At 42.0% G+C, this 251,214-nt stretch overlaps 14 protein-coding genes and 2 long non-coding RNA genes across 47 annotated transcripts; 8 read left to right on the top strand and 8 right to left on the bottom strand.

Annotated features, from left to right (window-relative positions):
• The first annotated feature begins 13,261 nt into the window (after window positions 1–13,261).
• Window positions 13,262–25,314, top strand: usp46 (ubiquitin specific peptidase 46). Its single transcript, XM_034581882.1, has 9 exons — window positions 13,262–13,761; window positions 18,139–18,219; window positions 19,043–19,256; window positions 21,539–21,777; window positions 22,328–22,404; window positions 23,054–23,137; window positions 23,214–23,411; window positions 24,178–24,256; window positions 24,406–25,314. Exons 1-9 carry the CDS (start codon window positions 13,726–13,728, stop codon window positions 24,505–24,507), a joined length of 1,110 nt encoding a protein of 369 aa, XP_034437773.1. The 5' UTR covers window positions 13,262–13,725; the 3' UTR covers window positions 24,508–25,314.
• Window positions 25,315–38,338: 13,024 nt separating this feature from the next.
• Window positions 38,339–39,589, bottom strand: LOC117759898. The gene is made up of 2 exons (XR_004613584.1): window positions 39,057–39,589; window positions 38,339–39,003 (listed from the first exon to the last, which is right to left on the bottom strand). It is a non-coding gene; the product is annotated as an uncharacterized LOC117759898 (long non-coding RNA).
• Window positions 39,590–39,616: 27 nt separating this feature from the next.
• spata18 (spermatogenesis associated 18) lies at window positions 39,617–44,747 on the bottom strand. 2 transcript variants are annotated; one of them, XM_034582382.1, is made up of 12 exons: window positions 44,388–44,747; window positions 43,063–43,168; window positions 42,874–42,989; window positions 42,568–42,686; window positions 42,286–42,381; window positions 42,066–42,200; window positions 41,733–41,964; window positions 41,468–41,626; window positions 41,176–41,351; window positions 40,730–40,853; window positions 40,544–40,618; window positions 39,617–40,290 (listed from the first exon to the last, which is right to left on the bottom strand). In XM_034582382.1, exons 1-12 carry the CDS (start codon window positions 44,472–44,474, stop codon window positions 40,234–40,236), a joined length of 1,482 nt encoding a protein of 493 aa, XP_034438273.1. In that variant the 5' UTR covers window positions 44,475–44,747; the 3' UTR covers window positions 39,617–40,233. The 2 variants fall into 2 exon arrangements, with proteins under 2 accessions (XP_034438273.1, XP_034438274.1); XM_034582383.1 differs by having other exon boundaries at window positions 40,730–40,856; window positions 41,179–41,351.
• A 944-nt stretch (window positions 44,748–45,691) lies between these two features.
• sgcb (sarcoglycan, beta (dystrophin-associated glycoprotein)) lies at window positions 45,692–49,056 on the top strand. The gene is made up of 6 exons (XM_034582385.1): window positions 45,692–45,749; window positions 46,763–46,972; window positions 47,080–47,265; window positions 47,378–47,569; window positions 47,862–47,993; window positions 48,106–49,056. Exons 1-6 carry the CDS (start codon window positions 45,735–45,737, stop codon window positions 48,304–48,306), a joined length of 936 nt encoding a protein of 311 aa, XP_034438276.1. The 5' UTR covers window positions 45,692–45,734; the 3' UTR covers window positions 48,307–49,056.
• Window positions 49,057–50,413: 1,357 nt separating this feature from the next.
• On the top strand, window positions 50,414–54,136 carry LOC117759894 (leucine-rich repeat and immunoglobulin-like domain-containing nogo receptor-interacting protein 3). Its single transcript, XM_034582384.1, has 3 exons — window positions 50,414–51,167; window positions 53,283–53,452; window positions 53,716–54,136. The coding sequence occupies exons 1-3, from the start codon at window positions 50,699–50,701 to the stop codon at window positions 54,073–54,075; spliced, it is 999 nt and encodes a 332-aa protein (XP_034438275.1). The 5' UTR covers window positions 50,414–50,698; the 3' UTR covers window positions 54,076–54,136.
• A 2,789-nt stretch (window positions 54,137–56,925) lies between these two features.
• Window positions 56,926–61,496, top strand: LOC117760533. Its single transcript, XM_034583640.1, has 3 exons — window positions 56,926–58,066; window positions 58,268–58,474; window positions 59,084–61,496. Exon 3 carries the CDS (start codon window positions 59,736–59,738, stop codon window positions 61,494–61,496), a length of 1,761 nt encoding a protein of 586 aa, XP_034439531.1. The 5' UTR covers window positions 56,926–58,066; window positions 58,268–58,474; window positions 59,084–59,735.
• An 846-nt stretch (window positions 61,497–62,342) lies between these two features.
• Window positions 62,343–68,624, bottom strand: dcun1d4 (DCN1, defective in cullin neddylation 1, domain containing 4 (S. cerevisiae)). 7 transcript variants are annotated; one of them, XM_034582387.1, is made up of 11 exons: window positions 68,531–68,624; window positions 67,154–67,224; window positions 66,999–67,038; window positions 66,714–66,801; window positions 66,395–66,483; window positions 66,194–66,264; window positions 65,714–65,805; window positions 65,483–65,591; window positions 64,892–64,996; window positions 64,611–64,713; window positions 62,343–64,501 (listed from the first exon to the last, which is right to left on the bottom strand). In XM_034582387.1, the coding sequence occupies exons 1-11, from the start codon at window positions 68,547–68,549 to the stop codon at window positions 64,446–64,448; spliced, it is 843 nt and encodes a 280-aa protein (XP_034438278.1). In that variant the 5' UTR covers window positions 68,550–68,624; the 3' UTR covers window positions 62,343–64,445. The 7 variants fall into 7 exon arrangements, with proteins under 7 accessions (XP_034438278.1, XP_034438280.1, XP_034438284.1 ...); XM_034582389.1 differs by lacking the exon at window positions 68,531–68,624 and adding an exon at window positions 67,303–68,524 and having other exon boundaries at window positions 66,395–66,526; XM_034582393.1 differs by lacking the exon at window positions 68,531–68,624 and adding an exon at window positions 67,303–68,524.
• Window positions 68,625–70,829: 2,205 nt separating this feature from the next.
• On the top strand, window positions 70,830–76,148 carry ociad2 (OCIA domain containing 2). Its single transcript, XM_034583845.1, has 7 exons — window positions 70,830–70,995; window positions 71,188–71,272; window positions 74,441–74,494; window positions 74,591–74,638; window positions 74,743–74,890; window positions 75,430–75,504; window positions 75,781–76,148. The coding sequence occupies exons 1-6, from the start codon at window positions 70,927–70,929 to the stop codon at window positions 75,500–75,502; spliced, it is 477 nt and encodes a 158-aa protein (XP_034439736.1). The 5' UTR covers window positions 70,830–70,926; the 3' UTR covers window positions 75,503–75,504; window positions 75,781–76,148.
• A 962-nt stretch (window positions 76,149–77,110) lies between these two features.
• fryl (furry homolog, like) lies at window positions 77,111–147,680 on the top strand. 16 transcript variants are annotated; one of them, XM_034583747.1, is made up of 64 exons: window positions 77,137–77,284; window positions 82,354–82,422; window positions 101,664–101,872; window positions 102,768–102,821; window positions 104,138–104,277; window positions 104,364–104,460; window positions 105,105–105,184; window positions 106,194–106,274; window positions 106,395–106,563; window positions 107,663–107,755; window positions 107,854–107,952; window positions 108,720–108,821; window positions 111,233–111,277; window positions 114,170–114,273; window positions 114,385–114,493; window positions 114,592–114,678; window positions 114,769–114,940; window positions 115,030–115,162; window positions 115,248–115,355; window positions 115,463–115,700; window positions 115,808–115,984; window positions 116,106–116,192; window positions 116,283–116,551; window positions 116,803–117,010; window positions 117,176–117,300; window positions 117,394–117,451; window positions 117,550–117,641; window positions 117,731–117,903; window positions 117,990–118,150; window positions 118,232–118,342; window positions 119,660–119,814; window positions 119,907–120,006; window positions 120,129–120,297; window positions 120,989–121,257; window positions 121,357–121,497; window positions 121,597–121,765; window positions 121,872–121,956; window positions 123,212–123,324; window positions 123,407–123,557; window positions 123,647–123,750; window positions 123,877–124,059; window positions 124,440–124,641; window positions 125,016–125,137; window positions 125,242–125,429; window positions 125,925–126,019; window positions 126,103–126,698; window positions 127,005–127,273; window positions 127,358–127,498; window positions 128,833–129,033; window positions 129,144–129,305; window positions 130,000–130,110; window positions 130,286–130,462; window positions 131,449–131,457; window positions 132,439–132,639; window positions 134,079–134,264; window positions 136,692–137,113; window positions 138,980–139,187; window positions 139,285–139,434; window positions 139,669–139,767; window positions 140,592–140,657; window positions 142,556–142,573; window positions 143,916–144,026; window positions 144,876–145,069; window positions 145,733–147,680. In XM_034583747.1, the coding sequence occupies exons 3-64, from the start codon at window positions 101,753–101,755 to the stop codon at window positions 145,971–145,973; spliced, it is 9,300 nt and encodes a 3,099-aa protein (XP_034439638.1). In that variant the 5' UTR covers window positions 77,137–77,284; window positions 82,354–82,422; window positions 101,664–101,752; the 3' UTR covers window positions 145,974–147,680. The 16 variants fall into 16 exon arrangements, with proteins under 16 accessions (XP_034439639.1, XP_034439638.1, XP_034439629.1 ...); XM_034583738.1 differs by lacking the exons at window positions 77,137–77,284; window positions 82,354–82,422 and adding exons at window positions 88,577–89,163; window positions 90,870–90,935 and having other exon boundaries at window positions 132,439–132,600; XM_034583733.1 differs by lacking the exons at window positions 77,137–77,284; window positions 82,354–82,422 and adding exons at window positions 88,577–89,163; window positions 90,870–90,935.
• Window positions 147,681–148,635: 955 nt separating this feature from the next.
• Window positions 148,636–150,802, bottom strand: zar1 (zygote arrest 1). The gene is made up of 4 exons (XM_034583758.1): window positions 150,055–150,802; window positions 149,360–149,452; window positions 149,076–149,150; window positions 148,636–148,984 (listed from the first exon to the last, which is right to left on the bottom strand). The coding sequence occupies exons 1-4, from the start codon at window positions 150,763–150,765 to the stop codon at window positions 148,841–148,843; spliced, it is 1,023 nt and encodes a 340-aa protein (XP_034439649.1). The 5' UTR covers window positions 150,766–150,802; the 3' UTR covers window positions 148,636–148,840.
• Window positions 150,803–150,848: 46 nt separating this feature from the next.
• On the bottom strand, window positions 150,849–153,577 carry slc10a4 (solute carrier family 10 member 4). The gene is made up of 3 exons (XM_034583757.1): window positions 152,753–153,577; window positions 152,359–152,569; window positions 150,849–151,781 (listed from the first exon to the last, which is right to left on the bottom strand). The coding sequence occupies exons 1-3, from the start codon at window positions 153,289–153,291 to the stop codon at window positions 151,260–151,262; spliced, it is 1,272 nt and encodes a 423-aa protein (XP_034439648.1). The 5' UTR covers window positions 153,292–153,577; the 3' UTR covers window positions 150,849–151,259.
• Window positions 153,578–154,080: 503 nt separating this feature from the next.
• Window positions 154,081–155,925, top strand: LOC117760613. The gene is made up of 3 exons (XR_004613691.1): window positions 154,081–154,164; window positions 154,207–154,372; window positions 155,825–155,925. It is a non-coding gene; the product is annotated as an uncharacterized LOC117760613 (long non-coding RNA).
• A 1,090-nt stretch (window positions 155,926–157,015) lies between these two features.
• Window positions 157,016–175,535, bottom strand: slain2 (SLAIN motif family, member 2). 6 transcript variants are annotated; one of them, XM_034583750.1, is made up of 10 exons: window positions 174,785–175,517; window positions 172,064–172,206; window positions 164,468–164,635; window positions 164,200–164,373; window positions 163,765–164,115; window positions 163,514–163,663; window positions 161,848–161,934; window positions 160,652–160,690; window positions 159,648–159,855; window positions 157,016–158,671 (listed from the first exon to the last, which is right to left on the bottom strand). In XM_034583750.1, the coding sequence occupies exons 1-10, from the start codon at window positions 175,267–175,269 to the stop codon at window positions 158,608–158,610; spliced, it is 1,869 nt and encodes a 622-aa protein (XP_034439641.1). In that variant the 5' UTR covers window positions 175,270–175,517; the 3' UTR covers window positions 157,016–158,607. The 6 variants fall into 6 exon arrangements, with proteins under 6 accessions (XP_034439641.1, XP_034439643.1, XP_034439644.1 ...); XM_034583752.1 differs by having other exon boundaries at window positions 161,848–161,931; XM_034583753.1 differs by lacking the exon at window positions 160,652–160,690.
• Window positions 175,536–177,426: 1,891 nt separating this feature from the next.
• Window positions 177,427–185,437, bottom strand: anapc4 (anaphase promoting complex subunit 4). Its single transcript, XM_034582339.1, has 28 exons — window positions 185,164–185,437; window positions 183,888–184,003; window positions 183,697–183,802; window positions 183,470–183,602; window positions 183,300–183,374; window positions 183,186–183,212; window positions 183,049–183,093; window positions 182,870–182,954; window positions 182,352–182,459; window positions 182,071–182,241; window positions 181,932–181,996; window positions 181,735–181,777; window positions 181,481–181,557; window positions 180,900–181,000; window positions 180,751–180,802; window positions 180,599–180,654; window positions 180,410–180,456; window positions 180,267–180,323; window positions 180,095–180,151; window positions 179,910–180,003; window positions 179,686–179,783; window positions 179,223–179,284; window positions 179,090–179,125; window positions 178,898–178,999; window positions 178,740–178,817; window positions 178,454–178,603; window positions 177,996–178,119; window positions 177,427–177,777 (listed from the first exon to the last, which is right to left on the bottom strand). The coding sequence occupies exons 2-28, from the start codon at window positions 183,993–183,995 to the stop codon at window positions 177,538–177,540; spliced, it is 2,397 nt and encodes a 798-aa protein (XP_034438230.1). The 5' UTR covers window positions 183,996–184,003; window positions 185,164–185,437; the 3' UTR covers window positions 177,427–177,537.
• A 3,391-nt stretch (window positions 185,438–188,828) lies between these two features.
• Window positions 188,829–245,169, top strand: palld (palladin, cytoskeletal associated protein). 5 transcript variants are annotated; one of them, XM_034582334.1, is made up of 22 exons: window positions 188,832–189,072; window positions 190,573–191,565; window positions 212,463–212,638; window positions 213,483–213,549; window positions 214,206–214,323; window positions 214,687–214,749; window positions 216,847–216,988; window positions 217,101–217,124; window positions 217,822–217,941; window positions 218,776–219,238; window positions 221,008–221,043; window positions 233,967–234,653; window positions 235,451–235,595; window positions 235,929–236,030; window positions 238,256–238,477; window positions 239,166–239,315; window positions 239,671–239,759; window positions 240,746–240,878; window positions 242,315–242,522; window positions 242,631–242,796; window positions 243,298–243,431; window positions 243,523–245,169. In XM_034582334.1, exons 2-22 carry the CDS (start codon window positions 190,574–190,576, stop codon window positions 243,681–243,683), a joined length of 4,398 nt encoding a protein of 1,465 aa, XP_034438225.1. In that variant the 5' UTR covers window positions 188,832–189,072; window position 190,573; the 3' UTR covers window positions 243,684–245,169. The 5 variants fall into 5 exon arrangements, with proteins under 5 accessions (XP_034438227.1, XP_034438225.1, XP_034438226.1 ...); XM_034582336.1 differs by lacking the exon at window positions 235,929–236,030 and having other exon boundaries at window positions 188,829–189,072; XM_034582335.1 differs by lacking the exon at window positions 221,008–221,043 and having other exon boundaries at window positions 188,833–189,072.
• On the bottom strand, window positions 245,168–248,663 carry cbr4 (carbonyl reductase 4). The gene is made up of 6 exons (XM_034582341.1): window positions 248,521–248,663; window positions 248,103–248,264; window positions 247,204–247,324; window positions 246,980–247,116; window positions 246,438–246,572; window positions 245,168–246,289 (listed from the first exon to the last, which is right to left on the bottom strand). Exons 2-6 carry the CDS (start codon window positions 248,254–248,256, stop codon window positions 246,111–246,113), a joined length of 726 nt encoding a protein of 241 aa, XP_034438232.1. The 5' UTR covers window positions 248,257–248,264; window positions 248,521–248,663; the 3' UTR covers window positions 245,168–246,110.
• Between the last annotated feature and the right edge of the window lie 2,551 nt (window positions 248,664–251,214).

Raw genomic sequence — 251,214 nt, 5'->3', positions numbered from 1 at the left:
TGCTGCAGCGTCTCTGTAAAACAGAAAGATAAACAGACCAGGCGAGAAGGCTAGTGATGACATATGAAAGAACGGATGTCTGTGTGGGATGTTGTCCTTTATTGTAGGAGCAGGATTCACTCATTTAAAAGACAAGAGACCCAGGAATGGAGAGTGACTCACATTCTGACTTCAGGCTGCTTCTGACAGCTGGAGAGCGACTTGTTTTATATCAGAGAAACAAAGATTGAGAGGTGATGATACGCTTCCGATTTGAACATGCATCAACTCTGCTACGGATTCTGGAAATGCATTTTAGTCTGTAAGGGCAGAAACAGAGATGTTTTTGGTAATGATGACTCATGTGATGTGCTTTTTCAGGCGTGTTAAAACTGATTAAAACTGATACGGAGCAAAAACGTTCTTGTGGACAGAGATGGTTTTGGTCTTAAAACACTGTTTTCAGATGAAAATCTAGTTGTATGGATGTAGCCTAATAAACGTCACTGTCTGATTACAGTTGGGCCTTTTTTGTGGATGTGCCCTGAGGCAGAGCTGCAGGCAAATTAAAATACCTTTGACAAGTGGAGCTAAAACAGAGCAGAACAAGGCCTGACTGGGGATCAGAGTGTCACTCACACGGAGGTGACAATAGATGGTTACAGAGGGTAAAAAACGGGGGGTTAATCCTCTGTAGCTGGGGAGTGGACAATTGTCAGGGAGAGTTCGGGGGTATTCACTGCAAACAGAAGAATGTCGAGGTAATTTGGGGGCTGGCAGAGGGAGGGAGGGGGCGGGGGGGGGCAGGTGAAATCTGTTCTCAGAAGGATGTCCTTGTTGACACGGAGGTGAGGGCTGATTTCCCGAGGTGGCCGCACCTTTCACAGTGCAGCTGAGAGGAGGCCCACACGGCCGGCGCTCGCCCCCGGGGGCCTTTCCCACAAAGGACGGTCATTTGGGATATCAGAGAGAAACTGGGGCAATTTAGAGGATTCCAGGCCCGGGGGCAAAGCCTCATGAACCATGGTCATGTGTTTATCAGTATCATGATAGATGCTTATCATTCTCATTGCCTTTAATCATTGTTTGTAAAGGTGTTTGTTAGGAGCAAACTGCTTTACACTGGTTTCTGTGCTGAGATTGTTGTAACCACATGGCTTCTTCAAAGCTGTAGGACTGCAACTCAATATAAACTTGATTTAATGGTGCAAATTCCCAAAGCACCTCCAATGTCTGCATTGCTTGTTTTTATTCATAAGCGAATACATAATGATCCAAAGTAAAACCTTGCTGTTTTTGCTGCAGATGCGAACAACAAAAAGTGTGAAGAGCAGATCCATTCACACTCTCCTTCTTATTTGTTTATATCAACAAGAACATTTGCATTTCCAGTGAGCAATGGAAATTGTATTGGCCTGCCGGCACAAGCCCGCACAAAGGAGGAGGGTTAGTGTTGTTTCTTATTGAAATGTGAGACCCTCCGACATGGTGGAGCATTTGCATACCTCTGAATGTCAACAGCATGGCACTGGTGTTTTTTTTTTATTTTCTGAATGACAATAGTTTCCACCAACACCACACCTTCTCCTCCTCTAAGAAAACCAGCTCTGAGCTTTTACATTCATTTTTACTTCTTAACAAGCATGATGGGAAACGTCTAAATCTTCTCCTGTTTACGGTCCACAGCTAATCTCTGCTGTGACATTGGCTAATTGCTTTCCACTTTCCTTTCTGACGTGCACAAGCCAGTCCCCAAACTGTTTATTTGTGCCGACGTGTATATGGCATGTGACCGCAGACTTGTGTTGGAGGTAAGACTTTAAACATGTGGGATTATCCTGTTTGCGCTGAGGGAGACGTGGTTTTTTCTGCTCACGTGCAAAACCTGTGAGCAAAGGAAAAACTAGACTCAAGCATAGTTGTTGTTTTGAAGCATCTAAAGTGGAGGAGTAGCTGGAGGTGCTGATGTGAGAGGGGGTGGAGGTTGTTTACTCTACTTTCAGCTTTGTTCCTATTCATCCATCACTCTCATTAATAGTTTATATTTAACCCTATTCATTTCAACACTGTTTTGTTGTTAATGTATTAGTTTCACAGTTACAAGCTGCACTTACCACTGTGTGTATATCTGTATGATATGAAGTGATACTTTTACAAAAATTGATATTTCAATGGATGAATAAAGTTATTTGAATTTGAGTGCTACGTATTTTTAATTATTTTAAATCATTTTAACTCAAACATGTCTATTGACTTTTAACTGTTTGTACGTGTACACGATTCCCGAGAGACACAATTCCATGCCACTATGATTCACAGATATGACTGGAGCGGCATAAACAAACTTGAATTGTTTTCATGGAGGAAATGTTGAATTTTGCATGAGCCACATTATTATTAAATACCAATCGTACATTTAAAATTAAACTTTCTAAAATATTATTATTTATTGTATTCATATTTAGTAGTGCCTTTGTGTGCACAGTGAACAGGGGCGTCTCCAACACAGCCCAGAATCCCCTCCAGCAGTTCATCCACTAGACCCTGAGGACTAAAGCACTGAGTCTAATAATAAAGAATAGAAAGTTATTCATTTATAATGAAACATGATGCGCATATCATTTGTGGAATTTGTAAAAGAGAAGTCAACAAATGGATTTCTGGAAATGAAACAAACCCTTTCAATTTCTGTTTACAAATTACTATCTTTGCTCAGATCTGCATGGCAACAAACATGTTTTTATTATGTAATTTCTACATGGACTAAAACATAGTGACCCAGGTTGTAATTGGAACAAATCACAGAGGCACACAGAGTCAGATGGGGACGCTGCTCTGCACATGGGGTTCAGTGGTCCACATTCATGGATTTGGGCCAGTGTCACTAACTCAGACTTTCCCCAGAGCCCTGTCTCCCCATCCTGTGCCTGTTTTTACTGCTCAGCCTGAACAGAGCTGATGGCAGAGCCAGGTTCAGTCTCAGGCCTCTGTGGTGCTTTAATACAAACAGACAGCTTCCTCGCTGGCTGATTCTGGGACAGAGCTTGGGCTGTTGATTTGTGGATGAGCTGCCAGGGTGAAGATGCTGCCAAGCCCTTGCTTCCCCTCCTCATAATGAAACAAACAGTATGAGAAATGTGCGTGTGGTAGAACTGTGTGTGCTGTGTAATGATGTGTGAGGTATGGAGGAGAACTTTTGGTTCTCTGCACAAAGAGGGAAAGGAGACGTGTGATTTGGATTGGATGCTCTAACTCTGCCACCTCACCTCAGCTCTTCTCTGGCCTCATCACGGTCCCCAGCATGACGCAGGGCCTCGCTCGGCTCATCAGCTCACAAGTAACAACGGCCCAGTGAGGAGCAGGACGGTGCCCTGCATGTGCAGCCGGATTCAGGTTGACGGGTAGAATATGTGAAAATAAACAAAGGAAAGAGAAGATGTGAAAATAAGCTGCCAAATATATGATTTGACAATATCTGATAATGTTTGAGTTTGTTCACCCGTGTCACATATATATATATATATATATATATATATATATATATATATATAATCATTATCCTGCAGTTATTATCATTATCCTACATCAATACACTTAATTGTTATTTTTACAGGTGTGTCTGTCGTCTGTCTGTCAATCACACGTCTTCGAGTCTGAATAAAGTTTGGTGCACAGACTGACAAACAGGCTCAGCCCTGTCACTACCTCTCCCAGGAAGAATAAACCCGCACACAGGTGGATTAGACACCTGGGACCACAAATCTGACAGAGTGAATACACGGCCCTGTTTGCATCTGTGTTGCACGAGGACGCTCCATCAACACGCCGCAGACAGACGGACGAGACGGACAAGAGACACACATTTAAGCACAAAAAGCAACAACACGGGGGCCGTTTGACGACCTGTGATTTGGTGTGAAGTCAGGTGAGAAACAGGCAGTTCAGGTAACCAACAAAAGAAGATTGTCATCAGTCAGACGCCCTGTTGGGAAATGTTAATAACTGCCTGCTGTCAGTATTTGGTCTCGTGTCCTGGTCAGAAAGTGTTTCTGTGAGAAGTGCTTCTTCAGAGGGCTCAGACTTTATTAATCCTTCTGCTAAATTACTTGGCTTCTCTTCCTGTGTTGTGGGTTGAGCGCTGTGAGTCACGGTGGTCATTCGGGAGAATCAGGGAGGAAGGAGTCTGCACTTTGATCCAGAGATTCACACTTCGTCCCTGGTGCTCCTCGAACCCAATGACCTATAATTGACCTGCTCCTTTTCACAGCGCTGTGGGGGCTTTGATGATTTTATGTTCACTGTGAGGTTTGTATCACACAATGATCTTCTTAGCAGCCAGTCTCCAAGCCACTTGAGTGTGTGCACTTGCTGAGGACGGGCTTGGAAACAGTGGACTGCTGCACAGAGATCCCCCAACATGTTTCATTGTGAAGATCTATGACTGTGATGCACGAGTGCGCCACATGCATTCATGTGCAGATACACACTCACACACACTCCCATGCTATGGCGTATGCTCGGTAATTGTGCATCTACGCTCACAGACATCGCACAAAGCAAGAATACTGAGTGTGTTTGTGTGTGTGTGTGATTCAGAGGCAGACGGAGACCAATCTCCTCCCAGCATCTCAAGGTCACCTCTCCCTCTGGAGAGCGTTTGCGAGGGTCCGTCACAGTGTGAGTGAGTGAGTAAAAGAACAAATAATAAAATGTCGGGTGTTTTAATCAGTGTGTGCGTTAGCGGAAGTGCATAGTGAAAGGTTAGTTTGACGCAGAAGATGAAATGTCAGATTTGAAACGCATAGCTGAAGACCCCCATGCGACCTCCCCTCTCTCTCTCTCTCTCTCTCTCTCTCTCTCTCTCTCTCTCTCTCTCCCTCTGACATTACTGCTGCAGGGAGCAGCTGTGGTGTGTAGCTGGGCCATTAGGACGCCACAGAGTGTGAGGAGGACAGACAAACAGGCCAAACGGCTCGGGGCAATAACGGAGGTTACGTGTTTGCGTTGCTGAAGGGTACGCGCTGTACTCTTCGCAAAAAAAACTAATTGGCACCAAGGACACTGAAGAAAAAAAAGAAGAGAGACGTGCGTCAGACATTCGTAAGGAAGGACCACAACAGCATCATGTGCCCCCAGTCGCTCTTTATGAAGAGATGTGACTCTTCTCGCCCACTCACTGCAGGGGGAAACAGAGGAGTTGTGGTCGGATATGATGATAACACTTTTACTCATAATAACTAATTGACCTGAGCGTTCACACGTACAAATAATACGTGGCAGAGCTTGAAGGACGAGGCGCACGTTCATGTTTTCAGAGGAGCTCCTCTCTTTTCTCTGGGGCAGATTCTCGTCCGGTTTGACGCAGGAGAGAAAAGTCAAGGTGAACATGTTTTCACTTTTTGCAGATTAGATAATCACTCACACAGAAGATTCGTCTGTGCTCATGCGTCAGAGGGGAGCTCAGCGTCTTGAAGAAGAAACTACACAAATGTTGACTGAATCAGAGCATATATGTCCTGCAGAACCTCGGCGGAGAAGGAACATGCTCAAAACAATGTCTGTGTGTTTCAAACATTTTAATGAGACTGTTATATTTCTATAAAAACCCAGTGTGGAAACCTCCTGCACTATGGTATCACTGCACATCAGATGAACCCAAGAAAATCCTTTCATTCCCCTCAGCAGGCACGACTGTTTGAAACACTCCTCTGTCCCCGTCCATCGAAGCCTTTTACACCACCCAGACTGAAATATGTGTATGTTGTCTTTGATCACTGCTTTAAATGTGGCCTGTGTAGATGAATGTGTGATGGATGAATGTATTTGATTGTGTTTTTTTGTACTGCAGACACCATGATGTCAGAGATGATTTAATCTAACTAATATCTTAACTCATCCTCGTGCACTAAGTGAATTACTTTGATGATTTAGCTTCTTTGTAGTGTGAAAGGTCTCTTTGATCTTTCTGTATTTACTTGACTGACTCTGGTCCAAGTGAACTTGGTGCAGGAGGTGTGAATAGTTGACTATAGCTTTTAAGTTATTTTCTATTATCTGTTTATAAGTTGTTTTGTGAAACAGCTGATTTGACCTATAAACCATAGTCTGGCTGCTTGCTATTAACTTCAATTGCTTCAAAGCTTCCCTCCGTACGTAATGCAGAATGTCTTAATGAGGTAATGAAAACGATCACACATTCATTATGACCTGAACTCAGTCTCCTCCTCTCTGTCGTGCAGCAGAAGTTTCAGTCACATGTTTATTATTCTGTTTGTATAGCACTTAGTCACATTTTTCTTTTTTCAATACCCCTGCTTTCTCTCTCCTCAGGCAAGCATTAAAACTATTAATGTAATTGATAATATTTTTCAAATGTAATTTTTTCAATCCATAATATGAAATAAGTAATGGATTACAGTTGACAAGTATTTAACCGATGTTGCTGTAATAAAATCTGAATGTGTTATTAAATCTCTCATGTGTGTCTCCATTCAGTCTTTCTGAATGTCTTTCTTTTTCTCTGAAGACACAGTTATACAACAAAAACTTGTTTCAGGGTCTTTTACACTGTGACATCAAAATGTCAAACCCAGCTCTGCTCTGTGTAAAGACACTTACAACACATATATCCATATCTTATGTAAAGCCCAGTGAATTGAATTGCTGTTGAAATGTGCTACAGAAAATAAACTTTGCCTCCAGACTGCCATGCACCTGGAGGAGTGAACTGATGTGGGTCACGGGAGTGGAGAGCGGGTCAGGCTCCACTGCAGCTCACTGTCCACATCCAGTAATAACAGATCTATTGTCAGCGGCCGTGATCAGGAGGAGATGTTTCTGAGCATCCAGAGGGCAAGAAGGGCAGCACAGGAATCTGGAGCTGTGGAGATGAGGGGACTGTGCGGGGGATATAATACATGCACATGTGTGTATATGTGTGACATGAATGTAGCTCTCTTCACAACAACACACGCAGGGCTGTTCTTTGAAATGAGCATTTACAGCGCAGGCATGTCTCATCTGTGTGGTACATATAAAGTCACGCTCTGATGCCTTTGTGCCATAACGCCATGACACCAAACTCCATACACCTTGTAAGAACTATGTGAATAAACACAGTACAAACCATGTCAATAAATTATAAGACACATGGCAGGAAAATAAAAGCAAACACAAAATGATGCTCAGTGCCAACATGAAACAACAACATTGACATTTTACAGATTGAATAAATCCCTCGTTGGTCACGTGTCATGAAAAGAGGTTTGAAGTTCTTGAAAAGTCCCTTGAAAGTCCATCTGTTCAAACTTCAGACATGAACAAAACTTAAATGAAAATAGGAGAGCGCACACATGCCACATCGTTCACCTGGTTTTTGTCTGCAGTCCCTCGGTGAACTTGGCCACAGAGCACCACAAACAACAAAACCTTAGATCCTGTACAGTATGCACACTTCTTGAAAAGCTGCTAAACAGATTTCCGTTGTTTTAAACAATGACAATAAAGAGCTATTCTATTCTATATGTAATAATATAAACTAATGCATATGTGATAACAGCATTTTTAGTCATTTATGATCCCTTTCACCTGTTACACATCAGATTTAGTTATTATTAAGTTATTTTAACCATACATCAAATGCATCATTTCTCTATTTAATTTAACTTATCGCGTGAAATATTGGTCTTACCTGTGAATTATTTATTCATGTATCATGAATTTGAATGTATGTGTCAGCACTTACAATGCAGAGACCTGTTATTCTAACTATTTGAGGCCCTTCAGATGAAAACATCTGTAACTTGAGACCTGCTTCTCTCGTCAGATTCGGTCAGAACTAAACGAAGAGCCACAGTCTGCACTCATCACCTGACAGCAAAGTGTGTGAAGGCCTCTGTCCTCGTGTGAGTTGTGTGAAAAGTTGATAAGATGTAGTTTAGTGCTTTATATAACCTGACTGCTGCTATTATCGTCTGACACTCTCAGGTCTTGGTTTATTCCTGATGTTTGAATGTGAAACTGTTGAGTGAACGTCACATAAACATTATTCTGTGACCCTTTTCCATGTGGGTGCTTTACATCGGTCTGATTTAGCTGTGAGTCACAGACGTGATAACAAATGCAGATACAGTTTCTAGTGCTGCCTGAATTAGATGGTGGCAGTGAACTTCTCCGCTCCCTGTATTGTGTTGTGATTACAACACAGCTAGTGTGTCACTGTCGCTGTTTCACTGACTGAAACTTGTTGTGGAGCAGAACAGGAGCGTTCAGGGTTGGTTGAGGAGCAACATGGAGGAGGCTGAGAACAGGGTCTGTTACATGAACATGGATGATAAAAACCCTGAGGTTTTATTTTCACCCCCTGCCTGTTTGTGTGGTGGTTGTTTGGTTTGTAAGCAAGATTATGCAAAACCTAGAGTATGGATTTACGCAAAACATTCTCTTTCTCAGAGAATAAGCATTGACTGTATATGAGAATAAGTCATGGAGCTTGATGGAAAATATCAGGCAGGGGACTTATATTTATGAGTGGTATAATTTGAGTCCCTTTTCCATTGGTCAAAAAACCCACAAACACCCACTAACATCTGGCTTTTGTCTGCAATGGGAATGGATACACCCAGCAGTGGATGCAGGTTTTTATCGGCTCGAGATCTGACCTGTATATGGAAACATGACACCTGGCCAAACGCACTAACTTCTTCTTCTTGAGTCTCCAGGCGTTGGTGCGTAAATAGCCATGAATGTTTGAGTACTTGTTGTTTTTTACATCTTGGAAACAACGTGCAGCAGCAATTAGAGAGAAGTCAATCACCTTTTTAGTGGGTTTACCTGAGTATAACTGCTCATTTTGATGGAAAAGATGTAGTCCTGGTCTGTGAACTCCTCTTTATATACTTGTTATGAAACAATAGAAAATACATGAGCTTGAAATGGTATTTCAGGAAAATGTCAAACAGTAACTGATCCCACCTTTTCACATGTGAGTTTCTGTTTCTCTCTGTTTCGTGTGAATGTTAACTTGTTTTGACAGTTAGTTGGACAAAACATGCACATGAAAGACGTCAGTTTTCAATTTTCAAGGTCTCATGTTTTATGGTTTTACAGAATTAAATCAAAGTTGATTTAAAGACTGTGTCATGTTTCACAATCCTCCCGCAGCTTGAGCTGCTTTGCAAAGAAAAATGGGAGGAAATTGTAGAATCCAGATGTGATAAAAACTAAATATCCACAGACTCTATTGACACTGCGGCTACAGGTGCATCTTTAAAGGGGATACTAATGCAAACAACTACTTTGTATTTCTTTTATTTTTGATTAAATATGTATGTTGATATATCCTGTTGATTATTGTAAAAAATCTACTTTGACTCAGTGTTGATTTTCTGATCATTCAATCAAATATTCTTCAATAAACTACCGGTTAGCAACTATTCTGAAGAAAAACCATCAGTGATGACCAGTATTACAGGAGTGTTTATTTGTCAGTTAGAGACAGACAGCAGCATGCTGGGGGGGCAGTACCCATCATGCCCCACTGCTCTGTTTATAGAAGCCTGGGTACCGTGTATGTAAACTAGAGAACAGATGAGTCTGTTTGGAACAATGTGTACCGAAGGCCACTTAGGATGTCAAAGCAAGAGTGTGTGCGACTAATAACCCACTGTCCCCTCCTGCTGTAAGTGTTACGGCAGGGAATGGGGTCTTTGTACTGCAGCCAGTGTTGTAGTGCACGAGTCCAGGATCTGGACTCGAGTCACACCTTTAACTTGTGACTCGACTTGAGCTCTAATGACTCGGACTTGGAGTCAGACTCGAGCATTGAGTGCATTCAGACTTGGAAATTGGAGAAGCAGGCTTTTTTGTAATGGGCTATAATTGATTTAACTATATCAACATTGTCACATTGTTCTTGTGTCAGTGCAAACATGTGTTGACCAGCGTACAGGCAGACCAACATTTACCAAAGTGCTGAACAGGCTTAAAATACAACAATTATGAAAATCTCAGCTCAAATTTACACACATAAAACCACATGAGATGGAAACTGACACAAAGTTTGTGTGATTGACGTTGCTTTTGAAGATATACACTTCAAAAATCAGGCACACACACACTAACCTGTCCTATTTCTGGGGGGAAAAACAGACATGCTATGTTTTTCAAACAGCAGCCAATCACATCACAGGGAAAGTTTAAAAAACAAATGAAGAAAGAAGCAGTAGTCACCTTGGATTGTGTTTTACATCCAGAGTCACATCAACGGAACCTTTGCCTAAATGATCAGATCCCGCTATCATCTTTCATTGCAGTAACTGTGGGCCTGCTGATTCTATCACTATGTTATCTCTGTACCCACACAGCTTGAAACCATTCAAAAAGCAGAGATGGTGATTGTTTGTTTGCATGTTTTTATAAGATAAGTTGATATAATCTTTGTGTCATAGGCAACTGAAAAGGAGATACGTTTTAAAAGTGAAGTCAAAACTTCTAGTGCAGTCATTATTCCCCCTGTGACTTCAAAGAATGCAGCTTAATAAAGAAGCATTCATAAGTGAAGGTTAAAAAATTTAATAGCATGTGTTGAGACTCAGACGATGAATCATTTTCTATTTGCAGCCATCGCAATCCACCCAGTCCCCAGAACACACACCATCTCTGGTGCGGCGAGCGAGAATAGTTTCTCTGTTACAAGTGAACTCGTATATAAAACAATGTTAATAGACTGTTCCTAACCTTGATGTTTCACAGGCCGCAGCCAAATGTCACCGGGCTGCAATGAATCACAAGCTCGGAGCCGGGGAAATATTTCTTTGGCAGCACAGACAAAGATGCATAATTCATTCTCCTCTTTGTAGCAACTGAACAACAGGAAGGTCGTCTTTGCTTTTAGAAATGCAGCCGGCCGCGTTTACTGGAAACACTGTCTGAGCTCCAGTGTTTCCTTATCTGTCTGTCTGTGTGTGTGTGTGTGTGTGTGTGTGTGTGTGTGTGTGTGTGTGTGTGTGTGTGTGTGTGTGTGTGTGTGTGTGTGTGTGTGTGATGTATGTGCACCCACATGAAAGTCCAAACATTCAGCCTCACATCTGATCTCCACTCAGGCGAGCGGACAGGGTCCTCTGAGGTTCACCTGCTGGCTGGAAAAAAACGTGTTGTGGATACAGAGATCCTGTCAGCTCTGTCCAAACCTGAGGAGGAAAACACAAAGAGATTAAAACTCCATATAAACACAGACTGTTCATGTGAAGTGTCGACAAGAGATGTGATCTCATAAACAAGGATGTGAATAGAACATCAGATGTAAAGGGGCTGGAGTTGTTTTCAGGCCTATTTTGGTTTCAGCATGTCAATGGAAGTTTTGAGGTGTAGTTTTTACACTGCGGACATTATCTGTATCCATGTTTCCACCAGAGAGCATGTGAAGAGCTGTGGTAATGACAATAAAAGCAGGAAAAGGGGCAGTTCCCCTCTTTCCTATTAATACTGACTGGATCTGAAATAGAAAGTCAGTCTGGGATTGTGTTGTATTTGGAGCTACCGCACATGTCAATCAAAAGTATTCATCAACAAATGTCTCAATAACCCCGGGTGCATTCCAAACCTCTTCCATCCTCACCCTGTCGTTCTTTGTTTTTCTCTAAATACTTTTCATTCCTCTCTCCTTTCCCATTCCTTTTGAAGTGGGCTCATCTTAATTATTTGTTGTTTTCCTTTCTTTTTGTTCACATGCTAAGAAGATAATTGTCGGGTTGTCGATTGTTGTGAAAGCGCCATCAAAGCCGGTGGTGAATGGGGAGCGTCCTGAGGGCGCGGGCGTCCTGCAGAGCTCTGCAGACAGGACACTTACCTTCTCTAATGTCCTGCCTCTTCATTACAGCCACATAATAGATGGTTAGGGTCCAGAATACCTGCAAATTAAAGGATTAGTTACTTAGTCGACAAAATGTTAAGGATGCCAACAAATGCCCACCACTGAGTGTAAAGCCTTGTCTCTAAGCAATAAAGAGCCTCTACACTTATATTTTTAATGAAGTCTTCAACAGAAATATGAACCCTGATGACATCATCAGAGGAATGTCTCAGAACATGGCGGCGATCCAGTTGCAGCAAACGATAGCTGCCTTCAGACATGAAAATATATCCAGACAATCAGATGTGAACATTTTCTGGAGTTTGTCTTCCACATATGAAGAACGCAGCAGGAGATTATCCAGGTCAGATGAGTTCAGGGCAACAGCAACATGTCCAGAGCTCTAAGGTGAGGGGGGGGGGCTGGGTCGAGCAGCAGGAGGCAGAACATGTCACTGTCATCGGCTCCTGTCAACAAAAGCTCTCGTTGACTTCTTCTGTTGCGTCTTCTCTGTGTGTGACACCTCTTATACATCCAGATATATTTGTGTTATTTCTCTTTCCAGTTTTGGGTCCGTTGCTTGTTAGAAACATCTTAAACATGCCCAGTCGCTCGCTGGGAATTTGCCAGACAATATCTTGGTGTATTCTCACATGGGCACCCTAAGACCTGCTCTGGACATTTTACAAGGAGATGTGCAGGAAAATTGTCCAAAGCCACTGACCCAGACATTTGTGTTCTCACACAGAGCCCCTCCAGATAACTTCAGAAGAATATCTGGAGTTCAGTACGTGTCTGAAAGCAGTTTATTTAAATGATGTGCTCAACACAACTCGCCCCCTGAACTACAGATTCATGGGAGGCCAGATACTGATGTCTATGAGTATGTGTGAACGCACTGTAACTTTGAATATACACTGACTCTGATTGAATGTTTTGTGAATTCCCTCTCAGTGAGGATACAAGACGAAATTGACTGAATGCCTCTATAACTCAACTGGTTTCATTGTTTTCTTATTAATGAAATAGTAAATTGACTAATAGTATGTTTTGCAATTTTTTTGCTGAAACAAGTGGTTTTCATGGTCAATTTTAAAAAACAATCACTGATTTCTCGTTTATCAAATAAAAATGCTAATGGTTCTTTACTGTGTTTTGTATGGTGAACTTTCATCTCACATCACTTGTTATTTTATAGACCACATTATTGAATTTTATATTGATCATAGTTAAATCAGTAACTAAATCATGGTTGATCAAGACTGGGATTGAATTTTGTCACTTTGTATTTTGGTGTTTTTTATGAATAGTTTTATATTGTAAATTTTGTAACATTGCATATTGACTTTTTTTTTAAATCCCTATATCTGTTTAGATGCGTCCCACAAGACAACTACATTTCCCAGAAGCCATTGTTTCGTTGAGTCGCTGATGATTGGTTGCAGCTCAACTGAGCTTAGCCGTGCAAGTCTGCGTATGGTCCTGCCGCCCGGTCAATCAAATGATAACAGCGTGAACCAATCAGCGCTGGAGTTTTCCCCGGGATAGGCGGGACCGGGGCTCTCCCCCCCGCACATCACGCTTGTCTCCCGGTCGTTGCTAACAACCTGCTGCCTGGAACTTCCCCACGGTTCTCTCATGCATATGCGCTCTGTAGCTGCGGTGTTCCCGGGCCGTGTGTGAGGATGAGGCCGGCTCGACGCTGAGTGTTGTCCGCCTCTCGGCTCCCTGCTGGCTGCATGCTGCTCCGTGTCCCTCCGCCTGCTCTCTGACGCTGGAGGCTGCAGTCTGGCCTCCAGCCGCGGCTGCAAACCTGCTTCACTCGTCCGCGTCGCCTCGCTCCCACATCATGTTTGTTTTATGAAGATGGTGGTGAGGGGGACACTGTGAACTAAATGACTGTCAGAAACATCGCCTCCATTTGTAATATGGTGAGTAGCTCACTCTGTGTGCGTGTGCGTGTGTGAGTGATGCGCCTGCAGCCTCTGTGTTGAACTTGATGTCCATTGGTGACCCCCCCCCCCCCCTCCTCCTCCTGCTCCAGCTTCCTTCTCCTCTTCCTCCGCCTCTTCATCATATTCCTCCTGCTCTTCCATTTCATGCTCATCCTACTCCTCCTGCAGGGTGCATGCTTCAGCTTCCTCCTCTTCTTCTTTCACTCCTCTTCCTCCTGCAGAACGCATGCTCCAGCTGCCTGCTCTTCTTCGTCCGTCTCATCCATCTGCTGGGTTTATCCCCCCTCTTCTTCTTCCTATCTCCCTCCTCTTCCCCCTCTTCATCCTCTTCATCCACCACCTCTTCCTGCAGGGTGCATGTTCAGCTTCCTCCTCTTCTTCTTCCTCCTCCTGCAGCATCTTCCTTTCAGGTGGAAACTGTGAGGATGTGTGTTTTAGCAGTTCCTGGTGCTCAAACCTTGACATGAATGGAGCTCAGACCTTTGATACTGGGCTCCCTCTCAGTGGTGTTGACTCTGTGTGTTGCATCCTGCAGAGCCCATGTGCAGTCAGTGCAGCTGTCAGAGATGATTGACAGGTGAATGAGGCAGTGCACGAGGCAGTGCACGCTGCAGAGGACTGGTCACACGATCACATTACATCCTGGTCATAGAGAGCAGGGATCTGCACTAATCTGTGTTTACGTCGTGTTCACTAAGAACAGTCTTATACGGCTCTGCTTAATGCCTCTTCCCTTTATTTAGAAGGATACTGTTGTCAAGAGCCTGCCGCCTGTGTCAGTGTCCTGAGTGCACTAATCACACACACACACACACACACACACACACACACGTTGTACATTTACATCTACTCGTTTTGTACATGCTTTTATCCAAAGCGACTGGGAGACAACATTAAATCCCTTCAGCTTGAAGTAAGTGCTAAATCTGTTCAGTGAGACAAAGTGCAGGAGGTCAGGTAAAGAGGTGCACTGAAAATTAGCCCTAGTTAGAGTCAGGGCGCTTTCATAGCTTCCTTGTTTGCTCCAGACCTGCAACTTTTCATTTTAGTCCAAACCAAAATAACAGGTGTGAAAGCTGCCTTGGACAAATTGACCAAAATGCTGTCCGACCAAAAGAGGTGGTCTCAGTCCAGATCAAACTGAGCCACGGTGCAGATCGTTTGCAGGGTGAAAGCATGTTCCTGAATCGTTCAGACTTTTGGGCCAATTGCAGGAAGTTGAAACAGCATCGAACAATCGACGATAGAAAAGGAAGCTGAAGCAGGTCACAGAATTGCTTATAGTCTACAATGAGGACGTTCATTTAGTTGGTAGTAAAACCATATTGATATTTCAGAGGCAACGAAATGAATGAATGAAGGAGACCATTCATTCATTTCTCCATTCAAACAGATAGACTTTTGTCTATGCACTCTATTCAAAAAAGGTAGTGAATCCAATAGCCGAATTGACAACATCCCACGTAGGTGATGATGACAGGACGTATTTCATTCAAAAAGAATTAAGTCTGCTCCCTAAATTCCACTGTGAAACCAACAGTAACACGGATCAAATGTAATGAACATGACATGAACCCAGGTTCACACCAGGTCAGGTCTGTTATATTCATACAGATCCTTTCTAGTCATGCCGACCACTCAAAACACTTCACATTACAAGTCACATTCACCCATTCACACTTCTGTACAGAGCACTTTTTCTATCACGCATCATTCACACACTGACAGGCCAGCTGTCAGTTTTGGGGTTTGTCCAGTGCATGCTGACAGGAGAAAGTGGGGATCAAACCTGTGACCTTCTAGTTAGTGGCTCTACCTTTATGAGCCACAATCAGTTACAATCACTAAGTTGTTGATATAGGCAGTATGGCTTTGTCCCATTCCATGTGTCATTGTATAGTACACCTCTCCAGTCCGCTGTGAAGCTGGGTGATTATAGTCAGAACATTAGAGTATTTTTCTAATTAGGGCTTCAGCTAATTGATTCAATGAGTTATTGATTAATTGAATTGTGTAAAACATGACATGATATAGTGATACAAAACTGTTGATTGATTACCTGTTTGTTTCTGCTAACAGGCCAAAAGCCAAACATATTCAGTTTTCGAGAAAGAAATGAACTTGATGCAAAGTCTGAATGTTTCCCTCTGCAGACAGGTGGCGACAGTTTGTGGTAGTCATGACGACCGCTCACAGTTCACATCGTCCTGATCTGCCTTGTTTCCTTCTGATGATTATTTATTTTCCTTCTAAATAAATGATGCCACAGCCTGCTCTTTATAATGAGGAGCTCAGATGTCAAAATGTGGCTTCAGGTGTCAGTCGACGTTGTGTGGAGACTTCATATGTCTCACACAAATGTTGTATGTGGATTTTCACGGACGTTCTCGTCCACGACTGGCAAACTCTTTCTGCCCAGCGTCTGTGAATTAAAGGCTCAATGTGTTGCACACAAGACGAGAACCTGGTTGTGTGTGCAGTGCATGCACTTGTGCCTGCGTACGCGCTGCAGCATCTTAGACTGGAAGCAGAAAATCGGACAAAGAGGTATTATTCACGGTCTGGTTTGACAGAGAGAAATGATGGTCATTGAAAGTCAAAGCCTTCCCCCAGATTAAATTGTCGTCTGTGTTAGCTCGACAAAGCTGAGGTTCATTTGGAAAAGGCTTTGAGGTCTGATGTGAAAAGGGCCTGACAACAGATAAGTGCTCTGTCCCAGCAATCAGATGATAAATACTCCTGAATACACGGGCCTATTGAGACCATATCCTTTTTCTGTTTTGACAGGAAGGTTTCTTCTAGGAAAGCAAAGGAATGAAAATGAGCAGGATGTTGTACACTCTAGAGGAAAGATCATTTTGATCAATTATGCTTTATTAGAAAGAGACTTCTCATTTTGGGTCAATCTAGTACAGTGGTTCTGAAATTAATGATCCTGATATATGGATATTCTGTATCGATTTGGTGAATATTTTTAATATACTAGTGCAGAGCCTGTTCTAAACAAGTCTGTTCTCTTGACCTCCAGGGTTCTTCCTGCAGAGAGAATTTCGAGGTGGCCGTCTCACATTTGTCCTGGTCCAACTTGATCACTAAAAGCAGTTGATTACTGTAAAAGAATTGTGTAGCTTCTGTATGATAGTCCCAGGGATTGAGGGAAAGGCGACAGCACACACACACACACACACACACAGACTCCACTGCTCACTTCTCTCTCTCTCTCACTGACACGCAGACAGCCAGACACACGCGCACACACAACAGAAGTTGTAAACATAGACAATGTATGGAGAGCCGGAGCAGATGGCGGGACGCGCTCGATTTGTTTGGCGGTGTGCAGCATGAAGGATAGAGACACAGAGAGGAGCAGAGCCGACAGAACTGACAGAGCCAGTAAAAACTGTAAGACATAACTTTTGAATGTATGAAAAGACCCAAAGTGAACACTGTCAGCAGACTTAGTGGAGCTGTCAATGGCTCCCTGGGTGTCTGTCCCAGGCCTGGTACACTGCATGAAGATTTTATAGTCTATGTTCTTCATAAAATGAAACGGATCTGCTTTATTACTGTTACTGCTATTTTTTCATACATTTAATGTTGACTGTTTTCGGAGGTCAAGCAATCGACACAACCATCAGACCCAAATTCACAACTTGTCATAATAAAAGCTCTGTAATTCCGCTCCATATAAAGCATTGCTGGATATCATCACCAGTCTGTCCGATATGGTGTAATAAACATAATCGTGTTATCAGAATGATGAGAATGAGGTTGGATATAATTGGCCGCAGGCTGCCAATACTAACCACTTCAGTAGTTTATCAGAGGACTTAATATTGAACATATCACGTGTCCGAATCGCACACAACTCTACACTGCACACTCTCAGGCTATTTACAATACACATGCCAAGTGTTAAGCCGATAAGTAGAATGGTTAGCGAGATATGCATTCCATAGACAGACGTATGTGCAATTAGTAGGTAGATGTTTAATAACTTTCCATGTTTCTATATCTTGTGTTGTTCTTTCACATCTATGGAAAAGAAGGCTATGTCAAATTATTTCAAGGGACGTATATGAGGAGGTCCCTAGAAGATTTTCTATCTTCTATCAAGAAAACATTGAGAACCTCTGATCTAGTTGCTGGTGCCCTGAAGCTTCAGTAGCCTGTTGTTTGCTGGGAACACAATATTTCCATATTAATTTGGCTGTACAAAGACTTACAAATTAGGTTTTGGTTTCAGCCTCGTGACTCTCCATAAACATTAATATGCAAACTGTGTCACATGAGATGATAGAGATGACGACAACTTAATGCACAATCCCACCTTTTCCTGTTTTGTCCTTTCAGGGCACCAATGCCTCTGCTCTGGAGAAAGACATCGGCCCAGAGCAATTTCCAATCAATGAACACTACTTTGGATTGGTCAATGTGAGTATCGCTAAGTCCTTTCATACATGAACAAAGGTCAATGACCGAACACTGGTGTCATTTTTCAAAACAAACTGCCACAGCACCCCAGTGAGTCATGGTGTTTACTGGATGATGTATTACACAATCAACAGTGTTGTTTGTGAGTCTGTTGGCCAATCAAAGCATGTTGTGTTTATGCAATATGACATTGACATGAACACCCAGGTTTCTCAACACAACAGATGAAGCGTCTGCCAAATGAATATTTAACATTGACTATATATAAAGATGGATGACATCAAAGCTCCCCAAAAGTGAAGCCAAAGTGCCTTGATCGCCACCTTTTGGCTGGCTGCAGTACAGGTCACAAACCCCACCTCTTCCATGATAGTGAATGGGCAGGAGCCAAAGTTATGTTAAAGTAAACGTCAAATAATAGTTATTTTTCTGAAAGATGGTATCTGTCATTTTGCGTAGCTGTTATCACACTTTTGCGGTAAGTTTAGTTTTAATTAGTTATTTAATGCCATAAAAATGAGGTGAAACATCCTGATTGACAGCTGAGACTGACTCATGATTGGTCGAGTGTATGACTCGGCGGGTTCTTGCTAGTGGGGCTCCATCCCCCAATGGCTACTGCTCCCACTCTGGCTCCAAATGCAAATCCATTGATCTAAATTCATTTCTGGATCGTAGGAAATGGAGACAAGTGATCCATCTTTATATACAGTCTATGAAAAAACAAAAGAGCGCATGTATTTTTCACCCAGCTACACTGACTTATGGACTGGAACCTTCTCTCTGTCCTCCTCGTATCCTTCTGCTCTCTTCCCTCCTCCAGTTCGGAAACACATGTTACTGTAACTCAGTGCTGCAGGCTCTCTACTTCTGCCGGCCTTTCCGGGAGAACGTGCTGGCCTACAAAGCCCAGCAGAAGAAGAAGGAGAACCTGCTCACATGCCTGGCCGACCTCTTCCACTCCATCGCCACGCAGAAGAAGAAAGTGGGCGTCATCCCACCCAAGAAGTTCATCTCCCGCCTACGGAAAGAGAACGGTAAGAACCTTATATTGTATATGACTAGCTGCTTTCAGAGATCCACTGAACAATGGATATGGTTGTGAAATATTCTGTTGCTCCGGACAACTATAGCACCCTAGTAAACTGTCAGAGTGAGTGGTTGTGTAAATGACGTGAAAGACATGAAAAAAAGGATACAGATATCCAGGAATGTCCAGAGAACTGATACCAAAATTCGTAAAAAAATTTCACAGTACTCTTTTCGTATACAGTACCGGAGGTACCGAACAATACCGACCCACCGCTGCAGGATGGTTGCTACTGTTACCTCGGCATCAGGGCAGGCGCACATTGCATGTCCAGTGTCCTTTTACCGTGCCGTATTCCCCTGCTGCATGTCCTCCCTCCCCCACTGACCTGCGCTCACTTTGCACATTGACGGTGGACATGGTCACTGGTCATTTGTGAAAGGCAGAGCAAAACATTTTGTTGACATTTTTTGGGAGTTTTTGTTTACAAATGTCGTATTGGTCTACATAAATGTGGGATATGGACTTCTGGAAGCATCTTGTTCAAAGTCTTAAATGAAAACATCTGTAACCATTTCCTCTAAAAAAACTTTTTTTGAATTATTATTTGTTCTTGCTAAGCCACACAGTTCACCTCTCCACACTCACAGACAGTCAGGGAGCGGAGATGCGTGGTTCTGCGTCGTCGTCCGGTAGCTGTGCCTGTTTAATGTGCTCTGAATATGTGAGGTGAAGGACAGGTGTATGCTGGTGATAAGGTCATTCAGAGTCGAGCTGACAGAGAGGCCGACTGTTCTCTGCTCTCCATATTGAGGAAGCTCTTTATGTGAATGAACAATGCAATCTCTGTTAGGACCCGGCTTCGGTCAGCTGCCTCCTCTCTGCTCGCCTCTTCATTTTTTCTCTCTCTCTCTCTCTCCCCCTGATCCCCCTCTTCTCAGTTTTCACCTTTCACATACAGATCTGTCAAATAGGAGCGTGTACGAAGGCTGATAGCATCAGTGGAGCCTGTTGATTTTATTTACATCCCCAGTTGTCATTATTGATGTGGTTAATAACACATGTCTTTATAAGAATGAGAAAAAGGACAGCGAAGAGAGATATCACAGATATTATATGATATGCTATTGGAGTCTATACAGAATTATATACCAAATCCCTAAACTTCTGTATGTAATGTATTTATAGCTAATTGCGGTTTAAAGTAGCTTAGCATAAAGACTGGAAACAGGCGGAAACTGCACATCTAATGCTCACTAATTGGCTTAAACATGCGTTATACTGGGCTGCATGGTTGTGCAGTAGTTTCCTCACAGCAAGAAGGTTCTTGGTTCAAATCGTGTTAATCCGGGGTCTTTCTGTGAGGAGTGTGCATGTTGTCCTTGTGTCTGCTCGGGCTTTCTCCAGGTTCTCCAGCTTTCTCCCACAGTCCACAGACATGCAGATTGGGGATTGGGTTGATTTGACACTTTAAATTGTCTGTAGGTGTTGATGTGAGTGTGTAAAATTATTTGTCTCTAAAGATGTTTTCAGACATGAACGTTTATTACACCATCGGCTCTTAGTGCTCAATTTTTTTTCTTTCCAAGTCGACATCTTCATCAGTGTATCGCTCCTAAAAACATGTACACACACGCCCTTGCTGTACATTTTCCTCAAGTTTTCCTACTGTATTCTCACATGGACTCACTCTGACATTTTACGGCCATTTTACTTAGGGGGGCTTGCAGGAAGAGTTCCAGAAAATGTCTGGAGCAACTGACTTGGACATTTGCGTTCTCATATACAGCCCCTATGGAAAATTTCAGGAAAATGTTCAGTTCTCAGTGCTTGTCTGAACGCAGCTTATATGTCAGCCCAGTGATACATTGGTGTCCAGGGTGTTCCCTGCCTCTTGCCTAGGGTCAGCTGGGATTGGCTCCAACCCTTAAAGCATAAGCAGTATAGATCATGGATGATAACGTTATACTTGGCAGACAGATATAAAATAGGTATCATCTTTTTATCCAACTTATAAACAGAAAACAAATAAGCCTGTTTCCCAAAATGCTAAATGTATATTTTTTTATATGGAGTAATTCAGCTGTAATACAATATCTCTCTGTGTGTTAAATCTCTTTAGTATAGGCCTGCAAGGTGCAGGAATAAGTCCAGAAATGTAAATATCAGAATGGACAGATACTCCCTCTATTAAATGGCTGGAAACGGAGGCCAAAAAGATTTGACGTTACTGTACATTCTTGATCTCCGTCTGAGTCATCGTTCATGTTGTTCTGTATCTCCCTCCAGATCTGTTTGACAACTACATGCAACAGGACGCACACGAATTTCTGAACTACCTGCTGAACACGGTGGCTGACATCCTGCAGGAGGAGAAGAAGCAGGAGAGGCAGAACGGACGCCTCAAGAACAATGGCACCGGTGTCACCACGGAGACAGAGACGGAGAACAAGACAGAGCCCACATGGGTTCACGATATCTTCCAAGGCACACTGACCAATGAGACGCGTTGCCTCAACTGTGAAACGGTCAGTGTCCCTGCTTAATTTTATAGCGTTCTATTAGATGGTTAGAACATTTTATGTTTTCTGTCTAAGCTCCTGAAAAGTCCCTGTATCACCCTGACTCAGATGTCTCCTGAATAAGTCTGAAAAAGGGATAAGCCCTTTGCAGAGACGCTGAGCGATGCAAAATACAAAAACCAACTGATTTAGTGATCACAACCGGCAGACTCTGACCACCCACTTTACGTCAGGACCGCCAGAGGCTTTGTCCTCAAATTTGAGGGCGAGGAGTGGGACGAGTTGCCCTGAACAACCCCTGCAAACACTGAGGCGATGCACTGTGTGGAGACAAAATCTACTCAGCATAATAAGCATTTCAAAGACTGTGTGTGTGTGTGTGTGTGTGTGTGTGTGTGTGTGTGTGTGTGTGTGTGTGTGTGTGTGTGTGTGTGTGTGTGTGTGTGTGTGTGTGTGTGTGTGTGTGTGTGTGTGTGTGTGTGTGTGTCGCTTATCCTCACCGACTCAGCCACAGAAAATGACAGTTTAGTCTCCTCCTTCTCCCTCTGTGTTACAGGTGAGCAGCAAAGACGAGGATTTTCTGGATCTTTCTGTGGATGTGGAGCAGAACACATCAATAACACACTGTCTCAGGTAGAATCTATTTACTATGCACTAGGTTCAATGTGTAATAAATACAAGGTCTTACAATTTTGAACCCCGTTGCATATTCAGTCACAGCTACAAGGCTGACAGTTGGGTTCTGAAATCCTATTGGACCAACTCACAATGCAGATTTTAATGCCTGATTTCTGTGCCTGAGCTCTGTACTAGAACATAAACAACACGTGCCTGGTTAACATCACACCGAACTCTGGTGGCAACACACACACACACACAACACATACATGGCTCTGGCAGCACCTAACGTTAGCCTACACTTAGCTAGTAGCTACCTCAAACTCCAGTTGACATGTCAACAAAATGCTTTTGCGTTTTATTTATTATGTGATTTTGTTATGTTAATTTGTTTAGAGTTTTCTGTATGTATTTAAGTTAAGTATTTAGTTCATATGTTAATTTCCAATTTACCTTAGCAATAAAAAAAGCTGTTATCATCGATTGTCGTTTTGTTAAGGCACCAGAACCATTTTAAATGTATTGATTTAGCATCGGTATCGGAAACAAATCCAAACAATACCCACCCTAGCTGACAGTGGACTGTCTTCTACATTGGCATTGTCACTGCCTGGTTAATTGAAGGTAAATAACTGAGCCTCCTGTGGCATGCTCCCCCCTCTAGGGACTTCAGTAACACAGAGACTTTGTGCAGCGAGTACAAATACTACTGTGAGGCGTGCTGCAGCAAGCAGGAAGCACAGAAACGGTTAGTAAAGCACTGGGCTCACATCAGCGCCGTGATGTGTCAGACACACACTGAACACGTGTGTCCTTCTCTGCAGGATGCGTGTGAAGAAGCTTCCTATGATCCTGGCCCTGCACCTGAAGAGGTTCAAGTACATGGAGCAGCTGCACCGCTACACCAAGCTGTCCTACAGAGTGGTGTTCCCCCTGGAACTGCGTCTGTTCAACACGTCTGGGGACGCGGTCAACCTGGATCGCATGTATGATCTAGTTGCTGTGGTGGTTCACTGTGGCAGGTACAGTTCATCGTTACTAATTAATTAAAGGGGCACCCCACCCATTTTACGCATGAAGTTTAGTGCACTCAATATGTGAATGAACATCGTATCAATAAGCTCTGACATTAACAGTTCTGTTTTCAATAATCAAGAAAATATATTTATTTTTACCTCCATCAAGGAGGATGTTGGAGTCTGTGTTTATCTGCCTGTTAGTTAGCAATATTATAAGACTTTCTCCACCTGGCCACCTAGTATTAAGTCCTTAGAAAGTCCGGAGGAGTTGATATAGACGCACAGCAGGAAATCCCACGCTGGATTTACTGTGTGCGAGCGGAGTAGGGTTGATGTCGCTTCTAACGCATGACAGACGCAAAAATGAAAAAACAAAACAAAAAGAAAACAAATATCCCCGGGTGAAAAAATGGAGATGTACAGTACGTAGAAGACCCAGACGAAGATGTCAAGAGAGTTTTTGGTGATATGAGCAGACGCCGGTGACGATGGGCTGTAAACTAAAATTATGTGATGAATGTAATGTGAATGAATTTGCCTATGGATAATTCGTTGTTTTGAACTCTTCTGAGCAAAAAAATAAGAACTGACGCTGGGGATGAGTACATCGTGTCAAGACCCGCCTCCTGCAGGCTCTTCCCACTATGTTACGTTAGGGTACTTTGATGTTCATATGTGAAAGGCAATCTCTAGTAAATGTCCGGACCAAGTTCATGGTTCATGACTGAAAACATCTAGAGTCATCTAATGTCTCTGTGTTTTTCCTCAGTGGTCCAAACAGAGGTCATTACATCACCATAGTGAAGAGTCATGGCTTCTGGCTGCTATTTGATGATGACATTGTGGAGGTACGTCTCTCTCTCTCTCTCTCTCTCTCTCTCTCTCGCTCTCGCTCTCGCTCTCTGACTGTTGTCTGCCGCATGTTCCTTGACTTATCAGTTTTGTGCTTTTACTGTTGTTTTTGTTCATCAATTACATTTCACTTCTGTTTTTGCAGAAAATTGACGCCCAGGCCATCGAGGAGTTTTACGGGCTTACCTCAGACATCTCCAAGAACTCTGAGTCAGGATACATCCTCTTCTACCAGTCCAGGGAGTGACTGAGCGCTGACAGAGGATGAGACTGAATAGGATGAAACTATTTGTATGTTACCTTCAGCCCAACAGACCCCAGACTCCTGCCCTCCTCCTCCTCCTCTTCCTCCGCCTCCTCCTGTTCCTCCTGCTCCTCCTCCACATCAGACCTCTCTGACACATGTGCCATTCCTTTGCCAGTCCCAGTGTCATCAGCCTCTGGGGTTTATCTGTACTTCATCTTTCTTTCTGTGCGTTTTAGTCACCTGCATCTGGACTGCACTTTAAAACAAAAGCAAAAATGCTCAACAGCATGACAGAAACAAAATGGAGTGTACGTGCTTGGTATAGACTAGTGGGAGAAGGAGGTGATTCTCTACAAGGAACGAGATGAGGTGAAGGGTCTGATGCACATACAGACAGCTGTCAGAAATTGTACTATATCATTTATTTATATATAACGTCCCCTTCCCCCACATGATTCCTTTCATTGTCCCCGTCACTGTCCTTCTGATGTGTTCATGAATGAAGTTGGAGACAAACACTGTATACAAAGCATAGAGAGAATCTGAAGCAATACGTTAGCATTCATTATAGAAGTCACAAGCTAACAACTACCTAAACTGAGTAACTTGTTAACAGTCTAGAGGTTGTTTCGTTCTGTGAGCTGCACTGTGTCAACGTGACAGCTCATGTTATATCGAACCACATACGAACCAATACTTTGACACTTAAACACTACAAAGGAAAGGAAAGCCTTAAAGGGATAGTTCGCCCAAAAATGAGAATTCACTCATCTACTCACCAGTATGCCGATGGAGGGGTGGGTGAAGTGTTTGAGTCCACAAAGCACTTGAGGAGTCTTAGGGGTAAACTTTGTTAGAGCAGAATCCAATACAAGGTATTACTTCATACTGCTCGTGTGGTGTCAACCATGTGTCCGCAAGCCCCGACATTCATATTCGATTCGAAACTACGTCATTTACACCATGTGTACAAGGACCGTCGGGGAATGCTAACGTCCGCTAGCTTAGCCACTTCCGTTGGACTTTGGGGCTAAAAACCTCATCTTATTTTGAGTCGAATATGAATGTTGGGGCTTGTGGACACTTTGATGACACCACAGGAGCAGTATGGAGGCATGTTGTGTTTTTTCATTTTTATTACATCTGAAGAAGGTCTCACCATTGAATTAAATTGTATTGGATTCTGCTGCAACAAAGTTTCCCCATGAAGGTCCCGGAGTGTTTTGTGGACTCAAACACTTCACCCACGCCTCCATCAGCATAGTGCTGAGTAGACAATCATTTTTAGGTAAAATATCCCTTTAAGGTTTTTTTTTTTCCTGTTCTTTATTCAAGAGTGTGGTCCTTCAGTTTGAGAGAAGGACTTATTAGTTTCATGCTCTCACTCAAAACCCTGTGCTTGCACTCAAATATCCCTGCTTGTGCTTAGTTTTCCTGCACTCCAGCTTCAGCTCTTCTTCTTGCACTCACTCTGCTTCTGTGCATGTGTGAAATGTCTGCTCTCATATTTTTTCTTCTGTGCTTAGATTTTTTTGTGCGACAAATGTATCAAAATTCCCCAACCAATAGAAGGCCAGGTGTAGTGATGCAAAGGAAATTACCTGGAACCACCTTTTGGTTACTTTTGCTGTTGGTGCTGTTCCCATAAAATACAGGGGAGGAAGAGAAACAGGGTTCCGGCTGTGTTTTTTTTGTAGTTGCTAGAAACAGCATTCACAATGATGTAAAGCTAACACACCCACTAAACCTGGCACTCTACTGGTTGGGGAATTTTAACAGACCTGTTGCAAAGAAAAAACATAGAGAAGAAGTATGATAGCAGATGTCTCACATGCGCTCAGCGTGAGCGTGAGGAGATGAGCTGAATGCTGGAGCGCAGGAAATCTTGGCAAAAGCTTGGCTTATATTTGAGTGTGAGCGCAGTTAAATCTCCATTCAAACCAGCTGCATCTTTATAATTTTTTGTTCTGATAGAAAACCCCTATTTATTGAACTTAACATATTTATTGCTATATTATTTCTAATACCGACCGTTAGATAATAAAGGTGTTTGTGTAACGTGGCTCTTTTAAAAGCCCTGTATGATAGGACTGTGAGGTGGAAGACCTCAGTGTGAAGGACGTGGTGTATGTAATGCACAACTTCATATGACAGCTAAAAAAAGTTGCTTTTATCAGTTTCCTTTTTTTTTGTTTTTTTTTGCATGTTAAATAAATATGACGGATTAACCTAATGCAAGCGAGACACGACCTTCCAATAATCTTTGGATTGACATGAAAAAGTGAAACTAGTGCAATAAGAGGTGAATTGATTCAATGTGCAATTTTCCCAGTGAGACTAATATACAGGACATTTAAATGTTGGTAGTAGACGTGTTTGTTTTGGGATGATTATTTTTTTTACCCAGTGCTGTGTGTGAGTGCTCGTGATATCAAAGTAAATGCCCCCATTTCGCAATGTGGAATGCACACAAGCTGCTGGGATCATAGCGTCAATGTTCTCTCATTCTTTTTTCTTTTTTAATTTCATTCCTATGTTGATCCGCAGCGTTGTGTTTCTCTCTGGGTTTGTCTCTGACCTTGATGATGTTGATTGTGTGTGTGTGTGTCATACGTAGCACATCTGAAACCTAAATCCCAGGATTCCAGAGGTGAAATTCAAGCTGCATTGTTGAGTAATACAATATATCCCTTGTACTGTAGATGTTTTCCCCAGGGTTTGTTGACCTGCCCTGTAGAATAGAGCGACATGGAAGAACTGTTAATTTTTCCTTTTTTCATGTGAATGACATTCCTGTTTGCTGCACATCAGAGGAAATTAGCATTTCAAACACATCTCATTATAATTAAGACGTAGGAATAGAGTTCATTTTCTGCTTTGTCTGCGTCCATACAGGAGAGGCAGAATTTAGAGTGACAACGGTGAAACTCGGGGTGCGCTTGTTTATGTGCCGTCTCCTCCGTGTAGTCTGTCAGCGGGTGAAGTCACGAGGAATGCGTGCCAAACTGGAGTCGATCCTGACGTTGCAACAGAACATTATTTTCTTTGTAAAGATACAATTGTACATGTATATTATGTAGAAAAACACGTCTGGAAATATACAAAATAATATTTTTTTAAAGTGCAAGATTTTAGCTGAGCATTAATGAAACCCTGTTCAGAAGTAATGTGCTAATTTACAATCACTTGATCACATAGTCAATCAGGACGGTGCGCAGAGGTCCCCATCTGTCATGTTGCTTTTACTGGGTTGAGCTGAGCCGCGGTAGAAAACAGTAGCAGGAGTTGTCTGAGATATTTTGAGACTCAGGTGAGAAGAAAGGGACTTTTCATGTGCTGATCTTCCATGAACATTTATGCACTCGCCCGCACTGGGATGCTCAGTGTTTGCACTTGGTCTTATACAGACGGGGGAGGAATTAAAAGGAAAACCCAACAGGACGTGTCTTAGGAAGATGTTGGTCCACCAGGAGCTTGTAAAAGAGCTTCAGTGCACCACAGCGTTGATTCTACAAATCGCTACTGGTGGGATGGACGCCATTCTTCCAAAAGATATTCCCTTATGTGGTGTTTTGAAGGCCGTGATTATCCAGTTGGGTCAAGATCTGGTTCACAAAGGCCCTGGCATGTGATTCATTGTCATTATCACACATTTCACTGATCACTCTGGGCATAGATGGGGGGCCATCGTCATCCTCTTGGCTCTGCTCATTTTGCAGGTGTTTCCTTCCGTTTGTCACCCGTCTGTATATCTTACTGTGACAGTGTTCTACCTATGAGAGCTCGGTCCTGCAGCCGGTAGGATCTGATAGAGCTCGTTGTGCAAGGCAAGGAGGAGATGAATCCAAGTCTCCGTTTTGGCTGTAAACTGAAAGTGCACTTTATTAGCGATGAGCTTCAATGCTTTAATATGAAGAACCACAGTCTAATACATTCATTTTGAGTTATATTTTCTTCTGTTCAATAAAATGATTATCAAATCACTGACTGGATTGTTTGTGGTTCATTCCTCTGCTGCTTCTGGTTGTTTTCAAGTAGAAGAGGGTGAAGCGTGGAAAGGAACAATGGCTTCTTCTCTTCATTTTTAGTCATGTCAGCAGCGGTCTTGGATGACACTGTTGGTTACTCTGTCCAACACTTTGTCCTCCCTGACACCGCAACAGCTATTCAACAGATTATCATGAACTATTATTAAAATAAAACATAAAATTCAATAAAAATGCTGATAATCTGTACATAATATACACGTTTCACTGCAGACGGACAGACAATCTGCAGCAGAACAAGAACAACCAAGCTAAACAAATTCAGTTTGTTTATATGCGCTTATATCACAAATTTATCACAACTCCTGGCTTTTGTTCCTCTATGGCATACGACTGCAAGGCATTAATTCTATTTTGGATGTATATTGTTTTCTAAATTTTTCAGTGTCAACAATATTCTGAAAACATGCTTACAAACCTACTACATAAAGCTTTATTCTTATTACTTGTCTATTATGTGTGAGTTTTTTGATAACAGCTTCTCTGGAAAACAAGGTCATTCCCTGGGGAACATTAATATTATACCATCAGTTTCATCATGAACATGTATCATCTCCGAGTCTGTTCACAATATGTCCTGGCTTTGTGTTTGTTTTGGTTTTCACTGAAAATGATTATGTCTGTCTTCACATCTATCAGCTTCGTGTCCTTTCATTCACCCTGAAACCTCAGCTAATCCCCCAGGGGGGAAAAAAATGACAGCGCCTGCCAGGAGTCTGCCACAGTTCTTTCTCTGTGTTGATACTTCCACCTTCTACCTCCCCTCTCCCTTCGTTTTCTACTTCAGCCGACTGTCTGCTCCCATCCAGCGACAAAACACAGATCAGACAGACGAACATTCTAATCCGACGAGTCACAAACCTCTTGATTAACAACAATGTTGGATATTTCTGTGTGTGTCTTAATGGAAAATACGTTTTTTTAAATTTTGAGTGGATTTATTGACATTTTCTAGTTCACAATTTCCTAGGGTTGCAATTCCCTATAAATGGTGTAGTTATTCAGATTGATCTACCATGGGGCCCTGGAGGAAACATGAAACCCTTGTTTTGGGATTAGATTAGATATTCTTTGTTTTATCCGCTTTGAGGGGCATCGATGATCTGCCTCCATCCAGGCCTGTCCTGGGCTACATGTTGGGCCTCTCTGCATGTTAGACCCATCCTTTTCAGCTCAGCCTTCACAGTTTGCTGCAATGTGGTTTTGGGCCAACCTTATTTGCATTTTAGTGTCCATCTTTGCGGTGATCTTGTATTTTCCCGAGGCATCGATCTTGTTTGTGTCACATTTGACTAAACGCCAGCATTGCGAGGATACAGGAGATCGGATTCGAAAGATATTCTTTACTGTCCCTAAGGGGAAATTAACTCTGCTTGGGTCAGTACCACACAACAGACAAGACAATAAAGTAAATAAATAAATACATAATTATACTGCTGTAAAAAACATACTTAAAGACTAGAGTTAAACATTTTGTAGTGTCGCGATTATCTATTAATCAATTTAGTGAAATGCACCATGTCCCTCAAAACCATATATAATAATCAAAACAGTGTTGTAGACGTTGTCCACCACCTACAGTGCTGCTCTGATTCAACTCGTCATCCTGTCCTGTCCTCTCTCCACAGGTGTCGATGTGCAGCTCTGGTGTTCAGTCTGACCGGGTTTGTCTTTTCCGTTTTCGAAATGACAATACAGTGAAAAACCACAGGTGGTCCTGGACATGATACAGCCTCTGATTCTGTTTCTAAGAAAAGATCCCAGGGCACTTCTCAGAAGCACATCCACAGAGAGCCGTACACACACACACACGCAATTTGTAGCATCAGATTAATAATTTTTTCCATGTAATCACTGCGTTTCTTACCCCCAGCATCTTAACAGAAACTGATGATGTAATAGGTTTCGGTGAAGTAACACCAACCCAGAAACCAACAGTGAATGAGGCAATGTTTAGTTTATATTAATGTCAGCTCTATTTTTGTACAAGGTCATTTCTGGAAAACAGAGTAACAGACTTCCAGATCAGTGTGACCACTTGTGTGCTGCACTTCAGAGTAAATATTACTCTAAAGGTTCTGTCTCTTTAAATGGACTTTTTGACTTTTCATGGGAAAATGAGTGACAGTACTTTATTGTATCAACAAAGCCTTATCGGAGATGTTCTGCCTTCTTGTTCACATGCTGCTTCCTTAAATATCACAGTTTGAAAACTTTCCATAGGGTCAAGATAAATTCAACTTTAATAATCCCATGCCAGGGAAATTCTCTCATTACAGCAGCAGATGGTCAGAATAACGTAGAAAAGAGAACATGTTGGAGCACAAAATAGAATAAAATAAAATTGAAAATATAAAGGAATAAAAATGCAGAGAACATGCATGTACTTGAGTGAAGTGACACAGGATGATGGCATGATGATGTAGACTGTATTGTGCATTATGTAAAAGGAGATGTATGTGTTTTATATATGTTTATATATTGGCTATAATTTCCCAATAGTATATATAGTATCTATATTAGAATGAATGTTTGTATCTATGTATGTTCCACTATGGCTTTATTTTGATTTGACTTGTGCTCATATCTGCAACTTCATGTCTTTTTTTTTATAGCAAATGAAACTATGCAACACAATCTTGAGTCATTACTCATGGCTATTTTGGTGACAGCTGCATCGGAAAGAAAAGCGTGTTTCTCACTAATTATTAGAGCAGTGCTCTAAAAATAGATTCTTGATGTAAATTCCTTTGCAAAGTCCCTGGAGAGAGGAGGGCTCATAACTTCCCGTCTTTCTTGACTTCCAGCTGCCAAGTACACAACCAGCTTGTCCTGGTGCCACAATGAACCATGTATGGAGTGTGGATCAAGTTTAACATGTCCCCATGATAATGTCAAGCCGAGTGACCAGTGGTAAGAGAATCGACTGTTTCGAAGTCAGAAATAAAAGTGATAAACTGCATATTTCTGACTTCAAGCAGTTGTAAGTAGGATATTACTGTGATGAGTGTCAGATGAACTAGTTACTCAATGATTAACACTCATCTCCTCAATAAAATACAGGAAAAACAATAATGAGTAACAATAGAGATTTAAACTTTCTCAGTAAAGACTTAATTTCTCAAACACGGACAAAAAAACTCACATTATCCAAACAGTATGTCAGAATCCTGTGTGTCTACTAACCTCCTGATTCACCTGTGTGTGCTTGACAAAACACATGATTAATGAAAATGGCTCTTCACTTGACTTTCCATCTGAAGACTCCTCAGAGTCAGCGTGACATCAGCAAAATAATCATTTATTCAATAACCTCTCTCTTTGGTTTTACAGTGTGTACTCTGAGTCAGACATGCAGGAAATGTGATGAGCTGCTCTGCAAGAGAAATCTGAATGGGGATAAAACGGGGCATAAACAGATCTTAACTTTTAATAGGCTGCACCAAAAGGGCAATGTTATCTTCTGGGAAATGTGTGACAGGGAACCACAGTTACCTCGAAAAATACACAGAGGTGGATCTAGAATCTTTCTAAATCAGGGGCCATAAAGGGGCCCCAATTTACACACAAGGGCCAATTATACTGTATGTCAAACATCCATGAACAATTCCTGAGTCAGTAAGGTTCACATTTAAGTCATTCCTTGTTTACGATTAGCTCCATTGCTTTGAAAAAAGCCACACACCATTTAATATGTTTTGAAAATTGTTCATTGTTCATGTCATGGTTCACCATGACCTCAGTATTTTTTCCTGTCTAGTGTTTTCCCTTGTGTTTCTGTGTAGTCTGTGTGTTTTGGTGGGTGTGGCTACTCCCTCTCTCTCTGCTGTGGTGCGCCACATCACAACAGTTCAAGCACATTGTGTACTTCAAAATGTCCTGTTTATTTTTAGTATCGTAAGTAAGTGAATATTTTATTTTAAAAGATAATAATACTGACAGGACATGGGCACTTCAGAGGCCAATAAGATGCCAGTGCCCCCCTGACCCTGCCACTGGATCCTCCCCTGGAAAGATGTTCTAACAATATATTGTGTTTGATATGTATGTGCATAGTGTAAACAGAGGGAGTGAGGCAGTGAAAAACAGTACAGTCAGACAGGAGATGTTTCTGTTCATGAACAAAAGTCTACTGAATAATAATAAGATGTCGATGTGTTGTTCTCCTGATGCTGTTTATTGTTGCATCACATTTCTTCTGACTGGTAGAACATGTTATTTGTTTCAGTGACGTGTCTCATGACCAACTGCTGTGAATGATTGAGCGTTTTATACAGAAGACAGAAAGAAAATATCAGGATTTAAATTCTCTTCACCTAGGTCTTTTTACAGGATATAGCCTTCTCAGTTATGAATCATTAGTTTTTATTTGTCATGCCTTTTATACAAAACTGCCATGTGTGCACACAAATACATCTATTGCACATTCAAGGTACTTGTAGAAAATCTATAAATGAGAGTGTATTCACAGGATTTTTAAACCCAGATACATGAGGACATGAACAGTATCACTCCACTTCACACAGTGTCATGTTGTCTGAAAACATAGGTAAACACGAAGGTCCGTAAAGGTTGGCAACAAGCTTGTAGAGAGATGATTAAGTTTCTAATGAAGCAAATAAAGCCATGATCATATGGTATTTTTCCTTTTACCTCCTGATCACATGCAAGTAACATTCTAAGACATAAATATTGACTGACTTTTTAGGGCATTTTCTTATTTGTGATATCTTTATTGTTTTCAGTACACAAAATAAAGTGGATTTCCGGGCCCCAACTGAAACTGAAGTCCCCCTGTAGTAGTAGTACTTTAAATAAACTAGTCAATTACTAATAACACTTACAATGAATATGACAATAAGTTAAGAATTTTTATATTCAAAATATATTCAGTGATGTGTGGCTGTGAGCTGAGAGCAGTAAACAAGTAATCAAATATGTTGGACATATAATTGGCCCCTTTATGGCCCCTGATTTTAGTTTCTGACCAGGCTGCTGCTGAACAGAGTCGTACCTTGACTCCATCTTTAACCCACTTACTAGTCAAACCTCCTCTTCTGTTTTTCACCTCTACGTCCCAGACAAATATTTATTTTTCTGCCTCTTCTTGGAGAATCGACTGTTGGGCACCACAGAGGGGGATCTGGAATGAAGTACGTCCCCACACAGTCCTGTGTTGGTTCAGGGGCCCCCGGGCAGACAGACGCACATAAATCACAGCCAATCAGCCGTTTGTCCCACGGATACAGTTACCAAGTTCATGTTAACTGAGAGATGAGCCATAAGTGAGATGTAGTTTTCCTGGTGGCGTTTACTGTCAGCATCTTAGGTCCAGTTGTAGACAGTCAATTTATTAAATACCGCACTGAAGTAGCCTACAACTGGAAAGAAACTGTGTTAATTGAGCATTTCTATTTTATTCTACTTTATATTTGTATTTCTACTTCAATACATATCAGAGCCAATATCATATTAAATTACATCATACATAAGAAAATGCCTTCTACCAAAATGTAAAACCAGCCCCCGCTCTGTCTGCTAGAAATTCAAAATGCATACATGGTTACATCGATTAATCCAACACTGTGTACAACACTCAAGGGCTCATTCTGCAGACACTTGTATTACCTCTGCCAAGGAGACACTGTTTTCTTCAGTGTTTGTAGCACAGTAGATTTCCACACAACTTGGTGGAAGGATGCTTTATGTGTCAGGTAAGAACTCATTGAATTTAGTTTTCTTTAACATTTTGCGTTTTTCAACATTTTCATTAATTTCTCAGAGAATAATTCATGTATCATGTTTAGGGGAATGACATCTATGAGTGTTTGGTGCAGATCCAAATAAAAACCTGGATCTAGTGAATTTAAATGTGGTTTCATAAGGGGACTAAGCGACATTCTGGTTTTGAGTACTGTTGCTGATACTGCATTTACTTAAGTAGAACTCTGAAAGCAGGACTTTATATAATAGTGTTTTTTCATTGTATTATAACTACTTTATACTTAACTAAATAATCGGTATACGTCCTCTACTGTGAAAGAAACTGGGACATACAGAAGGTAAATATAATGTTTGACTGCCACCTAGTGGTGGAATTACAATACTTCTAAATGCAGAGAAGTGTTAAACACACTGTGACTTATATGTGCAAATCCCAAATTAAAAAAATGTCAGCTCCAATCCAATCGGCTTTTCACATTCAGCCATTCGTTATTAAACACAGACAAACATAATTACACAACACATGCTACTGATGTTACGTACATTTTATTGTGACGTTCTATTTGTTCAGCCTCTTTGAATTTGTCTGTTCTGTGAAAATCTATTTGCAGGAAACGGTCTGCGTCTCCTCAGTGTGAGTTTCATCTCCTCCCTTCAGTGCATGAGAGAGAGAAATAGACAAAAGTCCCATGTGACGACGTGCTCGTGTGTTCAGTGGGTATAAGTGAAGCTGTAAAGACCCCAGAGGTCAAACCACAGCCACAAGAAAGTCACCATGTATTTAACAGTGGTGCTCTGTGAGGTGGTTATTATTACAGGTTTCAGATCTTTCTTTTTCTTCCTTTTTTCTCTCTCCCCCTCTAATGTTCATTTCCACCACCTCTGTTCTGGGTGGGGGTCTTCAGCACCGAGGCCGGTTGGCCACTAGATTGGCGCCAGGTTTGATCGTCGGTTTCCGCCGAACTAAAAGTGTAACAAGCCCCAGTGGAGCAGTAACCTCCGACACTCACACCTGCATCCACGGCCCTCGTAACCTGCCAGTGCTAGTCTGTAATGTAAGTGGCTGTTATTCCCATTAATCACACCATCCAGATGTGTTTTCATATGGAGCTTTCTGGGGACGAGAGGCAGGTTGAGTTCAGCTCCCAACAAAGCAAACCGTGTAATTACAGCACAGACGGACATCTTTGCTTTGCTGCTGTGAGACCTGAAAATGTAAATGAATTTCTCTCTGCCAGGCCACTGACATCTCGTCGAACGCCTCAATCCTCGAGAAAAGAGAGAAAAAGGTCACGACGGCCTCCAGAAGTTTTTAATGATGTGTTTAAAACGATCCTGTGGAAAATACATGAACCACGTCACCTCACTCTGGGCTCTGCAGATCTTTTGTGTCCCTGCTCTTTCAAGATCTTGAAAGGCCAGGCACACGACCACCTAGGCCAGGTCTGCACAGCTCATAAGAAAGCACCTGCGTGGATTTCATGAGGAAAATATGACTTTTTGAGCAAGTCAATGTGTTTTTTCTCCACTTGCACTAATAATTGAGACATTTAATTTCCCTCTCTGGTGTCAGGAAATCAACACATCACATCACAGTTTTGCGAGAAACGTACTTTTTTGGAGAAGGCACATAAAACCATTACCATTGACTTGGGCCCAGATGTGCAGCGGCTGACAGAGCAGGAAGAGGAAACCAAGAGAAATGTCTGCACTGGGAAAAAGAGAGTCCAACTTTTAAGTCGTTTTTCTTTATTTGATATCTCAGTTGTCATAGAGAAAAGGAAGGAAGTGTTTATCTCTGGCAGAGGAATCTGGTCACTTGATGTCTGATCTCACTGGAGCTGAGAAGAAGTCCAGCGGTCACGCCTGATTCCTCCTCATGCAGCATCCACCAGCTGGTGCCTGCAGCCAGCCCCTGATCTCATGCACGATGCTAGTGCAAAGGAGGACACCCTTGGGTGTTCCAGCAGAAAGTAAAAGGGGAATAAAGAGCGGGCGGGGCTGGGTTTGTGCACTTACAATTATTCCCACACAACATCGTACTGATGTCTGCCACCACAGTCATGAGCACCGTGTCTGTCTCTACTTCTGTTGTGTCCCTCCTGTCGTAAATTGTGTGCATCCCGCTCTGTTCCAGATGTGTTTAATGTCCTCTCTGGGCCACAGACAACACTGAGACACAGAGGCCTGGTCAACCTGCAGTGGCTCATTGACTCCTCTGTTGAAAGGTTACTCAACTGGAGAAAAAGTCGACTTATGAAGTTTTCTTGTTCAGTAGCTAGAGAATGAGCTGTTTTCTCGCCTGAGCACATCCCCTCTTACCTCCACTGTGTTTTTGTCTCCTTTGGCTTGATTTCCTTCCTTCCTTCTCCCCTCTGTCTATTTCAATATTGCCTATGATTTGCACACCACAGTCTGGTCAACCATAACCATGTCATCGTGTGCTGTGATATACAGCCCCATTAATATTCCCCCCTCTGGTCTGGCAGCCGGTTCAGGGCGGGTACTCATCACACTCGACCTCCAGAAACTCGACTCTGGCCAACACTGAGCACATGATGAGGAGCCAGAGGAAACATCACACGGTCCAGCAGGGATGAGTCAGGCTCCTGCCACCAAACTGGAAACTTTAGCTGGGTTTGCAGCTCGGAGTGTGTTTAGGGTGAGCTCCAACGGCTACTGTCAGTCTCGTTCGCTGCCAGAGGACGGCTTACATCTATGTGCATATAGAGGATTACTGTTCCCTCTCTGTGTCAAATCAAGTCCCAGTGACCTGACAGTGGTGATGGTGCTTTTGAGCATGATTGTCTATAGTGTAGACAGAATTGAACAGTTTACAATCTCCGTACACAGTCTCATACGGTGGCTGAGACGTCACACAAAAGCGCATTAACAGAAAACACAAATGCAAAAATCACACAATGGAAACGGCCACAACAGAAGAGAGCAACAAAAGATGTTGAAACGAAATGAGCAGAGTTACTTCCTGTGGTCAAGTCATGGGAATATTGGACAAGTGAGCCATCATTAGTGAAAACCCAGATAAGCCACTCGCCAATTCAAATGACATGCTTGTCTACTGAGGTGCTGTGGTACAGGTGCTTGGAGCAGCCAAAGAGGAAGAACGCACTTGTACCGTAACACCTCAAATTTGAAACGGTGAATAGCTTGTCCAAGTTTTCACAGATGAAGGATCACTTGACTGATATCCTCTCCATAACTGCTAATTTCATTGTTAACATCCGTTGTGCTTATTTCCGTTGTGGTAGTGTTTCCGTTGTGAGGCTTTTGCAATTTTTCCATTTGTGTTGTGACTCTTGCATTCATTTTGTGACTTTTGAATGCATGTTGTGGCTTTTGCAGTTGCGTTGTCACTTTTACATTTGTGTTGTGGCTTTTGCAATGTAGATGTTACTTTTGCAGTTATGTTATCAATTTGCATTCGTGTTTTCTGTTAACGCACTTGTGTGAGACGGCCTCGTAGGTCTCGGGTCATGACCACAGATGACCACTGCACACCTGAGCAAACAACCCCCCCACCAGGCGCAGAGAACTGATCTGAGACGGGATCGACAGGCTCCCTCTCAGTTACAACATGGCAGCAGGACCTGGCCTGAGTCCCAAGAGCCAGGACCTCTCAGAAACTGCTGCACAGAGACAACACACTCATTGTGTGCGAATGTGATGAGAAGGCACGGTGGAAGTTTCCATGCCATGGCTGTCTGCATAATGTGCCCCTCTTTTTCCAATAGATTTTCTCCAAGTCTTTTAGAATCATCTTTGATGCAGATCCTGACAAAGGACAGTTTGTATTTTTCTGAGGATGATGAGAATTTTAATGATTCTCTGGAGTAAACATCAGAGGAGTCAGCGTGGGATTCCTGCTCACACTGGAATGACACTGGAAACCACAGCACATAGTTCTGCTCTTTTTCTGTGGCCAAAACCATAAGATGATATTATTCAAGCTGTGTCATCCAATAGCATTCAAAGTATGTAGTTGTAAACACAAGATCACAAACAGCATTTACTGATGTGGAAACCTAATCACTGCAGCTATGAACGCACGGAAATCTTTATTCAGTATCAGTACACAGATAATGTCCAGCTGAGTGAAATCACTGGTGGATGAATAAGATTTCCATTGAATTAAAGATGAATTTGGAAAAGGGTAAATGGACGAATATGAACATGGATAGCTGTAAATGCAAATAAACACTATAAATGAACTCTGCCTCATCTGCAGCAATGTGAGTGACGCTCTGAGGCTGTTCCTAACCGGAATACTCTGGGGAAATGGACGCCTGCTGCAGCTTCGCGTTCTGCTCTGCAGAACAAATGCCTGATTGCAGATATTAGATATGGTTTGAGGAGATGACAGTGTAATTGCTTCGGCTGATGAGGCAGGCTGGTGCAGCACTGGGAACGGCCTGCAGATAGACCTCATTAGATGCTGAAACACCCAATGACAGCATTGCAGGAGGGATTTTGCTGCTGGGATTCCCACAAAGATTTCATTCAGCTGTAAACATACATCTTGCTCTAGCACTCAGAAATTATGCACAGTGACTAAACTGGCTATTCCCATATTTTAAATAAGCCATTTACCAAGTTTATTAGGGCTGGTTTGCATTTCATTTTTTGTGAATATGATGTTACCTTTTAGTCGTTGATGTTGTCTAATGTTGCTGTGTCATGTGGGATGTGCCAAATGTTTGACATGACTCTAAAAAAAACACAAACTATTAAGAACTTGCCTTGTAGAAGTTGTCTCACAACCAGTGCAGGGATTTTACAGCTTGAACTTTTATTAAGAGTGGAGTATCAGCGCCATCTACTGGTAAAACAGAATAGAAAAATCGTCGAGAAGGCATCGAGATTTAAAAAGTTTTATTTCTAAATTTGTGTTCTGTTGTAATTGATCAAGATGCATCATCATGCCTTACCAACACTGCACTGCTGGTACGGCTGCTAAAAACTGATGTAGTAAATAAAACACATTCAGCAAAAAACTGAAAACAAACTGAGCTGCAGGAAACTAAACATTTTGTCATTTATTAAAAAAATTATAATAATCATATAAGGCACAGTCAAAGAATATACTCATCACGCACCACAAGTTAAATCAAAATGAATAATCTACTATGGTTTGTAAAGTCAAGTCATTAACAGGCAAATCAAGTACAGAAGTATCAGATATGTGAATGTACCTGGTGATGTATATACAATACATGGGATGTAAACTAGGAGAAATAAATAGAATGTCATATTGAATGCATTTAGACATTGCTGCAAATAACTAATCATATTCTACATAACTATCTCTAATTATTCATATCAGAACTCGATATAAAGTAACAGCACCAAAATATAAAGGGGGGGGGGACTAAAAAGGAAAGAGCAATGTCCATAGAGTACTGGAGGAGTGGAAGTTAGCACAGATCATTAGCACCATACTGTACGTCCTGCTGCATACCCAAGGTATTCTGCTATGTAAAAAAGAAAAATAATCATACACGTCACATGCTCTATGCATTGTGGTGCTATAGTTCACTGTCAGACTACGAAAGTGCTACTGTGCAGGTCGAGTCCTCCTCAGAAAAAAAACAACTTTAAATGTCTCACGACCACTAAAAAACACTGTTAGTTTCTATCAATAACCTCTAGTCCCACACTGAATATAACACACTCAAGACAACAGTTAATTTAGCTGCCATCATCTTTTACCTCATCTACAATGTACTGGCCTCATAGTGTCAGTGTTAGTGTCAGTGTCCCATAAAACTGTCCCCTGACCATGTAAACTCTAAACAGCCTTTGGTTGGTCCAGCTCAGTGTCTGAGATTTAAATTGCTGTATTTGGTGGAAGCAGACGTAGGCGTTACCCCACGGATGAAACAGAATTTAGAATATGTCAGACATGAAGGTGTGGACTCCGGTCCGGTTGAAGGAGAGTTCACAGGTAGCTGGCTGTGAGACGATCAGGTGACAGGATTCTCCTGCTGTTAAATGCCTAAAAAAGATAATGGTATTGTTTGCATTTACAGTTTTAGAGTACATTAAAGCTTTTACAAATGAAGTGGAGATTTTGAAGTACATACCCTTAGGGCCATTGATGTGCATGCAAGTTATTAAGTGGAAAATGATACATTTGAATTCTACATGTTTGTATCTTTAAGCCCAATGAAACATGTAATACCAAAACCAGCAACTGCGCCTGTCCTCCAGTGTGGTTTGTTGCACTCTCAATTATTATAGAGACTTACAAGACTGCGAGTTGGGCTGAGAGAGCGAGAGCGCACAGGGCTGGTGCTCCTGCTCTGGTTCTGGCTTCTACTCCACTGCAAAAAAAACAGACACATCACCATTGAATGCAAGAGCATCTCCATGTAGGCTTCATGCTCTGACAAAATTCTAAAGTGCACATTTCTGAAGCAGTATAAAGTCAGTACCGGAGCCCCTCTTCTGGTCACTGCCTCGCCCTTCACTATGACGGAGTTTCCTTCCATCAAGGCTGGCCACACGTGGTACATCACCAGAGGAGCAGTGAACTCAGAGTCATAGCTGCGGCGATACCTGCAGAGAGAGAGAGAGAGAGAGATGGAGGGAAAGACAGTGAAAAGAGTGAGAGAGCTTGGAGTGAGTGTGTGTGTGTGTGTGTGTGTGTGTGAGTGCTGTGTGAATGCTGTGAGTGTGTGTGTGTGAGTGCTGTGATTGCTGTGTGTGTTAAGAGTGACATCTACTGGGAAAGACATCAAATGACACAAGTTATGCGCTGTAGTTCAAAGGTGCCGTTGTAAACTGCTTGGCAATGTAACATAAGTTAAATCAAACACTGTGAATGTTGTTGTGCAGCCCTGATATAAGGTTTAGACACAGTGTTGTACAAGGGACTGACTTAATGTCATTGTAAAATTCTCCATCACAGGCGAAGGCCATGTCAAGCGCGGGGTCCAGAGTTTGCATGGCGAAGGCCACCCTGCACGTCTCCCTGATCAATGTACTGATGAGGACAAAGTCCACCTCTGGCGGGAAGGAAATGCGTGGATTCACGTTCATGGAGTTGATCACGCCCTGGGGAGAGGAAACAACACAGTCACACCCACTGCATTTAGTTATATGTCAAAGTTCATAGATTTCTTCATAACTCTTGAGGACAGAGGACAAATCAGAGACAACTTTAAACTTACCTCGACGCTGTCCTGTACATCATATAGCTCCACGTTTCTGACAATGTAGTCCACGGCTGCGTCTTCCAGACTTTCTGGTCCAAAGTGGGATGGGGACAAGGTCTTTCTTACACGCAGCTTTAACTGGCGGAAAGCTAGTTTTGCTGTCTTGAAGGATTCCTAGGAGATAAAACACAAAGTAAGAAAAGCACAGCACCAGACAATCAAACACAACCCTTCATATTTAACTTTTATTTTTCGGGCCCTAAATTAATATCAGCCGTACCACTACAGCAATGAAGATGATTTTCTGGACCATCTCTAAATCAGCGATGTAGCGTCGAAGCAGGCTCTGGGCCTCCAGACGCTCCCCAGCATACAGGTCGCTAAAGCGAGACACGAGGCGTGCGTGGCGGGAGGAGTTGGTGAGCTGGGCTCTGGTGGGTGACTCACTCCTCATGGGGCTGGAGGAGCGGCTGAGTCTGGGCAAAGGGCTCGGAGAACGACTTCTCACCAGCCTGAAGAGGAGGAAGAGCACGACACTGTTCTGTGTAGTAGTGACAGTGTGTGTGTAGAAATGTACAGTATCTGCATAATTGCACTGGGTGTATGTGAGTACCTCTCCTGCAGCATGGCCTTCTCCGTGCTCAGGTAGGACACTTCATCTCTCAGCAAGCGAATCTGACGATTATCGTCATCAAGAGCCATCAGCTTCCTCTTGTAAATCTCCACCTGCTCGTGTGCGGATCGCAAACTGAAACACAGACACACTCCGCATCAGTATCACACATTGTCTCACAGATAACTGTATTGTTCTAGTATTAGACTGTATCACGCACTCTGCTTTCAGTTGCAATATTTCATCTTCAGTGGCCAGCAGAGTAGTTGCTGATCTGCTCTTTGTCTCATCCAGGTCCTTGTGAGCATCAACCAGTCTGTAAGAACATGGAGCACATATGTTATAGTGTGTTCATACACTCATACAAACTGTAAAGTGTGCAAATAAATTCATGAAACTGAAATTGTAGCTGGCTGCAGTTATTAACAACTACTGCCTTACTGTACTACTGCAACTGTTAGTTAGTGTTACATGACATGCTGTCTGTACTGGTCAGACTTACTCTGCTCTGACGGACACCAGCTGAAAGCGAGTGGAGCACAGCTGAGTCTCCATCTTCTGCATGTCATTGTCATGAGAGGCAGAGAGCTCCCTGATCCTCCTGTCCTTTTCCACCGAGTCCTGATGATTAAATACATACAGTAAATATGACAACAGAATTCCACAATAAAAGAATAAAGCTATCAAATATTTTATTTGAATTAAGATTTAAAAAAATTGCAAAAAGTTACACTAACTAAATATGTTTTAATACATCTAATAATGGGACATTCTTTGATATGAAGCCTATAGCAAGAGGTAATGTCACCTGGATGAGCTGTAGACTGGTGTCATCAGGGACTGAGGGCTTTGCCATGGAGAAACAGGTCCCAAGCCACGGCAGCAGGCGTGTTTTGAGAGTGTCCACTCCAGCGTAGTGTCCACCTGATTCACGAGGATGTGTTGTATTATTCATCAGTGATTATATCCTGGTTAATCTTGTATAAGCAAACCTTACCCTCAGCAGCTGTGAGGTTGAGGATAGTAAACAGTTGGCCCTGGATCTTGGCGGTTATTTCAATCAGCTCACAACATTTGTTCAGATTCTGGTCACAGGAAATGACCTGGAAGAAGAAAGATGACAAAAGTATGGTATTTAGTGTGAATAAAACTTTGCTGGGTGACATGTAGTGACAGGGAGGTGACTGTGTGACAAACCATGAACCATTTAAAACTGTAAATTGTTACCTCTACCAAGGAGGTTATGCTTTCACTCCTGTCTGTCTGTTTGTTGGCTGGTTTGAATTTTTGTTAGCAAAAATAACGGTTTTCCACGAAGTGATGCAGTATGGATCAGGGAAGAACCCATTTAAAGTACTACAAGCTATTAAATATGAATTGATGGATCTGGATGTAAAAAGAAATCAGGCACATTTAGAGGACTAATAAGAAGTTTGTGAAATTTAGTGCAGCTTGATTGATATAAAGGGATTTCATTTAAGGACACATATCTGTCTTGGCAGAGGTATGTGCTCTAGTGAGTGAGTTATTGGCTGTATCATTTATTCTTGCAGTAGGTATTTACCATTATTGTAACATATAACGCTCATATATAGAACTCTATATACTGTATAGCTGTATCTGTGTTATAAAAAGAATAATAACACTGAGTCAGAGGTTATCCAACAGCAGCAAAAGTTGTCCCAGATTTTGTTGCAAGCAACGACACAGTAAAAAACGTTGTGTACATTCATAATAGCAAATAATCTGCTGGTAAATGTGCAGATTAAACTATAAATATTAGTTCAAGTTTACATAAACAACTTCCGGTTTATGAGGGAGGCACTGCTACGGTGGATTTCTAACGGAAGTAAACGGACGTGAACCATCCCACCAGTAAAGTCAAACATCTTTGGAATAGTCCAACCGTTCTCATGGCGACCGGCGTCCATAGCAACCAAACTCTACCGCCGGGAAATCAATGTAACCTGAACAAGTGCATTCCTTCACTGTCGCTTTAAATAACTACATGTATTTACAAAATAAACCGTTTCATATCACAGCTACAGCTAAAATAATAACAACAACAAATACGATGTGTAGCGAAACAACAGCCAGTTGAGAGGAGTAAACAAAGTCATTCATCATATTTACAGGAAGAGTTTAATACCAGCTGCAGTCTTTTGACCCAAACTCTGATTTCAAACGCATATAATATACACATACATACAAGTTTTGGTTTGTAATTCTTGATATAACCCTGTGATATAACCTGAGCCAGGCTGACACTGATGAAGAGCTGTGGTCAGATTTAGGTCGATCGTTAGTTATTGATGAACTTACATGGTAATCTTTGTGCCAGCTCTCCAGCTTGTCCTGCAAGACGCTGAACGAGGAGGTGCTGGTCAGTCTCCTCAACGTGTCGGCCATGTTCGTCCAAACAGTCCTCAGAGGATTAAAACGTCCCAGGACACAGCGGGACCTCTTCTTTGCCAATGGTAACCTTCATCGATGGAACGAGTAACAGTGTGTCAGTGGTCACAGATCAAAGGAATCTTTGATGTCTTAGAAAGTTGCCAAGGTGAAAGATTTCACCTTTTTCAAGCGTCCCTCTCTCTCTCTCTCTCTCTCTCTCTCTCTCTCGCTCTCTCTCTCTCTCTCTCTCTCTCTCTCTCTCTCTCTCTCTCTCTCTCTCTCTCTCTCTCTCTCACACCTACGACACAGTCAAGCACCGCCTCAGGTTGTGGTGACCAGGCGAGGAGTTTGAGCAAACCAAACCAAACAAAAGAAATACATGGTCTGTGTGCGTGCGTGTGTGTGTGTGCGTGCGTGCGTGTGTGTGTCAGTGCTCTGCAGCTTCTGCTCTGAAATGTCACACTGTGAAACGACACCGAGGACCCACAGAGTAAACCTGAGGGCCACTGACACTGATACTTTGTGATTCTGCTGCTCTGCTGCGTTAAATCCGAGTATTCTACTGCAGGTCACAGTGGACTGAACTACACACGCAAGGGAGTGTTGTCATGTCATAACTAACTTTTGTGAAACCATAATATCAGGCATGACGATCACATTAAAACATGTATTGTGATTACTTTCATTATTGGTATTGTGATTTTTATTATTATTATCATAGTATTATTAGCAGTAGCATAAGTAGTAAGAAAAACCACAACAATAATAATTATTATTATTATTGCAAATGCCAAATTCCTAATTCTGTCCCTACAGATTTTCTATTATTATTGTAGTAGACTTCTTGTATAGAGAGCAAGCGGTCTTTGCCCCACCCTCCTGCTTGCTGAGTGCTAAGTTTCTTTATGAGTTTTTATTGTGAATGAATGTACAGGGAGTGTTGAGCTCCTTCTGTTGTGTCCAGTTTTGCAGTTGGAAATTTTGAATGGACATGTTTTTCTATTTTAGGATCCTTCTGTCATTGGCTGCTTGAACTTGGAAGGAACCATCTTTTATTGGGATGGCAGCGTCGTTTTCAACACGCACAGTTCCAATTAAACCACCATCAAAAACCATCTTTTTTTTCTTGTTTGTTTTAAGATCATCTTTTTGTGATATTTGGTTAATTGTCGCTCATTCAATCATTCACACCACAGCCTGTTATTTCGTTTCACCTCGGCTGTGGAGAAGTGGTTTGTCCCCTGTCAGTGCGCTAGCAGGAGAGAGAGAGTCAACATGGCGTCTGAGCAGGTCCGTTATCTGCGATATTTCTTCGAATTCTGACGTTTTACGCTGTTTTTAGCTGAGATGTTCGTTAATGCGTTGAGCTGTAATGTCCCGAGTAACCTGATGTAAACAATTATAAATGTTTCGGTCTTTGTTGTGGGCCCTACGGTTGTGTCAGTGTAATAAATACTGGCCTCCGCTGTGTTATTGTGGGCAGCGTTAGGCAAACGAAGATGGTTTTATTTTAGCACCTTCAGACCTGCTGCCTGGCAAAGAGGTAAATTAGCAAATATAGAAACAATAGTTACATTTTTAATAATAAGACGGCTACGTGTATTGGCATTTTACTGCTCAGAGGAGTTGAGTTTATTTTTAGTCATGGCCACAGACAGGGAGTCGCGGGGCATTTAACTGAGATACATTCCAACACACAAGAGACAGAGGAAATATTAACTAAGCTCGAGTTTGTTACGTGTATGGACCATTAAGTATAGACAAGACATTAGTGTGTATATATATAAACCATTTTACTAGGACTGGGCCACATGGTTAACATATATCAAGATACATGTTTTCATATCAGTCAATATCAATAATTATCACGTTATTATTTATTTTAAGTTGAAAGACTTTTTTGCTCTTGAGTGAAGGTTGTGGATTTAAACACAAAATGATTTACACTTACAAACCTTTAGACATATATTGAAACTTTGTTATGTTGCTATTGATAACAAGTATATTGTCATAATTATTGATATTGTTTTATTGCCCAGCCCTACATTTGATCAATCTTCATAAGAAAAGCATGTTAACAGTCCACACATGTATAAAATACACAGGTTTTGAGGTGAATGGATCCAAGATTGTGGTTAGAATTAAGATTTGAATAGGTCTCTCTATGTAGTGCATGTTATGGTGTTGTAAAAGTATATGTAAGGTTATTTTTAAGTGTCACAACTTAAAATTAATTACATTATGGAAATGGTGTCACACAAAGTCTAGATTTTAGTGTTATAAGATTGATTTTTTCCATCCAGGAGAGTTCCAACGGGCCGGTGAAGAAGTCCATGCGAGAAAAGGCCATCGAAAGACGTAACATCAACAAGGAACACAACAGTAACTTCAAAGCTGGCTATGTACCCATAGAAGAGGAGCGTCTTCATAAGACAGGGCTGAGAGGACGTAAGGGAAACATGGCCATTTGCATCATCGTCCTCCTCTTCCTCCTCGCCTTAATTAACCTCATTGTGAGTAATAAGAGCCAAAATTAGTTTTAAATTGATCCTCTTTGAGTAATCACTGTGTTGGTGCTAGAATCATGAATCATGAACCCTGGTCTTACGCTGTCCCTCAGATCACACTAGTAATATGGACTGTGATCCGTATTGGTCCGAATGGCTGCGACAGTATGGAGTTCCATGAGAGTGGCCTGCTGCGCTTTAAACAGAAGGCGGACATGGGGATCGTTCACCCGCTGCACAAGAGCACAGTGGGAGGCCGTAAGGACCAGGACCTGGTCATTGTCGGCAACAATAACCCGGTGAGACGCAGAGCACACTTACAGTGACGACTAATCATTAAAACATTTTTACACTGCTTTTGTATAATGTGGTTGAAGAACTCCTCTCTTTACTTCATTTCTGTCGTTCCAGGTTGTGTTCCAGCAAGGCACTTCTAAGCTTAGTGTAGAAAAGGACAAGACCTCGGTCGTCAGTGAAGTTGGCATAACGTTCACGGACCCTCGCACACAGACCACGTTCTTCAGTACGGACTTTGAAAACCATGAGTTCCATTTGCCCAAAGGAGTCAAAGTCCTCAGCGTTAAAAAGGCGTCCACAGAAAGGGTGTGTATGTCGTGAGTAACTGTCTGATAGTTGTAACAAAAACATAATTGATTTATTGTGTCAGTGTTTTACAACCCATGCAAAAAATACTTACACAATTCACAGTGACTCATAATGACTCATAAAGGGCAATGAATAAATAGAGCACAAAACAAAATGAAGGAAGTTTGGACCCTGTTAGAAATTAAAGTTTCAATATGGCCACAGCTGAGCATACACAGCCCGTCATGGAGTATCCTTATATCTTTGTATATGAACGCCCTTGAACGTCTCTGGTTGTTTCTGGTTTCAGATCACCAGCAGTGCATCATCTGACCTGAACATTAAAGGGGACAGCAAGGCTATTATCCGTGGTAATGAGGGGGTCAACATCATGGGCCGGACCGTAGAGTTCAAAATGGGTGGAGGCATCGAGCTCAGAGCTGTAAGTATGGACATGTGTGTGATGTGAATTGCATAAACACAGCGTAAAAGCAGATGAAGATGAAGATGAGGCCCAGAGGACACATGGATCATGGATTTTTTTCTCTTTGCAGGAAAACAGCATCGTCCTCAATGGATCAGTCATGTTCAATACCTCACGCATCCCTAACTCAGCAGGAGATGTGTATTTTGATCAGGATATGGAGAGGTACAAGCTGTGCATGTGTGCTGACGGGACTCTGTTCCGCGTGAAGGTGAAGTATCCCAACATGGGGTGCCAGACGTCCGATAACCCGTGTAGAAGAGCTCACTAGGAGGCCTGACTGGAATCTGCTGAAGCTCACCAATCAAGTCAGATTACGTATTTGCATAACAGAACTTTCTACAGGAAATTCATCATGACTTGCACATAACAATACTGTACCTCTGTGGTTCACCTGACAAATTCTGTATTCCTTATTTTTTTTGCAGAGCAGGAATGATAGAGATCGATACCACTTGGCCAAAGATATTAACAGAAATCCTGAAGTATTTTTTATTGTTCTGCATAGTTGCCAAATTTATTAAAACTTTATTATGCCATGAAAGCGCTTAACACTCCTACAAATAAAATCGTATTGTGGTTTACATTGCCAGTTGCAATTAAAATCTACGGTATTTATTATTTGCCTTACCGTCCAGTATTATACACTAAGTTGGCAGTTTAAAAGGTAGATCTAGCTAAAACTAATGCTTTCTAATAAAACAGTCCTGCAGTAAATCCTCCTCCATGAATGCTTTAAAGTTCAGTTTGTATTTAAATTGTTTCAGAGAGGTGTTGATTCTTTTGAGGATGTAGATTGTGGTGCTGTTGAACTGTCCTAATACGGACGAGTGTTTCTGTTGTCTACACTGAATGATATAAATGGGATGGACAGAAGTAGAGCTTGGTTAATATGGATTTTTCTGGCGGATACCAAAATATTTCAATACCGATATATCAGCCGATTTATATATTTAAATAAATTTGTCAATGATTCCTTAGATGTCGTTACTAAACCAATATGACAAAGAAATCTAATCAAGGCTTTATATTTTACAGTTTAGACATAAACTTCATTATAAGTAATGAAGTAATGTAAAACACAAATACAAACAAATATATTGAACGTGAATTAAGAAACTTTTTAATGTAAAATGTTAACATAAATGCACATCTTTTTGCCTTGTTTATTCTGTTCAAATAAAAGTTTATATATCTAATATACAATACCAATATGTCTCTGAAACAATTATATTGGCCGATTTTTATTGGCCAATTGATAAATCGGCCGGATAACTGCTTTAGACAAAATATAAATCATCAGCACCACAAATTTCCACCTCCAAAATTACTAGAAAGCTGAATAAACACCTCCCTAAAACTGAACATTATAATTGCCATGAAAGTAGAATTTACTGCAGGACTTGTATTAAACTACATTAGTTTTAGCTAGGTGTCCGTAGTAAACTACTAACCGAGGGTAAAAACCATGTGGAGGGGTTATTTATGATTTTATTTGCTGTTCATTGTTCCTGGCAGCTGTGTTTGATACTCTCTTTATTATTTAGTGAGACACTAAGATTATATCAAGTGATATGCACAGAATTGGGATAAACTGTAACACGAGTGATACATTTTTAAGCCATCCAATAATGCTAAACAGGCCTTTTTCTGCACATCTATGACTGTCCATCAACCACATGTCAATGGATTTACAAGGGATGATCTATGACATATATATGTATAGTATTCTAATTTTGTTGCAGAAGCTTTTTACATTGAGGAAATACACTATTGAAAAACAGAAGAGTGTTTGCACTAAGTTATACTACAGATTAATGCATATCTCTTTAAATGTTCGTGTTCATGAATGTCAGATGAGTGGAAATAATCAGTAGCTTGTTTGATGCCTATATTGTGTTGTTTGAATTTTGTGCAATATACCATAAAAGATTTTATTTTGCCTTGGATTGTCTGTTTTATAACAGTAGTGATGTTCAGAACATTTGTTATTGATGTCATGAAGTAGTTCTCAGAGCATTGCAGACCTGGTGCCTGTTTGGAAAGAATTGAGTAATTTTTGAACCACTACATGGAAAAATATGTCCAACATTTCAATGCTTTGTTTGTTTCAATAAAGCAACATGTTGCTATGTGAAACTTGTTGTCATCGGCCTTAGTAACCATAACATAATACAGTGCCTCACTATGCTGTTTTATCATCTTGTAGCATGTGTACAGCAAGGGCACGGTTCTCTTCGTCATAAATCTTCAGGATCGGTTGTCTGTCATAACTTATAGCAGAAAACAATGACAGTGAGACATTAACTACACATGTAAATGATTGAATGAATCACAGAGTGGTGTCTTCGGGCACGGGCTTGTTAAACTAGACGCAGCAAAATATGTGTTCAGACTTTGATCAGAAACTGGTGGAGACAGTCCAAGTTAATAAACTGACAGCAGCCTGGGTTTAAGAAGAGGCACAAGGTTTCCTGTCAGCTTAGAGAAGAGTGGACACACGGGTGAGTCTGATGTTTTTTGACTGTAATGTTGTACAATTTTTAAGTTGAGCATTTAATGATTTTTAGATGATTTGAGGATTGTATAAACTGATAATGTTACATTTTAATGGAAAAACTGTTTTTTAAAAATGTTTTTGTCAATTCTCTTCATTGACATTAATGATCAATGTGTACTTTTGGGTCCGGCAAGTGATGGCAGTGGTACAGGGGCCCTTCTTGGTTGCGGTGCTGCTCCTCGTCTCCCCTGGCCTCCACTGCTCCTCTCCCCCACCGGCCTGTCCCGAGTCGTGCACCTGTCAGGGAGCTCCCCTGTTGAACTGCTCGTCCTCTGGCCTCTCCTCGGTGCCGCAGCACATCCAAGATTCCGTCACTGAGCTGGACTTGTCTCAAAATCGCCTCGATACTGTTACACTCCACCGGCCATATCGTAACCTCAGGAATGTATGGCTGGAAAACAACACTATCACACGCTTGTCTCTCTGCGTATACATAAACCTGGGAACCCAATCTGTCAGAGGTAGACATTCAGGACAATTGGGACCCTCGAGAAGACGCAGATGTGTGTCTTGGGCCCCAGCCCTGCAGCTGCTATCTGTTGAGAGGAATCAGCTGATGCAACTCCCAGAGGGTGAGTCTAATACAGTCATACACCCATATTTAAACCACTGTCGCAGAACATGAACAGCATAATAACCACTGCTTCCAGTCTGCAGAGCAAATGTATGACAATCCAAACCTATACACTGTTGGTTGGCTAACATATCATGATATATCATTTTCATACATACAGTACATACATTTACATGTCAGTTGTTAATCACATATTCAGGATATTCCGCTCATTAATACTCTGATCTGTACTTTGATCTGTGACATCACAATTTTCATCTACCCGTGTGGATGTATTAAGACACTTTCCTAAAGTTAATGTAGCTATAACACAGTATAAAAAGCCTTAACTCAAACATGTAGTGTGAAGTAAAAGAACGCGAGTATTTCTAAAAAGAAATAACCTGAAATATCAAAACTGAAGTTTCCTTAGAAAGGCTCCTGCCAGTGTTACAGTGTTGCTCAGTATAACTGGATCATTATTACTAATGTGCATTAGTTTTAGAGGTGGGGCAAATTGTGATTGTTTTATGGGGTAGTTTTATCTACAACTCAACATCATATTGATAAGCAAATCGTATTTTGCATATAAAAACTCAGTTTGTAACTATTGCTATTAAACAGATGTAGCTATAATAAAACAACATTGTGTATTAACTTATTCATTGTGTGATCTAAGGTTAAAGTTATATTAAATGTTTATTTTCTGAGTGTGTGCCCATTATATACGTTTACTGTAGTTTCTCTAATGTAATGTAAAGGTAGACAAGAGTGACACACACACTTGATGTATGAGTTTTTTAGATTCAGATTCAGTGTTGTCTGACTAAAATTTCAGAGCATGAAGAGTTAAACAATCTAAATTTTACAAACAAATCAAAGTTTAAAGATAAATAGATTAATTTAACTTTATGTAGCAGAACGTTTATTGTGTTCTTACCTATTCCATTATCATTTTTTGACCAATGGGTCTGGACCCCAGGTTGTTTATCACTGGCCCATAAGATCTGATCACATAAATGACACATAAATGTCCCTTTTTTTTTTTTACATTCCCTTTGCGGGTCATAAAAAGCAGTGCCTCTGATAGGGAAGTTGCACAACATTCATAATGTACAACTTAAATTGTCCTGTGGAATGTCATTGAGGAATGTCCATGACAACCTCACAACCACACTGTCAACAACATTCTGGTTAAAATGTTAGTGTGCATGGGCTGAGGTCTAATAATGTGCTCATTATGGAAGAATAAATGTGTGAGCTGTGTGCATTGCTGTTACTGTTCGTTTTATTTTCACTTTAAAACAAACCCTCTTGTTGATATCCCTTATCTTTAGTACTGCGCTCTACTCAGAAATGATAAAACCTCCCAAGATAATGACACCGTACAGCTGTCAGCCAGTCACAGCTTTTATTGACATTCCAGTGGCTCAACGAAAGGGGTAAACATCCAATGCAACATTCAAGCTTTCCCCTGCATCGTGTCATTTCACAGCATTCCTTCTGCTTGGTTCAACAGCAGAGTGTGTTGCAAAGAAACATATCCACTATGGTTCTTCTAAAGGCATGTGTGGACAGCCCATTTACTGAGAAAGAGCTGTGTTGACAGTCATAGACTTCTCTCCTGTTTGGTATTCAGCTCACAGAACCCTCAGTGCCTCTCTAATGAAGCCCAGACTCACAGTGGCTGACTCCAGCCCAGAAGACTAACGGAGATTATCTCAGGCGAGTGAAAAGGATAAGACAGAATGGGCTCCTTGCAAAAAATTCTCAGCCCCTAATTAGTCGCATTGTAAAAGTGTTTACACGGAAAATAAGCCAGACAAGTTTGGATTCATATTCTAGGGAAGGGGGTGTTCATTGATTTGGGAAGTTTACACTATTCACTATCAAGACCACACATGGAGTCCCGAATCTCAGCATTGAAACACTGTGGGAATGTTAACAAATCAATATTATACTTCAAAATGTAGTTTTCTCCTTGCAAATCACATTGACAGATGTTGAGCAACAGAGATAAAGAGACCTGTTATCACTGAAAACCTGTAACACATGGTCAATGTCTCCCTTCAGGAGCCACCCCTTCGTGGTCATTGTTGAAGTCATATTACAGCCCTTATTTTCTGTCATCCAGGGCTGGAAGGTAGTGCATCCTTATGGGTTCTGCAGCTCTCCTTCAACAGGATCTCAACTCTACGACCAGGAGAACTAAGACATCTTCGACAGCTAAAAGAGCTCCACCTAAAACATAACCTCATCACGAATCTCCATCCACAGATGTTCCAGGATTTAGCCCAGCTCAGAGTAAGATGGAAGTTTGCTGTTTTTAAGTTGAGGAATGATATATAGCATATCATTTTTTCCCATAATTTGATATTGTTCCCTCATAATCCAACTTGCAAAAATTCACAGAATATTCAGTTCTTCTAACCATGACGTGATGTCAAATTGGTACATTTTTGGAAAAGTATTCTATTTAAAAGACTATGTAGCTTAAATCTATTAATGTATTAGCAATCAAATTTGGTCTCATCTGCCATATGTCCATGTTTTTCTACTCCTCAAAGGTCCTTGATCTGAGCTTCAACATGTTGACCAACCTCCATCCTTCGATGTACCTCTCCCTGCGTAACATTGGGTCAGATGTTAGGCTGGATGGGAACAGGTGGCAGTGTGACTGCAGCATGCGCAGTCTAAGAAGGCTTATGGCCTATGACAGCAACAGAGGCCTGCAGACCTGGGGCGTGGTGTGTGCTTTCCCATCTGTCCTCTCAGGCAAAGACCTGCTACAGTTGGAGGAGGATGACCTAAACTGTTTTGGTACTGAAAACAGTCCAGAGCTCCATCGAGATGTGACGGTCTACAGTGGCTCTGAGATACTTCTGTCTTGCTCTAAACAAGGTAACAAAGTCAAAAGTATAAAATAGCATATGTAATAGCTTACATATATAATAATGGAGGTAAAACCGGACTACATGTTAATGTTGTCTCTTCTGTAGATTCCTCGTGGTTGACGCCCAGTGGTCAAGAATCTGTGAGTGGACCTCAGGCTTCTCTGTTCATCGGTGACGTCACTGAGAAAGACACAGGACTATATGTGTGTATGACTGAAGACCATGAGGTTGTTTCTGTTTTTAACCTTCAAATCAGTAGAGTAGAACATGCAAGAAGAAAAACAAGAAGTTTGCCCAGAAGTAGCCGACAAGTTATCCCCCAAATCACCACAAACAGGATAGGTCAAGAAAGGAATCAGAGAGCTACACAGTGTGACCTGACTCTGGCAGTGTGTCTGTCAGTTTTCATTACGTTTCTGATAGCCTTTATCCTTGGGGTCTTAGCAAGACCTTTTATTGATGTTCTTTGCGCAAAGGTCACTAAAAAGAGAAGCAAATCTGCAACCAACTCTGTCTCATCTGCAGAACAAAGACAATATGAAAATGAAGCCTACTCCGAAGGTGAGGAACCAGAAGACATCGTAACTCACAGGGAAAGGAGAGTCACATTTACGACCGTCAACATTGGAGAAGATATTAATGTAGAATATTATGATACCGTAGCCAGTGGTAATCAGCAAAGCGTAGAAGCAGCAAAGACTGAGGAGGATGAGCACACAGCTGGAGACTCAGGAAGTGAAAACGGCTCAAGACAGATAAATCCAGAAAATAACCAGCGAGATGCAAGAGACATCTCAGGCACCACTGATACAAGACGCAAACACAAAGTGCAGTTTGACGACGTCCCGGACTCTGAAAAGCTGGAGGAGAGAAGTTTGTCTTCATGCTCAGATTCTTCACTATCTGACAGAGAATTAAAAAAGGATCAAATGAACAAGAGAGACCACACATCAGCCGAGTCTCTGCAGCGGGCAGAAGACTCTGTACAGCAGGGAGCTGATTCCTCAACATCTGAAATAGTAGAAGTGGAAGAATTATCCATCGAGAGGACAAGTGAAATTCCAGAATTCTCTTCTGTGCCCTTTGCAGATTGGTCACCACATGCGCAGGGGAATGAAGAACAATTTGATTTTAGTGATTCAGTTGGAAGCAATTCAGCGAGGTCCAGCAGTTTGTTCGGTTCTTTTAATGATTCAAAACGTAAAGTGCTGCCCACTTCAGACATCCAAAGCAGGGATGATGTGTCCAGCTGCAGCTCATCTCTCAGTGAGGATGAGCCTACGCAATACACCGTGAACCCAGACCAGGAGGAAGAAGCTACAGAAAACAACCACAATAAATCTGAGCTCACAAGCAGGCCTCCAATGGGATTTAATCAGGGTAATTACCCACATGACACACTAAGGCCTGCAGAGAGACCAGAGCAAACCCTTTCCTCTCAATCCAGCGACAGTGCGCAAATGCAGAACACGGTCAATGAAAAAGTAAAAAAAGAAGAGGTGACAGAATATTATAAGCCAAGCAGCAGGATAGTTGCAGGGGAGAGAGATACAAGAGAGAAAATTAAACCCATGCCACGGTCAAAGTGGCGTGGGGTCAGTTTGGGTGTTACCAGTTTTGGTAAGAGTCTCGATCCCACAGCACCTTCACCACCTGCGGCATATTCATCGTCTTCCAGCAGCGAGAGTGAAGCAGAAATCACAGACCGTAAAGTGAAACATAATAAAGGTAGAAATCTTGATCCAGATGCAAGGTGGCCTGCCCTAGATCTTGAAAATATCCCTACCATCAAGAGACGTCTAGACATCAAAGCACCATCACCCCCTCCTGATTCATCCTCTAGTAGTGACAGTGAGGATGAAACAACAGGCCACACAGACAAGAAGAGACCACAGAAGGTTGACCATTCAGGGCTTCTTTTGAAAAAATCTAAAAAAGCTAATCTTGCTCCAGATGCAAAGTGGCCTGCCCTAGATCTTGAAAATATTCCTACCATCAAGAGACGTCTGGATGTCAAAGCACCATCACCCCCTCCTGATTCATCTTCTAGTAGTGACAGTGAGGATGAAACAACAGGTCACACAGAGAAGAAGAGACCACAGAAGGTTGACCATTCAGGGCTTCTTTTGAAAAAATCTCAAAAAGCTAATCTTGCTCCAGATGCAAAGTGGCCTGCCCTAGATCTTGAAAATATTCCTACCATCAAGAGGCGTCTGGATGTCAAAGCACCATCACCATCTCCTGATTCATCTTCTAGTAGTGACAGTGAGGATGAAACAACAGGTCACACAGAGAAGAAGAGACCACAGAAGGTTGACCATTCAGGGCTTCTTTTGAAAGAATCTCAAACCACAAATCTTGATCCAGATGCAAGGTGGCCTGCCCTAGATCTTGAAAATATCCCTACCATCAAGAGACATCTGGATGTCAAAGCACCATCACCCCCTCCTGATTCATCCTCTAGTAGTGACAGTGAGGATGAAACAACAGGTCACACAGAGAAGAAGAGACCACAGAAGGTTGACCATTCAGGGCTTCTTTTGAAAAAATCTCAAAAAGCTAATCTTGCTCCAGATGCAAAGTGGCCTGCCCTAGATCTTGAAAATATTCCTACCATCAAGAGGCGTCTGGATGTCAAAGCACCATCACCCCCTCCTGATTCATCTTCTAGTGGTGACAGTGAGGATGAAACAACAGGTCACACAGAGAAGAAGAGACCACAGAAGGTTGACCATCCAGGGCTTCTTTTGAAAGAATCTCAAACCACAAATCTTGATCCAGATGCAAGGTGGCCTGCCCTAGATCTCGGAAATATCCCTACCATCAAGAGACGTCTGGATGTCAAAGCACCATCACCCCCTCCTGATTCATCCTCTAGTAGTGACAGTGAGGATGAAACAACAGGTCACACAGAGAAGAAGAGACCACAGAAGGTTGACCATTCAGGGCTTCTTTTGAAAGAATCTCAAACCACAAATCTTGATCCAGATGCAAGGTGGCCTGCCCTAGATCTTGAAAATATCCCTACCATCAAGAGACGTCTGGATGTCAAAGCACCATCACCATCTCCTGATTCATCTTCTAGTAGTGACAGTGAGGATGAAACAACAGGTCACACAGAGAAGAAGAGACCACAGAAGGTTGACCATTCAGGGCTTCTTTTGAAAAAATCTCAAAAAGCTAATCTTGCTCCAGATGCAAAGTGGCCTGCCCTAGATCTTGAAAATATTCCTACCATCAAGAGGCGTCTGGATGTCAAAGCACCATCACCATCTCCTGATTCATCTTCTAGTAGTGACAGTGAGGATGAAACAACAGGTCACACAGAGAAGAAGAGACCACAGAAGGTTGACCATTCAGGGCTTCTTTTGAAAGAATCTCAAACCACAAATCTTGATCCAGATGCAAGGTGGCCTGCCCTAGATCTTGAAAATATCCCTACCATCAAGAGACATCTGGATGTCAAAGCACCATCACCCCCTCCTGATTCATCCTCTAGTAGTGACAGTGAGGATGAAACAACAGGTCACACAGAGAAGAAGAGACCACAGAAGGTTGACCATTCAGGGCTTCTTTTGAAAAAATCTCAAAAAGCTAATCTTGCTCCAGATGCAAAGTGGCCTGCCCTAGATCTTGAAAATATTCCTACCATCAAGAGGCGTCTGGATGTCAAAGCACCATCACCCCCTCCTGATTCATCTTCTAGTGGTGACAGTGAGGATGAAACAACAGGTCACACAGAGAAGAAGAGACCACAGAAGGTTGACCATTCAGGGCTTCTTTTGAAAGAATCTCAAACCACAAATCTTGATCCAGATGCAAGGTGGCCTGCCCTAGATCTTGAAAATATCCCTACCATCAAGAGACGTCTGGATGTCAAAGCACCATCACCCCCTCCTGATTCATCCTCTAGTAGTGACAGTGAGGATGAAACAAAATATTACACAGAGAGTCCAGGGAAGGTGGATATTGTAAATCTTCCATTGAGAAAATCTCAAACATTAGGTCATAATATTCATACAGGGTGGCCTGCCCTAGATCTTGAAAATATTCCTACAATCAAGAGGCATCTAGATATTAAAGCACCATCTCCTCCTCCTGATTCGTCTTCTAGTAGTGACAGTGATGATGAAACAACACATGCTGAAGAGAGGCCTGGGAAGGTAGGCAATGCAGCGCTTCCATTGCAAAAATTTCAAACAGCAACTCATGATCCAGATGCAAGGTGGCCTGCCCTAGATCTTGAAAATATCCCTACCATCAAGAGGCATCTGGATGTCAAAGCACCATCACCCCCTCCTGATTCATCTTCTAGTAGTGACAGTGAGGATGAAACAACAGGTCACACAGAGAAGAAGAGACCACAGAAGGTTGACCATTCAGGGCTTCTTTTGAAAGAATCTCAAACCACAAATCTTGATCCAGATGCAAGGTGGCCTGCCCTAGATCTCGAAAATATCCCTACCATCAAGAGACGTCTGGATGTCAAAGCACCATCACCCCCTCCTGATTCATCCTCTAGTAGTGACAGTGAGGATGAAACAACAGGTCACACAGAGAAGAAGAGACCACAGAAGGTTGACCATTCAGGGCTTCTTTTGAAAGAATCTCAAACCACAAATCTTGATCCAGATGCAAGGTGGCCTGCCCTAGATCTCGAAAATATCCCTACCATCAAGAGACGTCTGGATGTCAAAGCACCATCACCCCCTCCTGATTCATCCTCTAGTAGTGACAGTGAGGATGAAACAAAATATTACACAGAGAGTCCAGGGAAGGTGGATATTGTAAATCTTCCATTGAGAAAATCTCAAACATTAGGTCATAATATTCATACAGGGTGGCCTGCCCTAGATCTTGAAAATATTCCTACAATCAAGAGGCATCTAGATATTAAAGCACCATCTCCTCCTCCTGATTCGTCTTCTAGTAGTGACAGTGATGATGAAACAACACATGCTGAAGAGAGGCCTGGGAAGGTAGGCAATGCAACGCTTCCATTGCAAAAATTTCAAACAGCAACTCATGATCCAGATGCAAGGTGGCCTGCCCTAGATCTTGAAAATATCCCTACCATCAAGAGGCGTCTGGATGTCAAAGCACCATCACCCCCTCCTGATTCATCTCCTAGTAGTGACAGTGAGGATGAAACAACAGGTCACACAGAGAAGAAGAGACCACAGAAGGTTGACCATTCAGGGCTTCTTTTGAAAAAATCTCAAACAGCAACTCATGATCCAGATGCAGGGTGGCCTGCCCTAGATCTTGAAAATATCCCTACCATCAAGAGGCGTCTCGATATCAAAGCACCATCTCTACACTCTAATTCGTCTTCTAGTAGTGACAATGAGGAAGAAATTACACATCACAAAGAGAGGCCAGGGAAGGTTGATATTGTTCCGATAAAGAAACATGAACAGGGCAAGGTCAATCTTTCAACATTTCCATTGCAAGAATCTGAAACAGTAAGTTCTGATCCACTGGGGTCTGCTGTAAATCTTAACAATATTACTCGAATAAAGAGACGTTTGGACATCAAAGCCCCATCATCACCTCCTAAATCGTTAAGTGATGAGAGTACAAATCATACAGTGGAAGGAAAGATAAAGGAAGCCAACAAAATCAGTCCCCATTACTCATCAAGCCGCTCAGTTGAGCAAGACGAGTATACTGAAGATATAAGCAAACCAACAATGACAATAAAACCACATCCAGATCCAAGATGGCCTGAATTAGGTCTCAGAGGCACTCCTTGTGTCAAAAGGCACCTAGATATTAAGACACACTCACCTTCAACTGAGTCGTCTTCCAGCAGTGACAATAGTGACAGTGAAAGTACTGTTGTGGGGATTACAAATGATCAACCAGGGACACAATTTCCTGACATGAATAAAAGTTTCTCCCCGATAAACAGGCGTTTAAATATCAGAGGACCAAAGACAGACCACATTATCAAATTAGAAAAGTATACGGTTATTACAGATGACCTGAGGGACAAACCAACAAATGACAACATCAGCCCAGCACCAGAGATAAACCCAGAGCTTCAGTCAAGGTGGAACACCATGAATCTTGGCGTCTCCCGCTTCAGAAAGCGTCTTGATATCACATCACATACAAATGTACCACCAAACCTGCCCACGTCACCTTTACCTGACTCGCCCTCCTCTTATACGGGTGAAAGTGGGACTGGAAATAAAAGTAGCAGAACTAGATTAAAGAAGAACTTAGTAAAGGTTACTGAGGAAAAGTCAAACCCAGATACCCCGCTGACTGGTTTTGGCACTCCACGTGTTGGAAGGTACTTGGACACAAAGGTCCGTGAAAAGGCTCCTGGTACTCCGCCATTACATCAACAGTCTGATTCCTTATCCAGCAGTGAGAGTGAGGGTATCTCAACAGAATACGCAGATTACACGTGGAGGGGAACATCTCAGCTGAGTGTTGTCCCAGACGTGGCAGCTCCCCAGAATCGCACCTCCTTACTTGTGACCCATGCTGTTGATGAGTCACGCAGTGGAACTCAGGTGGAGAGGAAGGCTGGGGTAGAGCTCAAAAGCCAAGCATCAGAAGAGGGAGACGCGTCTGACTCGATGTGGCCTCATCTGAGTCTCACAAATATCCCTAAAGTCAAAAGGGCTTTGGACATCAGAGCTCCGCTGCAAAGAGAATCCTTCTCCAGCAGCAGCAGTGAGGATGAGACAGACCACACTGTTCCTGAACTGAAACCTGGTGTCCCACGCATTAACAGGCATCTGAATATCAAGGCACCATCACAAGAGCCAAATACTTCCTCGTCCTCCAGCAGCGAGAGCGACAATGAGGTGACAGGATACTCTGCAAAACAAAGCATCCATTCATCTAATATGTCAGCAATGACAGATGACGATTACTCTCAAATCGCTTATAAACGTTCAATTATCAAAGCTCCAAGGCAACGCAATTCTTTCTCTTCCAGTGGCAGAAGTCACACTTCAGACCATCCTGTTGCACAAGCAGGTCTATCCCATAGAGTGGGTGACAGAAGTGCATCTCTATCCCCATGGGGAGTTTCCAGCATCGAGCAGCACAGCACCTTAGACGTGGAACTGTCACCCGACATAAGGTGGAAGGGCATCGGTCGAAATCTACCTGACTTTTCCAGTGCGAGTAGACCTTTGGATTTAGGCTTACCTCCTCCACAGCGGAACCCACCTGACTCCCCTGATAAAATAAAACAGGACAGAGTGAAAGTATACGAGTCTCTGAGGCATATATTTTCACATCCTACTGCCAGTAGGGTTTCTGTTGCATCCAGCAGATCTCTGGACAAATTTGACAACACAAGCAGAAGCAAAAATGAGATTTTTAGGTCTGAGGATTGGAAGGAAAAGAAAGGCCTTGGTGCCTTAAAAGCTATTTCATCAAAGAGACTTCAGTGGGACACAGAAGATAAAGATAAAGATGCTGTTTAGATGATCTTCTCCTACGTAGTGCCGTGGTTCACAAGGTTACACCAGTTTTAACTTTAAAGGGTTTGCAAGGACATCAAACCTGTGGCCAACTGACAAATACAATTTTCCTCTATTCAGTTGAGAAAACTGCTGCAGGTTGCTTTATGTTATTCGCTGCTACAGAAGGGATAACAATAGAGATACTGAGCCACCACAAAGGGCTCCACCTATTACAGCAACACCTCCACTGCATGAGGCAGTAGGGCTGCAAGACACAAGGGTGGGAATGTACCAGATCGGTCCCGCAGCATTGCAGAAAAGCGGAGGAGTCGGACTTTGGTGTCACATCACAAAACCTGCCACTCCATTTTGACTTCTCAAACATAAAGATCTGTGATGTTAAACACAGAATTTACCACTAAAACAAACAAATGATTGTCATTGGTGTTTTGTCTTGAATTAGATTAGGATTTAAGCTTGAAATTAAATGTAAAAACAAACAAAAAAAAATGTGTGGAGTAGTTGTGGAGCACAGTGTTTGAGCAGCATGTTTATTCTTTTCTGTTCATGTTCTCGTTTCTGTTAATCACATTTTTAAAGCACAACATTGTATCTGTAATCCATTTTGCAATGAGAGTCCATATAATCGTAACGTGTCTGTATTATTAATACACCTCAATCAAACCATGTCTCACTTTGTGATGTTAAGTGTTCATTTGTAGAATTAGGCTCATCTAAATAATACCAACAGTAATGACAGCATAAAGTACTTTTTGTTATTGGTTAACTATTGACAGAAGAGCCAGTAAGTTAATAAATAACATAAAGTACTTTTTGTTATTGGTTAACTATTGACAGAAGAGCCAGTAAGTTAATAAACCATTTTATTTATGTATATAGACATAGGTTATAGTGAAAACAGACATATAGACACTTACATAGTTTACATACATATATACAGTTGGGACAAGGCTGTTCATCCTCCTGCATTGTCATGGGAGAAAACTCTGGTAACAACAACCTTGATCTTAGACTTATGCTGATGATTGATGTATTGTCATGACAATAGAGGCTTTCATATAGTTTCAGGTGCAGGGAATTTCAATGACATGGGAGCTGATGTACATCTTCACATATATACTTCATGTGAATTGTGACAGTGTGGTGCAAAAGTTGCAGAACTTTTAATAAATAAAATAAGATCCTGTGAACTGGCTGCAGCCGCCTTAGGCTTTGCAGCATGTGTAAGGATGTGTAGGATGGGTGGGAAAATGCAGGAGGGAACTCCTGTTCCACCGTGAGGTTACAGGTGTGTTCCAGGTCTTAATAGACGCGATCATGTTGTTCATCAGAATTTGGAGAACATGGTCGTGAATATCAAAATCAAGCACAAAACATTTGCACAAATTCCTGTACAAAACAAAAAAATGCATTTGAAAAATGTTTTCAAAAAATCTCATCCATTCACAAAAGGCTCTGTTGGAGCATGCATGCAAATATTAAATCTTCAGACGATTCAGCATCACACAACAGCCAAAGACGAAAATTTATACATGTGTTACAAGAACATTATACTAGGCGAAAGGAGAGGATAGCATAATCACACAGCTCCAAACTGTCAGTGTCCATTGTTTTGATTAGATTCTATGGGTGGTACAAAGCAATGCTTTCAGCAAACCTACAGTACTACTCAAGCCTTAAGGACCTCGTCCTGAGAGGGTCACTGGTCTTCCACTTTAGTTACATTAACACTGTCAGTGTTGAGAGAGATGCCTACTAGAGAGGAGACCTGAAACTATCAATGGACTAAGGAAGACAAAACAAATATCACATAAAGACAAAATGGACACCAACTATTTCTATGTCAACTGATAACACAGTCCAAACAGTCTGAATTAATCCTGAAATAATCCCTGACCACTCAAGTGTGCCTGTGTGTGTGCGTGAGCGTGTGTGTGTGTGTGTGTGTGTGTGTGTGTGTCTTCACACGTGTATATACTGTACATTTGGGTTTGTTGGTACATGTGTGGGACACAAAGTGACTTCCAAGGTTTGAGGCACAATAATACTCTTACCTACACAACGTAGATACATAAATTGGTCACCAGACCAATAAATGCTGATCAGAGCACTAGTGGCTCACCGCTGTACTGTATTAAGAGTTAGTAAGCAGCAATGCTGTTTTGTTTGGTGTTAAGAGGTCTGAGGCCTTTGTAGGGGGGGTTAGCAACCTGTTAGCGTTAGCCGAAGCAAAACAGCAGAAGGGAACAGAAACTGGAGGGGGGGGGGGAACAAAAATCACTGGCACAAATCAACAGTAAACAGCACAGGCATCAGAAACCTGCAATCAACCATTTGACACAGTGTGCTTCTTAAAAAGTACTCCAACTTAAAATATGACAAACAATAGTTAGTGCCATCCGTCCAGAAAGAAAAGCTTAAGTTCAAGTTCATTGCACAGATACATAATATTTAAATGTGCCTGGGTCAAAGTGACCCTGTTTAAGACTCAGACACAATGCATGAATGGTCACTTGTGTTGGTTGCTCTGTGCTGCAGATAAGGGTTGAGGAGTGGTCCTCCCACACAATACCATTTTGCTTCCATCATCCATGCATGATTCCATGTTATCCTTACACAGACAGCAATATGACATGTCACAGTGAGAGAGAGCAATGCCACTGGGGACCGCTGCAAGCTTGCCCGCTACGCAACTTTCAGGTGGGAAACATAATTCCACAATGGCAGCCCCCCGCATCCGCAGTCTGGGCAGCATGCACCCAGGCTGCAAACCCATCTCCCATCACCCCCACCCCGGTCCCACCCCACAGCCCGAACCCCTCCTTTTCTAGGAAGCTCCCACTGTCACTGCCTTACCATTTTTGTATTGTTAACTTATTGGTTGTTGATTCTCAAAGTCGTTGTTGTCACAGTTGTATATTTTTTCAATTTCTCCACTTTGCTCTGTGGCTAGGACATTTGTCTTTCCTTGTACCATTCCACAAACTCGTCCAACAAAACCGGCCCTGACGAAAGGATAAGGTAGAAATTATAATAGATTAGAAAACTGTTATTTTCTTAACATGCACATTAGGCTCTTTTGTCATATTAGTGTGTAGATACGTGTTGACTTACAGGCACCATCCTCGTCGTAGTTACTGAGGTCCAGGTTGATTGTCCTGCTGAACTCTAAAACATTGCACCACTGGTCTTTGTTGATGACTTTGTACTTGGATTGCTGAGGAAAAATAAATGAATACCTTTTAACATCAACATGGCACCACAACCTTATAGTTACAACAACCCTGGCCAAGGTCAAACTGGACTTCAGACAATATTGCATACAACTATGGTACGTGACTGTATCTTCAATCTGGTAAAAGGTTGTAGAGACAATTTCCAAATGTGGTACGCACCTCTAGAAACTGATTAAACACAGGAAACAGAGGCCACGTCTTTCCCAGAAGAAGCCCCAGCATGCACTTTGCTGTGTTTAAGTCCAAACTCCTCTGATCCTTTTCCTGTCCAAATCCAAAATGAGCATGATTTTATGACATTGATGCAAAATGTCGATTACAGTTTAAATAGAAAATCTGCCCCAGTCCCTCTCCACATAACTGAATTCTTTAACCAACTGCCATTATTGTTAATAAAGTATAACATTGTCATCACAGCCACTCTGGCATGTTTTCATTCACCATTTGTATTTTAATTCACTTCAACAGTGTGACAAGCTTTATTTAAAACCATGCACGATTGAGAATTATGTAACTAGCCTCCACTCTTGAAAAGAGGTTTTTCTACTCTAAGTCAAAAAACAAAAACTGATTTTGACCATCCCAAAATAACAAGGTTGGTCTGTACGCTGGCTTAAATAAGACTAAACATGAATTTCAATCAGGCACACTTAGCAAACAACTGGATTTCACTACTGAACTGGAGAGGACTTGTTTTAGGGATGTTGCTTTGTGAGCTTCCTCATAAAAAGAATATTTTGCTTGACTCACCCGAGCGAAATCAAAAGCATATCTATAAATGAGCTTAAAACTGGTGCTGTCGTTTAGGACAGATCTCAGGTAATCGAGCGAGTTCCTCAGCCTCTCTGTGGAGTCACACCTGACAACAGCAGAAAAGAGCCTTAGACTTTACACTGAAGCGTTTTCTTGAGACCCAGCAAATCAACCATCAATCTTGAAAACATCACGACAGAAGGACAAAAAGTAGGTTAAGTGACGTACTGCAGTGAGCCCATGCCTCTCAGCCACTCCTGGAGAGTAAAATATCCCATACTCTGGGCATCCAGCTTCCAAGCAAGAACCAGCATCACCACCTGAACACAGTAGTCAACAACATTTATAGCTTCAGATATCATTAAATAGAAGACCTGTCAATCCTTCTGAACTAACAAAACTGTTACAAGTCAAACCCAGAAACCAAAGGACCTGAACAACCTTTGAAACAAAGCACCAGTGTAACTACTAACTAGTAACATTGAAGTGAAACTAGGGCTGCCCTTTTTTGTTAATATAGAGTTTATTATTTGACTATGCTAACTTTACACTTTTCTATCAGGTTATCAGAGCCAAAATGGAGTCTCAAAGTGGCATGATTAGTCTGAGCAGCAGCCAAAAGGTGAAAAACCTGAGCAAAAATGTAACCAGATGTAGCCAAACCACGAGACATATCTCAAAACCCAAAACGCAGAACAAGCTACTCACATTCTCTGGTTCCACTCCGATGTCCTCACAGAACTTCTCCATGCCTTCTGGACCCACCACATCATCACAGCCTATTTCAGACAGACAAGTGTGAAGCCACATATAGCAGTTTTACACATGGAGCCAAAACCAACACCACTGGTCAGTGGCTAAATGTTGAATAAACCAAGAAGGTGGGATGTTTAAAGTTTAACCCCTCACCTGCATATTCATAGAACCACTCCAAGCATCTTTTACTAGAAAACGTCTCTTCCTCTCGAATTTGTGACGTTTCATGTTTTCTGAAAACACTGCACATGATAAGACAGTTAAGTCTCAAGCTCTGCAGCAGTTCTGCAAGCAGACGTCAGAATTTCAAAAGCAGTCGTGTGATTCAAAAAAAACTTTCCCATTATAGTTTTTCTTTTCCTGACTGCAAACCAATGTCTTTCTGAGCACGTTACTCCTGCATAACTGAGCTGTTACTATGCTACTGGTGTGGATTATTTTTGCTTTAATCTTTGATAAAGGGATGTCACACCTGTCCTGGCGACTTTTCTTGGCTGACATGTCATCTCCAGCAGAGGGTCTCCTCTTTTTCCTGGGAGGCATGGCTCTGGAGCAACAAGCTGGGGAAGCAAATGGATGACAGAATGAAAGGCAGCTACCTATTGGCACATGCACGCTTTCTCTGTCCTAACATTCATGTAACATTCCAATTTAGAAAGACACACCAGTTTGGCTGGAGTACAATGCAGCAGTTATTAAACTAGATCTGTGTTTTGAGTTAACTATGGAAACACACAAGAAGTTGTACATGTCTCACCTGAGGGGTGGCTATCCTGCCCAACGTCTTCTGTCAGGTTCTATCCAAATACATAGGTAAAAAAAACACACAAGCTCGTGAACGGGACACATGTTGACATGGTGCACACTCGAGACAAACAAATAAAAATATAAAAGCTGCTCATATGCATTTACCAGCCTGTGCAACGTGTGGTGGATCTTATGGATGCTGGCCAGTGTACTCAAGTGGGAATTCAGCTGAAAATCTATTTCCACAAAGAATAAAGATTAGATCAAAATTCAAACTGAGGCACAGCACACAATCTCCTGCTAATCAAACTTACAGGCTTGACACAAGGGTACAAGAAGGTGACATTATCACAGCCCCAACAAGGACCTGTGGTGTCAATCTTCACTCACTCTACGGGGCTCAAATGACTCTCGACTGGTTTCTAGTAAGAAGCTTTACGTTTCATAACGGACAGAAAAACAGATCTGACACGAATGAGGGAGTGACTCCCCGGACCAGTCGACATAAACATGCAAACTCGAAATCCGTCCGATCGTGCACGCTACCTTGTTGCCAAATGTCATGTAAGCATAGTCGTGGAGGGGCTGTCATCAAACACCGAGGTGGCTCATTTATTTCTAGAGGCCACAAGCAGGCAAAGCAACACACAGTCGGATAGATAGCACTAGCTGCATACCTAAAATAGCAGTGCAGACGCGCAACTTGCACAGAGTTTACAAAGTATCTGGAGAGCAGGGCGCATGGGCGTTGTAGTCCACTTCCGCCATGGAGGCCGCTGGAACCTCGTCTGTGCCCGCGACACTAAACTACAACTCCCAAACCTTGGCAAAACAACTATTTCTTTCTGACCCCTCTACCCCGCAACATTTACCCCAACTGATTGAATGCGTTTTACATTGTTTTGTAATTTTTAAATCTAACTATATACGGCTCCTGGCACACAAGCGTGGCGCATACGTTTTGCGGCAGCTTAAGTAGGTGCCGCAAAGCCCCGCGGCGCCGCTGCAGCAGGCAATGAAAGATGTTTTACACAACTGCGTCACAATTTTCATTCTCTGTAGTGTTCCGCAGCTGAACAGAAAATTCGGGGATTCACAGTGGAATCACGGTGATGCCAAGTTGGAGTGGACCCGCAGAGTAGGTCCTGAGTAACGAGGAGTGCGGAGATCCCAATGCTACGATTAGCATCGAAAACCTCCTCGGTTTAACTAATGACGGCGGCTCTCAAGTGAGCACGGCTACCGCTAAACAAAAAAAAAACAACAACTAGAGGCTAACGCCAGTGGCTAAAGTAGCACGTCCGAAACAGCTGATAATACACTAGCTATCCCTCCTTTGTTGTCGCCCAAGACAGCACTGGCAAATACAAAGAAACCAGCGAATAACACGGGATTCATACGCTTCCATCACAGCTCACGCCACCACAGGCTAGAAGTAGATGTGGAAACACCGCGCGTGTGTTAGCCTCCCTGCTCGTTTCTGTGCAGCAGCCATAAGCAGTATGGTTTGATGAGGAATGCCTGTACAACGTTACTACTTACTTGCCGCATCAGAGTGCATTTTTATGAAACATACAACTGTCTGTGGGAAGTCTGCAGACCGGCCAATAGGCGGGCCTTGTCCCCGCAAACCACGCCCACTGATCGCGATTGGAAGGGAGCCCGCTCGGTCTCCGCCTTTGCTCGTTGTTGATTGGTCCTCAGCGGTGCCATGTAACGAGAGGGAGGTGGAAATAAATGGGCCCCTCCTACGCTCAAATGGGATTGGCCAGAGTTCCCAAACAGGCTGCGCTGCTTTCGCCATTCATTGGTCAAGATGATATTTATGGGCACGTCAATCCACAGCATTTCCTCGTGCAAGCCTGGAGCCAGCCCACGATGCGATGCGATTGGTGGATTCAGTGATACCTCGACCACCGCTGTTTGGGTACGTTTGGTGTCCGGCAGGCGGGCGGGGGTTGGTGCAGGTGAGTGCGGCGATCCCGGTGGTGATGTGAGTTGTGACACTTCAACAGTGTGTGATATTCCCTCCAGAGATGAGTCCCTGTGTGCTCGCTGCTCTGCTGGAGGTCCAGAGTGTTTCCACAGGTCCTGTCCCAAATACTGCTTCAGGGACAAGTTCAACCGTGAGCTCCGTTCGTCACGTGACTGAGAGTCGCGCTCATGAAACAAAACGAACTCTCACACAGCATCACTGGCGCTTCCTCAATCGTAATATGAAATCATTTAAATCGAGATGAGTTGGATGTGTCCGCAGTAACCTACATCTCTGATTGTGAGTGTCAGTAACACCAGTTCACCCTCCTCGGAACATGACCTGCTACAGGAATTGATTTACAATGTTCAGGTATATAACAAAGTGTTGACAGGACAGCCAATCGAAAGAAAATGTAACTTTAACAAAACAAAACAAACAAATCAAAACAGAAATGCAGCTAGACAGTTTATTCAATTACATCTTTGGTCTTTCGGGAAATGCTCTCACAATAGAGTTATCTCTGAGATAAGGCCAAGTAACATGGATGAGTGAACAGCGTGATATACTACATCCACTGGTGAAGGCGGGCAGGTCCAAGTCCCTGTGGAAGTAAATAGATATGGCTTCAGTAAATGTATATAACCAGTGTAATAAGTCAGTGTAGAGTTGGTTGAAGTGTCTGCTGTATGGTGTATACACTGCTCTGGCTGTTATCACTGCTCTCTCCTTACTTTGTTGTTATCACTGTTTCTTCTGCTGTACCTGTTGTTGCCTTTTTACAATTGCAGCACTGCTCAGAAGTAAGTTTAAGTAAGTAAGTACTGAGGTACTTTATTTATACTTTGTATAATTAATTGTTTTTGTATTTGTACTCCATTACGTTTCACCGTGAAATATTGTGCCTTTTACTCCAATCCACAATTATCTGACAAAATATGTTGTCATAAATAAGAGGCATTTTTATAGATTAAATGACCCAAAACACTGTACAAGCTTAGCACTACCTTGACTAGCTACAACATTACAGAGCTGCTCACATATTGACACACAATCTACTATTATATCTTTCAACAAAATAAGATTTAACAGGGTCATTCTGCATTACTTTTGATAAATAATATTTTGCTGATATTTTCGAACTTGAGTAAAAATTGTAATGGTTTTACTTATAGTGGCATTTTTCCTCAATAGTATTATGTGTACTTAAGTAAAGATTATTTCTTGGGAATAATGTCGGCATGATTTTATTTTTCATATCTTTAATTTGTTTTAAAATGTATTTGTGTGCAGTGTGTAATGAGGTCATGGCTCTTGATTGACTGACAGTATCTATTGTCATAATTGTTCTCTCATTAACAGTGAAACTTGGATTTTCCTCTTAAAAAACATCTGTTCCTGTATTGGAGGTTGTGGCTCTGATATCACCATTTTTAATTGAAAGCTTTTATTTATAATGGCTATTCCCATTGATTCATACATGCGATATGACCACCCTGCTTGGGTTTTCTCATGTGAATAAATGAACCACTTGTTTAACAAAACCAGTGTAAAATAAACGACTACTCCAAACAAAGGTGTGTCTCACTTAAGGGTGCAGAAACTAGACCAAAGTTAGCCTAACTGGAACTGCAAGAATTAATGTGCGTCATTTTATTTGTGCGAGCACAGCTTTTGACAATTTAAACAATATTCTATTCTTTATTATTTATATTTCTGCCCAAAACTACATTGTAACACTTGCTATTACCCAGAACCTCATTTATTTCAAGTTGAAACAGCCTTTTGACGACAGGGCCTCTGGCATGTGGTTTTTTCAAGTGGAGGCGGAGTTATAAATGTATGAACCAGGGAGGAGCAATTACAGCTGGTAGAGACTTGAGGCTCGTTGAGAGGGAGTAGCACTGTCCTGGTAAAGTTTCACCGTACAGGTCCAGAGGAGGTTTCTGTAAACTCCTGCACCATGAGTTCTGCACAACCTACAACAGTGAGGACAGAGGAAGCAGCAGCTGCAGTGAAAGGGGAGTGGAAGGTGAGAGGATTTGTATAGAATGACATACATGAGAGCCAGATATCATATCTATCATGTCATATACAATTTTTTCACCTATAGTCTATTCTTTTTATTAAATATTGGTTTTAATGTAAATAACTTTGAAATGGTTTCATCTATGAAAAGTGTTGAATATGTCAAACTACCTTTCCTCACCTAACCTGACTGCAGTGCCCTCTGAGTGATCGTCACATTCATGGAGAGGATGTGAGAAAGGTGTGGAAAGAATGCCAAGAGGAGAGCTTCTGGTACAGAGGTATACTCTTTAAGTTGTTCAGTATACACTCATACCTCTATATCATTTTCTTCTTATAAAGAAGAAACTCAGGAAGCCAACAAATCTGTCATATGACCTATACCACACTGCATGGCTGGCTTGGATACATCCACCCACACGTATTGTAAGTCATCAGGGTAGGGCTCATTTATCAACACCCACATGTCGCATTGTGTTTACATTTTTCTCTGTGGAATTCAGCCTTTGGCCAGTTAATCTCATGTCCACTCCTATAAAGTGTGTTCATTCACTGAGTCAATTCTCTATAGCTGTCTTCAATCCTTTGTTGTGAATTGGTTCTTGTTTAGTTGGAGCGACGCCGCAAGTTTCCTGAAGTCAGTTAAACCCAGACACCTAAAAAAATCCTTTGAAAAACCTGCTTCAGCAAATCACAAGAGATTCAGAGATACGCCTCTACACACCTACACAGCTCTACTGTCAGAGCAGATACTGAAGCAAGAACAGAAAACAGTCTGGGTTGTAGGCAGAAGCTACAGGAGCGAGCTTGGTTATCCAGCTAAGAACTGAAAAACCTCCCTGCTTTTTCTGTCAACAATTAATTGTCTGAAGCCTCTATACCCGTCCTTTCACTCGCTGCCAGCTGCCAGTTCCTTTTCTTCTCTCAACGTGCGCTTATACAAACATGAAATGGCAACAACTTCCTGGATGAGAACTCAGTCGTATCCTGACCCTTGACTTATGCGGATAAATTGTAGAGTCTCGCCATAACAAAGGAGAAAGTTCCATCAGATTGAACTCTGCACAGGGCAATAAAGGCAGGAATCAATCAATAATAGGATGTGAATGTGTCTTAACGGTTGAGTGAATATTAGTGTGTAATACCAATATGTTTTTTGTGTTGTTTTGACGTTGTTACTGTCGTTAAATTGGTTTGAAATATGACAACTGGCCCAACAACAGGAAATTATGTATTAGTGCCTCACAAGAAACATAGGCAGAATTGGCCAAATGATGGCGCTGTAACTAAGGCCTTAAACTGCAGTTTTGGAAAGGCTGTGCTCCTCACACTGTGAGTACAATTGAAGCGTGTCTAGTTGAGGTCTTACAGTAAAAAGAAGAAAGGCCGGAGAAAAACGTTGAAAGTTATTATTGATGTTTCATGTGATTTCCACACAAGACAATAACAAGTATAATGAAATGTACTATTATATATGGGTTTTTTATAAAAAATTAAAGGCAAAGTTAGCTACTTTTTCATTATGGCATAACCCTAACCCTCATGAATTGCTCATATTAAATATAAGTTTTTTTAAATCATTGAGAGCTTTCACAGATATTTCACCTCACTCTTGTTCATGATGACCCCCACTTGGCCCATGTCACGTTTCAGAAGGTCTTACTATAGTAGTTTTGAGAAAAGTAAAGACAAATTTGGCTACTTTTTTATTATGGCACTCAAAACTTGATCATAAAAAATATTACTTTTAGATAATCTGTGAGAAGTGACACGGATATTTCACCTCACTCTTGTTCATTGTAACCCCCACTATCTGCATGTCACAATTCAGAAGATTTTACTGTAGAAGTTTGGAGAAAATTAAAGAAAATCTGTATATATATATATATATATATATATATATATATATATCTTGTTTGAAAATTTAATCAAACATCTATAATTACTCTCATTAAACTTTCAGCGTTTGTCTCTGGCCTTTTTCCACTCGAAGTACTTTTACCGTAAGACCACGAATAGAGTGTGCGGCAGGCATGACAATCGATGGACCACATGGCCGCAGTTGTAAACAGGACCTCACATTTCTTCAGAGTGTGAATGCATGAATGAATTTATGAGTTAACAAATGCATGAATTAATGCATGAATTAATTAAAATACACAAATTAATTGAACTGAATGAATTACGATAAATAAAAGATAAAATGAATGATAAAAAAAAATGTGTGTGTGAAACCAGTTCAGAGAAAATTGAGAATTAAAAAGTTAATGATTTCTCAAAAACCACTGTGTGAATAATCAATTAAACTTCATAATGAAGAAAAACTTAAATTTAAGCAACAAAATATAAAAGCGACTGTCATTGAGAAACTCCCTGTTTTCACTTCACAATGACAGATCACCACCTCAGAGTCTCATATTTTCACTGTTTTGGTTGTGGCAACAGAGAAGGAGATTCTTCTGGCACTTGAAAAAATAACGGCATTGAAAAGATGGCAGAGGGCAGAGAGTTAGTGCACCGCCTACTTGTTTACTAGTCTGGTAACCATTACATCAACAAATAGGCTTAGCCTACAAAATTAGAGGTCTGGTGCTTCGTGTGAAAAGGGTGGCCTGGAAAGGAGTCACATTCCCGGCCTGAATTTTTGTCCCAGTCCGCCCCTGAACCCAAACCAAGATCTAACCAAGTTCTGTTTCCTGAACTTAACCAAACTGTGATTAAAATTGAAGTCAGAAAGCCTTTATGGCAGAAAACCATGAAGGCAGATTGTTCCAACAGCAAAGAAAAAAAAGCCCCTGGGAACATAAAAGTTCACCATGATGGATTTTGCACCATTGTGATTTTATTTTTTTTCTACGTCTTCTCCTAAATGGTTATCAAATTCTCAACAGATACTCATTGGACAAAGGCTTGTTCATATTGTATCTAGTATTTAAGATATTGACCAATAAACGTCAAAATTAGCGTGACTTAACACAACAACGATTCATCCAGTCCTCATGAATCTGATTAGATACCTTCAGGACATGTTTGGAAATATGTCTATTGAAGAATTTTGAGCCATACTCAAGGGAAGTTATAAAATTCTCCATAGATCCTTTTAAGACACAATTTCTGAAAACTGTCTTTGTGCATTTCTCCGTAGACAACGCACTTTCATGCTAAACTTGCTTTATAATCAAATAAGACATGGACGTTTCACTTTCAACAATATGTAACCTTTAATTTGCCCTGATTGTGCTGCTGCCCTCTGTTGGGCTTGAACCCAGAGTTGCTGTTTTTCTTTAACACAGACTTCTACCTGCTTTTATCTTTTTGAGGCAAGAAAGCAGTATAGAGAATGTAATGAAACCAACTTGAATCTGATTGAGATAGACGTCTGATAATACTTGTTTTTGATCAGCTGCTGACTGTTGTCTTTTTTCACCTTGTTTTCTGTCTTTCTTTAGCTCTCCCCTTGTCCCTGGGCAGCATGGCGGTCACTGGTGGGCTGATATACAATGGTAAAGCACTGACTTTCATCAAATCTTACTCATGTAAATACAATCATTTTTTGTAATGATCACATGTGATTTCGGTCAAATTTTATTTCCATACAGGTATCTGGAAGTCATCAAAGCGATTTGGTCCCTTTCCAAAACTAGCAGGTGTGTACCATACAGTATACTGAACTTCAGTTCATCTGTAGCTGTGCTTTTAATAATCCCTCAAAGATCTGTGGTCTTTAACTATTATTCTTTGTTTGTTTCAGTTGCTGGGATCCTTGGTTACGCCGTGGGGAAAGCATCTTATATTAGAACTTGTCGAGGAAAGTTCCACGAGCTTGATCTTGGGGATCGACCAGGATTTGGACCCTGGTCGCAGGGAGGACCTTCCAATAACCATGGTCCTGGACACAGGTGAGGAAAACACTGAATTTATACTATTTAATATTAGGTTGACAAGTCAGACGTTTATCTTCACAAATGTGATGCTGTATTAGAGGAATTGCGATTAATAATAATATGCACCAATTGTGTTTAGAGCGTGTCCAGTAATTAGAAGAGGAATTACTTTTTTTATTGACATTTGAAAAAGATGAAATGATAAATAACCAAAAGGCACAAGCAAACAATATAACAGAGAATTTGCTTTCATTCTTGAATTTTTGCTCTTTATTGACGGGACTTGCAAAATAGCCAGTCAAATAACAAACTATGTTATCATTCAAGTTCTGGTCGATAAAAGCAAAATAATAATAAAAAGATACCACAGTATTCTCCCACTGACGTAGTTATTGGGAATGGACTTTAGATTTGTCATAAGTCATGTTTCTCAGTTCATATTTTCACTTTGTCATCTTTCTAACAAAAGAAAAATATTATTGAACAAAATATTCAACTATTAAAATGAGGAAAAATAAATATTCTTAAACCTGACCACGATGTTATCCCAACAGATTCTGCCACCATGTCTGTGAAGAATGTAAGAAAACCGCTAAAGCTGCACCGACAGAGGAAGTGAAAAGTTAAAGGTAAATTAAACGCATATAGAGCTATGAAAACATATCTTGCACACAACTCTGAAGCCTGAATTTGGATTTTCCTAACTACTACAAATTTCTATACATACTCACAACATGTAAAATAGCAAATTGTAAAGGAACAGGAAAATCTGTCTTAATAAGAAAGGTGATACATTCTACACTATATATTGGTCTCTGTTTCCAATGAAGAGTTTGGTATAAAGACACATGCATGTGAAAATAACTGGAAAAAACACTGTTCATGCTTTTCCTTTCATTTTTCAGACTCATGGGAGGACTGACTGTCAGCATGGCCCTGTCAGTAGCAGCTATATTGATACTTAAATGTTATTAATACTGTCAAACCATGCACAACGTGCCACTAGGGGGAGCAATTGTCCTTTCAATCAAAGCTCTGTTTTAATGTATTCCATTTGATTATTTTCTAAACTATGAAATAAATACTAAAGACAATTTTGCTTACAAAGGAATTTTTTTACACTATTTGCCAGTGAGTGATTTGAACTGTTTATCATCAAATAAACAATATCACACAAAGAACCAACCTGCATGAAATGTTTTTTTGTCAGTAAACGTTGGCAATCATTCCATGTATGCTCATATTTGACAAATAAAGGCTTTGAAGAAAGTCTTTTTTTGTTGTTAAATATTTTTTTGTCTTTTGACAGATTTTAAGGGGGTGGATTTTATAAAGGCTGTTAAAAATCAAAACAAGGTGTGCCCCAAGATTTCTACGTTGTTTATTTTCCCCTCAACTTAAGTAACATGTGATACAAATGGTACATTTACATTCAATGTACTTCTAAGCAATTCCATGGGACCAAAGCTAAACAACTGTGTGGATCTGAGTTCCAACTGTTTGCACCATTTCATCCAATGGGAGTATTTACAGGTGGGACAAAAGTGAGTGAATTGACTCTTATGGAAATCCACATGTTTTTGGTTCACTCAAATATGATGTCACCAATCTCTTTAAAATAGGAATTTGAACCAATTTTTACTTAAGACAGACAAGCCAACCCAGTTTATCAGCCTGTCTGGTTCTAGTATGAGTGAACTTTGTGAATGCAGCACAGACAACTGAGGTTTTCTATATTAGATTATAGCTAAATAAATATAAATGTATACCCTGATAACTAGTTGTGAACTAAATAAAGACATTATTAAAACTATTATTTGTGGCAAGTGTTGAGTTAGAAATTAGTTCTTTAAATAATTGCTTTTAAAGCTTATAATTGTTAATTTGTAAACATAATAAATTGTGTTGTTTAATAATGTAGCATAGATTATATAGTAAAGTCAAGAGTTTCGCTCTTCATCACTCATTGTTTAGAAGTTGTGCTCAAACATGCTACACTTTTGTTTTAAATAAAAACACTTGTTCTTCCTCCTTCGTGCACCCGCCCCCCCGAGCATGTGTCGGTGTACGCTGGTTGTCATAAATAAACGGACCCATGTGAATGTCACCCCGGGACGTCATCCAATCAACAGGTCGTTTTCTCGGAATCGTCACGCGTTTGGTCAAATAGAAAGACTGGTTTCGTGTGGGCGTACGTCGTCTCAGCCTATCACAGCGACCGAGGCGGGACAAACAGGGCTGTGACAGGCGAGCTCTGCTCTCAGCAGCGAGACGGACAGAAAAAAATCACACCACTACGCAAATCCTTCCAATGGAGGAGGGCCAGGACTCTGGTGCTTGTTCGGCAGTGAAAAAAAGCGTCTGCAAGCTAGCTGCCTAGCTCAAGTGAGGGGAGAGGAGACAAAAGTTGTGAGTATCACCAGCTTCGCGAATAACCAAGTAATTGAGGACAGGGCGGTTGCTAACGGGTGCAGTTAACGTTGCCTTGCGTCAAGTTCCGTGATTAACTTTGCTGTCGGGGTTAACGTTAGCTTCCCAACTGTGGTACCAGCATTGGCTGCCGTAGCATGCTAACCAAGGAGTTTGGCTGCTCTGCTAGTGTGAGTTAATCGCCTAGCTACCGTGCAACTTCAATCTGAGCATCGTTCAGCGGCAGTAGTATAATCATTTAGCTAGCGGCGCTGTTTACATTGCCATCACGCTAGCATGTTGACCGATAACTTACCTGACAACTGGCTGGTGAACTAAACCAAGTTGCTCCTGCTGCTAGCTAGCTAGCCTGCTGCTCAGCATTAGCACTTTGCACAGTACAACATCAACACCAGGCTAGTTGCTAACTAAAAGCTACCACGAACAACCCTACCATTAGTCCGTTTCAACGTAGCTAGTTGTCTTTTTGGTCACGCCTTTGTGATGTGTAAAAACTGTCCGTGACAGAGAAGTAAATGCTTTGACATTTTTAACCGCAGCGTGAGAATCACCAACGCACACAGAGTTAACCCAGTTAACTCATGGGTTTATTCAATGAACCGGATTTATCTGGGAGATAAGACACTGATGCTAAGCTAAGTGTAGTTTGTTATCGTCTTAAAAGAAGACGTTTGTTGTTGAGAGGTAAAAGTTTGAAGGGACAATGCCCCAGCATGTCTAAGCATGGTGTTTCCTCTGCATTGACATGACAGTGAGAGGACTATCAGCTCTGAGGGGCTTCATTCTCCCTGTCCAGAGTGCATCACACACAATGAAGCATTTGTTCACTTTCTGTACAGTCGAGCTCTTGGATACAGTCAGAGAGGAATCTGGTCAGTCTGCTGTGGGGCTGGAGGTGGAGACGGCCAAACAATGTCAGATGGAGGCACATTGACAGAAGAGAAGTCAGTTTGTGTTCTCCCATGGGCCCACATGAGGGTGGACTACGCTTTGAGTAGTAAGGAGAACTTTGTTGTGATGCGCTGCATGTACAAGTCAGATTACAGCAGTGAAGCAGGAAATGGTCTGCCTTTATTTAGCCCTTTTCTAGTCTTGATGAACACCCAGAACAGACCACTTTACAGAACAGTTTTGCCATTCACACAGTGCATCTATTTTCAGCACTTTTCTTTGTCACAAGTCAATCACACACCAGCGGCACAGTCATGTGGGGTTCAGTATCTTGCCTGATGGGGATGTGCGATACTGGGATCGGACAGCTGACTCTCTGTTAGTGGACAACCTGCTCTACCTCCCTGAGCCAAGCCCCCCCCCCCCCAATTGAAAGTGCCCATGCCTTTCCAGAGTTTTGGTGCAGATAAAGGAAATCAGAATCACCTGCCCTTTGGTTGGACTCTCGTTGGACCGGCATTGATCGAACCGGTTAAAATGTGAAGATGGTGCCAAAATTCGTAATTGTAAATTGAGCATTACACACAGTGCTGGACATTTCTGTCATTTCACCACTCATTCAGTTTGTTCAGACTTTATTCACACAATCTGCTTCTTTTTTTTTTTACACTACATGCTTTCTAAACATGTACAAACTAGCATCTCTTAAGCAGATCTATTTGACAGTTTTACAAAGGTTGATCTACAACTACAACCTTTTAAATTACATGTGAACATCACTTTAAAAGCTCAACATCCTATTGACCCTAATTTGTGTGTAGTTGTTAGTAGAGGGAGATGACACCTAACTTCATTTAACTCCTCTGTTTACTTGTGCTGCAATGTAATGATGCTATGAAGAAGTACACCACATAGTTTAAGCATTTCATACGCAAGGGTTTGCAGTATTGTGCTAACTTCAGCCCACTGGACCATCGGCCTTTGCAACTGGCTGATCTCCCCTCATCTCTGCCAGGATAAGCTTCTGATGGCAGTACAGATGTGTCGTGCAGTCTCTTATAGATGCACAAATCAGTGGGAATCCCCCTAGATTGCACGTAGCCATCTATCTGTGATTATCTGGGGCATAATTCCGGTGAATTAGTGGGTTTGGTTTAATCTGGTAAGACATTAATTGCATTGAAGAGTACAGGGGATGAAAAAACCACACTCTGTGAAATGCCCCCACAGTGGCCCCTCACTAAGCTGCCCCCCTGCAAGGATTAACTGTCAACTCAGCATTTCAGTGGTGACTACAAAAATATTATGTAATGCAGAAATAACAAATCAGTTACTTAATTTGATGTCTTCATCCATGAAACATTCCTATTAATGTTTAATGTTAAGTTTTTCCATAACAAAAACAACTTATTTCCCCCCTCCCAGCCTCTGCCTTGGATCTAATTCATGTAATGCTGTTGTCTGAAGAGAGCAAACTTCAGGTGGTGTTCTTTACATGGGGTTTAAAACTTGTGACTACGCAAATACCTTGGCTCATTGATTTCTTTGGGCACCTGCTTTGATGACCCTTGACCTCTCAGCCGTTCACCTGATTCCACATGGGCAGCTTCTACTCTATGTCCTAATATTTCTCCTGCACAATTTATGCGATGTCTCCATGGAATATAACACCAGTCATACATTTGGCAAGAATACATTATCTGACCTCCACACCTAGACTGATCGGTTGCATCTGGGTATGCACGTGACGCAGCATTTGCTCATGGCTAAATTATTAACTGGGCAGCTAAACAAACAACACGCTGAGGAAGTAAACATTGATGTTCAATTAAATATTGGTTCTATCTAGCTTCTCTGTATGCTAGCAGCTGTCTTATTGGGGAACTGCAATAAACATTGCACCCAACCTAAATTGCATCTTTAGAGGACTATAGACTATGTGTCAAATGCTTACAGCAAATGAAGGCTTCCTGTCACATAGTGAAAATAAGAAGAATATTCAGGATTTTGTGAATGAGTGTTTTGGGAAATATAATTTTGTCACCATCCCTCGGACATTCTTTAGATTAACTTCCAAATGTCTCTTCTTCTCAGTGCAATGTAGATTAAAGCACAACATTACTGACTCTAATTTACACGGGTTCATCATTCTTTTCTTTGATTGCACTGAAAGACTGGGCATAATGTAGCACACAATAAGGACTGAGTCTAGCTAGAAATAACCTATAATTGAGCCCTGCTGAGGAAGATTATCCTTGGCTTTGGGAGAGAGGGTTTGGAGCATAATTGATGTTTGGGTCTGTCTTTGCCAAAGAAACCACCCTGTCTTTGCCCTCAAGACGTCCTCGGCTGAGATGCAAGTGTTTCTTCTCTATTTTGATCCGTTGACGCTTCATTAAAGCCTCATATTTTCTGTCTGTATGTGTCACCCATTGCAAGTCAATGCTAAGAGGCATGTCTGTTCAAACATGCAAAAAAAGGTGTTTTTAAAAATCCTCTTCCTTTTCTAGTCATAAGAAGCCAGTAATGTTTCCTCTGAAGAGGTAGTGATTACAACAGGCCGGGCCTGTCATTTAGTGCTGGAGGGAGCCAGATATAGGCATTTCACCCTTTGTTCAATTTACTGTAACATGCTGCCTGATTCGAACTGTGAGCTAGCTCAGTTAGGACGAGTACAGTAAATGCATCAGACATCTTTAAGTTTGTGATTTACTTACACGGTGAACTTGAAGAAAAACTGTGACAGAAGAATGACACACAGCAAAATGAGTCTGGAAAATATTGTCTCTGTCTGGGTTATGTTATTTCCTGGATGGACTATTAACCTCTTGTTTGCAGCATCCTTGTTGTACGCTGGACTCGGATGATTGCAGGGTGACATAAAGACATTAGATGCCAAGTTAACCATTGATAAGATCAGTCATGCTGACCTTTAGCTCATCTCCCTTGTGAAATATAAATGTTTAAAGTCACGCAAATCTGGAAAAGTACCGATTGTTAGAAGAATTAGTGAGCCGTGTTGAGATGTGAGATATGCTTAGCAAAACCACAGAAATGCAAGCGCTTAAATATAGAGCAGGAGCTCAGTTTGTGGCTGTATCTGCTACAGCGCTCAGGATGTGCACAGGGTTTGGTCTACCCGTTTTCTCTTTGGTCACAGTTTTTGTTTTTTGGAGTCGCTGAGCTGGAGCAGGAAGTCAGATGTATTATTCACAGGGCTGTGCGTGTGAGAAGTTAGCTATTGCGTCTGTAAATTTTTTTTTTTCTTCAGCTTTGCTGTGTTTGTGGTGGGTGAGGTACATGCGTTGGTTTTTAGCTGTGACATGACTTTTGAGCTGTCAAGGTTTTTGCTTGGTTTTGTTTTGACTTGATATCTATGCTGACCCGTTCTCACCATCTGTCCACAGTGTAAAAGTGGAAGTTCTCACACCTCAGCTTCTCTGTCTGGCTGCTGTGTGACTCAGTGGCTTGTTCTTCCTTCCTTTGTTTGACAGCAGTGTGATAATGATTACAAGTCTACGTCTTTCTCTATACTCTCTTCATTTGTGCCATTCTAATGTCAAAGTGTCAAAGGCCTGTAAATGCTACACTCACTCACACATGTGTGATTACCCCGACTATAAACAGAGCCCTTTTAAGCCACTGTGATGATAACCTGGAAATAATGTACAGTTTTGGAAAGCTCTGGTTACTTATGTAACTGCCTCTTGGATGTAGTGGGTAATCTTCAGATTATTACTCTGCTCAGGAGGAGGTTTTAATCCAGCCCCAGTACAGGGCAAACCAGGCTGAAGCCAAGTGGGTTGACCTATTGGTTTGCTGTGACCAAGAACAAACTATCAAACATCCCTTTGGCCTTATTACTCAATGGGTGTAAAGGATGTTGTTCTGTGTCATAGCAAAGTGAAAAAAACAACCCACATATCAAATCTCTTGATTGTTTGAGTGAAAAGAAAACAAGACTCTTTAAAGACAAACATAATGGAAGGTAGATTTTCATGGTTATATTAATGTATTGTGACGGTTCAAAGCTAAATTGAATCTGCCGTAGAGTTCATGATAAAAGAGTATATTTAGCAGTACTGTTGTGTGTCTGGTTTGTGTCCTTGTCTTCTTGTCAGTCCTTAAAGACACAATGTCTGCTCTTTCTGTTTCAGATTTTGTGCAGTGAAATTTTGGACCTTCCTTTCTCGTTCCAGTCTCAGCTCCCGCTCTATGGCCTTAAGGTATGCAACATGGGTTAAGTGGGTTGTGTTTCTGTAAGGGCACTGTGGTTTAGCTTTTACAGAAGCTGCAAGCTAATTAGTGTGGGACCGACCAATGTGCTGGATTAATCTCTTTGTTTGTTTTACTGAATTCTGAAAAGAAGCAAAGCAGACTTTTCAGTTGTTGCCCATGCTGCAGTTGTAAGGTGTAAAAAGCACTGTCATACTGTGTCTGATGTTTTTTTATCCCAATATAGGCTAAAGGTTTTAAATGCTATATCCATCTACAGATTCTGCTTTAAATGTGTGTATAATGTGTATTCAGCAGACATACAATGTGTCATAGATTTTAGACATGGCAAGGCAGAGGCTGTCCTTACCTTTTTCATTGTATACTTGTTTGTATATATATATATATATATATATATATATATATATATATATATATATATATATATATATATATATATATATATATATATATATATATATATATATATATATATATATATATATATATATATATATAGCAGGTGTCACAATTGACATTGCATTACAACAACAAAAATAAAATAAAAACACCATGTTTATTAATGGAACATTTGCCTGTTCAACCTAGTTAGCAAAAACGTAGCAAGAGCAGATTAGTGGCAGCTGGTGCTGAAGGAGATTTCTGTCAGTTGTACAAATGTGGTGACAGACAGGAAATACATTGTAGGTAGTACAGGTAATTGCTGTCACCGCACAGCAAGAAGTTTCCCTCTTCAAATCCAGATTTGGGTTCTTTCTCTGTGAAGTTTGTGTGTTATCCCCGTGTCTTTGTGGGTTTTCTCAGGATGAGTGTGAATGGTTATTGTCTCTGTATGTTGACCCTGTGATACACTGACTGGTGACCGGTCTAGGGTGTACCCAGCCTCTCACCCAATGTCTGCTGGGATTGGCTCCAGCTCCTCCTGTGACCCTCAAGAGGATAAGCACTAAAGATAAATAGATGTGAATAGCATAATATTACTACCATAGTAAACAGTGTTAATTTGTTTTTATGTAATTTTTTACAAAAAGGTTGTGTCAATTTTAGACTAAATATTCCATAAAAAAATGATTATATTATCAGAAAGTAATCATTGGATTAACCTGCAATGAAAGTAAGTCCTTGGTTGCAGCACTAGTTCTGGTCAATACCCTTGAATATAATGAGGATAAAAATGTGGTTCAGTCAGTTTGGCTTAAGCATCTGAGTATCTATCTGTAAACGTTGTAAAGTACTATTACACTGGTCTCTTCCTCTAATTACAGTTTTAGCATATTATTACAGCCTCTGGGAGAAGAGTGTCATCTCAGATGGTAATTGGTCAGGAGTGTAAAGGGGATAATTTTGATGCGGGGTCTGGTCAGGTCACATTCTTCAGCCGTGACGACCAACTGTGTTGCCTCACAACTGTCAGTCAGGTCTTAGCAGAACTGGCTTGATCTCTTTGTTTGAATGTCTGAGCATCAAAGTTTGCGTGTCTTGTTCCTGTTTGCAGATGAACGACTCAGTGCCTATAGTAACCTTTCTAAATTCCTCCCTTTTTTCTAGAGTATGGAATGTAGCTTTCTGAGTATGTTAAAGGTTTGCTAGTAGGTGCGGTAGAACATACAAGGGATATTCACCATCTTGTCCTATATTCTAAAAGAACGCTTAGTTACAAAATTCCACAGCAGAATCCTCATTTCCCACAGAAAGCATTCCTTCTGAGGTGCTGCATTTCTGTTTTTCTCTCCTTCTTTTTATTTCCCCAGTAAGGTAGCATATAACCTGCCGGTGCCTCGGCTAGTTGGGATTTAATTAGGATGACAGAACCAACACCATTGTCACTGTGGCTACAGCTGTTTAGCAAACCTCTGAGTAATGTCCATGACATTTCTGACACAAGCTTTAAGCAGTTGACTAAGAACTTTAAGGTGGATCAGCTGACCAATCAGAGCTGACTGAAAAGAGGCCCCCTAGTAAAAACAATATCTATTAATGATAATGTCCAAAGGAGCCCATGTGAGAACACAGCAGGAGTTCCGCCACATGATTCACTGCGGGCTACTGGGCGTGTTAAGGAAATTTCTAATATGCGACAACAAAAATGAAGATTACAAAATTAAAAGAATTGTAATTGAATGTTGACTATAGTTGTCACACTGAGATTTTATGGGGGGGGGGGCGTCTGTCTATGGGATCAAGTGAACTAAGGTTGTATGAGGGTGTGCCTCTTCAAGCCTTATTTGAGGGGAGACCTAAACTCTCAGACTTAAAAAAAGAAAAAGATTTCATGTAAACCATATTGATGTAAACCTCTAAAACTAAGCAAAAAACCAAGTGTGGAAGCAAGCAGATATGATACCTGTAAGTTACAGCACAGGCTGTATTATTCTAATGATAAAGAACTATTAGTGCCATACTGCAAAAGACTGAGTGACAATGTTTCCATGTTAAGTTCTTGACAAATGTATTCATGTTTTTTCAGTCTGTCTTTTTTGATTCACACACTTGCACACTGTTTACAAACATTAATTAACATGAATAACTTGTGTTTCTGTGATGGAATAGATTTGTCGTTGTTATCAACTGAACAGCCAGAGTAATGACCAAACCTTAAAAGCTTTATTAAAGGAACTGAACCTTCAAGTTTTATGGGATGTAAATTAAATTCAGCCCGTATATTCATGACAACTCTGAAGACATGATTCATATTAAATTGCACTGAGGCAATGGCACAAGCACGTATGTAAAATTTAATTTTATGGTTGCATAATTTCTGATTAAAGTGTAGAGCCCTGCACAGGATTGCCTTGATGGTGTGGTGGCTATTTGCACCATTAGGGGGCAGTGGGACATTGTTTTCATATTCGTCTTACCTGATATGGACATGGGACTGTTTACTGACATCCAGTGGTGGATGTAGCAGCTCAGAGTTGTACCTTCCCAGAGCGATCAAAATAACTGTAGTGGGCTGAGTGGTGACAGTGTGCTTTCTAGCCCCCCCCAGCTGATTGCAGAACAGACTCTGACTTCTGGGCCCCAGCCCACCAGTTTTCCTGTTTTCTCGTGCTTGAAAGCAGAATGAAGCAGAGGCGGGTGGGACCCAGAATGGCATAGGAACGCTGCACATTGTTCCCAGAGCTTCCTCTTTCACATTCCTGGCTTGATAGGGATCTGGGCCTCCTGTGCAGGGGTATTGTTCTAACTTAACAGCACCACAGACCTGGCCCCAGCAAACCACAGCTGCCTCCACTGGCCATTGTCACGCTCAGACTGAGTGATGGCTCATCAGTCATCTCTCTCCCTCTTTCTGACTCATTTAGTGATTCTTAGGACCTGCTGCCTCAGCCTCTCTGAATCTTTGCTCAGACCTCAGTCTTGCACTACCCTAACAAATGTCCCTCCTTGCAACTTAAAGCTAAAGGTTTTCCCACTGCGACTGATGGATTATGTTTTTTATGTCTTGAGTAACACAATAATAGTCTATATGATATTGTCCCAACAAATCTTCCACATGTTTTTTCACCCTGAATGGATTTTCTGTATCTGCATTGGGTCAGACAATCACACAGGTTTTCTCTGGTATCTTGGTTTATATATATATAATGATAAGGGATGACACATCCATTTACAGTATTGCTGTGGAAGTAAATAAATATCAAAATGCCAAGTTCAAATTCAAACTACTTGCTCTAGTCAGAATCTATGATCTCCTGTATTATGCTACTTTCTTTCTGTTGTTAATGTGTAAAAGGGATTTATCACTAAATGAATGCAATTTTATGATGAGTAAAGTAAGTACATTCAATTCATCAAAACAATTGCCAGAACAACTGCAGTGATTTCATAGTTCAGCTCTCTGCAATGAGATGGTGAGCCAGACTCCAGATCTTAAAAGGATTCTGGTGCTTTGCCATCATTTCTTGCTGAGCTTTTTCCTTTTATCCCCTCAGCAATTTGGGGCTCGTCACTAGATTTCAACAATTTGTTTCTGCTGCTTGGCATGTTTTCTGCCAGCTGGCCTCTAGAGGGCAGAGTTCAGGGCAAAGTGTGGCCCCGTATGCATCATTTCATTCTCCCACTTTGTTCTCACTCTGCAGGCTAGGTTTGGTGCGGGATAAATATAACACAAAAGAGTTGTTGAAATGAACAAGTAACTGCAGGGTTTTTAAATAGTATTTTCAGAAATCACACAGGGAAACTGAGAGAATGATGGTTTTGTGTACTTCCCCTCTCAGTTGACATGGTTTGTATAATGAAACATTTATGTCATCTCACTGACCTTTTCACACGCTGCAGTAGAGGGTGTAAGCACTTCCTTCAAACTGTTTACTGGTCTTACACTTGCTGTAGTTAAACCAAAAAGTAATTTTCTGTGAAGAAGTTTACTAAAACACATGCTTTTGAAAATAACAAATTATAATTCAAACGTAGTCATCAATTAACATTGACTCACCTTTCCATTATGTTTAAAACTGTCTTCTAATCAGTGTTGTAAATATTAAAATTTTGTAAATATTGAAATTTTTTTTGTGATGTGTTTCACACAGCATCTTTTGCACCTCTGTTGTCGCACTTGTTAGGCCCTATGAGACGAATTGTCTGTTTAGCCTTAATGTCCTCTGATAGCCTCCTCAGAGGCGCGATTAAGTACGCATGGGCACACTGGAAACCCGCACACACTCTTGCCAAAGGGCACGCACAAGGTCCGTGTGGCTAAATCTGTTAGCATTGCCACTTCCGATACTGGACTTTTTTGCTAAAAACATTGTGTAAATGATCTAATTTCGAGTCGAATATGAATGTCGGGGCTTGCGGACACTTGGATGAAACCACACAAGCAGTATGGAGTCATGTTACGTATTTTTTCTGTTTTATTACTTCTGAAGAAGAGGTCGCCTTGTCTGAAACACCGTTTACCCCTGAAACTCCACTTTGTGGACTCAAACACTTCACCCACTCCACCGTCAGCATAGTGGTGAGTAGATAATGAGTGAATTATCATTTTACAGTGGACTATCCCTTTAAACAATTTTTCTCCGCCTGACAAATGTACATGCATTTACTCTGATTTAGTCCACCACGCACTGGGGAAAAGTATTACTTTGGTCCTTCATAAGAGTGTTGTTTATTTTGGGTCTCTGTAGTTTTTTGCACAAAACAGACAGCATACACCCGCCTTATCCTGCGTGAAATGGCAGTCTAAAGAAGAACTGTAACACTATTAGCTTTTACATGACACCTATTTGCTTCATTGAGTATTTATATCAAAAGCTGAATGGACTCTTGATTATAGTGAGATAAAATAGATATTCATCTGATGTGCATTGCAGTGCCCCATCTCCATTTTGTGGTGCATAGTTAATGATGAATCAGCAGAACCTGCAACTCTTAAAGGTGTTTAAACACTTTGCAGCACACTGGCGCCACCGTCATCTTAACTTTTTGTGGAGTGTTACAGCTTTGTATTGCTGTGGTGGACTGGTTGGGTTTCTGCTTAGATGGCCAATTAATTTTTGCACTCAGTCCCAGAGAACAGCAAATTGATGATTTCTTTAGGCAGTAAGCTTTTTATGAGAGTCAGCACAGCGTAGTCCCTCTTAGTCCTCAGCAAGGGATATTTGGAAAGGCTTTGCTGCAGGTACAAACTGTGCAACTGAGCAGAGAACAGCAGTTTGTCATTGCACCGTTTCACAGACCCCATCACTTAAGTCATTCTGCTTCTCTTTATAATAGCTCAACATATTCAATCAGAAGTGAAAGCAAAAGCAGGGGTATTGTTGTTACACGAGTAAGTAGCAAGAAAACAAACATGCTTTTGTGTTTGTGTATAAATGCAAACAAGAAACATCATTCTGACCATGATAATGGTTATCAGTGAATGCAGGCATGCAAGTGTGGTCAGTTTAGAGCTTTCCTTCTTCTTTTAGTGTCTGTCAATCTCCTTCCTCCCCTCTTGCTCGCTTCAACTAGTGAGCAACACAGACCAGCAGGGAGTGGCTGGTGTCGTCTATGTTGTGATTGGCTGCTGGCCCAGGCTGTGTTATCTCCTGTGGAACATGTTTTAGTCCCACCCCAGATAGTGCCTGGCACTCAGTCATAGCCCTGCCCACTTACAATTACATCACGGCCCATGAAAAGTGCCAAGTCTGTTTGCTCACTGATCAGACAGGTGATGTTGCAGCATTGGAAGTTTCTTACTCTTGTCATGCAGGCTAGCTACATTCGACAGCTTCTCATCTGCTAGATAGTCAAGACAAACAACTTCAAACACCCAGACAAGTAGCGTCTCCTCTGGTCTGTAAGGGCATATCTAATGGCCCACACACACAGGCCCGGACAGTAAGTGAATGTAGCTGCTGCAGTTAGGTTGCAGCTGGAAACTAGGACTCTACCCTATCTGCAGGCTTGTCTGTAAATGGGGTAGCTTTAGCAAGTGGATAGCTTGTATGGGACAATGGCACGGCACAGGCGACCGGACAATGCACCAGAGTGAAAAACCAAAAAAGTATTTTCAAACATGGAGTTTCTGAAGAGCCTGGTTCCGGCAGCCATCTCAGGAGAGGGGCCCAGTGAACATGGGGGAGCCTTGCCCAGGGAGACGGGTCCAAGGCTTCTTCGCATGAAACGACTGGGCCTGCTTGTCATGGGGCAGACTATTGAGGAGGTTCCGGTTGACCCTGTGATAGAGGTAGGGCCATGGACCAGCTCCTCCAGGCCTGCCCGCAGTAACAGAACCCGCTTTAAAGGTACAACTGACTCATGCATATGGACGCAGCAGTTATCTGTACTGATTTAGTCTTAATGCCTTTCTGCCCTTTCACTAAAGGCCAATTTCTTTCGATTTTGTGTATATTGTATTTTAAGCTTTATTAACATGTAAGCAAAGGTTGGCTTTACACTCACCCCAGCGACACCCCCGTTTTTCATATGTACATTTTGTATACATCCAGAATAGTATATGCCAGGGTTGGACAGTTGCCTATGTTGTTTTTATCGTTGTTGTGTTTGATCAACTCTACCATGTATGATTGGGTGGTGTGGTATCAATGTACTACCAAAGCTCAACTGTCAATATGTCAAATAGGCAGGTCTGTGCTGAGCTGTACTCATTGCAGAATGCAGAATGCTGAGATACGGACTAGTTTAATGAAAAGATCCTCCATCAGCTTCTCAAAGTCTGGGGGTGAAGGAGCTGGAATAGTGGCAGCCCTGGTTTAGCTGAAGTTGAAAATGTGACAACAAAACACAATTAAAAGTTAGGTCACTAAATCGACAGAAGAGGATTTCATATTTGTATCAGACTTTGAGCATTTTTATAACACAGCTGTCTGTATCAGATCATATACATGTAGGGCAGGTGTTGACCTCATATCAGTATTCAACAGTAGCATGTTTTGCTGGTAGAAGTTAGATTTTCTCGTGTCAGACGACCAGAAAACTCAATTAGAAAGCTTATGTAGCTCTCTGCCTGTTAAATATCTGCTGTGACGATTGTTTCCTAACACATTAACATCTTAATATGGTAATATATCAAAGCTGTGTGTCTGCCAGTGTGTGTGTTAAAGTTGAACTCTGCATCAAGGAAATTCCGGTTTGTTTTTAAAGTTTAGTTTTTTTCAAATCTAAACTTGTGTCACTGTGAGATGTTGATTATTAAGAAAGACACTTAGACATGAGGTGTTGATTTCCACTCAGCTGTACAAGACATATATACCCTGAAAGTTACTACTTTGACTATGGTGTGCAACTCTATTATTTAACTGAAGCTGCCTCACAATATTTGCTGAGTATACTTGTTGCTTTGTAATTTTGCATTAGAAAGCATTATGGAAAACCATCTAAGTAAAGCTCTGATGCAGCTTCTGTGATGAAGAGCTGTTCCACTGACTAAGTATGCCCCATACAACTGTATTTAGAAGGGACAATAAATATAATCTGCAGATAATCAGTATCAGAGACTTGTATTTAGACAACATATAAAAAAGATGTAAACCTGCGTGTCTTATCAAAGCTTTGAGGGTTGTTTCTGAAGCCTGAGCTGTGCTGACAGTGTTAATCTTTTGAAGTAGGTCGACCATTGTGTTTATGGATACAATAGCTAAAGGTTTGATAGGTGTGTTTACACATACGAATCATGTGTGTGTGCAGGCCAGTCAGCTTGAGCCTGCGCTGTCGTGATGACTTGTCGTTGTGTCTCGCTGTGCTACATGTCGGAGCATGCTTGCACCTTGTTTGCTCATGGCTAAAGTTTGACTGAGCTCTCCCTTCTGCTGCACTAACCCAGCCTCTGAGATTATATGACTATTCAACATGCTAAACTAACCCAGGATAACCTTTTTAGTTTTAGTAACTCAGGACTTGTGTGATCTGTTGTTATTAATATTTAAAGACTGCAAGCCAACTGACTTGGGCAAATTGTTTTCACATCTTTCCTTTCTTTCTTTCCAACTAGGACACATCCGTCGTATTAGAAAAATCTCCTTTTTACTTCATGTTGGTGGTGGCAGGGGTCACAATGGTGAGTTGTGTAGCAGAAGAAGTGATGTGATTTAACAGTAGTTGAGGTAAGGATAAGGAAAGATATAGTAGCTTGGTGTATTCATACCTTTCATAATAAAAGGCACCACTCCCTATTTGTAGAACTGGCATACCTTTTAAGTTGTCTTTTAAGGTGGTGCTACTTGTTTCGTTCTGTCATTTGTCTTCCTTGTGACATTAGCCAGTTGACAGCTGAGGTTTTGGGAAGGGTTTGATTGAGAGAGTATTTAGTTAATGGGTGCAGCAGGCTTCATGTTTGTGGATTGGGAGTGTTGGGAGCATATGACTGAGCATGAGCGGGAACTTCAGCGTTGTACTCCTGCAACGGAAATCTGAATAAGATTTCTGTCTGAACAATAGGTTTGTGTGCAGACAGGCTAGACAAACTCCTTCATCAAGGCTCTTAAATAGTTAAGAAGGTTAGAACAATAGATTCTAATCATTTGTAACCAAGAACATTAAAACTAATATTTGGAATCAGTATCCCTACATCTGCAATGAAAACTCAAATCACATACCTCCACCAAAGCTGCCAGTTTTGTTTTTCTTTAAGATCCATGAATTATATCCTTGGATAACTGAAAATGTTGCAAAACATCCCATCTCATAATGTTAAAGAGAGTAGGGAAAAAATCCTGTATCTGCACTCAAACACAAACAAAACAACCAACCAACAAAGGTGTGGAAATATAACAGCATAGTGGTGATTACAGAAATTCATTTATTTTATCATATATCTGATTTAGAAAAAATTACATTACCGATAATCGCAACTGCTGAATATTGGATGCGATAATTGGCTAGGGCGACAATCAATCCACCCTTAATAGTTATTAACCAACTGTAACATTAAACCCCATATTGGCGCAAAAGAGTGTTCATTTAGTGGGAATATGGTGTCATAGCTGTGAGGACGAGGGCTGTGAGTATAGTGCTCGCTCTCCAACCAGCTCCTTCAGTATAAGCACTTGTCCACAGTGAACAACTTGAAGACAGCTCATTTGAGGAAGTACAATGAGTAATGAGCTGACCTTTTTGTGCCTGCGTTAAGATGAGTTTTAATTTAGATTTGCACAGTGTTCTGCTCTGTCATTCCATTGAGACCATATGCGTCTGACCTAAGAATGACTCTTTCCTGAAGTTAGTTACTTCTCTTGATTTGCCAGGCAAATCTGAGTGGTGACTTTGCTTTACTCAGGAAAAAATGGTCTGTGTTTGAATGTGTCTTCACCATCTGTGGCTTGGAGTTATTTATAAATGGTTTGTGATTACTCTGTATATTACAGCTATAGAGCATTATCATGGAAGTTTTGCACAAAATCTAGCCTAACCATCTTTTTGTAAAAATGTTTAAAATCTTCTCTCTAAACGTGCATAGTTTGTTTCCTGATAATTATTTTGAGGTTATATGAAATAGATGGGGCCTGACTCAGGGGAGTGAGGAGCTGTGCAGGTTGCAGAGTTGTGCTGCATACCCAGACTGCCATGATGGATCCAAATGGCGTGTCCTCTGCAGCCCAGGCACCACTGGGGAGGTCAGGGATTGAATTACAGTTCCTATCGATTATTGTTCCTACCACTGCCCTTCAGAGAGGCCAGGACAGGAAATGCATCCTCCACCCTGTGGGCTCCTGGGAGGGGCAGCTCTCCTGTACTGTCTGCAGTCAGGATGGCTAGCTGTCAGTCACAGCTCCCACTTTGTGAATGGAGCTACTATAAATTGCCCTGGATGTGCAGTTAGTTGGGATTATTTGATCAGCAGGCTCTTCTTTCCAGGAAGTCGGTCATAATGTTGTTTATTTGAAGTCCTCAACTTACATCAGCTCTGTTGGACAGAAGCTCTTAGCTCTAATGCTCCCAGAGACTTGATGCTGTCAGTTACTCCTCCACATTCCCTAAACAATAAAGCTGGTTGGCAGAATAGAAGAGGTCTCTGCATGTTTGTATGTTTACTGTTATGCTGATAAAGATAGGGATGGTAATATAAACACTGATTCTGTGTTTATAGACCCTCTCCAATGAATATGTAGTTATTAACCTTGTTAACATGCCCATATTTTTTTTAATATGATATCATATTATGAGCAATTAAGTAGCCAACGCTGTGACTGATTACTTCCCCTTTGGAACTGCAGTGTACTAGCGACAGTGTCATAAAAACTGAATTCAGAAAAAAAAAAAAACGAGTTGGGTTTTGTATCCTGTGTATGCAAAAGTATTTACAAATTTCCCAGATGTCATAAAATTAAAGGGATCCATACTGTATATTATTGCTGTAATGGATCGTTAAGCATCTGTGCTTGTTTATTATGAGGCAGAGTTTCACAGTGGAAGCCTGCATCAGGGTAACACCAGCCAGGGCCTTGACAAAGCTTCTGCTGTGTGTTGTTTGTTTGCAATGAGCTCTGCCTCATTTTGCAAAACTTGTGTAGCGGAGGACATGTGACAGAGGGAGAGACCGAGGGCGAGAGAGAAGACTGAACTAAAAGAAGACAAAGGGCATTTGTCTTCCGCAGCCTCCCCACCACTGCTCCCCTCCAGAATATTTTGTTAACAAACTTAATCCTGTTCTCTACTACATATTACTTGATGTCATGTGGATCTGTTTTCAAAGTCTGTGCGAGGAAGCAGAAATCAACTATCAACGCAAATTAAAATATCAGAAGAGTCAGATGTGTGTGTGCTTGTGTGTCTCTAACATTCACACCAGCACAGTGGGCTGTTTGCTCACTAATGCGGTGTGTAGTGCGTTTGTGTAACATTCTGTGTGTTGCTATGACTGGTAGCTTTTGGACAGAGCAGTGATGTAATGCATATGACTCCACTGGGTGTGAACATTTAGTTTAGAAAATAGATGTGCTGTGATTGCTATCATGCCATGAGATCAGAAACACACCTTTCTACCACGTCCCATAGTTTGTTGTGGTGAGACGTCTTAATATACACCCTTGCCTCTGAGAGTGCAGCTGGTGTATGCTTTACTTTGTTTTGAACAAAGGGATGTCGTGTATATATAGATAGATAGATAGATAGATAGATATAATATTTTTATAATATTTTTATAGCCGTGGGGCAGGACTGCTGTTTTTATGTGTGCACTCCCATGTTCAATTCATCCTCCCTTTTTTCTTTCTTTCTGTCTTCTATCATCCCATTCTTTCTTTTCCATCCTACTGCAGTCAGGGATGACGCATCAGTATTGCTGTGGAGCTTACAGGAAGTGTCGTTTTGATAGGCCAGTGGAGAAGCAGCACAGTAGCGGCTCTGACATGCGTATGCATTGCTGAACCACAGCCAGGGAACACTCGCAGCATTTTGATGACATCACCCACCCCCACACTATGCTCCTGCCTCCCTCTGTTTGCTGTTGAAACAAGCTCTCGCTCACTCTGAGGGGAGAGAAAAAAAAGCAGGCATCAGTAAAAGAACAGGAGCTAGCTGGGAAGAGGAGGGGCAGCTCACGAGCAAATGGAGAGGGAGAGAGTTTTGAGGGGAGGCGGAGGGTGGCTGAAAGTGCTAGCGGGCTAGGACTGGTACACACACTTACACACACACACACAGGAAGAGAAGCGGAGAAGAAATATTGCTGTGCATTGTTCAGACTTCTATCGTCTACTGTTCTGCTGCTTTTTTCTCTGCTATCAGGAGCAAAAGTTCTCACGCAGTTTCGTCCTCCGGTTCGCTGGACTTTTCTACCCTGAAATGGGGATGAGGGACTCATGGACTGGCAAGGGGGCAGCAGGCGCTCGGGTGGAATACTTCTCTAACTAGCCAGGCTAAGCTCTATCTCCTCACCTCCTAGTGCAATTCCGTGAACTAGGTAGCCGAGGAAACAAAGCAGTAGCACTTCTTGGATTTCTCCTCCTCAGCGACTGTCATTCAGAATGATGCCTTTAACCAGCACCTGTGGAGGATAGTACTCAGCCCCTACCAGGGGACAGGAGCTGCAAGTTGAAGGGTGTAAAGATTGTATATTTCTAAGAAGAGTGGAATGTTTGTCTTCATGACATGAACGTGACGGGAGACCTGTGACATTTTGTGCCTTTTTGTGGTGACGCCTAACTTTTTGAGAGCCGCCATGCTGAGCCTGCAGGATTCAGTCTTCTTTGAGATCAGCATCAAATCTCTGCTCAAGTCTTGGAGTAGCAGCTGTGAGTACCTTGCCAAGCTTGCACACTTGTTTACATACCGTTCTTGGCCACCAGACTTATCTGCCACACACAGCTAACAGACCCTGTGCAGAATAGTACATGCCTGCATGCATCTCATGCTCCGAGATCATGAGATCATCCTATCTACCCCTATGTACGAAAGTGGTTATTAATGGAGTTGTCAGGATGACTGATTATGTTTAGCTCAGCCGAGCTTGTTTGATTTATATGCAGGTGATTTATATGCAGGTGGCCTCCCTCCTGCTCATCGTTCCTGTGGCTCCTAGTTGTCCCACAGATAATGTTTCTATTGATGTGCATCTGCTGATTCATAACGCAGGTGGACCTGACTTGCTCCCTCTGTTATTCTGAAGGCGATGGCTGCCTCTATCTTTCTGTTTCTTTCTCCATCTTTATGAACTTTCATAAAGAACTTTTCTTTTTTTTTAGTTTTAACATTAAATCTCTCCCTTCAGTCTCCTCTGTAGCAGCACCCAACAATCTCCACCCCCCCTGTTTTTCACCCTACTTCCATAACCCTTCTTTCCCTTCCTTCTGAGGCAGCTTATGTTTCCTGACTATTGATCTGTCTTCTGGTTTCCTCCTATTAATAGCCTACCATACAGCCCATATTACATACCTCCTTTAGTCTCATTGAAATGTAGGGATGGATGAAGACAACAATCAGCTGCTGCTGATTCATCTCTTCAGTTATACTTAAATATATTTACACAAAGACTTGTTTCTTCAGCCTACATTTGACCAGACCAGACTGACATTTGATACATGCTGATGAGAGCATTACATTGTCATCACATTAGCTTTCCCTCTGTTTCTCTTTCTCTCACACACACACACACACACACACACACACACACACACACACACACACACACACACACACACACACACACACACACACACACACACACACACACTCCCAGACATACTGATAACAACTGGGAATGTGACATACAAGTCTGCTCTAGATATGAAACTTTTGAAGTTTGTTCCAGATATATGCACTATGATATCTAAAGCATCAAAGTGACTGCCCCATATTTGGATTGTTTTGAACTGGGAACAATCAGCAGAAGTCGTGATCAGAGAAGATTAGACTTGAGATTTTGTTTGGTCTTGAACCATTTATGGAGATTTTTTTATATCGGGTTATTTATTATCCTGTATAGATTTTGATAGACTGTTAATGGAGGTAAAATATTCTGTTTAAGTATTATTCCCATCCCATGGCTCATTTTTAGCAAACTCGAGTCCTTCCGCTGATGTCAAAAGAAATTATTACACATTCCGTGATATATATTTTAGGCTTTAGGGAAGTAGTGGGTGGCTTGCATCTTACAGTAAAGACCACAGACATTATATTTAGAGATAGAAATAAAAATGATTTCACCAGACTAAGAAATTGGGATTTGTGTAGTGTGTGCATAATTTGAGCTGATGTTTGACCTGAGGTTTAGAACCCCCTCATCATTTTAGCGCAATGTGCTCATAGACAAAGTCTCTTTTTTGTCAGGCTGTAGCAGAGTCTGCCTCTAATGTCTTGAAGTGGACCCTGGTCAGCAGTGTTTAATGCAGTCTTGTGGTTGAAATTTTGGCCAATATCACCATTTAAATGAACAAAGTTTCAACTTGGGGATGGTGGATGTCAGTCTGAGATATATAGTATTAACCTTGATTTATTTCCATTTTGTAAGTGGCAAATCTGACAACGGGGTCATGGGATATTAACACCTGAGGGATAGTTAGAATATTAACAGTGTAATTATTGGTAACAACTTTATATATATATATAGTGAACACTTTCAGTAAAGCAGAAAAGAACACACTGGGGCTTTTCTGAAGGGTTTTTGTGTGTTCTCTTGTGTCTGTGTCAGTTTGCTCCATCTGATCCTCATATGGTCTAAAAATATGCAGGTTAGGCAAATAAGAAACTTTCATTTCTCATTGGTTTGAAAGTAAATTTGAACCTTTGTTTGTATTTCATGACAGATTGATGACTTTCCCAGGGTTTACCCTGCTCCTTGGCCAGTATGTGCTGGGATAAGCTTTAACTCCCTGTCCTTTTCAAAGTTGTGTGTAAAATTACTGTGACAGTGATTAATTTATATATTATAATAAGGCAAACACATAGAAGCCATCATTTTGAATATGGCAACTGTTGACCCTGCCAGAACATGGATAAATGACATATAAACCTAACTTGTCAAAATGATTGTACTGAGTACAAACAGTACAAAAGTCTCATCACGACATTACTGTCAATTCACCCCCTTACTCCAGCTTAACTGGAATTGTTACAATAGATGTGCGTGATTAGTGTGCTTAATGTTTAAGAAGTGCTTCCCTTACCAGTTGGTACCAGCAATACTAGTTGATTAAACTAGTTATTCATATTTTATCACTGTATAAAACAGGTTAACTGCTGCGTCTAAGACGATACACACCTGCCCCCCACTTGCTGAGGCTGCAGCCCCTCCCCCTGTGCTTATGTCTACATGGTGTAAACCACACAAGGTGGACAGTGGGAAAGATGACATCTGATAAAACCAGCACAGTATTTTGATCAAGAAAGTAAAACAGATTTGTTCCCATTCAGCATGGAGAGGTTAATCTGCAAGCAAAGAAGGCTGCTGGTGCTAGCGATGCCAACGTTAGCCACACTCAACAAACCACTCTGACATTACCCAGCAGACACTGTGATTCTACTTTACTCAATTTTGAACGTTTTCTAAGCGTTTTCTTACTTTTAGACCAGTCAGTGAATTTAAGTTTCTTCAAGTTTCTGTTTAAATGACAGAGAAATAAGTAGTTATGAACATCCCTCAGTTCATGCCACTACTTTCTGCTTTTGATGCTTTTCCTTTTATATCATATGAATGCAGAAAGTTTTCTTTCTTTGATGTTTAACTTTGTCTTTTGTGTTGTTAAACATGTTCTGTGATAATACTAATATTTATGACAATTAATACATACAGTAAACTCATAGTTTGGGTCTTTTTCATTTAGATTTAGGATTGAGCGTGACTTTATGATGTATTGTTTTCTCTGGATTGTCTTTTTAGCCTCTAGTGTCACTTAAGTTTTAACATGTATGTTCTAGATTCATTTTTATTTGGAAGTGGTGATGGTGAATAATAAACCAGTAGTAACTTGTCAGAGAGTGAACATGTTGAGACACTCTAACAGAATTGGCACTGCCACGCCACATAAATACTGGCAGTGATTCTTTTGTCTCTGTGTAAAAAGATGGACGCACACTCGCGGCCCTGCATTCCAACAGTATGTGTGTTTGTGCTGTTGTTTCTGGTTGTCCTGGCAGGGGAAGTGAGCAGGCGTTTGGGAGGGCTTTATTTTAACTGTGACAAGGTGGAGTCGCTGCTCTTTCAGTTGTGTAATCCTGCGGGGTGCTCTGTTTCTTATGCACAATCATGGAACATGCCTTGTAGGCCTCTCACAACAAAACACGATAAGCATTTTCCTATTCAGCACCAAAAAGCTGCAACTTACTTCACCAGTTCTTTCAGTTTTATCCGAGCTGTAGTTGCAGTGTGTTTATCCTTTATCCTAATAATCCGGATGCCTTAGATAGCAGGGTTTTCTTGGGCAGCAGATTTACATTTCTTCAAAGCGTGGGGCACACTTTGTTTTTACAAATTAGCACTTCAACTTTTGCATTTAGATTTGAATAGGAAACCATAGGTGACCTTAGGATAAATGAGACCCAAAGGTTTCAGTTAATACAGGTTTATAGCACTTTTTGCACTTTTAAGCAAAGACAAATTTCTGCCTCGACAAATGTATACAATAAAGCATTTTCCTATTCTATTCTTTTATTCAATTATTTGCTACGGTTTGGTGCGGTGTGTGTTAAGTTTAGAAAGAAAATCATTGTTTGGCCTGTGAGAAATGAGAGAAGGGAGAGGGTCAGTGCAAAGACTAAGCCCAGAAAAAGATGCCCTGTGTGTTTTTATTTATTTATAAAAAAAAATTAGTAGTCAGTGGAAAAAGTACAGTGTTGGGGTATTAATCTGTGTGAACCATTCATCAATCCAGCTGGCCTAGGGTGTGAGACAAGAGACGGATGGCGGGGGTCGAAGACATGGCAGTGATTGGATATGAGGAGCTGGCTATGTGACATCATTGGGGGTGTTGTTAAAGCACAGTAAACAAAGAGAGAAATGCTTGAAAGGCTCTCTGTGCTGCTGGACAACATGACCACAACAGAGCCAACACTTGATGCAACACTGCCCCTGTCTCGTCCCCACTTTACTTGCTCTATAGAAAACACTATGATTAAATCATAGCAGTTAAATTTTGTTATTTTACTTTTTTTGACACAACTGGTGGCCTGGGTCATATTCAAGGGATGTTTGCCGTTTATAATGGTAGATATTACATAATTTCTAGTGATTTAATTTTAACTAATCAATATATATATTATCATTCCACATTTGATTGAAAATACTCTTATGGTCTTAACCTTTCTTTGATTCAATAAATTATTGATGGAAACACTGATGGTTAGAGTTAAAAAGATTTGCGAGCCTTTGGTTTGCACAATGTAATCTATACATTTTTAAGGTGGAGGGGAAATATTTTGGATTTGGTTTCCATTTCGTGTTTGAGCAGGCTTTGGTTGTTCAACGCAAATGTACAGATAGTGTGGAGAGCAAAAGAGGCCGGACATTTTGACTGAAATGCATCAATCTGCTCTTTAAATGTATCTGCATTCATATGCAGAGAGCTGTTGACAGAGATTAGCCAAATTAACATCTACAGGAAGTATCACTGCTTGTGTTTTTGAAACTAGTTGGACTATAAGCGGTGTTCGGCGATTACAATCATTTATGATAACAAATACAATTTAAATAATTGTTATTTTAGTTGACCTAATATAATAGACTCTCTTGAAGTGTGGGTGCACTATAAGAAGCAGATGTGGAGGACATGAAGCTGCAGTTTGATATGGCCACACAAGGCAATTTATGAAAACAGAAAACCAACTCTGAAATACAAAAAGATTCTCATGAAAGCAATAATGTTTTGTTACTGCTGACACACACAACTGGTAATAAACAAAAAGTAGAATCTCTTTCCAATTGAAAAGAACAATGACTTTTATTATAAGACCAACTGGGCCTGTTTTGCTGCGACATGTTCGCAGTGACCGTGTTTTATAGATTTAACATGAAAATCTTTGAAATTGCCACTTAAAGAACACAAACAAGTCATGTTGCAAGTGTTTTTATTTAAGTGCCAGCTGCATATATTTTGCCACAGTAAAATTAAATGGGTAAAAACTGCATCTTGAAACACTTGTCACAGACTCTACATTACTTCATAACATTCATTAATGCTCTTACAATGTATGCTGCAGACAGGATACCACCCATATTCCAGACCACAATGGTTCTAGTCCAGCCAAGAGGAGGCCAATAGTAAACTGACCCTTTACCTCGTTCCCTCCCAGGAAAGGCCTTGTACTGTTTCTTCCTGGTTGTCACAGAAACACTCATGCCCTGTGTTGTTAAAATACCAGTAAGGAGCAGACGTGCAGTAGTTTTTCAGGGTTCTTCACTGATCAAGAAATTAAACCAGTGGTGATTGTTTGACCCGAGGACTCAGAAACTCAGACCCAACTCTGGAAGACAAAATGTCGACAACATAACCAAATGTTTTTTTTTTTTTTTTTACAGAGCCTGAACAGTACAGAAGTTTTGGGGCCGATGTTTATTTTAGGGAGTCTGTTATCAGTATATACAATGTAGGTTGTTGGTCTATTTGTGGTGGAGATAATAGTTTTTTCTCTGTCTGTTATTGTTTCTGTTCGCTGTCCCTGGGAAGGGGACGACATAGCTAAATTTGGTACAAAGCAACTCTTTGTGTTAAGTCTGTGTACATATTTTTTCCCTGCAATATTGAACAGTTTTCATAACTGCACATATCGGATATCATATACACTTGTACTAATATTCGATAGGTTAATAATGACAATGATGATAATTAATCATATATTAATAAAAACAATCAGCCAACTGATACATTGGGCTGTAATATTTTTATTGCATTTGAACAAATTCATATTACCAGAAAACAACATTACTTTTCATGTAGGTGCACTTGATCTGATACAGAGGTGGGAAACGGGAAACTCTATTAACTACTGCTTTTCCACTTAATCAGTTTCCAAGGACAGTATATTTTTCCTTCAGACGAACATTATTGAAAAAAACAAAGATATTAAGAATTTTTTGTAAGCCTTCGATTGAGGTTCTATTAGGACTTTATATTATCCATATACTTTGGAATCGGGTTGAAATTGTATTTTTGCTCTCATCACCATGGAATGTTTTTTTTTCTTGACCTCCCTCATCCATTCAGTTATTTAGCCTCTTAAGGAAATGTCTGTGCCCCTGTTTGGAGTAGAACATGTTCATGACATGTCATGCTTTACATGAGTGTTCTTGGTGTGACCCTGCTGCTTTGACTCCTACTGTATTATATCCTAACCTCCACCCTCTGGCCTCTCTCTGCAGCTTCTGCACCAGTCAGCAGCAGTGTGAGTAGACGACGTGCCCCCTCCTCTGTGACGCCCCTCTCGTGGGAGAGACACAACATCGCTGCCATGTCGAGCATCACCATCGACCCCGAGCTCAAGCCCGGGGAGTTTGTCATCAAGAGTCTATTTGCAGAGTTTGCTGTGCTGGCTGAGAAGAAGATCGAGATGGTGATGGCTGAACCGCTGGTGAGTCCACAGGGGGAGTGAATGCTGGTGTCAAGCAACACAGGAAATGAAATTCAATACACAACACGTGATGTGGCACACACTGCTGAGACATCCTCCCTCTTTTGCAACTAACTGCCATCCCTTTAGCTGCTTCAGATTTAACTGATAGATGTGGGGAAACTGGCTTGAGAGGCACATACTCTTTATTTATATGATAAAATGGTCAATTGTCATTAGCCTGTTTGTGGCCCTGTTCCCCCATTTGTTCTCTCCTGTTCCTTTCCTTTACATGAGGGTCTTCTGACAGGGTCTGACTCAAGTTTACCGCTCTCCCATTCAGGCTACATCCACACTACTTGGCTGTGTTTTAGTCTGGATGGGCAGAAACCCAGATGTTTAGAAACGATAACGTAGACACTCACAAACAGTCACAATGTAGCCTTTGCTGGTTTGTTGGGCTCCTATCACATGACCCCCTTCCACAAGAAAACACCTCGGTTACCAGTGTACAACACAACATGGGAAAGCAATTACATGTGTTGCTGACCCTTTTGTCTTTGCTAACAGCTGTTGTAGGGTTAAATTCTGCATTTTACGATGATACTGATTACATGCCTAAGAGACAAGCTGCTATTCATGCAAAGTGTGTGGTCGCATGATATATATTTTCAGGTGTGTTAGTATGGACGTGGATTAAAACTGACATGAAGCCAAAACACACGTGGACAAAGATCTCTAGTAGATGGATGTAGCCTCAGACCCTTTCTCAACTTATGCGCCACAGAAAAAATGCTTCTTTCTGTCCTGATTTCTCGTATCAGGCCTGCTGCTTGTCTTTCAGCAGTTTACTATTATACAAATACCACCAGTATGTCCTCTTGTTAAACCTATTCTTAATCCTTCTCTTTCACAGGAGAAGCCCCTATCCCGATCCCTTCAGAGAGGGGAAGATGCACAATTTGACCAGGTCAGTCCTGCCACGGCAATGACCAGGGGGTGAAATCTGTATCACATGTGGATGTATGGATGTATCACAATCATTTTCCAGCAGCAAGAAGCACTCTCTCTCACACCTCTTTATGTGTGCGCAGTATTTGAATCCCCAGCTCCCCCCAATCAATCCCCCACTCAATGGCCCGTCTGTCCCTCATCTGTAGCTGCTGCAGAACTCTATACAATGGGCCGGCCCGCTGCAGAATGCTTTGTTCAGCACAACACAAAGCCAATGAGGATATGGCGCTATAGATCCAGCTGTCCCCATTGTGAGTGAGGGAGAGAAAATGGGTATAGAAAACGAGAGTGTAGAATCGCTGTGTCATCCTGGGCAGTAAATCAGCATCGGGTGCTGGAGTGTATCTGCCTGGTGCCATAAGGGCAGGGGGAGCAGTTGCATAACTCTCCTACCTAGCATCCATCATCCACCTCCCTCATTACGCTGCACTGGCCCTTATTTATATATATATATATATATATATATATATATAGACACACACACACACACAACAAAAATTAGCATACTGACTACTTCATCTCATGTTTTGTCTGAAAAGTATCCGCTGTAATCTCGACCCGCTGAAGTTTTCTGTATTATCACAGAATTTACTGCTGTCTTGTAAGAATGCAACTGTAAGTCGCATTAAAAGCCCTTGAATCCTCTCAAAATCAAGATAACAGCCCTTTTATGTGAAATTTAGCTGTATTTGGTATTCATAACAAAAAGATCCATGTTGCTGTGTCATTGAACCCCTGCGTTGACATTGCAATTTGCAGATGTATTTTTATTTGATGAGAATACATTTGTGCACACTTAAACATTTATATTTATTGTATTGCATAAGTTCCTCTGTGTTTCCACAGTTGCCCATTATGGCTGTTGTTGAAAAACCAAATAAAGTGTTAATCATTAAAAATGCAGCTGTTACTGTACAACAACATAAACCTACTACAGATCATTGTAAACAGTTGATCTGTGAAGTCTGTTAATCTAAGCGCTGTCTGACTTCATCACTGATCCAATCAAAAAGCCACTGAGGTGTTCAGAGGACAAATGAAAACCACAGAACCATGTGTGTTGCTCAATAGTGTATGCATCACACTCACACAAATTGCAATCAATAGCTACACTATGCCACTCACTAGTTGAGAATATATCTGGTCTATACTCTCCCTGTATGCTACTCAGTTATTGAATGCCCACTTTTAGTGTACAGGTACCAAATGTAGAATATGAAGTTTATCTGTAATAATGGGTGAATCTAATGTTTGTATGTAATTGTTTTTCAGTTAATAAGCTCTATGAGCTCAATAGCAGAACACTGTTTGCCCTCCCTACTGCGCACACTGTTTGACTGGTACCGGCGGCAGAGCGGCACCGAAGACGAGTCTTATGAGTACAGGCCTCGCTCTAGTACAAAGTCCAAAGGGTGAGACACCCCTTCATTTATTTATTCAGGTTTAACATGAATGTTGCTCAAAACTTCTGTTAACACTTTTTCCCCTTGCTCTGTAGAGATGAACAGCACCGGGATAAAGATTACCTTCTGGAACGGAGGGACTTATCCATAGATTTCATTTTTTGTTTAGTTTCAGTGGAAGTTCTCAAACAGGTGAGCTACCTCACACATCACTCTTTCAGTATTTGCTGATTTACTGCTCCTGTTAAAGTGTGCTTGCCATTCAGGTTGTTGGGGTCATGTGAATATGTAAATGTTTACATGTTGAAGGGTGAAATCAATGCATCTGCTTGACCTGATATTGACAATATCTTATCTAAGTGCATGTGATTAGTTCCTTTACAGCTTTATTTGTCTTATATATCTGCTGAAATTTCCTCGAGACAAATTTGGATTTGTGGGTCTGTTTCACTGTACATAACAATGACTACGTAAACATAGACAGCAATACTCTGATATTAATCTTATTAAAACGATTGTCTGGAAAAGACACTGTAATGGAAACAGTAGTTTCTGGTTATCATAACCTGAATAAGGAATAAACAATACCAAATTAAGACATGTGGAGTATTAAGTAAATAAACAAATAGCTTCATACCAACTCCCAACTCAATGTGTTTTTAAAGTGAAACATCCAGATCTAAGCAACATTGTGAACTAAGCGAGTCTCTGGAGACCACAGCTTAGTTGTCCTTGGCTTTGCTCCTGCAGGGAGAGTAATGAATAGTAGCACAGAAAAAAGAGTGAAAGCTATCAGTGCTTCTAATAAGGCTAATGACTCCATGTTTACGTCACAGATTCCTCTTCACCCAGTGCCAGATGTTTTAGTACATGAAGTTCTGAACCTGGCATTCAAGCACTTTAAACACAAAGAGGGGTAAGTGAGCACAAACACAGACACAAATGAACATCTTATTAAAAAGTGCTGATGAATATGCTGGATTTGGTTTCACAGTAGAGTCTGTTTGTTTGAATAGACTGGCTCTATAGTCATTATGTCATTTTGAAAACTGTATCTTAAATGACGTTTAAACCACAACTGCCTCTTGTTGAGCCACTTAAGTTTAGACTCCAGTAAATTGCTGCTCTGTGCTTTGTTGTATAAGGTTTGCTTTTGTTTGGGTTTTTTCTGATATCGATGCTAAATTGATACTTCTGAAACAGTTCTGTGACTAAACGAAGAGAGAGCCCATAGTTTTTTCTTAATAATAGCCAAATTAACGAAACTGCTTTCTAATTGCTAAGGCAAATTGGAAGTTGAAATTTAACATATTAACTGTTAACAGTTTAAAGTATAGTTAACTTTAATATACAAATATAAAATTCATGCAATAAATACAGCAAAATACTCCAGCTCCAAACTCATCATCAATTGTCTCCCCACTCCCGGGGTCAGTGATGCCCACACACTGCCGGCTGATACAAACATGGAGCATCCCTCTGCTCTTCAAATGTAACTGTGTGTCCCCAGGTGCTTCTTTAAGTTTGTTGTGTTTCTCCCTTTACACCGAATTGTATTCAGACATTTGCTGCACATCCTGCAGTCAGAATTATTTTGCGTGAAACACAGTCACACTTTCGACCGTTAAACTTGAGCTATTTTGTCGTTGTGTTGACTCAAGTTTGAGGTAGCTACTAGCTAACCGTGGGTTAAGGTTATGTGCTGCCAGAACCATGTAGAGTGCGTCACCACCAGAGTTGGGTGTTATGTTAACTAGACATGGCAGTGATGTTTGTGTTGCCTGTAAGCAGAGAAACTATTTCAGAACACAGCTTAGGCACCGAAATCTCCGTTGTGATTCGGTTCGGTTGGATTTCTGTACCCAACCCTATTATTGTTATACATAATCAGTGATGATAAGCACACGATCTCCATCAATGTACAGGTACTGTGGCCCCAACACTGGCAACGTGCACATCATCGCGGACCTGTATGCTGAGGTCATTGGCATCCTCACACAGTCAAAGTAAGTGAGCTTAATTCTGTCTCTTATGTAAGACCATGGCTACATTTGTTTACAACTACACATACTCAGTCACCTCTCAAATCACAATGTAAATGTGTGTATCTTTGTGTGTGTGCTCAGGTTTCAGGCAGTTAGGAAAAAGTTCATCACAGAACTAAAGGAGCTCCGGCAAAAAGAGCAGAGTCCCTATGTAGTCCAGAGCATCATCACTCTCATCATGGGCATGAAGTTCTTCCGGGTTAAAATGTATCCTGTGGAGGATTTTGAGGCGTCTTTTCAGTTCATGCAGGTAAATTATCTTCAATCTTTTATCTACACGTTTGCCATAAGGTAACCAACAGTAAATGTGGCTGATATGAGTATTTGCTTAATTGCACCAGACACTTTTTACCACTCTTTGTTCAGACTCAGCAGCTCTCCATAGCAATGGCTCATAAAGCTAGATGAGTTACGATCAAAGGTGACGTTTGCCAAGAAGCGAGTCTATGTGTTTTTGGGGCTTTGCCAAGAGCTGTGAATTGGGCGGTAGCTGTTTCATCAATCCTTGCACAGCAACACACCGACTGTACTCTCTTAATAGGACTGTGATTTCTGGATGTGTTAATGGAACATGCTGTGCTTTATGTCCACCACCCCGTTGTAGCACACATCATGGTTTCTACCCGTACAATGATCTTTTAGGGCCTGAGCAGTTTAAGACACTTACATTTTGTATTGATGGTTAAGAAACCAAATCCATCACAAATAATTTTGTCTCTTAAAAAAGTCATCAGACGATCAAAACAATGTTTCTATACTTCACAAGTTAATATGTATTGAGTGCATTTATCTCAGAGTGAAGATGTTGGCTTGTATATGTATTTGGCTGATTTCAATATCGCTCCCCTTGCCTTGATCTTCAGCCATTGTCTGAAACCCTATTTTGAAAACCTTTTTTCAGGCTAAAAGCACGGAAAAACAAACATTTCCCATAATGCATTTCGCCCTTCCTGCAATTATTTCTGCTAATGACGATATATTTCATCAGTCACATGTCTTGAAAACGGTGACATCATATAAAACATTGCTCTGAAGGTAAAAAGCACGTGAATGTGTTTAATATACATGAATACATTATATAAGGTCTAAATGGGTTAATTTTGTTTTCTGCAGATAAAATCTGTGCAGTTACAAAATGTTTCACAACAAAGGCAAATGAGTTACACAGAAGCAAAAAAGATCCTGCTGGAATGAGGATACAAATTCTAGGAGTGTATGACATGTGGGTCATGGTCAGCAGTGTTATTGTCGTAATACTGTCCATGTCAAACTGTACCATCACCTGCAAATTGTTCTGTGTTTGTGTGTCTGTTCTTCTGAACATGTGCGCCTTTTGTATTTCTTCCTAGGAGTGTGCTCAGTATTTCCTGGAAGTCAAGGATAAGGACATAAAACATGCTCTAGCAGGCCTTTTTGTTGAGATCCTCATCCCTGTTGCAGCTGTGAGTAACATTTGCACTGCTTTGCGCTCTCCATATATGCATATCACTATATATTTTTATCATTTTGAGCCCCATGGTAATGACTTGTTCATCCTCAGGCGGTGAAAAATGAAGTCAACGTGCCGTGCCTGAAGAACTTTGTGGAGATCCTTTACCAGACAACGTTCGAGCTTAGTTCCAGGAAGAAGCACTCTTTGGTAATAATACTGACATCCTCGAGTACCATCCTTCCCATTCCAGTCACTTTTTCATTTTTACAACTTCCTTCTACTTTTGTTTTTCAATCTTTCTGTACAGAGCTCAATAGTGGAGTTCTGGAAGTAGAAATTCCATTCATTTTGATTATCAGCCATACTATTTTAACCATCCAAGGTAGACTTGCCACAGGCTTCCAGATTGTGAAACAATCGAAAAACCTGTTAAATGCAAAATGTCATGAAGAACCACACTACTCTGAATCCTCAGGTGTAATAGTGACAGCTGTGATTGGTGGAGCCCGCTGTTGCCATGAACATTTCAACCACAACCACGGAAATCATGTCATCTACAATCGGATAGTTCAGCGTTGCATTACATTTACCACAGATCCCCCGTTTTCTCTGTCTAACATGATGTGGTTTTTCAGAGATGAGGAAAAGAAAGTCTGAATTGCTGGAAATACTGACAACAAGGTTCAATTCAAGAAGAAGTGCACTGGAAGTTGTTGGAAAGGGATCATTCGTAATGTTTACAGTGTACAGCATCTGTTATTCCTTCACTCTTAAAGAATGATGTACACAGTCATGTACCTTTGCATTTTTTTCCGTTTTCCATTATTTGTTTTGGCTCCAGATCACGATTTTTCTCACAGCTGATTGACCTGGTTCCAGGCTGAAGACTTTTTAGGGAAAAGTTTATGGGAAATTTACTTCCTGAACCGGAGCAGTTCTTAAAGTGTTTGCACTGTCTCTGTCTCTCTCCCCAGGCTCTGTATCCTCTGGTGACGTGCTTGCTGTGTGTTAGTCAGAAGCAGTTCTTCCTCAACAACTGGCACATCTTCCTCCAGAACTGCCTCTCTCACCTGAAGGTACCGTCAGCCTTTACACCCAGCTCCACTTCAGATAGTTTTTACATCACAGCTCTGGAGAATAGCACAACGGCCGTATTGTTCAGATGAAAGTATTTTAAGGGCACCATAATTGGCTTGGTCATGCCTAACTGAGTTAAAACCACACAAGCCATATGACATGTTATGAAAGCTAAAATTAAATTTTGGTGTTCTTGGTAGCAGGACGAAGTGACACTAGTTTCTTTCAATCCAAGCTCATAACTTAACTTATTTTTTGTGAAATCGAGTTCACTAAATCGACACATTACCACAAAAAAAACCGAAATGTGTTATTGATGTTATAAGTCTTTATGGTTTGTACATGCCTGAGACCACTGATTGATTAAGGGTGTGCTCTGTGGTTCTGTCTAAAGATCATAATGTACTTTCCCCTCCATTATCAACAACCAGATCTGGCCAGGAATAGCACTTGATTTAATAATAAAATAAAAGAGTCTTTGTTTCAAAAGGAAAAAAAAATCTCCATAACTAATTTATGTTCAGTCAACAAAATCCAAACAAAAACACAAGTCTCACTAATATCCATTAGTGAAACCACAACAAATTTCACAGTGATCTTAATAAAATGAACCATCTTTAAACTCAACCTTGAGAATATCCTAATGTAACGCACCTTTCATATTACGTAAGTGTGTGCAGTGTCAAGTGCTGTTTTGACTCAGGTCTGTTAATGACTCCTTGTAAACCAATTACGAGCAGATGAAACCTACTTTCCTTCTCTCGCTGACTTACCACGTGGAGCAGATTCAACCCAGAGGCTGATTGACCCAATCACTGACTGTCTGAATGACTCAATGACCGTCTTAACCATTCTGGTTTGATTACCCTCTGCGGGGGATTGTGTGATCTTTTGGTGGATACGGTTCCGTGCGCCTCTGTGATGGTGATCCGATGGTTCTGAATGGTCGTCTGTCGTTCTCAGTGATTTCATCCCAGCTTTCCCTCTCACCATTGTAATTGTTTTAAACTGCAATCAGTCAGTTTCTTGCGTGGTGCAGCTGATCTGTTGATTGAGATTGTTTTGCTGATTTGTGTGCTGGCTCCACTGTAGTGATGATTTCATAGGTTTAGGGCTTCGTGTCCAATGAGGGATTTTAATCTTGTGGCTGTTCTTGAAAAAAGTTTATGGACGGACTAATTCATTCCTTAAACCATTTGTTATGGTTAAGTCTTTCTGTTTAGAGATTGGCTTCACATCTCTTTAGTCTCTCTGTCTCCGAGAAAACTCTCATGTGGTGTTTAAACCCCTCAATAATATGCTTAACAAATTATATCATTTAAATACTCATATTAATAAACCTAAATATTTTTCAAATTTAAAGTAAAGATGGAGATTAAATTAAATCCATCAAATAGTCAGTTCTACATTGGAGTATTAGGCCTTTGTTGAAGATTTTTTTGGGGGGAGATTTCAAGAATTAAGCTGTAACATTACGAGAATAAGGATGTAAATTTAGGAGAATTAGGGGGGAAAAACTTTTTTAGTAAGTAGCTTAAAATTACTTTATTCTTTTCATATTTATAGTTTTTTTTCTCATTAGATTACAACTATTCTTGTAAAATTAAGATTTTATTCTCGAATAAATTCCAAATAATCTTTTCTTCAACGCCCTAATACTCGTTAGTACTGTTCAATACTACTATTTAGATATTTTCCCTGATGCATAATAAAGAGCTAAAAAAAGCATTGCTGCCTGTCTTATCTAAAACCCGATAAATAGTAAAAAGCAGTATTATACTAACTAACATATATAATGTTTGCCATAATTGTGCAGTCCCACTTCAAATTGTGATCTCCACAGGTTCAAAATAGGAGAACAGTTTGCATTTTGAGTGTGCTTGACATGGATTTGAATCAACTGCTGATTTGGGTGTTGCCTCTCGTCGGGTTTGTAGGTAAAAAAGGGAAAGGGCATTTAATTTTTTGTTCCATCCACATTTTCAAATTTCCTTTTCCTCCTCGTCCTTCTGTTTTCCCCTCATCTTCCCTCCTCTATTTGTCTATTTTCTCTTTTCCATTGATTTCCACGGCACACCTTACTCCGCTTTGCTTTTGCACGTTTTGCTCATTCCATTAAAAAATAAATTTATATCGCATCAAATACCAATGGACTGTTAATTTTATAACTTTCATGCCACTAATAATTCCTCAGTTGACATGTTGAACGGTCCATTGACTTTAATTTCAGTAAAACAGTAGATGTTTGTACCGTCACACTGACGAGAGTAAAAACACTCTGCACTGCCCTTGTCATATTTGTTTAGGTTCTGTTTTTGGTTTTTGCCTTTAACTTGCATGTGTCCCTCCCCGAACCCTACATTCTTTGTCTCCTGTCATTTGATCTTTCTCTCACATGGACTCACTCCAGATGCCATCTAACAACAGCATCCGAAAGCAGATTGAGACGCTGCAGGTGAGTTATCTGGTGTCAGTGACCCACCTGGTGCTCCCCGTCTTTAACGCTCCAGGTTCTCACCAGGACATAGAGGACGGAACGGAGCAGCCTGCATGGCTAATTGGGTAGCGAGTCGCTCTCTGTCGTGATAGTGCTACTGAAGTGTTACGCAGTGAAAGTAGTGAACTTATTTGAACCACTTTAAACTTGTGACGTTGCATTAGGGTTGTTTTAGTTCAAGTGGTTTGTGTTCATGAGCAGTGGTGATGAGTTTTGTTAGATATTATATCATGTCTGTGTTTAATAGGGATGCATGATTTATTTATCAACTTTTGGGGGGAAAATCTTTCTTATGTGTTGCCTATTTGTATGAGGACTGATACCAACATTATCTTCATGATATTAAGCATATTTGATATGAGAAGATTCAGCTGTAATTACAAGTTCATGAACTACATGAACCCTGTGGTGTTGCAGATTCATTTCTGTGCAATGAACTGAACCACATCCCTCCAGTAGTTAATCTGCAGTAGTACTAACTATCAGACAAAATGAAATCATAACCACCATGGCAATATTATATATAAACACATTTCAATATTGTGCATCCCTACTTTTATTTACCAGAGGAATTTGGAATTTTGGCGTTCCCATAGTGTGGTCTTGTGCTAATGCTGCATTCAGTTTCTCTGTTGGAATTGATAACAGTAAGGCTGGCAACTGCCACGCTGTTGCTATCGGGATATTTTTGGTTGCAGACTAAAGTACCTGCCACATCGTCTGTTAACGTTATATATCTGAGCATTATTAAGTTGTTAATTATTGTGGTTCTTAGTACTGTAGTAAGAAGTGGATTTTTCTCCATTCTCCGGTAAATTTTTATTTAATATACCGTTTGTTTTACACTTGTAATTTAAACATGTTCAAACAAGAAGGGCGAGTGAAGCGTGATTGGCCACTTTATCACCATATTGAGATCAGATCCCTGCGCTACTTCTTGAGAAATTCATAAAAATGTCAAAAAAGGCCCTAAAAATCTCACAATGTAAAGGAAGTTAATTTGGATTTCCACACCAACATTTTTGCAGTTCTTTCCTTCCTTCCAAGTCTTGTGGTAATCCTTCCTGGAGTTTTTGCGTAATCCTGCTAAATAATAATACAGGAACATAAGCAAATTAAATCAGAACCTCCTTGGCCAATGGTAATAATAATAATGATAAATCACAATGTCAAAACTATGACTTCGAGCAGTTGTAGTTGAAAGACTGTTTGTTTGTGCACAGTGGTCTAATGTTCTGTGTCACTGCTTTGTTGAGTTGCAGATGGAAATATTAAACAAAAAGGGACTAATATCTTTAAATTTTGACTTTTTCGCTGTCCTTAAGTTTTTACTTGGTTTTATTTATCCAGGTTTAAAAGGGTTTGCCTCTGACATAATGTATCTGCCGCCTGCTCCTGTTATGGTATAGCATGCTTACGTCAAGCCATAGCGTGACGTTCTCATGAGCCTTTCCTCTGTGTCAACCCAGTAGGAGGTATCTGGGATAATCTGGGGGCAGGGCCAGGCCACAGTGAACTGTGCTCTATCTGTGTCACAGTGAAGTTACCAGATGGAAGGCACCATTTTTAAATAACTACTTAATTGAAAATTGTTCCACATCAGAATATGGACATTCAATATTTTATTGTGCAGTAGGTGCTGAATGCAATTTGGTTGAAAGCAGAAAAATCCAGCACGCCATCAGGGTGAAGCTGGCAAATGGAAATCCTAGCACCGTGATGATCACATGCTCTGAGCAGGACTGCTCACAGTATGACTCAAAAATATGGATGTTCAGTATTGCAGAAGACTCAACTGAATGTCCTCTATTCCCGGACATCATTAAATATGTTCTAATTAAAATGTAAAAGTTTGCCCTGTATTACAATGACTTAAAGAGAATGTATCTAACAATTCTTCATTAAAATGTCAATGTTTTATTTTTTTTACCTTATGTACTTACATTACCCAAAATCTTTTGGGATTTCTCTGTTCAGACCCAATTTCATTCACGGTAACCAGATGTTTCATTGTCAACGCCTTTTAATTGTCTTATCCGCTTTATTTGTTGCTTTGTTCATCTCTGCTATTACTTCAGGGGCAAATGACATATGACAAAGGAAAAACACACTGCTAGCCAGTTAGCCACTCGGCTGGTTTTTCCTTCCACTGTTTGTCACTCGTAATGGATCACGATTCTTCATTGCTGTTGTCTGGGTTACGTGAATAAAAATGCATCACATTACCTTATGCAGGAACAGGATTTGTGCCTGAGCTGCATCAGGTAGAGTTTCATCTGCAATGATGGTGAAAACCACAACTCATGATCCAACACTGCTTCACGGTGTCATCAAACTAGGTCTTCTTGTTGTTGCTATTTTTTAAAAGATGAGAACAACTGTCTCCACACTCTGCGTTTCTACATACGGGTCATAAAATGTTCTTTAAACTTGAGGTGTAGCGATCACCTGGGTCACTGGGGCGGCTGTGGCTGAGGGGGTAGAGATACTGAAGCCCGAGTTGCCCCGCATAGAAAAAGTGCTGCACATGGATGCACTGTAAGAAAATGTGTATGAATGGGTGAATGACAATTACCTGTACTGTGTAAAGCGCTTTGAGTGGTCATCAAGACTAGAAAAGCACTAGATAAATACAGACCATTTACCATTGACTTTCCACCCTCAGATCTCCAACGTCAACAGAAGTCACGCACACAGACTGAAACGTTGTGTTGTTGATTTGAGCACATTGTCGCACAGCTTTAAGGCGCATGATCTGAGTTTCTCCAGACAAAAACAACCTGAACAGCGGTGTAATGAAATTGTCATAATTCAATCGAGTGGCTCACATTTGTTTTTTCACATCCACAGAACAAAGATCCCAAAATGTCCCGCGTTGCGCTGGAGTCTCTCTACAGACTGCTCTGGGTCTACATTATCCGGATCAAGTGCGAGAGTAACACTGTCACACAGAGGTCAGTTGCAGGGCCATCTCTGAGTTCACCCTCGAGCTACAAACCCAAATAGTTAGTTTAGAAAATAAGGACTTGAAATGCTGACAAAATTCTCCCTGTTTTCCCTCCTAGTCGGCTACTGAGCATCGTTTCAGCACTTTTCCCCAAAGGTTCCCGCAGTGTAGTGCCAAGGGACACGCCTCTCAACATCTTCGTCAAGATCATCCAGTTCATAGCTCAGGTGGGCTTTAAGCACGAGTTGACAGTATTGCTTTCGGAGCTAAAACAAAATATGCAATGTCGTGACTCTGTGTTTGCTTTTGCGGATCTTCGCCACAGGAAAGACTGGACTTTGCTATGAAGGAAATAATCTATGACCTCCTGTGTGTGGGCAAGTCTCACAAAACCTTCACCATCAATCCAGAGGTAAAGTAGATCAGACTTGTGGTGATTTATGTTACTGGAGTGTTGGTGGAATATCTCTCATCCTCTCCCCTCTTTCTGCTCCTCTACCAGAGGATGAATATTGGTTTGCGAGCCTTCTTGGTGATCGCTGACAGCCTACAGCAGAAAGATGGAGAGCCTCCCATGCCTACGACTGGAATCATCATGCCCTCTGGCAACACCTTACGTGTCAAGAAGATCTTCCTTAACACCACACTCACGGATGAAGAAGCCAAGGGCATAGGTGAGTTTGATTATTGAAACTTTTCATGAACAGTGATACAATATCTGTTTTTTTTTGCAGTCAGTGTAATGACTGCTGGTTTTTTTCAGGCATGTCTGTGTACTACCCCCAAGTAAGAAAGGCCTTAGATAACATCCTACGACACCTGGACAAGGAGGTGGGACGCTCCATGAGCATGACCAACGTGCAGATGTCCAACAAGGAGCCTGAGGACATGATCACGTATGTAATGTAGCCACACCCTGGATCCATACAGTTAATCTGTGCGTCTCTGATCTATAACAGCATCTCATTGTTTGTGCTTTAGGGGAGAGAGGAAGCCAAAGATTGATCTGTTCCGCACGTGTGTGGCCGCCATCCCAAGACTGATACCAGATGGCATGAGCAGACAAGACCTAATAGAGCTTCTAGCCAAGTAAGTTTTACTGCAGACACATCACTATACAACATACTGTAGCATAACTACATACTGTAGTTGCCCTCCTTTTGTCCTCTAATGTCTTTGTCTCTCTGCTCCTTCAGGCTGACCATCCACATGGACGAGGAGCTGCGGGGCCTTGCCTTTACCACTCTTCAGGCCCTGATGGTTGATTTCCCAGAGTGGCGTGAGGACGTGCTCTCCGGCTTTGTCTACTTCATTGTCAGAGAGGTGACTGATGTCCACCCCACGCTGTTGGACAACGCAGTCAAGATGCTACTACAGCTCATCAGCCAGTGGAGGCAGGCAGTGCAGAGCAGCAATAAGAGCCATGATGCACAGGTTGGTCGAGGAAGTTCATTCCTTATGTGGTCAGGTGTTATGAATTGTGAAGTGACAAATGTGTATCAGAGTTATAAGTGATTTTAATTACATGTCTTCTTCAACAGGGCTCAAGCAGCGGCCATTCTCTCCCCGTGGAACGTGTTCCTCCACTAGGTGTGCTGCATGTAGTGGAGGGCTTAGCTGTGGTGGTGCTTTGCAGCTGCCGCCCAGCCACACGTAGGCTGGCTGTTAACGTCCTCAAGGAGGTCCGTGCGCTGCACACTGCACTGGGCATCGGAAAGGTAATTACAGAGCACTTTGTTGTGGCTGCTAAGTAACAGTCAAATGTGTATGATACTGTAGAGAGTCTTTATTGCAAGTACTCCTTTCCTGACATCTGCTCCATCTGCCTCAACCTTTCAGGGCGATGAAGAGTTGGCCATTGACGTAATGGATAGATTAAGTGCATCAGTGTTGGAGAGTTTCATTCATCTCACAGGAGCTGACCAGGTATAAATGACCTGTCTTATTTCCAGAATCCTAAAACTTGCATAAATACTCTGAGACTCTGCTCATCTCTCTCTGTGTTTTTCTCTGTAGACCAACCTGCTGTACTGTCCCAGTGGGATTGATCTTCAGACACTAGCAGAATGGAGCTCATCCCCCATCAGCCACCAGTTTGATGTGGTGAGCCCCTCGCACATCTGGGTGTTTGCTCACGTTACTCAGGGCCAGGACCCCTGGGTCATCAGTTTCTCAAGCTACCTGCGGCAGGAGCACTTGCCCAAACATTGTCCAACTGCTCTCAACTACGCCTGGATGTTCGCCTACACCCGCCTGCAGTTATTGTCTCCCCAAGTGGACATCAAGTACGTTTCTTCGAGCCTCTTTGTGAAATTTGGTGTGTGTTTGTCAGTGTGGATGTTTTTACTGTAAACTTTCACACTGAAAAGTTATACAGTTTTTTTGAGGACATTATATGCTAGGATACTGTAATCAAGACTTTTAATTACAAAGAACTATAAGACAGAAGGCAGCATCTTTCTTTTCTGGGTTCTCTAAGTGTTATTCAACACTTCTGATGTCATGTTATTAATCTGTCTCACATGACCTCCTGCAGCAGCCCCATCAATGCCAAGAAAGTGAACAGTCTGAACAGCAGTGACTCGTACATCGGTCTTTGGAGGAACTACCTGATCCTCTGCTGCAGCTCAGCTTCCTCCTCTTCCTCTATGTGCTCCTCATCCTCCACCTCTGGCTCCGTCCGCTGCTCCCCGCCTGAGACGCTGGCGTCCACGCCGGACAGCGGCTACAGTTATGATTCAAAGGTCAGGAGCACCTGCACAGACAACACCATTTTGGCAAATGCAATTTAATATGACAACATACCTGTTTAAGTGCTTTTAGTTGAAACTATCAAGGAACAGTCAGATGACTTGATTTAGTTTTTATGTTTCAGCCGTGACATTGCTTTTCTCCTTGTCTGTTAATAGATTGTTGGCACTCCGTCCCCCTCCTCCCTCTTCAAACACATCGTTCCAATGATGCGCTCTGAGAGCATGGACATCACAGAGTCTCTTGTGTTGGGGCTTGGCCGGACCAACCCCGTGGCCTTCAGGTAATCGACACTCGACATGATCTGTATGCAGCATATAAACCTTACTGTACCTAAACCATTTAGTTATTTACATCTAACTTTCATATTCTTCAGAGAGTTGTTAGAGGAGCTCAATCCCATCATAAAAGAAGCTCTGGAAAGAAGACCTGAAGTAAGTGCTGTTCATTAGGAACTTTGAAGCTTTTGTCACAGTTGTCATTGGAGAATAACAATTTACTGAGTTAAAATGATTCTATCTTTGCTCTGCAGAACATGAAGCGGCGCAGGCGTCGTGACATCCTCAGGGTTCAGCTGGTCCGGATATTTGAGTTACTGGCAGATGCTGGTGTCATCAGTCAGATGTATGTAATCCACAGCTTATCTGTACAGTATAATTAGGAATTAATTTGTACATTCTTATATCTTTTCTCCTTTACTTTTTGTTTTAAAGAGCCAGTGGAGGGTTAGATGGTGAGAGCCACTCTCTGAACAGTACGCTGCTGGAGTATGTCGATCTGACCAGGCAGCTGCTTGAGGCTGAAAATGACAAGGACTCCGATACACTGAAGGACATTCGCTGTCACTTCAGTGCACTCGTGGCTAATATCATACAGAATGTCCCAGGTACTGTATATATATTTTATTTCTAAAACATATTTATTATTTGCACTGAATCTCTGTCTAAAGTTTGTGTTACTTGTCATGTTCAGTGCACCAGCGGAGGACCATCTTTCCCCAGCAGTCACTCAGACACAGTCTGTTCATGCTGTTCAGTCACTGGGCTGGGCCCTTCAGCATCATGTTCACTCCCCTGGACCGCTACAGTGACAGAAATATGCAGATCAACCGCCATCAGTACTGTGCACTAAAGGTACACATGCTCATACAAAAATCTACATTTTGAAATCTATACTTAATGGTCACTAATCAACTAACTTGTTAAATGTTCTAGGCCATGTCTGCAGTGTTGTGTTGTGGACCTGTAGCCGACAATGTTGGCCTCTCCTCCGATGGCTACCTCTACAAGTGGCTGGACAACATCCTGGATTCGCAGGATAAGAAAGTAAGTGTTATCATGTCAGCCTATTTCATCTATTAACTGCTATTGATTAGAGTCTGACAGATTTATTGTTTGGCCAATATGAATTGACTGATGTGAGCCTTTCACCAACATGTCTGTGTGTTTGCTGAATTTTTTTATTTTACAAAATAAACAATGCAGAAAAGATGTTTATTTTAGGAAAAAAAGTTAGTTTTCTTGATGTAAGTTCTATATATTTGTTTATTTATATATACTTAAAGTTTATGGTTAAACTTTAAAATTTCAAGCCTCAGTTACATTTCTTTGTCATAAGAAATGTAAATGTAAAAGAGATTTATAATCTCAATGGGATTAACCTGGTAAAATAAAGGCAAATTAAAAAATTACAACATTTTAGGAATCCTTTTGTTAATTTGATATATACATTGACTGATACATCTGTATCTGAGTTTTTTTACTTCCTAATATCATTATCGGCACCCCACCCCAAAGATCCGTATTGGTTGGGCTCTGCTTTTGATAGTTGGTTAGGGAGTGAACCAACAGTAATGGATGAACACAGGATATTGGGTTGAGGTAGGAGCGTCCACTGTCAAAGAAAAGACTTGAATGATCAGAGGAAAGTAACACATCCACAGATTTGACCAAGTGCTCAGTTGTTTACTGAGATATATTGACTTTACACAATGCAGTTCTTACATGTTTCAATATAGCTCATCATGGCAGCCAATTTCACATGAAATAGTAGGTGAACACAGGTATCACTCATCACACCGATTAAGGTTCTGTTCTATATAAATTGTCTTAATTATTTTTGATAAATGTTAGCACATGTGTTAAATAGCTGCTGTGTAAAAGGTCTGTTGTAATGAAAGCATATTGAACAGTCAAATAAAGTTAATAACATAATAACTGCGTAATCAGTGAAGTGGAAGAATGTAATAGTGGCAATCAACACAAGAACAGTATATAATTATAATATAATACCGCTGACGCAGGCAGAGGAAGCATCATCATTTGTTTTTTAAAAGAGGAACAGATGTTTCAGTCCAGCTGAACTGTGAGACAGGTCACTGTAATGCAGCACAGCTTCATATACCATGACACTAGTGCCACTCAGTGGTGCTCAGAGGTACTGCAAGAAGTAAACACTATAAAAGGTTCATTCAGATAAAAGCCTGCCCAATAAATGTTATTATTTACAGAAAGTAGTTACGGTTAAAATAACTTGAACATTGTAATTGGAGGGAAAATCTTCATGTGTCGTATTTTTTCAAAATGTCATAGGGTTAGGGTTAGGAGCCCAAGGCTCTAACAGTATCTGTGTGTCTCCTCCAGGTTCACCAGCTGGGTTGTGAGGCTGTGATGCTGCTGTTGGAGCTGAATCCTGACCAGAGCAACCTCATGTTTTGGGCTGTGGACCGCTGCTACACAGGCTCCCGTCGTGTGGCAGCCGGCTGCTTCAGGGCCATCGCTAATGTCTTTCACAACAGGTACTTCATATTATCAGCATCAACTTGATGCAATTTTGTGAATTTGTTTGTCCCTTTGGAGCCACATGGATATGTTTTATGTTTTCTTTTAGGGATTACCAATTTGACACTGTGGTGCTGCTGAACCTGATTCTGTTCAAGGCGGCTGATTCTTCCAGGGACATCTATGAAGCAGCCATGCAGCTGTTACAGGTCAGAATCTCTGTCACATAAAAAGGGAACTTTTCTACATCTACTCTACATAACACTGCTGTGTTCAACTTTGTGTTCAATTTAGTTGTTGATTAAGTTTCAATTATTTATCTAACTAATAGATACTGGAACCCAAGCTCTTCCGCTACGCCCACAAATTGGAGATCCAGCGAACAGATGGCATCTTGACCCCTCCCTCACCGCTGCCACACCTCTACTCTGTGTCTTACTACCAGCTGTCTGAGGAGCTTGCACGAACTTACCCAGAACTAACCCTGCCCATCTTCTCAGGTTTGCTACATTCCAACATTTTTTCAGCTGCTGTTAGAGAAGCAGGTTGCTGTGATGTAATTTGCCTGTGAAAGCAGAGATTTGATTTTGTGTATATGAGCAAAGCAAAAAGATTTTTCAAATGCTTAACAGCACATAACAGTGTAGCTATGCCATGATTACATGTGTTTTCACCAAAGCCTAATTGAAGACTTTTTTCAAGAACCAACATTATTGTTTAGCTGCATAATATATGAGATGGAAATTTTATTTTATTTATTTTTCAAAGTGAGATTCAAACTCGAGTTTAATTGGCTCATATTTACTCACTACTCTGACATAATGATGCCTCCATGCAAACACATCCTAACATTTCTGAACATCATTAATGTTCATCGGTGGATGGCTCAATTAAATTGTATCTGTATATTGCTTAATCCCAACATGCTTTATCTCAAGGCACTTAACATAGTAAGGTCAAGACAGTACAATATTATGGAGAAACCCAACAGTTCCTACAATGCCAAGCCATTTGAACTCACTGTAACAATATAGTGTCATTAGATCTGATGTACTCTGTAAAGAAAATTGGATGTAATGATACTGTTGAGATTAAAAGGTAGAAAATAAAAACTGAAACAACATAAATCATTGGGTAAATGACTTGAATCAGCCTCAGTTACAAACTTTCTCCCGACTGTCCCCACTGCAGAGGTGAGCCAGCGCATCCAGACAGCGCATCCTGGTGGTCGTCAAGTAATGCTGCATTACCTCCTGCCTTGGATGAACAATGTGGAGCTGGTCGACTTTAAACCAACTGCACGGCGACCGGAGGACTGTGGCAGTGTTGAGGAGGACGAGGACGCACACGAGCGGGAGGTCATGATGGTGAACAGCAGGCGCTGGCTCCATGGAGAGGGCTGGGGCTCGCCTCGTGCTACAACCATGGTGTTAAACAACCTCATGTTCATGACCGCTAAGGTGATGCTGCTAATGCACCATGTGAACATTTTAGATTATATGTGTAAGATAGTTATATAAATGCTGATTGAGGAGAATTAACTGGTTTTATTTTGACAGTACGGGGATGAGTTTGCTTGGTCGGAGATCGAGAACGTGTGGACCACATTAGCAGACAGTTGGCCAAAGAACCTCAAAATCATTCTGCACTTCCTCATCAGTATGTCAGGAGTCAACAGTGACCCAAGCCTTTTGCCCTATGTGAGTCACGGCACATTGCTATCATGCAGCTTATCTACCACATCCCCATATGCTGCCATTTATTCCTCTTGTTTTTGACTGTTTCATTTGTGTCCACAGGTGAAACGAGTGGTGGTTTACTTAGGCAGAGATAAGACTATGCAGCTGCTGGAGGAGTTGATGTGTGAGCTTGACCTGACTGATCCTGTAAGCTCAGCTGTTACTCACATGGACAACCCACCTTACTACCGCATCACCTCCAGTTACAAGATCCCCTCAGTCACCTCAGGTTAATGAGCACAACTTATTCACTAGTTCACAGATTAAGCCTGGCTGCCAATACTAAATAAAGTCTTGTTGCTACACGATGGTCAAAGTTTTGTCTTTTTTCTCAGGAACAACTTCCAGCAGCAATACCATGGTGCCAGGAAATGATGTTCATCATGAAGGCAAGATTAAAGACTCGAACATGGAGGACAGGTACCAGATAAACCACAGCACAATGCTACTATTGTTAGAAGGCAATGGGAGGAGTAGACATGTCGCTGTCTGGTCTGTTTCAGCTGCAGAACACTGTAATCAAGTAGTGATGTCACATTTCACACTAAAACCGAAGTGGAGATTCAACAGTGGTCACTGAATTTTTTAAAAAGTACCAGGGTGTTTAAGTACTTTCACCCTCTTCCTGGAACTATCCCAAAATACGGGATTGATTTCGGGATTGTGAATTTAAAGTCTTGGTTTTTAAGGAAGATAACACAAAAAACAAGACAGATTTCTACGAAACTTGGTGGAAGGTTGCAGTATTGGTCAGGGAACAGCCTATTGGCCTATTACATTTTTGTGCTGATCTGGATCAGGAGGCATTGTGAGATTAGGTGTTTTTCAACATCTTCCCTATTTTTTCAGGGAATACTTTTTGGATGGCACATTTAGGGAACTGATGTCTGAGTGTGTGAAATTTGGTGCAGCTTAATTGATTTAAAGGGACTGCTGGGCTTTGACAGAGGTATGTGCTCTACTGAGTGCACACATCCTCCCTGATCATATTTTTAATGGCTCTGAAATGACGGTAGGTGCTTAAACTGCAGCCCCAAGTGCAAACCATAAAATGTGAGAGCATCATGTCTTCAGCCAGTGTTCTAATTAAAGTAATCCTTGATGGTGCTAAATATTGACATTCTACAATATATTGCAAGCGGTTTATGGCAATGACCAAAATGTAGATTTAAATATATCTCTTCTCCTCACTGTTTGTGCTTATTGACATAAATACATGTTTTTCTTATTTACTTAGTATGTCAATGTTGATCCTTGTCCTTGCCTCATAGCTATTTTGTATTAGAATATAGTGCAGAAATCTCAGTCTAAGTAATTAACAGTTTAATTTGGGTAGTGCCACTTTACATAATAAGGTCAAGACCTTACAAAATTGTAGAGAAACTCAATAGTTCCTCCAGCAAGCAAACATTGGTATTTGTGTGTCGTTATTTCTCTTATACTGAAAGTAAAACTTAAAATGCCTGATTGAATTTTTATTTGATTTAGAATTAATTCAGATAAAGAATTACGTTTTAGAGCTCTATTTTGGAAACATCTTAGGGAGACTGATAGCTATGGGCTGAGATACTTTTAAATTGAAAATGCTGATGCAATATAACTTAAAATGTGTTTACTGTGGGCAAAAAATGTACTGCTGGCAAAACCTTTTAAATCAACTGTGTCTGTTCTGCAGTTACACCCACCTGGACATCTACAGTGGTCTGAACAGCAACCTGAACCGTCAGCACCACCGTCTGGAGTCTCGTTACAGCAGCAGTTCTGGAGGCTCCTATGAAGAGGAGAAGAGTAAGAACAAACTCTTTAGACCTCTTGTCTCCCACTTACATTAACAGTACATTTCTGATAATCTTTCTTATCCCTTCTCCAGGTGACTCCATGCCACTTTACGCTAACTGGCGTTTGAAGGTGATGGATCACAACCGGCCAGAGCCCCTCCCCTTCCCTCCAACAGGAGGCTGCTGGTCTCCGCTGGTGGACTATTTGCCAGAGACCAATGCCCCTGCTGTACCACTCCATAGGTACACCAAAAAACCACCACGTTTAACCCCCTCTCTATTATAGTGTTGTGTTCCTTGTCTAAGTCAAGCCTTGTTTTCTGTTTTTACAGATGTAACATTGCTGTCATCCTACTGACGGACCTCATTGTGGACCATGGGGTCAAAGTGGAGTGGAGTGCCTACCTGCCCTTGTTGTTACATGCAATTTTTATAGGTTAGTTGCTTCCTGAATATTATAACAGCACAGTATATGGTGTATGACTGAGTTCAAAAGATTTTTCAAGCTCTACCTGCTAAAATCAACTGATCTAATCTTTTTGTCTTCTATCTTTTCTTCCAGGGTTTGATCACCAGCACCCAGAGGTCTACGAGCACTGTAAACGTCTGCTGCTTCACCTGCTCGTGGTCCAGGGAACAAATAGCAACGTTCAGTCTGTGGCTATGGTGCTCCTACGCAACAGAGACTACAACGATCCTAGGGTCCTGACTGTGAAGCCAGTAGCTCCAGAGTTCAACCTAACCGGTCAGTTCTGCTGTTAAGCCTAGAATCTACAGAGTTTTCTCTATACATAGTAAAAGAACTGCCATTTAATTGAAGGAATTTGAACTGATGCCCTTCCAGCTGGAGGGAAAGTAACAGAAACTTGACACATGCTCATCTGTCGTGTTGTCAAAGTCGGTCACTGGCTGGAAGCTGTGATCAAGTCCCACAGAGGCAGGGTTCCCTGTCCCTGAATATTACAGTTTTATTTTTATTATAATGGAAAAAGAACAGCATCATAATTAAAAAACACATGAATGTTCCTAAAATATAGAGATTCTTAAAGATGGTGGTAATATTATATCATGGAGAAGAGAGATGTGTACCATGCAGCTCAATGTTCATTTCATTTGTTTATGTAGGAGTGCAAGATTTATTCCCAGACTGTCAGCCATCACCTATGACGGACTCTGGCCTCAGCTCCAGCTCCACATCCTCCAGCATAAGTGTCGGGATAGGGGGCACTGCTCTGTCCCACCTCTCCCCTTCACTCCTCAGTGAGGTGGATGCCACTGCTGAACAGGACGAGAAGGCCAAAGCTCTCATTGAGTTCATTACGTCAAGGTTAGTTTCAGTTAAAGAAAATTATTTCACAGATAAATAACTTTGAATTTAAGCTAGTTACAACTTGTATCACTGCTTCTAACTTAGTCTGATGTATTATCTAACATGAATCGGTATTAACCATTGAGATGCAACAGGTTACTCATTATGTTCAATTACTATATTTGCTTTCAAGCTTCCAGCAGTGTCTGAGAGGATTGGGTATTTTAATTTTTGCATGGTTTTGATTTTTGGGTTGGTGTGACTGCCTTTTTTCCCCCCTGGTGTGATAACATTAAAATACTTAGATACTGAATACTGTGATGATGTGTGGAGTAAATCCTGTAGCTTTAACAGGTCACATTTCCTGATTTGTGTTTGCTCTTGCCTTGTAGAAAGAAGGGTCCACTCTGGAACCATGAGGACGTGTCGCCCAAGAACCCCAACATAAAGAGCGCTGACCAGCTGAGTGTTTTTGTGCGACACGTCGTGACCGTCTTCAAACATTCCCCATTAGGTCTGGTGGCTCATTGTCTGGTTCTGTTTATTTCAGCCTGGGTCACAGGTATAAAGTGGAAAGCTTCATCATATTCACCCGTCTGTGTATGTGCATCTCTTCAGGTTTCCAGCTGGATTCATTGCTGAGTGAAGTGGCTCTACAAACCGCTCTGTCTTGTCCTTCTCGCCACTACGCTGGACGCTCATTCCAGATTTTCAGGGCACTCAAACAACCTCTGACTCCTGCAACGCTGTCTGACATTCTGTCTCGACTGGTAGAGACCGTGGGGGACCCAGGAGAGGAGGCTCAGGTCAGAAAAATTGTTTTCGAATATGCAACATTAAACAACACTGGTCAATGTATTTTGATGAAGAATGTTGGTCATCTTGATAATTTAGAACTTTGGGAAATAAAATATTTTGTTGCCAGTAAAATCCCCCTAATCTAGTTCCATGCAGTTTCATACTTAATATGAAACCGTGTCCTGTAGATCACATATTTCCTCAGAAAAGCACCGGACAATAGCAGGTGAACATATGCTCTGTATCATGAGATCAGGAAGTAACATTCATTTTGACATGAAGACTTAAAGGAGACATATTATGCTCATTATCAGGTTCATAATTTTAATTTGTTTTTTGTACTTGAAAAGGTTTACAGAAAACAGACTGTCCATGGCTGCAGATATTTTACACACACAATAAACCTATGTAACAAACTAGAGGAAATAAAAACTGAAAAGCTCAAAGGAGTCATCTGTTTGCTTCTCGGTGAAAAGCTGACTGCTGGTGTGTTTTGTCTTTAGGGCTTTGTCATTGAACTTCTCCTGACACTGGAGTCAGGCATCGACACATTAGCAGACACAGTCAAAAACTATGACCTCCTCACTGCCTTAGCTCAGTAAGTCCTTCTCTTCATACCCTCACTAATTATTCCACTGTCTCATCCCTGCTCTCATTTACAAGCTTTTTTTATACACACAGAACTTCTCCGCGAGATCTGTTGTTGGGGGCTAAGCTTGCTTCCAACAGGAAAAGCACAGGCCAACTGAACTTGAACAGCGGCGGCCTGTTCCATTATGTCCACAACCGTAGCAACTCTCTGCGAACGAACGTGGTGGGTGAACGAAAAGGAGACAGACGCAGGAGTAACACACTAGACATAGCTGACCGACTTGGTGGCAGCCATGGAAACCTGGCACGCACGCGGAGCTTATCATCACTGGGTGGAGGAGGGGGTCCAGGTGGGGAAGCCATCCCCCCCGTGGACCCTTCGAGCTTGATGGCCACTGTGTTCTGGATCGCCGCCTCGCTGCTGGAGTCGGACTACGAGTTTGAGTACCTGCTGGCCCTGCGGCTGCTGAACAAGCTTCTGGGCCACCTGCCTCTGGATCGTGCAGACAGCCGGGAGCGTCTGGAGAAGGTCCAGGCTAAGTTGAAGTGGTACAGCTTCCCTGGTCTGCTGCAGCTCTTCCTGAAGGGCTTCACCTCTGCTTCTACTCAGGAGCTCACCATCCACCTGCTCAGCAAACTCATCAGTGTCTCCAGGCACACGCTGGTAGACCCTTCACAAGTGGCAGGTACGTGCTAAGGAATGTGCCAACTGCTGATTTGGTTATGGATTTGTTTTTTGTGTTTTCTTTACAGCTTGTCTTTATGTTTTTAAAATGTTAATATTAATCATGCAAAACAATGATAACTAATTTGTTTTCTTTTGACATTGCATAATCAAAATAAAACGGATACATTCACATGCAAACCTTTCTTCTTCTCTTCAATGAGATTATTGTTTTTCTGTCATCAATTGTGTTAAAAACCGCAAAAGATTTCCTGTCAGATTTCATTTCTAACAATATGACTCTTGATGTTCCCTGACATGTCTGCAGGTTTTCCTCTGAATATCCTGTGCCTCCTCCCACACCTCATCCAGCACTTTGACAGTCCGACTCCTTTCTGTAAGGAGACGGCTGATAAAATAGCCAAGGTTTGCGCCGAAGAGAAGTCAGCCACCCTCTCCAACCTGGCCCACATGATGAGCCTGTACAGCACACACAGCTACTCCCGCGACTGCACCAACTGGATCAATGTGGTCTGTCGCTACCTCCACGATGCCTTTGCTGATATAACATTGAACCTGGTCACTTACTTGGCTGAGGTATGTAAGATCAAGATAAAAGATGCTGCTCTTAGGCACATATGGTAAGATGCAACCAGTAATGTGCCCATCTTTATCTCTCAGCTGCTGGAAAAGGGACTTCCCAGCATGCAGCAGTCCTTGTTGCAGATCATCTACAGCCTGCTGAGTCATATTGATCTATCAGCAGCTCCTGTCAAACAGTTCAACCTGGAGATCATGAAGATCATTGGCAAATATGTTCAGGTGAGCCTTGACCACTCTTCCAGTGTAGATTTGATCCAGTATCACACCAACTTATTTTCTCAGTAACTTAATATGTAAATTGGGGCACTTTCATATCTACCTTGTTTTGTCTGGACTTGTGCCTGGGACCAAAATTTAGACTGACTACAAGAGATGATCTCAGTCCATGATTCGGTCCTTTTGCAGTGTGAAAACATTTTTTTAATAGTTCTGACTTAATAGTTTCAGACCAATCCCAGGGAGTTGAGACAGAATTAAAAGACTACTTTTTTCTATGCACTGCCCTGAATTCTATAGCTGAATTAACACGCTGACATCTGACGCATGCTTGTCTACAAACCAATCAATGTCAAGAATATGTAGACATAGACACATGGGTGATGATTACGTACGTATATCATACAAAATTCTTTGGTCCGCTAAATTACGATGTGAAACCAAAACAAGAATCCTAACTTGGATATTGACTGTGCCTTTTGCACATCAAACTAAAAACACTTTCCTGTCCTGTTAGTTGTGAAACACTTGTGAGCAGCAACGTAAATCTGCCTCATCAGATGTTGCAAATGAATCAAGGCCTTCTGCATCAAGACATTTTACAGAAAGGCCTGTATGTAAGGTTATGATATAATTGACAGTGTATTTCATTTTCAAGTACAGGTTTTTCATTAATTTTAATTAATAGAACATAATATAATAACATTAATAGAACCGAACTCCGAGTCTCTGCAGTGGGGGTTGAGAACTTTAGTCATTCACCACTTGGGGGCAGTTTGCCATATGCATGTTTACCGGACACAGCCTATAGCCTGATGTATGTCAATACTGGGATGGTCTGGTCTATAAATAGAAACACAATTTAGAAGATGAAAGAAAAACATGTCTTATAGGTTCTTTAATGCAGCCTCAGCTCTTTATGGAAGCCTTTTACCAGCCCTGAACCAGGCCACTATATGCTTTTCCCTCACAACTGCCTGTGACAGCTGTTATACCATTATTGTTATTGCCTAAGGCAAATTGTATACTGGTTTACTGCCAGTGTTGCCTTGTGTAGAAGGCATTGTATTTGTGCGTATTCAGTGTTCAGTTGCGTGCGCACTGTGAGTCTTATTTGTTAGGAGGCTTTTTATGTTCTGACAGGAATGTTGACCATACATCGTAGAAAACAGCATGAAAGACACATATTTTCAGAGTCTGAGGCTTTAATTGCTGTGAGAAGGAGATTAGTTGCTTGTCTGAGGGCAGATATGTCCATTCACATTCATAAGTTCTACAGAAACGCCTACACAGCCCGATATCTCACAATGGACTAATTATTTCTGTTTTTTTTACAGAGCCCACATTGGAAGGAGGCCCAAAACATTTTGAAGTTGGTGGTGTCTCGCTCAGCCAGCCTTGTTGTCCCAGATGATGTACAGCGCTCTTACAGCACAGAATCCTGTGGCTCTCCAGAGATTGCCTTCACGCGCATATTCAACAACTCCTCCAAGGAGCTGCCTGGCAAGACTCTCGACTTCCACTTTGACATCTCAGAGGTCAGTGTGTGCCTCTGTGTCTGCTCTCACGCAACAGTATCTCATTGTTTTCACTTAAAGCATATTGTTTTTAATATTGTATTGCTAACTGGTGTTCTTTGTCTTGATAGACCCCAATCATAGGGCATAAATATGGTGATCAGCGTACCGCAGCAGGCCGTAACGGAAAGCCTCAGGTGATTGCTGTGACTAGGAGCACTTCCTCCACGTCGTCCGGCTCCAACTCCAACGGTCTGGTGCCGGTCAGCTGGAAGAGGCCTCAGCTCTCCCAGGTACCTATTCAAACAGACACCTGGCCCAACACTGTACTAACTCAAACCAGAAGATAGGAGGCAGCACTCACTCAAGGTGAAGCTTCACAAGATCCAGCTCGGATCCAACTAGATGTCTGATATTTGGATCTGATGTAAAAACAACCAATACAACCAGCTTGACTAGCTCTCTTAACTTGGTAGATCTCAAACTGAGACACAATCTGAACAACATACTGAACAATCTGAATAAAAATGCATTATGTTTTCTTTTTATCACCTGGTGCATTGTAGTTTGTGCCAAGCATAAAAACACACTGATTTAAAGAATTCTACTCTGCCAAAATATTACATTATGGTTTGTAATATTCTAGTTTATCACGAAGATAAATATAAGTATCTGCTACCTTTTTGTTTTTCATGGACCACAGGCAGTTAGACAGGTGAACCATACATTTATATATATTATTTTGTCCAGTGTGAAACAAAAGCCGTAAGTGCAGCCAATCCTTAAAATGTGTTATTTTGTTTATCTATCTATTTATCTTTTTTATTTATTCTCTGACACTCTCACTCTGTTATACTTGTGGACTTTGTGGTGTTGGACTTTAAAGATGCCGTGCACAAAGTAGAGTGTGTGTCAGATGTACAGCCAGTAAAACACTTTGAGCCATTTATTTCTTGATGTCATCTTATTTATCTTTTCTTGTTGCAGAGACGAACCAGAGAGAGGCTGATGAATGTCCTGTCTTTATGTGGCCCAGAGTCTGGCATTCCCAAAAATCCATCTGTAAGACTCCTCTCCTTCTCTAAAGCTTCAGACAAGGTCTCTGTAAATTCACTGTTAAGAATACTCCTGCATGTGGTGTGTTCCTATGTTTTCTTCGTGTGGTTGTTCATTTGGATTTCGATTTTTGGTTTAAACAGTCTTTTTATAAAAAATCCAACAATTTTATTTCACTATTGTGACAGAGACTTACGTTTCCCTCCTTCCTCTGCAGGTGGTGTTCTCTTCAAATGAGGATCTGGACTCCGCGGACCAGCAGACCAGTCTCATACCCACAGTGGAGGAGGTGGTCCGAGAGGAGGACTTGCAGGGAGAGGATACAGGCAGTGAGCAGCAGTTTGGTGTCTTCAAGGACTTTGACTTCTTAGATGTGGAGTTGGAGGATGCCGAGGTGAGAATTTTCAGTAGATTTCACACACAAAAAACAAGGCTGCAGCAATGGGCCTGGAAAGTTGAAAACTGTAGCTAAGTTGTGATTTTCTGGTTATGAGTAGGAATAAAGTGAAAAAATTGAAGGAAATGTTAAGGAGCTAATAGTGGGTGGATAATATAAATGCTTATTTTAGATAAGACATAAGGCGCCGAATAAATATGTAAGCTAAAACCTTAGTGTTGTTTGAAAACAACCCTGTAAAGTTTTCTGAAGAGCTGACAGAATTGCCAACTTTTACAAAAGCTTTAATTTATCTGCGTCTGAAGCAGATAGAGACATTCGACATTTGGCTTTCATTGTAAATCTTTGCCTAAAGTTGATGAACATTTTATTTTTTACAAACCATCAAACATGACTTGTCGAGATCCCCCTTTTCTTTATCCTGCTCCTCAAACATGGCTCTCACCAACTGAGCATCGGTCACAGATCAGCAGACACATCACCTGGATCTGAATCTGCATCATTGTTATTTTCAATGTTGTTTTCGTCAATGAAACCCTGCTGTGATCTGCTTCAGTATCACGCCCCTCGCTTAGATCGTCAACCGTTGTCTGAAACGCTACTGTAACAACTTTGCAGGCTAAGAGCGTTAACAATCAATACAAATTTCAAATAATGTACTTCTGGGAATCTCAGTGTATTTCATCCGTCGCGTGCCTTAAACGATGACATCATAAAACACGTCACAAGTCTCATCTGGTTCTAAAGGGAGAAGCAAGCAAATGTTGCATCAGGTCTAAATGGGTTAATCATCTAACAAAAGATTCATTTTCCAATCGACTTGCATACTCAGTTGTCACTCTTCATCACTTCTCTTTACCATATTAGATGATATCTTATTCCAGTTTAACAACATGTGTGTCTTGTTTGTTCAACTTTTGTCCTGCTGTGTAACTGTCATTGGTCCACTAACACACTTATTCCTTCTCTTCTCTTGCCACAAGGAGTTACAGGTAAGTCTGAGAGCCGGAGAGCTTCTTAGAGACGCAGTTCTCTGCAGTGTCCTGGTGTCTCTCTGTGTTGTCACAGATTAAGTGCTGTAATCCTGCTTGATTTGAAATCACTGTGGCTGTGAACCCCTTTACTTTTATAGTTTTAGAACATTGCATCATATACCATCCCAATATGTGGAGAAACCTCATCTCACCCACTCATGCATTTATATCATAGACTGTGTATAAAGATGGACAACATGACAGCTCCCCAAAAGTGAAGCCAAACATCTTGATCGCCACCTGGTGGCTGGCTGCAGTATATCCTTTATGTCAGAATTTGGGACATGGGCCAAATTAATAAAGTCAAAATACATTTTTCTCAAATATTTGAGTCTGACATTTTAGCTAGTTCTTATCACACTGGTATTAAAGTCTAGTCTTTTTAATAAGTTTGGTTGTAATTAGTTATTTCATTCTATAAAAACGCATGTATTGGTCAGACCTTGCTACCGCGACACCATCCCCCAATTTTCTACTGTAAAGTCTACAGACTAAGTGACATTTTTGTTCTTTATTTTTGGTCAATATACTCAATACCTGTTTAGGCATTTTTATAGTTTGTTTCTTTAATCTGTTTTGTTTTATTGCATTACTGAGTATGATCTGGCTTTTATATGACTTGCTATCTTTGCACTTACTTTATTTTGTGAAGCTCCTTGTACCTCTAGTTTGAAAGGGGCTATAGAAATAAACTTTGTTATTATTTAATATTATTAAGATGGCAGTGCTCCTATCTGGGGTATTTTGTCTTCATTTGTGGATATTAGGAGGAAGTGGAGATGTGTCATCGCCTTTATATACAGTCTATTAAATCTTTTTCCAAGTTGTGGAATGTTCTTTGTGTTTTGTGCTTTGTTTCCTTGTTCAGCAAAATCTGTCCTAAACCCTGCTGGTGTGTACACTGTGTCTTACTTTGCTCTTGTCCTGGTTGTCCTGCAGGGGGAGAGCATGGACAACTTCAACTGGGGGGTGCGTCGTCGCTCCCTGGAGAGCATGGACAAAGGGGACACGCCGACTTTGCAGGAGTGCCAGTACGCGGGCAGCACACCGAGCCTCAACCTCACCAACCACGAGGACACAGATGAATCGTCTGAGGAGGAGGTACTGAGTGCTAGCCAGATTCTCACCCGCTCTGGCCTTGTAAGTCTCACTCTAATCAGGGCCCCCCCCCCAAAAAACCCCAACCCACCATGCCCCCCACACAGCCCGCTGGCATGGTGTGCGTGTGTATGTGTGCGTACTGAGCTGGACCTGCTGCCGGTGTGGACAGAGGCTAGATGCTTGCTTCTTCGCTGGTGGTAGATGCCTCCCTCAAACCTTAGCCCAGCCCCTCCACCTCTGAGTAATGCGACTGTCCTGTCTTACATTTGTTTTAATTTTTACTAAAGGTAAGTACAGTGTAGGAAAAACAATTAAAAGTTCACTTCACATATGATACAAGCTAAATCATTAATAATTGGTAGTTTTTGTTAAAAAAGATTTCTATATTAATGTTACAGTTCCAATTAGAATATATTTCAAGTATAAAATAAAACGTGTTAGTATTCAGATTAACAGCATCATCTTTTTTGCATTTTCTAACTGTCTGGCTGCTTCTCTCTAACTCTCCTTCGCTTTCTTGTGCTTAACCTTAAGATCTTATCCAGAGCTGCTAATAATAACAATGTCATTAATTGAAATAGCGTTCCTTCAGTCTAATGGAGATATTTTCTTCCTCTCTTCTTCTGACTTTCTTGGTCTTGGTAGTGCATGGTGAGAGAATGAGCTTTTGCCTCTATTGGACATTTGCCCCAAAAATGTTTCCTGTTATTATAATGAAATGTGAGAAAACTCAGCATGCAACATTTATGTGTCATTTAAAGACAATTCAGGAAGTAGTGTCATATATAAATAATAAGAAATATCATTGATGTTGGCATGATCTTACTTTTTGCCTGAAGCTATTTTAAAGTCCTGAATCAATTGAATGGAAAAACTAAAATGACTAAACTTGCTCTGCTTGATACAGAAACATGGGTAATGTAGTTTTTTTTGTGTTTAACTTATTAATAGTAGGTAGCAAAAATCATACTGTTAAAACACTGAACCTGGAAACAGTGTAAATGACTTATAGTAATTCAGTTTTCCACCAGTTCCACAGAAAAACTAGCATATTCTGAACAAAGTGGGAAGCTGCCTCTAAACAAATCATCAGCTCTAGCATATTTAAGTGAGTACTATTAATATTAGGAGTTCATTGTGTCCCAACATATTCACACTGCACATCACAGAATGTGATACCAACAGGAAGGTCTAATGGACTCTAATAGTTCAGTTATGCTGCCATTATGTACGAAAAGAGATGCCTCCGCTTCAAATGATTTAACCAGGACTGCCCACATTCGTCTTCATTTACTTTGGCATGGTTGTTAAGCAAACCTGTTTCTGTCAACAACAAACATGGCGACAGTGGAAGAGGTTTCGCTAATTCCTCTTAAGAAAGAGACAAAAGCAGCTGCATTCTATGGGTTAATAATACTGTATCGAGTTAATACTGTGTCTCAGCAGTGCAGCTAATGGCTCCTTATATATTTCCTCAGCTCAACAGTGATTCCGCTACAGACGACACCGCGTCCAACCACGTGGACTCTCTACAACAGTCTCAAGAATCGTCCAGCAGTGCCCAGGAGGCCACTGTCCTTCCCTCTCTACCCTCCCTCCCCCGGCTGGATAGCACCATTTTGGAGATGGCCCACTCAGACAGCACCAGCAGCCAGCTGCCTGAGGTGCGATCAATTGGGTGCAGCAATAATCTGTGGTGCTCGGGTGCTTTCTAGCTTGTGTTTCTCCTTTCTGTTAGGCCTTTATCTGCTTTGCTGTACTTCGTTTGCTTGTCTGTCTTTGAGACAGAGGATCAGCAGGGAGTTTCGGATGGGGTGAAACTGCTGGTACTATAATTGTGCATAAATTGCGTTCACTGCTTCTTACTCCTTCTACCATTGCTTGCTTTGTTGCTCTGCTCTGGGCGTGGGTGTCGAGGTGTGCTAGCTCTTGCCCCCTTCAAAGCTACACTATGTTGTGGGGCTTGCTTGTCTGATTTGGGAGAGATGAAATTTATAGCTCACCTCAGGTCAGCTGTTACTGCTCACCTTTAATAACACATCAACTGACTATTCCAACTAAATCCACCATGTAAAACTTGTGAAATGGACACCAGCTCCTTTATCTCCGGCAGACACGTGTGAGTATGAGTCCATTACACGGGGTGTGTTCCCTTTAATTGCAGTGACTGTAAGCCAGACCTGGTATTAACCTGGTATCAGACCTGGGTGATCCCTTCACAAGTGGTCAGTGCTAAGTATGTCTGAATGCTCCCAAATGCGTCCTAATAGCCGATCGCACAAACCACATTCAGAGGTAGCCTGGGACGCATGTGGCCACATTCTTTTCGCTGTGTGAACCCAAATGCATCCTGGGCCACATATGAAGAAAAAAGCCTATTCAGCTAAGATCCTCTGACCCGCTACAGTTAAAACATATTTCTATGCTTCTAAGTTAATGTAAATGTGTAATGTCTGTATTTATTTACTCAGTGCATCCATGTGCAGCACTTTCTCTATCACACATCACTCACACATTGTCGGCACAACCATCAAGATCAATTTGGGGTGTATTATCTTGCCCAAGGACACTTTGGCACCCAGAATGGGGGAGACTGGGATTGAACCTCCGACCCTCTGGTTAGAGGACGGCCCAGTCTATCTCAAGAGGTGACAGTGTTCATGTGCCGATTTGTTTGTATCCACTGCCACAATTTCAACCCTGGCCAACATGAAATGATACTTAAATTGGTATTCAATTCAGGATGCATTTTTATAGCAAGTGTGAACAGACATACTTAATGCTGCCCTCTTGTGATCGGATCTCTCAGAACAAATGTTAATACCAGGTCTGAACGGGGCTCCCATGGTGCTCGAGCCAATGAGGTTCCTTTAATCTGTAACCATATTAACAAGCCATGGATTTTCTTGTGATAAACAGCTTTGCTATTTACTGCTACTGACATTTATCACTGACACTACTAACAATGGTGAGTATATTATATTGCTATGATTTACATTTGAATGCACAGTTTGGGAATTGCAGAGTTTAGATAATATTTTTAACCTTCAAATATAGGAATAGTATTTGCGCATACATATATTTATGTTTATATATTGGTGTTCCTACCCCTAAATGACAGTTCTCTACACACAGAACTGAATGTAACTTTCTAGGAAGTCCATGTGGTCAGTGGGCTCAATGTTATTCCAAGGACATCTCCCCCATCACAGCCCCGGCTCTTAGTGTAATGAGCCCCAGATAAAACCATCAATACTCTTACTCATTCCCTTCAGGATGGCAACGACTACTTCTAAAAGCTTTCTGTAATATAGCTGCTGTCTATGTGATGTACTGGCTGACTGCCACACGCAGCTTTCCTAATGCATTAGGATGCAAAAAAAACAAGACGGAGAAAAACCAAGTGCTCTTAATTATAACCCCTCTGTGACGTCTCCCAGCCCATCCTCTCTGCCGGGTGCTTGCTTTACATCACCATGGTCTGTTTACAAATAGAATTTATCTGGAGTTTCCCATGTCTGAGTCAGACGCTGTGACTGGTTTGGAGTTTTTTCAAACGTAGCCTCTCTTAGTGTGTGCACAACCTTGTTGATTGATGTGTGGTGAATTTGTTGTGTCACAAATGCAGTCCATCCTTAATGGGTAGTGAAAGAGTGACTGTCATTAATTCAATCCATTCAGATGTGATGTGTGTCGGAGCGTTTCATTCATCTGTTGCCTCTTTCAGTTTGTCAATTTGCCACGATGCCGCTGTTTTATTAGCTTTGAGGTCAGGTTTTTAACGTTGTTTCAGTGATAGATTGATATTGGCTCCTGTTAATCGGTTATTTTCCTTTAATTTCTCTTGAGAGATGTTAGCTTAAAGAGTGACATAAAGAGACGAGGATGTGAACATTTAAAAAAAATGCTGACTTTAAAGTGCCTCTTGTATAGTATAGAATCATTGAAACTGATTTATATTCCGAAGTATAGTCTGTAACAGTGTTAATTCAGGCTAGATAAAGGTTAAACTATGAATCTGTATTGTATTTATATGTGATCTCACCTGTCAAGCTGCACCTGAGACCCCCCCATCTGGCTTCGTGTTACAGGACGCAGTCAGCATGACGGCAGCCGATGAGCTGAGCAGCAGTGTGAGCGAGGACACGGGGTTTTGCAGCGCACCACCCCTGCCCTCTGACCCACAAGAGCTTTGTGACCTCCGAGACACACACTATCCTCAGGATTCCCAGTATGCTCAGGACCCCCAAGAGACCCAGGACCCTCACGAGGACCTGGACCCAGCCCCCCCTCCTCTGCTGGTCATTGACACTCCACCGGGGTCCCTCTGTGACGAGGACTCCCAGACGGTCCTATCTCTGCCTCTGCCCATGCCACCAGAGACAAAGCCAGATCCAGATCCAGACCCGGACAGCACCTGTGGCTCTATGTGGGAGGAAGATGTGACACAAGCCCTGAAGGAGCTGGACGAGCGCTGTGAGGAGGAGGAGGCCGACTTCTCTGACATGTCCAGGTAAAGGGGGCAGAATTTTATTTTGGACCACCAGTTTTAAGGATCTGGCAAAAGCTGAATGCATGCATGTCATATTAACGTTCCCCATCAGTGATCTGTGTTGTTATATTACCTCATATACCCCTAGTGTTTTTGTGACTTAAAACTTTGTTTTTAAATGTGACGACTTTCGGCCTAATATCATATGATATGAGTTCAGGTTCATATTTTCTATTTTCATTTATCTATGAGAATTTAAACTTTTTTTTACTTTACATGCCTGAACTTTGAGCCAGAAAACCAACCAAAGCATAGATTTGCATGTAAAACCAGTTTGGACATGAGGAAAAGTAGCACAACTGAATTAAGCTCATATCATGTTGGGTAAGGTTTCACCAATCCCTCGCTGAAATAAGAGCATCTCCACTAACTTATGATGACAATACATAATTTTTATGAAATTTAATAATAAGCTTATTATGCATTGGAGAAAAGGTGCAATAGGTCTAAATCAAACAGCTAATTCCACATTTTTAATGAGGGAGGAGGTGATTTCGAGCTGCCAGAAATTGATTTCTGATTGGTTGATCACATTGTATTTTCACCTTGTGATTCCAGTGCAGTGTCTGAGGGAAAAATAGAAAGAAAGGTTCCCGAGGGCAGGACTTTACAATCTCTGCTAACTAACTCCCTGCAAGAAACCCTCAGTGCAGTTGTCCACTAAATTAAACTATGTATCTAAATCAAACTATATGATTTAACATCATTTTCATGAAAAGTCATATGTATGTACCAAGGAATTGTTTAGGTATGGTTGTTTGTAAAGGCCCATGGATTATAATATATGGCTGCTCTAACTTTTGTGAGCTTCAGACTTTTGAAATGGTAAGATGGGTAATTTCTTCCCTTGCATGGATCCCTTGTGGGCGGGCACTATGGAGGTGGGCCAGGGTGGGCTGGCTCCAATCCACTTGGACACATTTCATTTTTTCAAGGTGGGCCAATTCAAACTGGAGGACAGTTTTAAAGTCAGGGTTTTTGCCCTCAGGCAACATGAGGAAGAGATGCTGAACAAAGATACACGCAACTACGCACATGTACAGTCACATTAGCATGCATCACTGTGCTCAAGGTCTGTCACTGAGCTGAGTCACACACATGATTGATGGGTAACTGTGTGATTGGAGTGTACTCTAAGTGATTGTCAAACAGCAGGCCACTCGAAAGTTCAGTATTTTTCTTTGTATGAGGGAGAGAGAAACACAAAAACAACTCGGCAGCATTCAAACACTGAGGTTGGGAGCTGGCTCTGTTTGGCAGAAATGTGTGTATGTGTCAGTGTGTCGATGCCGAGCTTGTACACAGCTCTCTGCAGTCCTGTGTGGGATGGGAGTGCAGTGCACTAGTGCTGTTAGCAGTTGCAGCTCAGTCGTGCTGCAGACACGGGGAGAGAGTGAGGGAAAGAGAAGCGATAGTTGGGGTTAGGATGAGGACAGAGACTGTGTCCGCTGCAGCGCTTGGCAGCGCAGGCTTTAGATATTTATATTCTGTCTGCTTCTTCAGATTGTTTGGTCCGACTGGCCTGTAAGTATCTGCTGTGCTCGTGTGTGTAAATGTGTGTGTGGGAGAGAGAGAGATGTTTGCATGATGCTAAAATGCTATTAGCTCAAATGTTGTTATTGTGTGAGAGCACTGCAGTAGATTAGAGCTCTTAATATGCTGCAGCAAAATCAGCACTGAGGGAGGCAGCGATACTGCGATGTGAGCTTGTTTACTTGCAGTCGTAGCGACGAGCATGTGTGTGTGTTTACATTTGTCCTTCAGTGAAGACTGAGGGGAGTGTGGAACATGTCGGACTGTAGCTTATTGGCCCTGCGTGTGTTTCAGTCAAGATGAAGGTGACGCAGACGGCTTCCCAGAGATCCAGGCCTCTCCGCCCCCTTCGCCCTTCCTCTCTGCCATCCTGGCAGCGTTCCAGCCTGTTGCCTATGACAATGAAGAGGATGCCTGGCGTTGCCATGTCAACCAAATGTTGTCAGATACAGATGGCTCCTCTGCTGTTTACACATTCCACGTGTTCTCCAGACTTTTTGAGGTAAATGCCCACTAAAAGTTCTTTCTGGTTATTTGGTTGCACTCTGGTTCACAAGCCACCATTTATTTCCTTTTTTCTACATTCTTGTTTAATGCAGAGTATTCAGAGGAAATTTGGCTCCATCACACATTCATCTGTTCGCTTTCTTGGGGAGAGGCTCCAGCGAATGGGAAATCAGTTCCTCAGCTCCCTCGAAGTCATGACGTCTCGCTCCCAGTGTCCCACTGTGCTGCTGGATGCTGAGACGGTGAGGCTGTTCTGCATGGTCGTCTGTAATAACTTCATTAAAACTGATAAAAGCTATAATACGATCATGTTTTGTGAGTAACACGTACCTGTCGTTTTGCAAAAGCTGTGCTGCACGTTCTGCATATTCCTGAATGTGCGTGTCCTGCTGTAGATATTTTTGTGTCATGTACTGTGTATGCATCGGGCCGTTGTTGTGGGTTAATGTATGTGGTGTCCTGTCTTGCTGTTGTAGCTCGTCTCTTGTGGACTGTTGGAGACTCTGAAGTTTAGTGTGCTGGAGTTGCAGGAACACCTGGACACCTACAACGCCAAGAGAGAAGCAGCAGAGCTCGTAAGTCCCCACACATCTTCCACACTAACCACATCTGCTTTTCCATTCTATTTGAATCTTTCCCCCCTAACATCCTCTGTGAGAATCACAAATTGCCACAACTGCAGTTTTAGCTGCTGTGTCAGGATGTGCATGTGTGGGACTATAAGGAACTTCCTCATAATGGCATCTCATCTCAAGAGATGAGCTTAGGAAGCATTTGTAAACTGCCCCTTTATCCATATGCCACTGCACTATGGAGGGCCAGGAGGATATAAAGACAAATAGCTGATGCTGTACAAGATAAGCCCCTGTGTGTCTCATCAGCGGTGCAGACATCAAATCAGTGTTGGGTATGAGTAGATATAGCTGCCGTTAGTGTCTGCATCACTCGTGACATCCCCTGCTGAAGAGACAAAAATAACCCTCGGCGCTCCTAAATCAGTTACAAAGGGCCGGGCAGGATAAGCTGTGAGGGGTGGGAGGAACGACGGATGGGGGGAGGGGAAAGAAGAGAAGAGATGAGATTGGAGAGGGTTCTGGGATGCAGGGATGCTAATTGAATGAGATGGCATTGGTCCCTGGAGGGCCAGATACTATCCTGTTCTCTGGAACAGGCCTTCTTTAATTCGCTAAGTACAACAATCATATTAAATCTCCTCCCCAACAAACCTTTATCATATACAAACGCACATGAAGATGCATAGAGCGGAGTCCAAAAGTCTGAGACCAGCTAGGAAATTCTGTATGTCCAAAGGAGAAATAAATTCCTCCCTCATCTGTTTTTTTCCTCCACTTCCTGTCTTGTCTCTCACCCGTTCCCGTCCTCCTCCTCCTTCCTGTAGTGGCTGGATAACTGCAGGAAAACGTTTGGGGACAAAGATGACCAACGACCAAATACTCATGCACAGGTAGGAATGACCAGTTTACTCCTTTCATGTGTTGAAATGTGATTTATTATTTGTGTTGATCGATACGGATTTTCGTAGGAAAATATTGCAACTAAATGATGAGTGACTTTTTTAACTAGTGAGGTGAGACTTAAAGTCTAACTGAAATTAAACTACATTCTAAGTTTCCGCTGCAGCATAATATTTTGTGTAAATTGCAATCCCTGTTCGGCTTTGTGGGGAAAATAATAGAAACCAAACCACCTCTGTTTGATTTGTTGCAGTACTGTTAGATCTCCATTGACATAAAGCAGTGCAGTGCCTGTTCTGTCTGTTTGGAAGGGGCTGTTTGTTTGGCCTGTGGTGATGCTGGTTGCAGTTTTGTTTCTGAAAGTGTAAAAGTGACCTGCAGTAATTGAGCCAGAAGACAGACCTTAGGAGTCCGTCCACAGAACCCTGAAGCTGCCGCTGCTGCACAAAGAGCTGCTCACCTGTTTATTCAAAGTTCAGTAAAGCCCGACTCAGTTCGCAGAACCCCGAAGTGGAGAATCAGTTGTCGTTGAAGTTGTCGTCCTTCAAAGTGTATTAATATTGAACGCATCATGTGTCCAAATCGCACCAAATTCAACACTGCAATTCCCTGGGCCTTTGAAAACACACGTGCCAAATGTGAAGCCGTTTAGCTGAACAGTTTTTTAGATATGTGTTCCACAGACAAAGATTTATAGAATTATGACATAGATAGATGGAGAATTTGTTTCCATGTAGCCAGCCTCTGTAAACCATATTTGCATTAAGCAAACGTCAGCCTTCTCTCATGGGCAAACGGTCACACAGAATCAGGGCTAGAAAACAGACACAGACTTTGAACAACCCACAACGCTTTTCCTGCTACACTCTTCCTTTAACAAACATGACGACGTCTCACTATGCACGTTAACTTGTTGAATGACCAAACAAAGACCGTTATTGATAATTAGATCATCAGCTTCTGTTCATTAAAAAGCCTGATGTGAAGTTACGGCTCAAGGTTTACTTTGTCTCTCAGCTGCTGTCAGTCACTCACAGACAAAACAAGCGCCTTCAGACCGCTGGGACAAAAGAGGCCCATTTCTCATATTTGTTCTGGCCTTTTGTCCTTCCTTTTAATAATATAAAATAACTATTGAGTAACGGGAAAGAAGACATGACATTGACATCATCTTTGGCTGCAAAAAGGGAGAAATAAAAATGATTTCAGTTGGACTTTAAAGGATTGTCTCGCGAGGTTTTGTGTCATTGTTATGCAGCATGTTTATATTTGTTTGCCTCAGATGCCATAGAGATAATTAAATTAGATAGAATGAAGAGAGATGAGAATTAAAAAAAACAGATTTTCCACTTGCACGTCACTTTCCTCAGTGTCTTGTAGTCTTTGCATGGTCTCTCACTCCACATCCTAGAACTGTTGACACTGTCACTTAGCTTGAGCTCCCTGCACAGATCACAGCTGCCCTCTGTGTTTTCCTCAGGTTAAAAGCTGTTGTGCTCTTCTAGTCTCAAGGGCAACACTCTTTCCTCTCTGTTGCCTCTACTGTGCCATGTGTCTTTCTCTCTCTCTCTCTCTCTCTCTCTCTCTCTCTCTCTCTCTCTCTCTCTCTCTCTCTCTCTCCCTCATCATACATGCTCAGTTTCTGAGAGTAGAAGGTTTCCGTTAGCACTGAAGTCAGCTCACATGTGAGTGTTTCAGTTCCCTGAGCGTTTCCAGACCTGTGTGAGAGGGAGGTGATAAACTGCTGCTCCTTGCCTGTCGGGTCACTGTGTCTCAGCTGCCATGTTACAGCTCACTAATTCTTGGTCTTTCTCCCCTTCTGTTTTGTTTGTTGATGTTTTGTGTGGTTGTGTGTGTGTGTGTGTGACCTGCTCACCTTCTTGCTTAGCAAATGGAAAATCTAGCAGTAAGTGGTTCTCATATTATAGACTCTAATAATCACGACATTCAGACGAAACACTGACCATCTCATCTCTCTGTACACACCTGTGCTGTTGACATCCACAGACTGCACTCTGCAATCATCTCCTATCTGTCTCTGCTTTGATCAGTCATGCAACCCAGCTCAACGCTCCCCATCCACCCAATCATAATTTTATCCTCTATTGTAATACATGTTTTCTTCTGTTTCTAAATTTTGACTTTTGGATAATCATTGTCTTAACGTCTCTTTGCTGCACTCTGATTCTGTCTGCTGATAGATGATGTGTAAACTTGTATTCAGTTTAGAGTTGAGCAGTTTTCAGACATCAACTCCGGAGAATGTCCGCACAATGGGGTCCGGACTTTCTCCGGAGTTTGCGTTTAACGTGAAGAACAGACAATTCTCCAGCCTGACACACAAAGCCCCTGAGCGTTCAGGTGAGGGGAGTGGTGCAGCAGGCAGGGGAACGATGTAATGCATCGATGCCGCTGCAGAGATCATGTGTTTTTGTTTACAGCGCATCAACACTGGCGTCGGTTCTCGTCACCTAAAGCTCTCGAATCTTATTGCCTTTCCAAGTTGACATCTTGGTCTGTGTTCTACGCGTATGGAACTTCTATTTCATCCCGAGATATTCTCTTTGTTTTTCACTTCTACGTCTGTCACGTGTGAGAAACGACATCAACACGCCCACTCACTCCTCTCACTCTCCTGCTGTAACTCACATCGACTCATTTGGACATTATCCAGAGTTTTATTCTGGCAGGAGCAACAGACTCGTACATTCGCGATCTCGCATACTGCCCCTCCAGATAATTTCAGATTATCCAGAGTTCCCTGCATGTCTGAACGCAGCTATTGTGATGATTTCATCGGGGGGGTGCCGCCCAGGCAGTGGGATGGGTGGAGAGATCAAGGTTGAGATAACTTTCCTTTTGCATGTTTATGGTTCCACTCCTATATCTGTACAAATTATCCTGATTTTCTTCTCCCTCCATGTTCCCCTGGATTAGGGGCTTAATGTTTAGTAATCACCCACCTCTCTGGGTCAGTCACCCACTCCCGGTGGCCCTCAGGGAGCATTACAAGTCATGGTGACACTTTTCTAATTGACTAATTCTAGTAGTAGTGTCACCTCTCGCTCCGTGGCCTGAATCAGACAACACCTCGCTCTAGGCCGTGTTAACCCTTTCATCTACCCCCACGTCTCTAACCCAGGATACCCATCAGTCTAATCATCTGATCATCAGTCATTTTCAGTGCAGCCCAGGAGATTAGCAACCAGCTTGGGATTTTGATTAGCTTTTTTCTTTTCTCTCTCTAGGAGCTGGAGTTATGCCGCCGGCTGTATAAGCTGCACTTCCAGCTGCTGCTGCTCTTCCAGGCCTACTGTAAGCTCATCAGCAGGGTGGATACTATCAAGAGGGAGGCAGAGGTGAGACTAAATATTGTTGTTGGGTGATGTATGAAAATGAGCTGGATGTGCATGAACACATTTAGTATCTGAAGTCCATTGTACATTTAGATGGAGTTTAAGTTTGCCTAAGAAATGAAATGTGAAGCTGACGACTTATCTGTCTCATCTCTGTTTTCAGAGAAACAAGAACAGACAAATTGCATTACACTGCATCATGCTGAAAAAGCCTTGTTGTCCCCTGCCTCACTGTCCCTTTTACATAAAAGACGGTTTAAACATTTTATTTAACATTCAACAGAGTTTATTCTGTCTTAAAATAAAAAATGACTAATATTTAATCAGCTGAATGTAGTCGTAAAAAAGTCTTAAATATGTATATATATTATATAAGTAATATAAATATTACATAATAGGTTTTAAATACATTTAAATCTGAATTATATTATCTACTATACTACTTCAACTTTATCTTCAGTTATGGGTGTAAATTATTCCGGCACTCTGATCTTCAAATCAATGATACTTGTCATCGGTCTTAAATATAATTCATCATGGTCTTACATGTTTTTTATTTAACTTGTTGAAACCTGCAAACTAAACCCAGTTTGAATGATGTACAATAAATCAATAAGTTGTATTGTAAAGTCCAGTTCAGATTTTTTAGTTAAATAATCTGCTGAATCTTCCCTGCAGCCCATCTCTGTCTGTGCTGCATCTCGATGGAGCTTTAATTAGATCAAAGAACTTAATGAAATAACTTCTGACTGATGTGGTCGGCTATTTTATCCAAATTTAGACTGGGTTTCTTTCCTGGGTAGATTTTCTACTTGTGTGCAGTGCAGTGAATATGTTTTATTCTTTTTTTAGGTGACCAACATGTCTGAAGAGCTCACCATCCTTGAGAGCTGTTTGAAGGAGGCAGAAACGAGACATGATACTGAGGAGGATGTGTGCATGTCGGACACGGCTCAGACCAACACAGAGACGGCCATCCAGTCCCTTATCGAAACTCTGAGAGCCAGAGACTTCACGTCTGCTCTCACACAGGTCAAAATCTTTAGGTAAGACACAGCGACTCACTAATGAATACGAGAGTCAAACTTAGATCCCTGTCCCACTGAATACTTCTTGTAGATTGATGAATAAGAGAAGCACTGCTGTTGCTCCTGAAGCCTGCGCAAGAACCTTTGTTCTGATGTTTCAAGTCAGCTGCCGTCAATCACATGCTAATGCTAACATAACTAATGTCATTAGCCAACTGAAGATAAACATCTACCATCAGTTTCAGTCACAAAGGTCCCATATCTGATGCTGTTTAGAACTATAATGTTGGTAACTGTGCATAAAGGAATCCAAATAAAGGACCTAGTGAATCTAAATGTGGTTTCATAAGGGGATTGTTGAGCCTTAACAAGGTGTGTGCTCTACTGAGTGACCCTCTAGTTCCCTTGGAAATCCAGAATATGTTGCAGTTTCTTTGTTTCTCAGTCAGTCTCAGTGTAACAGAAAGTGAAAAAACATTCTTCCATGACCCTTACTTTATCCCTCCACCAAGTTTCATGGTAATCCATCCAGTAGTTATTGTGTAATCTTGCAACGATAAAATGGGCCGGGGTGAAAACATAACCCCCTGGTGGAGGTGCTGGAAGTCCTTTAATATAATAACATCTTGTGTTCTACCAAATCTTCTCTGCACTTTCTAACCACACCCCCTATGTCCTCAGGTCTATGTGGCCCAACGACATCTTTGGCAACGAGTCTGATAATGCAATTCAGACCCTGCTGCACATCTACTTCCGTCACCAGACACTGGGCCAGACGGGCTGCCTGGCTGTCGTGGGCCCTAGCAGGGACCAGTCTCAGGCAAGCACCCGCCTCATGGAGCTCAACCTGCAGATCCGTGAGGCTCTGAGTCAGGCCCAGGCCTGCCAGCCCCTTACCACCATGGTCAGCACTGGACTGTGATTCTGTGGCACTGCAGACTAGACTGGACTTAAGTCCCCCCCCCTCACTCTCTCGCCTCAGCTGTAGAGAGAGCGCCGACAGTGAGGGGCTTGGGAGGAGGAGGACGAGAGAGAGACTCCACCTTTAAAGGGCTAAAGGATGTGTGGGAATAACTGTGACTCTAAATATATATTATTACATGTATGAATGCTTAAAGCTAATATCTTTTTCCCAGACTAAGCCAACTTGCAAAATTCAGTTGCAATAAGTCATGTGGTGGTGTGCCTGGGAAAGAATAGGAGAGGACGCAGTGGGATGATAATCTTTTTTCTGTTTTTTTGATTTTCTTTGTTTTTTTGTTTTTTTTGCTGGATCTAACATGATGAGCATATCGAACCGACCGCAGGCCTCTCCGGGGGCCTGGCGCTGGGAGATGGTGTATGTAAGCATGTAAGACCTGAGTCTAGAGGAGGTCTCGTATGTGTGAGTACACACCGTCTAGATTCATAAGCAAAAACAGAAAAATCTTGTTTGAAAAAAAAACGATTTTCCAAAGCATGCTTGAAAGAGAAAAGCACTGCAAGAATTATTTTTTTGAAAAATGTATTTTTTATTAGAGCTAACATCTTAGGTTGTAAATGTTAGGGTATTTAACATGTAATTGTAACCCTGCGGGAGACGTTTGCCTTCAGGGAGTGTAAAAAGAGAAATATATATCTGTTTATTGATCTGCTTTGAGAGGAGAGTCCCCTTCAACAGGTCGTCACGCAAAACTCACTCTTAAAACCAAATAAGTAGCTGCCTTTAGAGACTCTTTGACTGTGTGATATATATTGGATATTCTGGTATACGCTCACACACAAATGCATATACTTGCACACAGGTGCAGACTGGCTACAACTCATTATGGAAACATAACTTATTTTACTCTGTATATATTTTAGAAAATGTATAGTGTAAAACCAGTATTTTTCCCTTGTACTTTTGTGTAATGCACTGTTCATCCGAGTAGGATGTATGTATAAAGCTAATGTGATGAGAGAAAGCCACGACCAGATTTGAGTCATTAATGATCCGCTCTGCCTTTTTGTTACCCAGTCACACAAACTTCAAAATTTCCCAAAGGCTGCGTTGGTGGTCTTCTAAAAGAGGGTCAGGGCTCATTTGGGACAGGCCACCTCTGCCTTGCTGACGGGGGATGGCGTGGGAGATCTAATGTAGCCTTCATCTCCTGTTTGACCGCACCGATCCAGCCAAGCCCCTCATAAGCATTCCTGATCTCTACTGTGATCTGCCCGCACAGCGCCCCCTGCTTAACGCCTCATGAAGGGAGATGAAGATTTGAGTTTGTCCACGTAGTTTGATCGCTTCGCAAAGCAGCGCTCACCCTCCACACTCTGATCTCCAGCCGTCACTGAAGCTGCGCTACGCTTTCAGGAATGGCCCTTCTTGCTGCTACTGCAGGACATGAATCATTACCTGAATGCGTTCTGGAAATCTTGTCATGGCACATTGTAACAGTCACTGTACTCATTCCTCAGAGCGTTTTTGTTTTTTTTCCTCCCTGCTTGTCTGGTACATTTGAATGCTGTTCTTAATTATTTAATGAATATATTATTTACCTGAAAGATGTTTTAATGTAGAGGTGCATTATACTTTTTTTTTTCTCTTGTTCACTCACATACCAGCCTTCTCTCTGGAAAAATAAAAATCTAATCATACAGTATGGACATGGTTGTATGTTGTTCCAATTGTGGAAACATGACTATCAAAATGTGTTAATGAAGTTTGAGATTATGTGGATTAATACACAGGACTTTGATGAGTAGCATTCATTCCTCCACTAAGGCCCAACAGTCCCTTAAGTTCAATCGAGCTGCACCAAATTGCAAACACTTAATGCTAATTTACAATTGAGATCTAAGATTCATTCCCTGGGACTTCACATGTCAAAAAATACCCTTTAGCACAAGGTTAGTGAGAAATTCAAGGATTCCTTCTTGACCCATTTACAGTCCTGCCAATTTTGGTTCAGTAGTTTTTGTATCTGCAGACAAAGCAATAAAACCACTGGAGTGGCACTCAGCACATACCTCAACCATGAAAACATTTAAATTCACTAGGTCTGGATTTTTGCTTGGAGCTGCACCAAATTATACAGACTCATAAATATCACTCCATTGTATGAATTTTGATTTATTAATTCTTTTTTTTTTTTTTTTTGGAAAGAACCCTCACATCAGTGGAAAAAAAGTACTTGAGCCAACCAAAATTAAATAAATTGCTCTTTAGGTCACTTTACACACCCCCCCCCCCCCCACCCAGAAATTGTTGTATTAATGTTATGTTTGCATAATCCTGCTAATAAACCAACAAACAGGGGTGAAAACCTGTGTTTGAGATAATAGGTCGAGACCGAGGCGTTTGGAATACAGCAGCAGAAACATGAAGTTATAGGTAATGATCAACTTGTCAGAGTGCACATGCATCAAACATTCTCACTGACAGAGGGCTTCAGTCTTAGTCCTATAGTTTAGGTTAATCTTATCTTTTAATTTTGCCATTAATGAGTTGGATTGAGATTAACAAGCATCCTTTAATCTGTTCCATCTCTCGCAGGTTAATGCCTCCAGCGCTAGTTTCTCAGTCAGGACCTGAGTGGTTTGAGTGAACACAGCTTTAGTACAGAGTGCACGGTTGCCTTTTATTACATTTTAAAGTGTTCTTACCATTGATTTCATCAACAAAACGCATGAAATAAAGTACTGAAACATATGCTTTACATTCAAGATGCTGTCATTGCATCTGTAAATATGGCACTGGGCTGAAGACGTCGGCCCCACACTGGACTTTGTTCGGACGCAGAAAGGCAGAGTTCAGTGGAGCTGTCAGATGATGTATTTGAAGCTGAACGTGCTGTCGCAGGAGAGACGCTTGCCTTTGCATCTGCCGCACAAGTCCTGTCTGTGGGGCCGCTTGGGGTCGACGTGGCGCTGTGTTAATGCACAGCAGCAACGTGCTTTGTTGCAGGTCTGAGGGAAAAAACAAATGGGAGGTTAGCTTGCATTTAGTAGAGACTCGTGAGCCATTTCATTTTACAGACAGAGGAGGAGGAGGGCTTACGTGACATGTGATGTCCTCCACTCGATACGGGTTGAACTCCTTTTGGCATTTCCTACAGTACTGCTTGAAGTAAACCTGGAACACACAGGACCTCAGTTAGAACAGCTTCTCATACTGTAGCTTTAAAAACAATGTTGTCGTAGCCAATTCAAATTATACATGATGGGCACCAGTACTGCACCCATCTGAAAAGGCACAAAAAGTATGTTCTAAAACCACAGGTCATGCTGGGACAACAGAGCCCGGCTCGGTGTGACTGGTAACCTGAGTTTATGAGTGCTCACCTTGTTGGTGCCCTGAACACACCACACGTAGGCACTCTCCCATCGCAGATTACACCCTCTGCAGTGATAATATCCATACTTCTGTTCCAGGAACTGATGAGGCAAAAGGTCAGGCACTCAAGTGTTAACGCCATTTTAATCCACAGCAGATCACTACAAACAAACTATTCCATATGGAGTTTCAGCTCCTTTGATCTGAGCCATCACACCCAACTGGCACAGATGAGATTACCCTGAACACTGATAGTTTATCAGTGTGGAGCTGCTTCAAAAACATGCATCATCTCGAAAGGGGCGGCAAACTCAGAAGTGTGTATAGTTGGGAATAATATGACCACCATGAAACTTCCAACTTGAGCTTTGGACTTGCATGATTTTCCAATGAACGTTTACGAGGTGATTTACATGGATATCAAAAAAGAACTCATAACTGAATACTGTTTACTACGACTTCAGGGAAATTGAATTCATGGTTTTGTTTTGAAATATTTCATATTTCAGCAGGTATTAATTATGATTAATTAATCATGATGCCAGTGCAGGTAGGAAGACATTAATGGCTCAAGACATCTGGGCTAAAGTTAATGAAGGGTTGGAGAACACTTAAATGTAATTGATGTTAACTAAGGGAAACTGGGGTATGTCAGCAGTAAATGGGGAGGGTCAGAGTTCCCTCCCTTTTGAAACCAACTCACCTGGAACCGGACCCTGGCCTTGACCTTTGACCCCTCACCAGCTGTCTGCGCCTCCTCACCCTGTCGGATCTTCTGACGCTGCTCCGGGACCTCACCCTTCCCCCCGCCCTCCCCCTCCCGGCCCGGTTCGCTCTTCGTCCCGTCGCCCTCCGCCGCGGCCTCGGGCGGCTCCCCGGGCGGCTCGCCGCAGGAGGCCTCGTTGCTGTTGTTGTTCTCATCCACCAGGAAGGAGGTGACGCTCCTGTAGGCGATGGGCGAGTACACAGCGAGGGTGCGGGGGTACCGGACCACGCCCGCCGCCCTGGGGCTGCCGCCGCCAGGCACCGCCGCGGCCTCCTGCTGACCCTTGCGCCGGAAGTCCCGCTTCATGGAGAGGAGCGTCCGCGGGCCGATGGAGCACTGCACCGAGGCGTCCCGCTTCGGGTTCACCTGCACCGACACATCCTTGGTGTTGGCCTTGCGGAGCCTCGGGGTGAGCTTGGGGTTGATCTGGGAGAGGATGGACTTGAGGTGGGCGCGCTGCTGGTTGTTGAAGGCGTCAGACGCGTCGCTGTAGTGGGACAAGTAACTTTTATATTTCCAGCCCGCCTCTTTAGCCCTGGGATATCTGCCCGTGTACGGGTTATAAGATGAGTAGAAGTAGCTGTCGAATGGCTCGTCACCATACGTCGCCATTTTGTTCAACCAACCGCGGCTGCGAGGTGCCGCCATTTAAGTAGATGGACTCACGCGCGCCTTCTCCATCAGGTGTAATCACGGACAGGTGAGGAAGTGATGTCACGTGACAAGGTGAACACGTTTCTCTGTTCAATCTTTATTTACTCATATACACGTGTTTATATTATGATGATGATGATGATGCACGTGGTCACACTGAAATCTGAACATGAAGAGTTCTGAGTGGTTTAGTTCACACACACACACACACACACAGTTTTTTTAAACTGCTACATTGCATTGATGGAGTGATGATTAATGTCACTTTCACTTTACAGGTAACACAGCCACGTTTTGTGGTTTTTATCAGTATATCACACATGTAACATGTCAACGTTGAAATGAAGGAAGCTTTTAACATAAAGCAGACATAAAGTCTTATTCCCGCCCCAGTATTTTCTTTGTGAATGACAGCGTTAAATCCACCTGCAGGTCCTGTTCTGCTCCATTCCATCTGTACAGTGTTGATCTAATGATATATATGTAAATTAAACAGGGGTTGGATCAGGAGGACAGGGGTCCAACATGATGGTGTTTGGGTCACTCACTGTCACAGCACCATAAGACGAGTCAAAGTCCTCGTCGTCGTTAAACCTCTGATATGTTATATCCCCGCCGTCTGCCGTGGGGTCGGGTTTGTGCAGGACCTCCTTCCTGTAAAACCTGTAGGCCAGGATGAAGATGCCGGCCTCAGCTGCTTGGAACAAGGCGTACAGCAGAGGGAACATGTACATCCCTCCCATCAGCTGCGGGGGGAAGGCCAGCTTCAGGATGGCAGTGCACAGCTGCACGTTCTGGCAGCCGGTCTCCATGGAGACGGACCTGCAGCTGCTGGGCGGCAGGGCGAAGAGCTTGGCCAGGCCGTAACCTGCGGCATAGCCACACATAGGCATCAGGATAGCCACCACGTAGACGGAAGGCGGGATGGTGGACAGCAGATCCGGCCCCAGCATCGCTCCAGTCAGGATGAAGAGCATTATGAGGGTGACGAGCAGGGACCACAGGGAGGCCTGGAGAAACAGGAAGTCAGGATGAAGGTGATTGTTCACATGCTGCTGTGTTCTACTATAGGACACGTTTTACTGGGCATCCAGAAAACAGAATCACTTCCTTGGTCTCCCCCAGGTCCCCTCTCAGGTTTGACCTTTTAAAGTACTTTGTGTGTTTTTGATTAGGGATTAAAAGGAAAAAGGGGGATGTCACTTGTTGTTAAGACTTTGTTTTTTGAGTTATAACAATAAAAGTGACTTGAAATGGACTTGATGTTTTAAGCACAGGGCTGGACTGGGCTGTTTAAAGTTATTGTCTATTGGCAGTGATGTGATCCTCCATTATGTGTGGCTTTTATCAGAAGAGGGAGGGAGGAGCTCTTCCTGACACAGAGCCTCTGATGTCACTGTTCCTGCGGTCAGCATCACCCTCTACGTGCGCCAGGCACCGAGAATTACGCACTGCGCTTTTGCGCAAAGGTAAAAGGCAAAGGTGAATGACTCAGACATTAGCGACACAAAAACAATTACGACTTTAACTGATTTCAAACATGTTCAACAATTGGAAAGTAACTTTGACAAATTGCTCTTAAATTACCTTTAAAACAATGTCGGCCACACGCGTGTAGCGGTACCTCAGCATGACTCCTAGACCAATGGGAATGAGCGTGCTGCACAGGGTCAGGATGATGGCCCCGAAAGGCATGAGGTTGACCACAGGTGTGTTGATCCACGCGCGGCTGTAGATCCACAGACACAGCGGCATCAGCACGAGCGCCAGCAGCGTGGACGATATGGTCATGATGATGCTGTGGAGTGAGGAGCAAAGACAAAGCAAAGTTATGGCAGCAAAGGATGGATGTGATCACCGGTCATAGTGTTGGATCATTGTCAAGTGGCTAAAAATCTATCGTGTGTTACTTTACGCACCAGTGCGTAATCGGCTGAATAGCCTACTATGCGTAAAAGTGAAATGAGTACAGCAGCTCTACCTCAGGTTCATCTCCCCGTGCACCAGCAGGGACATGATGTTTGACAAGTTTCCTCCCGGACAGCAGCCGCAGAGGAGAACAGCCATCGCTGCCACATCATCCAGAGAGAAGGCAAGAGCCAACAGAAAGGCCACCAAGGGCATGATAACAAACTGACACACCAGTGCCAGCAGCACCCCGATGGGTCTGCGGATATGTTCACCAAGCTGGCTCACCTCCACCGTACAGCCCAATCCCAGCATAGTGAAGCAAAGGACGAGTCCCACGATTACATTGATTCCGTGACTGAGCGGGGAATCCCAAAAGGCGGGCATCAGGTGGGGGGATTCCGTCGGCGGAGCGGCCATGAAGTCCAATCCAGCTCCAGCGGCTGTCCTCAATCTGCTGCCTTCAAGAATCATGGCACCACCGGCTACTCCTGATCCAGCCGCGGCTCCATGCTCCGGAAAATCCAAAACCCGCTTCAAAGTGTCCAGCAATAGAAAATCTATCAAACCAGCTCTTTGTACGTCGCCACCGAACCGACTGGAGTTCTCCATGTTGGAAGAGCAGGACAGAGAGGCTCCACTGTCTGTCTGTGCCCGTAGGAGCCCGTGCGTAAAACTGATTCCCCTAGTGGCGCACTGTCACTGCTCACAAAGTGCAGAGGATCCAGTGGACAGAGGATGAGATGGTTCCATGGCACTGACACTCTTAAAGTGACTCACTGAGTCCGACTGGTGCCACGGATTGGTTCACCGATAGACGCACATCGCTGGAGGGGAGTGTGCAAACGGTCTCAAGCTTCAGCCAGAGTTAACGGGCCAATCAATAACGCCCTGGCTGCCCTTTTATGCGTAACGTCGCCCGCTGGAAGGAGAAAGGTCCACAAAATATCAATCTAATTATTATATATTGACAGTTTTCAATTTTCTAAATTACACAAAGCCCATCAAAGGCTATTGAACCTCCAATATCTGTGAAGCTGTATGAAGGAGATCATGTAGACCAACGGAAAAGGTCTGTCACCTTTTGTGTGCCTGCAAAAAAGTTTTGTAGCTGTGTAATTCAAATTTGTGCCGAACCATTTTCAACAGTGAGGTTTCACAAAGTCTGAGAGATGGACCCACACTTTTGTTTTTGCGTGTGACCCCGAAGTTACAGCTACAAACCTCAGGGGCGGGGTTGATTTATGTAGGATTGACAGATTGAGCCTGAGGGCATATGTCTTCTTTCCTGTTACAGAGGTTACTTCAGTTACAGAGGCTCACTAGGTTAATACTCTTTTGTCAAAGATTGAGTTTTATACATATAAATGAATGCATTTTCTCTGTTTCACAGGCTACTGGTACAACTACAGGTCCAGTTTAAGCACTGGACAGCTCCACAGAGAGCTAAACTGAATCGACAGCTGCCATGCTGGATGTCACACTGTCTGTCACCTGCTCTTGTTCCATAGACACTTGACCAATGAGTGGTTGTCAGTGATTGGACAATGCTGAACCCACTGTGAGCTTGTGGAGTTTCACCTGTCTCTTAGTTGACCAGCCCGATAAATCTTTACTCCTGATTCCAGCAAGTTAAACAATGTGACCATCTACACTGACCGCAACCTATCAACAGCTGATCCAAGGCTTCAAGGTCTCTGCCCGACATTTTGTATCATCATCTATTTTTGTGTGTGTATGGTGGTTACAAAAAGAGAGGATCACTTATTTAGGGTGGGCGTGTCACGCGCTTCCCCTTGTGTTTTTCTCCTCCTTTTCCTCCCTCTCTGGTGTACATGACGAGTGATTCCATGGAGGGTGATTTTAAGGGAGGCTGGAGTAGAAGCTCTTTGTCTCTCTCTGCCATTTGAGCTGCAGCTATCTTCATCATCGTGGCACAGTTTATATTGTTTCTATTGAAGTTGACCTTGAGTTGGGGGGCTGGTCATCCTGTTTTGGGTTTTTGTTATGGGGACGTTTCTGGGACCTACGGCCCACTGCGTTGTTGGTCCATATCTTCTAATGTTTTGTTGTTTTTGGCCAGGCCTCCACACTCCCATAGTTTCATTTAAGGACATTTGATATAACAATTTTCCCTTTAACTGTAAGTGGCGTGGCGTCCTCCTGATGTGTTGTAGCCGTAACACCTAACCCCTAACAGACGTCAGTAGAGTATATCAGTGGTCAAAAAAAAGACAGATTTTTGATCAGGAACAATGTGGTGGATTTGTCCTTTAAGCCGGGGGGTTTAAGAGCTGGAAGAAGTGAATCCTGGGAGATGAGTCTGTAGTGAAGACAGCTGTTTGTTGAGCTTGAGTAAGCACAGCCTGCATGAGTGAAAACTGTGCTGACCTTTATACTTGTGCAGCAAACTATGAAATTCTGCCTCCTTCCTCTTTTGTTGGCTGCACCATGAAGTGTGCGCATGATGCACGAGTCGTCCTCTAAAACATCTACAACTGTACGGTGCACGTAGAATTCATAAATGATCTGCTTGTGTGTCAACCTGAGAGGGTTGTCATGACTTCTGGAATTAGAAGAAATGCTGTGAGATTGGAAACGCTCACGTTGCTGAAGTGGCAAGTAAAAAAAACACATTGATGGAGATGCTGAGAGGTTGCATGTTCTGTTTTACAAAGAGTTAATGGCCATGGGAAGCGATGAGACATCCAATGCCTAAGTATCCTGCTTCAGCTCAACTGAACAGCTAACAATAAACATGTTAACACAACCAAAGGGCATTACAACGTTTCTCATGGAGTCCAATGTCAGCTGCGTTACGAGCTGGTGACGTCGATCAGAGAAATCCTCTGAGGACCAGACCGTCTCATTTCAGTTCGGCCTTCCCGGTCTACGTTGCCCATGAGGGAGGCCGTCTTTGTGGGCCATGTGCTATGTGTTAACTTGAGTTCATTAGAAAAAGTAATAATGTTAGAATAAAATAATGTTTCTGGTGAAAAAAGAGTTTTAAAATGTTCCAATTGTGCCTTTTATATGTGGATTTGTGTGGAGCGAATATGGTGTGTCACAGTTCACCAAAGTTGAATTCCACGTGAATTGATTTGCCACAGGAAGTGAATCTTTTATCTGCCCCTTTGTTTCATAGATTGGAAGTTAACGGGAGGTGAAGGTTCACCACAGAAACATTGGCGTGTGGGCCTGGGCCCTCGAACAGCCAGGGTTTGTGATGTCACAAACCTAAGAAACCAATCCAATTCATTGTGTGTGAGGGGCTCAGTGGCTGGAAAAAGCTCCTGAACTGCAGGTGAGATGTGAGGGTGGAGAGACGTGGGGCAGTGGTGGAGGTACATTAGCATATTCATAAATCCCATTACTGAAATGAAGGTGTGGAGCTATATCTAAGCCATTTAAAGCCCATGAGTGGAATTTGTTCATGACGATCCTTTTGAATGTGTAAGTTTGAGGATCAAAGAAGACTTATAGGGGCTGTATTAAACATGTGCAAAGTGACTACACCTGACATGATGACAAAGTACAACACTTCATTCAGAGAGGTACAGGAGGAATGTTTCATTAATTAACCATAGTTAACTCCTAGTAGAACTGATCCTGTTGTCTAACAGACTCCCTAACCTCTTTTTCATTCTTTTTTCTAATTTCAATTTGCTGAACCAGTCCGACAACTTGTTAAAACATTGTCCTGGTTTTTATTAATATTGTCTCTTTTTCTCTGGTGTAGGTCAAACAGCTCGCACAGTGTTTGTGAAATATTATTTTCTGCTGCTTTGACAGTTGACTCCTCAAAGTAATTCATCGTTTTCAGCGCAGCATCGTCTTGCCTGTGTTCATTAACCTTGCTCTTTTGGATTTGACTCACCCTCCTCGACTCCTATGTGTGTGTGCAGCCCACAGACTGAGACCCTCAGAGAGAAACTCCTTGGTGCCTCACACAGAGGAAGCTGAGCGCCCAGAGAAAATAAAAGCACTGACGTCACAGGTCTTCAGGGCACCGAGGCTGGAATGGGATGGGACAGTTTGCCTGAGTCAGTGACTCAGGCTGTCGTCGGTCTCCTCCCCTTCCCGGAGACACACTGTGTCCCCCATTAACCAATGGGTGACTCCAGGTACGTGATGCAGCAACTGCCCGTGCACAGAATACACAATGTGTCACTTGCCTGTTAGTGGCTGGATATGACACTGACACAGACCTAGAATATATTTTCTTTTACTTTTCTAATTACAATGAGCCTGGTTCATATAGAAGTCTGTTCATGATGTTAAGTACAATATGAGCACAAAGTCAAAAAAAATCAGGAGACCAATAACAACTTTTTTCAGCTTTTATTTGAAATGTGGCTTTACACAGGGAAACAGAATGTCATGTTTGTGGATATAAAAAAAAGTTCAATAACAAAAACTTTTCACACAAAAGGTGTGGTTTGTCTTTTTGCAACATTCGTTCTGACTTCCCGAATCTGAGCTTTGACAGAGGCACCTCTCTCTTTAATAAATAGTTTCATTTACAGAATGCGTAATTAGTTATAAATATGAAGGCGCATAATAAACCTTTTTTTTTAAAGCAATTATAAATGTATCGATTACAAAAAATCCAACAGGCAATCAAATCAATCAGTCAAGCAGCGATGCAAAATCGCAAATAATATTGGCAAAGCAAGAAAGTTAGCACAAACCTATAAAACATAGAAAACATGATGTTCAAACTCAAGTGAAACATTAAATTATAGGCACTAGTTGAAGAACAGCCACCACACCACTTACTGGAACACCTCCACTCACACCGGCACACCTTTTGATTCGTAGCACAAGAGGTCAGAGCCAGCCGAAATGTATTCAACTCGTCATCTCATCTTACTCAAGATATTTGTGATATTTTCATCAGTACATGATTTGATATACACTGACAAATCTGTTGTGGGAATTTCAAGAACATAAAAGATTTTCTTGGTTTAATCGGCTGAATACTTGACGAATATATATATTTGAGACATCAGATAAGTCATGCCTGAACTGAAACTGACCAATCGGAGCACTTAAGGGGGAAAATATAACTTGGCAAAGTGTGGTACAAGTCAGAACTGATGCTTTTTCCGAGTGGTCATTAGTCACCCGGCTTCATCACGAATCCTGATTGGACGCTCTGAAAACATAATAAAGGCTTTGGAGATTTAGCTTGCAACTGAGGTTCAAAATGTACATTTCAAACAGCTGAAATCTTCAAACAAAATACTGATATGGATGTTTGGACATACACTTCTTAAATAATTTGAATAAATAATTTTCCAAAACAAACTTGTGCATACATTCTGGCTGATTTTACAAGAGTAAAGATTCTTTTCAGAGTCATACCCACACAGGTGCTTTCACTGTTGCAAGACACCACCGAATCTCTAACATCACGGGACAGTTCAGCTGCACAGCGTCGTCATAGAGATCGATTGCTGTGCAACACGTGTTGAACACAGAGCATAAAGAGAGAAATGTGCGGAAACATTTCAACCTGAGGGAGATGAAAGAACAGAGCAGAGGAGTGGGAGGAGAGCTGGGCCATGGGCTGATATGACACTCAGGCATATGAATGCAGTCAAACCAAGGCAGGTGATGTGGCCTCTGCTGGCGGAGCTGGAGTCGGCCTGGTTTCTTTGGCATTTAATGGGCTGTTTGCGTGACATGCCTGACTCCTCCAGTGCCAGTCCCCACACAGAAACACGCCGGGACGTCCTCTTTGACACCGTGTGTGTTTGACACAGTCTTCCCCTTTTTTAAATTCTTAATTATTTATATTTGTGGGACATTGTCTCTCATTTTCTTTCTCCACTGTAGAAGTTATCTAGGTAGATAAAGTGCCATGTTGTAATGTCTGCCTCCTTGTGTTGATAGTTTGACTGGAGAGCCCCCTGCTGGCCTGCCTCAGTAACAACCTTCTCTCCAGTTGTCACCCATACCGCCGTAGTTCCGAGGAGCAGGAAGAGATCTGATGAGGAGGAGACAGAAGGTTTAATGCTGATTAAATTAATAACTAATCATACCTTTTAAAACCAAAGCGTTCAATCAAAGTGTAACTTCAACCCTTAGTTTTGGCTGAAGTCCCTCTACCTGAAAATTCAAAAAATGCCTTTAGAAAACAGTGCTACCCCACCCCAACCACACACACAGACACACACAGACACACACACACACACACACACACACACACACAGAGAGAGACACACACACACACACACACACACACTCGACATACCAATTAGCTTGCTAAAGTTGTTATCTAGGTTGTTAAGGACTCCAGTAGCAGCACACACAGTGAAATGTCGTATGAAGTAGAGGCTTCTCGCCTTCAGAGTTACCTGGTTGGAAATTGAGTTATATACAAATGATGCATTTTCTATGTTTCACAGGCTACAAGTACTAGTACAAGTTTAACAGTTCAAGTACAAGTTCAACCGGCTCAGGCAGCAGTTCAAACGGTGTGTAAGTGTGTGAGTGTGAGTCAGCTGAGGGGTATGTGAGGATGAGAGGATGGTGGGTGGTGTTGGGTGATGTGATGGATTAGGGGTTGAGTTTTCAGCATAGATCTGAAAATGAGTACAGCTTTACAGATTCCCATTCACAAGCGGTTGCTGGTGGCGGGGGGGGCCACCCGCATTTGATCCTTTAATTAGTGTTATGACGTTGACACATCCCTAACAGTTAATTCTATGAAAACATTAATCCTGCAAGGTCTAATACGGTTTGAAACACTAGGTGGCGTTATAAGACGATAAAATGTTTTACATATTTGGTATTAAATGTGACATTAAAACTGACATTATTGTATTTTATCAATTAACTAATAATAATAATAGTCATATAATTAAGTTTTCAGTTTAAAAAAACACATTTAAATGTAAGTAAGTATATTTAATTCTCATTACAGAAGTACAAGATGTGACTCGTGTCTATGGTGTAAATACCTGCGCACAGGCTGAGCCAGTTTGCTGCGAGGCAGAGGGATGCCCCCTCCCGCAGAAGCATTCGGACGGGGTAGGCCACTGCGTGGAGGAGCCAGGGAGCGGGTGGGGGTGGAGGTGGCAGAACCAGGGTTGGGTGTGGCCTTTACGGGCTGCCTCAAGGCCAGAGGGGACGGGGTGGCGGGAGTTCGCAGCTTACTGGGAGAGGGGACTGAAGACAAGCAGAGCAGGAACACAGTCAGGTATCACTGGCTTTTGTTGATCCTAATGCACTTTCAGAGATTTCAGTCTTATCAGTAGTTGAACAATGAAGTTATGATCCAGAGCACAATGGTGTGAGGTAGACATACACTCAGGTGGCACAATATTGGTACATCTAGATAAAACTAAAACAGGCTAATAGAACAGTCCAGCAGTAAATCCTCCTTCATGATGGTTGTAATGACCAGTTTTAGCAACATGTTGTTTTGGAGGGTACAGTTTGTTGAATTGTATTGTGTTATAAGGACGGTTGTTTCAATTATTTGATCTGTACATTTATGCTAAATAATAGAATCATCTTTATAATGCAGAAGATATCAACCGCATCACAGCCTGCAACCTCCAACATGATTATAAAGTGAAATCAACTGAAAAACACTGAAACCTTCATGAAGGAGAATTTACTACAGACTGTTGTATCATTAGCTTTTACTAGGTCTACCTAATAAACTGCACACCGAGTGTAAATATGATGCCTACATATAAATATGTACATGTCGAAACTAACCACATCCATCACAAATTTATAGATGAAGTCAGACCTGTTACCATGAAAGTTGAGAACATTTTAAAACATGAACAGAAACTCTTAATGTTTTCACAAAATGAGGTGACGCGCACACACGCACACAGCATATACTAGTGCAAACCAGCAGCACATACCATAGCACAACATCAATACAACCACGGCGCGGAACAACAATCACAATATTTAAAAAAGGTGGAAATCCTCAGTGAATACTCACTGAAATCACCTTCTTCTCCAAAGCAACACGAGAGTGGGACTAGACAAAGATGAAGACAACAGAGACAGGCTGTTTATTCAGAGCTGGGAGGAAGGGGCCCAGTACGGGATCTGATCCTGACCGTTTGTTATCTTAACAAACTGTGATGCCACATGAGTCTTGATCAATAGGACCTCAGATGCTAGTTTTCCATGTGGCATGAACATTTCATCATCTACCTCACTGGAGGTAATGTGTACAGCCCAGTGAGTGTGGCTTTAGATAGTGATGAGACAGTGAGGGAGACATTAGCATGTAAAGCACATTCTGCTGCTGAAATGCTAACGTAGCCTTTGTCAAAGACCTGTAGACTTCTCTCTCGTCTCTTAGGGACAATGCTAACTTAATACTTAGCAAATTAATTCATCTAGAAATCTGAATTGTTTAGGAGAAAATGTTATTGATGAACGCCACCAACTAGTTTCTCAGTCATGTAAATAATCGCATCATATGACTGAACAATAGAGTAAGAAAGACACTGCAGTTTATGCTGCTGAAAATGTCAACTGAATGCTTTTCTGAAAACATGATGAAAAATCTAAAGCGGCTGTTTAATTGGTAAATGAACAAAGTAATCTTAAAACACAACATCACGTATTATATATTCTAATGATTCAAGTAAAACAGAAATGCCTAAAGTCTTTATAATATATATGTAATATTGAGAAAGATAAGGTGAATATAAAGAAAGACAGATGACTGACATGAAGTCATGAATGACACATTATTCTTAACCTGGACCAACAGCAGTGTTCTGACTTAACTCAGCCTGTATGATTGTTTACAGAAACATCTTCACACAGTCCTCAAGTGAATCAGCTCTCTGTATTTCTGTATGGAGGACTACCTGTGGGATTTAGTTATAAACTCAAACATCTCTGTCAACAACCACCCTGCTCCATCTCCCTCTCTGCTGGTTTCTTGCAGTTGACTCTGCTCTTAGAGTTTCCTCAGTCTCAAGAGTCTGAAATGACAATCTGGCAACTAGTGCACCTTCCTCAAATCCACTTCAGCTCTTTCCTGGTTTACAATTCATGTGCATCAGTTGTCCATACTTGCAGTACGCAGGTAGCTGACTGTATATTACTCATCATAAATGGGGCATGTGTCTGCACGTGAGTGATCTCACAGCCTCCAGCTGGTTTAGGAGCCGTTACCTCGCAGGGCCGTTGGGCTTTGGAGGTGCTGTTTGGGTTTCGGGGAGGAGCGAGAGGGGGTTGAGTATCTCGGGAGTTGAGCTGCTGCTGGAAAACAGGGACATTTCAGTACGGGAGTCAGACTTGATTCTGCTGGAGATTCACAGCATGACAAGAGAGGAAGAGGGGCTCTGAAAGGCAAACAAGCCAGTCTGAGGCCACTAGAGGGCTCCACAGCCAAACATTAATAAGCAGCTTCATTCAAGGTGGAGGATCACCAGGGCCACTGTCAGCTTTGACAGACAATCCACCAGTGACAGAGAAACAGAGGCTGGTGTGTGTTACACATGCTTTATAGTAGACACGTTTACATGGACAACAATATTCTGATAATAACCCTATTTTGACAATAGTCTGAGTAATGTAAACAGTATTTACTTATTACCTTAACCTGAATAAGGTCATACTCTGAATAAACAATAATCAAAATAAGACATGTGGAGTGTTCTGATGTCAATGCATTCATTACATTATAACGCCCAATTGGCGTTTTCACTGCATTTTACAACATCTACATCCAGCAGTTACCAACCTCTTGATAACGCATGTCTTGTGTTTGAATGTTAACAAGTAGGACATATTGTTGACATGTCATAATCGGACTACGATCTGTAACATGTAAACAGGAATATGAATAAAATATTCTATCTATTAGCAAATTATGTAAACATAATCAAAATAATGTCAATAGTCGGAATACAGCTGTCCATGTAAACGTACTCAGAGAGAAGTCAGGGAGAGAGGCAGGAATGTATGTGTCTCACATGCCCAGTGCAGCCAGAGGTCAGATAGAATCAACACAACTATCCTGAGGGGAAACCTCACAGCTGTTACACCTTTTTAAACTTCAATGAACAAATAAAGACAGGCCACCCGGTGTCACTGAGAAGTCTGGTTGAGACAGCATTAATGCAGTCACTACATGTTTGACCAGCTGATTTATGCCCTTTGACCCCATCCCTCTCTGCCTATAGTCACAGAGAGATTAGCATTTCTGGATTAAGGAAAAATCCATTTCCTTTATCTACCATTACAGGATTAAATCAGACAGATAGTCTTAACTCACAGAGGTGGGATGCTAAGCTCTATAAAAGATGTAAAACCCTTATGGACAAAATGTAAAAGAACATTAGTGTTACTGATACCAGGAGTTGCTTCGGGATTCTCAGTGCTACTGACGCCATGCACTAGTTCTGTAGGAGGAGGGTGATTGTTTGAAGTGAGAGTTTGGGCTGGGAGAATAAGAGGAAAAATGTGTGTCAATAAAAAGATATTAGAGCTGAAAATGATAAGAGACAAAGAGGTTTCCCAAACACCAAAGCCATAACACAACAAAGCAACACAGGCCTGATGCTGTAGGAGGAGCCAGAGAGAGGAAGATAATTCACACTAACAATGACTAACAAGGGATTACACAGCCTGTTATGTTGCTGAGTGATCAGTTTACTGTGAGAGCAAAACAAATATCAGGTCATTATTATGACACAGTCATATCAATAATTAATCTGATCATCTGAGGTTGTGATTACTGTAGCAACAGATGTGTTCATAACTTTAGAAGGTTTGGGGTTTTGCAGCTAAATCATAATATAAGGCATGTTGTGTGTGTGTGTGTCACAATACTCACTAGCAGACTGGTTCTGGTGTCGAGGAGAGCCTCCATTTGGCACTTGCAGGTTGGACTCGCAGCTGCGGCTGTTCTTGACAGGCTCTTGGGCCGGGGGCTGGGTCGCTGCTGAGGAGCGCGTGAGGTTGGGGAGACTGCGACGCAGCTTTTCTGCAACAGCAGCACAGAAGAGAATTAGCTCATAGTGCCCAGAATCTTACAGTGAACCACTGATGTCCCGCACTTAGTCCATCTCTGCTGGCTCTGTTTACCTTCATTCTTCACCACGCTGGTCTGCAGGTCGTGACCCTGCAGCGAGTGGCGAGGCTGCTGCAGGCGGCTGATGCTGGGCTGAGGCGAGCCGCGGCTGTGGCTGTACTCAATAGAACGAGCAGGGGAGCGTGAGCGAGGCGAATTCCTGGGAGAGGCGTGTGGAGAGTGTCGGGGGGAGGGGCTGAAGCGGTTGGAGGGCAGGTGGAAGGCCGGGTGCATCGCCTCCTCCTCGTCGTCCTCCAGACTGTGTGTATCTAACTCCTGGTCACTGAAGGTGCTGCGCCGTAGCGAGTGGCAGGAAGAACCCGAGCTTCGTCTGGATGCTGTTGCGGCATAGTCCTGTCTCAAACCTGACGACAGACATTTGTATTGTAAAAATGTGGTCTGAACACAGAAAACTAGACAAAACTCCTGTAAGTGCTACAGTTACATACTCTCCTCCTGCATGCGAGCCAGTATCTGCACATCAGTGACGTCGTTGAGTTTGTAAGTAGTTGAGGAGCCCACGGAGTCCTCGTCCATTTCTGAAGTGCTCAGCTCACTGTCCACAGACGACTGTGGACTAATTGCCGGAGGATTCCTCTCGGCCGCTGCGTTTCTCTGGTGGGCTGGTGAGGAAATAATCAATTTAGTGACATTTATTCAATTACACTAGACTTGAGATCTTCTGTAGTAGTTACTGAACTATTGAGAGCCTCATACCTGCGTTCCCAGGTATGAGTTGCTGTCTGACTATGGGCACTCTGCTGGGAGTTGAGGAGGGGGAGTTGAAGCCACTGCTGTAAGGGCTGTTGGCTGCGTTTGTGCTATACGGGCTTCCATAGCTCTGCTGGTTGTAGGGGCTTCCATACAGGCTTCTGCGCTTGTTGGCTGTAGAGTCACAAACAGAACTTAAACATGAGTCCACACTACATGAGAAGATCAGGAGAGAACAAGAACAATGCATTCGAGAGAAGTAAAAAGTCCCTGTCCACATGTTATCAGCCACTTTTGGAACCTGCAATCACTTAATCCCTCTTCAAAAATACTCCAGTGAAGACAAAAGAACATTGTTTAGTCTGAGGAGCCCCAACCATACCTGTGTGCAAAGAGTTAGAAGCTGGGAGTCGTTTTTGTACTTTAAAAATGTTTATAACCAGCTAATTTTACTAGAGCCTGACCGATACATGATAATAAAGGCTGACATGAGCCTTTCACAGACATTGGTATCAGTGTTTATGTCTTTAATGATAGTTGCCAATGCGAAAAGTTTTAATTTACTGAATAAACCCCAAATATATAAGAACAGAAAAAAATGTGGTGTTGGCATCAGCCCCCAAAAATCCATATCAGTCAGGCTCTATATTTTAAATCTTATGTTACGAGTGAAGAAGAAAAAGTGAACGTAATGTCAACATTAAATTCTGCTTTATATTAACTTTTATAATGGTTATTCATTCTATGACAGCAGGACGAATAATTATGGTGGGTGTATTAAGTCATGAACTATTTCTTTAGTCAAGCTGCTTTACCTCTGTAACAGATCAGCGTAATATTGTTCTGATAAGGAGTAAAGAAGAAGAAAACTTTCCTCAGGAGACGTTTTCAAGTGACACGCTGCCACAATTGGAATCTATGACTAAGGGATTAGTTATTGAAAAATCTGTCGCATCTTTCCTGAATAGATCTTAGGATAATCTTCCCTTCAGTGGGAACTGTTGGGTTTTCTCTACAAACTTAAGGTCTCTACCTTAAATTAGACTGAACAGAATATCTTTTATTACAATCTTCATTTTTGCCATGGACTTTTGTGTGAAGCACTTTGTAACCTCGTTTAGATAAGTGCTATACAAATAATGTTATTATTCATAAGAACTAATAACCAACAGTCCACCATGTAAAAAAACAATGGAATACGATGAAAAAACCCAACTAATTATCTTAAAATGTCTTACTCAAACAAGAACAATTGTGTTAGTAATTGATTAGTGTAATAATCAATTCAAAATATGCAGCCTACAAGATGTCAGCAGAAGAAGAGAGGTGAAGTGAGGAAGTCGGGAAGCTGCGTTTGTGAGGAGGAACTTCTTGTGCAGTAATATGTTAACATACATTATCTATGCTGCATCCATTCACTGCAGCTCATTAAAGACCCAGACAAAGTGAATAGCTACAGTATGCTAACATACTTCAACAGTTTACTACAACAGCAGCAGTGTCTGCAGATAGCAGAACCTTAATGAAAGCTCTACACTGTGCTGCCGGTCTGCTTGAGTTTCTTAGACCATACACTGACTGTGGGACTAACAGAGAGTTCCTACAACATTAGCTGGGAAAAACACTTAACAATACACTCCATTCATTCTATACACACAGTAAACCAGCGCACAATGCTATTCTCTGTGAGATCCAGTGCAGCAGCAGTCAAAGGCTCCAGTCTATAGTCCTTGGTCTCGATCATGAGATCAGACCCTGCACAGACAAGCTGCTGGTTACTGGGATAGTTTGCTGTGTCCCTGTGCACTCGTCTTCCCATCCCTCTGTTTTCGCTCTTCTCTCTGACTGAATGTGGTTATAGCCGAGTGGTGACTGGAAAGTGTCTTTTAAGATCAGCTACCTCTTCTTTCCACGCGTCTCCCTACACTGTCTCCTCCTCCTGGTGCTCTGCACTCAGTCTTCCTGCATTATTTAGGAAATAACATCATGTCCACTCTGCACACATCAGCTGCTGAGGAGTATTAAGAACGCTTCAACACGTGGCAGAGTTACACTTTGTTTTCCATTTCATGACAACAGATTGAAACAGTTCACCTGCTGAAATTAACTATAATTATCAAACTCAATATTCATTTAAAAAAAACGTATTCAGAAACATATCTCCAAGGTTACTGCAGGTTTCAACAAGGTGCATGTAAGCCTTTTTAAGAGCATAATTAATCAAATTTAAGACCTGAAGATATGAAGGAATATCAGTGTCAGGATTACTTTCACTTAATTGAAGATGAGGTAAAGTAACCTTAATCTAAAATAACCCTGGATTTAGCACCTTCTCTCTCAAACTACAGGCAGAGACAGAAGGTATTCATATTCTTTCCCACAGCCAAGCAGAGTGCACTGAGATGAACTCAGACCAAGGTGCTTGTAGACCTGCTGTCACTGCGGGTTGAGCAGGTACATTCAGGTTCAGACCTACAGAACGCATACTAACAGGAGAACAAAAGTGGAGGCACTACATTTGTGCTTTGGCTTTTAAGCATATATGAATGAAATTACTTAACAATTAATAATTGTCAGTTCCACATTGGTCTTGTTTGTAGTTTTAGTACTGTGGGCTTATATCTATTATGCATGCCGCCAAAGGTTTTAAGCAAGACAGAGTAGAATATTGGCTATATTTGTTGATTGATTGCCCCTGTGTGTTCTTGTGGATTAAGAATAGCTATTATGCATTTATACCACTGACAAACATAATTACATATTTCTGTGAGTGCTTTACAAACATGAATTATCTCTCCGTGTGTGTTAGGAAAATCTTCCTCTATACACAGTCTGTACTGGCTGTTGGGTCCCACCAATGAGTGTGGCTGCATGAACCCAGCTACGAGTCAGTGTTGAACAGTTTGGAGATGTTTAGAAGACAGTGTGTCCTATCTCAGTAATCCTACTGTCACTAGAGAGACACAGTCAATCTGAAGGGATCTGACTGCAGCCCAGGGACCAACCAAAATAGAGTGTCCTCAAATCCTCATGTCCTGAGACAAAAAGAGAGGTTAGAAGAAGAGAAAAGAACTGCTGTCCCTACCCACCATGATGATGTAATTTCTATTGTCTCTGATATGACTCTGTTTAAGAGAGCTTTTTTTCCGTCTTGGTTTTTTTAGCCTGTGGAAACTTTAAGGCAGTTAAATGAGCCAGTACATAACTTCCTGGTAGAAAATACAAGCCTGCAGGGCTGAAATGTTGAAGAGAAAACTGAAGACAGCGCTTGGCATAGAGGTTTCCTCGATATGAAAAACAAAATAAAAGATGGATTAAAAACAGCTGCAGAGAGCTTCAAGCATATCACAGGAGAAGAGCAAACAGTGAAGCTTTTATGAATGAAAGAGATGAATAATGAGGAATTAAGCTGCAAGGAAGAGGTGAACTAACTGTAGAAATGAGGTGAAGGAGATGTCAAAGCATTTTTGAGCAGAAATGGGGCAGGTCAGCTCAACAGTGAGGCACTATTTAAAAAACTGCTTGATTGTTTCGGCCTGGCAGCAAATTGTGACTGAGGATTGTCTGAAATGAAAAAAGCAGTGCAGTCTGACTAGTACAGTCAACTATCTCACAGCAGTCTCCTCCCCAGTGTGAGTTATATAACCGAGGCACGTCATCTGGGGATATGAGTTTACCAGGGTGTGCAAAGACAAAAGGCTCAGTCGCTACTGACACAAACACTTGAAATCATGTTTAAAATATACGTACGCGCCTGTAGGAGTGTGCACCTGCGATGTTTAGACAGACAACTTCATAAATGTCCCGTCTCACAGTGAAGACTTCTTCACTTTGGTTTCCACAACTAAAGTTACGATTGTTTTCTCTCTCTGCAATTCCTTAAACACAGACTCAACTAACACCATGGCAACAGGGTTTCCATGGTCCTGGAGAGAGCTGGTGCGAAGGAGAGGCTGAGGAGCCGTGAGGGCGTGTCTGTGGTGAGTCTCCCAGTCACTGAGTCACTAACGCTCTCAGAATGTGGAGCTTAGGGTTTGCCAAAGTGTTTGTGTGCTGAAAAGGATGTCAAGTTGTCACAAAAATCCTCTCCAACACCTTGATTTTCACACTTCATTCATTGAATTTAAGTTTAAACCACATGGTCAGTGAATCACACAAATACAGTTGTTACCCGTAGGTTATGTTTTCAACCCTGTCCATATCTTTGTTCGTTGGTGTCTGTTTGTTTGTTTTTCCACAAAACTTGCTTCAAGGAAGAACCCATTACATTTTGTGGATCCTGATCAGGGGACAGATCCAGGAATGTTTCTTCACTTTCTTTAACAATGTGAGATTTCCAAAGATCAATTTCCTAGAGAATAATTCATGGATCTTGATGGGAAAAAAAAATCAGACACATTGATTTTTGAGTGTGTGAAATTTGGCGCAGCTTGATTAAATTTGAAGGGACTGTTGGGCCTTGGCGGAGGTATGCGCTCGGCTGAGTGCCACTCTAGTTTTTTGCAAGCATCTGTGGAAGTGATGACAACATCGAAGCCAAGTGAGGAGAGAAGTGGAGGGAGTGGGGCGGGTGGTATCAGTGACAAGGGAGATACAGTATATCCAGGCCGTATGGAGGATGACGTTATCCTCGCTCCACACCTTCACTGATGAGGTCACCATTTATGAGCATGATTCATTAAACCTCACCCGAGTGGCTGGTTATTTGTTGTATTGGTCAGCCAAAAGACAAACAGGGTGTGTAGTTTGCAAAGGCTACATGTTTTGTTCAGCGGTTGTGAAAAAAAAGTCTAGCACAATTTAAAGCTTCATGTGCTTTTTTCCATTTTGTTACCTTTGCCAAGGAGGTTATATGTTTTTATCTGCGTTTGCTTGTTTGTCTGTCAGTAAGCAGGATAATATAAAAACTACTAAATGGATTTCCACGAAACTTGGTGGAAGGAGTCTGTAAAGGTCATGAAAGAACCCATTCAAATTTGGTACGCATCTAGATCAGGGGGCAGTTCTGACATTTTTCCAATTTCTTTAACGTTGCAAGATAGGACCTCTTTCAACATTTTCATTTATTTCTCAGAAAATAATTTATGGATCTTCAGATGAAATAAAGCAGGCAGGTTGGGGGCGGATATTTATGAGTGGGTGCAATTTGGTGCAAATCCAAATAAGGATGCTCTAGTGAATTTAAATGTGCTTTCATAAGAGGACTGTAGAAGTATTCACTCTACTCAGTGCCATTCAAGTATTTTCATATTTTTTAAGTTGATCTGTGAAACATGAGGGATGAAAAAGGCAGCGATACTTGGATCCATAAAGGGACCACAGTCGTATTATTTTAACCGCCACTATAAACAAACTATAATTACTATAATTCAGTGTCTGTGTGTCCAGGTGCAGTCCAGATTCTTGCACAACAGAGAAGCTCACATCTCCTCTGGTGAACAACCTCCTGCAGCCTATTGCTCAACATGATCTGACTGTCACATGGACATACCACTGTCAAAATGGAAGTGACCTCTCTCAGTTTAGCTGCAAGGATTTGAGCCGTATCCTCTTCACTGAGCAAGCACCTATAGTTAGTGGGAGTCAAAAGCTCATAAAACAGACATCAAGTAAGAACAACTAAATATATTGGTAGATCTGAGTAGTAATGTTTTAATTATGTATGCTATGTGGTGGATACAGTTTCAAACTATTCTGAGACATCTCTTCCACTGGGGAGTTTATCATCCATCTTAGTTCAAGTTCTAGTTAGGACCATATGTTTTGAATTTCTAAGAATAATGTGGTGCATCAGAAAGTCAATATAAATAATAATATAATAATAAATAATAAATAATACTGAACCTGCCCTCAGCACTTAGGTGCAATCATTTGGCACAAAACCATAAATATTTTGCATTCCCCTTGGTGAAATTATGAATTACACATTACTCTTCACACACTTTGCTGCAAAGGAGTAACAAAGGGGTAGCATGATTCATTTTATACTAGCTACACTTATAGCTTTGCATGTCTGTTAGGGTTACCTCTTTAACACTAAAAGTAGCAGATGTACGGGTATTTCAAACGCAGATAAACCTGCTAAAAAAGGTGATTTACTCCTCTCCCATTGCCAGTAGAGGAGTTTGCCTTTCTGTCCCCCCCCCCCCCCAGTGATTTATGTTTGACATCATGAATGCACAGACAACTGAGAAGCTCTTTTACCTCGCTGTCTTGCCAAATTAGCGTGTTCACCCAGGTATCACGTTTCTATCTCTGCCAATCAGAGCATTTATCCATTCCCATTGCAGACAAAAGCCAGATATTAGGTTTTTTGACCAGTGGAAAAGTAGCTTTAGGGTTTCGCAGCACTATCAATCCCATATCACAAGAAGGAGCCCTTAAGTACACACAGATTCAAACAAACCCTGGTGCTTTCACCAGGCTCAAGTCATTGATTAGTTTCTCAGGTGACATAACCTGGTCTGAGTCTGCCTCCTGCTCATAAAGGTGCAGCCTCAGCCATGCAGTGACTCACCATACAGGTACATGTGGGCAGTCCAGCTAAGGGAAGCTGTGCATGTATTCTCATACATCAAGGATCAATAAAAAGAAATAGTAAGATTATTACAGAGGCTCAATCCCGTAAATTAAAGCTCTCAGTGACAAGAACAATCATCACTACATTTCTGATCCTGCTCTTATCTATCCAGCGAGAGGAGCTATAAAAGTTATATGAACAAGCTCTACTTTACTGGATCAATAATTCTACATTGGCCTCATATACAACAATGATTTACAATTGATCCTTCAAATAATCCAAAACATCAGAGTAAAAATTCTGATACAACACAGCTTTGGAAAATCACTGCTGTTTCATTATATTGTTTGTGCCATGACATTTACTGTAAAGCTGCTTTCAGAAAAATCTGTATGTTTTCCTGAAATTTTCCAGAGGGACAGTATGTGAGAAGGCAAATGTCCGAGTCAGTATCTCAGTGAACCCATGTGAGAGGAACATTTCCAGAGAATTCACAGCAAGGGAGTGGTCGTGTTTATAACGTTTTTAACATGCAACGTACTTGAACCTGCAAGAATAGAAATGTGTCAAGATGGAAAAAGGGAAAGCATACACGTAAAGGACAAAAAGAGATTCAAGAGCTTTTGTGATTTTTGCAGCAGAATTTATACATCATGTCCTGCCTCTTTAATGTTCTACTTAGGCAGCATCCCTCGCCTCAATGTTCTGTTAATGTTCCTGTTGTTGTGAACGTGTCTGACCTGAACAATCTCCTGCTGAATTCCTCATCTGAGAAAGGCAAACACTTGAAGATGTCCTGACCCAATTTCTGGACATTTTCCAGAGTTACTTACAACACACAAAACTTAGCCAATTAGAAAATCCATATGCAAGTTAATAGCAGAAAGACAGATGCAGGTAGACTTCACACAAAACAATGACTCAGAAAAGATTTAACAAGTTAAGCTTGGTTAAGCGTCGCTAGCAATGAATCCCTCCTGAGACGGATTAGTGTATTACTGTTGTTGTTACAGTTTACAGTAGTACTACTGCTGCTGAGTTCTAAGTTGAGACTGCACAATGTGATCACCAGTGCTGTTTACCTGACATGGTGACGTCCAGTCTGTGGATGAGGGAGCGCTTGGCTGACTCCATCTCAGGACTGGGGTGGTCCAGTGCTTGGCGACACCACACGATGGGACTCAAGGCTTTTTGCAGGGGACTGTTCAGCTTCGTCTCATATAGCCTGGAAAAAGGCAAGAAGAGCAGACAACATTGTCACAGTATATTGTCAGGACATAAAAGCAACACCAGCGAACATGACACAAACATGAACTGGCAACTTCCTCCTCTAATAATGGCCCAGCACGACAGCTGTCACCTATCACTTCATATGTAATGAGACCTGATCGCTCAGAGAGGACATGAGATTGACGGGAAAACAAATGATTTGTCACAGAATGCTGCAGTAGAGATGACACTGCAGCAGAAAAGCATTTAGGCAGCTATGCTTGCTTAATTTAAATTACTGTGATCTATTTCTGCTAAAAGACACTGTGACTTTGATATATATTTTTCAATCGTCTCAATACAATCTTATACTTCACATGTTGCATGTGTTGATATTGCAGAAACCAGTGTTCCCTGTCTCTGGGATGTGAGGACAGTGCAACTTTGAGCTCCCACTGCAGCAAACTTGAAGAATGCACAACTGTCAGTGGCTCAAAGCGTCTAAAAAAAGGGCACTGGGTTCAGCACTTAGTCAGCTGCACTGATAGAAATCAAAGATGAAAATACATCAAGGTATAAAATACATCAAATAAAGAAACTGAATCGCCCATTACTCTGTCAGTTAAAACAAGAAGAGAAGAGTTTCCACTCTGTAGAGGAATCTGAGTCAGCAGCTGTCAGCGCTGTTGCAGCCACAGAGAAAGCCTTTCATGATGAATTAGGGTAGAGGCAGGCTAGTGCAGAGGAAAACAAGTCTGAAATCTGGGGCGGCACGTTTTCCTTGTTTACACTCATTCAGATTTAGTGAAGCACATAGTAAATCTCCCGGCCTGCAGACATGACACTCGTGACGACGTATATAAACTACCTGCTCTGAAACAATGATGCGTGTCAAGTCCACATGCGGCAGGAGGAGGGGGACAAACATGGATAAGGCGAGTGCTGCAGGGGCAGGCAGCGTCTCCAAAAAAACGTCCTGAGGCTAATTCAGAGATTACAGGAGTCTGTGACAGGAGCTGGAGAGCGTGGGGCACTACCAAGTAATCCCAGATATCAATCTGATCCAGAGGGCAGACAAATGGCTGCAGTGTAATGAGACTGGCTCTGCTGGGCATGAGTGAGCAATACCTGAAAGAAGTCGAAGGCTCAGTGGCTGGCAGAGGCAAGCTGCTGCAGGCAATGGAAGAAAGACAATGGCTGGATTAAATAATAAAAACTTAATGAAAACGGATTTATAAATACTGATTGGCAGAATCTCTTTATTCCATACACGTCATATTCCTGTGGGCTAGTTTCAGTATTTAACCACCATTCTGCTTTGTCATAGTCTGCATGGTTATGTGTACTTACTCGTTATTCTTTACCAGCACACTTACATCTTGTAGACAGAGGATTTGTCCATTGACAGCCAGACATATGTCACTGTCTGCTGGCTTTAGATACTGTTATTTAGGTGAGCTATGCCCTAATGTTGCTCATTACAGTGTCATTATAGAAGATGACAATCAGACAAACTCTTCCTGACAAGACAAGATAACAAGGACCATCTCCCAAAGAAGGCCTGTCATTACATTCACGAGATGGTCAGTAGCTACTGTAGTTAATAACAACTGCTGCTATCCTTTCAGACCTTCTGTAAACCCATCTCTTTATGCGGACATCAGCTTTGTACGACTCATCTGAGTGTGCGACTCCGCTTTTAAAAGGGATTTCCTCAAGTTTGGATGAAAGGAGACATTAAGACAAATCCAGTCCTATTCTGAAGATATCCCTTCTTAAGTCTATCTGTGCAAAGCCACCCTGACTCTAAAACCATAAATGTTCAGCGCAGGAGGACATAAAGTGAGCACAATGTGGAGGAGTATGAATGGACATGTGGTCCGTCAGGATAATTCTCATGACAAGCAGGCCTACATGCTCATCTTTGTCCACAAGACACTCCACGTGACCATTTTATCTTATTAATAGCTTGTTGTTTGTAATCCCTGCAAATGCGGTGCTCAGCCTTATGACACTGACGTAGCTTTTATTCCAACACGATGAGCTGACAGCCCTGGTTCTCCTCTCCTGCTGTACAGAGCAGTGTAGCTCGTGTGACAACTGGTGTGCTAAAGGACGAATATATATCCATGACTACCTCTCCCACATGGCTGCTGCTGCTGGCAGGAAAACAACTTTCACTTTGCACACTGATCTCCTCCAAATCTGCCACATCACAACAACAGAGGTTCAACAGATGAGACAGCAGAGAGTGTGAGGCTCACGGGCCGCTGATCACTTTCAGACACACACACACACTGTGCATGTGTTGGAGGAGATAATGGAAAGAGATTATGCTCTGACTGTATGACAACGCATGTCTAATATGGTCATACAGTCATATATGGGAATGGCATCGCCCACATGACTTTCCAAACAACCTCTTTCACACAGTCAACGAGGCTCCCTTCAGATTTCCGTCTAGCTATAGAGGATATGGTTTATGCAAGTCGATCGAGGTGGTATCGATGTGTGGAGCAGCTGTACCCGAGCTGTACCCGGGCAATTAAAGCTGTCAACCCGCACTGAAGACAGAGACACCTCCCCACACTCACCAGCTGTCCTCGTCTTCGTTTAGACAATCCATGTCCTCCAGGTCTAAGATTTCCACCTCATCCAGCACCGATGTTTCCATCTCACCCGCGAAGCTCCCGGCGGTGTCTGAATAAAGTGAGTTTATGCTCGACACGGAGGTGGCAGCCGAAGCCCCCTCACATTCGTATGCCCTCCTGAAACTGATGCCGTCGTAAGAGAGCCTGGGGCTCAGGCAGCGGTTGTTCTCCAGCAGCCCACCGTAGCCTCCCGTCCCGACGAACCCCACCCCAGGGAAGCCGGCCAGACCGGCTGCCATCCCCGCGGACAGGGACGAGGAGTCGTAGCCGTCGCTGAGGGGTCTGTGGTTCTGTGTCATCGCTCCGGACGAGGACAACATGGTGGACCTGCTCCGGAGCTGCTCGTTCTGCTGTTCGAGCTTCTTCACCAAGTCCTGGAGCTTCCGCACCTCCAGGTCCGCGTTGATATTCGAGTTGATATCCTCCATGGTGGCTCCCCAGCCAGCCCAGCGGAAAAAATGCAGCGGTGTTTTTGGACGTTTCTCCGCCGACAGTCTGCCTGTGTTGGTTTACTTCCCTGTTACCTCCGTATTCTCACAAGACACACCGCTGTTCCGCTCACTTAAACCGCCCAGCGTCGTCATCTTCCCCGGTTGTTCGAGCTCACGGGCAGGGTCGAGGCCATTTTCATAATAGTCGTCACCAACTGTGAAAGACCAACAGGCGGCGGACCGATCACGTCACTGCGCTCGGTGTCGGGAGCCAGCACGTAACCAACACCTATTTGCGCGTGCACAGATCTCCACTCGGTATTTACAGATCCGGTTTCGGTATCAAACCTAAATAGTTCATACATGTGTAAAGACTATTTGTTTATTTTATTTATTTAATCATTATCTTTATGAGGCTGTCCCATTGTGATGTTCTATCTTTTTCCACGAGAGACATGAGAACAGGAGACATTCACAATCAGCAAATGAACACAACAAGGAGTATAAATAAAAGTAACACAACTATGACTTGATTATAAAAATGAAGAATCATGAAAAACATCAGATAACAAAGATTTGATTTCACTAAGGGGAATGTCAGACTGCAGCTGAAGGAAATATAACAATGATGATAATAATAATAAATATATTAAACATAATAATAAGCTTTATTTATATAGAACCTTTCAAAACACAGTTACAAGGTGCTTTACAAGTTAAAAATGCAATTTGAAGAACACACAGCATTAGAGCACAGATAAAGAAATAACAATGTTACAGATGAGAAAAGATATATATAAGATAAATAAAAACATTGTGAAATGATTAAAATAGTCTGTTCAATCAGAACTAGGAGAAAGCACACCTATAGAAATGTGTCTTTAAGATTTAAAAGGGGATAAGGAGTTTGCCAGACTGATTTCCTCAGGGAGATTGTTCCACACAGTGGGAGCCTGACACAAAAGGTCTGGTGACCTTTGGTTTATTGAGTTGGGCCTTCGCTGAGGACCTCAGTTTACAACTGGAGACATAGTGTCAAAAGATCCGAAGGTTCAAGTCCAGGTAGTACCTTAAAAGTCAGCAATAAAATCTTATAATTACTTCTAAAATGTAATGGAAATCAGTGAAGAGAAGCTAAAGTCAGAGTAATATGTTCTCTTTTAGCAAGTTGCAGCTCAATCCATTAAAAAGGTGCATGACACCTGAGCCCAGTCCTTCCAACATTAGTGCGAGGATAGAGGTTATCGAAGGTGATGTAGTAACTGGATCGTGTATTGTAATAAGTAGTTTTAAATGAGAAAAGAGATTTATCAGTCTGCACTAAAATAGACTTGCGATTTCTGATATTGTTAGTTCCCTGTAGCTCTGAAGTATTTTTGGGCCTTTTCAGTTGTCACTTAATTGAAATGTTATAATGCATCTTGTTCTCCAAAGCATTATTATTTTAGACAGTAGAATCCATGTGCACCACCAACATGTGCATGATCCATTCATACAACAGTCTGCTCCTTCATGCAGAATCCAAAGATCATAAAGGTTCTGAATAGTGTTTCTAAGATAGTGACACAGCATCTCCATCAACTTCTGACATGCACGAAGGTGTGATGGTCCATGTTGCTTGCAGCATTAAATGTTTGCTACAAAACGCCACAACCAAAATATATTTAAATATCCATTAATGTATCTATTCTATTTATTATCCATTTATAACTATTTTTTAATTTTATGAATTAACTAATAGCAACAGTGTTGGTGCAGTTTAAAAATGTACACTAAATTCAAAATTAATCAGAAAAACTAGAATTGTGATTGTGGTGACTGTGTATGACTCAGCAAACCAGTGCAGGATTCATGAGATCTCCTTGACCTTTGACCACGAAATTCTATTCACTGTCTGAGTCCAACTGAACCTTTGTATTAAATTTAAAGAAATTCCCTCACAGTTTTTCTGAGATGTTCCATTCACAAGACTAAAAAACGTGTTTATTAGGTAACAGTCATCTTTGAACACCAAATTCTAAGCAGTTCATTCTTGAAGAAATACTCTCAAGGTGTTCTTGAGATATCTTGTTCACAAGCATGGGATGGACTGACAATCTGAAAACATAACGCCTTCTGCCACTGCCTGAGCCATAATAAACAATCCAACAAATATAAACACAATCCTGTTTATTTTCTAATACAAACATATTTTTCAAAAAAACAAACAAAAACAAAAGATGGAGCCAAGTCCTTTGTTATATTGCTCCTTCCGGTGTCTCAGTCTCAAGAGAGTTCCAGGGCTTCTTCGGACTCCAGACGTTCCTCAGTTTTTTGAAACCCATCTCCTCCACCCTGTTTGGCTTCACCTTCAGCCTCCACTCTCTCCTCTCCCTGCCCCTCGCTGTTCATGGTAGTTTCCAGTCCATCCTGGTCGGCAGTGGCGTTCTGTGAATCGGCTCCCTCCTCATCCTCATCCTCTACATCCATCTCAAAAACACGAATGTGCCTCAGATTGGCACTCAGCTGCCAGGAAAGAATAAATAAATGTTATAAAAATGAAAGCAGTCCACTACATTCATTCACCATCATGACTCTGCTGTCAGAGAAGTTTGAGAGCACTGGAAATGGATCATCCGAACCCTAACCGAGTACAAATCATTCACACATAATATCCCACATTCTAATCCCCAGGGCAGGCACTAAAAATACACTGGAAAGTACTAGATATAAATGTGACTTACCACACAGGCTACTTTGCGGATTCCATTGACAGCTACAAATTGAGCCTTCATGCTCTCCAGTTCACGCCACTGATTCCCCAACACTAAGCCTTGACACGGGATGTTACTGCTCTGCTGATCCAACCTGACAACAAAGGTGACATAAGCAATGTTTTAAAGTTAGGCCCTGTCTCTGCTGTTTAGCTGCTAGATTATATATTTAGCAAGTGGGCAACATTCTATTACCTCCGCCATGGAGGTTTTCATCTGCGTTTGTTAGTCAGCAGGATTACACAAAAACTACTGGACATTTAACATTGCAAGATAGGTCGTTTTTCAATATTTTCTATGTTTACTATTGATTATTATAAATTAGTATTCTATTAAACTGAGAAACAACAGATGTACTTATTATTGTATTTTCAGAATGGTGAGAGTTAGGGAGATATCACTAATAACACACACAGACACACACACACCTCAGGTTCGGCTCCCAGCTGAACTCCGTCTCACAGCTCAGTGTGGAAGCAAGAGGCAGCTGAGCCAGGAAACGTCGACTGTTGTCTCCTTCTGCTCCTTGCAAGACTACAGTTAGCATCTCATCGTCATAGAAACGAGCATCTAGGCAGCTGTAAACAAAATGAGACCTTTAAAAAGAAAATCAAAGTACATTATGGCTGAAACATCTTCACCAGTCGAGGAGTTTGGTGGCATTTAGGTCTGTTTCACAAATTGAATGGTAAGAACGTCATGAGAGGAACTCACTGGGCTGCAGCGTTAGCATCATCCGCACTGTCAAGATGGTGGCTGAGGTCAATCGACATGACACTATTGGGAATATGTCTGCGCAAGGAAGACAAGTATCGTTGAAAACAGATAAATTACACACAAAGAGAAAAACACATGTAATGACAGAAATGTACCGGTTTGGGTCTGTTCCTTTCCGTAACAGGTAGAGCTTGCAGGGTGAAATATCTGGCATGCTGAAGACAACATAATGCATTTTGGCCTTCTTGTCGTTCCATCTGTAAAACAACAGAAAATCATTAATACAAACAGTTATTTTACAGTTTCAGATTATTGTCAAACTCTAGGATGTTTGTGTTTTTACGTACAAAGAGGGGAGTTCAAAAAGTCGTGGGGTGTTTGAGCTACAAAGACAAAGGACATGAACAAGTGAATACAACTTGACAATAACTGAGTCGTATTTCAAAATAATAGATTTTTAACAGAGACATCAGATCGTACCTCTCTGGGACAGTGTACAGTGGCAAAAGCAGAGCCTGTTTTACCGATTTCCCAATTACTTCCTAGATACGAACAAAGCAAAATGTCAAATGAAAGAATAATTTTTACTAAGCACCTCTAAAGAATACATGTAAATCGTCAGAAACACAAAAAGAAAGTTCAGTCATGTTTTATTCAATGAGAGAGAATTACCAAAACATTATATTTACTGGTCTTGACCAAAAAGCTGTGTTGTGTGTCAAAAGGATATACAAAATGCTGCAAAGTCTGTCTTAAAGCCTCATTTTAGATCCTGTAATTCCCTCAGAGATTGAACATAGCTGATCTCCTAAATGCTCATACGTCTAGTATAATGAAGAGGAGAGTTAACTGGGCCATGAATGTATCACGCCCTTGACCTTTTTAACTACATGCTTAATTCTGATGGTTAGAAAAAAAGAGATATGAATCAGTGAAAACTCACAGCAGGTTTCTGTAAACACTGTTCAATCACATTCTCCATCATCCTCTTGACAAAGTGCAAAGACTTTTGTGGATATGAAGGGAACAGCAACGGGCTCTCTAAACAAAACAGTCAAACATGTTATCTGTTAGTCATGAGGATTGCATTTTTGCCATATACATCCTTTTACCTTGTTCCAAAATGTAGAATCAAATTACACATTGTTTATTCACTATTTCTATTACCTTTCAGGTGCGTACTCTCCTGCAAAAACTTCAACCACTGGTTTCCCTTGTTGTTGGGCGGAGACACAAGGTCCTCATCCTCATCTTTCAGGTACTGTACATGTGCGTATGAAAGAGATACAGGAATTAAAGATGGCAGCTCCATTCAAAAATACTCAAAACAGCACAAAACAAAAACCACTTACCTGACCAACTCGTTCCACATTGAAGTACTTTCCTTTGCGATCAAACAGTTCTTCATTCTGTTACACCAGGGAGAAATTGAACTCAATGCTAACAACAAACTCAACAAGCAATGCTATAAATATAATACAAATGTATTTGATTGTCTGTATAGTGCTGTTATGCTGGTCTCACCTCACTGAAATGCTCAGACAGGAAGTCAGCAACGAAGGCGATGTCCTTCTGAGTCATCTAATGGATAAATCAACTTGTTAAAAATGTAAATCGACACGTTAAAAAATAAAAATCACAAATCTTTCTCTTGGAAACGTCCTCACCTTGTTAAGCTCTGGTGGAACATGCTCCTCGCACATTCTCAGCATAGCTGTGTAAAAAATGAACAAAAACAGTTTGAGCATAGATACAATAATTCATGGGTTATTACAAACTATTACATCGAATGCTGACAATGATATTTGTCTCTGTATCAAAATCCACAAGTCAAACTCTACAGACAAACTTCTTACCTACGTACAGCCACCGAAAAAAGGCTTTGAAGTTTTTCATACTCTTGTCAATCACCCTGAATTACATAATAAAAGCAGTGATTATACAGTAAGCAACATAAACATTATCAAAAGAACAAGATTAAAAAGGTTTCTGAAATCTTCTAACTCACTGCAGAAGTTCGTTGGCTTTCAGAGAGAAGGAACCCACTGCCGTGATCGCACCTGAAAACACAAATCACGCAATCACGCAATCACGCATGTGGCTCTGGATGGTAAAAAGCTGAATTTCTCTTCATGGTGCAGGTTAGAGATATGGTACCTTCTATAGCTGCTGAATCCAGACCGAGGGGCTCAAACTTCTGCTTCCATAGGGACATGCCTTTCACCTCACTGAGGTGATACAACAGAGCCTCAGAGCCACTGCAGTGAGTGAAAGGGAGGAAGAGGTTACATGAGAGACACTCAGGCTGCAGCAGCACTGAGGAATAGATCCGGACCGATTTATCAGCCAATAAGAGCCTTTCACAGCCATATGGGTATCTGCGTATATTTTTTGTGATATAACAACTTTTATTTTACACAACAAATGATTCAGAAAATATGTGCATTTACATAAGTCAAACTAGGTTATTTTCTAGTTTGTAGTTTTTTTATTTGAATTAAGTTCTATAAATTCTTATAATTTCATATTCATTTCGAATTTAGTTTATGGTTAAACTGAAAACTATAAAGCCTCAATTTTCTTTGTCATAATGGTTTGATAAAGACATCTCAGAAATTACCAATTTCTTTTAATAATATATACGTCGGCTGATATATTGGTATCAAATTAGCTTTTACGACCTTTGCATCAGTAAAAATCCATAGCTTCTACTGAGGAGAGAGAAAAGCTGAAAATACCTCTGCAGGTGGCTGATGACTAGCTTCTGGATGCTGGAGTAAGAGGACTCGATGGAATGGCCAAGCTTCTTTAGGCCCTATGAGGGAAATGGAAAAAATAAACAAATGAGGATTTTCAGCTTTACCACCAAATGCATCTGTGACACAACATCAGAAATTCTCTCTAAAAAAAAAAAAAAAAAAAAAAAAAAACATTAGGAGGAAACCTTAAGTTCCACCAGATGCGTGAATTGTACACAATTTCTTTCTCTCACCTTGACAGTCAGCTGGTTCATGAGAAGAGCCTGTAGTTCTGGGCTACAGGGATGCAGAGCGCAAATGTTGCATGAGTTTTTCATAGAGCTAAAACTTTTTTGCTTTAGAGTTGAATCATTCCAAGATATGGTGCCACCAGATAATTCATGACATCATAATACACAAATACTAACAGTAGAAATAGATCTTTTCTCACCTTGATTGTCCCCACAGCAAAAGCTCCAGAAACTCATCTTGAACCTGGGTGCTTGTATTTTTCTCCTTTAAAAATAGAAGACAAATTGTCGCATCTCTCTTAAGTTAACCAATTTGATCAACAACCTACGACTACTGACCTGGACAAACTTAGTGAGTCGAAGGTCCATCTGCATAAGGATGTCCTCCCAGGCTTCACACATACATGTGAGTGAGAGATGCAGGTACTGAAGGAGCGTGGAGATGTGGGTGAACTTGCGCGCCATCCTGGTGACTTCAGGCAGACAGTCGGACAACAACCCTGTGTCCAGCTGGAAGACAAATGTAAAATAAAAGGGCATGCAAGAGTGTAGATTAAGGCATGAAGAAAAAAAATACAGTTCACAGGAAATGGAAAATGAAGACACTTCATGCATATTACCTGAATGTAGCAGATCGTTGGGTTGTTCTCATCAGATCTGACCTCTGTGATGACAGAGAGAGACTTGAGATCACTGGACAGACTCAGGCTGCGACACATTCCGGATACCTATAAAGCACAAGTCAAATTTAAGATTTAATACACAATTTTAATATCATTCTAATCTAATATAGACTTTTTTTATTTTACAGGTACAATTCATCACTGTTTTCAGCTTCAGAATTATAATCTAAAACCTTTTATCCATTAAAACTGTTTTGTGAATTACGAACCTTTTGTGAAACTTTTGTGAAACATATGTTTATGTTTTTCAGACTAGTACGGATTCTACAATACAGTGATATTTAATGCTAAATTTTTATGTAAAGATGTTTAATCGTGTGATCAAACCATCACTGATGAGAAATATATTTACATTATATAATTATAATATAATATTAATAATAATTCATCAGTCTAATTTATCCAAGTCTTTCAGAGGATGTAAAAGACAACTCTTAAGAATGAGTGAGACTTACTCCAGTTAAAGTGGCAATCTTATACATCCCATAGGCATAAAGCTCCACGAAGCCATCTTCTCCCCCGAGAACAAGTACATTCAGTCTGCACAGAAACAAAATGGAGAAGTGAAATAATTATAAGACGCTAAAAAGGTAAAAAAAGTTTGTGTGCTAATTAAATATTAAGTTTAATGTACCTGACTTCTCCCAGAAGATTCATTATTTCATCTGACTTTTCTTCACTGTAACACAGATAAATAAAAACTCAGAAACAATCAAAACATACATTACATAACTAATATAGGATTGATATATCATCAAAATTCTGTCTCACCTGAAGATCTTTGATGTTGTGCTATAGCTGGCAAAACAAAAGTTGAAACATTCTATTTGGTCAACCCACGATTTGCTTTATTAAAATCTGACATGTAAATAATGCTACTGTTACCTCTTGGGGAGTGCTGGTAATTTGGGAAGAAAAAGTTTGGATTCATCTTCTGAATTGTAAAAGGAGCTGAGAGCACTGAAACACATAAAACAAAGACCAATAATTCACATTATTCTTGAAAATGAAAAGTCCTTTGTTCCTCTAGTTTGATCCCTTTGCCTTACACATACCTGCTCTCCTCCGTCACCTCCATCCAGTGCATGCAGGTCACAGGGTTCTGCATCGGAAACACATGTAGAATCTCTGCTTTCTCCACACCACACAGGACCACCTGCTTGGTGTCTCCGAGGCTGAAGGCCAATACTGAGGAGACATACGAGAGGATCAAAGTATAACAACCTCAAGATCACATCAATCCGCAATCCAAAAAGAAGCAATGTAAGTAGTCATTCCTTACTTTTGCCATCAGGTCTCCAGGCGAGAGCAGTGATCTCCTTCCCAGTATACTCACTGGGTGGTAAACTCCAAACACGCTGGAAACTGGCCAAACGATGCAGCAGCAACTATGGACAAATTGGAGCCATGAAATTAGAACCATAAAACTCAACATGAGAATAAATATTTTAGATTAAAATGAAAGTTGTTTACCTCTCCTGTTGTGTTGGCCAGAGCAATCAGGTCCCGTCTGGGAGACCAGGCCATACACAGAACAGGGTTAGGAAGCTGCTTCTCGCCCACTTGGCGGAAGGCAGGCATATTGTTAGCTGGAAAATGTGAAAAGTGTCAATAAATACATGAATAACAGACAGTAGCTTTCAGTTTCGATTATGACATGTTAATAGAAAGTTTACTTTAAGAAATTATCTTCTGTGACAATGTATCGCTGTGATTGGTGCCTGAGGAAGACAGGACTGTGGAGTATCTGTCGATACATGCACGTTTGCTTGTGAGTTTACACCGGAGTAGTACACCAGACATTTTGAATACTTTTGTTTATCTTGTGACTGAAACTATTAGTGAATTAATCAAGATATTTGGACAACCAGTTTATTGTCTGGAAAACATAAACTTTGAATACTTTGGGCTTTTAGACCGACTTTTTCAGACATAATTATTTATCTGGTATTTGAGAAATATGAATCACTGCCTAAAACTTGAACACCTCTCCTAGTACCAAAAGATCTGTCTAGGTCATGTAATTCTAAAATTACAGGGGAAAATAATAATTTCACTCTAAATTGTATAAACTCGACATGTCTGGACCATAAATGTGTCTAAATGTTTACATCATGCTCCAGACTTAAATTCCAGGTAAAATGAAGAAAATGTTGAAAATGCTTAATCACGCAATGTGATTTTGTTAAGTCCTTGACTCTACTTTTGAACCAGATCAACATCAAATGGATTATTTTCCTCTCTGGACAATGCCTCATCCCTCAACCAAGTTTAGTGCACATCTGTTTAGTTCGTTTTGCTCAATCCTGCAGACAAACACATATGAAAAGATAATTTGTTAAAACTGATGATGGAGGACACTATTGCTTTCATCTCACTGTTGATTTGTGGTGGGTGATATGAGACATATCCTGTTACTGAAACATTATACAATGATCCTGGAGATAACAGGTAGTAATGCACCCTTTCAGACGATTATCATGACATTATAGTAAATTAAATCCCAGAGGGTAAGTAGCCTCATGTCACCTTAAGTACTAGCTAACAGTCTGCTGTCTCCCTCAGGTCGCAGAACAAAAGCTGCACACATTGTCTTGCAGGAATACGAAGACATGCAAGTAGCCAGTTAAATAGTTGTAATAATAACAATGTGTTTATACAAGCTGTATAACGAACTAAACAACACAGCGCTGTAAAGCCAAGCTCACTGACGGTCCATGGTGATCAGCCCGGACTCCTTCTCACTTACTGGGTAGAGATGTCAGATGAGGAGCCTCAGTACCAGTGTTAGCTGCTCAGTTAGCAAACCGAGGAAGCTAATGTGGAGAGAAGCTAACGGCTACATTCACCGAGCTGGACGCCATTGACAGAGAGATAATAACCACAACACACTGTAAGGACATATAACGGGGACAAACACACGCGGGTATGTCCAGCAAAGTATTTAAGTTTTCTTCAGGATGTTTTCACAATTACGCGGACGGCGCCATGTTTATACCGTCGACCAATCACTGCTGAGCAACGGGAGTCGTGAGAGGACAAATCTGTTCAGGGGAGGAAACGCAATTCCTTAATACATTAGTCAAAGTGAGAGGATTGAACGAGGTTTTCTGAGGCGCTTCTCTACACCGATTATTAACTTTATGATGGTTTATTGTTCTGACAGTCAACATGTTGATCGCTGCTGGCGCTGCTGAACACTGGCGAAGCAGTAAGTGACAATGCAGCACTGTCCCACTGTGTATAAACCTACTCATTATAAAAGTGTTATTCTGAATATCCATCAATAGCCTTGTTAAATTCATGGTTTATCTCGAGTGTTTTCATCCAGTCATCCTGTAGTGGTCACAGTGCCACATGGTTTTCATAGAACTGCCAGACAAGCCAGTAGCCAGTCAGATTTACCTTTAGCCTCAGTTTACCCTCAAGTTCGGCCTGTATCATTTATTACAAGGCCAAAACACCTGATGATGCTAAGGGCACAACTGATGTTATGTCCCTTACATCCGCTTGTAGCCGCTAACACCTGCTAACATCTACTGGTAGTTGGTAACTTAAATTGTGCAGAAGACCTTTAAACTTACAAGGGATATCCAACATCTTGTCCTATATTCTAAAATGATATTTAAATCAGAATTTGACTGTTTACTACAAGTTTGCGGAATGCAAAGCTTTAAATTCTTCAAGTTCACTTTAATGCAAAAACATTCAAATACTCTCGGTAAGTACATTCAAACTACTATACTATAATGTTTGACTTAAAGTTTTATTCATGTATCATATAAATACTTATATTTCTTGTATTCATTAATTGTATGTAGTTGTTGACTGTATATAAATATGGACAACAAATCTCCACTTCCTTTCACTGCACAAAAATCAAGCCAAAATATCATTAGCATTAATTTAGCATGTACTTAGAATTTCTTGTCCCCCTCCCATCCACTAACATCGAGATCCAGTTGTTTTGGCTTCACTGTTGGGGAGCCGTCATGTCGTTCATCTTTATACACAGGGAGATGAGATACACAGAGGTGTATTTTCACATTGTAACCACCAGCACGGTCGTATTATAGACTCAACACATCGTAACAAACAGTCTTTCCAAATAGTGATGAAGATACACCCTCACTGTGACCTTTAAAGGTAATAAACACTCTACTCAAAGAGCATCAATGCAGGCAATCCAACTTCAAAATGAACAGATGCCTTGTTAGTGCATGGGCACATTTGGTGCATCAGACTGTCCATGTTGGATGCAAATCATACAGGGTATAATGTCAGGTTGTAGTGGTACAATATTTTTTTAATTAATTAATTTAGAAAGTTGGAAACTAGCCTTCACCATTGCATAACTTGATTGTTCCTCAGGTTAGTTTCTGTGCCTTTTAGCTAATGTGATTGTTTTAGTTAGCTTGTGTTTTGTGCTTGGTGTTTATCTGGTCTTGTACAATGGAAACTATCTAAATCCAAGAAAATGTTCTCCTTGGATGACAAACAATCCTTGTCCTTAATGACTCTGTTGGCATGATCATGAGCAAACAAACCAAATACTGGTTAAACCAGTGATAATAACATTTAAAGTACAGTACCTACTTTTGCTCTGAAGCATTTTTGCTAACAGTTAAAGAACATAAATGCTGCAGATTCAATATTCCATGAAATAGGTCTGTGCAGCGATACTGGTGTTTGCTAAACAACTGTTAATACGAAACATAAAACTCAGCTTCCTGGCCTTGGTGATTCACCAGTAAATTAATAATCTCTATGATGTTTTCTATTTCTCCACTGTGTGTCAGGATAATGTCTTCTCCCCATCATGTTAATATGGGTTTATCAAGAGAGGAAACTCTGAGGCATACTGCGATATATTTAAACACTATAAGGAATAGAGCTGTGGTGTGCACATGTGATATAAACGTGCTGGAAATGTTCCAGCTCTATTTTAACATAAACCACAAACAGAGTGTCACAACTAAATAATAAAGTTATGAATCATTTACACTATAGTTAATGCTAATTGGGGTAAGAAGACAAGTGAGTATGATTTTAATGTGTGTTGGTGTGTGTGTGTGTGTGTATGTGTGTGTGTGTGTGTCTGAGTGTACAGTAGACAGGTATTACAGTGGAAATTCCTTCCAAACTTATCTCTGGCACTCAGCTGTAATCAGTAGTTTGATGATGAAGAACCAGAATAACTCTGAGAGCACAAAATGTGATGGCCTAGAAATAGACCATGTGAGGCTGTGTGGTCTTCGACTGTTTGTGCCTGTCTGACTATGGAAAGCCAAGAGGGCCATCTATCGCCTCTGTTTTCATACGAATTACAACACTCTGGTGAGGCACAAGAGTTAAGGAACATTTTAAGGACTTAATAGATCACGTACGTAATAGTGATCACGTACGGATGCACACTGGCAGGGATAATGTAAATTACATATGTTTGCCATAAAGTTTTCTTTCTAAGTGGGTTTATTTTTAAATCAACAATTTTGATTTCAGATCTGACAATACATAGCAAATATACAAACAACAACAGTGTGACACACACATTTTTCTTTCAAAATTAATAAATAGTCGCAACAATAATTGAGCCAGACTCAGTAGCAGTTCTAACTGAAAATGACAGGCAGATATTCTAAAACAAAATCCAAATAATTGGATGGAAAGGGAGAAACCAAAGTCGTCAGAGTCCAACCACCCATCTCCACTTATTTGCTGGCCTGCACCATGTTTGATATTAGTGGGTTTTGATGCTGTAAAAAGTGGCATTTCAATCTAAATCATTAAAATTAACATGATTTATGGCCCCTTTGGCTTTCCACTGTTTTGGCCTAAATCTAAACCATCTTTCTTTGATATACTAAATAATATTAGTTGTCTGGGCAGAGAAAAACACTTATTCAAACCTCTACATGCTCCGTGTAGACAGGCGGCATTGACCTTGACCAAACCCACAGCTGAACCTTCATCTCAGCTCTAGTTATTATTAAATCCTCTCAGGCTCATTTTAAGATAACTCAGCGACAGGTAGAACAGACATGTGGGTGGTCCGGGGTCATGGGTCAACTCAGCTAGTGACACTGACAAGCTCCCGTCATGTCACTGTGTCATATCAGACGTCTTCACTGGGCGAACCATAACCAGCCAATAACTGACTTATTCAGCTGGATGTTTAGTGTCTTTATTACCCTAATGTGAGGCAGATGCACACTGAGGGTTGTGTTTTGTTACATCAACAATTCTCCTGGTTTATTGGTGCATATTAATGGTGTATGTTGTCAAATATTACACCTTGTTTATTGTGTTTCATTAAATCCTGCTTATGTGAAAAATGTCACTGCTACCTTCTGTTCCCCAGGACTACCACACCACTCTCTCTCCTCCTGCCAGTATTCTGGCTGTGAAACCTGAGCCAGGGGCCAAATATAGCCCCACACAGTGAGCAGATAGGGACCGGGACAGATGGGACAGCAGGCCACTGCAGAGACAGTACGCAATTGGACCCTGAACCTGAGAGGTCCTGCCGACCGTCTGACCAATAAGGCTGCTCTTCTAGGAAGAGAAGCTTCTTTCTTGGCTCATTCTTACTAAATAAACACGATAAACCTGGAACCACAAAACCCAGAGAGAGTTTGGACAAAAAGCCCAGTTTAAGGTAAGTTTTCCATTTCTTCTTGTTGATACTTTCAACTGCTTTTTATGGTTTGGTGCCAAATTCATTAGCAAAAATATGACTTAGAATTTCATGTAACCTGACAGCCATTTTTAATCATAGTCTTCATATAGGCTACATCAGCCCAAACATGGTGTGAAGCTTTGAAGCTCTCATGTTTTTAAGTACAAATTTGATTAATTCTCAATTAAATGTCTGTTTATATTAAATATTTGAAGGTTTAGTAAATCAAGGACATGATATGAAGTAGTGGAAACTGTAACAGTGCTGACAGTCATTAACATTTTGTCAATCAGTCTCAAATTTTCCACATTCATATTTAATCAGCTCTGTGCCGTCGTGCATGTTCTCTTTAGACAATGGGATGTCTGAGGGACATTGTCTGGGTTTAATGCTCGAACCCAGTTACTGTCAGTGGACGCTTTTGCACGTCCAGTCTTACCTGTGAGTGTGTTTGAACGTAGGGACCGAGTTTGAAGGGCCTGTGTCCTGGGCTGAGGGTGGGTGGGGTTGCAGTGCTGCTGTGAAACATAGCCCAGGAGATTAAAAATAACAACAGCTGGTCTTCAGGACACCGTGAGGCGCCGAATGTGTATCAGCACCAATAGTTTGTAGTGTCAAGATTTCAGAGATCACAAACACTTGTGACCTATATTACAGCTGATTTAAAATGTGAGACACTTACATGTTAATAGCATCAAGTGTTATGAATGTGAAGCCTCTCCTCCCCTGTTTACAAAAAAGCACGGCTATATTCGTACATGATTTTATTCTTTCTAAGAACTAATCAAAACATGTGTAGTTAGATTTATATTTGATCCATTACCTCCTCCATGGAGGGTATGTTTCCATCCGTGTTGAGAGTAATGGGACTGGTGAGCCTTGACGGAGGTATGCGTTCAACTGTTTGAGATTCTAGTATTTATTATGTTAATGGATCTTGCAACATCAGTTCAGTGACTGTTTCTCTCCTTTGGTACAGAGCAGTACTTCTGTTGATGCTAAAAAAGGATCAGTCATCCATCCATCCAATATTTACCACTTGTTATTTGAAAAAAGGATCACTCAGTTCACAGAAATTAAATCGGTGACTTTGGACCATTTTTACAAAACTATTAGCTGATTATTTAAAAAACAATCAGAGGCTTTATCCATTAATCCTGTAATTAATCTAATAAATGAAAGATTCAGCAGAGTGATGGGTTAAAATGTCCTCACACAGACAGAGCGAGTAATGCCAGTCATGTTGACTATGACCTCAGTAAAGGCCTTTGCTAATACCGACCAACTGTGTCTGACTCATCCTGCCAGCTCTGGCTGCTCGAGGAAGAGTGATTCAGTATTGTGTACTCGATATTTTAATCTTCTCTTCTGTCTGTTTGTAATGGCCCTTTTTTAACTGATGGGTAGTTTGTACTACCAATCGTCCACAGTGTAAACATGTGTCATTTCGTGGCTGATGAAAGTTGATGTGTATTTCAGGATGCAGGACGGGAGTTGGAACCATCCACTCCCCTTCTCTCTGCTGCTAAAAGACTCAGCAGCAGGCGGGGCACTGGAGGGGGATGGAGGTGTGTTTTCTGAGGCATCCTCCGATGGGGAGCTCTACCTGGACACTGTGGCAGAGCTGGGTTCTGGAGACGGGGACTTTGCAGATCTCACTGCCTTCTTAAGTGCAGAAGAGATTCATCATAGTCTGGACCTGGCCTGGGAGGCCTTTGGTGACCCATATGCATGTGAAGATCCAGGCGCCTCTAATCCCACACCCCAGGAGCAGGCTCTCCAACCAATGCCCCCCCCTGCTGTGAACACCCAGACCACTGAAAACCTCACCACAAGCTCAAATGTACAACACCAGACCAAAGCCCCCGTCCCAGATGACAACGGAGCAGGTAGAGTCTCCTCTGGCCAGAACACTGTCCTCATCAAACCTGTACAGGTGTCCAGTGAGGCTCCGTCCTCTGCTGAGAAGGTTGTCCGCCACAAACCCATCCAAACACTTTATAAGCAGGATAAACCCAGGCTTGTTCATGCAGACCTGGAGCTGAACGATCGGGTTTCTTCAGCCACAGAGTTCTGTAGCCGAGCCGCCACGTTCATTGAGGAGCTGTCGTCCATTTTTAAAGGTTCTGCTCACCTGGAGCAGCAGATGGAGGACGACTCCTCCTCTCCTGACAGTGGCTATCTGTCTCCCAGGAGCCAGCGGCCAGTCCCTCAGGGCTCCGTCTCTGCTCCCCCTCTGCCTCCTGTCCAGCAAGAGCAGACGCAGTGCAACCAGACAGACACGGGCCCTCAGCCTGGGGGCCCGGTGGGAGTCACAGCTGCAGCAGGGTACCAGCACTCTGGAGCTCCAACCACAACCGGACCCCTGTCCCCTCCTCAATTCCTCCAGAAGCTGAAGAGTCAGGAGGTGGCAGAAGGAAGCCCCATCCGTCTGGAATGTCGAGTGACAGGAAACCCCCTCCCACTCGTCAGGTAAATGTGAACAATGTGAGATTTGACATCTGCTGTTTGCTTTTCTAACAGTTTTTGTGAAAAACAACATAGTTAAATCACTACAGAGAGAGAGTCGAGTAGATAATAATTGAAATATTATCACATGAATAATACGCCTTTATATTTTTTGTGTTCCATTATTTACTGGGAAAGAAATTCAGAAAAAAATATACAGGTTTTATCAAAATGCATTTTGTTGCTGTTCCAGTGACCATTACAGTGAAAAATGCTTTCTCATCTAATTCATATATTAAGCCAGTATTCCAGTGTTGGTTGAGGTGAAATCATTGACAGTGAAAATATAGAAAATAAACCCTGGGGGAAATGAGATCAAATGAGAATGTAATGATCCCTGTGGTAAACTATACTTAATAGCTGTTTATTTTCAAATCAAAATTTGTTTAATTTGAATTTAATCTAGTTTGTATTATTGATGTATTGGTTTTTTTGTTTTTTTTAATCTCTTTAAGTGTTTGCACATTTCTTAGTTGACTCATTAATTGATTATTGGCTTTTTTTCTGCTGACTTATAAGTCAGTTCATTAAGCGAATAATGATAGAGATTTTCACCACATCAAGAATATGAGGGAATTGTTTCCTTATTCACTTTCTCATGTCTTGTATTCAGTTTGTTGGTGAACATCATTAGCTGTCACCAGGATCTGATCTGGTTGAATTTTCTCAAACTCAATGCTGCTTATGTCGATGTGACAGCAGCAGTTCACACACAACAAAAATGTGTGGATGCAGGATCCCTGTAGTTTTTCATAGTTTTGACAGTTGTTGAGTTGTTGACTCTGCTGGTCAGGTGAAGGTGGGACACTGTGTAAAGCAGCTCTCTCTCTTTGCTGTTAATTTGTGTCTGATGTGTTCAGCAGTCCTGGCTCCATCTCTCTGATACTGAAAAGCATGGACACTATTTCAGTCTGTTCAGACATGTTTAGGGGACTGACATTTATGATTGTGTATAATTTAGAGAGAGACAATAATTGTGTAACCATCACATTTGTGTTCTGTCAGACTTGTTATAATGAAAATAATAATAATAATCACATAAAGATAAACATATAATTACACAACAGAACTAAAAAGATTTCTACAAACATTATAAACAAGTGGCTGCAGTGGAATTCCTTTCAAATTCAGTGCTTCGACCACACTTGGCGGAGGTAAGGGCATTGCGGCATTAGAGTGTCATTCTAGTTAGTCATGGTTTTGAGATATGTGTCTCAGATTTATGTTGCCACCGATACAATGGAGCTGTATGGAATTTTACTTGTGGTCCTTACAGTATTGAATAAATTCAGTTTAAAATTGGCATCATCTTATCTTTCTAATATGCACTCCTGCTACTCTGGGTGATCCACTCAGCACAATTATATTAATGTTTAATGTGACTTTGTGTTTGGTTAAAAGTAGTGTTGAGAACAAACTATGCAGAGACAATGCTGCGGAATGTTTTAAATTAAAAATTTAATTTCGACTGCTGTAAAACCACAAACAAAATTCCTTTTACTGCCATTGCATTAAATTGAAAATTGAAAACCTGGGCAGTCAGATCTCAAAACTCAATAACATCAAAACTGTTCTCATAACAAGGTTGTAGTGGGGTTAGTGAAAAAAATGTCCTCTCGTATTTTAGCTGAAAAAAAACGTTGAAGAAAAGGGATTCTCCAGGTCTAGTTTGAATCCAAGATGATGAATGAACCTGACCTACACTATAAGAATAGCCCTTTATATCACAGTGTCAGTGATGCTGAGCAGACCCAGCGTCAGGATCCAGCCTCTCTGACCTGGCCATTGGAGATAAGGAGAGTGAGGTGCGCGGCAGCCGGGGGTGAGATAAACCCACGTGTTGACAAGCAGAGCAACTGGTTTTTGACTTGTGGGGGATTTCCACTCTGTGTACGCACATTTATCCATTGGTACCGGAGCCAGTTGTCGAATTTATACCTGGATGAACTGTTATTCCTGTGGAGCGGACAACACCCCCTGCCCCTGGTTATTTGCAAACTCAAAATACACTCCTCTCTTGTTTCTAGATATGTTGGCCTCACAGATCAGTGGAGTTGTTTGCTGTTTACTATAGAGAAATACCTGAATAAGTATTTATCTACTATTTGTTGTGATGACTTCAGTGGTATGAGGATGGCCTCTCTGCACTGTGTGTTTTCTGTTTCTCCTCTTGAAACACTACAGGCTGAATTTCAGTTTCACTTTTAAACAAACATTGACTCAGTAGAGCACAACAGTCCCTTTAAATTCAATCACACACAGATTTTTTTCATAAAGACCAATTAATTATACGATTTGGAGAACGATGAAATGTTGAAGAGGTGATCTACTCCCTGATCTTGATCTGCACCACAATCTATTAGCTTCTTCCATGACCCATAGCACATCCTTACACCAAGTTTCATGGAAATCTGTCCAGTTGATTTTGTGTAATCTTGCTCACTAACAAACCAACAAACAGACAGGGGTGAAAACATAACCTCCCTGGTGGAGGTAATGGTTAAACCTTGATACTCAGAATAGCTGCTTTAAATTACTGCTTAACTCTAAAATTAGCTGAAACTGTTTACTTATACAATTTGTATCTACTTCTGAATCATTATTATAGTGAAACTAATTTGTCAAAGGACACACTATTACATTGTGCATATGTTTCCCTTTATGTCAGAATTACCTTGTGAAACCTTATGCTCTTGCCCAGCATTTGAGATAATGTGCGTTTAACAAGTCCTCATCCTGACTCAGTTTATTATACTACAGCCTCCTGCGGAGCGAGAGAGTTTCGGTTTCAGTGCGTTTCGAGCAGGCGCTGCGTTTTTAGGTGTTTGTGTAATCAGAGGACATAAAGGCAGCGGCCCAGGACGTGTATCTCCCCAGTGGGCTGTGAGGGGCCTCTTCTGTAGCTGTATAAATAGTCTTCAGGCAAACAGGAGCCAGGCACAGGAATGTAGGCAATGCAATGACAAGGCGTTTTCACTCACCGGGCTCAACATCTCCCCACACCTTCTTGGGGAATATGAAGGTGTGGAGCTGCGGGCAGTACATGTCCTGTATCAGAGAAAACGAACAGGCAGCTCAGAGAAGTGATGTGGAAAATGAAAGTGTAGAACAATGCACTTCTCCTTGTAATTTAATTATCTACGTATAGTTTACAAGTGTCTGTAAAAGTTGAAAGTGAATTCAGTTGTTACCTCGGTACTTAGGTGGATTAGGCAAAAAACCACTGGACAGATTTCCACGAAACTTGGTGTAAGGATATGGTACAAGTCAGGGAAGAACCTGTTATATTTTGGTGGGGAACTGGATTAGGTGCAGATTTTTTTTGTTTCACTCAACATTGTGAGATAGGGATTTTTCCAAAGTTTTTTTGTTGATGCTTTTTGATGAAATCAGGCATGTTTAGGGGACTGATATTTATGATCCAAATAAGTTAGTTGGTTAGTTAAACTTTATTTCAGACTCTTGGTCCATAACAGTATAGATATAGATTAAACCACATAACGACCTTTGTTCCACTGCTCCCAAAAATAAAAATCCAGATCAAGTGAATTTAAATGTGGTTTCATGACGGGACTTTTGGGCCTTGGCGGTGCCCTACTGATTGATATTCTAGTGGCAGAATGACATGTAAGGATATTGGGACTGGTTGCAGAATTGTTTGTGTGCTGTTTGAAAAAATGTGACTGTCGACTACTTGTTGTGGACACTAGAGGGCAGCAAATAATCTATTACACAAAATATAATTGTATGTCCCTGAGAAGCTTCTTCTGGAGAAAAAAATCCACATAGAGATATGTACAGTTGCAAAGATAGTTTAGCAGATGTAATATTAGTTGGAGATAAAACTCAGTGTTTTCTCTGCTGGACTGTTTGTTGTATGAGATGAATATACAGTATAAGTGAATATAAAGGTTCCTGAGGATCACATCCCTCTGCTCTGCGTAACTGTAAAATCAACACTGATGAATTTGTCGGTGTATTTCAAGACCTTTTCATCGTTTTCACAAATCTGCATCCTTCCTACAGCAATAACCACATGCTCAAACATGTGTGTATGTTGTTCACACTCATGTCTAAAATTCTTACCCACTGAGCTGCTTGTAAATTAAAGCAGTGTGTCAGCTGGACGTGACTGACTATATGCTGTGTGTGATCTTTTCTGTGCGTCTCGTGGTTACACACATCACACACGTACTGTATGCATGTTTTTTATATGCTCCTCTGGAAAGTTAATGGCTTCCATTCACCCTAACAATCTGCCCTTGAGAGCTGTTATTGGTATGAAGTATGCAGATGTGTGTGCATGCATGTTTCTTTTAAACTCCTACAAAGGTTGAATGCCTGATTTCCATTAAGTGTTAATTTCCCATGGGCAGCGTCTTTGATGCAGCTGCCAGTCTAAGCAGGTGATGCACCTCCTCACCTCCGTCTCAGCTCTCCCAGGCTAATGAGTTCCTGCTGAGCCGATGCCAGCTTTCTGCACGGCCAGTGAAAGAGACATTCCTCATGGTTGGGCGCTGGGCGCGGTGCTCTGTGGTCAGCCGCAATTTGTCTCGGCCGGAGAGTCTTATGGCACTGAAGGCCTGGTATTCTTCAAAATGTCCTCACGCTCCTCGCACACAATGTTTTATGCAGTGCTCTGTATATAATGATGCATCTCTGGTATTGGGTTGGTGTGCGTGAGTTGTATCCTTGTGGGAACCACTTTGTGCATTTTTGCAGTCTGAGGTCATTTCGGCCTTTCTTTACTTCTAAAAGAGGCTATAGTTTTGGGTTAAGATTTGCTGTTGGCATGAAGGAATAGGCAGTCGGTGTCAGACCCTTGTGTGTGTGCGTGTGTGTGTGTGTGTGTGTGTGTGTGTGTGTGTGTGTGTGTGTGTGTGTGTGTGTGTGTGCCTGTACTTATATATTTGTGAGGACCATTTTGAGCATAGACCTTACGGAGTTAAGACATTTTTGGAAAGTTGAGAGTCCTCACTTTTTCAAATGCTTGTTTGAGGGTTAAGACTTGCTTTTAAGGTAAGGGTTAGAATTAGATTTAGGTAAGGGTTAGGATTAGTCATTTAGTTGTGATGGTTATAGGCTAAGGGGCTGGCAAATGCATTATGCCAATGAGTGTCCTCACTATAGAAGTAAAAGAATGTTTGTGTGTGTGTTTCCTTGCTACCGAGAGCATTTCTAAACAGTGGTGATGGTGTGAGGTCTGTTTGTGCACAACACCAAACACGCTGCGGGTGCCTGATGACTGATTTCTCACTATTTCAGTGCAGTGCAGAGCAGACAGAGAAAATCTATCTCCAATTGTAGCGTGCTCAGCAAGCTATTTTAGGCATTTTGTCTGATGCTCTTCTATGTCATTACCCTGCCGCCATTTTAAAACTTGACTTGGGGTTGAATGAAGAGGAAAGGGCAGTTGTAGAGAGCAGCCATGGACTTTTGGTTTCAACCCAATGCACAAAACCACAGGGGAAACATTTGGAAGATGAGAGGCTGCTGAAGAATTCTGTGAAATCTACACAAAGCGTCTTCAACAGCAGGAGGAGACGACATTCCTTGAGTTGATGATGGAATTTGTTGTCAAATACAAAGTATGATACTTGTTTGAATCAAACACACATTAAATGTTCATGTATTTATTTTGCAAACAAATCTTAATATTTCCTGAATTGTCCTATTTTATTGTTCTAATCAAACTTGATGTCCTGGGGACATGTTCTAATCAAACTACGCTATGTACATTAGAGGGCTTCACTCTCTAATGTACATAGCTCAAACACTGAATAAATTCATCGTTCTACAGCCAAAAAATTCCAATTCACTCAAATATGAGAGTTTAGTTTAGTTTAGTTTAGTTTAGTTTAGTTTAGTGAGGAAGTGCACAAACATTTTACTGTTGTAAAAGTATAAATAATAGACAAAAACATTATCAGGTAAAAGTAAAAGTATCACATTAACCTTTTTACTTGAGTTATGTTATTGAGTAATGAGGTAGTATTTGCTTTAAAAGTATTAAAAGTCCAAAATCCAAAAGATCAGGTGTTTCTTCACCAGTGATGCTGCTGCTGCAGGATGTAGTGGAGTAGAAAGTACAGATATTTGCTGATATATGTTAAATAAAGTACTTTGTATAAAAGTACTCAAAAATACAATTTAATTAAGTACGGATACATGAAAAATGTACTAGAGTAAGGTAACTAAGTAAATGTACTCTAGGTCCAAGTCACTGATACACGATGTTGTCATTGTCAGTTTTTGGAGAGAATAAAAAATATTCTCAATGTTAAACCAAAAACAAAGAAAAAACATGTTTTAGGGATCATTTACAGTCATAAAATCACATAAGAAAACAAATTATAATGTCAAATGATACTGTCTCTCCTTTGCTTGTCTGTACATGTGTGTAATGCCAAACTCATCACAGCACAAACTATCTTATAACTCATTATTGTCAGTGGTAAGTTGAACTGATCTCTGACATTCATACATTAAAGATAAAAGATAGTTTTCAACGTTTTAGTATTAGTATTAGTGTGTCATTTAGTTTTATACAATTTGGTAAATGGTAAAAAAGAAAATGGACACCATGCAAAGGTTCGCTCACACCAAGAGATTCTAGCACTTGGATAACTTTTACCAGGGTCTTAGATCTTATTTCATCATCCTCATCATTAGGAAAGGCAAAGTGATTCAGATTTCCAAGGTCTATAAACATGGTCTGTGTTCTTGGCAGAAAGTAGTCACCATACCAGCTAACCAGTAGCCCTTCCTCCTACATCATGTGAAACAGACTGGGTATGAGGTCTTAGTGGGTGACCCATTGCTGACTCATGACGTAGCACGACTGAAATCCTGAGTGTTTGGCCTGTTTCAGGAAGGCCGTAATTTTTAATTCTCCCTCATGGGCTCATTTGATCTCTGCAGGGGGGGGGGGGGGGGGCGAGGGAAAGAGTGCTGGTATTTTTATACCTGCTTTTTTTCAGTTTTGCAAACATGATGTCATTTCATATTTAGGCTTCAAATAATGAGAGTGTCTGGAGTGACTGTGGGGGTGAGCGCTCATACTTAAAATTGATACTATGTGGGGACTATTTGACAAAGACCGAACATTCCTGAAACATGAAAACATGTAAGAAGGAGGAACTCTAACTACTGATACTGTATGGAGATTTTGCAAGTTGATGTGAGGTAGTCAGTTTGACGTATTACTTAGTTCTCACCATACTGATAACTGACTGTGTGTGTTATATGCGTACAGCGACGTGTTTAGAGCGTGAGTGCATTTGAGCTTGTTCACTGCACGCTGCCAAATAATTTTGTGATGTAAGCACAACTAGACAAAGCTACTTTCATGTATCACTGTCGAATCTGGCCCGCCACAGATTAGACTCATCGAGAGCAGTTAAACATTCGGACGGACGCACGTCAGCGTTATTCCTCACTGGTACGTTAATGTGACGAATGGAGCTGTTGTGTCCGAGCCTCGACGGTGGCCCCCGGCCGTGCACTGGCCTGGAGACAGAGTGTGAAGTTTCACCCAATGAGGTGAGACTTTTCCTTCTCCTCTTCCAGCTTTGGAGTCTTGGAGGCTCCTGACCTTGACCCCTGAACAAACACAGTCCCAGAATTCACTCTAAGCTCCTGACAGCCATCTTCCAGGACATTACAGCGGAGAAGGCGGCACTGAACACAGCTTAAACTGTGATGCGTGTCTTTCCAATACTCTTCAGCAGGCAAGACAACACAAGGCTCAAATTAAAAGTTCATTCCCTTTCCCTATTTATGTGGTAAGAGTAACTGACAGCATTTAAGTATTACCTTGTACATACCTTATAAGCGTAAGTACAACTGTATTATATTTACATGTGATAATCCAGAGGAAAAATCTAATAATGTTTTCTTTGTGCATGAAGCATATACGCAGCCAAAAGGAGTCTGGGCTCATTGACAGAAACATATTGAAATCACATTAGTGGGTGAGCCTTGTTCTCCATGATAGAGGATTAGGTTTCTGGGGTTCAAAACTATTTAATTTGGTATACATTATATAGTTGACATTATAAAGGAAGGAATGTTCTCCTTCTATCTTCAGTCTATGTAAAGAGAGTCAATAAATCATCACAAAGCTTAGCAGCCAGGCGAGAAAGGGTTAAATAAGAGAGGGAGTAGAAGTCAGGCTAGACGGAAATGAGATTTGTAGAGAATTATATAAGTGGATCAGTGACAGTTGAAGAAGTGGAATACCAGATTTAATATGAAGCATGTCTGTTGTGGACAAAGGCACCAGTCATGCACGGCAGGAGGAGAGTAATCCAAGACAAGTTCAACAGGAGGATGGGCAGAGGTAGCTCCATAAATCTTGACTCTGTACTGAGGCCTCTTCCAGAGAGCAAGCCTGTTTGACCTCACCGGTAAACACGCACACACACGCACCACGGCCATTAACCAACCGTGGTCAGTCACACTCGAATACTCAAACTACAATCAATCAGATCACAAGAGCTCAGGTTACATGAGTTTCACACAAAACCCAGGCTAACAAAAAAGGTCACCAGACACACTTCAACATGGTTTGGAGCTGGCAAGGCATTACAGCGCTCAGTTAGGGTTTGGAGTTTTGAGTCATCCGGGGCCTCTGGGTCTGTTCCGCAGCTGGGCCGTGGACCAGTAAGCACCAGGTTACATTCATCTGTTCACCTGTTAAATGACGCTCCGCCATTCTTTACGCTTGATAAGGCAACAGTCATTAGATTCAGCTTACGGTAATCTGCCGTTTGATGAGATATTTTGGGCTGTTATTTTTTCTGGACATCGTATTCCTGTGCGGCTGCCAAAGCGCTGCGTTTGAAGTGGAGCCCAATTCAATTATGTATCTAAAAAATATTGAAGTGGTGGAATTTAGAGTGTGTGTGTGTGTGTGTGTGTGTGTGTGTGTGTGTGTGTGTGTGTGTGTGTGTGTGTGTGTGTGTGTGTGTGTGTGTGTGTGTGTCGACTGTTCTTTTCGTCTGGATAGAAATAAGAGCAGACTCCTCTCTTGGTGCCTCATGCTGTACAATGTGCGAACACACGATGTGCACTTGGCTGTGTGAAAAATCCGAGGCTGCGCAGAGACGGTTGTTTTACGAGCAGATGAGAGGTCAAATGGGACTCGTAAAAACAAGCCTGAGTCTTCCTTCCCATGTGCATGTGACAGGATAACAGCTGCGTGGATGTCTTACATCGAAACTCACTATTTGCATCTTTGTTCCTTGGTCTCTCAGTGTTCGTCTTTTTCCATATCAGCTGAATAAAATGCTTTTTCCTTCCTTTCATTTCAGTGGTGAGACTCATGGTATCATGGGGGGAGACAGTTGTATGGGAGGGTGTCTGCAGGATTCAGTTTCATATGAGGAAAGGAGGAGGAGGAGGAAGAGAGAAAGATGCTCCATGTCTGGTGCATGTGTGTCTGATCAGAGCTCAGATCTAAGTCCATAACTCCAAAGTGAGGAGGAGAGGTCATAGAGCTCAATCACTGACAGCCAGCCCGGCCTGTTGTCTCTGTTGCCATTTATCTCCTGCAGAGTTTTGTTGGCAGAGTTTTTACAGTAACGTCTTGTCTTTTTCAGGCTCCAACACAGCAGAATTATAGGGTGTTACTGATTCCCTCTTTGAGATCAGACTAATACGTTTGAGCGGCATCTTGTCAGTGAGCGGCTCTCGACGCCCTGCCTCATGGATTTGACTCTGACTGGCCAAGGTTTGGCTTTAGGACTAAAAAGATGTTGATGTTGAGGAGCATCATCGACCCACGCTCCAGGAGGGGTGGTGTGGCTGTCATGGCAACAGATGTTTTTGTATGTTTGTGTGTTTGCATGTTTGTGGTAAGGTCGTGGGTGGTTGGTTAGAGGGGGAACATGCGCTTTTTTCTTTTTCCTGCTATATTTACTTATGGGCAGATGATCAGAAGTATGCTGCTTCCTCTGTATAACGACTTTCTTCACTCAGAAATTGCACCAAATTAACAAAACATCAACTGCTACAGGACAAAGGCAAACAATGTTTTAAATTAATGTTTTAAAGCTATAACTGTGCAGTAGGTGACTTACGTACGACCACAGATCTGCGCTCTGTGGGGCTCAGCTATTGCATTAACTCCATCTAATTGTTGTTCCCAGAAAGTCGTGATACAAACCGACAACAGACACAGGCCGTTCTGTGGTTTGTCTCCAGCTGTAATTACTCAGTGATTATGGTAGAACATGGAAATTTGTAAACAGATGAAATTCGCTGCACAGGATCTGACGTTAGCACTGACCATGTACTGTAAAAACCCACTGAAGCTGTTTGAGGAGAAGGTTTGGTTTACGTAAGTAAGTTACCTCTTATATCATTTCATATTAATAATAACTTCCTCCACCATCAAACCACAACAGACAGAATTAACATCACTTGTACCCTCAGCTGGTTTTACAAACAGTTACAAAAAAAATACCAAAAAAACAAATGTAACCTCAGTGAGAGTCCCAGCAGCAGTTGGCCGATGAGACCTCTGATGGTTCTGGCGAGACGTCCACTTCCTTTCACTTGAGGCTTCATGTTGCTGTCTAAATAAGTGCGCTCATTTATTTTATAAGGCTGATATGTTTAATTCTGGGCTATTCTGCATGTTGCTTTTTGTTGGTTTTTACAGCGTTTTATTTGACATTTCAAAGGATCTATCGTCCTCGCAGAATGACATCATGAGAGGACGTCGTCTCTGTTTTTGTTAGTGTCATTTGGTCTCCGTGGAGCGAAAACAGTGGTTGCGATGACAACAATTTTGGGATGTGAACTGACCCCTGAAAGACCAACAGCAAAATATTATGTGCAAGTTGTTGATTTAGTACGCATGGATTAATGTTTGACTGTTTGTGGTGTGATGTGATTCCTAGGGTGTTCCAGTATAAACATTGACCTTGTCAAGTAGACCTCATGGGGACCAAAGGCTGGTCTTAATGAGGCTTCATTAATTCATTTCTGAGGTCCTGGTTAAGGTCAGTGGTAAGTTATGAATTGTGGTTAGGTTAAGGTTAGGGTTAGCCATGAATTGGTCATGGTTAGGTTGGCTTAAAAACTCAAAACTCTAAATGAGTGTCACAGAGGTCAAGATATAAAAATACTTCTTCAGTACAATTCCCAGTTTAGTTCTTTAAAAAATGAAGACATACTTAATAAAAACACAGATTTAAGATGAGTTATAATTAAATGATTCCTAAGGTTTACCTTGAGCTTCCCCTCAAGGTGGAATAAAAATGTCAAATAATAGATTAAGTTAAGATTACAGTTTAAAAATAAAATTCATATTAATTCATATATACAAAATGTATACATAAGAATTGTCAATAACTAAAAGTATTTAATTAAATATGAATAATGTGGTAAATTGTGGGATAAGCATGTGATGTGGGTGCATACAACAAAGCTGGCAATTTGTAGGTTAATGTAGTGTAGTCAATGCAAAGGATGTGTGTGTGTTCCAGGTATCACTCAAGCTGTGGGGACATACATCTATTTACACAGTCACATTATGGGTTGACTTGTGTTCCCTATGGTGGCCAAAATCAAGTCCCCATTATGTAAATGATTAAATCTAATGACTTGTTTTAGGGTTAGGTTAATGTTAAGGTTAAGGTTACTATTAGGTTTAGATTTAGGTTAAGGTTAGAGTAAGGGTTAGGGTTAGGAAAGGTGTAACTATAAGGTTAGATAAGGTGAGAGTTAATGCAATGTCCTCAGAAGTAATGGAGACACGTGTGTGTGTGTGTGTGTGTGTGTGTGTGTGTGTGTGTGTGTGTGTGTGTGTGTGTGTGTGTGTGTGTGTGTGTGTGTGTGTGTGTGTGTGTGTGTGTGTGTTGCTCTGATGAAGAAACTTCTTTATTCTTACCGAGGAGGATGCCCGTCAGTCAGACAGTAATTAATAGGAACATCCAGAGACTGTAAAAGTCCTTCCTCTTATTAACTCCTGTTTTATTGTCACTTAGGGGAAGCACTGTGCTTTTCATGCTGTTATCACTACAAATGGGATGGAGCTCCTTCACACACCAAAAGAATCCGAATAAAAGAACCACATGATTACAGTGTGGGCCACTGGGGAAAATGTTAGTTAGGAGTGTTTTCCTCTCATCATAGATTATTATGTCACACAGTCACACACACACAGACACACAGAGAGCAGGCCTTCCTAGTAACAAGCACCACAAATATTCCCACCTGTCACGTCTCAGCGGTAGGGGCGCACTGGATCTTCAGTGACAGAGACTAAAATATCACTACTTCCTCCTGTATGAAAGCCTGGAGTAAGACTTAAACTCACCACACCCTTTCATTCTTCGGTGAATTGCACATCAAGCATCAACAAACCACAAATACCTGGGTTTTATATTCTGCTGACATTGGTGGATCTGAAGTCAGGAGTGTTTGGGTTTATTTTATCGTCACATTGTGTGTGTGTATGTGAGAAGCATGACCAGACACAGTAGCCACGACCATCTGTCTTGTACTTGCCAGGTGCTACCAATTCAAAGCGGTCCTATTTAGCTGCTGACTTATGCAAGCTATTTTTGTTCAGGCCTAACTGGGCTTTTTCAGTGGCCTACTCGCTTCTGGCACGTGGGATTTATTAAGTAAAGGCCAGTTTATTCAGTGTCCTCTCTTTTCCTGTAGCACTGTCGTCTTTTATCTCCATGATATCCCAGTCACACATCAGAGCCGCAGAGGTTTCCATGGCGACGGGGTCACTTGGCCGGAGCCCAGGGTTTGCTGTGGTGCTTTTGATGGTCAGCAGACTGTGGCCCGCAGTTGTATAGGAGCAGAAAAAAAGCAGGTTTGGCTTTTTGTTTGGGAGACAGATTCCAGAATGAAAACACATGGCCATGATTATGCTGGTTAAAATGTTTGTAGCCCACAAAATCTATAATTTAGAAGATGTTTACCTGCGTCAGGCTTCGAGGGTGGTATGGGTGGGATTTTTCCTAGTTATAAGGAAGGGGCAAAAACATGCAGACACTGGACTAATATGGATTAATTCAATGTGGGCCACTCTGGAACAGTTTTGGAGTTTGAAATGATGGACTCTTTCTGCTCTTCTGTCTTGTGTGAAATTTGGCAGCTCTGGACTGCTCCCTCCCTCTCTACCCTTGGCTCAGTCTAAGCAGTGTGTGTGTGTGTGTGTGTGTGTGTGCGCACGTGTGTGCGTGTGTGTGCATGTGTGTGTGTGTGTCTGGCTATGTGAGTCAGAGTGGCTGTCCCGGTGTGAGAGTGTCAGTGGCTCAGTATGTGTCATACTGTCAGGAGGAGAAGCTCTGTGAAGATCAAGGAACTCATTAGTGGCATTGGTTTAACTAAGTGGCAGCAGCACGACAGCGCGGGTAAGTTATGGATTGAACACTCAAGATATCTTTGTTAGTGATGTTATTAACTGGTGTACTCAGGTGAAAGTCAAAATAATTAAATCTCTTATTTGATCTTCGCAGTCTATAGCCACACATTATTGTCAGCAGGGGGATCATCAGATGAGAGTACAGTCATGTGGTTTGCATTTCCTTGAAGCTCACAGAGGATTTAGGTCTTTTTTGAGAACATTGATAACTTTTATTTTTTGCTGTGTAAAAAGTTAATGTTGGTTTCTGAAACGACAGCTAGTGGATTGTGTGTCATTCGTTTGAATGAACCCAAGGATAGTTTGCATTCTTTGTGAACAAAGAAAAAACTTCTTACAATACAGCTCCTGTCTCATGTAACTGAAAATTAACTGTTAAGTTAAATTAAGTTAAATTAAGTTAAATGAAGTTTCGGTGATTGTGTGTGTGTGTCTGTATGTGTACGTGGGGGTGGGGGATGTAACCCCTTGAGTGCCGAGGTTTGTGAATTTGTAGCTCAGCTGCTGCACATGTCTGTCACTATTTTGGTTGACTCTCTCTCTCTCTCTCTCTCTCTCTCTCTCTCTCTCTCACACACACACATTCATTCACTTCTACAATTTGTGTAGTATTAGCATATACATTATGTTATCTTATACAGTTACTAATAATGTATTACTAAGTGTAAACTGAGATCTGCTCTCCTGTCATGAATCATTTGATAATGTCTGTCGATGGACAACATGAGGGAGACTTTGCCAATCCAGCTGAACCCTCTCCCTCGTTTAACATTCCTAAGAGAAAAATATCCATCATTGCTTCCGGTCAGAGCTCAGACTGTCATCTGCAGCTGTCTGCTGTCCAGAATATTCCAGTGATCTCTGACCCATGATCCTGAACTGTGATTAACAAGGCTCCATCATCAGACAACTTCTGCTGCTGTATTAAGATAAAGATTTCCTGTTTCATCTTAATCAAGATATTTATGTTTGCATGCACTTCAGGCACATAGCACAACACTTAAACTGATATTTCCTTTTCAGTCCAGATGACAACACTCAAACAAATGGACTACAATGCAGTAGATCTGAACATCTACTCTGGCTTTATTTAGATCACTAATTTACAGTAATTAAGTAAGTTGGAACAAAAAAATATTGTTGCTCAAAATAGTAATTTCCCAAGATTATAACTGTATCAGTATAAAATGATGATTAAAATGATTCAACTACATTCTGACAAACTATAAGGCTGAATAGACTGAAGCTGCACTAATCATATTACTGGTCATTTGGGGGAACAACTCCACAGTCACATAAATCATTGACATATCATGGCCTCGTACAGTTAATATGGCCGACAAGTTAGCAAACGCATGTGTAAATTTATATATTCACCACATTAGCATTCATTTGTTTGTGTTGTGGTATATGGGTCCAGTGTACTTTTATCATTTTCCTCTTCTCTGTTTTGGTTTTCACCAACTTGTCAGAACCGCGTCTTGTATATATGTGCCCAAATGGTGACCAGCTAGTTGCTAATTTTGTCTGCTATTTGGTGCAGGCAGTTATGGTACAGTAAAATTATTAGAGCAAATTCAATTCACCGCTAAGAAATATGGGCCATAAAACTGAGAGATGCTAAAATGCTCCATAGAGCTGACGGCATCTGCAACTTCTGTCAATCACTCGTAATCGAAACGACTTTGAGCATTTGTTTATTTAACATAGCAACCAAGTGAGGGTCATAAACCGTATATAAAGATGGATGGTGATTCCCAAAAGTGAAGCCAAATCATCTCAACCGCCTCCTGTTGGCTGCCTCATCCATGTTAGTGGGTGGGATATGGACCAACCAAAAAAGTCAAAGTACACATCAAAAAAGCCTTTCTCAGATATGGTCTATGAGATTTTATGTAGTTCTTTGCGCACTGATATTTGTTCAAGTTGTTATTTTCCAAGTTAGTTTTATTCAGTTATTTGATGCTATGAAGACAGGGTGAAATGTCATGATCAACAGCTGAGACTGTCGAGTGTGTGTATCGGCAGGACATCAGTACTGAGGCTCCATCCCCCAATCACTACTGTGCAGACTGGCTCCAAATGACCCATGAGATATTTTGGCTTTATTTCTGGATCGTGGGAGAAAGCAGAGATGCATCCTGTGTCCGTCTATACCGTCTATGACCGCTGTTAGGTGCGAATGTAAACGCTAATTTGAGCATGCTAACAATCAGTTTTGATGCTCACATTCATCTTATTTCATGTTAGCATGGTGACTTTTGGGGATTTAGCACCAGACAAAAAGTGCTGCTGAGGCTGTTGGTGGTGCTAGCATGGCTAAAATATTGATCAGATACAGCTTCAAGTGCAGCTTCAATGTTATCACATAAAATTCACTTTTCTCTGTGTGAAGTGCAGGTAAATGATGCATTATGTGTGGCAAAATTTCAGTTATAAGGAGGGATGTGGTGGGCATAAGTATTTTTAGTGAGATTGTACTTCCAGACATTTCACTGAGACTTCCAGGGCTGCATTCATTGTTGGATTCCAGTCTGCATCCGTGGGAAGGAGGAAACCCAATCTGCTTTTCATCTTGTGTTGGGATGACTTATGAGATTTTTCTGTTGTGGATAATAAAACCAACGTTGCCTGCTATAGAATTTGGGTTGTTTCAGTAGACCTCTATTGTAGTTTGTAATTAGGGATAAAGACTGCCTTCAGTGGCTTGATGCCGCCCTTCTTGTCCAGTTGCACTTTGGTTGACTCCTGTGGTCCATCAGCTCGAAACTTAACTCCGAGACCAAACCTGGAAGTAAAATCAAAGACAAACATGTCTGTGGAAATATACATCTTGTCTTCCCATGTCGTATATCTCCTAGTGATTGCTGATTGATTTGTGGCTGGTTTTTACAAGGCTCTTCACCCCTACATCCTGTCAAGGTTATTTTTTGTGATGGAACACTCCTTCCTACTTTCTCTCTTCCCTCTGCGCTCCGGCCTCCACTCGTTTGGGTTTGTGGTGAAATTGAGCCTTGCTTCATAAGATTTTCCATCAACAGCAGCAAATAACAACAGGGTCAGATGAGGAGAGTGTGGCCCTTAGCGTGCACTACCGAGGCCGGGGCAACAGGCTGGGGTTTGGCCTTGCCTGTGGTATGCTCTCTTCTTCAGAATGAGAAAAGGTTAGCATAGCGAGCAACATCAAACTGAGATCATCCTCCCGTTGATGTTTGAGGCGTCATCTGGCCTCAATTGCCTTAAGTGAGATGTGTATAATTGCTTTCTTACATGCTAGAGAGCGGCTGACAGGCCGGTTGATGGCGATAGTGGTTTCGTCATCATCTTGGCTGGATCCCGTAGGGTGGGAGCTGAACGAATAGGCGAGGTATTACTCTATTTACCTTCGGCTGTTTTGTATACATGTTCCGAATAGTTGTGTTTTATGATGGTATTGTGTAAAGAGGAAATGGGTGGTGAAGCTATGTTCTGCCAAGAAACTTCTACCTTCACTCAGTTCCCTCACTGCTTTTCTTACACACCCTGCTTCCTCTCCGAACGAGCCTGCTGATGGTTGAATTCCTCCTGTGCCTCCTGGACTGTATGTGACTCAACAAAGTCAAACCGGCCCACCCCCCAGAGAAAGCACGCCATGCTGTTTAGGCCGAGCACCACGTTCAGCACATTCCAAAGAAATAGAGAGGAGATTAAATAAACGTTACCGTCTGTCTCCAAATGAGTTTACTCAGTAATTATGCATAATGGTCGATCATTAAGGCTAATTAATAAGAGTTTGTTTTATTGTTGTGCTTGTTTACGCATCCTAGTTTATGCTCTGTCAACCCTCAGAGGAGCACAAGCTGATGAGTCTTGGGCCTCAACTCTGTGTTTTGTCAAATTGTACACAAACAAATTCACGTTTCCATTCCATTACTCTGACTGAGCAAATCGTCTGTGTTTTAAATCTAGTGAGGAGACTCTTTATGCCATAACCACAATGGAAAACTACTGAGGACATTTAATAAAGCATAAAAAAAAATTGTCAGACCACTGATAAATACAGAGCCCCTGAAGGGTCATGGCGAGAATATGCTTTGCGTTACCTCACAATACTTTTGCGTAACCTTACAATAATTTCCCCTTCCCATCATGCAACATCATCATGGTATTATAAGTGCACAAGTGTGCAGTCATCTGTTTATCTGAAGTTGTCCTGAGCACAGTAACTGGTTCCAAATGAATCCGACAGCACCCTGCGTTCTTCTGGAGAGACCTCCTAATCTAAGAAAGTGTTTTAAATTGACTTTACAAATTTTCCTATACAACCATGCCTACTATATGTATATGTACTATAAAAAAATAATTAAGTTGATCAATACTGCAGGGGTGAGGTGGGAGAATAAGGTCGGCATAATATGGCTCAGGAGGAATAAAAGAAGAAAAGTATTGGGGGGTAACGCAAGAGTTATTGATTCTCGCTGTGACCCTTCAGGGGCTCCGATAACTTTACATTTTTGTTCATAAGTTGCTGCATGAAAATTCTATTCTCGAGTTAAGGCCACCCTGTGGAAAACACACATCCCTGCTGTTTGCTGGCCTGTGTTCACCATAGTTACACACACACACACAACACACACAACACACACAACACACAGAACCTCCAACAGCCACAACATCCCCATCACAAAAACCAAAGTCATTAGTCTAATGATGTCATGTGTTACACTAAGCCCGTTCCGGTATGTGTTTTATTTAACAGCGCTCAAAAAATGTCCAAATGATTCTCCTGTATTGAAGGGGATTTGTATCGTGCAGCCCACATCAAACTTGGAGCATATGGCTGCCCAGTCCACAGAGAATTGTTTTGATTAATTCAGTGAGTGACTTAAAAAGAGAGTTCTGAAGTCTAACCAGCAGAAGAAACCTGAGTTTCCCAATCAAATCCACAGCAGACATGGCAGTCACCCCAATGAGTTGTTTTCCCTTTTTTCCTCTGCCTGCTTATAATCTGGAAAAATGGATTCCAAAACCACACCGACATATTGGTTTGCTCAAACAATCAAGGTTTTAGACTCTGTCAGTTTTGTACCAAAGAATTTGGCCTGTTTTTGTATAGCTAAGTGAAGTCACACAGGATTCCTGCGTTGTCCCAGCCTTCCTCTGTCTGGATCGTGTGTGTGATGCCGGCGTGTCTGGAGCACGGCATGATGAGTCCTGGCCTCCATTTCCTCCAGGGCTAACACGCCAGTAGATAAGGTCTCCCTGCTCGTGCCACAGACAGCTCTTCATTAGTGTTGGGTTATGATCTGTTTCCTGTCATTTAACACACCGGCATCTGGCTGCAGGATAGACCCAGCCAGGTTTCCTTTGTTTCACTTCATCAAGCGATAAGACAGAGGTTGGGCCCTGAGGATCCTGCTGTTTGATGGGGGGAGGTTGGCATGAAAACAACGGTACGGAGAGAAAGCAGAGTGACAAGGCTCAGCATTGCGCCACCTGTCACTGCTTCTTAGGAATCGCTCAGCGTGATCCATCGCAGTCATGACAGAGTGCATAGTTTTTCCTGTCTGACCCAGCCTGACTCATGCGCATTCACCTCCAGCTCCTTCACCCTTCATTCATTCATTCACTTTCTCTGTCTCGCTCTGTGTTCTCACACCCCCGCTCCGTCAGGTGTAAATCCTCGACTATGAGGTGCTGTCTGAATATTTTTGGCTGATAGATTGCTCTCTGGAACAAGAGTCAGCCTGCTGTTTGACACCAGAGTGCATAAAATCAAGTAATGGCCATGCAGCAGGATGTGGGGAACTTCTATACTCGTGTCAGCGTTCTTTCCGGACGGAACAGCTGTTCTTCCGGCATTTTGGGAATTCCTGCCCCTCCTCCTGTCAGTGCAGAGGTCGAGAGGTGAACTAGACATGTATGCCCTTTCTTTTAATAAGGTGCTGATAGGCTGAACAGAGTATAGTGTGTCAGGCGAGTGTGGGTACAAAAATATTTTATCTGTGCCAACAAAAGCAATAGACTCCATCAATCAATTAATCAAATTTATTTGTATACCCAATATTCACAAATTAATATTAGTGATTATAAAGGTGCAACATCCTTTTTCCTTAACCCTCAACAAGAGTGAAGAAAAAATCTTGACAATCAACAAATCATGACATTTGTTTGTGATGTGAGCCCTGTTGTGTGATCCTGTACTTGATGTGGTAACATGGTACTTGGGGTGGATGGGTCTCCTTTAATCATAACTCTGTGAAGATAGATGAGACAGAGGAAGCTGGTTGTGTCGTAGACTCTCATCCCTCCTGGGTCTCAGATCAAGGGAACAAAGTTAGCAGACCCCAGGGAGCGGGTCGGCTAACTCTGACTTTGTTAGCAGCGCTTTGACTGGAAGGAGGGAAAGGGTGTATCTGCTTCCCGTAACCCGGCGTCTCGTCTGTGCCTAAGGCTGGCTGATTTTTGGCAGATATGGAAACTCAGACATGCCCAGAGGGTGTGTGTGTGAGTGTCTGAATGACTAGTTACTGATGTGAGTCCCACTGGCAGGCCTCCATCATATTCGCCAAAGGTACATTTAAGTTCAATTATTTGTCAGAAAGAGTGATGGTCCTTGCTTGTCAAATAAGATTTTTTATTGAAAAGGTAAATTCATTTCATGATTCATGATTGCTATGGCTTGTGGTCTACAATGTAAAAAATTCTTTACTGGAATTTTTATTTCTTTTGGCAAGAGGTGAAGCCACAAGACCCATTTTTTTTATAAAGCTCTAAATCCCTTGGTCTACAAACGAACCATATTGTCTACACGCTTTCCACTTTTTAAAGACCGATTCAAAAAGTGTGGCTGCCAGTGTCGCTGCATACGCTGATCTTAACAATTAAGTTGGTGTAATGCCCAGTAATGACCAAATTTACTTATATATAATAAACCATGAATTTCTTTGGGGTACTGTCTAGACTGACTACTCCTACAAGTCACCAGAAATTGAACACATAAATTTACACACAAAAGTGATCAGTTCCAGTCACAGAAAAATCTACACTCATAAACACATAAACAGGCAAGGGTAAAATGTTAAATGGATTGCCATGGCCTACAATATAAACGATTTGATATGTTGTAATTTAAAACACGTCACATATTTAGTGTCTCCAGAGGATGAATATTGTAAAAATCAGCACATTAGCATGTAAACCACAGTGCGAAAGCCTCCAAGTCCTATCATACCTTTTTTTTTGTCTGTTAGTCTTCTTTTTTGAATTTATCACTTGGCAAAGTTTAAGAAAGTGTTAGCATGGAGCATTGCTTTAAAGGGAAAGTAAGGATAATTGTGGTGTCTATGTCCGTCACACGCTTTAAATCCTGCTGTATCAATCCAACTGTGGTTTGAATTTTCAGGCGATTACTCCAAGGCTCTGCTCAGTAATGCAAAACAGTTGTTCCGACTGGCACCGCATGTTAAAGTTCCGCCTCCTCTGCCAGGTGGTTCTGTGAAGGCCGAGAGCTGCACAACTCTCCTGACATACAGATCTGGAGGGATGGTGACCTGCTCACGCTGGTGATCACTGAAGCCTTCGAGGACGATACGGGACGTTACACCTGCGTGGCCTCCAACAGCCTTGGAGCAGACAATACATCTGCAGAAGTTTACATTGAAGGTCAGGAATGAACTTGTGTAATTTTCACATCCAGAGACATTCTGAGAACCCTGTAGTCACAACTACATTTCAGTTTTGTATAAGGGCCTGAGGGATAGCCAATCTGCTGTGATGCTTGAGAGCAAAAAGGGAATACTGCTTTATGGCACAACACAAGTCTTGCTCTTCACCTCACACAACCGACCTTTCAGTGTTAGTGGTTGATATTGAATTGCTGTCAAACGTCATTTCTTGAGACTCAAACACATTAGCCGTGTCCCGACTCAGGGGTCGCCTCCTTCATGGGCTGCGCAGACCGCAAAACCGAACCAAAATAGTCTACAAAGGATTCTTTTTCATCAGCTTGTCCCCCCCCACCCCCCCCCCCCCCCCCCCCCCCCCCTTGTTGCTGCAGCCCAGCAACAGAGCAGCAATTGGACACGACAGGAATGACCCTTGGTTTTTTTGAACATGTGTACAGTTATCTGTTCGGTTTAATTGAAGTGTCAATCGACATCTAACTTTCCAGCAGCATTCGTTTTTGAAAAACATGAGCACGAGTCCTGGGATTTGTGTGGCTATATGTAAGCCTTCGTTTCTCTGGAATGATGGGACGGATTTCTCGGCTGCATTTGAAGGAGCCTTTGAAATTGGATGCAGTCGGTCAGCAGCCTCTGAAAGATGCGACCCTTGAATTGAGACACAGCTTAGAGTCATAATTGTGGCATACATTTAGGACAGTAATAAAACAGCAGAACCCTTGTCCTTGAATTGTGTTCATTGCTAGTATTTTTTGCAATTAATGTTAAATAGCCTGTATCATATATGAATAACTATCATTGCTCCTATCCATGTCCCATTGTAGGAGCTTCGTCATCAGACTCAGAAGGAGAAGGAGGAGCTTCAAAATCCAGATCAGGAACCATGTCTCAGTACGTGTTTTTGCATGGCCTCCTGTGACCCCATGACCCAATGAACCCTTGAACTCGTTGAACAGGTTAACTGAGCCCTGCAGCAGCTAATCAAGTCTGCTGCCTGCTCCTGTTTAACTCAGCCCTTAAAATGTCCCTAAAGAGCCATAACCCTGGCCTCATTCACAATCTAAATAATGAGAGGTGCAGAGGTTTAATATGGTACGAGAAAGAAAATCACCATGTCAGGTTTGTCCCCTTAACTTATCTTTTTCTAAATGTTAAACTTTTTACCCCTTGACCACGTCCACTCTTTCCTGTTATCGTGCTTCTAACTCCCAAGAGATAGAACCCTGCTGTTTTTGCTCAGATTTATGTTCTTTCTTCAGCTCGCTATAGAGCTGAAACAATAGTTTTGTAGTCTATTAAAATAATGCATTTTTTGGATGGCGCACTTCCTCTAACAGTGCTGGGTCTGAGTGCTTTCTAGTTCTCTAAATGTTTTTGACTATTATCTGTTACATCGGCCTGCTGATGTTTTTCTGTTTATATACAGAAGCCAAGATCACATCTTAATTGCTGGGGAGACAATTTTCTTTGAGTCACATATCACATTTTCACCAAAAGCGTATGGACTTCAAAAATGTGTGTGCTAATGTATGTTTTGCTTGTTTTAGGGTGCAGAAGAAGACTACTTCAATGTCCCTGACAATACGCTCATCATCACCCAAAACCGCTGAGATCCTTTCTCGCCGCTCCACCCTGGTCCAGTCCCTGTCTCAGCCCCCGCAGCGGGTAAACCACCTACAGCACACAGTACACGGGAGCTACACAGGTTCATACACATGGTCAACCACAAAGGGACTCAGTGGAGTGCATACCTTCACCAAGGCCCAACAGGCCCCTCATGAAACCACATTTAAATTCAATAGATCTACATTTGGATATGCACCAAATTGAACACACTCATAAATATCAGTCCCCTTAACATGCCTGTTTTTGTACATTCAATTATTTGTATGCTATCTTGCTTACAAGCAAACATACAAACCAACCAACAAACAGACAGGTGTGAAGGGAAAAATGTGTAGAATTCTCCTCTCTGTCACGAGCCTTCACCTTTCTGAGTCGTCTCCACCTGCGTGTGTTCCCTTCTAGATGCAGAGCCCGGTGTCATCGCTGTATGGCTCTGAGGCGTCAGGCCCCCCTGTATTCACCAAGGTAAGTGTGTGTAGGCAAATACAATCTAAATACTGCACGATTGTTAAAAATGTTGTATAAAAACCTGTTGCTTGCTGCTCTAACAGCAACAGTTAAGTTTTTCCACAAGAGTTTGGAACCTGGCTGCATTCATTTGCTGATGATGGGCGATAAGACCTGGCTTTCAGTCTGCATATCAGTTCATCCCAAAGGACTGAGGTCTGAGTTTTCCAAGTTAGGCGAAGCAGAACGGGCCTTCCTCAAATTGTTGCATAAAGTTAAAGGGATACCGTTGTTTAAAACATTTGATTTCCTTTATCTGGAACCAAGAGACTAGCTGTGTGAAACAGCCCCAGATACATACATACACAGAACCTGGTGCACATGCCATACCACACAGTCAGCAGTGCTGTGGGGGTCAAATAAGATAAAAGCTTTGATGAGAGCTGCTGCTCCTCCAGCTCCAGATCTTCCTCTCCTAACTCAGACTCTTCAACACTCCCCCCCAAGTCCCGACGCCCCTGGGTCTTGTGATGGCGGGTCTGAGACGGGCCGAGGCAGGGCTTCAAACAGTCCTGCCAAACACACGAGGGTCAGGTCTCTTTCCCTCTCGTTCAGCCAGTCAGGCCTTAAATCATTTTCCACCTCATTACAAAAAGACATTTGCTTTTCCTCACCACCCCCCACCTTGCACCCGCCTCCTTTAAAAGCTGTCGCAGGCTTTAATCATCTCAGTGAGAGAGAATGTTCGCCTCCAGTGAAGTCAGCCCCGTCGCCCATGGAACACAAACACACATATATACATACACTCGTATGTTTTCAAACCCATGATGTAAATCTTACCTCTTGTCAAACGCACACAGTCGCAGAGAGAGAGAGAAGCTCGGGTTCACACGCACATTCATTTCCACTGAGTGCCTCCTGTTGATGGATGTAGCGGTGTATGTCACTGTGGCCCTGTTAGCTGGAGGAAGAGACAACAACAGAGGCTAATCTTAGCTGTGTTGACAACACATAACAGAATAGTTTCCTTCCTCCTCACACTGAAAGCTAACTGCTATTTTAAATTGGAAATCTTAAATTGTATTATTTACAGTACCACAGGAAATCTCAGTGTTATGTTTCTCTATATCTGACACTGCCCTGCTACAATTTTCTCTGTAATGATAATGATGATGATTATCATTATTATTATTTTATTTTCTAGGTCCTTTGTAATGTTCTGCTCTGTAAAACCATAAAACTAAATAAAAAGTTTGAAATAAGAAATTAATAAATCATGAAACACACACTTTCACAGAATCAGGAGGGGATCTTGTAACAGTTTTGTTCAGGAGAGATCCACTTTCATAAACTTCCAATATGCAGATATTAATCTGGCAGTGTTGATAAAATAGTTTGTCAAAATAGAATTTGTACTTTCTTTTCATCGTTTTCCAAATATTTCAGAAATGAGTTAATCTTGAAATACAATATTTTGACAAAGTAAACTTGAGGATTTCTTTTCTTCTTTTAACTTGTCAGTGTTAGAGGTGACAGCTCTTTGGACTAAAACAGATGCTTATTTTAGGCTGAAATGAAAAACAAATGGACATTATTCACAATTAGATTTATGACTATTTTTTTGGGATCGCGTGAGGCTCAAAACCAGACAGATCCAACAAAAGGCCAGAGGACGTCAAGTTCTTATTTTAACACATTATTGTACCTGTGATATTTTAAAGGATCATGTCAACCTAGAGTAAACCAACAAGTGAGTCTGTTATTTCCCTGAAGAGACATGAGAAAAATCCAAAGGTGAACAAATGGATGGTCATTTTATCTTCAAGTTCCTTGAGCGGACAGGAAGTTGGAAGATGGTTACCAGACCTATGGAAATTTGTGGTGGCATTTTAGGAAAAGTATGTGTCCTCTGAACTTTTAGTTAGCCCTCCCTCCTTCTCTCTGCATCTAGTGTCTATTTCCATCTGTCTCTTCTGAAGTAGATTTATCCTTTTCATTACTGGATCCACTTTCTTCTCTTTAACTGGTCATACGTCACTCACTCTCTCCTACTTCTCATGACCTCTCTCTACTGTTTTGACTCCTCTCTGGCTTATGAATGCTTCCTCTTTGTAGCTCTTGCAGGATGCCCAGGCGTCCGAGGGCCAGGTGGTGGTTCTGGAGTGCAGGGTCCGAGGAGGCCCTCCTCTGCGGGTCCAGTGGTACCGCCAGGGAGAGGAGATCCTAGACTCCCCCGATTTTCGTATTCTTCAGAAAAGTGAGACATTCTTCTCAACGATCATGAAGCACATTGGAGCTGAATGTTAATGCTAAAACCAAATCCTTTCTGTTCTTCTCTTCCCTTCTGCCTATGATATACTCTGAATCAGAGCCTCGATCTGCAGCTGAGCCAGGTACAGTCCTCAGCTCCTCTAAAGTCTATCATTATTACAACTTTCATGTTCTGAACACCAGACAGTGTTTTAAAATAGTGATGGATTATTTTGACTCGAGGCGCAAGTTGAGTTTGATGATTTCATTATCAGCTACAGGCTTTCACTTGACAACCGCAAATCACAAGTTAGTGAGTCTGTGTCTCACAACAACACACTCATAGTCTACTCCAGGTGCGACAGTCAGAGGGAATACCTGAGAAAGTCTGCGAAGCCCTACCGCACGCAGACCGAAACACAAAAACACACACACAGATCAATAATGACACACACACACACACACACACACACATCAGCCACCTGTGTGAGTCAGGGGTCATGTCAGGTTAAGGTTGTGAGTCACTCAGACATCTTTGAACATTTGTGCTTCAGGGTTTTTGTGTCCGTCTGTTGTCTGTGTGTCTGGTTGTGTATGTGTGTCTATTGTCTGTCTGTGTGTCTCTTTGCTCTTCATGGCAGGTTACATCCATGCTCGTCTGTCCTCTCTCTGCGTCATACTCACCATCCACAATCAATGTCTGTCATCTAGTGTCAACATGTCAATCCACAGCTCTTCCTTTCCAGCTGTAATCATGGCCTGCTGTATTGTTTATGTATGAAAATACCACAAATCTTTAGGATCATTAACTCTGATGGTCGTCGTTGTTTGTTTTTTTAGAGGAGATCTGCACCCTGGTGATAGCCGAGGCCTTTCCAGAGGATGGAGGTCTGTTCTGCTGCACTGCGTCCAACCCGTATGGATCTATCAACAGCACAGCCCAACTCAATGTCACTGCAGGTGTGTAGCCAACATGGGAGTTCCTTAAGATCCCGTTTCTGTTTATCCTGTGAACAAATTTGTTAAATTACTGAAAAAAAAACATCCAGATGATTAAAAAAAAAATGTAGATGTTGTTTTGAAAACTTTGCTTTCATTCAAGTTAGGCTTCAGAAAAGATTGGGAATCTTCCAAATTGTATATACAGCCCTACTCGAAGGGTTATTTAACACATTAACAGTGTCCTTCATACGGTAACATCAAATCACGATTGTCAAAGTTCAATCTCCACCATCAGCAGAACTGATCACCAGTATATTATTTTCTATGCCTCAAATTAAAGTGGATGTAAAAATTATTGTAACAATAATCTAAATTAAATGCAAAAGTTGCAAAACATTGTTTTTTCCAGAACAAAAGTAATCTGACTAATGATTAAGGGTTTGGTCATTTCTCTGACCTCTGATGGTCCTGTAGTTCCCCTGTGGACCTCCCCTGAGGTCCTGTGGTTTAGGGTCAGAGGTAAAACTCATATGTTATGTCTCAACAAGAAGATCCTACTTTGACTGTTATTGTGAAGTCTTTACGGGAAAGATGGGAGTTGATCTCTGTGTGTATTCTCACAAACAGAACTGTGTATGTACAGTACAGGAAAAGGCTGAATAAACAGCATCAGTCTGACTGGATCCAGCTGTTGCTTTATACCAGATCAGCTGTGATACAGTCGTGTCTGTCTCTGTGTGTGTGTATATGTGTGTGTAATCTCCATTTACTGAGCTACGTGGTGGCCAGAAGAAAAACTTCACATTAAAGTCCGAAATTTTCCACTTTCCTCTTGTTTGTTTCCCTCTGTAGCCGAGGACTCATCCAGTAATGGCATGTCTGCTGATAGCTCAGGGTTTGAGAATACAGCAGCCTTCCCCCCGCCTCCCCCACCCACAGAGATCAGCCTCCTGGAGCTGCCACCCAAGACGCTGACTCATCCCAGGTCCGAGGCTTTCCATGTCAAGGAGCTGGAGATCTGGCCCAGTGTGTCAGCGCCTCCTCCAGTACAAGTGGGCTCAGAGGTGGAGGTTAATGACAAGGGGAAAGAGTTTACACAGAATGGCCAACCGCAGAATCTTCCGCCACCTCCTAAAGAGACCACACCACCACCGCCACCTCCGCCACCACCCCCACCCCAACCACAGTCTGACCCTATGGCAGATGTCCCATTCGTAGCTCAGGTGACACCAGAATCACCTCCGACCTCAGACAAGCTGTCTCCATCCCCCGCGAAGGATGCTCCTCCACTGCCCACCAAGCCCAAACCAAAGCTGTGAGTACCTGTCATGTCGCCTGGTGTCTGTGCCCCAGGGGCAGGCTAGTCTGGTGGGAGAGAGACGGGCTGGGCCGGCCTTGGTCTGGTTGAAATGATAGCATTGTGTCTCAGTTTTGTGAAAGGGTTAACAGGGGAATCCCAGGCCTTTTAGAACAAAAGCATTCCCCTGCCTTTATGCTGGTGTCAGTGTGGCATCGTGTGTGCCAGGGCGAGTCTGCCAGCTGCTGTCTGTCTGTGGCTGTAAACAGATCTGCGTGGCTTTTTGCTGGATGGCTCCTATTGTTTCTGTGACCTCGGACTGCATGAGCAGCACAGGACAGAGCGATTGTTTGTGATGTCTTTTTCTGTGAGCTCAATGGGAATCAGGTAGGATGTCACTGTTATTAGAGGAGAGTTGGGCATTGAAAGGCTTTATATTCAGCGTGTGTCTTGAGATGTCTGCAGTGAACATGGTTCTTGTGCATGGGGATTTTCCTTTCTTTCTTTACACTTATTAGAAAAAAATGAGTAGAGAGCTGACAAGACATTTGGAGAAAAGGTTGAGGGAACAGATGGAACATAAAGACTCAAACCAGGAAGTATGCGATTGCATGGTTAGCATCTTAATCTCAGAGGTTACCAGGATACTTAAATGATACATTTCACATCATAAATAACAGCAGACTCTGTAAAGATAATTGTAATATATTATATTACTTGGTTAGTTCAGATCTTTATTTTATTCTATTGTCTTTATGTCTTTTGTCATGCTTGGTCGCTCCGGCCACCACTTTGGGCCAGATTGAAATATTTTTATTGTATGGATTGACAGAACTTTTTTTACTTATATTCATTGTTCCCAGAGAATGAATCCATCTGACTTTGGTGACCCCCAGACTTTTCCTGTAGTATCACCATGAGTATCATAGTCACTATTTGTACCACAGAGTTAGTATCAACTAGAATGGTACTCAATAGAGCACATACCTCCGCCAAGGCCCACCAGCCTCCCTGATCTTGTTATGTTTTCTTCTCTGACCCATCCATTCAGAGTGGGATCTTCGTCAGGTCCTCCAAGGAGGATCACACATTTTTTAATTACATTTTCTGTGGCATGGATTGGCATAAGTGTGCAAGCTTTTCTTTGTTTTGCTTCAGACCACCTTGCACCTTGCGATGTGCATTTAGATTTGATCTTCTCTTCTTCCCTGACCCATACCCCATCTTGGAAATCCGTTCAGTAGTTTTTTAGCAATCCTGCCAATTAACAAACAAACAAAGGCAGATGAAAACATAATCTCCTTGGCGGAGGTAACTATTCCTGTTCCCCTCAGGATGAACTCTGATCAGTGAAATATCTCAACATGTACGTCACCAAACTTGAAATGTCTTGACAACTAAGGGATTACCAAGGACCTTTATGGACCCCAGTGAATGAACTGTAAAAAATATGATCCCCTGACCTTTCATCACTTACTATCATCAGGTCAAAAGACTGTTTGGTTTAACATATCAGCCTCAAAGAGCTGCTTGCAATGCATATATATTTTAATATAATAATATGATGTCTGCCGCAGTATTGAACAATGCAAGTTATAAATCCCATCTGAAGCAGATAGTGATCAGTGTTCTTGTGTAGCTCATGGCAAGCTGCATGTAAACTAGAGTTTGGTTATAGAAGAGCAAAGCTTGGTTTTGCACTGCATGTGTACTGGGTTTGATTCCTCCTGATCGGCGCCATTGGATATTGACATAAATGTTGTGACTTGTTAATTCTGTGCTTCCAGAGCTGAGAATATAGAGGAGAGGACACAAAGTTACAGGTAAATATTTGGCTGTGAGAGTGATGCTCTGGATGTGATGTGAGTGGCACCACATGGCCTTTATTCAATGATCTATCAAGCAAAGAAAGCGACTAGTCTTTTTTTAAAAGACTACTGACAGAACACAGGCAAATCAGCAGTCAATCAGATTTCAGCCGGGGCCAGTGCCCCCCTAGCCCCGCCCCTGCCTGATTCACATTTGAAAAGAGCAGAGTGGCTTTCATGATGTGCTGTAAATTTATTGTGAGTGTTTTGTTGGCAGACATTTTGTATGAAACAGGAGAGCTGACCTACAGTTGTTAAATGGGCCTCACAATAGGAAACACGTTATATGTCATGTCCAGTCAATCAATGTCTGTATAATCCTCAATATTTCAATATGAGAGACCCTGGGCTTCATTTCTTGCTCACGTTTTTTGCAGTTCTCAAAATAGCACGGAGACAGTAAAGCTGCTTCTCCCTGAGTCTTTCCACAATAACAACATGGATACGCTGCTCAAAACAATCAGCTCCCAACTGTGAAGCAGTTAGAAAGCATCAGCCGTCCCTCTCCTGCCGTATCCCCTTTAAATTCTCTAATTACACAGTAAAAACAGCAGCTCTGCCATTAACCACAGCCCTTGTCTCTGCCAGACTCTTTCCTGGGGTAACGTGTAGGAGCAGAGGGGGACCACTCTCGACCTGACGCCCCCCGAGCTTATCACTGGCCTCATCCTATCCTGTTTGTCATATAGCACATTCCATACAGACTGATATATTGTCTGTGCACAGACAGCCACACGCTGCAGCCTTTGAAACCTGATCCCAGTTTGTGGCTTTAATTGCCTTTTTTTTTTTTTACATTTTACTGGAGTTCCTTTAATGAAACACCACAACCTTCTAACCAAACACTTTGTTGAATTACCATTAATTCAATAGAGTGGAAACTCTGAGCCCAATGTCTGCTATTTTTAGAATAAGTCAATATCATGAAACAGGCTAATAACTAATAGGTTTTACTGCCTCAACGCAACAGGGATCAGTATAAATGGAGTGTAAGCAGTTCATTTAGGGTTTCTATCCACATTTAAACTGTAAATCTCAAGTAAAAGTGACTCAGATGCACATATCCCCATAATTACTGTGGATTTTCACAGCATCCCTCATTATTTATAAAGGGACAGTTGCATCGAATAATGTTACAGTCTTAAAGCCAGTGTTTATAGCTACTGGGGATCACAAATCTAAAGTAAAGGCTTTAAATTGTAGGAATAACACGCTGGAAGCATGTGTGAGGGATGAGCGTTGCTTCAACAACACTGGGCTGATGAGGTGGAGGAAGTCGTTGTGTGACTTGGCAGACTGGAGCTACTGCAGGAGAGCCGAGCTGTGAAAACAGACCTGCTGTTTTCTCTGTGCTGAAGGAAGAGAGAGCAGGGCAGGAAGGTATTTGGGTGTCGATGCCGGGCCGAAGGTTGATGCCAGACATTAGTAGGAATGAGGAAGGACCTGAAACATGGTTCAGCTTTGTGAAAGAGAAAGTAGTAATGTTTGATCACATAGTGGAGAAGCACAATCTCATTGTAGGCTCCTTTGTAACTCAAAGCCCCAGTCACCTCATTTTAAAGTGTCACAGAAACAACTAATATTTGGGTTTTTTGATTCTGTCTGTGAATTTGATGGATTTGGATTTTCAGGGTGACACACAGGCTGGTGCGGTGGTTGGCACTTTCTGTGTGGAGTTTGTATCCAGGTACCACAGTCCAGAGACATGCAGATTGAAGTTGTGTTGATTGGAGACGTGAGTGTGAATGGTTATTTGTCTCTGTATGTCGGCCCAGTGATACAGCAATGACATGTCCAGGGTGTAACCCACCTCTTGCTCAATGTCAGCTAGGATTGGCTCCAGCTCCTCCAGCGACCCTCAAAGGAAAAGAAGTATAATGGATGGTATAATGGGTTTTTAGACTGTAAGGACAAAATTACCAAATGACACCATGTACAGCCAACATGTCAGATGATCTCTAATCAGTCTCGGAGCCCATCACCTGTCGTCTGACAGACAATATTTTGGGGCCCCTGGTGTCGACAGCAGATATCTGTGATAAAATGATCATAGCCGATACATTTATTTGACCTCTTTTGCTCTACACACAGACTACATTCAGACAACCATAACCTGCACAAACGTGATTGGTCGAAATGGAAACCAGAAGGCTTAATGTGCAGGAAAGGAAAAGATGTGGTAAACCTCTAATAAACTGCTTCACGGATTAACTAATCATACAAAGCAGAAACGTTGAGATAACATTATGTTTCAAACAGTGACATTTTATTGACATTAGAAGGCAAAAGGTGGGCTTCCTGCAGTGGGGTCTGAATATAGATATGAAAGGATTTAGGGCAACTGTATAGTTATTAAACTATGAGGTGATACTTTGAGATGATCCTTTAATCGGCTGAATGAAACTTTGTATCTCAACTTAAGACCATTTCCATGTTTTACAGAGTTACGGTCTCATAACTGCGTCTGTTCAGTGCTCTCAGGGTTTAACGGTACATCTGTGACCGTCTGTATAAAGTCAGATCATGATGGACTGATAACACCTGGAGCTTGTAAATCTGTGTGTGTCTGTGTGTGTGGAATAGGTATTACTCATGTTGTGGGGACCTACATCTGTTCACACAGTCACATTTTGCAGACTTGCCCTCCTTGTGGGGACAAAAACCAGAGTCCCTGCAACATAAATCATTAAATGTGAAGGTGAAGACATTTTGGAAGGTTAGGTTAAAGGTTCATGTGTAGTTGTGACATTTCACAAGAACATTTTTGAGTTTTTGGTGTAATGATTTACTCTTTCTAGTACAAGAGAGGAATGTATGTATGTGGTTGTGTGTTTTCACATGTTTGTTACTCAGATTTTGGGATTGTAGCTATGAAATAAAGTTCTCCTTGTGATGCTGAGTCACCTATTCACATAAATATGCAGTGAAACATTAAGACATAGTTGTGAGCAACTATTTCAAGACACAACTTAATCTAGTTTGAAATACAAGCCTACAAGACAAAGGAGGAGACAGTGGAAAGTGCCGGTGTGGCAATTTGAAGGTGTGACCACCATGATATTGACCTTGATAATAGGGGCAAAGCATTTTATTACAGGTTAGGATAATGTCTGGGTGGTGTGTGGGCATCACACACCACGCTCAATTAGCACAGGCAATAATTATCCTCATTCCACAACTTAATCTCTCTTTCATAAGACCGGGAATCAACTTTGACAGTCGAAATTATTCTCTTGCACGGATTTCATTCCACACTCTGCATTTATGTGTGAGCTGAACGCTTAGCTCCTATCGACGCGTGTGTTTTTTTTCCTCTCATTTTTATTTAGTATGCTGATTACAGATTACAGATGAGGAGAAACAGGCACACACTGGCACTTCACAGGACCTTAATTGAGCCCTTTCTCACTACACTGGTTTTATGCTTTTGTAATTCAGGTTAATTTTTGTTTTTGCTGTTGATTTGTTTAAAAGATGCTGTAATAATGGCCTGTTGACTGGGTGATCTGTGTAGGTGGGAAACATTAATCCAGAGCATGACACAGGAGAGACAGATATTACATGTGTCAGTTTAAACAGACCAACAGTTAGCAGTACCTGGACTGCATCATAAAGAGGTTTGAATGGATATTTTAAGTGTAGCTGAGGCAGAAGTAGCTTTTGGAAGGAAAGTATAGAAGTTAAACATCTGTTTGTTTAAGGGAGGAAGTGAAAAGATTTTGTATTCTGACAGAATTACGCTGCTGGTGCAAGAATTAGCTTTGTAAATAGATCAGATGTCCCTGTCATATACAAAATCTTAAGCTGACCTAAAATGGTCAATCAATGATTGGTTGTTATTGCAGAAATCAAAATTCAGGGTCACAGGGCAGCCGGCTGGAGCCAATCCCAGCTGACACTGGGCGAGAGTTGGGGTGCATCCTCGACAGGTCACCACCATATCACAGGGCCGACATACAGAGACAAACAACCATTCACACTAACTCTCTCACCTACAGTCAATTTAGAGTTTCCAATAAACTTAACCTCAATCTGCATGGATAAAACCCTTAAATACACGGGGGGAACATGCAAACTCCTATAAGATATATGAAATAAGATATATTACCTGTAGTTCCCTGCTTGGACCTTCCAATGGGACATTTCTATCCATCCATCATAAATACCCCTTATCCCCTAAGGGTCAAATCAAATTATGTTTGTAGAGCCCATATTCTCAAATAACATTTAGCCTAATAGGGCTAAATGTGTAATGATAACCTGTACAAGGTCAGTAGTGCAATATATATCTCGTGTAGCAGAGCACATCAACAAAATAACAACATTTACAACATTCATGAGAAAAAACAGTGTCTTACATAAATAGTTGACAAGATATGATCACAATACACTTCCACCAAAATTCAATATGCCACAATATTGAATCCTTGCTCACTCACACAAACCCACAGGAGCTCACAGCTACAATGTGTTAATTTTCAGGCTCTGCATATTTCTATTCTCCGCGATAAAGAGGAAGAGTGGCCTAATGCATGCAGCTTGACCTTATACCTTTCAATCCATGTCCGCTGACATAACTGCCATACCACTGAGATTAAACGATTTCTGCAACAGCTCCAAACCTCTTTAACCCCAGCGAGGTTGTTGTCAGGGGAACAGCAAACAAACTGAAGGCAACACAGCGCTGGATGCCAACAGCGCTCAGCGGCCTCCCACTGTCTCACACACTTTACTTCTACTTGTCTTTACAGTGTAGAGCGGCAACAGCAGGGGATTGCTTGTTGCTGTCTGTCCGTCTCAATACATGTCTTTTTAAATCAAACTTCCTGGAGGATTTCATGTCTGCTGTGTTACATTTAAAGCAGGACCTATTCTCTCTGTGTTCCACTGCTGAGCAAGGAGATCTGGTTGCCAGGATTTGTCGCATATCTGCGCCATGACTCAGAGCTTCCTCTCAGCAGTGTGTTTGTTTACGAGGTGCAAGTCATGAACTCTCTAATGAAGTATTAACAATCACTTTCTTGTCGAGGTGTTGCTTGTGGTTTTATGGAGAGCAGGAAACACGCATGTTAAATAACCGCATATGGTTCTGGCTATGCGCGGAAAGCTTTGCTTGTGGTTCATCACGATCAAATGTCTTATTAGAAAGAAGGAAGTAAAATAATGTTTGTGTATCAGTGCCCTGATGGGGGCTGATTGATTATCAGCAAATGGAAAAAAAGGCAGAGGCAGAGAGTTAGCTGTCATCATAGGGAGGGAAGGAGATTGTGCAAAAGAAATGAAAAGCAATGTGAAGTCACCGGAGACACGAGAGAGCAGGAAAGCAGATCATTTCACATCGACCTCCAGAGTCAGAGATGGGCAGTCCTTAAAAGGATATGGGAGAGACAGGATTGGCTGACACACTAGACTAACTGCCACAGGATTGGTCGATCGGGCTAGAATGACCTGCATGGAATGGAGAAACTTTCCAAATAAGGAAGAGAGTTGTCGGAGTTGACCTTCATAACACGGAGAGAGGAGGGGGGTGGAAGAAAGAGGGGGTGAGCAGAGAGGGAGAGAGAGGGAGCAATGAAAAGACGCACAGAGGATTCAGGGGAGCGAGAGAGTTGGGTGTATGCTTTGGAGTTGACAGCATGGAAACTAACAGGCCTCAGTGATCCCATCATAGAAAGCAGACTGTGTTAGAACAACCTGGTATTTTAAACACTGAGAAACACACAGATAAACACACACTACCCGACACACACACAAAACTTGGAGGATCACATTGTTTCCGGATGAAGTCAAGCAACCTCTGATTATATCCTGACCCCAGTCGTTGTGTGCGCCTGCGTATGGGAGCCACAGGCGGTATCTCCCTTTGGACACACTCCCGGTGACACCAACACACCACTTCCCCTTGTGGATGTTAATTAGAAAGTGTAATGATGTACACACACACACACACACACACACTCTGCTCTCATGACACTAAGAACCGTCTGAGGAGATCCACTCTGACTCGTCTCAAAGTGTCATTGAGTCAACGCACAGGGAATGACTCGCACCTCTAGAAAGAGGAAGACCATCTCCTATCGGCTCACTGACCTTTCACTATTAAACACTTACAACTCCACACAGGCACCCCACTGGACCGCCTCCACACACTCCCATCGTCCATCAACACAGCGTGACTCATCAGCAGCCTGGAAACACACTCTAAAAATAGAGGCATTTCCCACAAAAATAGAAATGACAAAACTTTGTTTATGTCATGGCACAAAAATGAAGGGGAAATAATTTTTTTATTGAGAAGCTGAATATTTGTGTCAGCCAATGAAACAGGATCTATGTGGGTATGCTGGGGTGTTTGTGCACACACAGCGACACTGGGATTGTGTTCCAAAGATCCAATACAGTTTGTGCTACATAATGCTATTATGTTCCATATGTAGATAATAGCCACTGGGCTCTGTTGACATGTGAACAGTGGATAATGTGTCTGTGTGTGGACTTTATTTACAGTCAGGGCGTTGTTTCAAATGTTACGATACAATGGACCAATTTCATTTGAAACACTTGTCACCTGTGAACAAAGAAAACTGTTCACATGATTAATTTATCAAATCTATCTTCACTTCTCTCTCATAATCAACCTCTCCCTCTGTAGTCCTCAGTCATTCATGAAACAATATAAATGTGCTCACAAAAGGATGAGTGAAAGAAATTAGATATGGGTGTCTCTCTCCTTCTCTCTTCCTGTCTTTTTTTATAGATCTTTTCTCTCTCCATCTTCGACTCAGAAAACTTTTGCTTCACTAAGTCCCAGAGGGAATTTCCTCCGTCAGCAGTATAGCGTACAGGACCGAGCTCTTACTCTGAAAACTAGCTGGTCTTGGGTAGCCAGAGTGCCTTTACTTTGAAAGAGGAGGAGCTCACAGACAGACTGACTCATGCAGGGAGGGAGGGAGGGAGAGAGAGAGAGAGAGCTACCACGTCTGTCACTGTCTGGCTGCTCTGTGCTCTATATATGCTCGTCATACCTGGCAGAGCAGCACTGAGATGCAGTTCACTCTCCTGCAGGGAAATATCAGAGCTGCCACACACTGAGACCACAACACTGAAGGTAAAACTCATCATTAATCTCTGGGGTCTAATGATAACTCATTAAAGTTAAAGAAACTACAGCCGGACTGAAGGAATGATGGATAAAATGCTCTTCTTTCATTTTTAAACTTTCAGAGAGGAAACTTTTTCTTCTTGTTTTGTCTTTGGGTTTATTCTTATTTTTATTTTTATTTACTTGATTGGCACTAGGACGAAATACTTTTATACTTTATACTTTTCTAATTAGAATTAGATATTAATGATGGTCTATAACAATGTATGATACATTTTTTGTCAGCTTTTCCTGGTTAACCAGCTTGGTGTGTTAATGTTTAAATCATATGTTTTCAGACTTGATGTGTGGTGTTCTCAGAATCTAATACCCATTCATTTGCTGGAGGCTCCAGTGAGGTAGTGAGACACTGACTGTGAGAGAGAAAAAGAAAAGATAACTCAGTATTTTTCTGTTGTGTGATGACTGTGTTTATGTGGCGAGCTTGGTTTGTTTGCAGAGCTCCTCAGTGGAGTCAGATGGATTAGTTAACACAATAGAGTCTGTGAGGCGAGAACGCTTGTGTCTTGACTCTTTCAATGACTGTTTTCTTCTCTTCCCTTCCCCATCTTTCCTTCTCTGGCTCTTCCTTCCCCTTCTTCCACCTCCTCTCCCTCCCCTCCTGCTGCTAATCCCATTTGATGGCGATGTCTTTCCCACTCCAATCCAGAGAAGAATGTCTTCAGCATTCCTTCTATAGAGGCTGAAAAAAAAGAAAACACTCCCCATCTCACTTGGACAGAGAGAGCGAGAGGAGTGGGGGAGATGAGGGAGGGAGGGATGGATGGATGGAGGTATAGAGAGAAAAGCAGGGCTCAGTGATTGTGGAGAGCCCTCTTCGCTCCACTTGGATATGAAATATGAGCCGTGGTAGAGAGCGAGAGGGAAACTTATAGTATAGGAATAAGGAAAGAAAGAAAGAAAGTAGGACAGGGAGAAAGTGGGTAAACGGTGGAGCCGTGAGCTGTTGGTGCAGCTAAAAAGGAAAACGGTCTGTGCTACGTTTTAAAAGCGAGGGGGGGAAAGGAAAACAGTCTGGTTCTGTTTTATGTGGTGTGTGTGCAATTAGAGCCAAAGAGAACGAGGGGAAGGGGGGAGAAAGGGGGATGGGGTACCCAGGGAGGAGAGGGGTTGAAAATAAGTTAAGGACTGGAGGAGAACAAAGGCTGAGAGAGAACATGTCAGCTGACAGGGAAGGAGCGCATGAAGGGAAAAGGAAAAAACACAAGGAATAAAACACTTTTTCGTGTGTGTGTGTGTGTGTGTGTGTGTGTGTGTGTGTGTGTGTGTGTGTGTGTGTGTGTGTGTGTGTGTGTGTGTGTGTGTGTGTGTGTGTGTGTGTGTGTGTGTGAGTGTGTCTCTGTGTGTAAAAGAGAGAGAGATTGATACAGTTGCATTGATTGATGTCACAAAAAGTGTAGAGAAGTCACAACAGGAGACGTGTCCAGTCACAGATCAGTCAGACATGAACCTTTGTCAGAATCAACTCAAACTAACACACAGCTACATCTTACTCATCGTCTGTCGGCCTGATAGTCATTCAGACACCAGCTCAGTCACTGACAGTGTGTTCCTGCTCGGGGGCATTGACGCGTTGTTGTGTTGATGCAATGCTCTGAGAGAACCAGGTGTGTGTGAAGGTGCTAAAAAGGATTGGTGTGTAGTGCTTGGAGAGGTAAATCCATGTTTTCCCATATAAAGCTATGGTGGTTTAAACTCTGAGGGTCAAGCACTGTGTGTGTGTGTGTGTGTGTGTGTGTGTGTGTGTGTGTGTGTGTGTGTGTGTGTGTGTGCGTGTGCGTGTGTGTGTGTGTAATGATCTCAGACAGGTTTCTACAAGGCTGTGTTTGCCTTGTAGGTGTGATACTGCAGCTCAATTTGACTATTTGGATGTGAATCATTTACAGACGTCAAGGCCGTGCTGTATCTCGACTGCAGGTGTTTGTGGAAACAAATACAGAGAGGTGTAATGCAAACACACAATGAGCCAATAGCCTGAAAGTAGCCAGACTCTTCCCCCGCCCCCCCGATCAAAGTCTTTCCTTGTTCACGTTGCTGCAGAGTCCAGAAGAGGCCTTGTTCTGGGCTTCTAATCTCACGTCTTCTTGTTTATACACACCTACAGACTTTTAAACAGAAACATGCACGGCCTCAGTTCCCCTCATGTTGTTGTTTACAGAAGGAAACCTCTCATTAGCGGTGATGTACACTCAACAACTTCCTGTCATCAGCTGGCCGACTCTAATAAAGCGGCCCTGTCTTTTTTAGCCAGCTGCGGAGCTGAGGAGGAGATGGGTGGCAGATAAGACAGCGGATGGCGCGCAGCTTGATCCGATGGGCGGTAGAAAAGTGGATGAATTTCTCACGCATGCACCCCAGGGTTTTTTTTTACTGTTCAGGAAGCACAAACAAGCGGCGCTGAGCAAACACGGCCATTTAACATGTTGAGGTCTTTGTTTACGTATTAAACCAAGATGCTGCCTGTAAAGTCCCACTGTGTCTGGCACGTCTAATACATCACAAGGCTGTAAAATACATTTTCAATGAAGTTACTGTCAAGCTGTTCCCGGCTCTGTTTATTGAATGTTTCCATGTAGAAACCAGGGAGACAAACTTCCTCCAGAGCTGATCCCTCTTTGCCTTTTCCCCCCTACCAAAGAATTGCAGACAGGATCCAGTATTTTTCAGGATGAAAGAAGGAAGACTTAACCTATTTATACCATCAAACGTTGGGGCGAAAAAAGAGAGGCAATGAGAGAGAGAGAAAGGGAGAGAAATTCAAGTAATACTGTGTTACAGTTGGAATGACAGAGGAGCCGGAGTGCTGTGCTCTGTGGGCCAGTTGGCTCCGACCAGAACGGCAAAACACAGCACCGTTGGCATGGCGACAGAGGAACACTTCCCTCCTAATTCAGCCTCTCGCCACCGCAGAGACAAAGAGTAGGAGAGAGGGATGGAGGCCTTGAGGAGGCCTGCTCTGCCTCAAGAGGCATCTGTAGGTACATAATAATCCCATGCACAGGTTTTAGCAGGGGGCTTTTGTGTCTCAGTGCACGGACGCAGAGGAGACGGTGGGACGGGGTGATCGTAGAGCGGCCTCGTCCTGCTCTGTGAGGTCAGAGCGATCTGCACAATGAGAGGCCAGAGGCAGCACCTCTGCAGGGTCAGAGTGAGCATGACACCCCTCATGCCTCTCTTTTTAGTGGGCCATAAAACTGCTCATGCAGCTGCAAACAGCACAAGCTGACCTTTTTCATTCAAATGTCATGTCAGTGCATTTTTTATGTGGATGACCTGAAAGTGTCACTTCAATAAGGGATGTCTTGACTGTACGAAGAGAGAGAAATGAGATGACACTACACTTGTAATTAATGGATGTGCTTGTTTAATTGTAGTTGTTTTATATACAAAGAGCAATTTTTAACAACTGGATACCATCTGCTCACCATCCTGTTCATACTCAGAGAAAGAAGAATCATTGGAAAACTAACTTCTGAAGTACGATACAACATGAGGAAAGGTTTCTAAAACATGGGTAAAAGCTTTAAAAGTCCCTGAGCTCTCTCATGCCGAGGCAGTCAAGCGCCTGTCGGCTCGAGAGGGATGAGGCCTAAGAAAATTAAAGTGTGTTTCCTCTCTGCTGAAGCAGACGGGCAGGGTGCTTCTGCCTGACACTGAGAGAACACAGCCAAAAAAGGAATCAAACCGCTGCAGGGCGGGCTGCTGCCAAACTATTCCTGTAAAAGCACTCTTTTGGTGGAGGCCCGAACGGGAGACCTCTGGTAAGAGTGAAGCAAAACGTATGGGATCCGAACCGGCCGTGCAGCTCTCAGTAAACCCAGGAAGGATGATCACAATACACGCTTCTGAATTAATGAGTTTCTTTTGGCGAGCGAGGACAGACCAATCAGTCACGTTGCTGCTGTTAGATTGTGCATTGGATTTTTTTACACAATGCTAGAGCAGTACGCTTTGTCAAATAGGCACTGGTGTTGTTTGCAAATGTATGAGGAGGGCATTACGGCAAGGAAAAAAGTAGTCCACTGATTATTCCACATCTGGAAAAGATTAGGGCGCGTGAACTTGGTAGACTCCTGACAACATGCACCACTGGGACGTACAGTATATTCTGAATAGGCTGCCTATGAAGAGCTCACACATAGCTGTAATCTCTGAAGGTTTATAACTCCAAGCTTTCCCAGAGACCCATGTCCTCATCTCGGTCCTCAAGGAGAGCTTCTGAGCGTTCACTTCTTCTCTTGTGGTTTTCAAAGTTAGTCCTCCTTAAAACCCCCCTCGGTGCACGTAAAGTTTTTTTTTCTGCAACGCTATTTGAGTAAAGAGAAACTTCAGATTTCGGAGCTGATGACACCACAAAACGTCCGACCTCCCTCTCTCCCACAATGACGTGACACCTCGGTGAATCAGCCAAGCTGGGGGAGTAGGCTGGGCGACCACACCTCTGTGAAAAAACACAATACTTCATCATCCCTGGCAAAGAAAAGCACACCATGACATTACATTTGTGTTTTTCTTTCATCACAGGGTCATTCAGATACAAGCAGCCACACCTGAACCATGTGATCTCTTTTCCTGATGTCACACGTAGAAAAACATCATATCTGAGCTCGTAAACTGCTTAACAACAGGAACAGAGCTGTTTTCCTCAGTGTTACACTCGTCTCCTGGTCCCATTACAATAATTGACCCATTGTCAACAGGCTGGCTTATTAACAAGTCCTTGTTACCGGCTGGAGGCTGATAACCTATCAGGCCACACTTCTGGTGCAGTGGTTTCCTTCACTGAACACACACACACACACAGACGTCTCTCTATAGTTGTGAGGACGCTGATTGACATAATGCATTCCCCGGGTTGCATAGGGTTAGGGTTAGGGTTAGGGTTCCATAACCTTAACCATCACAACCAAATACATAACCCTAACCTAATTCTAACCTTAACCTTAAAACCAAGTCTTAACCCTCAAACAGCCCATTGAACTTTTGAAGACCAGCCAAAATGTCCTCACAATGACAGTATTGAACCAAAATTGGCCCTCAAAACTATAGACACGCACACACACACACACACACACACACACACACACACACACACACACACACACACACACACACACACACACACACACAGTTGTCCACATACCTGTACTTTGACTGAACCTCACAGACTACCACCTTCAGACCAGTTGACTTTAACGCCTGTTGTAAACATCAGATTTATGGCTGTGTAGTGATGGCATTTTAAAAGCATGTCTTGGGGCTCATCATTTATTGAGGCTACAGTTCTCTGATGTGTCTGTGAGTTCAATTCCGACTTGGTGCCCTTTGCTGCACGACGACTCTCTCTTTCTTCACATTTGATCTGTCCTATCAAATAAAGGTAAAAAACTATCTAAGAAAAATAATAATGACCATCTTCACACCATGTTTGGTGCACAATGCTTTAATGGGCATTTTAACTCTTCATCCATCATGCTCACATCTGGCATCCTCCTTTCTGCCAGTTGTGCTCAGACTACAGTTGGATAGAGACCAGATGATGGTGTCATGCGTAAATTGAAAACAGCCGCATGCTTTTGTAACATTTTTACAAGTCTGTTACTTTGTTACCGAGACGCCCCCACCTCCGCCGTGAGGAATGAAACTGCCTTAAGCAAACATGAGATGTCTTTAGTTTCTGATCGCTGTCACTGACGACCGTGCTTCTTCTTCGCAGGAACGCATCTCAGCTGAAGCAGCTGCAGGAACAGATATTGTTGGAACAGCAGGAAGTAGCCAACTGGCAGCAGCAGCAGGAGCAGTCGTGCCAGGAAGTCCTGCCCCCACCACAGCAAGTGCCCCAGGACGTGTTTCCACCTGCTCCGCCGTCTCCGCCTCTCCCCCCTCCCCCCTCCTTCCAGGAGTTGGAGAGCAGCGTAACCATGCAGGCCAGCACCTTCAACTACGCCCGGCCCAAGCAGTTCATTGCCGCCCAGAGCCCTGGCGCGGCGGCCTACGTCACCCAGTCGTCTGGCTCCTCGGGGTCCAGCCTGTCCTCCCCCTTGTCTCCGCCCACCTCGCACAAGCCCTTCAGCAGGGTCACATTGCCGCCTTTCACCAAGGCCGGCAGTGTGGAGTCCCCAAGCTCTCCTTCCTTCCCACCTCCACCTCCACCCTTCCTCAGCTCCAGTAACCTGTCCTCTCCGACAGGCCCCGCCCAAGACTTCCCTCCTCCGCCGCCTCCTCCCCCCCCTCCTCCACCTATGTCCATGTCCCCGGCCTACTCCGATATGTCCTCTCCATTCTCCTCCGTCCCTGCATCTCCAGCCTCCAGCTTCCTGTCCGCAATGTTGCCTTCCACTCCCTCCACACCCGGCAGTCCTACGGTCAATGCCCTGGGCCTCCCTAAAGGCAATGGCACTGTGTAAGTATCCCTCACGTACACATTTGTAGATAAACAGTGCTTTCTTTTGCAGTGTCTGCCAGGTTACATAACACATTGTTAGTTTTTTAAACACAGTGTGTCTCAGGCGAGTAGAGCTCCCCTTCAAATAAACCCGCTAGCTGCTGGAGGCAGGAGGCTCAATGTCTGTTGCAAGATGGACGATGACATGTTTACATTTCTATACGGCGTGTTTACAGGAAAACTTTAACTAAAGAGCCCCGTTAGACACACGTATCACAAAAGTGCTCTCGAGCTCCAATAGATTCAGCCCTCATATGGCAAAAAAACACACATGAGGACATCAGAGTGAAAGGTGTGTGGAATCCTATTAACACTCAGATTTCTGCGTTGTAGTTTGAATTTACGTTCAGTGTGAAGATCTACTCGTCTTGCGTCCAGTCGATATGGCCTGCAGAGTAGCTGGAGTGCCCATTGAACGAGATGATAAAGATCTAGTCCTCCTCTGGTGGCAGCCCTGGAGAATGAAAAGTGATTTTATTCTCTACTCCATCAAGGACATTCCACCTTCAACTCCTTGCCAGTAATTTTTCATCAGCCCCTCACTCAGTCCTGCACTCCCCCTCTCCTACTGGCATTCCTGCTGCAGTTGTGTGAGATAAGAAGACACGCTGTGGAATGCTGCAGCCGGACATGTCCAGATAAGGGTGGATGCAGGAGAGTCAGAGAGGGAGCAAAGAAGCTCCAGAGGGAAGAGGAGTTGAGATAACCACGTCTTTAATGTTGACAAATGTTTCTGTTTGCATTTCCTGTCTCAGCAAAGCGTTCCCTAGGAAGTCCTCAGTCACCAAGACGCCACGCACGACCTCTGACTCGGACATCCAAGGATCCAAGGATGCCGTCATCCAGGACTTGGAGAGAAAGCTGCGCTTTAAAGAGGAGCGCATAAGCAATGGTCAACAGGTGTGTGTGTTTGAACCTTATTCAGTTCCTGAGACAAGTGTGTGATGCAGGCAGAGAATGAGCGTGTTCAGTGACACGTCCTTAACAGAATAACAAGTCACACAGCTCTTCATGAAAGAAAACAGATTTACCTCCCGTCAAAGTGTTTTAAACAAGTCTAAGTTTCATGCACCCTTGAACCAAGTCATTTTGTTTTCCCCCCGACTTATTAACACAAGGCTTAGATACAGTAGCTATTGCTGATGGTGTGTGTACAAGTGTGTGTTCTGCAACTGACACACTAACCCCCCCCCCCCCCCCCCCCCCACTGACCCCATTAATCCCTGCTTCCAGAGGTTAACCTATGAGGAGAAGATGGCTCGCAGACTGCTGGGTGCTGACAACGCTGCCACAGTCTTAAACACACAGGAAACAGAGGAGGAGCCAGTAACACAGGTACGGTGGCTCGACATCAGGATCCACACACCTGGAGGGGGATAACATAGCTCACCTGAAATCACACAGGCATGGAAATCTATGATCAGTGTGTGCACTTTTTTTTTTTTTACACAAACAACTATTAGTGATGCATGTGATGCACCTTTCTGTTTTCTTATTCTTTGCTGGTGTAATTCCCATCTCATGAGCAGTGGCTTACTTTAAATACTGTTGAACCAGAGAGCACCTCCCCCCTCAGTCCCCTGTAAATACTGGTTATGAAGAGCTCCAGAGCCCTCCATAAATATCTCTGTTTATGCAAACTGGTAGAAACCAGTGTTGCTGCAAACATGTTGGGGAGCAACCAAAACGTGGCAAGACAAAGAGTAGCGCCTTTATTTTCACGTTCACAGTTTATGTAAATGGTTTATAATTATTCCCTGGCTCCACTCTCCTGTTTGAACTACTGGTCCAGATGATCAATAATAGTAGATTTTTTAAAGTTTTAAGTTTACTTGTAAAGTTGAGACAATTTGTATAGCATGTTTAAAAGTTATGAGCTGAAGTGCTGAACAGTAAAATCCAGGTCTCAAACTCAACCTGAAGAAGGGGTCTTCAGGTTGAGTTTGAGAAGAAGGGGTCTTCAGCAATGATTTAAAGGTTTTGCATCTAATCCGTTCTGATATGAAGAGGTAAACTTTTCCAGAGATTATAAGGCGGCCACTGGAAAGGCCGGATCACCTCTTATTATTGAGCCTACATCATTCAGAGGCATCGAAGAGTTGCTCGGAATGAAGTTTGAAGGTGCAACAGCCTTTTTAAAATCTTAAAAACAAGCAATTAAGAAATGGTGTAAAGTCAGTCACAATTTGTAATAATGTCAAAGTCTATACACATGCAGTGAAGAAGGCTGATGAGTCTATCTGAACTCACCGTTCACTTATAATAAACGTCACTAGAACACAAGTTGTGTCCACATTGACCGATGTTATTGAGATGACACTGTGCATGAGAAGCAATCTGATTGGTTGTGGAACTACCGCACTGCATGTCTCTCAGCACAACGCTCAGACTGACTGTGTGGCCGAGAACACATCTGTGTATCCTGAGGCCTTTTGTTTTCATACTGTGTCTGGCATGTGCTTGTGAATTCTCTGTTGTGAGAGCAGGTAAGAATCAACAGGTACAGACACACACACACACACACACACACACACACACACACACACACACACACACACACACACACACCCTGTGTTTTTCTCTCAACAGGAAGACAAGTCGTCTGATAGAGAATCTTTCAATCATAAGGTTATTTAAATCTTAGTTTTTTTTATGTCACCTGCTGGGTTTTTATTCACTCAAATAAAATGTCACTGCACAAAGTCACGCTAAAGTCTGTGTTGACCAGAACACGATCAGGCCCTGGAACAAATGTCAGATTAAAAGAAAACAATAGGGAATATGTTTTTGTCCATTTCCACTGGTTTGTGTCATTTACTCACTGACACTTTCTGATCATCACAACAGACAGGAACTAGTATATTATATATTGTATGTTTGCTCTGTGTCTTAAACCGGATCTCTTCACTTTTACCTGTTTGATGTAGTCCAGTATGAGTTTGGATTTACTGTAGATATTGAAGCATGTTTAAACTTGATTGCAACACAAGCGTCTGTCAGCCTGTTTGTCACACGATGCATGTGCCAGTGTTTCTTTGCATCTGTGGTTAAATGAGCAAGCGAGTCTTATAGCAGGGAACACAGATGTTCGAGGGAACATGCCGCTGCGGCTACGACAGAATAATACCTCAGAGGATCAGAACGGTCCACCGCTGTGATCGTGTCGTTCTGAGCGGAGGAGTGAAATGCTGTGCCCTGCAGCTGGGCCCGAGGCCTGTCATTATCTGTGTGATGTGTCATCAGACTGTGCGGATCTGCAGATGTTCCTGCTGCCTCAGCAAAGCTCCAGTGATGACAGATTGATGGAGGTGGTGGGACGGAGGAGTGGCTCAGCTGGGCAGGGAGAATTAGGACATTTTTGAGAAAAAGTCTGTAGTTTTGGTGACAATGAAGGCAGGTTAATAAGTATGTAAATCATTTGAAAAAGGGCCAAACATGCTTTTATTGCTCACTCTCACTCACGCTCATATTTGCCACGTGTTCACACAAACTAACTCCACTATCTCCGCCAAGTTTTTCTCCACATAACTCATTTTCCTCCTCTTGTCTCTGGCCTTCAGGAATACAAAGTGTCCAGCTTCGAGCAGCGCCTGATCAGCGAGATCGAGTTCCGTCTGGAGCGTTCTCCGGTGGAAGAGTCAGACGACGACGTGCAGCACGACGAAGACTCTGCTGGCCAGGGGGTGGCGCCATCCCTCGATCAGAAGCTTAAACACTACAAAGTCTTCGAGGGCATGCCTGTCACCTTCTCCTGTAAGATCAATGGAGACCCCAAACCAAAGGTAAAAAAAAGCTTCTACATGTTACCCAGAGTGAATAAACGTGGCTGGGTATTATATAAATGTTAGGTAGTATTTATGACGGCTTGGCTTCCTGACTTGGGAGTTGCTGATGTGTGATGCCGATGATGGAGGGTGCAGATACTGTACATATGCTGTGTTGTGATAAGGGGAGGCCCTTTGCAACAACACACTGGCCCGGGCTGGCTGCCTGGCTCTGTCCACAGTAATGATATGGTGCTGACAGGCCTCAGAATGAACTGAGGGAATAAAAGTGAAGCACAGAGATTACAGAGAAAGACGGAGAGACCACCACATGAAAAGCAATTTAAATATTAGATTTTAAAATGGTTTTAAATTAAATGTCATACTTTGGGGAAAAGGGCAGCATGTTTTTCCCGTGTCTGCGTCGGTTTCCTGCAGTTACTCCGGCTTCCCCCCCTTAGTCCACTGACATGCAGATTGAAGTTAGGTTAATTGGAGACTCTAAATTGTCCGTAGATGTAAATGGTTGTTTGTCTCTGTATGGTGGCCCTGTGATACACTGGCAACCAGTCCAGGGTGTACCCCGCATCTCGCCTAATGTCAGACCTGTGACCTTCAGAAGGATAAGTGGTATAGATGATGGATGGATAGAGTTTGGGGAATAAAACTGTCAACATCTTAAGGCCTTTCTTATCTTGTTCCACAGGTCTACTGGTTCAAAGATGGCAAGCAGATCTCCAAGAGGAGCGAGCACTACAGGATCAGCCGTGAGCCTGATGGGACGTGCTACCTGCACACAGCCGCAGCCTCGCTGGATGATGACGGCAACTACACCATCATGGCAGGCAACCCTGAGGTGAGCAGACGGATACAGGCTCTGGGGAAAGGAACAGAAAACACAACATGAAATATGACTGAAAGTTCTTTTTGGCTCCTGTACGAGATGTCAGCGCTCATTAGTGAGAGAATAATGAGTATTAAGATAACGGCCTCTGGCCTGAAGAGGAAGAGGGCGGTGAATGAGACAGGAAATCACCACAGCCCTGATGAGGGTCAAAAGTTTATACACTGCAGGCTTTCTGACGGCCTCTTCCAGCTCTGACACGCAAACATTTTATTTAACCTCCCAGTCTGACTGTATGCTGTGGTGTGGTGGAGTGTCAACACCTCATAACCTCCCACTCTCTCTCTCTCTCTCCTCCTCCTCACAGGGCAGGGTGAGCTGCACTGGCAGGATGATGGTGCAGGCAGTGAACCAGCGAGGCCGCAGCCAACGCTCGGCACCGGGACACATGCGCAGGTGAGGCCTCGGTGGCTGAGTGGAGAGGGGAGGGGGAAGACAAACAAAATGTCTGTGTGTTTTATTGGTAACCCTGAGCTGCTGGCTGGCACATATGCTGCAGAGCTGCGCAACATCTGCGTGACTCCTGTACTCACACATACTTAAAGGTGTGCGACTCTGATGTGAGATGTTGTTTAGAAGCTGCTGTGTACACGAATGTTTGCTGTGAGCTCACTCATTTCTTTGTTGAAGTGTCGGGTCAGGAGAGAACAGCTCTGCGTTCATGAGAGGGAACACCTTTTTGCTTTCCACCGCTCTAATGACTTTGTATATATCATACGCATTCACCCACGCCCAAGATATTGAAAAATCACAGACGGCCGTCACTGAACATTAAAAACCCACCTGTCTTCTGTTATCTACATGAACACTCCCAGCTCAGACAAGAGCTAAGAGATCGAGATAAGGATCAGTGTCTCCCGCTCACTTTATTTCCCTCCCTGATTGACCTGCAGGCACCGTGGTGATGTCATTGTTGTTGTAGGGTAGAATCACTCCTGGGTCCTGACACGACTGTACAAGGCTGAAGGACGAATGGCAGAGCAGGAAATAAGGGCCTCCTCAATTCATATTAGGTCTATGAAATGAGAAATCTTAAAGTGAATGTGAAGGGTTTTAATATTTTAAGGAGTATCGCACTGAGTTATTGCTGAGTCTCTGTGCCAATTAAATACTTCTAAAAGCTGGAGTTTTTTTACATTCTCTAATGAATTTGAAAAGTTTAAAACAAATACTGAAACTGAAAACTAACTGTATTTATACCCTCTCTACCTCCTGAGCCACAGTCTCTAGAGTCTAGAGAAATAATTTGTTGTAAAAATGCTTAATAATAATAATAATAATAGCTTGAATTTATATAGCGCCTTTCAAGAGTCCCAAGGACACTTAAAATATATGAGTTGATTTTTAATCTCAAATACTTTGTATTTCCCTCTCATCATCAGGCCGAGGTCCAGGTCCAGAGACAGCGGCGATGAGAACGACAACATCCAAGAGCGTCACTTCCGCCCCCACTTCCTGCAGGCGCCCGGTGACCTCATCGTTCAGGAGGGCAGACTGTGCCGGATGGACTGCAAGGTGAAATACATACACGAGTACAGCATGTGCCAACACGGGACAATGTGTTGACCTGTCAAATTTCCATATAAAACACATTTTAAAGTTATTTATTAATTGGCATGATTTATTATTTTTTCGATGCGCTCTAAGAAAAACCCTTTTGGCTTTGAGACAGTGCTGAATGCTAAAGGCCATTCTTAAAACTTAAAAGCAGAAAAGACCAAAATTATACACTGTGTTTTCTGGGGTTACGTTTCAGGCAATGAACTTTAATGTGGAGGAGACGTGTTTATACACAACTACAGTTTCAAGGTCTTTTTTTTTTTTTTTTGGACAACTTGTGTCCGAATCTGCCATTTTTACTTTAACCTGGTGCCTGGCTACTTCCTGTGATTAAGATCTAATGAGATAACAAACGTCTGCGTTTTGTAGTTTCGGGCTCAGGTCATGCTGCTTTTCTTTGATAAAGGAAAGAATCGACATCTGACCGCAGATGGAAATGCCCACACCAAAGAGAAGATGTTAATCATAGTAATAGAGAAAGCCATTTCAGATCTGGCCTTTAATTCAGCGTCTGCGTTCGCGTTCCGTTTCCAAAACATTTCCCCTTCTGTGCATTCCACTTTCTTTAGGGAATGACAACATAGCAGAGACTAGATATTTCATCACTTCCTGGTGTTACGATCGCTTCGAGCAGACAGGGGAAAATACAGAGGTGTCGTTTTTCAAGGATTAAGTGGGTTCAGACTTTCTTCACTTATTTCCCCCCCTGCACTGCTCCCACCAACTCAACGTCTCTGCATCCACTGCCTCCCAGCAGCCTGCAGCTCCAGAGTTCTGGTCCATGCAGTTAAATAAAACAGGCCCACAATTAACCCACTATAAACAGCCTGTGTTATTATACTGGTTAGAAATAAACCTTCATTCCTTCTGAACCCTTAATGTCAAGGATATTTATAGCAAATATTTATTTCCAGATCATCAGTTCTGGCTCTCCAAACTTTCCGTGCTCAAAATATCCCAACTTCTAAAAGTGCATTGGGTCGTTTCCAGAAATACTTAGGACAACCACACCATTCTGCTCTCCTTTGTGATGTCTGTGAATATGTGTATGTATATATGGTGGACATGCATCCAGGTGGGCAGGGTGCAGCAGCTGCAGGTGTTTTTCTCCAAAGAGAGACGGGTCTTTTCTCCGCACAGGTTGATTCCCAGGACAGAGCGCACCGGCGGTCGGCTCCTCTAGACAAACACAGCACAGACAGATTAACCACACACTGCTGTTTTCATACTCACAATAAACACACACACCGCCCCCGCAGAACACATGCGGCTAATATACTCCAACACAAACAAGCAGCGACTGCACAAAATCAAAGCATCTGCACGACAAACGTTCACGTATTCAGTGAAAGGGTTTTTAATGTTGGCTGTGTTTGCTTTGCCACCTGTAGGTGAGCGGCCTGCCCACCCCCGACCTCATCTGGCAGCTGAATGGACAGACCATCCGCCCAGATTCCGCCCATAAGATGCTGGTGAGGGAAAACGGCGTGCACTCATTGGTCATCGAGCCCGTGACCAGCCGTGACGCGGGCATCTACACCTGTATCGCCAGCAACCGTGCCGGGCAAAACTCCTTTAACCTGGAACTCATTGTGGCAGGTAAACAGAAGCAGACACATGGTGACGGCACGGTGATGTGGGTAGAAGATGCATGATGGCTGTGTGGATTAAGAAAGCGCCTCAGTAACAGACTCTATCTCTCCACAGCCAAAGAGATGCACAAAGCCCCTTCATTTGTGGAGAAGCTGCAGAACACCAGCGTGGCTGATGGTCATCCTGTGCGTCTGGAGTGTCGCGTCACCGGGGTTCCCTACCCACAGATCTTCTGGAAAAGGGAGAACGAGTCTTTCACTCACAACACAGACAGAATCAGGTAAAAACAGGGACTTTTCATTCTTTCTGTTGCTTGACTCAGCTGATTCTAGGACTGTCACCTGTCTCAATTATCAAGTTTGAACAAATTTGGCATGACACGCAATCTGATCAAATATATGTTCTGACTTCACTACGGCCATTACAGTTTGAATATGAACTGTTCCATGAATACCAGAAAGTCTCAGCCACAACATTGAAACAGGTCACCAGTTGTAATAAGAATGTGACTCAGTAGAGAACACTCATAGATATCACTTCTGAAACTGAAAAAGATTTCCCCTGACCCATACCACATCCCTCCACCAAGGTCTTGTGTAATATTGCTCACAAACAAACAAACAAATGGACCGGGCTGAAAACATAACCTCTTTGGTGGAGGTAATAAGTGAACTACAAAATTAATTTTAAATCACATTCAGAATGAACCAATTTCAATGTGATGGCTGATCGATGTACATTTTTATCAGTCCCTTAATTTGTGTTCAATTTTCTTTCCCAGCATGCACCAGGACAACTGTGGCTACCTGTGCATGATCATCCAGCCTGCCACGAAAGAGGACGCTGGCTGGTACACTGTGTCAGCCAAGAATGATGCAGGCATTGTCTCCAGCACTGCGCGCCTCGACATCCACAGTAAGTGTCGACTCACAAACTCACACCGCTCATCGATTCGAGCGTTTTGCTTTCCTTTCTACAACTGACATCTTTAACCTCTTGTCCTCAGCTCAGTGGCAGCAGCCCAACCTCCCCAAGCCCAAGAAGGTGCGTCCCTCCACCAGCCGATACGCCGCACTGACAGAGAGAGGCCTGGACGTGAAGGCTGCCTTCTTCCCCGACTCCAGCCCGCTGCCGCCCGGTGGCCTGGTGGAAAGCGACGACCTGTAGAGGACCACAGGCCGGCTGCGAGGATCGTGACGCTACCCTGAGAACCCCCCTTGAAAGCTGCCCTCACTCCCAGCACTCCTGAGACAGATACTTTACAATGGCGAGATACAGGCACAGAACTACAGAGGGTCAGTGGGCGGAGTGATCTGGTGCAGCGGCAGTTTTTCTTCTGTTTTTATAATATGACACAACCCGTTATGTTACAGAATTCATCTAGGTTCCCCCCCCCCAATGCTTCATTTGATCAACCGGACCTGGAGAATGATTGAAGTGTTTCACCACGAGAGGAGACCAACATATTTTCTCTCATGAACTGTACGGTCGACTCTCTTCTGCAAATGGTCTCCTGTTGAAGTGCCTCTCCTTTCTGTAAACATTAAAAATGAAACAGGTTTAAAAATGAAAAGTAGATTTAATATGCATGTTAAGTGGTGCCAATACACAGAGTCATAATACTGTGTCTCTGTGCAGAGGAGGATGAGGGATTCAAAGCACCTTAGCTTTGACGAAGGAGATCACAGACGTGGGCTTGTGTAGCACAGGGCTGATATCTGCAGCCTCTGATTATCAGTCTCAGTGTTGCCGGGTCACAGATGAGCTTACAGACCTATTGGACAAGGCCGGGCCTTAAACAGCATGTTTAGTTTTTCTTATTTTTAGCGAAAGAAATGAGGTGTAGAGAAAAAGAAGCGTTACCATGGATGAGATTTGTTTGTTTGTGGGTGCAGGTGAACTTAAAAGTTGAAAAATGCAGGTTTTTTTTAAAGAGACACTTTAATGTGGTGGTTGGGATGTGAATGACGGGGGCAGAGGTCAAGGCAGTTACGATATAGAAAAATTGAAAATAACCTTTCGGTGACAGCAGGTCATGTTGTCATTTTCTTCTTCTTTGGTGGTTTATTTTACAAGTGTGCATCAAGATGTTCTCACTCGAGCGAGGGCGCTGTGAAAGGTTTATTTGTCACACATCACAGATTGTCAATTTTATTTTTGTATGGAAAAAAAAAACTACTTACTTTCCCAACAATCTCGACATAAATTATATCAGCAACTTTTTGTTCACTGATGAAACAAGGCTTTCTTTATCATTAAGTTTTATAAATAAATATAAATATATATATCACTGCCTTAAATCACGTTTAGGCTTAATGCAAACACCATTTCTTTGCATGTTATTTTTGGACACTTGTACAGAGCCAAACAACTTGTACCAGAATGTACAAAATAACAAGCTTTTTTTTCACATTATGAGGAGGGTAACAAATGCTCTTAAGCTGGTGAAAAGTAAAAAGCAAGGTATATTTATATCTACTATTTTTGTCACCTCTGTAACAATATACAAAGTGGACATCTTCTTCTGTGTCTGTTCGGAGCGAACATCAGCTGACTGTGTTTGCACATTTCTATGCCAATCAATGCCTGTATATGGATTGTTTTCCTGATATTATTTTAGGTTATGAAAGTTAATAAAAAATCTCTCCAGACAGCGTGAGATGTTTTTATAGACTGGCAGAGAACGCCAAAGAACACAGTCAAAGTGGGAAAAACATTCTTGCAAGAAGGCTGATCAGAAAATATTGTAATCTTGTCCTTTATTGGAAATTGAATGTTGAGGATACATGTGGGAGAGCATCATCATAAAAGCTCATTTAGAGGTGGTTTTGACACTCAAGGTCAAGTAACAGCAGGTTTCAATGAAAGTAACAAGCAGAACAACATTTCAAACCTCATCACTGAGCCTGACAATCACCTCCAACCGCATCCATCCACACCACAGGACCAGAGCTGTAACCAGACACTCGCAATGTTCCCAGAGCTAAAAATACCACACCACCACCTCTTAATTTCCTCCAGCTGCAGCCCCACACGCCGGGCCTCTCCACAGGCCCCTCCAGAGGTGGGCTCGGGGGGGGGGGTTTCCTGGGGGAGGTGGGGGGAACAAAACATGAGCGCTGCGATCAGTGGCGGGGAGCGTGACAGTCATGGAAAAAGACCAAGAGCGTTAATTCTGCTGATCAAATTTAGGGCCTCTGGGAACCGAGGTCTAGACCGGGTCAGACACTCTGGAGTCAGCGACGTTAGTCACGATGGTCGACTGTCACACACATGAGGCCACGCCCCCTCAGGGTGGACACAGTGACTCTCCAGCAGAGACACGGTGGGACAGAGGTCCTCTGGCAGATGTTTCATAACTGCCTCTTCAAAACTTTTACAACCTCTTAAGGCTTTCAGAGTAAGAGCAACACTCAACTTCCACCATGACGTGTTATGAAGTGCAAAAGTTCACTTCTGACGGTCAGGTCCACAGGTCCACTGTGTGTTCTTCTTATTCCTGAGCCACTTCCTCATTTTATATGTCATATAACATTCAAAAAGAGTGGCTGCCTCATTGCTGCTATTTGGAACGGTGAGGTAAGGCCCTGCTCCCTACATGGTCAACTGCAGCCCTCCATCCACCACCAGCACCTGTCCTGTTATGTAGGAGCTCTCCAAGAGGAAGAGAACAGCCAGGGCTACTTCCTCCGGTTCGCCAAATCTCCCCAGCGGAATGGAGCGTCCCCCATCCTCCTCTCTCAGCCCTGAGGTCATGGCGGTGCGAATGAAACCTGGACACAAGAGAGGACAGGCACGTGAAAACATAATAATAATAATAATAATAATAATAATAATAATAATAATAATAATAATAATAATAATAATAGTCCAGTGTGGGTGCTGAGAGGAAAGGTGACATAAGATGGAGCTGCACTGTACCTGGAGCCAGAAGATTCACCCTGATATTACGTGAAGCAACTTCTTTAGCTAAAGATCGTGTGAAACCCTCCAGACCAGCTTTACTGGCACTGTACACACACTGACCAGCATGTCCTTTTATGCCCACTACAGAGCCTGCAGACAGGAAACAGAAATCCATTAGGATAGAAATGATTAAAAAGAAATCTAAGGAGATTTGAAACTGAAGATAAAAACCCTTTGCAGTGAATCTTATGTGTGAACCTGAGTCGACATTATTCTTTGACATCATCTGTCATCCTGGTTTGATGTTCTTACAACATACCATGTAAAGTTCATGTGCAGCTTTTTGTTGGATGTACCAGAGGTTTATGGTTTAGAGTAGGAGTCTTAAAAAACAGTGAGTTTGTAGTAAATGTGCTCAAATCTTCAATCTTCAAAAATACCAGTATGCTCCTCTAAAGTGACAATTCAAAAAGGACGTGATTTACGCTGCCACCCAGTGGGCAAACTGCAAACTGACTCCTAACCACGGCTGCCACTGGATTCAGAGCTGTAAATACCTATATTAACGATGGCCGCTCCCTGTGTGTGCAGCATGCTGCGCAGAGCCGCCCTGCAGGTCAGCATGGGGCCCAACAAGTTGGTGTGAAGCAGAGCCAGCATGTCCTCCGGCTTGGTTCTCAGCAACAGAGCGTCCCTGAACAGAGACAGGCCAACAGGGGATTAGATCTTGTCTCTAAAACAGTGAGGTGAGTGCAGACCCACCGCCCCACTGTCTGCTCACCTGTTGATTCCAGCTGCGTTCACTAGGTAACAGATGTTTCCACTGGTTTTCTGGATTGTGTCAAAGGTTTTCTGCACCTCCTGCTGTTTGGAGACATCACAGCTAAGAGCCACATGGTCAGCTGGAGAGCAGAGACACAAGAGTATGTGAGAACGTTACAGGACTACAGTCTGTTCATATATAGATAGATAGAAATAAAAATAAAAAACTGCAACAAAACCAACAGTGTTTGACAGGAAGGAGAAAAATCTGTGTTACAGTGCAAATCACAACGTCAAATAGGAAAACACAACAACACAACAACACTGATGTCAACAGCAGATACAGCTTTTTTCTGATAGAACTTCATGTCATAGTGTTTGTTTGGCTCAGCGCCGGCAACAGCCAGAAGCTGGAGGCGTTATGTTTTGAGGTTGTGTGTCCGTATGAACATATGTGCGTCACGTCTCAAGAACGCCTCTATTGCTAAAAACATTCAGTGGGAATCAAGGCTGAACTGATGAGAATTTGGTCTTCAAAGGTCAAAGGTCAAGGTCTCAGTGGCCTCGCAAAACATGTTCTTGACTTCTTCAACATTATATCTAGAGTCTGTCTTTAGGGAATTTCATCCCATTTTGACCCGTTGTCAACGATGGACTGTTCAGTGTTCAAAGGTCTAAGTGAGTCTGGTAATTCTAGTTTGATTTGTTGTGTTTTGTTGTGTTTTGTGATTTAGATCAAATCAGATAATCCCTTATTAGTCCCACAACAGGGAAATTAGCTGTTCTGTTTTCCCATTTGTTGTTATTAACCCCCTCGAAGCCACTGCACAGTTTGGTTTGGTTGAATGAGGTTTACATGTTGCCCGCTGACACATGTAATGTTGACATGTTGATGTGTACTACAGTTGTGTACTATACCTCCGTGCAGAGACGCCACAGTGGCCCGGGCAGCGTCTTCGTTCCTGGAGACCACCGCCACCCGGCAGCCCCTCTCTGCCAGCAGGCGGGACACGGCTCTCCCGATTCCCCCGGAGCCTCCACACACCACCGCCAGTCTGGAGCCTGGAGCCATGAGCCTGCCTGCGGAGATAGAAACACCGCACAGTGACGCAGATGTAATCACAGCAGTGTCCAATAACAGTGAGTCTTCATAACGAGGTCAAACCAGGTGTTTCCATCGTGTTGATGGAGCTGATAACGGCAGTAAAACTCATGTAGTGACCTATAGTTGAGAGAAATGGCGGCGGCGCAGTGACAGCTCGCTGCTGATGTTATCGTCTCTGCTGCTTCCACCGACATGACCACACCTTGACAATACGTTCATCTTGTTACTTACGTGATTTCCCACTGATGTTTCCAGTCAGACTAAACGTTTCCTCCACAGAGAAACGACTCAGAGGAGACGCTGCTGCCCGGGGGTCGCCATGTTGGTTTTTACGTCTCCGTGTTGTTGCGTTACTGGCCTGTGGTCGCTAGATGGCGCAGTTGACCCACAGTCTGATACAGTAGAGTGCAGATCTGGGCTGATTTTCACGTCTCAGTCAGATGTTTGAATGAATCACATTTTGCTCTTATTACGATGAGTTAAGATTATCGATCTGTTCTGAATCCATACATATTCTGGAGCTCTGATGATGTTTCATTTGAATGCTTCTAAGTTTGAGAAAAAAGGATGGTTTATTTGCTATTGAAGCTGCTACTCTGGTTCTTTCTTTCTTTCTTTCTTGTACCTTCTCTTTCTGTACTTTTTCTAAATAATGGTATCTGCATCTAGTAAGCCTGTTTTAGCCCGGGCCCATAATCTGCATGACACAACATTAGAAATCAACCAATCCGTGTCTGTGTGTTTGAGATTTGCTGTTTTTGTGAACAGGACATGTTCATGTGTTTCCACATCCAGACAGTTTCTCAGTGAATGTCACCGCCTCACTTTTATAGCCTGGTTTAAGAGCAAGTAAAACTTTTACACATTATTTCTATGCAAACGTGTTTGTCTATAGAAACGAATAAATGACTGGAACTTCTAAGGTCTTTAGACATTTGTTTGACTCATATCAGACACATTCAAAACTCACCTCATCTTACTATGTGTTTTATATTTATAGTTGTATGATTTCATTTTATTTTCTTGGTTTAAAACCTATGTAAAGTGTCTTTGAGCATTTCTTATTTACTATTGATCACCAAGCACATATTAGACCCCCCTCAGTTAATCAGGAGTAGAAGACAGGGGGGAAAACAACTGTAAGTTATATATACACATATAAATACAAAAATACACGCATATATACACATGTATTATTATTTCAATGTTATGTGTTGCTGCTGTAGGAAATGTGTGCAGCGCAGGTCTTTACTCATCTTATTGTACTTTATTAGTGAGATAATATTCCTTTTTTAACAGAGAGTCCATCATTAACTGCACTATTTCTTTAATAATACATCTATTACCCTCAATGGGTGCATGTTTGGATAAATATCATTTCTTTCCAGTTCCAGTTCCCTGATATGAAGTCATGCCGATGAGATGTGTTGTTCGGTCTTCAGTGACTTGTTTCGTTTTCATTTGTAATTTTGTGCTCCAGAAAACAAATTCACAAAAATAAAGTATTCAAGAAGAATACAGTTATAGGTCCCTCTGAGTTATACTGTTAACTTCTGAGAGGATTTCTATTAATACAGGCACACGATGAGGCTGCTCTGCTCTTCACACTGAAATAATAATTGCAGTCATTCATTCTCCTCTTGGCTTCATGAATCATCGTTCCAAACATGGAGACTCCAGTATACCTCAGCAGAAAAGCCCAACTGTCAGTGGTGCACAGACGAGTGGTTGATGCCGGAGGTGGGTGGCCTCGGCCTCCACCTGGACCATCCATCAGACTGAGACACGCTGCTGGATTGATCTGCTCACATCAAATCCCAATCACCACCTGCAGCAGAGACGACCTGTGACCCTGAGCGCCATGAATCATGTGTCCACGCTGCAGCAGGAAAATACAACAACCTAACGTGGTTAAAGTTGCTTAAAATGTCACTTCTCTTCACAGCGTTCACTGACATGACGAGTTTGTGTTCGTGTCAGAGGGAGAAACAGGACGTGATTTGTATTCAGGTCACCTTCCTGAACACAGAGACATTATTCTCCTCTTTCACACCTTAGTGATCTAATGACACTTGCCAACAGAGCCGTACTTTGCTCTGTCATGCACAAGCACATGAATGAATGCAGACGTGCACAAACACTCGCACACACATCTACACACTGTTCTCTCTATAGCATTGCAAAAGAGCCTCAGATAAATAGAGTTTCACTGCTGTTCAGACTTTGAAAACAAAAAGCTTCCTGCCTATTCTCTGGAGGTACTTTCTTTGTATTATCAAAAGTTATCACTTTATTGATCTTTTTTTACAGCTTGTAAAAAGTCTTAAAACCTCATGTTATCTAACAACAATAAGGGGTTGAACCCTTTAGGATTTGACTGAAACTCCATTCATCAAGTGACTCGCAGTGACAGACACGCCCTGAGCTTAAACATGATCAAGAAACACTTAACCTTAGGACTCGCTTTCTGATCTGCACACACCCTTTGCAGCTATGTGCGAATTACCCACACTGTGTACACCTGCATTTTCCTATATTCAAACACATGCATGTCATTCATATCCATACCTTCCACTGTGTTTCGCAGACCACGTGACCACAGACTATGAAACAAGTTTAATGTACATAGCCTCATATTTAATGTTTTTTTTTTTTTTTATTCCTACTCAGCATAGTCTTATGCTCCTATATTGGAATAACTTATTTCCATGGTAACCTGTCCTCTGCAGGAAACTAAGCGCAGCACAGTGACCTCAGTGGGGGCTTGTCAGTTCCTGTCAGTGTTTCCCTGCTGAGGACTGGGGAGGCTCACCTCTCTTTGCAGCTCTCTGCTCCAATCTAAGTCGCTGGAGGAGGTTCTCTACAGCCACAACCTTTCACCCCTGGAGACACGAATGACCACATGCACCGTGAGTGACCTGCTGC

This window comes from Hippoglossus hippoglossus, chromosome 4 (genome assembly GCF_009819705.1).
Source record: "Hippoglossus hippoglossus isolate fHipHip1 chromosome 4, fHipHip1.pri, whole genome shotgun sequence".
In the NCBI taxonomy this organism is placed as follows: Eukaryota; Metazoa; Chordata; class Actinopteri; order Pleuronectiformes; family Pleuronectidae; genus Hippoglossus; species Hippoglossus hippoglossus.
The sequence above is the reverse complement of the archived record's forward strand: the minus strand, read 5'-3'. Positions and strand labels throughout refer to the sequence as shown.

Excerpts from the sequence above, each read along its gene's own strand:
- usp46 (XM_034581882.1), top strand. The coding sequence starts at position 13,726 with ATGACTGTCAGAAACATCGCCTCCATTTGTAATATG. Across the intron at positions 21,778-22,327 it reads GTTGCCTCAACTGTGAAACG|GTGAGCAGCAAAGACGAGGA; the intron begins GTCAGTGTCCCT and ends TCTGTGTTACAG. Across the intron at positions 24,257-24,405 it reads TTGATGATGACATTGTGGAG|AAAATTGACGCCCAGGCCAT; the intron begins GTACGTCTCTCT and ends CTGTTTTTGCAG.
- spata18 (XM_034582382.1), bottom strand. The coding sequence starts at position 44,474 with ATGGCCGACACGTTGAGGAGACTGACCAGCACCTCCTCGTTCAGCGTC. Across the intron at positions 41,627-41,732 it reads TCATCTTCATTGCTGTAGTG|GAATCCTTCAAGACAGCAAA; the intron begins GTACGGCTGATA and ends TTTATCTCCTAG. Across the intron at positions 40,854-41,175 it reads GAATTTTACAATGACATTAA|GTATCGCCGCAGCTATGACT; the intron begins GTCAGTCCCTTG and ends CTCTCTCTGCAG.
- sgcb (XM_034582385.1), top strand. Across the intron at positions 46,973-47,079 it reads TCGCCTTAATTAACCTCATT|ATCACACTAGTAATATGGAC; the intron begins GTGAGTAATAAG and ends GCTGTCCCTCAG. Across the intron at positions 47,266-47,377 it reads TTGTCGGCAACAATAACCCG|GTTGTGTTCCAGCAAGGCAC; the intron begins GTGAGACGCAGA and ends CTGTCGTTCCAG.
- LOC117759894 (XM_034582384.1), top strand. The coding sequence starts at position 50,699 with ATGATCAATGTGTACTTTTGGGTCCGGCAAGTGATGGCAGTGGTACAG. Across the intron at positions 51,168-53,282 it reads GCTGATGCAACTCCCAGAGG|GGCTGGAAGGTAGTGCATCC; the intron begins GTGAGTCTAATA and ends TCTGTCATCCAG. Across the intron at positions 53,453-53,715 it reads AGGATTTAGCCCAGCTCAGA|GTCCTTGATCTGAGCTTCAA; the intron begins GTAAGATGGAAG and ends TACTCCTCAAAG.
- LOC117760533 (XM_034583640.1), top strand. The coding sequence starts at position 59,736 with ATGACAATAAAACCACATCCAGATCCAAGATGGCCTGAATTAGGTCTC.
- dcun1d4 (XM_034582386.1), bottom strand. The coding sequence starts at position 67,580 with ATGACAGCCCCTCCACGACTATGCTTACATGACATTTGGCAACAAG. Across the intron at positions 64,997-65,482 it reads ATGCTTTTGATTTCGCTCGG|GAAAAGGATCAGAGGAGTTT; the intron begins GTGAGTCAAGCA and ends GGATTTGGACAG. Across the intron at positions 64,714-64,891 it reads TGTTTAATCAGTTTCTAGAG|CAATCCAAGTACAAAGTCAT; the intron begins GTGCGTACCACA and ends ATTTTTCCTCAG.
- ociad2 (XM_034583845.1), top strand. The coding sequence starts at position 70,927 with ATGAGTTCTGCACAACCTACAACAGTGAGGACAGAGGAAGCAGCAGCT. Across the intron at positions 70,996-71,187 it reads CAGTGAAAGGGGAGTGGAAG|TGCCCTCTGAGTGATCGTCA; the intron begins GTGAGAGGATTT and ends ACCTGACTGCAG. Across the intron at positions 74,495-74,590 it reads TGGTGGGCTGATATACAATG|GTATCTGGAAGTCATCAAAG; the intron begins GTAAAGCACTGA and ends ATTTCCATACAG.
- fryl (XM_034583733.1), top strand. The coding sequence starts at position 88,935 with ATGGAGTTTCTGAAGAGCCTGGTTCCGGCAGCCATCTCAGGAGAGGGG. Across the intron at positions 117,452-117,549 it reads CTCTGGAAAGAAGACCTGAA|AACATGAAGCGGCGCAGGCG; the intron begins GTAAGTGCTGTT and ends TTTGCTCTGCAG. Across the intron at positions 126,020-126,102 it reads CTCCTCACTGCCTTAGCTCA|AACTTCTCCGCGAGATCTGT; the intron begins GTAAGTCCTTCT and ends TTATACACACAG.
- zar1 (XM_034583758.1), bottom strand. The coding sequence starts at position 150,765 with ATGGCGGCACCTCGCAGCCGCGGTTGGTTGAACAAAATGGCGACGTAT. Across the intron at positions 149,151-149,359 it reads GTGTTCAGGGCACCAACAAG|GTTTACTTCAAGCAGTACTG; the intron begins GTGAGCACTCAT and ends TGTGTGTTCCAG. Across the intron at positions 148,985-149,075 it reads TGGAGGACATCACATGTCAC|ACCTGCAACAAAGCACGTTG; the intron begins GTAAGCCCTCCT and ends TTTTTCCCTCAG.
- slc10a4 (XM_034583757.1), bottom strand. The coding sequence starts at position 153,291 with ATGGAGAACTCCAGTCGGTTCGGTGGCGACGTACAAAGAGCTGGTTTG. Across the intron at positions 152,570-152,752 it reads CACGGGGAGATGAACCTGAG|CATCATCATGACCATATCGT; the intron begins GTAGAGCTGCTG and ends CTCACTCCACAG. Across the intron at positions 151,782-152,358 it reads TGGCCGACATTGTTTTAAAG|GCCTCCCTGTGGTCCCTGCT; the intron begins GTAATTTAAGAG and ends CTGTTTCTCCAG.
- slain2 (XM_034583750.1), bottom strand. The coding sequence starts at position 175,269 with ATGGAGGATATCAACTCGAATATCAACGCGGACCTGGAGGTGCGGAAG. Across the intron at positions 163,664-163,764 it reads CAGCGTGGTGAAGAATGAAG|AAAAGCTGCGTCGCAGTCTC; the intron begins GTAAACAGAGCC and ends CTGCTGTTGCAG. Across the intron at positions 158,672-159,647 it reads CTGGCTCAGCCTGTGCGCAG|ATCTCTTCCTGCTCCTCGGA; the intron begins GTATTTACACCA and ends CCTCCTCATCAG.
- anapc4 (XM_034582339.1), bottom strand. The coding sequence starts at position 183,995 with ATGCCTGCCTTCCGCCAAGTGGGCGAGAAGCAGCTTCCTAACCCTGTT. Across the intron at positions 182,460-182,869 it reads AGATTGCCACTTTAACTGGA|GTATCCGGAATGTGTCGCAG; the intron begins GTAAGTCTCACT and ends TGTGCTTTATAG. Across the intron at positions 181,778-181,931 it reads TTGCTGTGGGGACAATCAAG|CCCAGAACTACAGGCTCTTC; the intron begins GTGAGAAAAGAT and ends GCATCCCTGTAG.
- palld (XM_034582334.1), top strand. The coding sequence starts at position 190,574 with ATGCAGGACGGGAGTTGGAACCATCCACTCCCCTTCTCTCTGCTGCTA. Across the intron at positions 238,478-239,165 it reads ATGGAGACCCCAAACCAAAG|GTCTACTGGTTCAAAGATGG; the intron begins GTAAAAAAAAGC and ends CTTGTTCCACAG. Across the intron at positions 242,797-243,297 it reads CACAACACAGACAGAATCAG|CATGCACCAGGACAACTGTG; the intron begins GTAAAAACAGGG and ends TTTCTTTCCCAG.
- cbr4 (XM_034582341.1), bottom strand. The coding sequence starts at position 248,256 with ATGGCTCCAGGCTCCAGACTGGCGGTGGTGTGTGGAGGCTCCGGGGGA. Across the intron at positions 246,573-246,979 it reads AGCGGCCATCGTTAATATAG|GCTCTGTAGTGGGCATAAAA; the intron begins GTATTTACAGCT and ends TCCTGTCTGCAG. Across the intron at positions 246,290-246,437 it reads GGTGAATCTTCTGGCTCCAG|GTTTCATTCGCACCGCCATG; the intron begins GTACAGTGCAGC and ends TCTTGTGTCCAG.